Raw genomic sequence first — 227,590 nt, 5'->3', positions numbered from 1 at the left:
GCTTAGATTCTCTCTCTCTCTTTCTCTCTGTCCCCTGCTTGCTCTCTCTGTCTCAAAATAAATAAATGTTAAAACAAACAAAAAACAACAACAACAAAGAAACTCTAAGAAAAAATGGCACTAAACAGATAAAGTTAATAAGCTAATGTTGAGGAAACATTATTTTAATGCAATGCAGGAAGTTAGGTTGCAACTTTTCTATGGATTTATATGATTTTGGATTATCTGAATTTTACTGAATGAATTGATAAAGGACACATTTTTTCCATATTAGTCTCAATATCTTTCAACGACCATCAAAACCCCATGTCTTGGCACAAAAACAGACACTCCAATCAGTGGAAAAGAATAGAGAACCCAGAAGTGGACCCACAAACGTATGGCCAACTAATCTTTGACAAAGCAGGAAAGAATATCCAATGGAATAAAGACAGTCTCTTCAGCAAGTGGGGCTGGGAAAACTGGACGGCGACATGCAGAAGAATGAACTTGGACCACTTTCTTACACCATACACAAAAATAAACTCAAAATGGATGAACGACCTAAATGTAAGACAGGAAGCCAACAAAATCCTAGAGGAGAAAGCAGGCAAAAACCTCTTTGACCTCGACTGCAGCAACTTCTTAACATGTCTCCGGAGGCAAGGGAAATGAAAGGAAAAATAAACTACTGGAACCTCATCAAAATAAAAAGCTTCTACACAGCAAAGGAAACAATCAGCAAAACTAAAAGGCAACCGACGGAATGGGAGAAGGTATTTGCAAACGACATATCAGATAAAGGGTTAGTATCCAAAATCTATAAAGAACTTATCAAACTCAACACCCGAAAAACAATCCAGTTTAGAAATGGGCAAAGAAGACATCCAGATGGCCAACCGACACATGAAAAAATGCTCAACATCAGGGAAATACAAGTCAAAACCACAAGGAGATACCACCTCACACCTGTCAGAATGGCTAATAACATTAACAACTCAGGCAACAACAGATGTTGGTGACGATGCGGAGAAAGAGGATCTCTTTTGCGCTATTGGTGGCAATGCAAACTGGTGCAGCCACTCCGGAAAACAGTATGGAGTTTCCTCAAAAAACTGATAATCGAACTACCCTATGACCCAGCAACTGCACTGCTAGGTATTTATCCAAGGGATACAGGTATGCTATTTTGAAGGGACACATGCACCCCCATGTTTATAGCAGCACTATCGACGATAGCCAAAATATGGAAACAGCCCAAATGTCCATCGATGGATGAATGGATAAAGAAGATGTGGTATATACATACAATGGAGTATTATTCTGCAATCAAAAAGAATGAAATCTTGCCATTTGCAACTACGTGGATGGAACTGGAGGGTATTATGCTAAGTGAAATTAGGCAGTCAGAGAAAGACAAATATCATATGACTTCACTCACATGAGGACTTTAAGATACAAAACAGATGAACATAAGGGAAGGGAAGCAAAAATAATATAAAAACAGGGAGGGGGACAAAACACAAGAGACTCTTAAATATGGAGAACAAACAGAGGGTTACTGGAGGGGTTGTGGGAGGTGGGATGGGCTAAATGGGTAAGGGGCACTAAGGAATCTACTCCTGAAATCATTGTTGCACTATATGCTAACTAACTTGGATGTAAATTTAAAAAAATAAATGTTAAAAAAAATGCGTTACATCATATTTACAAAAATGCTTTAGCTATTTCATTTTAGTGCAAAAATTCAAATTCGTGTTGAAATCAATTATGCCATATTCAAAATTCCTGATTTCACATTCTATAGTATCACCTTGAGGGGAGGGAGGCAAAATTATATTTTAAAGAAACAAACTCACTGAATTTCCCAGCTTTGTTAATGTTTTAAACACCTTTTGAATCTGAGAGGCAGTTAATCCTGAATTCCCAAACTTGAACTCTTAAAACTGCATTAGGGTGCATTTTAAAACTGCAATAAGGGTGTGCCTGGGTGGCTCAGTCGGTTGAGCGTCTGACTTTGGCTCAGGTCATGATCTCACGGTTCGTGGGTTTGAACCCCACATCAGGTTCTGTGCTGACAGCCTGGAGCCTGCTTTGGATTCTGTGTCTCCCTTTCCTCCTATCCCTCCCCCGCTCGCTCTTTCTCTCTCAAAAGTAAACATTTAAAACTTTTAAAATAAATAAAGCAGCAATAAGAATTATAAATGATTCTCTTACCAATAAAGGGAGTGGAGATGACTGAGTCAACCACCAACTTTCTAGAAAGTTCCTTTTGCCTTTTATTTATTCTTTGCCCTGTGACCTGTTCTTATCAGGAAGTTTTCTCTTTGAGCTTAAGAATATGCTAAAAATTTGGCTTAAAAACATCTTAATTATCATAGTTTATAGCTTTACCAAAATACGCACATGCTGTCGGACTGTCTTTCTGGCTCGAATCACACGAGTGCATTGAATATTTTCCTGGAAATGCAAATTCTTCACATTTTTTTTACTATTAAAAGCAAATTATCTTTCTTGAGACCCTGAGCTTTTCTGAACACTAGTTTTCTTTCTACTGACTGACTACATGTTACATGAATTACAGCCCTCTAAGCCCCCTTGGGAGGAAATAGATTCTTCAACTGTGAATTAAAGATCGCCTTAAAATGCAAGGCAATTGCTTACAGTGATGCATATTTAAATTTAATCGGCTACTCAGTGCCTCTCCCTTTATTAGAATTCTTGGTTTTAAACTATCCTTGGAAGCTTTGCAGCCCCCTTACCTTGAAGGGAGCTGATCCCTTTCGATCAATTCCCAAAGACACTAAGTTTCAAGGCACTGGAGCAGCCCTTTGCAGTAAACCAGACCTTCTCCCGGAGTTAGTCTTTGATCCTTTCGCTGCTGTGGGAGCAGAAGTCACTGGGGAACAATGTCTCCGGGGAGGACCCTTGGTATTTTGAACCCGAAGGGAAAGGAGACATCGGTGGCAGGACCTCAAGGGCCTATTCCTGTCTCTGTTGTACAACAGAAGATTTCCTGACACCCCCAGAAGGAGAGATCTGGAAGCTGCATCAAAGGTATTTTAGGACAAAGCACCGCATGTGGGGGTTGCTGAGGGCTATTTGCTCATTTTTCCAATGGCCAGGGTTGTATGGTGAAATTTTCCCTACTGTGGGCTGGTGGACAGTCAGGGCCTGTCTCTTTTTTAAGTTGTGAGGATTTACATTGTGCCTTGGGGGCACTTTATAGATTTTACTTGATGTCCATAAGATGGTTTTGAAATTTCTCCCTGGTATCTGGGTGGAAACATATGAAAGGGTTTTGCCTTTCTTTGTTAACTCGCCTTTTCATAGCTATCAGACTTTCACCTGGCATCGCGGTCATAGGAGCTATCAAGGCGAAATTGTCATTTTGGATATCTCTGCTGTACCAGTTCCATTTTTTAAGCAAATTGGATAGGTTGAGGTTTATGACAGTTAGACACGAACTGAGCAGGGATGGGGCCCCTTCCAAGCTCTTGAGCTGAAGTTACCCATTAAGTCAGTCTAGCTCAGTGGTTCTCAACCAGGGGCCATTCTGTCCCCCAGGAGACATTTGGTAACATCTGGACACAGTTTTGGGGTTGTCAAAACTGGGAGCGTGAGAGAATCCAGTGAGTAAAGGTCAGGGGTGTTGCTGAACATCCTACAGTGCACAGAACAGCCCCTCACAATAAGGAATTATCTGACCCAAGATGTCAATAGCGCCAAGCTTAAGAAACCCTGGTCTAGCCTAAGGGTGAAAACAGGGCATTCAATCATTTTTTTTTTTAATCATGTGGGAAAAACTTAACAGGAGGGGAGAAGTAGCTTCGCTTATGATACCTATCTTATATAGCAAAGCTTTTTAACTAAAAACACCCCAGGAGTGGAGCTGAACCATAGCACCCCCAGGCAGCAGAGGGGAGGTAAGAAAAATGCCTACAGAGTAAGACATCAACAGGTCTCACCATGTGTATGCCCGGGCCTCCTCTGACAAACCACTGTCAGGGTCCATGTTGTGCCAGATCCTGCCATCATTACGTTAAAATGTTGCGGGAAATAAGAGACCACAGATACAGAATTGATAATTATTAGGTTTTGTCATTTCCTGGGACTCTGCCTATAGGAAGGAAGGAAGTCGAGCACTCACCAATTGGCAGCTTGAAGAACTGTCGTGTCTCAAATCCTTAGCAATCAAAAGTATAGGCTTTCTTTGATCCATGGGTATAAACTAAGATCCTCTCCAGGAACTGCCTTATGCCCACTAAAGAAAGGAGGCTTCTTAAAACCCAGGAAAGGGAAGGAAGATCTGATGATACTCAGTTGGAGGAGGTTATATATCATGGTTACAATCAAGATTGGAAAAGGCCATTTGAAGGAGTGACAAAATATACATCCGAAAAGGGTCACAGTGTTTGCCCGGTAAAATATTAAGAATGCACCTTTTTTTTCCTCCATTGAAATGCTTTACTTTGAGTATAACAGGTTTACAGTAGAGTGCATGGCTGTGACCCGTGCTGCATATAAGGAGCTCGGAGGTCACCACTCCAGCCTAACGATAAGAAAAAAGCTGAACAGACTGAAAAAAGTCAACAATGATTCTTGGATCTGTAAAGAAGGGAAAGACAGGAAAAATACCGCCCCAAGATGGGAGAGAGAGGAATGCCACTTCCTGATTTTATTTTATTTTTTTATCCTGGAATTTATTTTTTTAATATTTTTAATTTTTAAAAATTTGAGTACAATTGATACATAATTTTTTCCACTTCCTGATTTTAAAAGCTACTACACTGGGGCGCCTGGGCAGCTCAGTCGGTTGAGCACCCAACTTCGGCTCAGGTCATGATCTCGCGGTTCGTGAGTTCGAGCCCCGCATTGGGCTCTGTGCTGACAGCTCAGAGCTTGGAGCCTGCTTCGGATCCTGTGTCTCCCTGTCTCTCTCTCTCTCTCTCTGCCCTTCCCCTGCTCACGCTCTGTCTCTCTCTCAAAAGTAAATAAACATTTAAAAAAATTTTTTTAAATGTAAAAGCTACTATGAAGCAAACTGGTGGTTATGAGGGGGGAGGTGGGTGGGAGAATGAATGAACTAGGTGATGGGGATTAAAGAGCACACTGAGATGAGCCCTGAGTAACGTGTGGAAGTATTGAATCACGGTACTGTTTGCCCGAAACCAACATAACACTGTACATTAATTATACTAGAATTTGGAAAACAAATAATTTTTTAAAAGAAAAACTACTGTGAAGCACGGTAATCAAGACAGGACTATACAGGGGGCACCTGGCTGGCTTGGCGGGTGGAACACGTGACTCTTGATCTCAGGATTGTGAGTTCGAGCCCCATATTGGGTGTAGAGGTTACTTAAAAATAAAATCTTTTTTTGAAAGACTGTAGAGATCTAGATCAATTGAATAGCATATTGAGAGTCCATTAAGAAACAAGAAAACAAGTGTCTATGGTCTCCTGATTTTTGACCAAGATGCCAAGATGATTTAATGGGGGAAAATAGTGTTTTCAACAAATGGTGCTTGGACACCTGGATATCCACCTGCAAAAGAATGTAACTGGAACTTTACCTGAGATCATATGCAAAAAAATTTACTCAAAATGGGGACCCCTGGGTGGCTCAGTCGGTTAACCATCTGACTTCGGCTCAGGTCATGATCTTGTGGTTCATGAGTTCGAGTCCCCATCAGGCTCTCTGCTGTTTGCACAGAGCCTGCTTCAGATCTTCTGTCCCCTTCTCTCTCTGCCCCTCCCTCTGCTCTCTCTCTCTCAAAACTAAATAAGCATTAAAAATGAAAAAGAAAAAAATTTACTGAAACTGGATTGAAGACTTCACTGTGAGAGCTAAAACTGTAAAACTCCTGGAAAAATACCAGAGGAGTATATCTTCATAACCTTGGATTTGGAAATGAATTCATAGATATGGCACCAAAAGGCATAAGTAACAAAGGAAAAAAATAGATACATTTGAGTTCATCACAATTAAAAACCTTTGTATTTCAAAGGACACTGTCAAGAAAGTGAAATGACAACCCAGAGAAAAGGTTCATCGCAGCATTATTCACAATCACCAAAAGGTAGCAGCAACCCAAATGCCCACTGACAGGTGAATGGATTAACAAAATGTGATATGTGCACACAGTGGAATACTAGGCAGCTTTAAAAACGAAGGAACCCTTGTCACATGCTACAACTTGGATGAACCTCGAGAACATTATGCCAAGTGAAATAAGCCAGTCACAAAATGACAAGTTATATATGATCCCCCTTATATGAAGTATCTAAATAGTCAAACTCATAGAAATAGTAGAATGGTAGGTACCAGGGGCTGAAGAACAGGTAAAAGGAGAATTGTGTAATAGAAAAAGGGTTTCAGTTCAGCAAGATGAAAAAGTTCTAGAGATCTATTTAACAATAATGTAAGTATACTTAATCCTACTGAACTGTACACTCAAAAATAGTTGCGATAGGGTGGTGCCTGGGTGGCTCAGTCTGTTGAGTGTCAGACTTCGGCTCAGGTCATGATCTTGCGGTTCATGAGTTCAAGCCCCACGTCGGGCCCTGTGCTGACAGTGCTAAGCCTGCTTGGCATTCTCTCTCTCCCTCTCTCTGTTCCCTCCTCCACTTGCTCATGCTCTCTCTCTCAAAATAAATAAATTTAAAAACAGGGAGAATTGTTTATAAAAATTGACCATTTACTACACCACAAAGCAAGATTCAGAACATTCAGAGTGTACAGACTTATTTAAAAAGACCAGAAAAAAAAAATTGGAGACAAAGCCAAGAAAAGTCGATGATCGGTCTGTCTAACAGCAGTTTCAGAAATAGGAGTACAGAAAAACCAAAGAAAGGGAGTTTATCAAAGAAATAATAGAAGAAAATTTCCAGATTTTCTGAAAGATAAGAGTCTCCAGGTTAAAGAGACATCATCATGACATTTCTAAACAATGAAAATAATGCTTCAAGAGCCAGCAGGAAAAGAAAGCACAAGCTGCATACAAAGAATTGGAAATTGAATGTCACCTGACTTTATCAACAAAACTATGAAAAGATGGAAAATCATGGAGCTTGTTTTCTAAATCTTGTGGGAAAATCATTTCCATCCTAGAATTCTATACCCAAACAATCTGTCTACCAAGTGTCAATAACAAGTCATTTTCAGGGGGCTCCCGGGTGGTTCAGTCAGTTAAGCGTCCAACTTTAGCTCAGGTCATGATCTCACTGTTTATGAGTTCAGGCCCCGCATCGGGCTCAGAGCTGACAGCTCAGAGCCTGGAGCCTGCTTCAGATTCTGTGTCTCCTTCCCTCTCTGCCCCTCCCCTGCTTGCATTCTGTCTCTCTCTCTCTCTCTCTAAAAAATAAACAAACATTAAAAAAAGGTCATTTTCAGACAATCAAGATTGAAAAGACTGACTTTCCTGGTAATGTTTCTTGGGAATTTACTTGGTGACGTGCCCTGATATATTAAACTAATAATAAAAAATAGAAAAATACGGGACGGAGGAAATGGGAGATTCCACATAGGTAAGAGGGTAAGGAGTGGTTGTAGAGGGAAACCTCTGGACGGCAGCTGTGCAGCAGCCTACGGAACAACTAGTCCAGAATGGAGCGGCCCTGAGAAAATCCTGAGCAGGAAAACTAGAAAAGCCATTTGCTCTAGTATTCGTTAGCCAAACACGGTTCTCAGACATGGCAGAACAGCCAGGAAGTATGGCTCTTGCTCTCGATAAGAGAAAAGAGGGTTTGCAAGAAGAATTCATCGTGGATTCTTGCAGTTTGGAGATTCCTTACATCTAATTTAACCTCTGCAGAAATTTCTACAGCATCCCTAACTGGTCGTCTGGCCCAGGACACAGGACATTTAGTCCAGTGATGGAGAAGTGCCTTCACCAGGCAGACGTCACACTCCCCCAAAGTTCTATTTGTTCAACAGCATCTCCTTAATGAAAACCCAATTCTGTCTCTCTGCAACTTGTGCCCCCACCCCCCTCCCGCTCTTCCTCCGGAGGCCGTAGAACAAACGGCCTCACTCACATAACGGCTCTTCCAGTATTTGCACATTTTTGTGGGCTTCTCCCCTGCCCACCCTACGCATGTTTCCTCTAGGTGTTCTCAAATGTCAGCATGCGTCAGAATCGCCTGGAGGGTTTATTTAATTTTTTTTTTTCAATGTTTATTTTTGAGAGAGAGACAGACAGACGGAGTGGGGGAGGGGCAGAGAGCGAGAGGGAGACACAGAATCCGAAGCAGGCCCCGGGCACTGAGCCGGCAGCGCAGAGCCCGACGCGGGGCTCGAACTCACAGGTCGCAAGATCATGACCTGAGCCGAAGTCAGACGCTTAACCGACTGAGCCACCCAGGCGCCCCTGGAGGGGTGATTTAAACACAGCTTGCCAGGCCTCACCCCCAGAGTTTCAGGCTCAGTAGGTCTGGTGTGGGGCCTGAGAATTTGCACTTCTAACAAGTTTTCAGGTGTGCTGAGGACCAAACTTTAAGAGCCGCAGCGGAGCAAATAGCTCCCACTCCTTCAGCTGCCGGTCCATGGCATTGTTTCCATGCTGCTCACCATCATGTTAAAACGTAGCATCAAGCCTCCAGGATGGAGGTTATGATGCTTCTCATAAGCCAATGACTTCCAGCCCGGAGACAAGCAAGGAACAGCTAAAAAGGCAGAGGGTCACGGGAAAGTAAGTCTCTAAGCAATGACCTCCTCCGGAAGGCGAGTGCCTTCAATTCCTAGGCAGCCAGAGCAGCGGCTGTAAACTGAAAATGCCTGGAAGGTATTTCCTCACCTGCCGCTCTCCACTGCTAGACAGGTCTCCCCTTCTGCCCTGTCTCTGCCTTGTTTGGCCTTTCCCTGCTCCCTCAAATCCTGGGTCCGTGGGATGGCCCCTGGGCACAGTACTACCCATAAGGGCCTCCAGGTGGCGCTTTAAGCCCATCAGCGGCTGCTTTTTCCATTTAAAAGTGCCAAGGGGACCTAACCTAGGTGACCGGGTAAGGCTCAGGAAAGGCAGGCACACCCAGGTTACCGCGGTCTCAACCCCAGCCCTCAGAGCAGCTGGGGATGGGGTCAGTCTTGAGTGTGAGTGAGGGGCCATAATGACCCTTCTCCCCGCCAGGAGAACCCCTGGGGGATTTGTCCCTTTCAAGGCCAACCTCCGGGGTTAGGTGAAGGTTACCAGATATAGCAAATAAAAATATAGAATGCTCAATTAAATTTGAATTTCAGGTAACAAATACATTTTAGGGTTTTTTTTTCCTTAGTGTAGATGTATCTCAAGTAGTGTCTGTGGCAAACTTATATTAAAATATTGTTTATCTGAAATTCAAATTTAACTAGGCATCTCATACTGATCTGGTAACTCTAGTTCGGGTTTACTTAACATTTTCCACCTTGCATTTAATGCATGCATACGGAATATGTGCCAGGCATGTATTAGATACTACAAAAATGAAGCAAATATGGCTCCTGCATTTACAGATTAGTTTGGAGAAGACATATTGACAAATGATTATAGCATAGAAAGTGCAGGAAGCAATGGGATGGTGGAAGAAGTTTGGATTTTGGTGTTGGCTTTAGTTCCAATCATGCTTCTGATGGTCACAAGCTGTGTGATCTTAAGCAAGTCAGTTAACCTCTCTGGGCCTCGGTTGTTTATTGTGAAAACGGAAATGATACCAACCTCAGGAGGTGATCAGCGAGGTTATAGGAAACTCATCCAATGAATCCCAGCCTTTGTTACCCACCTGATTGTCACGGTGGGCACTTTCTTCAAAAAGCGGGGTAACAACTTGCCATCTAAGCCACTGGTCCGAGGTTGCTGTTCATTCTGGATACGGTACATCATTACTGTTCACACGAGGCTTGTCTTAAGATGGTTGCAAATTTTAAATTTGCGTATTGGCCCCTATGTCATTTAATAGAATATAACTGAGGGGGAAATCAAGTGAGCTCTTGACCCTAGTGAAAGTTTGGTCATTACTCATAGTTACCATTCACTAGGCATTTACTGTGTATAAGGCACTGCTGGACATTTTTCATACATTATCACATTTGACCATCACAACAACAGATGAGAAAAACCAAGGTCCAAGGTCACATGGCCAGGAAGTATTGGACCCACTGCTTATGCAGTTCCAGCAGGGTGAAGGGTTAGAGTCACTCTCTAGGTAAGGACGCAACTGTGTCATGTCATGTGATTAGAAGTCATCCCTCAGCAAAATTACATACTGCCTACACAGGTCCCTTGTAAATTTTAAAACCATGTCAAGGGGTTCCTATATGTGGGGATCAGTCGTATGTGAGTGCCTGCTCCACTCTCAGCTAGTTTCAAACGAATAATGAACACGGCTGGTGACGCTCACCGGCTTCACAGCTCCCTGCCTCCCCCTCACCACCAGGCAGAGCACCCCTGCATGTTCCCATCTAAAATCTAGCCCCCCACCAGCCAGAGTTAACCCATTCACTCAGACTCCCCCACCACTTGGCTTCCCCAGTCACCCTGGAAAAGTGCAGAAAGGTCAGACTGTTTTCAGCTTGCTTGGCTGTTTTTAGTGAGGTGTTTTATGTGAGGTGCTAGGAATACAAAGATAAAAACAAGATGTGGTCTATGAGTGTGAGCACCTTGGACCATGATAAAGAATATGCCTGCTACCAAGGAGAACATGCCAGCTCTCCGTCCCACATGTCTGGTAAGGACCAGAGTATAATACAGCTTGTCCACCGTGTGAAGGAACCTGAACTTTATCCTTTTACCCTCACCGGTGTTTCTTAAACTTTCCACTGAAATCCCCTCAAAGCCAGTGGGTAGTACAGGCATGGAGGTGTCTTGAGTTCAAACTCTCTTGAAAAGTTTTGCCTTTAAACTCTTGTGATTCTTGTATTCTACGTCATCACACGCCAGTTTGTCTTACTAGTTTTAAATGGTTTACTGACTCGCCAAATAAAAATGAAACTTGAGGGAGATGTCACTATTCCATAGCTGCTCCCTCTCTGTCTCCTTACATGAATCCCCCGTGGCCAGTGGTTGCTTCAGCTGGTTTGAAAAGGACAACCATAGGGATTTGAGCTGAGACGTTACGTGATAAGATTTACCTTCCGGAAAGAGCTTTCTAGGAGTGGCGCTGAGGATGGGTCGGAGGTGGGAGAGGTTGGAGGCAGAGAGACCAGGTGGGAAGCTCTGCAATAACTCAGGTAAGAGAGGGTAGAGGTGATGGGGATAAAGAAGGGTCATATCTGAAAGACATTTAAAAGTGTGATTGATAGTATTGGAAAAACGTTCTGGTATAGGGAGCTGGGAGATGTGGGATAGGATCATCCTCACGTTTTTCCTAGTGATGCCATTAACAATAATAAGGAATATAGCAAGGGGGGGTTTGGTGGGGAGAAGGGTAAATAAGTTTAACTGAAACTCACTGAGCTTGAGGTGCTTATGGAACACAGGGTTGGAGGAAATCTAGAAGACAATTACATGAACAGGTCTGATAGCTAGGAGAGCTTATTGGGCTGGAGACCCAGATGCAGAAGTCACAGGAACAGATTAAGGCACTCAGGGAATAGGTACAGAGGAAGGAGAGAGAAAAATGAGATGGGAACTCAGGGAAACATCGAAGTCTAAGGGCAGATTTAGGGAGGAAGAGGGAATGGAAAAAGGACCATCAAAAAGTCAGGAGGACCCATGGTTCCCTGGTGAATGGCCAATTCTGGGGCGGGGCAGGAAAGGCACAAGATGAGCCTGGAACATCTTGTGTCAGAAAGCAAGGAAATGTTCAAAGAATGATGAAAACAACTCCAAAGGGCACAAGAGCCAACTTGGAATTTCTTTCCCTGGCCAAATCGGTGACAAATTGCATATCAAAACAAATAATCATAGGCAAGGATTATAACCCACTGGGGGAAAAAATCCATGTGAAGGCTAATATAAGTAAATGGTAGTGGGTCCGAGCACTACATTGGGAATTGGCAACATGTGCCCGGCTAGATTTCAGAATTGCTATGAACTAGTAACTGCTGTGTGTGCCTTCTGTTTTTCTCCTGTTTGAAATGATAATATCCATAGAAATTACCCCATGCTTGTGCCACTAGTGTTTTCTGGGCATATATGAGGCACGCGATGTGTTCCTTTACTTCACAAGGTCTTCAGGTCAGGAGGATTGATACTCAAGGAGCCATGCCCAAGGAACTGGATGTGAGGAGCTATATCCACACGGGGACCCGATTTAGAAGAGGGGATCCTGGGCTTCAGGCTGGTGCTGTCATGGAATGAGACTTGGGGGTTCTTGGGGGAGGGGATGAATGTATTTTGCATTGAGTGGGATATGAACGGTTGTCATCAGAGAATAGGAAAACACAGATGATGTTTTCCAAAGATGATTTCGACAATCTCTCCCATCCACATTCTCTTATTATATGACTTGGATATTCTTCCCATTAAGAGGTGGGGTCTGGGTTCCCTCCCCTTGCTCTTAGGTAGATTTTTGTGATTTTTTTTTCCAACCAAAGGATATGCCAGAAGTGATATCTGAAGCTGGGTTATAAAAGGGGATGCAGAGTTACTCTTATTCACTGTCATTCTCATCCCGAAACCTTCGGTTACCATATGAGTAGGTCCAACAGCACTGAAGACACCATGTGGTTATCAAGCTTGCTCTAAGACAACTGGAAGAGAGAGGGTTGTCTAGCTGGACCCCTACCATTTAAGCTCCTGCCACCATGTGACTGCTGCACTTGTGGGAGGAACCCTGAGCCAGAAAACCACCCCGCTGAGCTCTTTTTGAATCCCCATCCCACAGAAATGGAAATAATGCAACAGTTATTATCTTAAACACTGGGAGTGATTTATTTTGTAGCAACAGATAATCGGCACATGGTAAAATGTTAAGGTGGAGAATCTGGGTGAAAGGTATGCAGGAACTCTTTGTATAGTGGTCCTCTATCCCCTGCAAAGATGTGGGGCTACAAGGACATAGTCTCTTCTCACGATTACTTGGGGCAGTCTACACCACCCAAGTCTACACTTACAACCATGGAGCTGAGCTGGAACTTCAGAATGGAGACACAAAATACACTGAATCTGAAAATTTCCCCTTGTCTTTATAGCATCCAGACACCCTACAGATACAGTTAGGAACAATTCCATTCTCCAATTCTGTTGCTAGGGAAAAGTGTGGCCTGGGTTTTCACTCTCCTAACTCCTTGATTTGTCCTGGGGATTTTTTTTAATGTTTACTTATTTTCAAGAAAGAGACTGTGAGCTGGGGAGGGGCAGAGAGGGAGGGAGACACAGAATCCGAAGCAGGCTCCAGGCTTCAAGCTGTCAGCACAGAGCCCGACACGGGGCTCAAACCCACAAACCGTGAGATCATGACCTGAGCCAAAGTCAGGTGCTTAGCCGACTGAGCCACCCAGGCGCCTCTGTCCTGAGGATTAACCTCTACAAGGAACCCTCTCCATTCTGAGAGTTGCCTTGGATAGGAGGAGACGGTCTTGACTCAACACTTGCTGTGTGCCTCTCTTTTCATACTCTACTTATGATAGGCTGCCTTCTCCTTCTCCCCTGAGAAAATGGGCCCAGAATCCTTTGGCACCCATAGTCCTGGGATGGAATCTCTGAGAGTTAAGCAGGGACACTGGGAAAAGAATGAATTCTTACTTCTGAGTCATTTGAAGAGAATGCAGTGTCTCCAGTATGCCAACGAGCCCAGCAGCATCCAGGGATGCACACCTAGAGGGCTTGATCCAAGCTGGGTCAGCAGATGATAGAATGGTAAGGTGTGAAGGGCTTACACTGATTATAGAGGCTGACAGGAGTCATGGAGGAAATCAGTACCCAGTGAGGTAATTTTCTTTGGTGGATGCATTTGGGATAGTGTAGAAGGGACACTAGCTAGAGGCGAGGATTCAGGAAATACAGAATGCTAGAGTCTCAGTTAAGAGATGACTAGAATTTTAGCATTAAGATGGAGAGCTAAGGGAGTGAGGGAGTTCTAATAGGAGTATTAAAGATTAAATATGCATTAAGGTCATAAGGAAAACACTGATGGAGACTCTGAGGCAGTTTGGTCAGAGAAAGTGAGAAAGAATGAAAATCTTTTTTTTTTAACCTTTTGACTCCCTTCACCCATTTCTTTGGGGGTCAAAGAAAATCTTGAAGAATTTTCAAGGAAATCTTTGTCTTCATTCGATTCAGTTACATCAACACTATGTATTTATGTGGAAATCTACTATGTGTCACATTCTGTGCTAGATGCTGAAGGAATTCCTGCCCACAAGGGGCACGTAGTCTGATTGGGGAGACAGAATGTAAACCAAAGACAACACTGTCTTTGAATGTATGTAATAAAAGAGCTATGTTCATGGTGGGTACAGAGGTGACCTCAGACATCTGTGGGAGTCAGGGCTGAGGGAGACAGAGCCAGAAATCATCTGCAGGAAGAGAACCAAGCTGATGAAATCACAAAGCGGGTGAGCACAGTGGAGCCCTGGACAGAGCACTGAAGAACAAGGACAGCAGGCGTGGAGAGGAAGAAGAGGGCTCTAGAAAATATGGGGAGATCCATAAAAGCAGACTTGGCATAGGGAATTTGGAGACACCAGTGAACATATCAGGGAGGGAACTAGTTATGAGGAGATAGAATCTCAACCAGCTAATGGACAAGATGAAGACACAAGAAATGCTCACAAATGCATTGGGAGAGACAATGAGGTTGATAAAAACTCAAGAGATATGTGTATAGGCGATTCTGTTAGCTCGATTTAGGGGTAAAGGTATAGACTTTCTGGCAGAAGACGACAAGGTATGTTTAACACGGGGAGGGGAAAATTGAACTCGGAGATTAGAGTAACGGGCTGTGATGAAAAACCATAAACCGCGAGGAGCTTAGCCTTAGAGCTCTCATGCGTTGCTGAAAGAGAAGAAATAATGCGCGAATTTTTTCCTTTGCAGTAGCCGTGAGGCAGATAAGAATCCGTCATCTGGCTACTACGGAATCAGGTGTAAATGGTTGTTCCTTCTGCGCTTCGTTAGACGGGGCGGAGGAATTGTTACCCTGTTGCTAAGGAAAAAGGAAGGGGCTGTTCCCAGTTGCCATGGTGACAAGGTAAGAGTGCTCCCTCGGTACCACCATAAATTTATGAGGTGGTTTCTTCTCCTTGTTGCTATGACAATGTAGAGAGACTGTTCTCGTTGTCCCCCACCAACCCCCCCCCCCCCGCAACCGCCGCCGTCGCTAAGAGGTGGAGGTTGGGGCTGTCCTTTCCTCGCCGCCCAGTTGCCTTGGAGACGGCGGGTGCCCTGGCCCCGCCCCTCTCGGACTGACAGCGGTGGCCGCATCGCGCCTGCGCAGTGCTCTCTTCCCCCGCAGTCCCTGTGCGTTGAAGCCGGAGACCGCGGCGGCCTCTGCTAGGACCCCTCGCCCCGGAGCCTCCGGCCGGAGCCGCAGCCTCAGCCGCAGCGCCCCCGCCGCCTGTTCCCCGCCCCGCCGCCTCCGCCGGAGCCGCCTCGCGCACTGTGAGTCCCGGCCGAGGCGACCGACGCCGTGGGGCTGAGTCAGCGAGAGGCCCGGGCCCGGGCTGGGGGAGGGGAACCGGGCTGCCCCCCTCGCCTCCCCACCCGCGCCCCCGCCCCCCCCAGCCGCGACTCACCCCCGCCGCCTCTGTCCCTCCATCCCTCTCTCCTGGGTTCCCGGCGGCGGCCGTCAGGCCTCCGAGCCACTCCCCCTCCCTGCCGTCCCTCCGGACCCACCCCAGGGTTGGGGAGTCGGGGCGGGGGGGTCCTTCCCCACGAGATGCGGCGCCACCGCACCTCCACGCGGGACTGATTCTCTCCCCACAGCCCCAAACTGCCTCCAGTCCGCCCTTGTCCCTTCTCCTTACTCTTCTTGGGCCTGACACCTCCGGCCTCTCTGGTTTTCCCCAGTGATATGCCAGAAAAAGAGTGACAAGGGAGAAGGCGAGGGGAGACTGGGGGAGGGGGGACATTCTGCCTGCCCAAACCTTGGGGCCTCAGGTTTCTTACCCCACAAGCTCGTGCCCTGGCTGGTGTGGGGAAGCAGGTTTGGACAGTTCTGACTGGCTGCTAAGAGCTCGTGGGGCTTTCAGAATAGATTTTGCTGAGGACTCAGCCCCATGGCGATCAGCTAGTGTTTAGTGAACACCCGCTAGTGCATGGTGGCCTTCTAGTGGGCTGGGCTATGGCCTTGGCTGGTGCTACGGAGAGGGACTAGAGGTAGTTGGGGGGGCGGGGGAAAGGTTGCATTGGGGAGCTGAAGTTACTGCGCTTCCGGTGTGGTGTTGTGAATAAGCATCTTTCGGTACTATTTAGTATGCTTTTCTCTCTCTCTCTTTTTGTTTTTCTTTTCGTTTCTACTTTTTTTTTTTTTAATACAGTACAACCCTGGTGTACTGTGAGGTTTAGAAATAGGCCTGATACCATCCATAGCAGGTGCTTACTGTTTGTGTGTTGAGGCCTTGTGGCAGGACAATCTCTGATACCTGTAAATTCCATGTAGTAACCAACTGAGCGATAGTGAGTTTAAACATAACATGTGCAGAGTGGAGAGGAAGAAGAACTGAGGTTGCTCCATGGTGTAGGTCTGAGGCCTGTACCCCCTGCCTCCTGCAGCTGTGAATCTTTGTGGGGGCTGTCACCTGATAGGGGTTCTAGCATATTTGGACAATTCCCTGGGTTATGTTTGTTACCAATCCACCTGCCCACCCTGCGTTTCCTGATCTTGGAGGATCCAAACTGTTTTCTTCTTCCAGCAGAAATGGAGCTGAAGTCATAGTTGGTGTCCATAGCCAGAAGCTGTCTGTTAATAAACGTGTCTCAACTTGAGGGCTCTTAACTACTAAGCATGTACCTCATTCCTCATTGCCAGCTTCCTTTGATTTTTTTTTTTTTTTTTTTTTGGCTTCCAGATTTCAGTGTGCTGTTAGCAAATATGTGTAACTATCAGCCAGTTAAACCCTAAAAGAAGCTTTGTGGTTTTTTTACTCCAAACTACAAAAGGAGTAGAGAGTTTACTTCTAAAAATCATAGTGAAGGACTCACCAATTTGGAGTTTGGGGGATTGCCAACAGTGAGAAATAAAGGTTGTGCTCCTTGACTTTGCTCAATCATGGCCTATTGGCAGCCTCTTCGGAGCCACTCCCCACCCCCATGCCCATCAGATTAGTTTACAGTAGCAAAGACGGCTGTCGCCCTAGTTTTAAACATAGAGATGAAGTTCACGAAAACTACAGCCCCCATGCAGCCATGCAGTTTCTTCTGTTTCGAATGCCAGTCTGGGGTTTGGCGGGATGCACCTGCCTGTGGGGCGATGGGAGCTGTGGGGCCTGAGAGTTGCATTCCTTCTGTGTGGTCCTCTGTGTTGCATAGCTCACCGAAATACCCGGGCAGGGCAGGAGCAGACAGCTGTGCTGGAGAGCTGCTCCTCCTGGGTTGAGTGTATTTTGGGAATCGGCGATATTACTGGGGTGGAGGGTTGTGAATTAAGAAGCAAGAAAATGTGTCAAGGCTAGATAGATGAGGAGGGTGTGAGTAAAATGTTCCCTTTCCAGTTTGCTGTGGGATGGTACGTTTTCAGAGCATCACAGTGATTTTTATATGGGTTAATTTGCCTTTGAAATCCATACCGATGTTTTATGGGATAATGATGGAATGCCTTTTAAATGGCTACTATTGGGAAACAGGACTGATCCCTGTGCCTTATACATTGCCTATCCAGTTGTTACTGAATGTAATTGTTAGGATCAGGGAGAGGGGCATGATTTGAATCAAGTTAGACCTACCTCTATGTAATCCATGTTGTGGTTTCATAGCATTAGATTTCCCTGATTCTAAGACACCCCAGCGATTTACCGACAGCTCTTAGTAAAATCGTTTAACACAACCAGATCAAAATATATATGTTGATTCTAAGGCATATCCTAATTTCAGGACCATTAAAATAGTCAGGAAGTGGCAAGACTTGAAGGAGGCTTTATGTGTCTTAGAACTGAGAAGGGATGATATTTGTAATATTTCTGGGTATGTGATGATGCCATTACTGCCCTACCATCCAGAGGGTGCCTGCACTGTGAGGACGGATTTCGTCAAATCCTTCCCCCAAGCCAACCTACTTTATGGGTTTATGTGTGTAAGATGATTGACTGCCAGTAGGCATAGTAGTTGACTATTGAACAGAGGAAAGCTATGTAGGCATCCAACCCAAGACCTTAATATGGCACCTTCCAGAAGCTGAGCCAACTAGCTGGCAGCAAACGTCTTATGAGCTATATGTGAACTTAGCTGGGTAACATCTTTCAGAAGCTGAACAGAAAATAGTATTTTTCTAAAGTAGCATGCATCTGCCCTTGTTTACAGACACGTTCAGAAAGATCCTAAAGCACATGCCCAACCCCTGTGTGATGTTAGAAGTAGAGGGGACTTCATTGATGTAGTTCAATGTTCTCTTTTCCAGATTTTAGCGTGAGACATTAAAAGTTAAATGATTTGCCTGAGGTCATCCAACTAATGTAGAAAGTATGTAAAAACACTTTGCAAACTGTATATACCATACAAGTGAATCTTGGTGGTTATTAGTGGCTGAGTCAGGATTAGAACCCAGATTTCTAGACTAGAGCTAGTCTAGTCTACACTACTACCTTGCCCCACCCCTCATGTTTAATATTCCAAAGGCTTTTAATAAAAATAATTTACTAGTCTGTAATTAGTCCCACAGACAAAGACTTGTTTTATTGTCTGAGATGTTGCAAAGCTAGGTAAAATCTAGTGTCCTGCTGTCTAATTAAATATTTATTCTTGCTGCCTTAAAAATAATAATTTTGTCTCACACACTCTGACCTGAGGAAGGTTTTGCTTTCAAAAATTTGCATCATCTAATATAAAGCAAATGGGAAGGTGGGTATTTGAAGCCCTCTCAACTCCTCATCTGTGAGGCTGCTGCATCCCAGGAAGCCGGATGCAGAGGGCTGAAAGGGGCCAAGAGGAGGAGAAAACTGGGTTATCTTCCAGCTCCCAGACTGTAACCTTCTGTAGTTCCTGGAAGCCCCGGTGAGATCTCTAACCCCTCTCCTTGAGAAAGTGAGGCGGTCTGGCCTCTGGAAGCAGACAGACCTGAGTTCAAATGCGAGTCCTGCCACTTCCTGGCCTTGGGGGGCTGTGGAACGTCCGAGTGCCAGTTCCTCACCTGCAAGCCTGGGGTGATAACCTGCCTGTTTTTCAGGGTTGTTGTGGGGATTAAACGAAAGAAAGTACGTAAAGTACCTGCTGAACAAGAGATAGCAACCACTATTTTGTATTGCTGGTGTATAAAATAAAAAACCCTACTTTCAAAATTGTGTTATGACTTAAGTCCATCTTGGACCCTCAATTCAGCAGCCCCCATCTCCCAACAGCTCTCTCGTCATGTTTGACATGCACAGAGAGAAGACTTGTCCTGTGAAACCTGGCACTTGCAGTGTTATTCCAACGGCCAAAACCGGAGTATATGAAATGCCCCTTTGTGTCCATGGATTCAGCTGACCTGGTTGTCTGAAGGCCTGGCAGGGCAGGAGCACTTGACTAGGAGAGTGCCGACTTGGTGTGTTTGTGTGTGTCTTGGGGGCAGTGGGTCCTCCAGTTGGGGAGGCCAGTCTGGGGAGTGAGCTTAATTTGAAATGAAAAGGCAGCTGAGCTCTCCGTTGTGACTAGAGTTCCCGTGGCTTTCATGCACTTTCTCGACTGTTAGAGATGGAGCCCGCATGGGCGACCTTGCTCAGGCCAGCTTCTGCGCCTGCCCGGGAGAGCTGGAGGGCCAGGGAAGGGAGCTGTCCATCTTAGGAGGGAAGCCTTCTTTCTAGTGAGGAGAGGTAGAGGGAGGTCATCTTGGAAGGCAACATCTCCAGATGGGAAGATGGGATCAAGGCAGAGACTACCGAGTAATTAAGGAGCCAGGGCAAATCAGTCAGGCCCAGAACACAAGTGAACTTGAAGTCCTACAAGTGTCACTTGGGAAGAAAATGCCCAGGTATAGGCCTCTAAAGACTGAAAAGATAAACACAGTAGGTTTTACCTCTTGGAAGCAGAACTTGGGTGTGGAGGAGGAAAAGGGAGACTCAAAGGGGAACTTTTACTTTATGTGCTTCTATATGTGAATTGTTTTGAGAGACATGTATGCTTTTGTAGTTTAATGCAGACCAACAGAGTTAGCAGTGGTTGTTTTTTTTTAAGTGTATTTATTTATTTTGACAGAGAGGGGGAGGGGGAGGGACAGAGAGAGAACCCCAAACAGGCTCTGCGCTAGAAGCCCACATGGGGCTCAATCTCACAAACCGTGAGATCATGACTTGAGCCGAAACCAAGAGTCATATGTTTAACCGACTGAGCCACCCAGGTGCCCCATCAGTGGTTGTTTTTCACTGAGCACATTTTGGTACCAAAGAAGCCGTTGCCTTTACTCGGAGCCTTCAGTGCACGGGACAGACAGGGTTAGCCTGCTTCCCTCCGGTCGGCCGAGCCAGTTTACACGAAGACAGCCTCTTACGTAAGGGCAGGAAACTCCAAAGTGGCTGCTTCCCTGGCAGCCCAGCATGCTTCATTGACCTGCTACCTCCCCACCTCTTCCTCCTCTTTTCCTTCCCTTCTTAAGAACAGTCCCTTCCTCTTGCCCAGTTGAATTCATCATCAGTATTCCAATATTCAATTGTGTTTCCTAGCCAAATGTCCTATCTAGTATAGAAAGAGGACACACCTACCATTCAGACGCATGCTTTGACTCGCTCAACCAGGAGTTAGGATGGGTCATGCTGAGTAATCCACATTCCATCACCTAATCTTCCCCTTTGGCCAAAAGTACAAATTTGCGACAGTTGGCTAAGGTTGGAGAGGCATCCTGTGGCCAAGGATGGTTTTTCCTCTGTGTGGAGTTGACCAGCCAATACCAGCCTAAGCCCTGTGTCTTTTTCACACTAGCGTCACGTCCTATCAGCTTTGCTAAACAGGCGTAATGTAACATCAGCATTTTGAGCTCTGGATGCCTCATTTGCCCAAAGTAAATAGGACGCGACCTATCTAAAATGTTTCAACTCCAAGTAAAATTACTTTTTTTACTGAAACTCTTTCGTGTGTATGGGAGATACACGCCACTGTGTGGTATGTTTAAAATAACTGAGCAAGAAACATTGCTTCAGTAATGTTGACAATGGATGTCAAAAGCCTTAAAAGGACATATATCCTTAGATGAAAAATTACCATTCTAAGAATATTTAGAAAATCAAGGGTGTATATAAAAATACTTATACAAGGAGTTTTATTAATGTAACATTATAAATAATATCAAACAGTTAAAATAGCCAAAGGATCAACAATTAGGGATTGGTCAGGCTTACCCAGATAAAATATTGTGCGTGCACACACACACACACGCACACACCGCACGTACATTAAAAATCTTGTAGAAGAATTTTTTTAAGTTTATTTATTTATTTTTGAGAGGGGGGAGGGGCAAAAAGAGAGGGAGAAAGAGAAGATCCCAAGCAGGCTCCGCACTGTCAGTGCAAGGAGCCAGATGTGGGACTCGAACTCACAAACTGTGAGATCATGACCTGAGTTGAAATCAAGTGTTGGATGCTTAACCAACTGAGCCACCCAGGCACCCCAGAATATTTATTGATACCGGAAACTTTAGATATAATAAGTGAAAAAAATGGATGCAAAATAGTATGTCAAGAATGATACCATTTTATAAAGAAAAATCTGAAAAGAGGTTAGAAGGGCATATGCCAAACCATAGGTGATAATCTTAAGTGATATCACTTAAGCATGGGATTATAAATAGATGCAGTTTTTTCATAGTGCTTTTCACTGTTTCCTAAAATTGTTCTGTTAAGCAGTTATAACTTTTATTATAAAACTTTTAAACTAGTGCTTTATAGGAGCCCTGGGTGGCTCAGTCGGCTGAGTGTCCGACTTCGCTCAGGTCGTGAGCTCATTGTTCATGGGTTCAAGCCCCACGTCAGGCTCTGTGCTGACAGCTCAGAGCCTGGAGCCTGCTTTGGATTCTGTGTCTCCTTCTCTCTCTGCCCCTCCCTTCCCCTGCTCATGCTCGCGCGCGCTTTCTCTCTCTCTCTCTCTCTCTCTCTCTCTCTCTCTCAAAAGTAAATAAACATTAAAAGAGTGCTTTATAGATTCCATTAGTAGACAGTCTCAAAGAAAATCACGAGATATTTAATTTATTTATCATTATTTGGTTTCACTATTATCAAAAACACTTTTTGAATGTGTTTCTTTAGATACCACTTTATTTCTTCTTTGAGAGAGAACATGCCTGGAATATCATGTAGGTGTGTGACTCAAAAACACGGCCTAGATGCCCAAGTCCATCATCCAGAGAAGTACTCTCGCTTGACTCAAATGAGACATAAAAAAAATATATATATGAAAAGAAAGTATCTTAAGATAGTCTTCCTTGCCTCTTACCTTTTGCTATTTAAATTTATCAGAAGGTTTCAGTAAAACCTGTATAACAGAGCTCTGTTTTGGGTGGGCTTTCTTCCCCCAGTGTCCTGGAGGCCTTATCTGAGGCTCGCTGTCATGTTTTGGTGGTTGTGTACCTATCTGAACCCTTTTTGAAAGACTGTGCTCAAGCCTGAGCAAACTCCTTTCTCCCTTTGCCTTTGGCATGTTCCGTTCAGCCATCAGCTCAGAGGTCCTTTTTCTTCCAAGGATAGAGAAAGTTGGGTGCCCACCAGTAGCCACCTGATGGGCAGAAGCCCCCTGCAGGGACAGACTGGGCAGCTCCCCTCTTTGCCACATCAGGTCCATGGAGCTCCTGGCTGTGAAGGGAGGGGTGGCCCAGTAGCTGTCCTCTCACCTCGTCTTTCTTGTGCACACACATCGTGTGTTGCCTCCATGGCCCAGCCCAGAGGACTGATACCTGCCCTCCACCAGTGGTGGTGTCTACTCACCTCTGAGCACTGGGGATTCAGGTCTTAGAGTTGAGGGACATACGGCCCGTCACACAACTTGGCATATGCTGCCATAAATGTTTGCTGAGCAGAATCTGCCTCATCAGGATGGTTCTGACTACCCAAATCCTTGTCCCAGATGGGGTGGAGGCCTTCCTAGCCACCTGGGATTATTAGTGAACAAATCTTTGGGCATGGCTAGCTGGAGATGCTCCATCACCTGAGAGAGTAATTAGCAGAGAGGCATTCATCTTGTCTTGAGGGTGTGATTGTCCTGGTCACCTTGTCATTTAAGTGGGGTTTCCTGATTGGTAAGAATGAAACCTTAGCTGCTCTGAGTCAGCAAGACCATAGTTGGACTAACATGCATTGTGCCATGTGAAAGGGGCAGGCCTTGGACCGCTGGATGGAATTAAATATCTGTTCCCATGTGAGGAGTGTCTCACTGAAGGCTTATATCCAGTGGTGTAATATGTACTGTGTAGCTAGACTTTTCTGCAGCACCAGTCTCTTGGCAGACAGCTGCTAGCCCCAACCCCTTTCCTGTGGATTATTGCCACTTATCAGGGACTCTGATTTAGTCTCTGATTTGTTCTGATTTTAGATGGGTAGGGTTCACGGCTGAGAGCTCCCAGTTTGGGCATCCTATTAACACCTTTAAGTGACAGGACCACTGCTAAGTACAGAGATGTGTTATGCTGGCCCCAAAATAGCAAGGTGCAGTGTTTTGAGACTTGATAAGACTTGTATTCCCCAGAAAGTACAGTTTCCAGGTTTATAGGTTATTCATACCAACTTACATATTGTCTTCTCAAGGCTTTATTCTAAGTATATCTCAACAAGTACTCCCCAGGTCCTTTCTGTTTTGTATTCTAAGTCATATGCAATTTAAAAGAAGTGAGATTTAAAAAACAAAAAAGAAAAAGAAATAAGCTTCAAACCCTGTCTCCATAAGGAGATCATAGTCTGGTTTGGAAGATAAGACACATGTGTGAAATGACTAGTGTATATGACAACATCGAATGTCAGCAACATATTTGTCGTGCTTTGTTGTATAAGATGTGGTCTTTGTCCTTAAGGAACTTGTCTAACATTCTGCCAAGAGTCAAACAAAAGTGGTACAAGTCACTACAACACAAGGGGGTGGGAACCCCAGCAGCAATAGGAAGGGGTGCTTTGGTAAGCACTTCCAGAATGCACTATTAACACACTTGCAGAGTGACCCTGAGCTTGTGGGAACAGGGAGGGCTTCAGAGAGGGAGACATACTGGGGCTGGGTGAGCAGGATGATGCCGGGTTCTGTCCACCAGAGGACAGATGAGTAAGAGAGTTCAGGTAAAAGAAATGAAAAGAACAGTACATTGCGTGTACTAGAGAGTCTAAATTCAACAAGGATTGTGAGAGGGAAATAATCATTGTGAACTGGAGTGATTGGAAAAGGCTTCACGAAGGAAGCAGAGCCTGAACTTGCCCTGAAGGCAACAAGCAGGCTTTCAGGAGACAGGAGCCCAGAGAGGGCTTTCTAACAGCCAAGGAATGACTGGGAGCAAGTGTGATGGGGACTGTAAGCAGGTCACCCTTACCAAATTGAGGCTGTGACAGTTTGGGACAATATTGGTGACATTAGCCAGAAGTCAGGAAGTTGAAGAGACAGTTTGGAGAGAAGTTGCACTTCAGACATAGAGAACTAGAGGTGACAGTTGGAGACCTCTAAGTGGAGTGATCCCATAGACCCAGAAGCTGAGGGTGAGGCCGGGAATGGAGCTACAGAGATGAGAGTCAACAACACAGGAGGAGGGATGGCTTCCCTGAAAGGGGCTCTCTCCAGAGGTCTTGGGTATAGAGCATGAAGATGAGTGCTCTGAGTTACAGGCCTCGAGAATTGTCCGTAATTAGGGAAAGAGCAAAGAGAGGTGGGGAAGTTAGGATGATTCAGTAGCAAGGGAAGAGAAGAGAGGAGATGTCAAGAAGAGAGCTTTGGTGCTGCTGCTTGACTAGACTCAAGGATCTACCCAGAAGAAGATCATGATGATTGCTGCGAATGTCAGTCCAGTAAAACCCTGGAGATGGGAGCCAAGTTGGGTAGTGTTAAGTGGGGAATCGGGTAGAGAGAAGATAGAGGCAACGGATGGTCACCAGAGAACGGCAACAGGAAAAGAGAGAAAAGTAATAACAGAAGAAGCAGCACGATCAAATTTCTTATTGTTATAATTCTATTCCTTATCAGCAAATGTATATAAAAATTTAATAAGCAGGTATTTTTGTTTATATGATTTTATGTATTAAAATGACCTCATCTGCGTATTTCTCTGTATCAGCATAATTCATGTATTTGTCACTTCAAATATCCCATTGCCGTACACTTATCTTGATGAGCACTGAGTAATTATATAGAAGTGTTAAGTCACTATATTATACACCTGAAGCTAATACAACACTGTAGGTTGACTACACTGGAATTAAAATTAAATAAATAAATTAAAATAAAATAAACAAATATCCCATTCCTTCTGTGGTATTCTATTATATCGGTACCAAAATATGCTTAACTATCAATCTATTATTGGGCAATTGGGGTATTTCCAACATTTTGCAAGTTGCAAATATAAATATCTCTGCTCTGAACATCACTGCACAAGCTACTATTTTTCTTTTGTGGGTTTTTTCTTCAGGGTGTATCCCATAAAGCGGAATTACAGAGGCAAAGGGTACAAACAATGTTGGGCTTTGTTTTATTTTGTTTTTGATTTTCCCATTTGGCCCCTTCCCCCCACCCCTCTCCCTCTGGCAACCACCAGTTTGTTCTCTGTATTTGTGGGTCTTTTCCTGCAGCATTTTTAAAAAATGTTTGTTATTGAGAGAGAGAAAGAGCATATGCGTGAGCGGGGGAGGGGCAGAGAGAGGTGGAGACAGAGGATCTGAAGCAGGTTCTGTGCTGACAGCAGAGAGCCCGATGGGGGGCTCCAACTCATGAACAATGAGATCATAACCTGAGCCAAAGTTGGACTCTTCACCGACTGAGCCACTCAGGTGTCCCATTTCTGTGGCATTTTTTTAACTGAGATATAATTGACTCATAACATGATAGCGGTTTCGTGCGTACAACATAGCGATTCTGTGTTTGTAGAATATATGTCTAGTTAACATCCATCACCACACACGTAGTTGCAAATTATTTTTTTGTTGTGATGAGAACTTTTAAGATTTGCTGTCTTAGCAACTTTCAAATATACAGTACAATAAATAACTACAGTCACCATGCTGTACATATCCCCAGGACTTATGGTTTTTATAACAGGAAGCTTATACCTTTTGACCTTCACTCATTTCCCCCACCCCTCATTCCCCATCTCTGGCACCCATCAGTCTCTTTTCTGTATCTATGAGTTTGGTGTTTTTAGATTCCACATGTAGGTTTTTGCCTTTCTCTGTCTGATTTATGTCACTTGGCACTATGCCCTCAAGATCCATCCGTGTTGTTGCAAATGGCAGGAATTCCTTCTTTTTTGTGGATACGTGATACTCCATTCTGTATATCACCACATTTTCTTGATCCATTCTTCTATCAATGGATATTTAGGTTGCTTGCATGTTGTTGTTGTTGTTGTTGTTGTTGTTATACATTGTTCTCCATGGTGATCCAACCAACTTACAATCAGAGTAAGAGTTGGGTATTGACTTAGAATGATTTCTGATAATAAGGAGGTCTGGGGGCGCCTGGGTGGCGCAGTCGGTTAAGCGTCCGACTTCAGCCAGGTCATGATCTCGCGGTCCGTGAGTTCGAGCCCCGCGTCAGGCTCTGGGCTGATGGCTCAGAGCCTGGAGCCTGCTTCCGATTCTGTGTCTCCCTCTCTCTCTGCCCCTCCCCCGTTCATGCTCTGTCTCTCTCTGTCCCAAAAAATAAATAAAAAACGTTGAAAAAAAAATTTAAAAAAAAAAAATAAGGAGGTCTGAATATGTGGAATGGCAGAAGGGAGACGGAGTTATTGGAGGAAAATAATTGGGGTACAAGAGAGAAGGAGAGCAAAATAGGAAAGATCTTAGGGACACCAGGGAAGGGGTAGCTTTGCAGAGGAGGGAAAGGTTCCCTTCTACTGAGACCGGTAGGAGGAGAGGGTATGGCTCTTTCTACCCATGACTTACAGGGTGAAGCCCAGAGGAGTGACTGGAGTTCCTGCTAAGAAAAGACCTTTTCCTCAGTGAAATGGAGCCAGGGCCCCTTGCTGAGGTAGAGAGTGAATGAAGTCTTGAAGGTCTGAATTCACTGCTGTGAGAAATGAGCCTGGGCGTACGAGAGATGAATGAAAGTCTTGTTCAGGGCGGAGGGCTGACTTGGACCCGGGGATTCATAACAGGCTAAGTCTCTGAAGTCCTTTGGCCTAGGGAAGCAGCAGCAAGCCGCGAGCAGCGGGGGTGCGGGGCATGGGCATGTTCGAGGCAGGGTGTCTGAGGAGGCAGAATTTAAGGTGGCATTGACACCGCGGGCCCTAAGGTCAGAGGTGGAGGGAAGCGCTACAAATCTGAGGCGTGCTGGTTGTCAGCAGGAGGAGGGGGCAGAGTGATTACAGGCTTGGGTGAGAACAGAGAGCAGGTTTGGAATATGAGGGATGAGGAGTAAAGAGGTTATTGATGGAAGATTTTAATTTAAAATTTTTGAAGAGACTCTTTTTACTTTTAATTATTTACCACTGTGTAAGATTTGGGTGTTTTTACATGGGCATGTATTACCAGTAACATTAAAAAATTTTTAATATTTATTTATTTTGAGACAGAGAGAACACATGCATATGAGCTGGGGAGGGGCAGAGAGAGGGAGAGAGAGAATCCCAAGTAGGCCCTATGCCATCAGTGTGGAGCCCCACACGGGGCTCAATCCCATGAACCATGAGATCATGACCTGAGCCAAAATCAAGAGCTCAACCAACTGAGCCACCCAGGTGTCCCAACATTTTTTTAAACTGATAATTAAAATCTCAGGAGTAGGGGCACCCAGGTGGCTCACTTGGTTAAGTGTCCAACTCTTGATTTCGGTTCAGGTCACGACCTCAGGGTCTCGAGATCGAGCCCTGCGTCAGGCTTCTCTCTGGGCGTGGAGTCTGCTTGGGACTGTCTGTCTGTCTGTCTGTCCCTCGGTCCCTCTCCCTCACCTTTTTCTCTCCCTCTGCCCCCCACCCTCTCTCTCAAGTTAGAAAATAAAATCAAATGGTTAATTTTAAAAAAATCTCGGGAGTAGAGCTGTGCCTTCAGGGGCGGCTGGCTCTCTGAGATTGATGAAGGAGAGATGAGGATTGCAGAGGATCCCAGAGTCTGGCCTGTTAAGTGTTAAAACTGTGAGGTGTCTCTGCTTAACAACCAATAGCTCCTGTGGTCACAGCTTGTCACTAGAGAGCAGCATCCAGCCACCGGCCCTTCCCCACCCACAGACCGACACTGTTTCAAACCTGAGGACACCCGCCTTCCCTAGGCCCGGCAGCATTTTCAATGTGAGGTGGTGTGGTTCTGGCTGTTTCCAACCCCCTGACCAGGTGCCCTACAGAGCCATTCCTCTCTGGCCTCTGTCAGTGAAGGTTCTTCCTTCAGGCAGATACAGCCTCTCACCAGGAACACGGTTTTGTGAGTGGAATATGGATTCCATTTCAGCCTCAAGCATCCCCTCCCTGAGTGCTTCATGCAGTGTATGAACGGGTACATCTGTATATTCAGCCCTGTTTCTCTTCTTGACTGTCTTGAAAGAGGCCCTTCCCTCCTGGTCCCTGTTTTTCTCGTGTCCTCCTGGATCATCCACTTTGACCCTGACCCAGACTGACACCCATGGTTGTGGCCTGCATTTCACTTACCGGATTCACATTACCTTCAGGCTGCACCACCGAGCTATCTACACGGCTAATCAGGCACAGCAGTCGCAGGGGCTGATAGCAGGGAACTGAGCAAGGTGGAAATGCGTGGAAAGTCAGGTGCCAGCGTCAACATGGGGAGATGGAAAAGCGGGGGCGCTCTGCATTCTTTCCAGGGCTTTCCACTGGGTCTAAACCTCACCTGGCCATTTTGTAAATGCTGTTTCATTAAAGCCAGGACTGAGCAGAAGTATGGCTCCCTGCCAGTCCCTACCGGGAAGGAACAAACAGCTTGCAGTGCAGCCCTTGAGCCAGGTGGGGTAGGAGCTAACGTGCACTGTTTCGCATGTAGAATTTAATGGGCTCTTTGTAAACACAGCCTCCTGCTGTTGTTCCTTTCTCTTTTCTCCTAGGCAGCCTAGGTGAGAATAATTAGTGCTTGGCCCATAATTACTAAATGAAGAGGAAGACTACACCTGGTAGGCTGCAGTGCACGAAAGAACCTTGAACCTAGAGTTAGAAGACCTGGGCTCAGAGTTATGTGACCTTGAACAAATCACATCTCCTCTTTGATTCGTTTCCTTTTCTGTAAAATGAGAGGTCTTTGTATATGCTGTTCCCTCCCCGACACCCCCACCCCCCACTCCAGAACATTCTTTCCTGGCCTTTTTGGGCTAACCCTCCTTAACCTCACCTGCCTGGGCCTAAGTATCATTCCCTCAGGAAAGTGTCTCATGACCTCCACCCCAGCTCCATTACAGGTTGGGGCCTCCAAGACAGGACTTTTCAAATTGTGGATCACAAACTTTAATTGGTTGTGAGATCAATTCACTGAGTTATAACCAGCACTTTGTAATGAATAGACCAGAAAATGTCAGAGTGCATAGTTCATAGTAAGAATAAGAATTGTTTGAGGCACCTGGGTAGCTCAGTTGATTCATAAACGTCTGACTTTGGTTCAGGTCATGATCTCACAGTTCATGAGTCTAAGCCCCGCATGGGGCTCACTGCTGTCAGCACGGAGCCTGCTTCGGATCCTCTGTCCCCTCTCTGCCCCTTCCTTCTGGTTCTCTCTGTCTCAAAATAAATAAACTTTAAAAAAAAGAATAAGAATTGTTTAATTAATGAAGCTTTTGTTTTATTATACATGTCTGTATGTGTATATATGTATTCTGGATTATAATGTAAGATGTATTGGGGTGCCTGGCTGGCTCAGTCGGTTGAGCTTCCAACTTCGGCTCAGGTCACAATCTCACGGTCCATGAGTTCGACCCCCGCGTCGGGCTCTGTGCTGACAGCTCGGAGCCTGGAGCCTGCTTCGGATTCTGTGTCTCCCTGTCTGTCTGTGTCCCCTGCTCACACTCTGTCTCTCAATAATACATAAATGTAAAAAACAAACAAACAAAAAAAAATGCTTTAATGTAAGATGTATTTTTTACTAAAAGGCTGAAAGCCATTGCTTTCAAAACACTCTAGTCATGTATTTTTCCTCTATAGCACTTAATGTGATTACATAGTTATTTCTGTGATTATTATATTACTGTTTGTCCACTTCACTAGACAACATGCTCCATGAGTCAAGGACCAAGACTGACTTACTCATCAGTATCAGACCTAGAAATAGTTGAGGCTCAACAAATAATTGCTGAACGAGTGGCTTTCTGAGATGTGTTTTGTTGCCATCAGTCCTTAGTTCTGTAGAGTCATTCCTAGGAGTAAGTAGTAACTGTAATGATAAACTAAAAAGCCCGCACATTCATCCCTCATGGACAAGAGAACTGGAAAGAGCAGACCTCTGACGTGCATCTCCAGATTGGTAGTGGCACTAGAGACCAAGAGGTCTCAACCCAGCTCCTCTCAGAGGGAACTAGGAAGCAGATACCACTATCGCCACTCTATTTAACAAGGTCTCACTTGAGCAGTGTCAACTTTCCAGTAAGATGGAGACAGAGACATTCAGAGAGCAAGACCCACCACATAATTTTGTACTTACATAAAAAGAAAATTGACTGGTCTAGGGTGGTCTCTCCCAGGGGTGCATTTCTGGCTCTCCCGGGTGTGGGTTACCAGACCCTGACCTAGGAGCCCACCAGGTTCCAAGGGTAAATTCAGAACTCCTTTTCTCCCTGCAGCATCTCCACCCTGCCCACCAACTGATCTACTTCCCAGGGCATCTTTCCAAACCTAGCCAGTCTGACAGCAAATAGACTACGCCTTCCACAACATAACAAGCCTCTGATTGTAGCCTGGAGAACCTCCTATGGCCGGGAAGGCTCCATCAGCAAGACCCAGCCAGGCACTGCTCTGCCCAGAGCTGTTCTGGGATGTGCTGAAGGTTGTAACTCAAGAAGACTTGTGACTGTTGAGGACATTGGGAACCCACTGATAACACAGGCCCTGTGAGGAGTATTTATCTTTATCTTTAAAGCTTATCATTAGAACTCAGATGGCCTTGCCAGCATCTAGCTGTTTTGTGGAAATTATGTTGCTTGCTGCCTGGAGCAGATGACCTCTTTGGGGGGGTGGGAGGGGACAAGGAAATAGCTAGTTGTTTTAGAGCTCCCAGAACTGTGAAGCATCTCAATTTATACATTGCTTTCAGCTCGGTTTTCTGGAATTGGCAGCCCTTTCTAACTGTCTCTCCAAAGAGGCTGCCTGTCAGCTTCTCTCAGAAGCTTTCTCAGGTGTCTGAGCCACAGTTGGGTTGTTGTAGGCATGAAGTGAGCTGAGAGAAACAACTGGGAAGCCTCGATGACAGCTTGTCCCTGGGCGGCCGTTGCCTCTCCCCTCCGGTCCCTTCCCAATGGCGGGGACTGGGGGTTTGGAAAGGCATTCCTCCAAGACTGCTGGGTCTCCAGCTATTTCTCTGAAGGACACTTTTAGGAATTTGGGATCGCTTGTCCCACTCTCACCCCTGATTTGTGTCCATGCATTAGCTTTCCCATGAATTAAAAAAATTCTCAGAAATCACTGTTAACTTGCCCATATTTTCAGAGAAGCTTCTAAGAATAATGTGTGTTTAACTAAAAACTTTAGTGTATAGCAATCCTCAAATCTCCTTTTTTGGATAGCAAGTGTAAGTCAAAATTGCCTTTAAAAATATTTTAAAATTAAAACACTACAGAAACACTTTAAGCAGAAATATATATATATATATATATATATATATATATATATATATATATATATATATATATATATAATGGAAGGCACAGAGAAGAGAGAGAGAGAGAAAAAATCCCAAGCAGGCTTTACGCTGTGAGCACAGAGCCCAACGCAGGGCTCGAACTCACAAACTGTGAGATCATGACCTGAGCCTAAATCAAGAGTCTGACACTTAACTGACTAAGCCATCCAGGTGCCCCTACACGCATATTATTTCTTTTTAAAAACATGACAGCTTATTATTTTTCATATGCAAAAAAATTGGAAAAGATAGAAAAGAGTAAATGAAAACATGAAACCCATTTGTAATTCTACTACTTGGATAGTAGTGGCAACCATGGGGTGGCTTAGGCGCTGCCCCTCTCCCAGAGCCACCCCAAGGAAACCTACGATCCCGATGCGAATTGGTGCTAGTCCTGCAAGGCAGTTTTAAGACCCACTTCTAGCTCCCTCTTCCCACCAGACCACCAGCCCTAAGCCCTCCCTACAGAAAACCTGTTGCTGTTATTGCCATTGACTACAGTGACCATATCACTGCCTTTTCTTCCAGTTTTTAACTACATTAGAATCCTATCCATTTACAGTTTTTTCCAGCAGTCACTTTTAAATCCCGGTGTAGGACACATGTAGAAAGCACTTCCCATTGCTCCAGATAGCATTGTATTTGGTTTTGTCCCCAGTAGCACTGTTTCCAAGACACTGACATAACATGTTGGGGGACTTTGTTTTGAACTCATTCGTAGAAGACACTTTCACTGTGCTTGTGGAAAAACTGAAACCTAGGGACAATGACTTGTTTTAGATCAAAATAAAACTCTCGCATAGCTCAGCTTACCTACAGGTGTCTCAGTGCCCAATATCACTGGTCGAACTGCCTATTTTCGCTGAAATTTGTGTAAAGAAATAGAAGGGACATCCTAAATTCTTCCTTCCCTAGCCTGGGTATCAGCTGCTTAGTACCATTTAGATACATGTGCTTCAGCCCTGAGACAGATTGTTAAAAGCCATGTGCCATTGAAACTTTTTTCCTCCCTTTGGGGAAGGATCTTGGCCTTTCCCCAAAGTAAGTCAGAATCCCACCTGGGCCATCTTGCCAGGTCTTGACATGGTTCACAATGCTCTCATTCTCGATTCTCTTCCATGCATCTCATTTCACCATGTGCAAACACAGCCAGGCAGAGTTCTGACAGTGTGGGTCTGAGTGGGTGAGGCCATTCTCACAGAAGGAACCCAGCAGAAGTAGGTTCCAGAGACCCACTCCACCAGCTCAGGTTTGGCCCATACCAGTGCCAAGACCACCAGGTAATCACCATAACCTGGAGAAACCTCCACAAGTGAAAGCAAAGAGGGGCTCTGCAGCTTAGAGTACAGCTGAGGACAGACTAGATCAGTATGTGGAGTAGGTTCCTCTAGCTGCTGCAACAAATTTCCATGAGCTTTGTGGCTTAGAACAATTTAAATCTGTTTTACAGTTCTGGAAGTCAGAAGTCCAAAATAGTGGGCGGAATGCTAGCTCCCCAAAGATCCTCCCTAGAACCTATGAATGTTACCTTATATGATGAAAGAATGAATTTTACCTTCTTAAAAAATGTTTATTTATTGAGGGAAGGATAGAGAGAGAGGGAGAGAGGGAATCCCAAGCAGGCTCCATGCTGTCAGCACAGAGCCCCATGTGGGGCTCAATCCCATGAACCATGAGATCATGATCTGAGCCAAAATCAAGAGTTGGATGCTTAACTGACTGAGCCACTGAGATGCCCTGAAAGAATGAATATTACTTCCTATGAGGAAGGGTGTGGTTTCGGATCTTGAGAGGAGGAGTTTATCCTGGATTTCCTGGGTGGGCCCTAAATGCAATCACATGTATCCTTGTAAGAGGAAGGCAGAAGTTTTGAGAGAGAAGAGGAGACAGGGTGACCAGAGGCAGAGATAGAGTGATGTGGTCACAAGCCAAGGAATGCCTGGAGCCACCAAAAACTGGAAGAGGCAAAAACAGATTTCCCCAAGAGACTTTGGAGGGAGAACAACCTTGCTGACACCTTGATTTTGTACTTCTGGCCTCCAGAACAGTGAGAGAATTACCACAGTGTGGTAATTTGTTACAGCAGCCAGAGGAAATTACTATAGAGGGTTAAGATCATGGTGCTGACTTTTGGGATGAGCACTGGTGTTGTATGGAATCCAATTTGACAACAAATTTTATATTTAAAAAAACTGAAAGAAAAAAAGATCATGGTGCTGACAAGGCTCTGTTCCTTCTGGAGGCTCTATGAGACAATTCATTTCCTTGCCTTTTCCAGCTTCTAGAACTGCCTGCCTGCCCTCCTTGGCTTGGGGCCCTGCATCCCTCCAGCCTCAGCTGCCATCATCACATCTTCTCTCGACCCCACCCACTGGCCTCTTATAAAGACCCTTGTGATTACATTAGGCTCACCTATATTCCAAAATGATCTTCCCATCATAAAATCCTTAACTTAATTACATCTGCAAAGCCCTTTTGCCATTTAAGGTAACCTCTTCCCAGGTTCCAGGGATTAGGACATGGACACATTTGAGGGCCTACCACCATCTATATAATCCTAAAGGGTGTGAATAGGAACAGTGGGTCTGTTCACCACATCCCTATGTGTTCAAATTAGATGAACTTATTCACGTAAGAAAGAAAATATCAAAGGAAAATTTTCTTGAACAGAGGCAGGAAACATGGAATGCATTGCCCCCACAGGTTCTTTTAGGCAGAAATTGTAGAAGGGCTGAGGTCAGCTGTGGTAAAAAGATGGGGGTATGGATGTGAGCTAGGCAAAGTGAAGTTCTCCCTTTAAGCTTTCAAGGTGACAGTGTGTGTGTCGGCGGGGGGGGGGGGGGAGTCTTCCACAGCACTCACCTTTGGTGCTTATCGGGCAGACTAAGCTAAATGGGTCTGTAGGGCATTTCATGCAGCCATCAGTCATAAAGCTGGTGCCTGTGGAGACACAGCATCCTGAAGATGAGCCAAAGGATGAGTCACAAGAAGTGTACATGGTACTGGGATTAGAGGTCATTGTAATGGGAGACCTACAGAGAATGTGAGAAATGTATGAGAAATGTATGGGTCTATCGTAAAAGACAGAAGTGTTTCGTGCAGAGTGTTGGTCAGAAGGGAGAGTAAGGAGCTGAAGAGCCACCATTTGGAACAGGTTTCCATCTAGAAGCAAGAATTGAGGAGAGACCGGTCCAGTGATAGTTACTCTTGAAGGCAGGTGGAGTGACTTGAGGCAGTTTGAATCCTCATCTAGACCATCAGAAGCAGTTTCATTCTGCTTCTGCCTGTCTCTCTAGCTCTGAGAAATAATACTTTTGTCCTCAGAAGTAAATAAAACTTCCTACTTGGAAAAGGATGAGAAGACATTAATTATTAACGTTTATTTTCATATTTACGGATGAAAGGCATGCCAACTTCAAAGAAGTAGGGTTGGGAGTGGGGAAGATAATTAATTCACAGCATTACAATGATCTACTAGGAAACACTTGTGACTATTTTGAAAGTTTTTCATGGCTGAATATAAAGTTGGAGAATTTTTCAAAGAAATTTGACAACCAGAGAAGAGTCTTAAGACAGCAATGTTTGTGTTCCTAACCACTCAAACTCATTTCTAGGACAAGGCATCAGAAGCGTCCTGCATGCTTGCAAGACACGACGAGGAGTTATGGCAAATGCCTCGGAACCTTGCCAAATAATTAACGACTTAATTCTGCTTTAGCTCCTCTTTTTATAACACAGAGGTCTGAGACTCCAATTAATGAATTGCACTTTAAAAAGCAGCAGCCTGCTGGATACTTGCTCTAGTTTAGAGCATAAGGTACAAGGTACGGGACGAAAAGAGCCCATCATCCTGGGGCATCTCTCTGTAGTCAATCCTGGCAGGGGGGCCACCTGGGGGCTGGGTTCTAACGACTGAGGCCATTGTTACATAGTGTGTCTCTTGGCCAACTGGGCTGAGCAGCCACAGCGATGGGCACCAGTGTCTTTCTTGGGACCAGCATCCTGACTTGATGGAAAGGGAGGCTTCTTCTGGACAGTTCTTTAATACAAGGACTTCCAGTGTTTCAGCATTCTGGAGTGGTGTGAGGTAATATCTGCCCTAGTCTCGAGCTCTTTTTTTTTTTCATTTGCATACGTGATCTTCAAGAAAGAACACTGTGTACATTTGGCTTCTTTTTAAATGTTGGCAAAAGAAACCAATTAGCTAAAGTGATCATTAATAGCTATGACCCTCCATTGAAATTTTCTTCAGCATCCATATAGGAAGTCAGCGTATTTCTTTGTATTTGTTTCTGAAGTTGCTTTACCCCATCACAACATTCTAGAATCCAACCAGAAAGGAGACTGAAGCTTTTTGGAAATGAGGGGAGCCTGCAGTATAAGATTCATGCTTTCCCATGACTCAGCTTAACGCTGATCAGCTTAATGCTGCTCAGGCCACCGGTTCACAGTGACAGCAGCAGTTCTGCCTCAGAGCTGGTAAATGGGAAAATCTTGCACATATTCGCTAGAGCAGGGTGGTCCCTAGTGCTGTCCTGCCACAGACTCGTGAGGAAAGCCTGTGAAAAATGCAGACTTCTGAGACCCAGACCATACCTGTCTCTCTCAGGGCACAGGCTCAGGATTCTGCATTAATAATGGAGCACCAGTCAGATGATTCTTGTGCATGGTAAAATTGGAGAACCTCTGCTCTGGAGAGTTTTCCTCCTTGAGGTATTGGGGGGGGGGGGGACGTTGGTTTGCAGGGCTTCATTCAAAGCCAAATGTGACCCTGGCCACGCCTTAGCAGAAGAATAACCCTGCTCTTCTTTTTGTATCCCCTTGGATCTAGAGAAGAGTTGTGGCCTAGCTCAGCACCTTATGGACTGTGAAATCCCAGGTTTATTATTCACTCTTCCTGTGAGCCAGGCAGACAGCTTCACCTCCTTAACTGTTTTTATAAACAGCTCTATAATTACAGCATCCTTACCTCCCAAATTGACACGGAAGTGAAGCCTTGAGATGCAACTCTCTTTGTCTTTTTCATTATTTGATGGCATTCTAAAGCTTTTCTTGACACCCTTAGAAGAAAAGTCTACCTGGAGTTTCTTTTTTTTTTTTTTAAGTTTATTTTGAGAGAGAGAGCGCACTCAGAGGAGGGGCAGAGAGAGAGGAGAGAGATTTCCAAGCAAGCTCCACACTGTCAGTGCAGAGCCTGATGCAGGGCTTGATCTCACGAAGCATGAGATCATGATCTGAGCTGAAATCAAGAGTCAGACACTTAACTGACTGAGTCACCCAGTCTAGAAAGGCTATGTGGAATTTCTGATGACTGTTTTGCAGACCATCAAGAAACATCCACTAAGCTCCAGAGCCCATGAGCAGCCTTTGTTTTGTTGTGGTCAAGGAAAGAAATGACTTTTCTCTGCTGTGAGCTGGGCCCTATGCAGGATGCTTTCCATACTTTGCCTCAGTTAATGAGAAAAGTGATACAGGGTTCACATAATTCAAGGGAAAGGACAATAGTATCATGAATGGAATGAGAGACAGGCTTGAATTCTGTTCTCAGCTTCAATTTTGACTCAACATGATAGGAGTCCCCCAGTGCTTCTGTTTATCCTTCTATAAAATGAGGTTATTACCAGTTTCCATTGCTTAATCATGAGATTAGCATTGGGAATACTTTGAACTTCTCAAATGAAAGACGATATAAAATTACAAAGTGAAAAGTTGGTGGGGAGAGGATGCTAGAAGGCTAAGAATGAGATGACTAAGTGAGAGAACAACATAAGGGTGTCAGGGCTTTCCTTTTTTTTTTTTTTTCCTTTTTATATTATTTTATTTTTTATTTTTTTATTAAAAAAATTTTTTTAACGTTTATTATTGAGACACAGAGAGACAGAGTGTGAACAGGGGAGGGGCAGAGAGGGGGAGACACAGAATCTGAAGCAGGCTCCAGGCTCTGAGCTGTCAGCACAGAGCCCGACATGGGGCTCGAACTCACAAACCACAAGATCATGACCTAAGCCAAAGTTCGACGCCCAACCCACTGAGCTACCATGCACCCTCCCTTTTTTTCCTTTTTAAAATGTTTTTACTTATTTATTTTTTTGAGAGAGATGGAGTGAGTGGGGAGGGGCAGAGAGAAAGGGGGGATAGAGAATCTCAAGCAGGTTCCACATTGTCAGCACAGAGCCCAATGAGGGGCTCAAACTCATGAACCATGAGATCATGACCTGAGCTGAAACCAAGAGTCAGACACTTAACCTACTGAGCCCCCCAGGCACCCCAGGTGTCAGGACTTTCTACTCCATTATCATGGGGACTTCCTGGCCTCCAGTTACCTTCCTTGCCTTATGAAGGATGAGGGGAATACACCCTCTCAGAAGGAAGGCAGTCTAGTGTAGTGGTGAAGAGCAAAGACTTTGGGGGACATCAGCCTATTGAATCAGAATCTCAAGGTAGGGGATGGGACAGCTGCAATTTTAAAAAATTCCCAGGGTGATTCTGATGCACACCAAAGTCTGAGGAACAGCATGTCCTCACCAGACCACTGGTGGTCCCCAAAGAGATTGTGTACTTCCACACCTCTCTTACATGCTCAAGCTGTCCACACTCCCTGAACCACCTTTCATACATCGCAAGCATTATCTCTTGGCTTTGCTTTTTACTAAATGAACTCCAGCTCCTCCTTCAAGGCCCAGATCACAAATCACCTTTTACTCAAAACTTTCCCTAACCTTTTCAGAGAAATTAACTATTCCTGAATACAAAAGAATATGTAATCATCAAGGAGAATGTGGTGAATCTCTATATACTGCATAGAAAAGTAACCACGATATTTTTAGAGGAAAAAAGTCACAAGGTTTTATTGTTTTTCCTTAAACAATGGAATAAATATATGTATACGTTTTGAATACATATATTAAAAGGTCTGAAGAATATATGTACCTGATATCAGTAAACTTTACTTTTTAATTTTATACCCATCTGTGTTATTTGAATACTGCTTTTGTAATTTTTCAAATTTAATAACAATTAAAGTAGTTACCAAGAGAGGAATTGCTCCAATAATTACCAGGGAGGAATTGATTGATGTTATAGCTCTCGTATGTGATGTTGTCATTGGTATGTCTGTCTCCACAGTTCATCTATGAGCTCCTTGATAGCAGGGGACTCATCCTGTTCATCTGCCTATCACCAGTGCCCAGCGCTGTCCTTGACACTCAGTGGGTGCACAGTGCATAGTTACCAGATTTAAGAGATCTAAAACAGAGTCTGGGGAGGCTTAGTTAATCAACCCCAGGGACAATCAGGTCTGCCGCTGCGGCTCAGCCTATCCATCAGTTGGCATGTCTAGTCCTAGAAGAAGGACAGTAGCAAAAAGAAAGTGATAGTGGTGGCTGAACCAATACTGCCTACAGCCTTGATCACTATAAATATAAAGAGCTTGACAGTGGTGGTAGGGAGAAGACGACTTTGGAGATTGTAATTGGCTACAAAAGGTCTGTGGGTCACTGCCATTCGCTTTATTAAAAGTCACTGCTCCATAGTTATGATCCATGTCTGCTTGCTTGAAAGTAACACTCCTACTGTTTTTGAAAACAGAATAAAACTCCTCATTCACTTTGTAGAACCCTACATAAGTAAAATAAATGGGTTAATTTTTACACATTGTCCATAGTATCTCCTTTCTATCCCTAATCCCTCCAGAATCCTGCAATCAGGATTACCTAAACAATCTCTCTGAGAGGCCCTGGCAACCTCTAGGCATCTACTCCCTGTCTTACATATCTGGATCAGACTCTCAAACTCTAAATTAGGCCAAATGTAAACAGGTAACAGCTCTCTGTATTTTCTCTAATCCTCTAAAATTAGTGGCATTCCTCCCCTCCTTCCCTCATTGAAACCACTCACTCTCATAAATCATGTTCGACCTTAACCTTGACCTTCTTAGGCCACACATGTGAGAATTGGTTCCCTGTCCTTCGCTACCGCCACCCCACACACACTCTTCCTTTGTGCCAACTTCCAATGAGAAACTGGATATGTATAAATATTGAATCTCATGATTTGGGGAAATCATAAACCTATTCCTCCTATAATTAAGGGAGAAGAATAACGGAGGTGTGTTTGTATTTATTATGTTTACATCTAAAAGCTATATAAATTTCCTTTTTAACCAAAAATGTGATTTTAAAGTCATAAGGGAAGCAGGATGCTCATCCTCACCGAGTAATGTTGCCAGATAATTTTTTAAATTTTTTAAATTAAAAAAAATTGTAATGTTTATTTATTTTTGAGAGAGAGAGAGACAGCCTGTGAGTGGGCGAGGGGCAGAAAGAGAGGGAGACACAGAATCCCCAGCAGGCTCCAGGCTCTGAGCTGTCAGTACAGAACCCAATATAGGGCTGAAACCCACAAACTACCAGATCATGACCTGCCAAATTCAGATGCTTAGCCACCCAGGCACCCCCAGATATTTTGTTTTTTACATACTGACCTATTCTATGAGTTGGAGATGGGTTATTTGAGGGGAAGAGAAGACAGGTCATTCAACAAACATCAAGCGCCTACTTTGGACCATGCTTTGGAATTAAAAATACAAATATGAGACACTCACTGCCTCTGCCCCTAAGTTCATGTTAATACATTCTGCTATAATTACTTGATGCATGTGGGTATGACTTCCTGTCTAGTGAAATGGCCAAGTTAGGGACCAGCTGCTGAGCCCTCTGCTCCCTTCTCAGCCTTACCAACTCTGTTTGCTGGATTCAGGAGATAGGGCAGTTCTGGCACTTTATCCTACTACTCTAGGCCCAGCTTGGTCCTGGCCACTGGTCAGGTCCAAACGTTAATGTCTGGGAGGAAAGCCAGGACTGTAATGGACAAATTGAGAACCATGCTCTCCTGGGTAGAGGGTGGGCTTCTCCCACAAGACACAGACTTATTGGGAATGTTGACTTTAGGAATGCTCCCAGGATACCCCCAGGATTTGGCTGGAGCCCTAAACTTTGTGAATGGGAGCTGTCCAACATTTCAGCATACTTTTGCATCTGCATACTTTGAAAAATATATAATAATCCGTCAGTTTGACTGTTTTATTGTGTGCCATGTTATAAGAGAATTTACACAGTTCAGGACCTAGCGTCTCAGGTCTTTAGTTTTGTTTAAGATTTTATTTTTAAGTAATCTCTACACCCAACATGAGGCTCAAACTTAAAACCCTGAGATCAAAAGTCTCACACTCTACCAACTGAGCCAGCCAGGCACCCCTCTCAGGTCTTTAGATCTGATACCTTAATGTTCAGTTCTCCTTAAAGTCACTGAGACCTGAAAAAAACCTGACTTATTATTTGTTTAGGCACATTGGTACCAGAAAGCAAATTGAATATAGAAAAGGATATACTTCTTTCCTATGTCATGGTGACTTGACAATCAGAAAGGTAATCAGAGCTTGCTTTGCTCTGTCCTAGTGACCAGAATACCAATGTCAACTAAACAGAGTGCCACTTCATTGGACAGTGTTAAAATCATACTGACATAGTTTTACTTTCCAGCTATCATTTTTTCTAGATTCTGTAATAACCAACCCTGATGTTTATAATTTCCTTTACAACCAGATTCTACAGCATGCTGTATGACAGTTTTTACAATTTTATATTTTATTCTGCATCAATAAAAGTACTGCCTGGTGACATCTAGGGAAACATAGGGAGAGATATTAATTTTTTACAGTATCTCCAAGTCACACTATTCCTCTTGAAAGGGATCCTGTCTACAGCATGTAAATACGTGTTAGCAAGGATCAGCAGCCATTTTCTGCAAGGGCCAAATAGTAAGTATTTTACATTTTGCAAGCCATACAGTCTCAGTCAAAATTACTCAACTCTGACATTGTAATATGAAAGCAGCCTTAGATAATAATAGGTGAATGATTATGGCCATATCCCAGTAAAACTTTACTTACAAAGAAAGAGGGGGCTCTAACTCATAATTGCTGACCTCTGCTTATTAGTCATAATCAGAGAAGGGATCTTTCTTGTCCTTTCTTGACTTTGCTTTGGTCCTCTTTTATCATAAATATTAATATGATGGTTAAGTCTTCAAAAGTGGTTTTCACTCTCCCCTAAAAGAACAGGAATCCTTTGAGAAATGGCTTCTTTTGAGATGGAGGCAAGGAAAGTACAAGTTGAGCCTGGAACATCTTGTTCCACCAGAAAGTAAGGAACTTTTCCAAGAATGATGGGAATGTGTCAAAAGGACATGGGAAGGGGCTCCAAGGCCAATACCAGGACAATTTGAGCATAAAAACAAATGATAGTAACATATTATAACCCGTAAAATAATCTATGAGTTTATACTGATTTAAAGAGATAAGTAAAAAAAAAAGATGGGATAGGAAGGGAAAGCTCTTCCTTTTTTAAAAAAATTTTTTGAATGTTTATTTTTGAGAGAGAGGGAGACAGAAAAAGTGTGAGCAGGGGAGGAGCAGAGAGAGGGAAACACAGAACCCGAAGCAGGCTCTGAGCTGTCAGCACAGAGCCCCACGCGGGGCTCAAACTTACAAACTGTGAGATCATGACCCAAGCTGAAATCAGATGCTCAACCAACTGAGCCACCCAGGCACCCCAGGAAAGCTCTTCCTTAGTGATAGGGTTAGGAGGAAAAACTGTTTCTCAAATGTGGGAGAGCAATCAGAGCCACTTGGGGAGCTTTTCCACATACCTGAGCCTTTTTTTAGAGGGCTGTGTGTGTGTGTGTGTGTGTGTGTGTGTGTGTGTGTGTGTGTTTAGAAAAGCTCTCCCCGATAACACTGCTCAGCCTTCTCTGTTTAGGGAAAACTGATATGTGGGCTTAGCCCACAATTCTTCTTCCATTGAAGACAATGAAAAGACAGCAAATGGGAGTGTTGTCTCTTGAGACTGCTTGGCCCAATCATGCCTGCTTCTTACCTCTATTCCTTCTGTTATCCTTGTCAGTGTATTTGGTCCTCTTGGAACCTGGTGGGTCCAAACGGAGGAGCTCCTGCCTCTAGGGTCCTTGGGCAGCCATAGGAAACAGGTACTTCCTTGGGGTGCTTGGGTAGCTCAGCTTGTTAAGCGTCCGACTTTGGCTCAGGTCATGATCTCACAGTTTGTGAGTTCAAGCCCCACGTTGGGCTCTGTGCTGACAGCTCAGGGCCTGGAGCCTGCTTCGGATTCTGTGTCTCCCTCTCTCTCTGCCCCACCCCAGCTTGCACTCTGTCTCTCTGTCTCTCAAAAATGAATAAATGTTAAATAAACAAATAAATAATAAATAAATAAATAAATAAATAATGAATAAATAAATAAATGACAAGCATTTCCTTAACTAGCAGAGACTGCCTCTTCCAATGTTTCCTTTTTAAGCTGTTAAAAGGAATAGCAAAATACCTGGAGCAGAAGTAGCTAATGAAGAATTAATTCTTTCCTAGGGAATTTTTAGGAGATAAAAGACAATCCTGTTAACAGACAAATTAAAGTCAAGTCACAAAGTGAACATTTAAAATATTTTTCTTCTATTTTGAACAAGTGTAGATATGTGAGACCAAAGATATTTAATACATGTTATATGATCCGTGACTTCAAGGGATGTATCTGTTTAGGAATATGTTGGGAAAAAATTAAATGAAAACATAAAGGATTGGTAACTTAAATATTTTGTGGCAAGCTACACTTGTACTTAATCACCAAATGAACTATGTAAACTCATAAAATTTATTAAATATGGAGGAGTAAGAGATTGCCAATAGCTAGAGAGGGCAGACAGGACAGAGTAATAGAATCCGCATCTGTTGAAGGGACCTTAAGAGGTCACCTAAAAATAAAAGCTCACCTAGTTCAGCTCAGCCTTCCACCTGGTTCTTGACCCTACTAGAACATCCCACATGGTGTCATCCAGCTTAAAAACCGGCCATGATAGGACCTCACCCCTTCCAGGGATAGGCTTGTTGCATTTAACTAGCCCTGCTGGGAAAGTTTTTCTTCAGTGGGTCAAAATCTGTCTTTCTATACCTTTAAACCTTGATCAGTTTTACCCCTTGTGACCACAGAGAAGAAATCTAATCTTTACTCTTCCCCTCATAGCCCTTCAAGTAATTAAAGACAGTTCTCTGGCCACTCCAAGTTTTTCTTCCATCTCTAAGCTAAACCCTCAGTTTCTCCAGCAGATCCTCACAAAACCTAATATGAGTATATTTGCTACATACACCATCACAGTCACTTTGTTATTCTAAAAATAGGCTGCCCATGAACTGGTATTCCATGAATTCAGTATTCCAGGAGAGAAGGGGGAACATTATCCTAGAAAGATCTTATAATCACTTATCTGGCTTCAAACCAGTTCTAACCAGCTGTTACTTTGGGCAAGTTACTTAAACTCTCTGAGCCCCAGTTCTGTTCTGCTGAGAACATACCATGTGCTGGGCACCATACTAGACATTAGGGATGCAAGGACTTAATGCCAGCCCTCAAGAAGCTCATAGTGAAGTGGAAGAAATAATTATGGTAAGTACTGTCTGCATTAGACGTGTATGCCCACACAGTATTACCGAAATACCTAGAAGGCCAGCCTAACCCAGCCCAGTAGAAAGAAGTAGGAATCAGGGCCAACTTTCCAGGTGAGTTGACACTTGACATGAATCTTGAGATTAGGTGGGCATTTACCAGGTGAAGATCAATGGCAAGGAAGAAAAGCATGAACAAAAGGCTCCTAAGTTTGTCTCAGTTGGTACAGTGTCTTACAGCTGGAACATGGAGTAGTGAGAAGGGTGAGAGGTGATGGGAGGTGAAGCTGGAAAGGCAGGCAGGTGCCAGTCACAGGGAGTTCAGTGAGGTGCAATGAGAAGACGCTGGGAAGACATTGAATCAGGGGTTACTTTAACGGTGGTCTGCAAAGAAGTAGACATGAAGCCTGTAAAATGGAGCTGATGATGCCTTCAGCCCATTAGTACCTCCCCATGTTGTAAGGAGCAGATGAGATAAATAAAATGCACAGGGGGTCAGGCGCATGCCAAGGGCTCAGTCAGTGTGGTCCCTTCCCCAGCTTCTGTCAGTTCCATCACAAAGACAACTCCCGTCAAGCCCGTATCCGTTTAAAAGGCTTCTGTATTTTTGCACACTCTGTTGCAAACCCTTATGTCATCGGCCTAATCTCTTCCTTCCATTTGGTGTTTCAGATCCAAATTCAGAACCTCATCTGAATCTCTTTTGAGTGGTATAGCCTCTTGCCGTAGCCTGTCACAGCAGTTTGGGATCCTGACTCTGTCAGCCAGTGCTCCTGGGAATGGTGGGGGGTAGAAGCATCACCTTAAAAGGAGTAGGGCATTCAGGAACAAGTGAGGGCAGGGTGGGAGTCAATATCAGGACCGGAAGAAGGAGAACAACAGTCTGAAGCTGAGGGTTTAAAGGGTGGAGAAGTCAAAGAAAAGAATGCGGGGGAGGGGTTGGGTGGTATGGAGTGAAATTGTGCACACCAGGCCAAGACCTTTGGTCTTTATCCTATAGATAGACATAAAGGGCCACCGGAGCTTTGCAGGGGTTTGATGAAAGCAGTGTTTTGGGGAAGTTTGTCTTGCAGCGAGGGGCCACAAAGTTGAAAGGAGACTAGAGGAGGAATACTGTTGGTCACAGAATGATAACAATCTGGACAAGGATGAAGTCAGTGAGAATGGTTGGGATGAGCTGGGTGAGAAAAAGCAATGATTTGACAACTTGGCCAAAGCAGGAGGGATAAGATTGGTTCCCACGACATGCACTTTCAATGCAGCATTTCACGGATCCTCACAGACTTTTTAAAAACATTTCAGTGGTGGGGTACCTGGTTGGCTCAGTCAGTTAAGCATCCAATTCTTGATTTCAGCTCAGGTCATGATCTCACAGTTTGTGGGATCAAGCCCTGCATCAGGCTCTGCACTGATAGCATGGAGCCTGCTTGGGATTCTCTCTCTCCCCCTTTCTCTCTGCCCCTGCCCTGCTCACTTGCTCTCTCTCAAAACAAATAAACTTAAAACAGAATAAAGTGTCTCAGTGGATGATACAGATTTAAAATATAATTTAGTTCTAATATTTTGCCATTAAAAAAACACTTTTTCTAAATTACCATTATCAATGTTCCCAGTATTTTTAAACTGCAGTTTGGAAGAAAAAAATCATTTTCCAACTTACTAATCGTTCTGCCAGTTCTCAGTTATTGGCTCATAAAAATAAAGATTCCATAAGACCTTAATTTTTAAGATGCAAATAACACATCTCCACTCATTTATGTGGATGGCTGATTTTACACATAAATGAGTGTCTCTGTGTCATATTGTGCTTTATCCAGATAACAAAACAATGGAATGTAGTTCGCAGTATCGGGCAAACAAACATTCGCCAGGAGTGTCCTTTGAGTCAGGTGTTCCGAAAGGTTGTCGGGAGTGTAAAGGCATGGTCGCCGCTCACGGACCACACTGGTGAGCAAGGACGAGAGGCAATAAGTACAGTGCAAGGTCACGTGATATGTGATTAAAGTACAGATACAGGGCTGCGGAGGCCCCGCACGTCCTTGTTATGCCGTGGCCAGAGGAGGCAGGAAGAAGAATGAAAAAGGAAAGACGGAAGAAGAGTGAAAGCTTTTTAAACAGGGAGAGAAAAGAAGGAAGAACAAAGTATAAAGTACAAAGAAAAATACCTTGTCCTTTGTGACACTTTGTAACGTACAAAGTCCTTTCAGATAGGTTATCTCATTTGATTCTGCCAGGAAGCTTATGAGAAAGCAAAAAATGTGAGACAGAGGGGAGGCGATGGGAAGGGAGGCCCACAGTGAAGAGGAGAGAGGAGCTAGGGAGAGCTCGGAGGCCCTCACGGCCTCTTCTGGCCATCTCGGAGGATAGCAGCCTGCTGCTGGGACCAGGTCTCGGCCGCCCGGTGACAAGCTGGTGCGGACCTCTTATCACCAGACAGACCGGCAAGGAAGGGCTCGAACCACCACTTCAAAGAAGTTGGAACCACCCGGACAAAAAGCAAGAGAAGCCTTTAAGTGGTTATTTTGGCAGCTATTATCAAGGACTTCTTGCTGGCTGACTGACCACAAGCTTCCTTCCATACTTCTCTGCCCTGTTTTTTAAAAATATTTTTATTGAATTTTTTTCTTGTCACAAAAGTTACACGTGTTCAATGTAAAAAATTTAGAAAATCCAGGTCAACCTGAAGAAGAAAATAAAAATCCCCTATAACCCTGCCGTCAGATAGAACCACAATTATTATTTTAGAACATATCTTCACATTATTCTTCTGTGCCTATTGGAATATTTCTGCTCTGTAATACCTTCCCTTCGCTTCATATATTGTAAACGTCTTTCCATGTCTTTATCAGTCGGGATTGTGTTTTGATACAAATAACAATAAACTCTAAGGACAACTAGCAGTGTTCGTTAATAGCAAACCCCAAACTAAACTAAGCATGGCTTCAACAAATAATAGGGGCATTTTTCTCACGCGGCAGGAGTCTGAAAGTAGGAGGTACAAGCCGGTACCACAGCTCATGACACCATGAAGGACATTACAGCCCCTTAGCCAGTTGGGTGTTAGCCTCATGTCTCAGGTGGCTCTTCGCTGTAAGAGAAGCTGTGAAAAAAGTATTTCGTCTTTCTGATCCCCCTAGCGGAGACAGGCAAGGGAGAAGGGTGCTGGGAATGGGCGCTGAGCCAGCGCTCTCTTAAGCAGCTGCAGTTTAGATGTACCATGATTTATTTAACTGTTCGTTATTGTTCATCGTTTTAGTTGTTCCCAGTTTTTCATGATTATAAATATGCTTACGTCTAAAGTTTTACACATACTCACAATTATTGCTTTAGCACAAAATTCCTAGAAATAGAAATAAGGTCAGAGAATATAGAAAATGTAAAGGGTTTTAATGTCTTTTTTTTTTTTTTAACCAAATTGCCATCCAGAAGGACTGTGCTAAATTACACTCTGACCAACCACGTTTAAAAGAGCACATTTCCCCGGACTCTCAATAAAAGGTTTTTGTTTGTTGGTTTGTTCATCATTAAGCTATTATCCTATGACCATTTAACAGATTTAACTTTGAGCTAGCGTGGACCAGATTCTAAAGTGCTCAGCAGCCTCTGGGAACCCAGAGCAGGGATGCTGAGAGCTTCAACCAGCCCCCACCCTTCTCCAGTGCTGCCTGGAGGCAGGGGTTTGCAGGGTGGCCTGAGCTCCCAGGCACAGGTGTGGGTCCTCATCTTGGCAGGCACCGCAGAGGACTTGTGAGGTCCCTGGTGAACATAGACCTCACTCATCTGTCCTTTTTTTGGGAAGTTCTTTCTGCCACCATGAAGCCATCGTCTGTTGCCATCTTAGTCCTAACCCAGGGCTAGCCTGGCTTATTTGGAATTGAGGTGCACCCGGTATCTGGCCTCTTTCGAAACAGCCCTCCCTGTATCTTCACACATCACTCTTCCCTGAGGTACCCCAAGTAGGGTAGCCTCACAGGCCTACCTCATGATCTGCAACAGAGAGAGGGCTAAGAAAACAGTATCAGGAGATTTGGGGGGCGTTTTAATCATATTAAGCCGCTTTTGTGCAGCCCCGCTGCAGGTTCCCGGGGAGGTGGTCAAAAGAGTAAATCATCCCTAGACGTCACTACCCTTTGAGATAGTTATTAACTAGTCAGGAGTTGGCCACTGTGTACAGTCCTACTCATTAAACGAGGAGCCATCCATGGATGAGAGAAGAATTCCTCTGGCCCAATCATCTGTATGTACATAGTAGGTGCATAGTATCTTAAATATTCATGAGCGTAGACATATATTCACGTGTGAACAAATTAGGGAATGATGAATCCAAGCAACACTTGTGCTCGGTGCAGGAACACAGGCCAGATCTCAGCACCACACCGTGACCCTCTAAAATAAGAAAAGGAAAATCCCAGAATTCTGGTTCCAGGAAGGAAATGATAAGGATCCTATTTTGGTGGTCGCTTTAGGACCTCACCCTGACCTCCGGAGAAGTGACGTGTAAGACGTGAGAAGCGCCTTCTTAAGGAAACGGAGTTCCGCGTGAGCTCTCCTTATGGGGCGTGGTTTGGAGCTCCTGTCGGTTATTACCACCACAAGGGAAGAGAAAGGAAGAGAAACTAAAACTTATGAAGCCCCTATTCCAAATCCAGCTAAAGCAGGATCGTGTTGCCCTGGCCAGTCACTGCTGTTAAATGCCCGGCCTTTACCCGGATCCCTCACTTTTCCAGACTCCGGAATGCGACTTCGTAAGACATCCACAAAATAGATCCACTCACAACTGGCTGTATTTAACTGTATTACTTAGAGTCTCCAACCGCCTCTCCCTACCGAATTACATTGTTACTGGTTCTCTGTCAAAGACTTAAAAATTCTCCGTCAGAATTGCTTTACCAGCCTCTCACCGATAACTGTAACGATAAAGCTGGACTGGTTAGGTCCTGTGTGAGTGCCCCACTCAGGTTAGCTTTAACCTTCATGACGGTCCAGCAGCATAGCTACTTAGAAGTCATTAGTAAAGTTGAACATGTTTCATATTTCATGTTTGTTAGCCATTTGTACTCCTTCCATGAATGCATCTGTGTTTTGGGTGCCCATGAGCCATACACATAGTGAGTGATGTCCGGAAGGCGTTTCTATTTCATGATAAGAAACTGAGGCCTCGAGAGGCCACCTTTGCCCAGAGCCCAGATCGTGAGAGGCAGGGCTGGAGCTGGGTTCTTTGGAGTCTTTGTGTGTGTGTACCATGCTGTCTGTTCACACAGCTAAACATGCCAGTATATTTCTTAGGAAATACGCTGTAAGGCTCCCTATTTTTGGAGATGCAGTTAAAGTTTGCTTTCTTAATTCTCTATTTCTCCTACTTTCAGCAGAATCTTGGGAAACCCTAAGTCATTTTCCCTTTCTTAACCCCTTTCCCCCATGTACTAGGCAAAAATATGAAGGGGGTGCGTATCTAGGGTAATGTCTAGCTTTATCTTGGTTCCCTGGTCATGTGCGTTTTCTCCATTGCTACCAAACGTCCGCTTTTTTCAAACCAAAATGCATTTTAGCATAGCTGCAGTATAGCAACAGTATTTTCTTTGATTTTATAATTACCTTAAGTGAATCTTCAAAACCTTCGTATAGGGACATTTTCTAGTATCTCATGTTCAGAATAAATTACATGGAGTATCAGGGATTTAGTTTTGAAAAAAAAGTAACTTCCATTTAGTAATAAATAAATAAACCAACCAACCAACAAATAAATAAATAAATCTGGGGCCAGTACAAATCCATCCCAGAACCCTAGATAGATCTTCAGTAAAGGTGTGAATAGTGAGAATTTACTGTCAGAATATCCAGATGTTTCTTAGACCACATCAATGACCTGTGGGTTCCCCAAACTCTACAGCCCAGACAGTTCACAAAAGAATACATTCACATGAGTAATAAATGTGGAAATAATGTTCTCCCTCACTAGTAATCAAAGAAATGTTTTTTAAAAGAACAACAAAAAAAAAGTTGGTTTTTATTAAATCAACACATTTTCTAAAATAATAACATTCTGTGTTGGTGAGAGTGTAGTGAAATGAGCACTCTTTCCTTCTGGAAGGAAAATAAAAGGTACAGTCTTTTTAGAAAACTGTTAAGCCTTAAAACATGCCATGCCCTTTGACATAGTAATTCCCTCCCCCCAGGTAGTAGTATATTTAGACAAAAATTGAATGTTCATAGATGTTAAATCTAGCACTATCTAAATACCAAAAATGTCTAACTACCGGAGACTGATTTTATAAAGCATGGAAGGGGCGCCTGGGTGGTTCAGTACGCCCCATTCTTGATTTCAGCTCAGGTCACAATCTCATGTTTCATGGATTCTAGCCCCATGTCAGGCTCTGGGCTGGTGGCACAGAGACTGCTTGGGATCCTCTCTCTCCCTCTCTCTCTCTCTCTGGCCCTCCTGTTTGTGCTCTCTCTCTCTCTCTCTCTCAAACAAACTTTAAAAAATCTTATAATAAAGCATGGAATATTATGCTCCATTAAATATGATGTTTCCTAATACCCCTACCTATTCTTCCCAGTGTTCGTGTATGATATTAAGTGAGCCCCTGGTCTCCACCCCACCCTTAAACCTGGTCCTCCTGTAGTTTCCTCCATCCTTCCAGGGCTGGGGCCAGAAACTGTGGGGTCATCTTTGACCTCTCTCTTTCACATCCCCCAGCTGGCCTGCTGCATTCTGTCTGTTCCACCTTCAGTAGGATTTGCCCTACTTTCCAGGCCTCTTGTAAAGCATGAACTGAGAAGGCTTGAGGAGAAAAGAAAGCAACCCTGATTCCCCTTGAGTGGCTAAGGTTTTGATTCTTAAATCGAGGCCAGGTTTTTCTCCTTCTTGAATTATCTAACCATCTCTTTTTCCTAGAGCAGAAGCCGATGGGCCAAAATCACCTCATTGAGAACATGACATCTAAAGTAGGATAGCAGGACTCAAAGCATTACTGCAATGAATAGAAAAATAGGTGAGGAGAAAGTAATAGGATTTCACTGGTGGTAAGCCTACTTACTGAGAAATGTTGTGTGTTTTCAGTGAGCTACAAATATTGTATACCATGAAGGACCATCCAATTTAAAGGAGACCCTAAAACGAAGTGTGCAGAAGCCTCCAATAACTTAGCTGCTGGGCTGTTGCCCTTAGGACAGGTGAGTAGACTCTGCCACAGGGGAAGAGACGCTGCGGTAGATTGTTGATGTCTGATGGTTCCCACGAAGTTGAGTCGTAAACACCAAAAGTTTGTCCGGATCCCACATGTACAAATAGGTAGAACGGTTTTTGATAACTACGTAAGCCCAGAGTGGGAAGATGTTGAAGGGCTAATTTAATTCGCAAAAGGCCTCTTCATGTTTAGATTCCTAAGGAAGAGGTTTGCAGACTGAGGGCTTGGTTAAGTTGTAAGTGTGATGATTTAGAAAAGTTGGAAAGTTGGGAACGGCCTGGACTCCGTCAAAAGTATAGGATTTACCTCCTGGGGATAAATCATGTCCTGGGTAATAACCTTTACTTTGACCAAATTGTAACTTCTCTTTGGAACGCTGTGCCCTTTCTGAGAGAAAACAGCAGATGGCTGGAATCAGTCTTAGAGTTTACTTGTCTTTAGAACACAATGTAACGTCATCCACGTGAAGAATCATGCAGAAATTTAAGGTCTTTAAGGTTGTGGCTTGGGGACTTGTGAGAAGTAGGTGAGGCCTCAGGAAATCTTTAGGGCATTTAACAGTCCAGGTAGATTGGCGAGTTTCCCAGAAGAAGGCAAACAAATGTTGATCCTTTCGACCTAACAGAACACTAAAGAAAGCAGAACATGTATCTGTAACTGTAAACTATGCACCCTCTGGAGGCACTGGAGATAAGAGTATTTGGTTCTGGTCAGGAGATGACTATTCTATTTATGGCCCCAAGGTCCTGAGTAAATCTATATCCCCACCCACTGGGTTTTTTGACTGAAGGGTAGGGGTGTTATAAGGACTGTTCAGAGTATGATGAGTCCTTTCTCTGTTATGCTTTTGACTACTTTAGTCCTTCTTTAGCTTTAAGAGGGTATTGTGTAGGTTTGGGTAGAAATTCAGACAGGCTGTTCTGAACCTCAGTGGATTCAGCCCCAGTAACCCTGCAAACAGTTGAATGTTTGAAACTTTGTCCCCTTTTTGTGCTAAAGCACTTCTCAATTTTGTTCATATTGAAGGTTCCCTAAATTGATCACTATAATTTTAAAGTATCCTTGATAAAATTGGGCCATCTAGAAAGGTAAGTTCACAAATTTGAGTTACAGAGTAAATGTATATAAGAAGCAAGAACCTGGCCTACAGGGGTCCAGTCTTTAGATCGAGCAAACCCATAGTTTTGAGAATAGTCAGTCCAAAGAGTTGCTTGTGTACCTGTGTCCCCAAACCTAATGCCTGGGCCTTCCAGCTACAAACCCCAACCAGCTTTGTGGTTCCAGAGGACAAAAAAACATGGCGAGATCTCTCCCAGAGCCACACTTTCATGGACAAAGCAAGAGAAGACTGAGGAAAGTTCTCACAGGGTTTTTAGTAATCACCCCAAACTGGAAACACTCAGATATCCTTCAGTGGGTGAATGGATAAGATGTGGCCTATCCATACTTGTACCATTGTTTGGAATACTACTCAGCAACAAAAAGGGCTATTAAGGTATGCAACAACTTGGATAGAACCCCAAAGGCATTATGCTGAGGGGAGAAAAGGCCAATCGCAAAAGGTTACTATATAATTCCATTTATATAACATTCTTAAAATTATAAAATTATAGTGATGGCAAACAGATCTGTGGTTGCCAGGGGTTAGAGTTGGGGACGAAGCATGGCTATAGAGGGGCCACACAAGGGAGTTTCCTTGAGGTTATAGAACATTCTGTGTCCAAGTAGGGTGGTGATTACATGAATCTATACATGTGATAAAATTTCATAGACTGTACACCAAAGAGAAAGAAAGAAAGAAAGAAAGAAAGAAAGAAAGAAAGAAAGAAAGAAAAAGTGCATGTAAAAGCTGATTAAATCCAAATAATGTCTATAGCTTAGTTAATAATGTACCAATGTCAACTTCCTGGCCTTCACAATTATTATGTAAGATGTTACTGGGGAAGCTGGATGAGGGTGCATGGGAATTCTTTGTCCTATTTTGCAATTGTGAGTCTAAAATTATTTCAAACTAAAGTGTTTCCAAAAATTTGGAGGGCACTGATTTCTGCAAGCAGCACTTGGGAATCTCTTCAATTTTTACTAGAAAAGATAATATAAAATAAAGCCTCCAGAATTACAAATTTAATGCAGTTTCTATTCACTGCAGTTTCATTTGCTGCAATTTTGATTTGGAAATTATGCTCCGTTTTTTAACTATAGTATGGTTACAAGTATTTTTGTATCGTTACCAATATGTTATATACAAGGGAACAAAATTTCCTTGAGTTTCCCCCCGGATGGAATACCCCCTAACCTCTTTATGGAGCTCCTGGTGTGTAGCTCCTGTGTACCCTTCTAACCTCATCTCCGCCTGCACTCAGCATGCATTCTGAGTGAACTATTTGTAATCCTCGCCCTCTTCCCCCTAGTCTTCTCTCCTCTTAACTCTTGGCTCGATGACCTTCTCTTTCAAGACCGCATCAAACTATGCTTCCTCTACAAAGGCTTCCCTGACCCGGGAAGCAGGCCTGCTCCAACAGCGCGCCCTTCCTGCCTGTGGGGTTCTAGCATAGTGTGGAGCCCTTTGGCTATTTGTTCACTGGCCTAGCTCCCACCCTATCCGTGAACGCCTTGAGGGCCCCGACTGGATCCCATTCCTTTCTAGAGGCCCTGTGCCTGGCTCCATGCCTGTAATATACACTCCATAAATGGTGGTAAGTAAGTGAGTGAATCTGAGGCTCTGGAAAGTCCTTAGTAATAAACTTTGTGCATTCCACCCTGCCTTAATAGACCTTTCAACAAGATTTTCAACGAAACTGAAGATCAAAAGGGGTTCTGTTCTGATTAACTACAGGTAAACAGGACAGTAAATGAATACTTAAAACATATTCCAAACATTCAAATTAGTTAAGATTTTATTATACTTAAAGTCTTCCCCCATTCTTTCTTTCATTCATGACACAGGGTTGTGATAACCTTTAGAAAAACCAAGACGTTGTACTTGTGAGCATCTGTGGACAGATACAATCTAGAATTTAAGAACAGGATATGGAGTCTGAAGGAGGATGTGTGGGATGTTGAGATTAGAGCACGAGCCTACATTGAATCTGTATATTGCTTCGGCCTTTACTAAGAGTAGCGCGGTGTCCCCCACCTTGCAGGCAAGTCGCTCGTTACTTCACCTGGGATATGGCAGCAGACGTAAATGGCCTGGATGACAAACTCCTGATTTCCCCACTCAGCATCCGTCTGGGCAGATGGTCTGGGACTCTGTAACTGTCTTTGGGTCTAGCCTCTCTCTCCACCCTGCAGCAAGGTGACTCAGATGTTCACCATTTCTTCTTGCACAATCTAATGACCATTTCTCCATCAGAGGTCTGTCTGGTAACTTCATTCAACAGGGTCGATGACCTCCTTGAAACTGGTGTATCCCTTGGCTTAGACACATCACCTACCTCTCCTACCTCCTGTCTTGATCGAATCCCCTAACATTCCTCTAAGATTGAATCACTGGTCTCATGCTCATTTTAAAAAATAAAAGTAACAACACACCTCTTTTCTGTGTCTCCACTTTCCCATTTTCTCTTCCCTGCTTTCTGATACCCCGTCATCAAGGTGTTAGGTGCACCTTCCCCCAGCAATCATCTAACTGAGCCCACACTCATCCTTTGCGCTCTCTTGGAGCACTTAAAAGCCAAATGTACTTTCACTGGGTAGCACTTCCTCTGTTCTGGTCTGTGGGATCCCTTGTTGTTTTATGAATTACTCTTATTTCTTCAAACGAAGGCTCCTTAAGGACAAGACCCGTGTCTTAAAATGATCCTGTGTCCTCATGGTGCCTCACAAAGTGTTTAGCACCTTGTGTCAGCGGTCAGTAAATAGTTGGTGACTGAGATTAAGACAATGCTGCAGTAGCCAGCAAAAGGAAACGTAAAGAAGAAAATCTTTGAAATTTCTTTTCCCTTCTCCTAATGCTCAGGGGCCTAAATCATTAGATCAAATGATCACGCACCGCACCGGGGCTGTGCAAGATCAAACAGCTCTTCTTGCCACAGTGTAGTGGTAAAGCAAGAGCATAGACTTCAGGTTCAAATGGAAGGGGTTCATGCTCTAGTCTTGCCAGTGGTTGATCTTGAGCTTGAGCAAGGCACTTGAACCCAGAGCCTTCATTTCCTCATATTCAAAATTGAGATAATAACTAAGGCTTTTCAGAGATGAAGGCTATCATCCAGAAGAGTATCATCTGTGGTGGGAATTTCAGGAACCATGGCAGACCAGGGGAGACGCTATTTGAAAGGAGGCACTGTACCCCGTCCAGCGCATATCCCCACTGAGGGGGGGCCACTGTCTCCTGCGGGGCAGGCAGCTAGAGTCTCGGGGACCTGAAGAATGACAGTCTGCACGAGAAGACAGAAGACCAAACACTGAAGCTTGTCACGTTCTAGACATAACCAGGGTAGACTTTCTGGTGGAAAAGCTAGCAGATGAAATGAGCAGTCTGTCAAAAAGGCAAGGGAATAAAGCTGGAGAATTCTGAGAGGGGTTGGCTATGGGGCAGGAGGAGCTATGAGGGCAGAGGAGGGCTGAGCTTGGGATAGAGGGAAAGCAGGCTAAACAACCGGTCAGATCCACTTGTTCCAGAGGTAGGGAGAACATGCCACTTGGTCCAGTGACAACTGCAAGGCATACAGGCTGACAAAACATCGTTTTAAGGAAGATAAAGTGACACAGCTTGTATGTGCCCCCTGGGAGACACCTGCTTTTGAAGCGCGAAGGATCATTAAGAAAAATCAGGCACACCAGGGCTGCAGAAACCAACGTTCTCTACTTAACATGTCACAGCAGCCGCTGCTGCCTCCTTCCCTGTCTGTCCTCAGGCTAGCCACAGATGGGCCAGCCACCCACCCCCGGCAGAGCAGGGCAGGGGGAGAGGGGCTGAACACAGCCTCCGGGGATGTGGCAGCATTACCCGGACCAGCCTGGGGAAGCATCTTTAAGAATTGAGATTGGGGCACCTGGGTGGCTCAGTCGGTTGAGCATCCGACTTCTTGATTTTGGCTCAGGTCATGATCTCAGGGTTGTGGGATCAAGCCCCATGTCAGGCTCCGTGCTGAGTGTGGAACCCATTTAAGATTCTTTCTCTCTCTCTCTCTCTCTCTCTCTCTCTCTCTCTCTCTGCCCCTCTCCCCAACTCCCGCTTGCTTGCTTGCTCTCTCTTAAAAAAAAAAAAAATCAGTAAATAGAGTTGAGATCATTGTTCAGCAGGACATGTCCCAGACCCTGGAATCTGGGACTTCTGTGGGGTTCAGGATCTTAGAGAACAGCCACAGCCACATGACCTCAAAGTGTTGTGAGAACAGAATCCTAGAGAAGCTCCAGTCCCCACCTGAACCAGTACCATCCAGATCCCTGTCGTGGATCTGCTGGATTGGGCGTATGCTGGTTCCCCACCAGCCCTGGAGCTGTTCCACCTGCCCCCTCTCTACCTTTGACGAATTCAACTGTGAGAGCTGAGCCTCCATATGAGTCAGGTCCCTGCTCAGCCGTGAGAAGAAGGTGATTGGCTGGGTCTGCCAGGGCTTTGTGACCCGCTGGCAGGACTCCTCCAGGCCCTCAGAACCCTTCATGCCTGCCTGCACATATTGCCTCCATGCAACCCCGGAATAACCTGGATGTGTGACCCAAGGGGACAAGGGGTAGCAATTTTGCAGATTTTCCAGACAGGTGACTTCAGCCCCCCTGGGCCTGGGCAGGAAAGGTTAACCCAGTGACAATGGGTATAGCCCCATGTCAGGAGCAGGAAACGTTTTGGCAGACTCCTCAGAGTTGTCCTCTGATCCCACAGCTTCTCTTCCAGTTCTCCTGACCGGTAGGATGAATCTACAAAGCCAAATATATGGGAAATCTGGAGTTGGGGAGGGATTGTGGTCAGAGGCCCAGCTTCAGGAAGCCCAGATGGCTGTCCCCAGGCAGAAAGGGCAGAGCTCTGTAGTCTCTCTCCCTCCAGGACTGGTCTTCCTTGGTCTCGGAGACCTGAAGCTGGGTATGTGTTGAGCCCCTGCTTCCCAAACACGTGCCCTTGGAGTCCCCGCTGTCTGCCCCAGTGGTGCTGACCAACACTTACTGAAAACTGACTACGTGCTGGGCTCTGCTCAGCATTGTGTATGTGGTTCACTTAATCCTCATGAAAGCTTGATGGAGTGGGGACTGTCCCCATTTTATAGATGAGGAAACTGAGGCCCAAAGCCAAACTGCTAGGAAATGTTAGAGCCAGGGTTTGAACGCCAAGTGTTCTGACTGGAGCTCAGTATGTTTAACACAGCACCTTTTTGGAGGCTGCCGAAGGCTTGCCCAACACCCACTGCAGGACTGAAAGACCCGGTGTGTCTTTCATAGCCGTGCTGGCCGGAGGATAGAGTCCTGGGAACTGCAGGGGGTTCTTGTAGGGACCAAAGAACTGGGGGCTGGATGTCTCTGAATTAGCTTCAAGACACATTTGTAGAAGATAGATTTCCACTGAAGACCTGAAAACGAAAAGCCAAAATCAGATTTAGGCTCGTGATACTATTATTAAATATCAGAGTGTGAACTTTCAGAGTTCTGTAGACTTATTTATGATTTAGGAATCAATACTTAGAGCTAATGTAGTCCTGGGTATCTGGGAAGGAACTGGATGATTTCTAGAAACTCTGCTGACCATGGGATGTTGAGATGGAGTCATTTTGAAGTCACTAGGCTACAGAATGACCAGCGGCTCTGCCTCTCTGGACGAGACCTGTGGCCACCTTTCCCATCTCCAGTAAACGCACCGTGAACCTTACGGTCCTAGCACAGGAAATGATTTAGCAAAATCATCAGCTTAAACCTCCTCAACTTGTCTTTCCCATGACTCCAGACCTGTAGCAGGAGTCATGGCTCTGAAGAGCAGGCTTTTCCCGAGGCCGCATTTTCAGTCTGGTCCTGGAATGGGGTTTACAGCTGGCTCAGACGGTGACATGCCACAACCCCATCAGGGGCTGTTCCTCCTGATATTCACCATGTGCCAAAGATGATGGTAGAAACCCAGGGACAGGGAAGACCTCGCTGTGGTAGCCTTTGAAACAGAGCCTGACCCCTTGTGGGGGTGGCTACCATTGTCTCAGAAGAGAGAAAGCCGCTCTTGGTAACAGGTGTGTTAACTTCAAGAGTTTTGTCAGACTGTTTCTCCGCTTTAATTGGAGGCAGTTGGACCACGAAGGGCCAGATGCTTGGATAAATGCTCTATATATTTTGCCCCCAGAAGCTGATCTGGTTTGAGTCTAGGTCTGAGTTAACACCCAGTACAAAACGTCATCCGAAGGTGGACCGATTGATGAGTTTAATGTGTAGCTTTGAGGAATAGAGAGGTTGGTGTGGTTCAGTCCAGAATCTCAGACCCAGCGTTCCAGGCCACTCCAGCTGGTCCAGCTCTCAGAGGACGTCTGGGTCAGGAATGAGCACTCCATCCCCCCCCCACCCCCCGTGCCCTGACATCACGAGCTTTTGACAGAACCAGGCTTTTTCTTTGAGGGCCCAGATCCAAGTTAGGGGCTCTCTTTTTCTAAATTGAGCTAGGGAGAGGAGGATTTGGGGATGGGGGAAATGTTTGAGGAGGTTTTAGCTCAGGACCTGGGTGCCACCTGCTGGTCATAACTTAGTCTTATTTACGGTGTCAAATCTAGGAGAGGAAAATGAAATCCTGCCCTCCCTACCAGGATGGGGGATAAGGGAGCTAGGAAGCCACTTCTTTGGGACCCTCTAGCAAGTGTGACAGAAAATCCTTGCAGAGACCCCTGGGTACCTTAGATGAGTCCTCTTGAGCTAAAATGGACCCTGACCAAGGCAGAGAGTGGCCAGTCCTGAGTGGAAATAATGGCTCTGTTCCTAATATCAGCCTCCCACCTACACTCACCCCACTCTCCCACCCCACTCCACCACACCCCACCCTCTTTCCCAAAAGCCCCACAGGAGGCAACAACATGATTGTTGGGCCTCAAGGAGACATTTTTTCCAACTTCCTTCTTACAGGCCCCATTGCCACTTTGGGGACCCTAGATTCAGAAATGATCAAAGGTGTGGAGAATGCCCTCCCATCATCAGGCACAGACCGAACTGGGAATTTCTGGCCAAGCTGAGAAGACTTTGGCATTTTTCAAGTACCTGTATAGCTCTTGGTGGCTCTTGGAGCCCTGATAGCAAGGTCTTTGGTTGTATCCTGGAAGGAAAACTAGACATTTCTCCCATGTATCAAGGAGGAAGATGGCTAACACTTTCCCCTGCAAGGGAGGTGGCAAAACATCCCAACATCCCAGCATATGCCATTGCAGTGTAGGCTAGTCAGTCCCAGCCAAGCCCCTGTATGAGATGAGGATCAGACCCACCTGAGGGTGTGTGTGTATGTGTGTGTGTGCATAATATATGTAATATTTGTGTGTATATATGTATGTGTGTGTAACTATATACAGTTGACGCCTGAACAATACAGGTTTGAACTGTGCAGGACCACATATACGTAGATTTTTTTTTGATACATACAGTGGGCTATACTGTAAGTGTATTTTCTTTTCCTTGTGATTTTAATAACATTTTCTTTTCTCTAGCTTACTTTATTGTAAGAATACAGTATATAAAACATACACAAAATGTGTGTTGATCAACTGTTTATGTTATCAAGAAGACTTTTGGTCAACGATAAACTATTAATAGTTAAGTTTTGGAGAGAGTCAAAAGTTACACACAGATTTTCAACTGTGGAGGGGGGTCAGAGCCCCTAACCCATGTATTGCTCAAGGGCCAACTGTATATATACTCTACATGTTATATATTATATATAAATATGTATTAATAAATTGTATACATAGTATGTTATATATGTAACATATATAATATAGTTATATATAATACATATATAGTTATACACACACACACACACACACACACACACACACACACGATGCACTTGGGCTTTACTCCGGCCTACTGAATGTCTCTGAAGGAGAATCCGATGTACTCTTCTAGTAAAGAATGTGAACTATCACCTGTTCAGTCCTATGGAACCCAAAGAAAGCTAGGAGACTCTTGAATTAGTTCTGGAGGACTAATTTTGACCTAGACCAATGCCTCTGCTTTTTATTCAATAATCAGCCCTTGAAACTCATACACTAAACAGGAAAAAAAAAAAAATCCCTAGAGTGGCTCAGGAATTCCCAGGGCCAACCTAAGACCCCTCCCCCCATTATCTCCTAGATCCAGCCCTGACCAGCCTAGACCCCCTGAGGCAGGCACCTCCTACAGAATGCAGAGCCACAACCCTCCCCCTCCCCACCCCTCCCATCACCCTGCCTCAGGGGCCTGGGGGAAGAAATAATTCCCCTAGCTCAAGCTAGTGGAAGGCCAGTATCCACAATAGCTTGTCTCCTCCCGCACTGAACTCCTGGAGGCCTCTGCAACCCCCCTGGAGGCCTGGAAGGGTCGGGGTCCTTTCAAGCCCATTTCTTTCTAACTCTGCCCGCTCTCTCCTTCCTGACTTCCTGTCACAACAGTAGGTGACACTACGCTTTGGGGCATTTGGTTATATTATTCTCCTGTGAGTTTTCCCAGTAAGACTATAAACTCCCTAAACTAAGGAGCAAGTCTTTTCTATTTCTCACAATCCCTAACTAAAGAGTCATCAAAATAAAATGCACTTTCCTTGATCCTACCCATTCTGCCTCTCTGTCAAGTTTGGTGTCCATCCATTCCCCATTCCCACTAGCTTACTGATGTTAGGTGAGTTTCCTAGGAACTCAGAAGCACTCTCCTAAATCCAGTCTCTGCAATTATTGTTCATGGAGAATTGGTCTGGAACCCACAAGTGAATGAAACAGCCTGGCCATGGAGGAACTTCCATCTAGGTGGAAGGGACAGGCATAGAAGTGATTTCAGGAGAATTGACAAATGCTGTGAATGAGCATGCTCAGCGTGCTATAGAAACAGAGAGGGGCAGTGCAGGGGTTCAGAGACAATGTCCTGGAGGAGATGATGCCCAAGCTGAGTCCTAAAGGTTGAGTGGGGGTAGAGGGTCCAGGCCAGAGGTGATGAAAGATGATTCAGAAAGAGGAGAGGCCATGAGGAGGCATCACTCAGTCATTCAACAATTTTGCTGAATACCTTGCCTGTGACTGGCCTGAAAACCCCACCCCTGGCTTTAAGGCCTTTACTGACAAGGGGGGCAGGCATTTAGACAAGTCTTGTGGTTAGAGCAAGGGTCAGAAGGGCAAAGGCACTGGGCTCAAAACCACTGTGTAAGAGGAGACCCAAGTGCAGTCAAAATTACCCTCAGAAATCTCTGGAATTCCCAGCTTCTGAGTCCTTAGGAGCTCCCAAGACAATGCAAGACAGTACAATAATTTTTGTTTCTGTTGGCTTTTTGGCCTGCCGGACCTCCCTTTCCCAGGGCAATGAAGGGCAAAACAGAGGGTTTCTCTCTCGATTTTTCTCAAAAATGCCATTGAAGTTGAATGTGCATCTAGTGAAGTTCCATTATGTATACTTGGGGTGGAGGCCATGAGGGAGCAGAGCCCGGCGGATGTCACCCAAGCCTCCTCTCTAAAGCAGCTTCTCCAATCTGCGCCTGCAGACCCTTTGGGCATCTTGGTTGGGAGCAGATCCTGACTCAGTAGGTTGGGGTGGGGCTCCAGGATTGCAATTTCTAGCAAGCCGAAGCCCAGACAGCACCACTGCTGCTCCTGCAGGGACCATGGTTTGAAAACCATGGGAGCAGAGAACGAGTGGACTTTGGGGTGGGGGCAGCATTCCAGACAGGGTGAGTAGGCAGCTGCCGGAGGCTCCCAACTCGGGGAGCAAAGGGAGAGACAGGGCTGGAGAAGTGGGGCCCAGTTAGGAGTTTGATAAGTGGTGGGGAGGGTCACACGATAAGGGCAGGTGCCTGCTGGGGGGAGGAGGGAGGAAGGGAAGCGGTCTGGGCATATTTTTCCTTCACAGAGACATTTTATGTATTAAACCTAGAGAAATATTCTTCAGTCCGAAGTAAGCACTCTCACAGTTCTCAAAATACGCTGTCCTTTTGTCTAGCTTCTGTTTCTCCACTTCCGATAAAGACCTAGTTACAAGGTATACTGTGTGCTTAACGGTGCAAGTCGGTGACACTTGGCTGACCGGGGCTAGGGGGAGGATAAGGAGGAGCTCATATCCGCTGGCCAGAAGGGGGCGCCTCTGCCCAGCTCCAGCCATTGGTTACTGTGCAGGAACAAAGGCCCAGCGCTGCCAAAAGCCAGAAACCTCAAGTTGTTTGTGTGAAACATCCCGACGTTAAAATATTGGGCACTAATTCAAAAATGCTTCCAAAGCTGGGAGTGCTGAACAGCTCAAGTCTATAAGGCAAGTTCAGCCAATGGGGGTCTCGTTCATGACTGCGACGGAGAGTGGTGTGGTTTGGGCTACTTTTACATGGATTCTGATCGGAGCAGTATCAGGGGTGGGCCAGGAAAGACTGGAGGCTGGGGGGGCCTTTAGGAGACTACTGCTGGCCTTGGCCTGAGAGAGTGCATACATAGCCCCCAGGCAGCAGGAGACTAGTCTGAGCAGGGCACACTGGAAAGGACTTGATGGATGACTGGATATGAGTGTGAGGGGGCGTAGGCTATGTAGGATAACCCCAGGTTTCTAACGTGCGTGACTGGGTGACTGGTGGTGACGGTCGCTGGGATAATGAGTATAACAGGAGACGCACGTATTGAGGGGAGGTTCTAGACAAACAGAGTTTAGGTGCCTGTGGGTCAGCCAGCAGGCCACCGGCCACAGAAATACGGGGTTTCAAGTCAAAGGAGAGGACAAGATTGGTCAGCTTTCTAAAACACAAATCTGGTCAGGTTACTGCCGGCTTAAAATCCTCTAATGGCTTCCCGTTGTCTGAACAGAAAGTCCAGACTCCTCCTCGAGGGAAACAAAGCCCTTTGCAGTCTGTCCCTGCCAACCTCACTGTACCGCACCCCAACACAAAAACCTGCTCCCCAGGCCTGCTGAACAACTCAGAGTCCCAGAATAAGCCATGCCTTTGTTCTCGCTGGTCCTTGGGCCTGCGGTACCCTTCTACCCCATCCCTTTGCACGTTTGGAAAATTCCTGGTCCTTCCAGACTCCAGCATCTCTGCTCCGAAGCCTTCGCCGACCTTGTCACGCAGAAGAGATCACTCCCACCTTTGTGTCGTCTCTTAACTTCGTGTGTGCCGCTTTCGCTGCCCTGACACTCCCTTCTGTGAGGGTTTGCCTGTCTGTAAACTCCTTGGAGGCAGAGACCACATCTTATCACCAGTTTCTTAGCACATGTCTGGCGTATAGTAGGCACTCGTTAGATGCCTGAAGAGGGAAATGCCTGAAGGCGGGTCTGGAGGAAGGTGCTTTTCACTCGCCCGGGACTGTCCAGCTCCTTCTGTCCTTACAGTCAAGGAATAGCACGAGGCCCCTGGATGCCGACCTTGCCTCTCGTCTTTCTTTGCAGCTGGGGTATGGCCGTCAATGTGTACTCCACGTCCGTGACCAGTGAAAATCTGAGTCGCCATGATATGCTGGCATGGGTCAACGACTCCCTGCACCTCAACTATACCAAGATAGAACAGCTCTGTTCAGGTAGGAGCCTGGGTGTGGGGGGAGTGGGCCCTGCCGGAGGGAAGGGGAGGGAGAGTGGGAGGCAGAAGGGCCACGGCAGAGAACAGAGTCGGAAATTAGGATTGAGGAGGAGAGCAGCAGAGCCCTAAACTAGTCACAGTCGTGGCAGTGAAGGAAATGAGGGTCTCGTGGAATGGGAAGAGTCCGAAGCGAAGAGCAGGAGAGACTCAGGGAGGGGCTGCGGGAGGGCAGGGGCCGTGGGGTATCAAGAGCCGGGACGGGCAGCGAAGCCAGCGGCCCACAGCATGAGGTCTAATCTGGCCACGCTGGGGCCGAAGCTCAGCTCTTCTTGCAGCGCAGTCCTGGGCAAGTCGCTAGGTCTCAGTTTCCCCATGCACAAGATGGAGAGAACATGCCTGTCAAACTAGGGCTGCTGTTGGGATTAAATGACACGTACGCAGTGTTTGACGTGACCGCATCAATCTGTCGTAGTTGCTCTTGTTCTGGGAAAGCTGGGGGGGGGGTGGATTCCGGCCGTATCTGTCCCCCCCCGTAGGACTGACCCTGCCAGGACAAGGGGAGAGGAGACTGGGTAGTTTGGGGGAGCAGCCCAGGCAGGGGACCCCCTCAGGCAGCTGTGCTTCTCCCCAGGGGCAGCCTATTGCCAGTTCATGGACATGCTCTTCCCCGGCTGTGTGCACTTGAGGAAGGTGAAGTTCCAGGCCAAACTAGAGCACGAATACATCCACAACTTCAAGGTGCTGCAAGCAGCTTTCAAGAAGATGGGTGTTGACAAAGTAGGTGCCTGCGCTCCGGGGGGCCCTGAGGAGCTGTGTGACCCTGGGGAAGAAGATGACCCGCCAGCCGGGGCAGCAGGGGCTGCTGGGGTCATTCCAGCTCTCACGCCTCTCTCCACCCCCTGCTCTCCGGAGGGAATGTTCCCCCAGCTCAAGGCATGGTGGAAAAACCCCCACACTTGATATCCTGTCCTGCCGACATTCCTTCCCCTTCCTTTTCTCTGGACCCTGTGTGTCTCAGCAGCTGGGGCTCAGTGTGCCGCTCCTACTAAGGTCCTTCTCTGTAGGGCCTGAGGAAAGTCTCTTGGCTCACTCTACTGCCTCAGTGGCCCCCAGCCCCCTGGTTCCGGCACCCCCACCCCACAGGCACACAGGTGCGGCAGCACCCAAGGGCCGCAGCCGGCTCCTCCCGTGCCTGGAGGAGAGGGCCGTCTCTGGCTCCCAGGCCCGGCCACAGCGTCCCAGCTCCGGTGCCGAGGGAGGGGCCCCGTGGAGAAGGTGGAAGACGCCGCAGCCCAGGAGCTGGCTTTCCTGAGAGCAGTGGACCCTCTCACAGAGGAAGGCAGCCCTGCGGCAGCAGGTGGCTAAAGTTCTCTGCTTGTGTGGTCTGTTTCAGATAATTCCCGTAGAGAAATTAGTGAAAGGAAAATTCCAAGATAATTTTGAGTTTATTCAGTGGTTTAAGAAATTCTTTGACGCAAACTATGACGGAAAGGATTACAACCCTCTGCTGGCGCGGCAGGGCCAGGACGTAGCGCCCCCTCCTAACCCAGGTGATCAGATCTTCAACAAATCCAAGAAACTCATTGGCACAGCAGGTAACGTGCCCGAGCTGGGGGAGGGAGCGTGGGGGGCCGGACCGGCATGGCTCCGCAGCCAGGAGCGCCCCCTGGGCCGCCGGCCCGGCCCTGCCAGCCTAGAGGAGACTGTTATCACGGAGTTCAGATGACGCCGCCTGCTGCCCGCCCAGACCAGGGGGAATCACAGTAGGGAGGACAGGGCTGGAAAGAGGGCCGAAAACGGAGAGCCACCGGCACCAGCCATGGGGGCAGTGGTGCTGGGAGGCCCAGGGCACTGGCTTTGTGCCTTGAGATGACGGGGCGGCATGTGGCGCGGTTCGTCTGTCCAGGTCCATCCAGGCCAGGGGCCTGGTGCCAGCACCACACACCCTTCTTGCCCCCTGCCCACTGGACGCCCCCCGGGGACAGGAGTCTGCCAAGCTTCCCCCATTGGGATCCGATCTTCCCCTATTCCAAAGGCCCACAGCCCTGAGTCCTCAAGAGATGAGTCTTTTGAAAGGAGGCTTTGTCTGGGTTCGAGAGGAAAAGGGAGAGAAGCAATAGGGCATTTGGGGGATGAGAGGGTTGGGGAAAGGAAGAGAAAGGAGCAGCCCCAGCATCTGAACCCGTCATAGCAGAGCCACTCCTCTGTTTGCGCTGCTGCCCCGCCTGGGCCTGCCCCCCCCCCCCCCCCTTCACCTGCTTGCTTTGTGTTAGAAGCAGCCAGCTCTGTCTAGGGAGCGGCCATAGCTAGAAGACAAGTGGCCTCAGCATGCTGGGCTTGTGGGGGAGGAGCCGGGGTCCCGGAGTCAGGCCCAGCAGAGAACACAGAGCCCATCCTGAGGCAGGGATGCTGGGAGGGGCAGGGGCCCTGAGACTGAGCTTGTCCCCAGGGAGGGTGGGGCTTCTGTCGGGAAAGACCCAGCAAGTGCCAGACTTGAGACCCTGCACCAGCTGCTTTTCCTCAGACTCTGGCTGACAGTACAAGAGGGCCCAACCCTCCCAGCCCCACTTCCCAAATCCTCCTTCCTGGTTGCCCTCACTTCTCCCTCAGGCCAGCTCCGCCCCCCCCCCCCCCCACACCTCATACCTTCTTTGCTTCCCTATAGTCCCTGCTCTCCCAGGCTTGCCAAAGAGCTGCCCGGCTGCTGTGGTGTCAGTGTGGCCATGGCTTGAGGCCTAGATGTCGATGCCCCTCCCGAGTGGGAGAGGAGGGGAGGGCAAGAGTGCCTGCCTTTCGCATGGGCCTGCCCCCGCAGTCATCACACCAGGCTGTCTCAGGCCCCGCGAGCCGTGGGCTCACGTGGCCCCATCCGACCTTTCTCCTCTGGGCAGTTCCACAGAGGACGTCCCCCACAGGCCCCAAAAACATGCAGACCTCTGGCCGGCTGAGCAATGTGGCCCCACCCTGCATCCTCCGGAAGAACCCCCCATCAGCCCGGAATGGCGGCCATGAGACCGATGCCCAGATTCTCGAACTCAATCAGCAGGTGAGTAGGGTGGGCGAGGGTCACTGAGAGAGCCCTCAACAAGAGCCAGGACCTTGGGTGGGAAGGGGAGTCTGGGGCAGGGGCCTCTGGCCTGAACACCGCCTTGTCCCCAAGCAGCTATTGGATTTGAAGCTGACGGTGGATGGGCTGGAGAAGGAGCGTGACTTCTACTTCAGCAAACTTCGAGACATCGAGCTCATCTGCCAGGAACACGAAAGTGAGAACAGCCCGGTTATCTCGGGCATCATAGGCATCCTCTATGCCACCGAGGTGAGCTCTGCCTTCACCCGCTCATGTCCCAGGCCCACTGGGCCCTCCCCATCCTGCCCCCTGCACACCACAAGGGGTAGCACCCGAGGGGCCTGGGGGAACAGGGTGGGGAGAGCCCACTGAAGTCAAGAGCCCAGGGTCACACAGAGATCAGCAGGGGGAGGTGGGACTGGCTCCCAGCAGAAGTCTCCCCCTCTGCCTGGCCTGCCTGGCTCACCACTTCTCTCTCCCTTCCCACCCTCCAGGAAGGATTTGCACCCCCCGAGGACGATGAGATTGAGGAACACCAACAGGAAGACCAAGACGAGTACTGAGGGCGGCTCCAGCCCTGGCTGACTGCACGGCTGCCGTGTCTCCCCGCCCTGCTCCCGCCCCACATTATAATCCTTTCCTTACAGCCGGTCGGAGCCGGGTGCTTTGTGTCAGTGCCGCAGCACTGGGGAGTCAGGCAAGGAGCGAGGCTTGTGGGGACGGGGCAGGTGAGCAGGCAGAGGCCCGGTGGGCGCTGGGCGAGGCCTCTGTCCACTCCTCCACCCCTATTTATTTCCGTTGTCTCTACGCTGTGTCGGCCAACACTTCCCAGGGTGGCGCTGCCGCCGCCTGCCCCAGCCAGCCGCCCGCTCCCCTGACAGCCAGCAGCTGTATATTTGACAAAGTCATTGGTATATTTTTACTTACTGGATTTTCCTTGCACTTTACCTGTTCTTTTCCTAGGGCTGACAGCACGGGGCTCCGGGGCAGTGTGCCTGGCTTGGCATCCCTACCCCATTGCTGGGAGCCTCGGCAGGACTCACCCGTTCTTATTTATTTTGTCTTCTGACTTCCCAGTAGTTGAGGGGAAGGCTGATGTCGGGAGAGGGATAAGGGGACCGAGTGGGGGGTGCCTGAGGCCCCGGTGGTCAGGGAGAGGCGGGGGGAGCACGTGAGGGATGAAAATGACCTCCTGGCACCAGGCTCACCCACCCTCGGCCCCCTGCCCCCAGCACCGAAGCCCAGCACCGCCCCCAGGCCCCCGGCCACCCCTTCTGCAGCTTGGTTCATACCACACAGATTCTGCCTGGACCTTCCTGTTCGTCTGCCTCCCATCTGCCCTCCTCCCCGACCTCTGCCCCCTCGGGCCACCCAGCCTGCATATGTGTTCACTTTTATTTAAATAAACTCGTGTGGTAAAAGTCCATGCCCTGTCTCCCTCAAGCGAGCCACGGCCTGGGTCTCAATGTTTTTCTCCTCCCGAGCACTCCCCTCTCCAGAGGTGCCGGCCACGGAGCACTGCACCCCTGCCATCCTCTGTCAGGCCTAGAAACTGCCATTGGCGCTTGGCCTCAGAGGCCAGCTCTGACCTAGTGCCCATCTCTCAACACTGGTGCCAGGGCTCTAAGGGAAGGAATTCACGGAGGCCCCAAAGCCCCAATCCCCGTGAAGGAACAAAGTTTGGGGCCATGGCGGTGACGATGGGCAACCCAGTAAAGTGGCTGGGGGTGGGGGCAGTAACTGGGGGCGGGCTGGGGGCCCGGCCAAGGGTTGCTTTGGTTCAGTCTCCTTTGGGCCAGTCAGGGCGCATATTGTTATATACCTCACAACCGTGATCCAGCTGGGGACAAGGTATTATGTGACAGAGAGCTGAGTGGGTTACAAAGAGCAAGCAGCTCTGAGTGCTGAAGCCTAGGACAGCAGTGCCCCAGTGGTTCCTCCTTCAAACAAGCTCTGAGGAACCAGGAGTCAGGAGGCCTCACGTCATCCACACAGCCCTACATTCCTGGTGCGTGCCCCGGCAAAGGGCCATCGTAACCAATGGCCCGGAAGCCGACCAGGGACCGAGGGCCCTGAAATGAATGTGGGAACCAGGCCCAATCAAACAAAGTCATCTCATTTACTGATGAAGGGACCAAGGCCTGCTTGTGACATGACTTGCTCAAGGTGGTAAAAATCTAGGTTAGACTTCAGACCTCCTGACGCATGATTCGGCGCTCATCCCCAAAGACCACGGAGGTGTGACCTCCAGAGTGTTCTGTGGCTGCAGGCTAGTAGTCCTTGTAGGTGTTTCCTCATCATCCTGAATTATGATCAAACTGGAACTGTTTCTCCTGTGACCCTGCTCCCTGAGCCTCTGCCAGACCACTGCCATTTCTCCAATGACTCCAGATAGAAGCCTTAGAGAAGCAGTTCATTCCTGGTCATTCCTCATTCGCTTCACCTCCTCCTTTTGACTCCCACCCCCACATAGATCCTTCTAGCCCTATTCTACTTCTGTTTTTCTCCTCCCAACAAGTTCCTTGCCTGCTTTTATTGATCGTCATGACTTTTAATTCCCTTGCCTCACTTCAAAGGGCTTTCCCTCCATTATTCCAGGTAGACACTGTAAGAGGTAGGGGTGCCCGGGTGGCTCAGTCGGTTAAGCGTCCGACTTCGGCTTAGGTCTTGATCTTGCAGTTTGTGAGTTCGAGCCCCACGTCGGGCTCTGTACTGACAGCTCAGAGCCTGGAGCCTGCTTCGGATTCTGTGTCTCCCTCTCTCTACCCCTTGCCCACTCATACTCTGTCTCTCTGTGTCTCTCTCTAAAATAAATACACATTAAAAAAAAAAAAAAGAGGTTAAAGTAGTTGTTCTGTGTGGCCCTAATCTTCAGGCCAAGACCTCACCCCGCCAGCAAAGTGGGTGTGGTCGCCAAAACAATGCCTCCTCCCTAAAGGTGTCCGGGTCATAATTCCCAGAACTTGGAAGATGTTAGGTTACATAACAAAGGGGGATTAAGGTTGCAAGTGGAATTAAGTCACTCATCAGTTGACCTTAAAATAAGGAGAGTATTGTGGGTTATCCAGATGGGCCCAGTGTAATCACAGGGTCCATACAAGTGGAAGGGGAGCAGAGGAGTGATACCCTGTGAGAAGGACTCAGTCTGCTGGCTTTGACGATGGGAGGGGCCTGAGCAAAGAAACTCGGGCAGCTTCTAGATGCTGCGAAAGGTGAAAAAACAGATACTCCCGTAGAGCCTGCAGAATGGATCACTGTCCTGCAGACACCGTAGTTTAGCCCAGTGAGACCCTGCCAGACCCTTGCCCTCCAGAACTATAAGATAATAAACGTGTTGTTTTCATCCACTCAGTTTATGGCAAGTTCGTTACGGCAGCGATAAAAATCTAACGTGGCAAGTCACACTGCTTCGGTGAGCTCACCCTTCCTGCCCCCACACTAGACACCCACCTGTCCTGCTTGACCCCACATCTTGATTCTTCCCTCAGACCCCACGTGGGTAGCTGCCCAAGTCCGCTGCACGGCTAGTGTCTGAGGCTGCTCTTGGAACGCCCAGAGTTCAGGGACATAAAGCCACTGCCGCCTCCTCCACCTCTTCCCAGTACCCTCATCATACTAAGTCTCTTCCTCGTGGAACACTTAGATGGTGAACTATAATTTTCTGCTTTCACGTTTGTCTCACACAGGCTTCGAGTTCCTCACAGGCAAGTGAGGTGAATCCTCTAGCTCCCCTGGCACAGTGCCAGGTGCTTAGGTAGAGAAGGTGCTTAGAAAGTGCAGAAGCGCCTAAGTAAGTGAATGACTTCTCACCCCTGGATACCAAGGTAGAACAAATGAGCGGTCAGACGGTGCCAAAGAAAGATAGAAAAGAAAGCCCCTCCCATCCTTTTTAACTACCTCCACCACGGGGCAGACCCTACGGAAAGCCCGCCCGTTCTGTTTCTCTTCAGAAAAGAACATCTCTTCGGTGACCCTACACGTGACAGAAAAAGGGTTGAGCAAAGGAGATCTTGTTGTGAGGTCGGGTAGAACTAAACCGATGATCCGAAAAAGAACTGATGAACGAGCAGCTCAATTACTGTCCTGGGCAAAAGCACTCCATTTCAGAGGAAACGGAGGCAAGGTCAGCCACAGTCAGGCCAGAAGGGGCTAGAGGACAGGCAGGAGGCATTCCCCCCGCCCCACCCTATCCTTCACATATACTCACTTATTTTTCCAAAACAGTAGATTGTGCCACTTTCTCACTGGCTTCCCAGTCCACATTTCTGGCAGACCATAGCATATGGGTTCAGATCGCTTTCCACCCTTCTTCACCTCCCAAATCTCATTAAACACCATCACACTGAACTACTTCGTTTCCCAGCTTTGCCCTGCTGTGCCCCACCTCTGGGCTTTCACTTAAAGCAATAAACCCATACGGCTGGCCTGTTCTTTGCACCTGTCCTGATCGCCAACCAGTGAAAATTCTCCCTGTCCCCGGACCCATCTCAAATGCCACCTCTTTCAGGAAGGCTTCTCTAATCTCCTTCCTATCCTTAGGATATCCTTAGGATATCCTCATCACTTCCCAAGCTGTTCATCCTGTAGGAATTTGGACTCGATCAGTTCTTACTACAAGGCCTCACCTATCTTGTACCTGAGTACGGCAGGTATGAATCTCATCCTTAAATGTAGGAGTGTACCTGAAACAGCACATTTCCTTAATTGTAATAAGTTACTTTCATTTCTCCTCTCCTCCTCCTCCCCTACTGGGATGCTTTACATTTTGAGGTTTCACATGATACTACAAGCATGGTGGAAGGCCCTCCAGGGACAGAGAAAGTCAGCAGTAACCTCTTTTGAGTGGTTCCTCAGGTCTGGGGCTCTTCTTGATGACTCCCTGCCACATCTGGGACTTGGGACTGACTCCTGCACTGAGGGTCAGAGCCATTCTTTCCTATTCCCTGTAAGGGGAAACAGCCCTGGCGGTCCCAGAACCCCAGACTTTTCCCTTCTATTAGCGGGGGCCACCGCTCTCCATTTCCTGTCCTCCAAACACTTCCCCTACCCGCAAGCTCCATCCTCTTCCTTGTTCTTCCACAATAGATTTTTTTTATAGCCCAATAACTTAAAGTTTAACCACTAACAACAAAAAAACTAGCACTTTCCTAGAAGGGAGAAAGCATGTAATCTTCAACCTCGCCCCGAAGGTAAGGAGAATGTTCCATTCCATCTTTCTGGCACCACTAGAAAGCAAAGAAAACCGCAATTGGTTACATTTCCAAGTCACCCAATGCAGTGGCCTTCATACAGTAAATGCCCAATTAAAATGCTCTGAATACAACAGCCTCTCATCTCAACGCCTTTGCGTGGATTTTTTTTTTTCTTTCTTTTTTTTTTTTTTTTTTTTTTTTTGCTACGAAGGAGACCCCAGCCGCCCGGCCCGACCCGATACCTTGCTAGAGATAAAGCGGCGAAAACGAAAGACTACAAGTCCCAGGCTGCCTTGCGGTCGGCGTCACGCGCCGCGAGGCCCTGCGAGGAGACGTGGCAGAGCGCGGTGCATCCGCGCCGGACCGGAAAGCCCAGGGAGGTGGCAGTGGCGGGAGGGTCGGAGCCATGGCAGCCAAGGCGGCTGGTGGGGGGCGCTGGGAGGTGGTGAGGAAAGGGCGGCGGCCCGGGGCCGGCGGCAGTGGTAGAGGCGGCGGAGGGGACCGCCGGGCTCTCGGGGAGGCGAACGGTGTGTGGAAATACGACCTGACCCGTGAGTACCCACCCGGCCGGCCGCCAGCGCCGCCTCCCGGCCCCAGGCCTGCCCCTCCGGCGAGGTAGCGAGCAGCCACCCGAGCCCCTGGGCTGTCCTGCCGATCGGCACCCCCCGTTCGGCGAGCGCTGCCGTGCGTCGCCTCTTGAGCCTCACGGGAGGTAGACAGCGCTAGGAGGGAGCTGTCCTCGCCTCGCAGATGAGTTAACCGAGGCCCAGTGGAGTTAGGTGCCCTTTCCCGGGGTCACATGTCAGAGGGGACCAGGACTGCTGTCTGCACACACCCTACCAGCTGTTCCCGGCCCTAGCCTGGCCTCTGGGGCCAATGTCTGAGAGCTGGGGAGAGGCAGCCGGCTTCATCGTGCTCGGTGCCGCCTCCTTGAGTAACCAGCAGGTACTGGGGGGGGGGGGGGGCGGGGAGAGACCGACGGGGGGGCCCGGCAGCGGAAGGAACGACCCCACCACTCATTCTCAACACCCAGCGAGTATTTAAGTGGCGCCTCTTTCCTCGAAGTCTCCTGGAGAGTGGAGAGAGCTTGCCACTTGTTGATTATAGAGTTGTCACACTGGAACCAAGACAGAAAAGTCCTGACCTCCCAGACTGGTAGCCACTCACCAAGGAAGCCAGCCCTCTGTATCCTACTCCTCTGCTAGTTCCCACGTACTCTGACTTATCTAATAAAGAAATGCCTCACCTCTTTGAAAGAGCCTATGAACTCAAGAGCTGCCATGACTGAAAGAAGCAACCGGGAGGGCTGCCCGCCCTGCTCCTTAAGCAGGACGCAAGAAGGGGCGTTGAGGCAGGCTCCCCACTGGAGACGAATCTGGTGGCAATGTGGGGGAAGGCACCGCTGTTCCCGTGAGGCCCTCATGACTCAAGGATGGTCCCCCTTTCTCTGCCTGTCATTACCCCAGCTCCAATTCAGACGACAAGCACCCTTTATGAGCGGGGCTTTGAGAGAATCCTGAAGCGGCAGAATAAGGAGCAAGTTCCACCCCCTGCTGTGGAGCCTAAGAAACCCGGGAACAAGAAGCAGACTAAGAAGGCGGCCACCCTCGCCAACCAGAACCAGAAGCAGGGTCGCTTCCGCAGCCTGGAGGAGGCACTGAAAGCTGTGAGTGTGCCTAGACTTTAGGTGGGGAGACAACAGGGACGTGAGGTGTGGAGAAGATGAAAGGAACAAGGGGGTGGCGGTGGCCGCCGAGGGACCTGTGGAACTCGAGACACTACTTTTGGGAGGAAGCATTCAGGAAAGGGCAGAAATCCCAAGGTATAGAATGCTTGCATTTAAGACAGATCGGAAATAAGTTTCTAGGGAAACCTAGATTATGCAAGGAGAGCCTTGAAGACCCAGGGATACTGGGGAGAGGGTAGAGAAACAGCTGCGGTTCCTCGCCCTGTGGAAGCAGCAGTGTTTCATTTTCCGTCTGGTCCCCTTGAACGTGTGAAGGGCTTAAGAGTATTGGGCCTTGAGATCAGCAATCCCAGCTGTACTCTTTTCCTCAAATATCCGGGTGCAGCAATATTGTGACATTCCGCATACTTAACACTTACAAGCAGAAACCCTTTTCTCCTTCTGCCTTCACCTAGTTCACCCGTTTTCCCACCTCTGTCCTGTTTCCCTGTACTCACTCATAACGCACCACGGGGGGGGCCTGTGTCCCTGGCAGCTCGACGTGGCAGCTCTGCAGAAAGAGCTAGACAAGAGCCAGAGCGTGTTCTCTGGAAACCCATCCGTGTGGTTGAAGGACCTGGCCAGCTATCTCAACTACAAGCTCCAAGCGCCTCTAAGTGAACCCACTCTAAGCCAGCACACTCACGGTTAGTTCTTCTGACTCCCTCAAAATCAGACCAGTTCAAGGAAACACCGAAAGGGCTGTGCGTCAGCACATGAGTTAGTAAAAGAGCCCAGTGCCCCTACCCTGTCCTGATTCCTATGCATGCATCAAAGATGTTCTCGAATCATAACAGCTGTGACAGCGCCTGGGCCTCACTGGGATAGGGAGGATGCCAGCCTCAGTGCAGGGGGCCTCTGCCTGCACTCCCCATCCTCAGGGAGTGCACAGAGCTGCAGAAGCTTCTGGTCCTAGCACTCACGTGGAGGCCTGTCGGCCCCAGATTATCCCTACAGCCTGGTAAACCGGGAGCTGCGTGGGATCATCCGAGGGCTACTGGCCAAGGCAGCAGGGTCTCTGGAGCTCTTTTTTGACCACTGTCTGTTCACTATGCTGCAAGAACTGGATAAGACGCCAGGTGAGTGGGCCCCCCTGTGAGGGTTAGCCCCCCCCCCCCATCTTGGAAACCTACTAGTCCCTTTTTTCTACTTCCAGATGGGCTGGGTGGTTCTGTTTCCAACAGGGAAATGTACCGATCTCCACACTCTTTTGGAAAGAGAAAGTTAGAAGTCTCTGGGCCTGCGTTCTGGGCTCACAGCTGCTAGAAGGGAGATTTCAGATTTGGGATGTCAAGTAGGGTATGTACGTCTGAGAACACATGTCTCTTCAGGGGAGTCACTACATGGTTACCGCATCTGTATCCAGGCCATTCTGCAAGACAAGCCCAAGATTGCCACCATGAACCTGGGCAAGGTGAGCTCAGGCTGGTGGTGGGGACACCAGGAGGCTAGGACTGGGGAGGCTGGGCAGAATCTACACTCTGGACCGAGTTAAGGGGTAGTAGAAGACCCTGTAAGACCAGTATTGATGGCTAATGCTGCTAGTGCTTGTCCTGGATGTGCTTTGTATGTACGTGAGGTAGGTAACTGCCGTTACTCTCATTTTATAGAGGAGAAGGTTGAGCTGCGGAGGGGTTCAGTAACTTTCCTAGAGTTAGTAAACTAGTAAGCGGAAAGTATGGTCGAAGGCCACAGCCTGGTGTCAGAGCACATGCTCTGAATCACTACCCTGTACTACTCCACTGCTCCGTGGCCTGTCCCTTGTCTCCCTGTTGACATGTCTTCCTGCCTGGCGTTGGGGTGCTCCTGGTGCTTTGCCCCATCCCAACCTGCCTTTCCCACCGGTCTCTTCAGTTCCTAGAACTGCTAAGGTCTCACCAGAGCCGTCCAGCGAAGTGTCTGACCATCATGTGGGCCCTGGGTCAAGCAGGTTTTACCAACCTCACTGAAGGACTGAAAGGTAACGGAGAAGGGGGGCAGGAAGAAGGGTGGTCTTGGAAGCAGTAAGCTTTTTAACATCCCCAGTGGGTCCGAGCCTGAGTCTTCCTCCCTGAACTTTGTCTCCTCAGTGTGGCTAGGGATCATGCTGCCTGTGCTGGGCATCAAGTCTCTGTCTCCCTTCGCCATTGCATACCTGGATCGGCTGCTCCTGTGAGTAACTGGGGGGGGGGGGGGGGCAGCCAGGAAGGCTTATGGCGTTCAAAGTTCCTGCTTCGGGGGCACCTCGGTCAGCTGAGCATCTGACTCCTGATTTTGGCTCGGGTCATGATCTCATGGTTTGTGGGTTTGAGCCCTGCATCGGGCTCTGCACTGACGGTGCTGAGCCTGCTTGGGATTCTCTCTCTCTCCCTCTCTCTGCCACTCCCCTGCTCATGCTCCCTCCCTCAAAATAAATTAAAAAAACTTTTTAAAAAATTTAAAACAAAAAAACACAAAGTAGCTGTTTCAGCAAAATGGGATGCTGTGATCCTGGCCTCCATAGATGTGAGGAAAACCAGGACCAGCCCCTCCCGATCAGAATGTGAGGAAGGAAAGGAAAGAAGCTATTAAGGGGTAGGGGGTGGGGCAGGGTTTATGCCCATTTCCCTAGATGTTGGGTTTAGCTGGGTTCACAGCCTGTATGGTAGTCTCCACAAGTCTATTCCTTCCTTCCCCCATAGGATGCACCCCAACCTCACCAAGGGCTTTGGCATGATTGGCCCCAAGGACTTCTTCCCACTTCTGGACTTTGCCTACATGCCCAACAACTCCCTGACACCCAGGTAGGACTACCCTGGGGCACACCTGCTGTGAAGGATCCCAGCAGAGTCAGGAGCAGGCAGCATATTTCCTGTCCCCTCTTCTCCAACCATCCTAAATTTGAGATTCTCAACCTGCAAGGTTCAAGGGATCGGTGAACCTCCTGAGATTGTGTGGGCCCTCGAGTATCATTGCCATATGGACGTTTTCCTGGGGAGAAGATCCATGACTTCAACAGATTTCCCGGGGACTCTCTGTGTTTGAAAAGACTCCTTGCCATTATAAGGCCCTTAGCGACTCCCCTCTCTCGGGCAGGAAAAGGGACACATCACATAGCTCCATTTAGAGCCTGTGCCTGGCTCTCCTCCCCACCCCCACCCCAGCCTGCAGGAGCAGCTGTGTCAGCTCTACCCCCGACTGAAGGTGCTGGCGTTTGGGGCGAGGCCGGAATCCATCCTGCATACGTACTTCCCCTCCTTCCTGTCCAGAGCCACCCCTAGCTGCCCTCCTGAGATGAAGAAAGAGGTGAGGAAGTGGCGGGAGGCCGCTGCAGAGGTCCCTGCCTTCATGGGACCCGTTTCCTGGGCACCTCCTTAGCTCCTGATAGCCACCCGCCCCACTCGCACACCACCCTCACGAGGACGGAGCTAAGCTGGTCTCTGATGTCCTGCCTCTTGTGGACGGGTGACCTTCCAGCTCAAGCTCTAGGTTGGGAGTTCCAGCCTCCCCGTTACGACCTCTCAGACATTTCTGGGGTCTTGGCATGATTTCCCCATTCTCTGGGATGGGTGTGTTGCCTGGGCTGCCCCACTTGGGGGCCAGGGGTTACCTCTCAGCACCCTCCCCTCCAGCCAGCCCCAGGCCCCAGCAGTTTCTCCTGTCCCCTATGCAGCTCCTGAGCAGCCTGACCGAGTGCCTGACGGTGGACCCCCTCAGCGCCAGTGTCTGGAGGCAGCTGTACCCCAAGCACTTGTCACAGTCCAGGCAGGTGGGGGTGGGGGGCTGCCCACCTCCAGTCCATACAGAGAAGCCTAATCCATGCTTCCCCACCTGTCCCTAGCCTAGAAGTAGAAGGGGAAAATCTGTCACTGTCCTTTGGGTTCGTGCCTCTCAAATTGAGCGGGAATGTTGCTGGGGTGGCCTCTAGGAAGCTGCCCACTGTGGGAGGGAAGTGAAGGAGCCAGGGCCTAAAGGGGGACGGGAAGGGCCAAGTGGGCCCCCTGATTGCAAGGGGTTGTGCTTTCCCCATAGCCTGCTGCTGGAACACCTGCTCAGGTCCTGGGAGCAGATTCCCAAGAAGGTGAGGAGCTGGGAGGACATGGCAGGCTGAGCCTCGTCTGGGTTCTGGGTTCGTACCCTTCAGCCACTGCCCCCCTCCCTGAGAAGGCACTGTATTCACTGCGTGGACAGTGAAACAGGATGGAGGCTCGGTTCCCTTACAGACTGAATGCTGTCCTCTCAACCCAGACTTTTCTTATCCGATAGACACAGAAGTCTTTGCAAGAAACCATTCAGTCCTTCAAGCTTACCAACCAGGAGCTGCTAAGGAAGGGCAGCTGCAACAACCAGGATGCTGTCACCTGTGACACAGCCTGCAAGGTACCAGCACCCAGCCCTCCCCAGCCCGCGCACCGTCCTACACCTGTGGCTCAGCACATTCTTCGCCCCACCTGTCCCTGGAGGGGAGGAGGCCTGGCTTGAGGCCCGCCTTAGGAGGCGAGGACCACCCCCTTCCCATCTGACCACCGGTCCTTCCCCCTCCCCTCGCAGGGCCTGTTGCAGCAGGCACGGGGCTACCGGCTGCCCTGGACACGGCTGCTCCTACTGGTGCTGATCTTTGCCGTAGGTTTCCTGTGCCATGACTTCCGGTCACATAGCTCTTTCCAGGGTAAGCAGTGATTGGCAGGTGAGGAAGATAGCACGAGGGTGAGGCACGGAGCTAGGTGTAGTGGCCACTGCCCCTAATACACCCTTGTCCTAGTCCTACAGAAGAAACCTTTCCAGGCAGGCTTTTCTGTCCACAACTGTGACATTACCGCTTCAGATTGGACTGTTGCTTTGCAGTGTAGAAATGCTTGTGTATGCACGGTCTTGTTTGAGAAAGTGTTATCTCCTTTTTAACTCCTGAGGAAATTGAGGGTCACATTTACCAATTAGCTTCAGATCACGGCTGGTAAGTAGACGGGTGGACCCTCCAACCCAGGCTTCCTGACACCTGCCTGGCTGCCTCATTCCCATTCACCCGGCCCAGCAGGAGAAACGGGCTCAGCTCCCCAGGCCTGCACCCCTCCCTCCAAGCGAGCATGCTCCAGAGCAGACTGGAGCCAGCTCTGCAGCCCTGAGAGCACGCTGCGTTCTGCTACATCCCCCACTGGGCCTGCTCTGGGGCCTGTAGTGTCCGTCTCCCCACTCCCTGTCCGCCTTGCCCCCCAGCTCATCACGGGCCCCCTTTACTCAGCCTCCCTCTCTGGCCGGTTGCTTCAATCATCTGGGTTCTTGCCTGCTGGCCAGCACATATGTGCCAAGGTCTACTCCTACAGCCTGCAAGGCTACAGGTGAGCTCCGCCTGGGGAGGGGAGAAAGGAGGTGGCAGGGAGAGGGCTTGGTGTTCGAGGTGGTGGCGGTATCGGTCAGGAACGATGGCAGTTTTCCCTCCCCAAGGCCTCCCTTCCCCCCAGCTGTTCTCAGGGGAGCCGAGCTGTCTGAGGAAACTCGGCCTTCCTTTCTCCCCTCCATCTTGTACAGCTGGCTGCAGGAGACCCTGCCAGCCTGGGGCTCCCACCTGCTGACCGTGGTGAGGCCCGGTTTGCAGCTGGCCTGGACCCACGCCAATGCCACAGTCAGCTTTCTTTCTGCCCACTGTGCCTCCCACCTTGCCTGGGCTGGTGACAGCCTCGCCGGCCTCTCCCAGAGGGTAAGCCAGATACAGGGAGAATGGCTGGTCTGCCCAGGGGCCGGAAGGTCCAGCCCCGTGTGGAGCGGGTCCTCAGGACCAGGATGCGTTCTCCCGGTGCTCTAACCGCCCCCATGCTCTGTGCTCCAGCTACAGATCCAGCTCCCCGACACCCTGATCCAGCTGCTCCAGTCTCTGAGGGAGCTGCTCCTGCTGCTTTACCACAGTGTGTTGCTGCCGCTGTGGCACGTCCTGCTAGAGGCCCTGGCCCGGGCCCAGGAGCGCTGCCATGAGGCGTGCAGGTGAGAGCCGCGTCCAGTGCTGCAGCAGGAGCCCCGGAGCCCCCTGCCCTTTCCCCAGGGACAGGGCTCTCCGTCCAGTCTCTCCCTGTGCCCCGCCCCAGCGGTCAAGCGTCCCTTGGCGACTCCGGGATGCGGGTCGTGGGTCTGACAACCCTGTGACTTGACACCGCCTCCCAACCCCCACAAATGTTCTGCTTTCCTCCCAGAGGTGAGGTGACTTGGGACTGCGTGAGGACACAGCTCAGTGCGGCTGCCCGCTGGACCTGGCTCTGCCTACAGGACATCACCGTGGCTTTCTTGGACTGGGCACTTGCCATGATATCCCAGCAATAGGCCCCGCGTCCCTGTCTGGGGCAGCCCTCGGAGACTGCTGGGGGGTTTCCGCAGAGGAGTCTTTTTTACTTGGCGCCCGAGTTCTGTCTCCTAGGCAAGTGGCCAGTGGCCTCTGTCCCACTTCTACCTTTGGTGGGGACTGAGCCCAGAGGCATCTCAGCCTCCTACCCCTGATCCCACTGAACACTTGCCTGGCCCTGTTGCATGTAGCTCCCGGCCTCTGTTCTCAGGCCAGTAGCCTCTGTAGCCTGTTCTGGTCTCCTGCTCTCCACTTCCTTCCATCTCATCCCCAAAGCCCCAAAACAGCTCCTCTCCAAAGTGGTGGGACTCCACTGAGTGACATCTGCATTCTTTTGACGAGTGATTCCTGCTCCCAGACTTTGGTCACGGTGGAACAAGGAGAGGGGCCTGCAGAAGAATATAACACCATAGTGGGCGACAGCGGCCTCGCCTCAACCCACAGCCTGGGCGTGACTGTCGGTGGACGTAAGGCCTGGCCGGAAAGGCCTTTCACCTCCAAATGCCCAACTTAAGTCCTTTGAGGCCCCTCACTGCCCCCCCTCCATCGTGGTCCTACTTCCTTACTCTCCACTCCCCTTTGTTGCTGGGGGACTCTGCCTCAAGGTTCAGCTTATCTCTGCCGCCCAGCCCTACCGTCTGCCTGGAGAGCAAAGCCCAGGTGGTTGTGTGCCTCGGGCCCAGCGAACCTTCCAGCAGCCCGTCGAGACGGGATTCAGCATGTGGCCCCTGGGTATGCCTACTGGGTGGAATAAAGGACACAGGTGTGATTGCCAGCTTTCCTGTCCGCATCGTCACGTCGGGATTCCCGTGGTTGTGAACGGGACAGCGAAACACTGGGCATGTGCGTGTTCTCCTTTGGCCCCCTGCCTCCTGGAGGTTGTAGCCACTGGCTGCAGGGGAGCTTCTGGCAGGGAAAGCTCATGCCCATCACTCTAAACTTGGACCTGTTGAGGATTCCAGGCGCTCCTTTTGCTGCCCTAATCATATTGTCTCACTTGCCACTATGATTCGTGTCCCAACACCTACCTTGATGGCTTGACTATTTTAAGCTGGAAAAAGAAGGGAGAGTTTCCTAGGGGAATTCTTGGTCTGTGATTGGTGGTGTTCTCTTCCTTGCTAGGACCTTCATTTTATTTTATTTTATTTTATTATTTTATTTTTATTTGTATTTTTATTTGTTTTTAGGTAGGCTCCACGCCCAGTGTGGGGCTTGAACTCACAACCCTGAGATCAGAGAGTCACATGCTCTCGGAGAGAGCCAGCCAGGCTCCTTGCCAGGACCTTAATTTATTAATTAGTTTTATAAGGCAAGGAGTGAAAGATGTAGGACTCCAAAAGACACACGAGTCAAGGGCCTATCACCAAAGTCCCTTTTTGTTTTCGACTGGGGACCGTAAGAGAGCTGCACAGGCTTTCCGCTCTCACCTCAAGATTCTAATGTTTGAAATGTAAGCAGTGCTAGAGGTGCGCTGTCCACTCCAACCCCCCCAGGCTGGTTCCTGCTTCCATCAAACCCTGAGATGACAGCAGGATGATGGCCAGCTACCACTTTCCCATTCAGTTGTTGCCCTGAGACTCTGCCTATCAAGTAGCCAGCGTAGAAAAATCATGGCACAAAGTGAGGTCATGAGTACAATGGCATCTCCCGTTGTGTTCTCTTCCCTTGTTAGGATGTAACTCTTACCTGTCGACCGTTAAACAGTCCACATTGGGCAGAACCCTTCTCCTAGTGGCAGCTGACCACGACCATTTTTCCCAAGGGAAAAAACCCACCTGGCAGCTAAGGTCTGGGACTGCTAGGCAGGACTGTCCAAGGGTCCCAAGACCTCACTTCTTCCCAATCAGAAACAGGTGCAATTCTTAAGAATAGCTAATCCTTCTAACTGGCCTGAATTCAAGGCAAGTTGAAGGAAGGGCTGCTGTGAACCTGGCTTGGCAATAGCATAGGACAAGTAAAATGACGACCCTGTCCTATGATGACATTGAATCACCAACGCTGCTGGACTGTCACAATCCAGCAAACCAAAGAACGCCACTTAGGAGTACTGCGTTGGTTTCTAGTGTGTACGAGATTTACCTTGCTGGGTTTGTTTAATTTCTGACCTAGAATCCTGGGGTACAACGTGTAATCAGGTTGGCTGGGGCCTCCACAGCTTTTCATAGGGACACTGACACCCTAATTGGCTTTATTTGATAAACCCCGTTGTTTGACCTGTTATTGGAATTGTCCAGAATTTCTCCGGTGTCAAGAGAAGTAGTCCAACACTGCACCTGCTGTCCCATAAAGCTAAACCAGACACCCAGAAGTTTCACATTTGGCAGACCTGTCAACGCACAAGTATCTAAGCTGAGCCAGTGAACTGACCTAGTGTGGACTAGACGAGCAGACCCAGGCTGACAGGTGGGCTATCACCCTATGATGATGGGTGTTACTGGAGGAACAGAAGTCACCTGACGCCTCAGAAGGTCACATTTGGACATTGTAACTTTACTTTTTACACAGCTGGAGTTCTACAGATAACGTGCCCCAAAAAACGAAGGGCAGTTTGAGTATGGTTATCTTTTGTCAATCTCTTACCAACTCCTGTATGGGCCTGCGAGTTCTGGTACATGGCTCATTTGAAACACTTCTTCCCAAAAGGCTTAAAGCACGTTTCTGGATGTGTACCTATAGCGCCAGCTTTACAGCAGGTCAGCTTAATGGGTGGTCTGACTTCCCCAAAGCATGGCGTCGCTAGACTCACCTGTAGCATTGCCAGTCCCTTCTCAAATGCCATCACCCCTGGGGTGGAGCGTTTCCCACGGAGACGGGCGTGCCTGCCTGTTCAAACGATGATTTCAAAGACTCTCTAAGGACATAGGAAAATGCTTATAATGGAGCTCAATTTGTTGAAAATGGGCTATAATAAAAGTATCCAGAAGAGCGTTGGCAAGGATGTGGAGAAATTAGAACCCTCCTACATTGCTAGTGGGAATATAAAATGGTTCAGTCAGTGTGGAAAAAATTTGGTGGTTCCTCAAAGAGTTAAACATATAATTACCACAAACCCCAGCAATGTCACTCCTGTACACCCAAGATAAAAACACATATCCACACAGAAACTTGTACATGAATGTTTATAGCACTGTCATTCATGAAAGTTAAAAGGTGGGAACAGCCCAAATGTCCATCGATAGATGGATAAACAAAATGGTATAGTGATACAATGGAATATTATGCAACCACCAAAAGGGAGAAGGTGCTGACACGTAACACAACCCGGAAGAGTCTCAAAAACATTATGACAAGTGGAAGAAATCGGGCACAAAAGGTCACATATTTTATTATTTCTCTTATATGGGATCTCCAGAATAGGCAAAGCCATAGAGAAAAAGCAGGTTAGTGGTTGCCTGGGCAGGGGCGCCAGTCAGGGAGTGGGGGAGTGGTGGTGGGGAATGATTACTTAAAGAGTACAGGATGTTCTTCTAGGGTGATGAAAAAAATAAGTTTTGAAACTAGAGAGAAATGATAATTTGCATAATACTGTGAATGCACGAAGTCATACTTTAAAACGGTTCATTGTATGTTATGGGAATCTCGTCTTAAAAAAAAGTTCGGTTTACCAGCATCCTTCCCCTCAAGAAAGAGAGTCAATGGGCACACTAAAGACTGAGCCAAGAAAACTGCCCAAATTAACACTCTCGGACACAGTGGTAGCATTTGGAGCAGCAGAATGAAGCTAAACTAAGAAATCGGTGGGGAGATTGTTAACCTCCTGCTTCGTGGGTGGGCGCAAGAGTGAAAGCCCTGTGTGCTCAGTGACATCAGAGACCTCGGATTTAAAGTGTAGGGCTGCAACGGGTCCTAAAACCATCACTGGACCTGGATTTGCCCGGGGCGACTGTGACTCCAGGTAGCCCAGGCCGCAGAGCTGGAAATGGTCCAGGTCTTCCCACCCAGGCACTCCGCCAGACCACCAAGCAAGGCTTTGTAGGGGAGTTGGGTTTTAGGTTGGTTTCAAAACCCCAGGAAATTCTGGTGGGCAAAGGATTGTAGGCTGGCATTCCAGGCCCTTGGAAAGAGGCGCGGAGGTGTGACGAGATAGGGGCAGGGGCGGACGGGTGGACTTGGCCTCGCCCAGGGCCCCCTCCGCGCCTGCGGCCAGGCGGGAATCGCAGGCTTTCTGCGCGGCGGGACGGTGCGCTGTCCTGCACACAGCGAACAGCTCTGTGGTTTGTATGTTTCATGCTCCAGCCAGAACGAATAAATCCTGACAAAACGTTGGTTAACTGACCTAATGAATGTCCTTCACATCAGGAGAGCAGTAGGATTTTACCGGCGCCCCCAAGACACCGAAGGGAAAATCTGGAGCAAATAGCCAAAGTAAGCCCTCGGCTTTGCAAACTGGACTTGCGCCTTGCAACTGCAGAGCACATGTGCGTGCCCGCCGCGCACGGGAAATGCGCCCAGCGGCCCAAGGTTGCGAGCAGGATCTCAAAGCGTCCTCAATCCTATAAAAGCCACGGGGGGTGAGGAGATGTGGTTTTTTTGTTTGTTTGTTTTGTAAAAAAACGGAAATGGAAGGTAAGTGTATTGCCCATTGCCTTTGTCCAGAGTTGGGAAGCAGGTTCTTTGCCCGAACTTGTTTCCGGCTTCCTTTGTTTCTGTGCGGCTTGGAGGGACTCGGCAGGAGAGCTCCTTTTATAAAGCGGGGTGGGGAGCTTTCCCCCAAATCTAGATCTTGTCAGAGTAATGTGGCGTTGGTAAGCATTAGGGAGGAATTGGCAGGCATCAGAAAGAGCGGAGCCTTCGATAGCTCAGTTGGTAGAGCGGAGGACTGTAGTGGTACGAGTTGCGGCAATCCTTAGGTCGCTGGTTCGATTCCGGCTCGAAGGACTTCGTACAATCTTTTTAGCTTCCAACTCGAGCCAATCAAGTCGTAGGGAGAAAGTTTCACTCAGAGGCCCGCTGTGGATTTGCAGGAGCACAGCAGATGTTCGGTGAAACACATGTGCCGTAAGTAATCAGTGTACGATCCAACCCTCTTCTGTGTTAAATGCGAAGATATATTATTACTATTGCTTACGTGTGATTATTATATGCCTGCTTTTAAAAATCTTGCCCACGATCCCCCTGTACACTACTAGATAAAGGTTTTGAATTACGGTCGGTCCTCGGGTCAGCGGCCAGCCTAGAACAGCCTGTAAGGCAAAAGGAAGAGAGGCGGCAGCAGGCGGGGGATTAGCTCAAATGGTAGAGCGCTCGCTTAGCATGCGAGAGGTAGCGGGATCGATGCCCGCATCCTCCACTGAGGCTTTTTGCCCCCTGTATCAGTATCAGAGGATTCCTGAAGGGCGGGAGATCCGCTGACCCAGGAAGGTATTTTGTAATACACAGAAGAGCGCCGTGCGCAATGATTAGCTTCGCACATCGTCCTTTTATTTTGCAGGTGAGTCTTCCGGTTTATTTCTTGGTCACTTTTGTCTTGCCCTCCTCCCAGCGGGCAGGCGGTTAACCGTCTTCTGAGAAGACCCCGGTAGAACCCTCTGGCCGGATCTGCCCGCCGAGCCCCCAAAAGCCACTGGCTCAGGTACCCGCTAACGTGCGAGGGAACCCCTGCGTGCTGACCAATGGCAGCGAGCCTTACTGGGCGGGTAGCCAGCTGTACCAGCGGCCAATAGGCGAAAGACTTCTTGTTTCCTGGCAGAGCGGGGTCCCGGCACCGCGGCGCTCGGGTTTTGTTTGGGTCCTGGGTGGAGGACCCGGGTGCCGGGGCCCGAGGTGGCGCCTCGCTAGCGGGAGAGAGAGCGGGATCGCCGGCCCCGAGAGAGGTGAGGGGCGCTGCGTGGAGCGCGGGCCCCGCCGGCCCCGGCCCCGCCCCCTTCTCAGCCCCTTTCAGCCCGGAGCCCCTCTGGAATGCCACCCCGCCCCACGGCCCGGCCCGGCCGACCCCCCCCCCCGCCCCACTCCCACGCCCGCACCTCTGACCCCCCCCAGTCCCTGCCCCGAGTGTGAGACCCTGTCGTCCATTCATGCCTCCGAACCCCGCCCTGCCCAGGGCGAGCTCGGTCGGTGTGAGGTGAGGGTCTGTCAGAGTCGAGGGTCGAGAATCACCCCCTACCCCCACGTGGGTCTCTACCAGCCACGTTTTTAGAGGTGCTCAGCATACCCATCACTTACCCACAACTATTGCCAGCGTAGCCTTTTCAGGGACTCCAGTGCTTTGCAGGGCGGGAGGGGGCTGGAGACAGACCCATGCCCTAACTGGCATTGAGCTACAGTTTCCAGGTGAGCAGGTGGCTTCTGCCTTGTTTCTTTTGACTTGGCAAAGGCCACCGTTTTCTAGGCATAGGGTAGTGACAAAAAAGGAAGAACTAGACCTTCCAAGGGTTCAGGGGAGCCACAGACGAATGCCTGGTCAGGACTTGTGAGGACAGAGGAGTGGAGAGAAGCAGCTGCCCATTTAAACTTAGAATCTTGGCTCTCTCCGCTGCTCTGCTCTGCTGGAGATCGGGGAGCCAGTCTAGGAACGAGAGATCCAGAACGGCCCGTTTTTCAAGACGGCCACGTGCTGTGGTGGGTGTATCTGGGTAGGTTTGAGAAATCTGACCTCTCCAATGCTATTCTCTAGTCTTTTGCAAAAAAGCTTGGACTCTAGCGTTTCTCAACATTAGTTAAGCCATGGAGTACTTCATTTTGGGTAAGCCAAGATGTAGTAAAATGGGGTCCTTTTAGGTCAGTTCTAGCGCTTTGTGTGGCGTTAGACAACTGCTTTCTCTTAGCCTTTGCTAGAAGGCCACTTCTGCCTTTTCTGAGGTGGAAAGAGCCTCTTGTTTCTTAGGGCATTTCCTAAGAAGAGCTTTCATTGATCAGGAGATACCCAAAAACCTTGTTTTCATTTTTCTTCCTTCTTCCTACGCACCCCCCACTCTCCCCCAGCTCTCAGGGCCAGAGTGGGCAGGAGGATGCTTTCCCAGCCTCACCATGGAGCTGCGCTGTGGGGGATTGCTGTTCAGTTCTCGCTTTGATTCAGGGAACCTAGCCCACGTGGAGAAGGTGGAATCTGTGTCTAGTGACGGGGAAGGAGCAGCAGGTGGGGCATCAGCCCCCACCAGTAGCATCGCCTCTTCTCCTGACTACGAGTTCAACGTGTGGACCCGACCAGACTGTGCTGAAACGGAGTTTGAGAATGGGAACAGGTAAGGGGGAAAGAGGGGAGCGTGGAAGAAGGACAAGAGAGGAGGTGGCCAAGGCCCCAAATCCAGGCTCATTTCGCTGTCTTACTGTTCATACCGTCAGTACCCTTCCTCTCCCTCCCCTCCTCCCTCGCCTCCTCTGTACCGAACAGGCCTTTCCCAATCTTGCTCGCTCCAGCTGTTTCACGTAGCCTGTCTCCAGCCCTCAGTATATAATGACCTATTCCTCCTCCTCTGGCCCTCAGGTCATGGTTCTACTTCAGTGTCCGGGGAGGAACTCCAGGGAAACTCATCAAGATCAACATTATGAACATGAATAAGCAAAGCAAGCTATACTCCCAGGGCATGGCCCCCTTTGTGCGCACACTCCCCACCCGGCCACGCTGGGAACGCATTCGAGATCGGCCCACCTTTGAGGTAAGTTCTCCATGAGGGAGAAAGACAGACTTGGGTGCTAAAAGCAGAAGAGGGAAAGAAGAGAGGAGTTACCCTCAATACAGAGTACCAGGCAGGTGGGACGCCAGGTTTTGGTATCAGCTTTCCCTCTAGTGCTAGCTGGAGTCCAAGATAAGCCCCTGCTTCAGGAAGCCCAGAAGGAGCCAACTGTCATATGGAAAGTCCCAGAGGGAGGGAAGTCGGGCATAGTGTTGAGGGTGTAAGGTCGGTTCTTGGCGATCCCAATAGGATCTTAGTTCTCACACCAACAGCCCCTCCCTCTTCCTCCTCTGCTCCTCAGATGACAGAGACGCAGTTTGTGTTATCCTTTGTCCACCGTTTCGTGGAGGGCCGTGGGGCCACCACCTTCTTCGCCTTCTGCTACCCCTTCTCCTACAGTGACTGCCAGGACTTGCTAAACCAGCTAGACCAGCGCTTTCTGGAGAACCACCCTACCCATAGCAGGTGCCAACCCCGTCCTTACTCCTGCCACCCAGTCCTCGACCGGACACCACCTCTGCTACTTCTGGAACTTGCCCCAGGAGCCCCGAACCAAAATGTCACCCGCTCTTTTTCTGTGCAGAGTGTGGGACTTTGGGTACCTTTGACCAATATGTTTCTGTGTGACCATGACCTTAGCCTACCGCTACCTGCATTCTACTCACCCATCTGCCCAGTTCAAGCCTCTTAATATCCCGGCTCCCATCAGTTGCCCAGAACTTAGCCCCGCCATTGCCCAACACACCTTTTTTTCTGTCCCGGCAGAGGGTGAGTCTGTGTACGAAGTCATCACATAGTAGAGAGCCATAAACTGGGGAGAAAACAATAAGTTCATCCCGTCTTGTATTCTGCATTCTACTAATTCAGACGACCCAAATCCTCAGCCTCTTTTAACACTCTGAGGGACTCTAAGGCCCCAAAGGTTAGCGTGAAAGACCAGATCCTACAAATCCTAGGCTGGGGATGAGGCTCACCTCTTGCTAGGATTTTAGGGACTTCTCATGGCTTAATCGTTTTTATCCCCATAGCCCCCTGGACACCATTTATTACCACCGTGAGATCCTTTGCTATTCTTTGGATGGACTTCGTGTAGATCTGTTAACGATCACTTCCTGCCATGGGCTTCGAGAAGATCGAGAGCCCCGTCTAGAGCAGCTATTTCCTGATACTGGCACCCCCCGACCCTTCCGTTTCACAGGCAAGAGGGTGAGTGGGAACAGCATAAAGGTAGCACCATGGCCTTTCCGTAGCTCCAAGCCCTGTGGATAGCTTAAGGCCATGTTACCTCTGGGAGTCGTGGCCGCATTCGGAGGCAAGCAGGGCTGCTCCCAGCTCCACCTGCAGACTCAGCCAGCTGCAAATGCAGTGGCTCTTCCTGCCCGCCCCCCATTTACTGTTAGAGAGGACATACCAGGTAACTGGCCTAATGACCGCTCTCCTCTCCACCTCAGATATTCTTCTTAAGCAGTAGGGTACACCCTGGGGAGACTCCATCTAGCTTTGTCTTCAATGGCTTTCTGGACTTCATCCTTCGACCTGATGACCCCCGGGCCCAAACCCTGCGTCGCCTCTTTGTCTTTAAGCTGATTCCCATGTTGAACCCCGACGGTGTGGTCCGGGGCCACTACCGGTAAGCAGCCTCCCCAGCCTGTCAGGATTGTTCCCGGTCCCCTTCGTGTCCTCCACCTCCGTGAAATACTATCAGCCTCTCCTTTAACTTCTCCTGCATTCCCAGTCCTCTTGTACCCGAACAAGGGCAAGCCCATCTCGTTGTCCAGGGACCAGAGAAGGAATGTGGCACATCTAGCGGCGCTCTCTGGAAGGAGCAGAGTTAGAATAACCGCAGGTCCATCTGGGTAGAGGGAGCCGTGCTTAGTCTCTGTGGTCGGGGGGACAGCCCACCAAGGAGAGGGCCTGTTCTCAATCCTTTCCTTACTAATGCAACCTGGGCCTCTCATTTTGCAAGTCAGTCTCCCCCAGGCCCCCTTTCATCTACTCTCATGTCTCCTTCACCGGCTCAGCGCTCTAGACTCTGCTTCAGTCTCTGTTTTCCTATAGCACAGACTCGCGTGGAGTGAACCTGAACCGTCAGTACCTGAAGCCCGATGCAGTCCTGCACCCAGCCATCTACGGGGCCAAAGCTGTGCTTCTCTACCACCACGTGCACTCCAGACTGAACTCCCAGGGTCCCTCTGAGCACCAGCACAGTCCCCATCTCCCTCCTGATGCTCCCCTTTCTGACCTTGAGAAAACCAACAATATCCAAAATGAAGCTCACCTTGGGCACGCGTCTGACGGGGATGACCCTGAAGGCTGGACACAGACCGAGTCGGCAGAACAGAAGCCCAGCGGTGTGTGGATTATGCCACAACGGTCCGCTGAGGTTGAGCAGCCGGCCCCCAACACCATCCCCCCTAAAGAGAGTGGCGTCGCTTACTATGTGGACCTGCACGGACATGCTTCCAAAAGGGGCTGCTTCATGTATGGAAACAGCTTTAGTGATGAGAGCACCCAGGTAGGAATCCAGAGTGCCACGTGAGTGTGGGAAGTGTCGCAGGTCAGGAGATACAGGTTAGGCCAAGGACAAAGGGAAGGTGGTCTTGTGACAGGAAGGCCTGTGGCTGCAAGAGGTATTCCACCTCCAAACAAGCTTCAAAGGGCCAAAGGGGGATGGCACTGGGGCTTTGTGTCTCAGTCTTTACATCATGACCTTTGAACGAAGACCAAGCTGTCAGCATCGTGGGGTTTATTCTACAGTTTGGGAAATCAGGGGAAAAGGAAAAGTTTGCATTGTGGGAGAGACGAAGCTAAGAGCTTAAAAAGAGATAGAACTGTACCTTTCCAACACCTGGAAATAAGGTCAAGCACACAGTGACATTTTCAAAAAACATGGTATCTGCCATGTATTTAGTCACATGGCCCCCTGCTTGCCATCTCTTCCTTGCCCATTCCTTCTTTCTGTCTGTCTCTCCTGAATTGCCTTTTTCCTCCCTCACACAGGTGGAAAACATGCTGTATCCAAAGCTCATCTCCTTGAACTCAGCACACTTCGACTTCCAGGGTTGCAATTTCTCAGAGAAGAACATGTATGCCCGAGACCGCAGAGATGGCCAGTCTAAGGAGGGAAGCGGCCGGGTTGCAATCTACAAAGCCTCAGGGATAATCCACAGGTTGGGGGGAAACTGGGATATAGCTGATGAAGTAACTTCCTTAAAGAAAACAATACCCAGTCTAAGTTGTTTGAGGGGCAAGGGACGGCCCAAATCTTCTCAAAAGACAGGCTCACCATTAGCATTACTGTCTTTGGCCTGAGAGTCTGACTTTTCGGGACTTCTCGGGTACATGATATAGTGCCGAGGTCAATTGCTAGTTCCTAAGGATTAGCACTTTGTTTGTATCCACTGTTTTCCAAGTGATTATTTCTTAGACCACCTAGGCTGTCCCCCATGGTTCTGTCCTGATTTTTCCAGGCAGGACACTAATAAAGGTCTCTGTGTCTTAGCTACACACTTGAATGCAACTACAACACCGGACGCTCAGTTAACAGCATCCCTGCCGCCTGCCATGACAACGGGCGGGCCAGCCCCCCTCCCCCGCCGGCTTTCCCCTCCAGATACACTGTGGAACTGTTTGAACAGGTATGAATACAGGGGATACCTGGGGAAGAGGGGAACCCCAAAGTCTGGAATGGTCTTCACTCCTGCTGCCTAAGGCCCTCTGAAGAGAGGCTTACCACCGTCACCATCTCACCGCTGTGGTTATTTTCTGCAGTTAGCATAGGGGCAGGCCCCTGACTCTGATGGGATTGGGACGATGAGTAGGCACTATTTCTGACCTCATACCACAGAGAATCCCCAGCACATCTGAGTCAGATTCTTTGCGTCTTAAGCTGGTCTTCTTCCTTCTATTGGGTTTGTTCACTCCTACCTAGGCTTAAAAGCACCACCTCTGCAGTGGTCTTTGAGGACCCCAGGGTCCTAGAGCACGCGAGAGAAGGAGAAAGAGCTGCAGGTTATAGAAGAGATTGAAATGCCTTCTCCTGCTGGGAGAATGCCTTCCTGGTGCCAGCCAGAAAGCCCACTTGCTCTTGCCCATAAAGGATGAGGGTCCCAAAATGAGCAACGGTTTAGGGAACGGCTTTAAATCTGCCGAGATAAATAGCCCTGGCACAAAATATAGCCTGCCCGCTGAGGAAATTTGGGGCCGGGCCTCCCCTTCCACTGTGCTGTGCAACCCCCTCCCCAACATAGCAGCCTGGGTTGGAAGTCCCAGATGCTGAGCCAAACTGGACTACCCCACAGGTGGGACGAGCTATGGCCGTTGCAGCTCTGGACATGGCAGAATGCAATCCATGGCCCCGAATTGTACTGTCAGAGCACAGCAGCCTCACAAACCTCCGCGCCTGGATGCTAAAACACGTGCGCAGCAGCCGCGGCCTGAGCAGCACTGTGAACGTGGGTGTCAACAAGAAGAGAGGCTCTCGAACTCCACCCAAAAGTAACAAGTAAGACCCACAGGGTGGAAGGAGGAAAGGGTATGAAAGTGGAACAGGGCTTTAGAGCAAGGAGTTCCAAGGGGTTTGTGTTCCTCCCCTATCCAAAAGGACCACATGGTGAGTATTTTCAGAGCAAGTTAAAATTGGTAAGATTAGTACATTTTTTTGAAAATGGGATCCTCTTCCCTCTTCCCTGGAGCTACAGACTTCCTAGGCATCTGGAAACCAGGCCAGGGGATTCCCTGCTCCAGAGCCCGGCACAAAATTAAATTTAATTGTGGTGGGGGTAAGGGCAGGTCTCAGTTTCCAGGCGTTGGGAATGACCAAGAGGTCCAAGGGAATAAGGGGGGAATTCACTAAGTTAAGCTGCTCCGAGACAGCCCCGCAGCCCTTAGTATGTTTTCTGCAGGAGCATGTATTTGCGAACAAGGGCTCCCAGGCATCCTGAGATCAGCTGGTATGGCCCAGGTTAGATACCCCATCTGTGGACACAGATCCCTCCCTTTTCCCTTGCAGTGAGCGCCTTTGCCTTTTTCACCCAAGGTGAAGCTTTCCTGAGCATCAGACCTCAGGGAAAGCCTTGGGACACAACCTCCCCAGCCCAGGGCTAACTGGCATCTCCTTGCTTCTTTGCAGCGGCTTGCCTGTTTCCTGCTCTGAAAATCCCTTGAGCCGTGCACGCAGTTTTAGCACTGGCACAAGTGCTGGTGGCAGCAGCAGCAGCCAGCAAAACTCTCCACAGATGAAGAACTCCCCCAGCTTTCCTTTTCATGGCAGTCGGCCCACAGGGCTGCCAGGCCTGGGCTCTAGCACTCAAAAGGTCAGCCACCGGGTGCTGGGCCCCGTCAGAGGTAAGCCAGTCTGGGAGCCCCTGCAACAGGTGTTCAGTTGTTTGGGGAATTGCTGGGGGAAATGAGAGCTTGAAGATACACACTCTTGGCTGGGACCAAGGGGTGAATCAATAAAAGTAGTTTATAGCAGAATCTGCAGCCTCTCCTGCGACCTTGGTGTTCCCTGCGCCATGAGCCCCAGAGCAGTACTGTGTGTGGCACAGGCGGGAGTCCTGGGTACCTGGGCTTCAGCACATGCTGGGAAGCAGCGGGATTTCCAAGAACAAAACACTAGCTGCAACAGGGCCACACTGAAATGTGGAGCCTCCATGTCAGGAATGGTGTCAGACTGTCTTGTTAGGAGCAGTGTAAGGAAATGTCCTCACAACGCAAATTGTAGCACCGTAGAGATGGAGAATCCTATCCAAGGTCTCTATGGGATGAAACTGTTCCTGGCTTCAGAGCCTGTTCAGAAAGCGGTGTCAGAAGGATTCTAAGTCTTCCAGAGAAAAACGGAACAAGTACAGACAGCTTCTGTTGGTGGCTTACAACACAACAGTCTGGCCCCTCCCAGCAGTCACCACAGCTGCTCAACTGTGCATCAATACCCCTGGGGTTGGCTTGATGAGACCCTGCCTGATGAGAGATTCTGAGTTCAGAGGTATACCAGAAACAGATGGGCTTTTAGGGACAAAGAAGAGGAAGAGACCATGGAGCCATTCCTTGGGGGTGACTCAGACTTGGGTGGGGGGAGATTGTTGTAGTGCCACTTCCAGAAATACACGAAACCTCAAAGCAGTATTGTACGTGGCCTCTGGGCTGGAGACATCCTGCCAGAGTTTGGAGGCTTGTAAGCTGGAACTAAGAGGCTGGGGGTCTTCAGGCCGCACTCCTCATTAGCACTCCCTGGTAGGGACCCAGAGGCATGCCCTGGGTCAGTGGCTGTGGGAACCTGACTGCACCCGCTGGAGCAGCCACAGGGGAGGGAGCATTGGTCCTTAGCAGCTTTGACCAGTAAGACCGTTTATCCCTCATAAGCAACACAGTTACCGAGCCCCATTCTTTGAGATTCTCCCTTCATTTGGAGAGGATGCTTTTGTACAGCGTTGTTTGAAGGAGAGTATTAAAATAATAATGCCACGTATTTAAATAGCATTAAACAGCGAACAAAACAGTATCACATATATATATTTCATTTAGTCCTCACAAGGACCCTGTGGGGTGGATGGTATTTCCATTTCTCTGATGAGAAAACTGAGGCTGTTTAAGGGCGACTTGTCCAAGATTTCATAGCTTAATATTAAGTAGCAAAGTTATTCACTAATCATTATTCAGACTTCCTCTAATTTCTTTTCCTTTTTTCTTTCTGTTTTTTTCCTTTTTGTCAGCCTCTCATACCTCTTCACTCATAGCTCCTGGGAAGGAATGTCAGCGTCCTAAATTCCCCTTCCCTGACTACAAAAGAGAAATAGGAAAGAGTCTTCTCTAGGCCCAGGTCCTCACTGGAGGATTCTAAGCAGTTTTTCGTTCGTATTTTATTATCGTCCCCACCCCACCCCATGCAGAGTGCTGTATGAAGCTCTGTCAGTGAGAGACATGTATTCTGTGTCTTTGTTACTTCCCCAAATAACGAAGAGAAAAGGTGCATATTCAGTACTAAATACTTCCTGGTTGGCTGACTTTAAATTTAATAGGGGACACAGGACAGTGAACAACATAAAAGCACACACTCGTAAACACAGGGCACTTGGGGAGCCACCGTCATAGAACACTCAAGAGTAAGTAGCCAAAGAATGTTCAGTTGAGCGAGGATTTTGAAGAATGGATGGTAGCATATGGCTTGACAAAAACATTCCAGAGATGAGAGTGGTAGCCAGGGCCAGTGCTGCTGCGCAGAGAGGACAAGAAGCAGACAGACCTAGCTGGTGCAAAGGGCCAAGCCCTTCAGCACAGAAATTAGGTGGAGAGAGGTTGGAGGAAGAAGTTGAAATGTCTGGAAAACAAAGATGATAAGTTAACTGAGACATAGGACAACGATTGTGTGCTTCAGAAAATGGTGGGAACGAGAGATTTATGCCAGAGTGGCCTGTGAACTGTATGTATTGGGTAGGTGGGGGGAGGGGAATCCTCACAGTAATTGATAATGAGATAACTAATGGCTATACCAGGGTCTGGAAAGGAGAGAGAAATATATGCATCAGAAACAGGTAGCAGGATTCAGTGATGGTGGAAGAGAGGCAAACTAAGAGTTTCAAGGTTACAAGCCAAAGGAGAGAGTCGTGGTGATGTTAAGACATTGTTTGGAAGAAAAAGTGTTGAGTTTATCTATTTCAGACATACTTGGATGTCATGGGCTATCTATACGGAGATGTCCTGCAGGCAGAAAAAAGAGCCAGCCTGTAGAAAAGGTGACATCAAGGTTGGATCTAGGCATCAGCCATACGCAGGTGCAGGTAAAACAAGTGAGAAGCGATGTCCCCCCAGGTAAATGAGCTAAGAAGCAGAAAAAAGGAGCTGGCGCCAGGAAGAGACACCCTGGGGACTTGAGTAAAACTTGTGAGACCTAACAAACTATGTCTCTAAAGTCAAAGGGTTGAGAAGAGGGTTACTAATTCTATCAAACAGGAATACTGGAAGGAGGTGAAAGGTCAGAGCACTGGAATCTTGACTCCAGGTACTACAGTTTTTGCCGCTTCATCTCCTAGAGTCTCCAATATGACTCTAGGATTGGAGACTAGTCCCGGCTTAGGATAGGGACCTGCAGCTTTATTTGTCAGGTTGATCTGTCCTATAGCTTTGTGCTGTTTCCTGGTTCTGCACATCCGGTTCTTTGGCCCCTGCCACATCTAGTCATACTTTGTCTTCTGACATAGGAAGAACACAGCTCCTGTATCTCTGAGACCTAACTATAAAGCGGCTATACTTTCCAAACCCAAAACTGAGATTGTGATCTGACAAAAGATTTTTTTCTGACTTGTAAATTTAAAAGAAAGTTCCCACTGATGTATAAAAATCGTATCACACTTAACTGTATACTTAATTCATGACTATCCTTTATTGGCTAGAACAGAGCATAAGACAGGCTATCCAGAAAATTTCAGAAAAGAGCTAGGCAGCCCAGCCAGAAGCTTAAAGCAGAGGTTAGGGAACTAGTCTGGCAGGTTCTATTCTCAAGACTGGAGGATGAACATTTTAGGAGGCCAACGAGCAAGGCAACTCAGGGTGAACAGGAATGTTCCTGAGACAGGAGACTGCAAGAGCCTCCAAGGAAGCTTGACCCCACTCCCACCCCCTGACCGCAGTGCCAGGAGCTTCTTTACCTAGTTGCCCCAGCTGCAAAACACCTCCTGAGCAGCACCTGCCCAGTTATGTAGCCGAGTTCCAGTTCGGCAGGCACAGAACGGCACACAGCGTTAGCAGCAGCTGTTGCTGCAGAGGAAAGCAAGCTCACGGGAAGAGCTTATCCAGTGACCGAGTCAGGGAAGTAGGAAGTTGAAAGCCTGCAAGATACTGGTGCAAAACAGAGCTTGAAGGCAAGCCGGCTGGGGTGAGGGTGGATAAATCAACCAGCTCCACCTGTCTGTTATGTAGGGCATAGGACTAAGGTGAAGCTGGTGGGGCGCCCAGGACTCGGGGTCAGGAGTGCACCCTAGGTGTCACATCCTAGTCCTGGCCCTGGATTCAGGCAAGTCTCACCCAGTAACTGAAACATATTCCCTGGTCCTGTGCCTATCTGGTGGGACCCTGGGGTAAAAGACAAGGGGGCAGTGTAAAAACGGAGGCTGTCAGCTGTCATCCCACCACAGCCACCGTCCTCCCTCCCAGCTCTGGCACTTGCATCCGTAGTTACTAGAACTCTTTCCTGGCCTCTGCCATGCCATGGCTCAGCCGACGGGCTGCTTCTGGTAGAGCAGCTGAAGTCCGATGGTGAGTGGAGGTTCCTTTGAAAAGTGAGTCAGAGGACAGAGGAAGAATGCCTCCAGCACCATCACTAACTACTTTTACTTTTCCCACTGCAAACAAGTTTTGTGGTTAAGAGTAGATTAAAGCTTGAGGGCAGGAAATGTCTCCTAACACATTTACTGATTCCCTTGGTGCCTTGCATTTATTTATGATCAGTGAATACTTGTTGAATGGAAAAGACAAGAAATTGGGAGCTGAATAAATGCTTGTCTGACCTTTTCACCCCTTAGAGGGCATAAATCAGGTCTGTGATTATCCCAGGGATTCAGTACGATCTAGGGTGCTCCGTGTAGGGACAGTTCAAAGGTGCCAAGTCAGTAACTGTTCCTTTAAATTTTGAGACCTTTAGAATAAACCACTCTAACTCCTACACTGGGGAGGTCAGTCCGGCTCTACCTCAGACCTTTGCCCCAGGATTATCCTACTCCCAAAATGGAATCTACAGTTGATTACCATAAAATACAATCTCACAACCTCTGGAAGCACAGCTGACTCACATATCACTCTGCACTCAGCCTCAAGCCACTGTTTCTATAGCTTAGAAGCAAGAAATAACAGCTGGGGTTCCTCCCTTAAATTTTTGTCTCAGTGGGAACTGAGTAGGCCTGGATTATACCAGGGGCCAAAAGTCAAAACATGAGAAATTGGGCTGTGTGCTCACATTGCCAAATTTACAGGGAGGCCTGGCCAGGCTTTAAGACAGTCTTTTAAGGGGCACCTGGGTGGCTCAGTCAGTTGAGCATCTGACTTGATTTCAGCTCAGGTCACAATCCCAGGGTTGTGGGATCGAGCCCTACATTGGGCTCTGCACTAAATGTGGAGCCTGCTTGGGATTCTCTCTCCCTCTCTCTCTCTCTCTCTCTCTGTCTGCCCCACCCTCCCCCAGTGCACACTCATGCTCTCTTAAAAAAAAAAATCGTTTAAGTGAGGGTTAAAACGCTATTTTTAAATGCCTTATCCTTTCCATATTAGGCCTCTCCTAAACCAGACTGGTCTCCTGTCCTTAAAACTCTCATTAGGGGCAGGATCCTTGAGTTGTATCTGTAGTATCTTTCCCATAATATGTACATTCACACTGACATTTTTTACATCATATGCCTGTTCTGCTTCATACCTTCCTGAGTGTTGCTCAGTTTCTTGCTACAACCTAGAAATGTCCTAAAGGCTTTCATTCACTTTCTTACTTGCTCTTTCTTACCTTTCCTGGGGTGGGTAAGGCTTCATCCTTAACATGATTTCAACATGCCTCTATGTAGAGATACCCAGATCATCAAGAAACCCACTATTTCCATCCTTGATCAAGTTCATTTCTGCCTGCTATGCACTGTCATCTGGATATCATCCTGATATCAGTGTTTTACTGAAGAATCACTCAAGGCTAGGTTCTACAGTATTTCTGAGTCATTGGTGGTAGGTAATGCTTCAGGTTGACTGTGGCCATGAGTCTCTGACTTCTGTCCTTTCACTGTGTATCACCTCTTTAGTACCCTAAGGTCTGTTTGTTGTTGTTGCCTGTTTACTATTGAGTTACAATTGACAGGTCTGGTTAGTTTTGACTCTTGGCTCTAATTGGTACTCTAATTGGTACCCAGCCCCTCAGCAAACTCCTCAAAGCTAGAGTAGCTTCTGTCCTGAAATCTCTCCCTTTCTTCTATTCCTTATTCATGTGTCAATTTTTTAAAAATTTGGTTTGGGATTTCCAGAAGTAGTCTTGTCACTGCTGACTACTGCTCATTATAGCTGGCCAAGATTAAGTTATTGTCACCTACTTCCTGAATTAGAGGTATTTTGCATCCAACACACATTACTTTGTTAGAGGCCAAGTGGCATCCTGGGACCTCCACTGAATTCAGCTCCACAAAGCTTAATAGCTCATTCAGTCTGAGAGCATTTGGCACCTACCATCCCTCTGTGATGAGACAGACCTGCCAAACCTGAGAGCCTCCCTACACCATCCAGTCACCGTCTGCTCTCAGAACTTGTACCGGTGAGGTTCTAGCCAGAGTGGACCAGAAAGAGCTGCCCCACGGGGAATAAGCATATGTCCTTAGACTCAGATTATTGAGCAGCCCATGGTCTATGGTGGGTGTCTGCTATTCAGGAAAACAAAACCTTTACTAGCGTCTCTGGTTTTCTAGGCAGAGTTTTGTAGGCACCAGGATATACAGACTGGTATAGACTGGAGAAAAGTCCTTACCCTCAAGAGATTCCAGTTTCAAGCAGAATACTAGTTAACAACTACTGAGTACTATGTACCAGGCATGATTATAAGTACTTGACATGTGCTAGCTTCTTGAGACAAAAACCATAAATCATTACTAGCCAAGTGAACAAAGGACAATAAAGCAAGGGAGAACAGTCAATTCTACCTGTGATGGTCAGGGAGGCTTCACAGAGGTGACATTTGAGATGGGACATGTTAAGTTGTTCAAGGTTTCACTAGAAGAGGAAACGGACATTGCAGAGGAACCACACAGCTAGCAGCTACAGGGGCTGTAGCAGAGGGTTTGAAGGATCAAGTCAGCATCCTACCAAGGATGGGCAGACTGGAACCACAGTGGGACGGAGCTCTGAATGCCACGGTAAAGGGTTTAGACTTTATCCTTTATTTTTTGATGTTTATTTATTTTTGAGAGAGAGAGATGCAGACAGAGCATGAGTGAGGGAGGGACAGAGAGGGAGACACAGAATCTGAAGCCCGCTCCAGGGTCTGAGCTATCAGCACAGAGCCTGATGTGGGGCTCAAACCCACAAACTGCAAGACCATGACCTGAGCCGAAGTCGGATGTTTAACTGACTGAGCCACCCAGGCGCCCCTAGGCTTTCTCCTTTAAAAGACCTTCAGTATCTCCTCCTTGCCTGAACCAGATGACTTTTGATCAGGTCTAGGTTTTGGAATAATTTCTGGCACCGGTGTGAAAGATGGGACTGTAAAAGGGAACAGATTCAAGCTAGGGTGACAAGTGGGGAATTTTTTTCAGAAGCCTGAATGAGAGATAAAGACCTATAGCTGGACACAGGCCATGGCAAGGGAGAATGAAGGAGGAATCCAAGCAAAGGCAGAGGCAGAATTGTCTAGATTTGGTTAAACACAAATCTAAATATGAGGGAGGAGTCAGAAGATGAAACAGGTTTCTAGGACATTTTTCACCAAGGTAAGGAGAAGAAAAGGAAGGATGGAAGAAAATTAGTTTTGCTGGGGTCATGAGAGACCGCCAGGTAGAAATGCCAGTGGACCACTGAACTGTAGTTCAGGAAAGAGGGCTCCAGAGCAGCTTGGGAGTTTGGAGTATGCACAGCAGGAGGGGACCAAGGGTACAATGGGGGAGGGGCACTGGCATTTGGGGGCAGTAAGAGTAGTTGAAGAGGAGTGGTTAGAGGCAGGAGAAACCTAGGGAAGCTATTTCAGAAGCCAAGCTCAGTAACTTCTCGGCCAGAAGAATGAACTGGCGAGCGAGCAGGGTGGTTAGCCACAGAGAGGCGGATGAGGGCTTGCTGTGACCCGGGTAACCGGAGTAAGTATCAGAGGTCTTTCTACCCACCTTAAATTTACTTCCAGAGAGGAGTGCTGGTGTGATGACAAGTGCGAGAACCAGCAGGGCAGTGGAGTGACAGGGCCTCACTTACTTGCCCTTTTATCTCCTTGTGTCCCTTCCACTCAGAGCCCCGAAGCCAGGACAGGAGACGGCGGCAGCAGCCACTGACCCATCGCCCTACTTCAAGCGGCCTGGCCCCATCCCCAAATCCTGCTAGTTCTAGCCCAGCAGCCTCACACAACATGGGCTCCTGCCTACTCCCCAGCTCACTCAGCATATCAGGTCTGTACCTACTGCCACGGAAATCTGGGTTGGCCAGCCTCCTTCCTTCCCTACTACCCAGGGTGTAGACCAGACTCCCTGCTAGGCTTAAACCAATCCCTTCAGCTCCTTTCTTGACTTGATGCAGAAAGTTAATGCAGGCCTCTCCACACCAGGGGCATCCGTTATCCTCCTGGATTATCCTAAACCCGTAAAGCACCCATGCTCTTGTACAGGAAGCTGGAAGTTAATGGATGTCTTTGTATAATAAAATAGCTATTGTTTCTTGAGCATCTATGTGGCAGGCACTGCTCTAAGCACGTTGTCTCACTTAATCCTCAAAGGTGAACAACCTGAGTACCTGCTACTTACTCAAGCTTCCTGACTCCAGGAACTGGGCAACATTAGACAAAACCGAAGAACAAAAAAAGGCAGAGGCCTTTCACCTGTCATCACAGCAAATGCTGTGTGACCGCATCATCCACATAAAACCCAGGCCACCTGCTGTCCTTTTAAGTTATACACCCAGCTGTGTAAAGGACTGGACGGGAATGATTCCTAAGACTCCAGTCCAACATCCTCTAACTCCCTCAGAGCCCACTACTCCCAACCTGTTAACGGTCTTCAGTGGGTAGCCCTTGTCAGTCTATCATCTTGGGTACTGACTTATCCTTGAGCGCTTACTCATTTGGATGCGACAGGCCCTGAAGTCTATAAATTCAGAGTAGTTCAGCTTGATGGGCTGTGGCTCAAGTTGCAAGTTGCTACTCCACTCCTTGGACCCGACTAGAGTATGCCGTGCTTCTCAACCAGGGGCCATTTTACTCGCTAGGGAACATGTGGCAAGGTCTGGAGACATTTTTGGTTGTTACAATGGGGAGGGGACAGAGGAAGAAGAAATGCCATCTAGTAGGTAGAGACCAGAAAGGCTATTAAACATTCTGCAATGCACAAGACAGGTCCCCACAACAAAGAATCATCCAGCCCAAAATGTCAATATTGCCAGTTTTGAGAAACCCTGTTCTAAAGGAAGTTCCCTCTTCTTCTCCACGGCTCCCTACCCTGATAGCAGTTTTCTTTGTTTCCTAGGGAGCAGCTGCTCATTCCTGTCCTCAGGCGACAAGCCAGAGGCTGTCATGGTGATTGGGAAAGGGCTGCTAGGGACTGGACCTCGGATCCCCTGTATCAGGACACGACTGCAGGTAACATTTTTGTGTCTTCCCCAAACCCCAGTGTAACAACTCTCACAGAGCCCAGCAAGGCACTGTTTGTCTGGGTAGTGGGAGGGAAAATGCTCAGCACTGCTTTACAACCTCCCCCGGCCATATCAGAGAGCTGCTCTGGTGCCCGTGCCTGTCTGTCCAGTACCCCCATCCCTCAGCCAGGTCTCTTGCTTGCTTCCAACCCGCGTCCCTGCCAGATACACCCCAACCTCAGCCTGCTAGCTTTGGCACTGCCCGCCCCTGCCCTTAGCTTCTCCTCTCTTTCTGCCCAGACCTGCCCGAGGAGAGTTCCCGCCAGGAGGGGTCCCGGATTCCCCAGGTAACACATCTGGTTGCTGCTCCTAAGAACAGCTGTGCCACCAACTCCCAATTCAGTCCAGATTTCTCATGTTAAATTGGCTAAAGCTGAGTACAGACAGAGACCGGATGCGTGAAGCCTAAGCTGCTCTGGCAGGGACTGAGGCACAGAAGGCTCTGAGAGACCCACCAATTCTCCAACCTCTTTCCAAACACTGCTTCCCTATTCAGCCAGATGTCAGCCATAATACAGCCATGGAGGTTAAATGCTAGATCCTTTTGCCTCCCCTAGTTAAGTATGACTTAGAGTGTATAGTCATAAACTGAACCTAAGAATTCTCTAGCTATTATCCTGCCTTACCCTCTCAGCTAGGGACAGTGCCCAGAAATTCAAGGTCCCAGTACCGGTGTTGACCCCTGTCCTACACTCTTATGCACGGAAACTCTAGAAGCAAACCCAGAAGCAAAAAAGTTAATGGAAGAATCCAGCCTCTCAGCCCACCCCCTATCCACACAGGCTAGGCCCAGGTTGGGCCGGGGCTCACCGCCGACTCGCAGAGGGATGAGAGGCTCTTCGGGCCCCACATCCCCTACACCCCGGACCAGGGAGAGCAGTGAGCCGGAACCAGGACCCAGCTCTGCACCAGGGTGAGCACCCGGGTCCAGTCCCTCACCCCACCTCTCACTTCTGTCCCTTCATTCCCATTTCTGTGCACATTCAGGATCATTTTCTTCCTTCCCTAATCCCTCTGACCTCCAAAAGACTAAAGGTACTTTCATTAAGAATCTAGTCCCTGATTTTTTTCCCATCATGGCCTCAGTCTTCACTGCAAAGGACAAGAAAACAACTCCTTGTTAGGGGCTAAGGCCTAGGAGCCGCCGCATTTCAGCATCAGCCCAAGGTGCAGTGCTCAACCCACCTATCATTACCCATCTCCCCTCTCTCATGTCCAGCCCCTGTCAGAGTTCTCACAAGCCTGATTCCTCTCTCTTCTCTGTTGCAGGCTGCCTCATGCCGGGCCCCCACGGCCCCGCTCTGCCCCTGCCTTTTCTCCTATTTCCTGTAGTCTATCTGACTCCCAGTCCCGGATACGTTACAGCGGGGGGCCTTTGGGCCAGCCTGAGGTTTGTTTTGTCCCTAAATCACCCCCACTCACTGTTTCTCCCCGGGTCTGATGCCACCACCTCCATGCCCAGGATATAGCCCCAAGATGGGGTACACAGTGAGAAATGTGCTAGCCTCCTCCCTCAGCTGTTGATTCCATGTGACAACCATAATTCCTATATGAACGGACAGTGAATACCAGCCACACTGTTCTGAGACATCCCAGAGCATCACCTTGAGACAGCACAAAGCAGAAACCTGCTACCCCATCCCTCCCTCCACAGCACAAGATTTTGGGACCACAAAAAATATATATCTATATTTTTATATTGGGGGGAGGGAGTAGAAAAAGCCCCTATACTGGGCCCTACTCAGTGGCAGCTTCTTGTTCCATAGGGTTAAGGAAGACTTTGAGGAAATAAAAGTTGTTTGGAAAAATCCAGGTGTAGTTGCTTTGTATGTTGTGATGGGTAGAGGGATGAAGTGAAGTGTGAAGGCCCCTCACACCCTCCATCTTGCCTCAGCCTATGTCCTGGAACCCTAGAAAAAAGGGGGAAAGACCCGAGGTAAGGAAAATGCTGCAGCTTTCCTCTGGGGAAATCCTTCAGGCATCCACTCCCATCCATCCTGTTCCCCCTTTACATTTTTGACCAACACTTAAGGTTCCCCACCCTACCCCACCTTTCTTGTCTAGGGCTTGGGTCTACAGGAGCCACCCTAACTCAGTGCCTCTTGCTCCAGAATTCTACATCTTTACAACCCCCCCCCCCCGCCTCCCCCTCCCCCCCAAATTCTGCCTAAATAAAAGCCTCAACAAGCTTGGAGAAGTGAGGACTCCTTAAGTCCCCCTTAAGTGAAGAGCCCAAATCCTCATACTTGGACGGCATCCTCAGTACCTTTACTCCTCTCTGTGTCAGTGTCTCCTAGTACCCAAAGGCCCAACTTGGGCATGGGTACTTGGGCACGAAGACGGGGGCAGAGGAGTAGGAAAGTCACCCCCATTCTAGCAGGTAAAGGGCGGGGCACTGTAGGGCATTCCCTACTGTGTGCGGATAAAGGGGCTCAGTTCTGGACTGTATCATGCTTGGCCCGGCACTTTCTGATTTGAAGTTTCGAACCCTGCAGGCCCTGGCGTGGCCTCGCCACTCCACTCTCCGGGGGCTGGGCGCTGCAGCCCCGGACCGTTACCTGGGGCGGAGAAAGCGCCACTTTCATTCCTGCTTCTTGGGATTGTTGACGGCCACGTAGTGATAGAGAACCACAAGCAGAAAGAGCGACACGCCCAGCATGTTGGCGAAGATGGCGAGCTGCACGTCTGTGATCATCCTGCGGAGAAGAGGAGGGACTGAGCCTGGGGCTGGCGCATTCCTCGCCCAGGCCGGGACCCGTTCTCGCCCCCTGGACCAGCCACCGCCGAAGCGCCGCTGAGCGCGCTTACGCACCTCTCACCTGACCAGCTGGGCTCAACGCGGTGTGGTCTGCGCACTAGCTCCAGGTAGGAGTTCCGGCCCGGAAGTTGGTAGCGCGAGCGCAAGCCCAAACCAGGCACTTCCGGCCGTGCTGCTTGGCCGGAACGGGCTCTCTAGCCCCGCCGTCTCGCCTGCTCCCCGAGGCGCCTCGCAGGGGCGGGGTCTCGGGCGGGGCTGCGGCCGGACTGCCCGCCGCAGGGGGTGGGCGAGCCGCGGGCGCGCGCCACAGGCGGGCGGAGCGCAGCTGGCCGCAGCTGGCGCAGCAGGGGACGCGGCAGAGCCGTGGCCGCCTCCCCGAAGCCCAACGGCGGGCCGGGGCGAGGGTGCGGCGGCGTGGTAGGGTGAGAGGCTCGGCCTGACCCCTAGACTTCGACCCCGCTTCCTGCCTTGGCCCCCCGTGCTGCTGCCCACCCTCCGCTTCCCGGCTCGGCCCAGCCAGGTGCTTCCTTTGGGCCCTGCCCTCAGGATCCCCTCCCTGGCCCCCGCGGCGGAGAGGGCGGTTAGAGGCGGTGCAGAATAGGGAGAGAGCTGGGGCGGCCGGAGGCTCCTCTCCTCGGCTCCCGCCTTTTTGCCCCACACCCGCCCAGGGGAACGATGCTGCCTGCGATCCGACCGGTGCCTCCCTTCCCCGGGCTCGCTCCCCCCACCCCACCCCCGGAGGTGGGCGTCGGAAATAGGGCGGACCCTCCCGGAATCAAAACCCAAACCGTGGGACTTGGGCCAAGTGGGAAATCACCCCCCGGATGTGAGGGAGGGAGAGTGGGAGGGAGGGCCAGGACAAGCAAGAGGGGTTGTGTGTTCTGAGCAGAGTGGATCACTGAGGAGAAAGCCGACTGTGGGTAGATGACTGAGGGTCTCTGGTGAGGGAGCGGCCCTGGAGCTCTACAGCCCTCTGCCCCAGCGAGAACCTACTCCCCACCCCCCCCCACCCCCTCCTTGCCTTCCCTCCGCTTCACCATAAAAGGGAACGGCACCGAGCCAGGCTGGGGCCGGGGGCTGGGCTGTTACTCTGGAGCTGTCAGGGGTAATGGAAGCCAGTTGCTTTGCGGTAGAGGGGAGCCAGGGCTCAGGGGACGCCTCTGCTTCTCTGAGCCAAGGAAAACTACAGGAGCTGCTGTGGGACTGGGGCAGGGGACCGTCTTGCTGCCTGTGTGCACCATGAGCTAGGGGCTCACCAGCCCAGAGCTGGCTTCTGAGGCCTGGGACCATCAGCAGTGGGTCCTCCATGCGCTAGCCCAGTGGCTCCGAAGGTCAGTCCCTGCCTTGAGCAGTCAGTCTGTCATTCCCCTTGGCCTTCCCCATGCCACCCCCCAGCATTTCCCCGAAGTTTCCTATTTAGGATCCCAAGCCCATGTCCCGTCTACATAACCGTGAAACCCCAGGCGTGTACATCCTCGTGTCCCTCAGAGTGTCCCAGCCCTGCTCTGGGAGAATGGGGGTCTAGGTCTCAAAGGACTACACACATTATGCTCTGTGGCTCCTGGAAATTTGAACCAGATCCAAGTCCAGCCAGACACTTAGATCTACTGTTAAAACAGAACGAAACCCTGGAAGGTAGACTTTCTAGACTGCAAATGACATGAGGGAAGGCCTTGGAAGTATTTCAGATTAACAAGGGTGTCCTGAAACCAACTGACCTTAGGCTGACAGAGCTGAAAGGGGCCTTCAAGATCATTTTACAAAGAAGGAAACTGAGGCCCAGAAGTAATTGATTTGAGCAGGACTCTACAAATAGTTTGAAACCGTCACCTGATTCGCTTTCCTCTATTCCATACTCCGTGTCAGACTGTGGACTCGACAGGTTATCCTAGGGCCAGGGACAAGAGGAAAAGGTTTGTTTTAGAAACATCCAGAAACGTCCTTCACCTCTCAGAACTTGCCGTGCCTGGGTCAGCAAATCTTTATCGGCCTTGAATGGGTCATTTGGCCTAGTGCCTGGGGGAACTGAAATTAAAAAATGGTCCCCAGGACTAACCTAGACTCGGCTAAGAACTAACAAAACTTGAAAAAAGCTTGGGTGGAAATGTCTGTGGAAAGTGAAAGAGTCAAAGCCTCACCCTTGGGGGAACTGGAGGAGAGAGAGAATTGTTGCGAGGGGCATATGTGGAGCTTAATCTCTGGAGTTAGTGTGACATTTTCAAGGAGAAGACATGAGGGAAGGATTTGGCTAAGGAGTGAAAAGGCAGCAAGATCCCGGAAATGGGCCTGGGCCCTGAGTCCAGAGAGGCTGGCTCTTAAAGTATTATACCTGTGGGAAGGGTTGGGAAGAAAAGGAAAATGCGTACATTTGAGCAGGAGTGGACTTCTGCTCAAGAGTCCCCAAAAGCTGGAATTCCCATCTGGGTTTGCATAACCTAAGACCCAATTCATATCACTCTCATTTTTTCCCTCCCAATATTCAGTCCTCTGACAGAAGGCATTAGACATGAAATGCCCCTCACTGCTGGTGCCCCCAGCTGTCCTGGCCTTGGTACATGAGCTCATTGCTCAGCCACTGATGCTTGACTGAATAATTTAGTTGTCCAGTATAGCGAGGATTTCCCATTGGCACTAGACCCTTGATAGTCCCCTATCCTGGAGAGGTTATAAAATAGATCTTGTCCTCGTGCTCCAAGGACTTAGCCATTTTTGGTCTCCGGAATTCTCTTGGCAGTTTCTTTGGACATTTGTGGCTACTCGTCAGTACCACGGCCATCGGCAATGTATTTTCTCTAACCTTAGTCTCCATTGCAGCCTGCTGGCTCAACACCTCAAGCCTCCCCAGTGAACCCAGAGCCACTGATTTACTTGAAATATCACAAACATTCTATGTCAGCCCCTAGGTCGGGGCTCCTAACTACAGGACTAAATGAAATGCAACCTACCACAATTGTATTTCAAAGCCAACCTTTTTGGCTTGACATACTTAATATACAACAGATTTTTAAATTTAAGGGGGACACCCATTTAAACTTAAGGAATGAAGGACAACCGGACAGTGACAAGATGGCTGGGATGACTTTTCAGATTGTCAGAAGCCCCCTGATGGGAGGGAGGATGGCAAGAACAGAGAAAGAAAACCCACAGCAGCAGCCAGGGCAACCTGAAATGGGTTGGCTTCCTGCCAGGGCCAGGGCCCAGAACTGATGCAGAGACCAGGGACAATGCTACAACCTTCCACTGACACTGACAGCAACTTTCAAATCAATCTCTTGGGGCTCTTTCCTTCAAGTCTCCCTGTGTGCTGATCCCCACACTTCCGAGGGCAGCCACAAATTTCCATTTCTGTGGATTTCAGCATTCACTTTCATCATCCTGTCGTTTTACGAACATTTCTCCCAGCCATCAAGATCATATTCTGGGCCATAGGACCTCAGGGGCAGATCACACAGAGTCACAGAAGATTTGGTGGCATCCATTCTCATGATTTCCAACTATTGCCCTATAAATGGTTTCCGGAATCAAGACCCACATCTCTGACCATCTCCTGGACATTTATTACCATTGAACTATGTTATTCTCATCTTAAACTCAGTATGTCCAAACTAAGGTCATCTTCTTCCAAACCCGTTCCTCTTCTCAAGTTACCCATTTCTGGCTCAAACCCCGGAATCTTCTCTGATATCTCCTTTACTGTGGCCCCTTATTACCCAGGCAGTCACCAAGCAATCACAGCCTTCTCTTCCCAACCTGCATCATTTTGCAATGTAGAATTTCAAAGGCACCATAGACAGTAGCCAACAGACCTCTAGCAGAGTCATGGGATTTGCTCAAAGGGATAACGATACTTAGAGGAGGAGCAGGAACCGGCATCCTTGTGCCTAAAACCCTGCCCATTGCTCCTGTCTTCCTTCTGCATGTATATTGAGCTCCTACTCAAAAACTTACAATGCAAGCTCCTAATCAGTCATCTGGGCCTCTCCCCAGGTTTTCCACAATCGACTTCTCTGACTTTCTGTCCCACTTCTTCCTGACACAAATAAGAGCTAACACTGAGCGTGAACACGCGCCAGGCACTATTCTGAATGCTCTACGTGTATTAATCGTCACAAACCTAGGAAGGAGGGTACTGTTATTGCTGCCATGTGGAGCAATGAGACGACAAAGGCAGACCTCTTTCCCCAACCTGAAATCTCTCCCCTCCCCCTGTCTCTGTTCTTCACTTTCCCCCCCCCAACACTGTTCCGGCTCTCTCTTCCAAGGGCTCTACTCTGACTCCCCCGAGCGTCCAGCTGTCTTTCCCCTCCTCTTACCCAGAACACATCATCCATTTGTCTGGCTCCCTTGGCACGCTGTCTATCCTGCTTTGTGTTCGTTTTCTGCTTCAGTGTCTGTGTCCCATTCCCCCGCGGCCCCAGTTACTCATTTCTGAGTCTTACATATGCCTTTGCTACCTGGGCACCCGGGCACCTGGGCACCACCACAGTGCTGCACACAGCACTCCCATCTCCCTTCTGTCTGATACTTCTGCTTCGATCTTGCAAGCGAGCGCCCTACCACACAGGGACACCTGGTCCAGAGCGCAGTGCTGAGGCCAGATGGTGAGGGGGGGGCCAGCTGACGGATTCGGACATCTCAAGAGGAGCTTTCCCGTCAGGCTGTTGAATGGGACTGAGTTCCTTGCCGGCTACAGAGGCTATCAGGCTTGCCTCTAGGCTGGGGAGAGACTTCCTTTGGGCTCTGTAGATTTAGATAACTGCCCAGTTTGCCTCCTTCCTTCCCCTCCCCCACTTACGGCCTGGCCTTTACCAAGAAAGGCCTGGGATCCATATTCATTTGGTTTTTTGAGAATAAGTCTCCTCCTGCTCATGCCCTCTCCATGCTTGACAGAAGGCTGTGGCCTCATTTCCAGATTCCTTTCTTCCTCCTCTGGCTTCTCTGAATTTCCTGCCTGCCTCAGTGGTGTTCTTTTCCGTCTCCTCCCTGGCCCAGTAGCTCTCTCACCTATCCTACTTCTTCCTCCCAAGTCACTGACCTAGGCATTTAAATTCTAATCACAGCCCCACTCTTGATGTGCTGTGTTACCTCGGACACGTTACTTTCCCACTCTGGGCCTCATTGTTCACATCTGTAAAAGCAGGCAGCTGGACAAGATGGTTGAGTGATGCCCTGCTGAGCCCTACAAGTTCATTCTCCCTTTTACAGTCCTCCCCTCCTTTCTCGGGTCTTCTCTCCCAGAGGAGGCTTGCCCTAGCCCCAGGGGAGCTGTGGCTCCAGCTCCCGTTCCCTGTCTAAGCGACCAGCCCAGGGCCTCCTCCCCAGCTCTGGCCCCGGCTCCACTCCATGTGGCCCGTCTGAGAGGCTGGCCCCAAGCCTGGCGGCAACTCCACATTTCTCTGTTTTTCCTTTTTTTTCCTCTCTTTCCCGGAGTTAACAAGAAGCAGATGTGGCGCACGATGGTTGGAGAGGTGGGGGGAGGAAGGGGGAGGCTGGACCGCCAGCCAGACAGGGGGGAAGGGAGTGAGCAAGAGAGGGAGGCGGGAGGCCAGGGCCCGCCCCACAGCCACTCTTGCGCCTCTGAACAGCCACAGGGGCAAAGCCCTGTCACCCCCAGGATCCAGTCATTGGGGAAAACAGATAGGGAGACCAGAGGAGGGCCAGCTGGGGCGAGGGGGGTGGAGGCCCAGGAAGCAGCATCTGAGAGGGGCAGGGACCAGGCACAGGAGGCCAGGGGGCACAGAGAACAAACTCCCCTCAGAAGTGGAGAAGAGGAGAACGGAAGGAACCAAGGGAGGGACAGACAGGAGCCTGAGGAGGAAAGAGGAGGGGGAGAGGGGTCAGGCCAGGCGGCCAAGGAGGAGGCGTGTGGCTGGGGGCTGCCGCCGGCAGGAAGCTGGGGACAGGACCCGGCCCCGGCGCTGTCCCTCGGAGCAGAGGCATCCCGGCTCCAGACAGAGGCGCCAGTGGTCAGGCCGGGATGTGCCTCTGAGGACCACTGCGGAGCGTCCCCACCATGGCCCCCAGCACCCTCTGGAGCTGCTACCTCTGCTGCCTGCTGACCACAGCCGTGGGGGCAGCTAGCTACCCTCCTCGTGGTTATAGCCTCTACACAGGGGGCGGCGGGGCCCTCAGCCCTGGTGAACCCCAGGCCCAGAGCGCCCCCCGGCCTGCCAGCCGCCACAGGTAAGAGTCTGGGTCCCAGCCCAAGGCTGGAGGTGGGTGGGAGGGTGGGTCAGGAGGTTGGTATCCTGGTCCTCGCCTTGGCTACCCTCTCCGGGGCCATATGCCCTAGTGCAGGGAAGAGGGGGAGAGGAAGCCCATCCATCAGGTGGCCCTGCACAAGCCCGCCTTCCCGTGGGGCATTTCCAGGGCCCCCTAAATAGATAGGTCCCTCCCTTACCTCAGGGGGACCCGTAGTTAGGTGCCCGGGAAAACTCCCCTGAAGGGCACGGGCCGGGCCTTCCTGCAGGCTGACCGTTGCGTCCCAGCGTGGTATCCTCCGGCAGACCTTTATCCCTTCTTAGGGCTTCCTCGGCCCCATCCAGTGATCTGTGATTCTTTCTGACGCTGCGGCTGCTCTGTCCCTTCGGGCTCTCCAGCCGGACACAGATCAAAGGCCAGCATGAATGGGGCCAAGAGTGTAGAACGGCAAGCGATGAGAGGGGCAGCGTTCATCAATGGCTTATTCTCTACTTAACCCTGAGCTGGACCCCTGCCTGCCCTGTCCTCTTCTCTTAGGGGTGGGTGGAAGCCAGCATCCAGGGGATCACCAGAGGGACCCAGCCAGCTGGCTCATACAGGCCACGCTAGGCTGGGGATTGGGACAGAAAGGGACATGAAGGAATGTGTGAATTCAGAGGCTCCCCAGGACCCCCCAGCCATGAGAATCAACTTCTTGTAGTTGTGGTTTTCCATTCTGTGCTTCCTTTTGCTGTCTTGAAAAGTCTTTACCAACTCTTACAGCACAGGAAAGCGTGGGGGGAGCTGCCCTGCCAAAGTCCTGGCTCCTACAGGTCCCCAGGGGCCCTTCATCTTTTGACCCTCCCTCAGCCCCTCTGGTAGCCCCTGGGCCCTCCTCTGGGGCTTGTGTCTTGGCCCTTGGGCCCAGGTGGGGTTGTGCCTACAGGAACTGGTGTGCCTATGTGGTGACCCGGACAGTGAGCTGTGTCCTTGAGGATGGAGTGGAGACCTTCATCAAGCCCGACTACCAGCCCTGTGGCTGGGGCCAGCCCCAGTGTCCCCGCAGCATCATGTGAGCCCCAGTGCTGGGGGATGGGTACTTGGTGGGGCTGGGCTAGGACAGAAGGAGGGCAGCCAACTCAGGGAATTTGTGCAAAGCAGGCAGCAAGGGACAGGACCAGGGGCTTCGGTCAGAACCATTTGAGAAGATGCCGAGGCAACAGTTTGGGGCGGATACTGAGGGCAAAGTTACCTAGACCACCCTGCCAACCCCCAAATGCCTTCTCTGGGCTGAGTCAGGCCCCAGAGGAGGAGTTCGAGGTTCCAGCATAGGACAAGGGGAGGAAGAACAGGGATTTGGCTCCTGGCCAGAAAGCTGACAGCTGTCAGCTGAGCACAGACACATGCTGGACAGTAAGGGGGACCCAGCCTGAGGGACAGGCCTTGTCCACCACCAGCAGCTGCCCATCTCTGAGGACAGGTCCCAGGGTCACTGACAGTACAGGGAGGAGTAAAGAGGCCTCCCTCTGCCTCTCCCAGGTACCGCAGCTTCCTCCGTCCTCGTTACCGAGTGGCCTACAAGACAGTGACAGATATGGAGTGGAGGTGCTGTCAGGGGTATGGGGGCGATGACTGTGCTGAGGGTCCTGCCCCAGCGCTGGGTCCTGCACCTACCACACCACGCCCCCGGCCCCGGCCCGCCCGCCCCAACCTCTCCGGCTCCAGTGCAGGAAGCCACCTGAGTGGACTAGGTGGGGAAGGTGAGTGTGGGAGCCGCTGGGGAGAGAAGTGGGAGCTGGTACCGGGTGGAAAATGTGGGGCCAGGTTGTCGAGGGAAAAACCCTGTGCCCCAAAGTCAGAAGGGAATAGAAGGGAGTGAGATCACTGAGATTCTCTGCCTACCCGTGAAGCCCATGCACTGTGTGTGTGTGTGTGTGTGTGTGTGTGTGTGTGTGTGTGTGACAGAAGCAGATTGAAAGAGAGGGAGAGAAAAAAAAAGGCTGAGAAAGAGAATGTGCTCACGCACGCCCACATGTGGCCGAGATACTTCCCAGTTGCGAGCCACTTCGGGAGGAAGGGGGAATTCCTGGGAGAAGCTTGTTCACCACGGGGATAGACTACAAGTCCTAGCATGCACTGCACCCGACTACAGGTCCCAGGCCCCTCGGTGGCCTCTGGAGACTGCAGGTCCCAGAATGCAGCAGTCCCCCCTGCTTTCCTGTCGTGTGTGCACCAGGCACTGCGGACAGACGTGCTGTGTTTGCCTGCCAGGGAGATAGTCATGCTGTAATGATGGAAACAGGAACTTCTGGCTGATTCTCCCACCGTCCAGCTAGAGCCCCTGCAGGCTTCCCGCGGAACCTCGCCTGTCCCTTGGTGTTAGGGACAGGTGCTTGCCGCCCAGGAACATCCACTGTTATGGGGTCCACAGTGCCTCCCCATATTCCCATTTCACAGATGAGAATACAGTTTCTGGGAGAAACTCTGGATAGTAGACTTGGTGGTCAAATGGATGCCCTGGGTTTGAAACTTGCCTCGGCCACTTACTAAACTCGTAATCCATGGCCCAGTTCCTTAATGTCCCCTGAGCCTCAGTCTCACGGTCTACAGAACGGGGAAAGCTGTGATATCTGTCCGGTGGAGTTTGGTGTAAGGGGTGGGGGAAGCCATGTTACAAATTGGGCCTAGAGGCATTCAGTAAATGGAGTTTCTTTCCATCTTTTCTTGCCCAAATTACGCAGCTAAGGAGTGGCTGACTCAGCCAGGAGCTCTTGCTGGAGCCGGGGAAGGCAGGGCCTCGGAGGTAGGCACTGAGCTCTGAGGCCCGGCCCCTCCGCCTTATGCCTTCGCCTCTCTGCCAGGTCCTGGGGAGTCAGAGAAGGTGCAGCAGCTGGAGGAGCAGGTGCAGAGCCTGACAAAGGAGCTGCAGGGCCTCCGCGGTGTCCTGCAGGGACTGAGCGGGCGCCTGGCGGAAGACGTCCAGAGGGCCGTGGAGACGGCCTTTAACGGGAGGCAGCAGCCAGCGGACGCAGCTGCCCGCCCTGGCGTGCACGAGACCCTCACTGAGATCCAACAGCAGCTGCAGCTCCTGGACAACCGCGTCTCCACCCATGACCAGGAGCTGGGCCATCTCAACAACCATCACGGCGGCGGTGGCGGCGGTGGCAGGGCCCCCGCCCCAGCCCCGGCCCCTCCCGGCCACAGTGAGGAGCTGCCGCGGGAGCTGGAGCGGCGGCTGCAGGAGTCCTGCTCCGTGTGCCTGGCGGGGCTGGATGACTTCCGCCGGCAGCGGCAGGAGGACAGAGAGCGGCTGCGAGTGCTGGAGAAGCGACTGACCTCGGTGGAGGAGCGGCAGCGGCAGCTCCCCGGGCAGGCCGCGGGCCGCAGGCCCCTTCAGGAGTGCTGCCCTCCGGAGCTGGGCCGGCGGCTGGCAGAGCTGGAGCGGAGGCTGGATGTAGTGGCCGGCTCGGTGACAGTGTTGAGTGGGCGGCGAGGCACCGAGCTGGGAGGAGCGGCTGGGCAGGGGGGGCACCCCCCGGGCTACACCAGCTTAGCATCCCGCCTCTCTCGCCTGGAGGACCAGTTCAACTCCACTCTGGGTCCCTCACAGGAGCAGGAGGAGGGCTGGGCCGGGCGCCCTGGGAGCCTGGGCCACTGGCTGCCTGCCGCCCGGGGCCGACTGGAGAAGCTGGAGGGACTGTTGGCCAACGTGAGCGGAGAGCTGGGTGGGCGGCTGGATCTGCTGGAAGAGCAGGTGGCAGGGGCTGTGCAGGCGTGTGGGCAGCTCTGCTCCGGGGCCCCGGGGGAGCAGGACACCCAGGTGAGCGAGATCCTCAGTGCCTTGGAGCGCAGGGTGCTAGACAGCGAGGGGCAGCTGCGTCTGGTGGGCTCAGGCCTGCACGAAGTGGGAGCAGCCGGGGAGGCCCGGCAGGCTGCACTGGAGGAGCTGCAAGGGGTCGTGGGCCAGCTCCAGGGGCGTGTTGACGCGCTGGACGAGACGACGGCGGAGTTCGCGCTGCAGCTGAACCTCACGGCAGCACGGCTGGGCCAACTGGAGGGTCTCCTGCAGGCCCGTGGGGATGAGGGCTGTGGGGCCTGCGGTGGTGTCCAAGAGGAGCTGGGCCGCCTTCGGGACGGTGTGGAGCGCTGCTCCTGCCCCCTGTTACCCCCACGGGGCCCCGGGGCCGGCCCCGGGGTTGGGGGACCAAGCCGAGGGCCTCTGGACGGCTTCAGTGTGTTTGGGGGGAGCTCAGGCTCAGCCCTACAGGCCCTGCAAGGAGAGCTGTCCGAGGTTATTCTCACCTTCAGTTCTCTCAATGACTCACTGCACGAGCTCCAGACCACCGTGGAAGGGCAGGGTGCCGATCTGGCTGACTTGGGAGCCACCAAGGACCGTATCATCTCTGAGATTAACAGGCTGCAACAGGAGGCCACGGAGCATGCTACAGAGAGTGAGGAGCGCTTCCGAGGCCTGGAAGAGGGACAGGCCCAAGCTGGCCAGTGCCCCAGCCTAGAGGGGCGATTGGGCCGTCTTGAAGGAGTCTGTGAGCGGCTAGACACTGTGGCGGGGGGACTGCAGGGCCTGCGTGAAGGCCTTTCCCGACACGTGGCTGGGCTCTGGGCTGGGCTACGGGAAACCAACAGCACCAGCCAGACGCAGGCAGCCTTGCTGGAGAAGCTGCTTGGGGGGCAGGCGGGCCTGGGCAGGCGGCTCGGTGCCCTTAACAGCTCCCTGCTGCTACTGGAGGACAGGCTTCACCAGCTCAGTCTGAAGGACCTCACTGGTGAGGGGGCGAGAGACGGCATGCGGTGAGGGGTGGTGGTGGGGGGCCCTTTTAAGTCTTTTCTTTCTCCTATCCCTACCCCACAGTAGCCAGTCTTAATCTCATCTACTTTCTCCTTGCTCTGCCCAGCATGAATGGCAGACCCATCACTGTCCCGGGGGTTGGTTTGTCCACAACAGATGACCCAAGCTCCTGGCTCCCCACTCTCCACTGGCAGCTCAGACAGGCCTGTGGGCAGGGGTGGGGTGCTGCTCCGCCAGCCGGGTATCCAGCACGGGCAGCAAGGTGCCCCACCATCTGTCCATGGAGCCGTGACTTTCCTTGTCCTTTGGAAACTCCTTTTGTGGCTTTCCTTCAACTGAATTTTGTCACTGTAGGGCCCGCAGGTGAGGCTGGGCCCCCAGGGCCTCCCGGGATACAAGGACCCCCAGGCCCTGCTGGACCTCCAGGACCTCCAGGCAAGGATGGACAAAAGGGACCCATTGGGCCACCAGGTATGTGAGATTCCTACTGCAGCGGGAACTCCCCCACTCCTCTAGCAGCCCTAGGCTCAACATTCTATTCTGAATTTGACAGAGAAGGGAGGAAAGGGGCAAGGAATGGGGGGAGGGCCTATATGGCTGACAGGGAGTGACTAGGAACTGGGATAGTCACTATATGGGCTAGTTGGATAGGGTGGCCTCGATGCTGTATTGAAGACTAAGGCTGGGCTCACAGGGCTATGTAGGGTGTGAAAGGCTGGGGGCTAGTTGCACTGAAGGGACCCTATTCCTCCTTTTCTTGACACCCCCCTTCCTGCTTTGGAGTCTGTGTGACGCCTAGCACAGCGGAGAGATTCAGCAGATGTTTGCTGAGTGACTTAGTGAGAGCTGCCCCCTTCTTACTGCTCCCTCTTGTCTTCCCACAGGTCCCCAAGGAGAGCAGGGTAAGTTCCTCTCATCTGGTGCTGGAGGGAGGGGAACTGAACTAGGGGTTGGAGGATGGAAGGCCTCAGGCAGCCCTGGAGGTAGAGACCCAGGAGGGGAAGGGGGCCAGGCAGCTCTGCACTGAGCATCCACTCTGAAACACCCCCCCCTTTACCCCTACCCAGGAGTGGAGGGGGCACCAGCAGCCCCTGTACCCCTGGTGGCCTTTTCAGCTGCCCTGAGTTTGCCACGCTCTGAACCAGGCACAGTGCCCTTCGACAGAGTCCTGCTCAACGATGGGGGCCATTACGATCCAGAGACTGGTAAGCCTGGAAGCAGGCTGGCTGGGCAATGGGGGAGACCGGAAAGGCTGTGCAGTGATATGTTCTCATTCTTGCCCCCTCAGACAAGGGGAAATCTTCTCATGCTCTGGTTTGGGGAGATCCCTACTTCCTTCATTTACCCATTTTCACCACAGCTTGGGTAAGGGATGAGCTGGGAAGGCAGGAGCGCTTCTGTTCAACAGCTCTTTATTGGGGCCCCGGGGATGCTGTAATGTGCTGGGCGCGCAGTAACGAACAAAACGCCAAATGCCCTGCCCTGGTAGAACTTACACTCTAGTGGAAGACAGGTGAAAAAGAGCCAGCAGGTTCCTCCTTAGTCCAGGAGTTCTGGGTGGGCTCCCCAACACCTCCCTGGCCCCTGCCACCTGTCTCCCCTCCTGACTGCCATCCTTGTTCCCAGGGGTGTTCACAGCACCACTGACCGGGCGCTACTTTCTGAGCGCGGTGCTGACTGGGCACCGGCATGAGAAAATGGAGGCCGTGCTGTCCCGCTCCAACCTGGGCGTGGCCCGCATAGACTCCGGTGGCTACGAGCCTGAAGGCCTGGAGAATAAGCCAGTAGCCGAGAGCCAGCCCAGCCCCGGCGCCCTGGGGGTCTTCAGCCTCATCCTGCCGCTGCAGGCTGGAGACACGGTCTGCATCGACCTGGTCATGGGGCAGCTGGCGCACTCAGAGGAGCCGCTCACCATCTTCAGCGGAGCCCTGCTCTACGAGGACCTGGAGCCCAAACAGGTGTAGACAGGGGGTTGGGCCCGACCGGCCCTTAGTGTCTACGCCGGCCAAAGAGCCAGCTGGGGCGGCGGGGCTCCCCCGGCTTCCTGCCTGGGGTGGGGCTCCGTCCCGCCACGCCAGCCCCAGGCGAGCCGCCGTCCCTGTCCCCTCTGTGGCACAGGCGCCCAGAGCAATCTCTTCGCCACGGCCTGAGCGCGCCGGGTGGGGGACTCTGGCATCCCCTCGTCCAGACTTTTGGCCTGCTCGCCGTCCCCTGCAGGGCCGACTGCGGAGGAGCCCATCCTCGCACCTTCTGCTCCTCCAGCTGGCCTCCAGGCCGATGCAGGGCTCTCCCGACGGGCTCCGGCCCCCACCGCCATACTAAACTATTCAGGAATAAAGACACTTGGTTTTTCTAAAAAACAAAAGAAAACAAAACAAACCGTCTGCTCCAGTACGTATTCAAGGGTAGACAGAAGTACACAAGGGACGGACGGGGTGAGGGAGGTGAAGCCCCAGGTTGGGGACCCTGGTCACCCCTCCTCCGGGCTCGGTGGCTCTGCGCGCACTTGCTGTGCACGCGCCGGCGGCCCGTGCCCGGCGCTCCTCCCCGGAACGCCCGTTCCGCCAGCGTCCGCCAGGGGGCTCTGGGAGCCGACTCCCGTCACGTGACCTCCGTTGCTCACCTAGCCGCCCCAGCTGCCCGGCGGGGGAGGCGGGGCCTCGAGCTGGGATTGGCTGGACCTCGGGGGCGGGGCGGAGCCGCGGCGACGCGCCGGGGAAGGCTAGGGCTGAGGGGGCCAGGCCGCAGCTTCGAGGCCCGGCACTACCGCGGTCTCGGGTCTGGAGTGGGAGTCGCAGGTGCAGGAGAGGGAGGGGCAAGGGGCGCCTTTCTACTGCACTTTTTTTTGCATTCAGGAGATTGCCTAGCTGCAATCTAGAGAGGTTTGCATGAGCTTCGAGTCTGCCTGACAAGTGAGGAAATGAGGCCAAGAAGCGGGAAGGGTTGCCATCTGCTGGGCCACGCCACCTGCTAAGGGAAGGCCGGGAACCAAGGCCTCGGGGTCTGCGTTCCCAGGCCCGCTCGGTGGGCGTGGGGAGCAAGGGCCCTGCTCAGTTCCCTCGAGACTGCAGAAGGCTTTCTGAGGGGAGGAGCTCAGGACGCAGAGGAGGAGCTAAGTCCGCCCCAGGAGCGGGGACCCGATCCTCGGGGATAAAACGCAGAGCCCGGAGGAACCCCGTCAGCCAGGCGGACAGAAAGCTCCGGGAGCGGCCTCATGGAAGACAAGCAGATCCTGTGCGTGGGGCTAGTGGTGCTGGACATCATCAATGTAGTGGACAAGTACCCGGAGGAGGACACGGACAGCAGGTAGGGGCGCCCGGGCCCCTCGGACACCCCAGGGGCCGCTGCAGCCCCACGTTTGAGCCCGGCAGCTCAGACCCCAGGTCCGCGGGGCCAGGGGCCCCACAGTGAGAGTCCAGCCTCGGGAGCTGGTGTCCCGTCCCCTCCGCCCGGGAGGACCTAAGGGAAGGAATTGAGGCCGTTAGTAATAAAGCCCAGGCTTTGGATAGCACTGTGTTCGCCAGTTGCCGTTCCAGGAATCATTATCCACGTTTTACCCATAAGCAGGTAGATGAAGAGATTTAACCAAGGGCACAGAGCTAGTAAGGTGCGCGACCAGCTTCTCTCTTTTTAACAAAAAGGCGGCTGCACTTGCCTCTTACCAGCATTTACTTCTAATTTATCTACCACGTATATCTTATCTATTTCTTAAATCTTGAGGTAGCTTACAATAAGTATGCAGTTAGGCCGCAGGAACATTTAAAACCGTGGTATTTGAGCTTCACTCTAGCTTCAAGGCCTTGCTGGCACTGGAGGTGTATTTGGAGATGCTGTGGGTGGTGGATAGAGCTGGTTCGCGTGCCATCACCAACGTGTTTCCCTGGCGCTAAATTCCAAAAGGAGTTTACCAGAAGTCCTTTTTACAAAACACATCGTCTTTCTTGGTTGTCTGGTAAAAGTGGAAGAGTCGCTGGTTGGCTCTTACATTTACTCTTGATAAGAACCTCACCGTTAATCACTGCAATCCCAAGAGGGCATTTCTGTGGGCTAGAATCTTTGGGTCCACCCAGCCCCGTCACATGCATTACCACATAATTTCCTTACAGCAGCCAGTGGGCAGTATGGAAGGGTCAGTCGGATCCTCTCTTTATAGATGATGAAGCAGCTAAATATGTGGAGAAATTAAATAAGAATCGTAAGACCACATAGTTACTGAGTGGCAGAGCAGTAATTACAATGCCTAGGAATCTAGTGCTCCAGGCCTCGGTTGTCTCCTGTGCTCCCTCTGCCCATCTCACGGAGTTGACCCTTTGCTTTGGGCTGCTTTGTTTGCCAGAGGTTAGAGCCCTTGCCAGGGGCACGGGGACAGTGGGGGAGGGGCACAAGGGGATGCTGCTCTGTAGACCTAGCCCCCCTCCCTACCAGGTCAAGCTGGCCCCAGGATGCAGTGCACCGTGAGGAGTTAGGCCTCCTCTCAAGAGAACAGTGTGGATCCCAGGACCGGAGGGCCCGGGGAGGAACCGGAGTGCCTGCTTTTCACAAGAGCTGCAGGCCCATTCCCTTTGAGCTTACTTAGGGGGAGAGGTTAGGATAAGGAGATCCTCAGGGCTCCCACTAGGACGAGCTCATTCTGAAGGTGGGCGCAAAGGAAGGTGCCTCTCTAAAGAGACCCTTCCCATGTTCTCCATGCTCTCTGCTCCCAGGGTGTACCCCCCTCTCCCCCAGACCCATAGCTCTGCTCCTCTGCTGAGCAGAGCCCTTGCCCATAGGGCCTCTGTCTGTCATGTGCCTAGCCCACCCAGCCCACCTTCTGGACTCTGTTGTGCTTCCCAGATGGGCAAGCCCAAGTGGGGACCCAGGCCTTCCCAAGTGGGCACCTCAGCCCCATCTGTCCCAGACTCTCTGTGCTCCACGGGCAGCTGGGACTCTCAGGAGCTGCCACCTGGAACTTGGCCAGACCCCTGAGGAACGGCCCTGCCTCCCAGAGTCCAGGCCAAGAAGAGCCTTCCAGAAAGCATCCTGTTGCTCAGCAGAGCATTTCTGCACAGGAAGTTGGGTATTCGTGTGACTTTGAAGGATCTCCACAAAGCCAAAGTGTGCAACCTTTCTGTGAAACCTCATCCAAGCTGGGGCCTAACTACTTTCTATTCAGAAATATAGAGCGCATTGCGGTGGTTTAGGGAGTAAGGAAACCTGGGTTCTGACAGCAGCTTTGTCATGAAGTATTGGTGTGATCTGAGCAAGTCAAATCCCACTAGGCTCCCCCTTTCTAATCTGCATGAAAATTTCTCTAAAGCTCATAGCTTAATGTTTGACCTTTTACAAATTAGTATCTTTTCTTTTTTTTTTTTAATGTTTATTTTTGAGAGCAAGAGAGAGACAGAGCATGAGCTGGAGAGGGACAGAGAGGGAGGGAGACACAGAATCCGAAGGAGACGCCAGGCTCTGAGCTGTTGGCGTAGAGCCTGACGTGGGGCTCAAACCCACGGACCATGAGTGGGATGCTCAGCCGACTGAGCCACCCAGGCACCCCAAATAGTTTCCTTTCTAATAAGATCACGGACACCTTTTCCCAAGGCTGAAGAGAACCACAGGGTTAAGTCTTGTGTGCCAAAATACCTTAGCCTAAAAATTCTGTTTCATTTCTTTCTTTTTTTTTAAGTTTATTTATTTTTGAGACAGAGACAGAGCATGAACAGGGGAGGGGCGGAGAGAGAGGGAGACACAGAATCTGAAGCAGGCTCCAGGCTCTGAGCTCTGAGCCATCAGCCCAGAGAGCCCGATGCAGGGCTCGAACTCACGGACCGCGAGATCGTGACCTGAGCTGAAGCCAGACGCTTAACCGACTGAGCCACCCAGGCACCCCTGTTTCATTTATTTCTTAATTAGTGGTTCTTCTTACTGTGAGGCCACAGTTACTCTTGTTTTTGGAACTGGAAGAATATAAATAACAGCCTGCACTGTTTACCTCCCAGTATTATTGGAGCACAATGAGAAATCGTTCCAGTGCTTTGAACATGCATAAGTAATCATTTTTGTTGTTGAGAACAATGCAGTCCTTCGGGTGTATCTCCAGTTAGTTTCCTCGGAGTACACCTTGAGTTAGGTTTCCAGCAAAGATAGAGAAAAACTGAGGGAAAAAAAGGTAATTATGTGATGGGATGTTGTGTTAACAAACCTTATTGTGGTAATCATTTTGCAATACGTGTGTATATCAAATCACCACATTGTATACCTTAAACTTATGGACTGTTATATGGCAATTATATTTCAATAAAACTGCAAAAAAAGGGGGGGAAATGGAGAAAAACTGGTCTTCATCCAATAATCTTTTTTTTTTTTAATTTTTTCCCCAACGTTTATTTATTTTTGGGACAGAGAGAGACAGAGCATGAACGGGGGAGGGGCAGAGAGAGAGGGAGACACAGAATCGGAAACAGGCTCCAGGCTCTGAGCCATCAGCCCAGAGCCCGACGCGGGGCTCGAACTCACGGACCGCAAGATCATGACCTGGCTGAAGTCGGACGCTTAACCGACAGCGCCACCCAGGCGCCCCTCCAATAATCTTTTTAACTTTTGACATTGCGTTTTTAAATCTTTAAAAAAATTTCTTTTCCTAAGTTTATTTATTTTGAGAGAGAGGCAGTGCAAATGGGGGAGGGGCAGAGAGAAAGGGAGAGAGAGAATCCCAAGCAGGCTCAGCACTGCCAGCGCAGAGCCCGACATGGGACTTGAACCCACGAAACCACGAGATTGTGACCTGAGCTGAAGCCAAGGGCCGGATGTTTAACCGACTGAGCCACCCAGGCACCCCTTAACCTTGACATGGTAAAAGTTAGCTTTCCCTCCACATAACTCCTACATTGGTTACAGCGTACAGGTTTGCTCCCTGTCTTACTTATTTTGACCTGAGTTGTTGCTGAAGCAGGCTCCCCAAGGACAGGAGTAGGTAGCAGATTTGACACCTTTGGGAAGAGGCTCTTGAGTTATCCAGCAATCAAGGTGGAGGCTGAAGGTCCCTCTGCCTGGAGGAGAGGTGGGTCATTGTAACCAAGGAGGAGGTCACCTGAGTTAGTGGAGCCCTCCTCTGAGATACCTGAAGGAGTGAAAATGGAAAAATCCAGATGCTTTCTGAGGGAGGCCTCCCAGCTTTTACACGCCCCGGGGCCCTGCCCCAGGACTGCGTTTGGTCTTGCTTATCCTGGCATCAGCCTGCTGGAGCTGCAGGGACCCTCCCTGTGTTTTGCAGGTGCTTGTCCCAGAGATGGCAGCGTGGAGGCAACGCATCTAATTCCTGCACCGTCCTCTCCCTGCTTGGAGCCCCCTGTGCCTTCATGGGCTCGCTGGCCCCGGGCCATGTTGCCGAGTGAGTGGAGGAAGGAGCGGGCAGACTGCCCTGTAGAAGGAAGTCTTAACCCTGGGTGGGGGTGGGGGGCTGGGGGCAGGCTGTGAGAAACGGTTTGTGGCCACCAGAAATGGGTGGGAGGGGCACGAGAGGGGCACCAGCATCCCAGACCCTCCCAAGCGCGGCTGTTTGCTGCTCGGGTGCTAACGCTCTCCTGTGAAAGCTTTTAATTCCACAGCCTGTTTCCCTGGCCACTGCCCAGAGCCTGCTCAGCTTCCCACCTTCTCCTTCCTTGCTTCCAACAGACTCTGCAATGGATGTGACTTTGCCCTTCTCAAGTCCCTAATCCTGGCTATGCTTGTGGCAGGAGGCAGCTAGGGACCTGCTGTCCCAACCCTCCCTCGGGGATGTCCAGCATCCATGGTCCTAGGGTTCAGGCCCACGGTTTCTTCCCCAGCTGACGGGGCAGGGCCACTGCTGTGTCCCCGTGGTTCACTAAAGCAACAAGAGCAGCCTGCCGAGGACACCCTGAAGCCACGTGCTAAAGCTGGGCCCAGGCCTCCCAGCTCCCTGGCTGTGAGGCTGCAGCCCGTAGGTGGCCCGTACGCTTTCTCCATGTTGGCTGCTGTGGGGACCCAAGAGCCCTTTGACCCCTGGCCCCGCCGATTCAGCAAACGCTTATCAGGAGGTGAGACCCACACTTTGCCCACTGTGGGCACTAGGGCAGGCTGCCAGTTTGCTGGCCTGTGAAGCACAGCCCTTTGAACCCTGGTTTCATGGGGCTGCTGCCAGAGCCCAGCCCCCTGAGCTGTGGCCAGATTCTCTTCCTCGGTGATCCGGCACAAAACAAATCAGTGGGCAAGGGCCCGCCCTGTGAGGTGGGACAGAGGGACCTGGTACCAATAGCTGGCCACTTGTCAACCTTCTTCAGTGGCTGTCTTCCTTCCTGTTCCTCTGGCTTAGGGTGGTAGACTCACCTTTCTGGAACAATAATGCTGTTAGGTAAGCCATTCCAAATTCTCCCCCTTTGTTCAGCGAGCATTTAATGAGCACCTACCACGTGCTAGGCACGGAGGGTGCAAAAAATCATTTGGAAAACCACCCTGTAGTTTGCATGCTTTGGAGGGATCCTACTATTTAAAGGATCTTTGAGGTGTACGATGAGGAATGATGCCCCAGCTTGATGCCTATATACAAATCTGTATTGTCCAGCCAGTGTGAGAAAGGCCAAGATGGTGGCTGGACCAGCGGTCATAGGACACTTTCCAGAGACGCTGCGGCCAGGAAGCGTGGGGGTGGCGCAGTCCCCCCCAGGGTCCACCTCCCACTCACTCTGATTAGAGGGGATTCTGGGGAAGAGTCCTGGACCAGGCCCCACGTCGAGGAGCATCAGGCACTGGGAGCCAGCTCACTGCCTGCGGGGTTCACCTTGCCACGAGAGGTGAGGGTGGTGGGTGGCCTCACCAAGGCAGCACCACTTCCTGGCCGGGCATCACGGAGGCAGCCGCGGACTGAGTGGAATCCCAGTAGCACTCAAGGGACTCCCGAGAGAAGAGTACCGTGAGGATGAGTGTGTAGAGGGCAGCTGGGGAGCGAAGTACCACCTTGGTAATTATCAGTTCTGCCAAGGCTTTGCATGAGACAGACCACAGTGCCCTCACCTGCTTCGTTCAAACAGGGCACGTGCTCCAGGCCCCCAGATCTACCCCATCTGGGTTCACTGAGCACATCCTTTCTGGCTTGAGTCAGACTGAAGGACAGGATCCGGGTTGGAGTTTACCTCAGCCAGGACCTAAAAGAACATCCCTTAGTGTTTCTCTCACTGAGTTCCAGGCTCTGTGCCCCTGCCTCTCCTGCCCCCTGGCATAGCCTCTGACAGCATGGTGATTCCCGGCTCCCTCCTAGCCCCCTCTGCTTGCAGCCGGAGTCCCTGCTGCCTCCCTCCAGTCCCCAAACCCTTTGCAGCCGGAGTCCCTGCCACCTCCCTCCAGTCCCCAAACCCTTTGCAGCCGGAGTCCCTGCCGCCTCCCTCCAGTCCCCAAACCCTGTCGAACTACACCTCCCCTGGGTTACTCCGTCTCGGCAGTTTTGTCCTGGATGACCTCCGCCGCTATTCTGTGGACCTACGCTACACAGTCTTTCAGACCACGGGCTCTGTCCCCATCTCCACAGTCATCATCAACGAGGCCAGTGGTAGCCGCACCATCCTCCATGCCTACAGGTTTGTACACCTGTCCGCACCTTGCCAGCTGCCGCCGCCATCACCAAACTCCCGGAACGGGACCCTTCTTCTCAGAGAGGCACCCCTGCTCCGGCATTCCTCCTCAACCCTGAGGGAGGCCCAGGCCACTCGTAGGCTCTAATTTGTGTCTCCTTGCCCTTCCCTTGGCTCGGGCTCCACCTCAAGCTTCCTGGTGGCCGACTTCAGGCAGCGGGGCGTGGATGTGTCTCAGGTGGCCTGGCAGGGCAGAGGGGAAACCCCATGCTCTTGCTGCATCGTCAACAACTGCAATGGCTCCCGCACCATTGTGCTCTACGACACGTAAGGCCCCCCCGGCCTCGCCCTGGCACGGCCCACCAATCAGTTCCCTCCCTCGCCACCACGGGCATCCCAACTGCCTGCTCTCTGCCGCCTCTCTCTATACCAGAAATTGTCCTCATGCCAAACTGCTCAGTGATTTCTGAATTGTTTTCAATTAGGAGAGAAGTGAGGTGGGAAGAGATGTGCTTTGTTCTGCCTGGTGACTTGGCCTCGGTCACTACCAAGGATGGGCGGGCAGGCCTGCGCAAAACATAATTCGTGATGTAATTCCTCCGTAATTGGCCAATCAGCAGCCTGGCTATGGGTGTGGGGAAATTGTTCTGAGGAGCGGGGGACAGGAGGTGTGATTCAAACCATCTGAAGCCCTGAAGGGGACTCACTGGAATTTCCAGGGTCAGCCCCAGGGTTGCCAGCCTGCAGCATGGCACCAAGGAGCTGGGTTTGGGTGTTCACAAGAGATGAGCCCACCGCGAAGCTCCCTGCATAATGAAGCCAGGCCAAATGCCACACACAATTCACAGCTGTTGCTGAAGTAGAGGGAAGGGGAACATTGGGTCAGCAGATCAGGGCCATCTGATGCCATGTTAACTGGGGGGAGGGAATCCCTTTAAAGTCCCAAGCTGCTAGGGAGAGGCCCTGTGGGCCCAGACCCTTCTTGTCTCCCCTAGATTGCCTCCTGAAGAATCTCAGACATTTAGCTTACTAAGAATCTAGCATGTGCCAGGTACTATGTTAGGGCTGAGGTGGTCCACACCCAGCAGCCCTGGGGTTCAGGCTGTCCCTACTGCCCGGCATGACTACTGGACCTGGGGAAGAGGGGGCAATTATCCTAGGACAAGCTTTATGGCCAGTGGTCTCTGGGCTCAGTGTGTCACAATGAATAAGTGAGTGGGCATATATGCAAGCAATGACCTTCACCTTGGTCAATCCTAGTGTTCTGCCCATCAGGTAACAATCTGTAGCAACTTTGATCAAGGACACCACATGGGTATTCACAGGAAGGGAAGGAGAGGAGTTCCAAGGAGAAACGTTTGTTGCCCTCTGGCCTCAGTGTAGGGAGATCCACACACGTTACCTTCAACTGCAACAAGCTGGTGGGTTTGGACCCATCTACCAAATGGAGAAGCAGCCTCAGAAAGGCCCAGGTACTCAGCTAGTTAACTGGATAGATTCGGCTGCAGAGCGGGAGGAATATAGGTTAGGTGTAGCTCACTGGTCAAGGCGGACCCTTCCCAGGGCTCCACACCTAAGTCAGCCAAACAAAAACTCATCCTCAAGCACCAACCTTGACCTCGGAGTTGTAACACAGAGCCGCCGAACTTAGAACGGTGGTGCTGTCACGGCTGGGACGCCAGAAGTGAACAGGACCAGACCCAGAGCAGCCATAGCTTTTGTAGATCACCAGGGCATTGCATGCTGGGAGCTGTGTGTGCTGCTGGCAAGGCGGGGAACTCTGGGAATTGTAGTCCCTGGTGCTCTTAGAGTATTCTGGGAGATGTGGTCTCCAAGGCACTCAACTGGCCTCTTGTCACATGCTGCAGTTGAGTTTACCCTTAGAAAATATCACAGCCTCCAACACCCAAAGGGCATTCTAGCAAACTGCTTCTAATCCCCTGTCTGGATGGAACTGAGTGGGGCAAGGAGTGGTCAGGAGTTTAGCCTGGAATAGCGCCTATCCTGGAGCTGAGCCTCAGAAGCCTGTGCTGTAGAAGCCTGTGCTGTAGATGTAGTTTCTGGCCATGCTGCAGGCAGCACCAGGCAAAGGGGCCCCAGCAACCAGTTAGAGATCCCAGCCTTGGCTGACCTCACCATCATGCCTTTTCTGTTGTTTCTGTCCTATGACTTAGGAACCTGCCAGATGTGTCTGCTGCGGACTTTGACAAGGTTGATCTGACCCGGTTCAAGTGGATACACATCGAGGCAAGTCCTGCCCTACCTGTGTTTTGAGGGGCTCAACGTGCCAGGTCCTCCACATATTTTGCCTTCTTAGTTTTTTTGAACCATGATGTACCTTAGAGATAAATGAATCCAAGTACCCTCATCCCCTCTCCATTCTTCTTTGTGTTTTCAGGTAGGAAACTAAGGCCCAGAAAGATTGGGTGACTTACTCAAGGTCACACAGAAGGGTGTAGGCACCAGAAGCAGGATGCCGGCTCCAGGCAAAGGCCCATGCTTTCTGTGTTACAGACTGCCCACCTCCTCTAGACTCTGAGAAGTCCCAAGTTCTAATCCTAGCCTTGTGATTTAATTTACTGTAGGTCCTTAAGAAGGTCTTTTATTCTTTTGTCTCCTCCTCTGTGAAATGGGGGGGGGGGGGGGGGTGCTGGTTAATAAGGTCTCCAAGGTCCATGACTGCTCTAGAATTTTGAAACTTAGAATGGAGTTCCCGCCCCCTGCCTCCCCTCACCTAGAATTCCAGCAGGGAGGGAAGAATGAGCCAGATCAGCTGGGCAATGCCCAGCTGGTCCTGAGCTGCCCTGCCCCGCCCCGCCCCGCCCCAGGGCCGGAATGCATCAGAACAAGTGCAGATGCTGCAGCGGATAGAACAGCACAATGCCAGGCAGCCTCCTGGTCAAAAGATCCAAGTGTCCGTGGAAGTGGAGAAGCCCCGAGAAGAGCTGTTCCAGCTGTTTGGCTATGGAGATGTGGTGAGTGGCCCACACAGCTTCCCCTTGCCACATCCTGCTAATTTGGTTCTTAAAGGGAGCCAAGCATTCCCTTGTTCTGCCTCCCACACCTGGAATGGCTTGGTGTCATTGGCAGGTGGGGGGCAAAGAGGCCTCCAGCTTTGGGCTCCCATGCAGGCCTCAGTAGTGGCCACGGAGCAAAATTTCTCCATCCCAGTGGGTGCATAGGTACGAGAGTAGCCAAGGGGGGGGGCTACTAGAGCCAGCCTCGGAGCACCCTGCGTGGGAGCATCTCCTCCCTGGGCCTCCTCAGTCTCTCCTGTCAAATGGAAGAATGGGACTGTTCTCCCAGGTGTCCTCCAACTCTGGGGTGGGTGGCAGGCTGTGGGGGCCACTGAGGGGTGAGGGAGGATGGGAGGGGACTTGCATAGGGTAAGTTTGGGCAGTTCTGGAATGGAAATGAAATCTGAGTGGCAATCCTGGCATCATAGCCTGAGCTGGTTGGACCTCCACTGTGGCGGCACAAAGGTACGGGTGCCTGAGCCACACCCTGGGTTTTTATTTGATTGGTGGGGGTGGAGCTCAGCTGAAGTATTTTTTAACAAAACTCTCTCTGGAAGTTCTAATGTGTAGCTGGTGTTGAGGAAGCTCTACAACCACTGCCCCTTTGTTGTATAGGTGAAGAAACGACCCAGAGGGCGTAGTTGCATTAGGAAAACAAAACAAAAACGCCCGCGAGAGCCAGAGGTGTAACGTGGCAGTGGTAGCTCTCACCGCCAGATGGCGCTCAAGGCTCGCTGTGGGTTTTCAATTGCGGGGACATTCGTTGCTCTAGAACAAATAAACCGGGGATTTTTGCGTCACAATTTACAGGGCTGTATTCTAGCATATCTAGAGCAAGTATGAAAACGCATCCCAGTGGGACAGCGAGATACTACGTTGGGGATTTAGGTGGCCACGTTGGAGGAGTGACATTGCACTATGGGGGCAACGCCAGGCTGCTGGTGGTGAGTGACTGAGCCAGGACTAGGGTGGAGGTAACCGTCAGCCTCTCTTCCACTGCCCACAGGTGTTTGTCAGCAAAGATGTGGCCAGGCACTTGGGGTTCCGGTCAGCAGTGGAGGCCCTGAGGGGCTTGTATGGTCGTGTGAGGAAAGGGTGAGCAGGGGAAAGCCAGGAAGAGGCCTTAGGTACGGAGCGTGAGTGAGCCTGGACACTGGGGGCCGCCCTGGGGAAGGGGGTGAGGCTGGGGGCCCGGGTGGGCTGACAGCCCAGCTGAGTGGAGGGTCTTGCAGGGCTATGCTAGTCTGCGCCTGGGCTGAGGAGGGCGCTGATGCCCTGGGCCCTGACGGACAGCTGCTTCACTCGGATGCTTTCCCTCCACCCCGGGTAGTGGATACTCTGGGGGCCGGAGACACCTTCAACGCCTCAGTCATATTCAGCCTGTCCCAGGGTGAGTATCCCTACCGCCCCCCCCCCCCCCCCCCCCCGCACGAGGCCCAGGGCTGAGGCCTGCCTCTGCCCGGAGGACCGAGCTCATCTAGCTATTTGTCCCTCCAGGGAAGAGTATGCAGGAGGCTTTGAGATTTGGCTGCCAGGTGGCCGGCAAGAAGTGTGGCCTGCAGGGCTTTGATGGCATTGTGTGAATGCCCGATGGTGGCGGTTGCTGGCTTACACTACCCCCCTCCTTGGAGGCTGGCATCACCGGCCGCCGTTGCCTTCTCCCCTCCATCCAGCCTGGCACATGGGCTGCCCTGCTCCCTGGGCGGATGCAGACCGTGGGAGGGTTCCGCCTGTGTCCTGTGTCTCTCTCACACTGCTGAGCCACACAGGAAATAAATCTGCCCCAAAGCCAGCTTCCTTCTGCCAGTCTGTTTGTCCTTGATGCCTGAACTGCTCTGGCTGGGGACTCTGGAGGCTTTGATACTACAGCCCTTCACCCTCTTCTTCTCTAGTCCCCAAATTAACCTCCATGCCGAGGCCCAGAGGAGGGGCTGCCTACACCAGAGCAGCAGGGAAGTACCCCAGACTTGCCTCCAGCTGTGCTCTTGGTGGTGGCCCAGCTGGTCTGGTGAGGAGTAGCCACAGGGAGTGGGTAGAGACCTCGAGGCTTCCTGGCTGGGGGCAGGGGGACACTTCTGTCCTTGTGCCCCAGGGAACCTTCCGAACAATACGCCCATTTGAAAATCTCCTCTGTGCCCCTGGGCTGTCACAAGACTCCAGTCTTAAGGCTCCAGGACTGTCCACAAGGTTGAGCCAAGCTGATGGGCCAATGGGCAGGGAGCCTACTCTGGTTTGGTGGTGCCTTCACAATCTAAAAATATCCCCCCCCCCCACCCGTGACTGTCCCAGAACCAACAAGCCCCACCCTTAGAGCCGCCCTGTAGTTAAGGCTGTGCTTCAGCCACAAATGTGCCCCAGGATACAGTTGCTGTCCCGGAGGGAGACGGGGCCTGAGGGCATATTGGAATTCACCTATTTTATAAGCTTCATAGGGGAATTGGGGCAGGGTGTGTGAGGCCACAGAATGTGATACAGAGCCTGGGCTTTGCAGTCTGACACACGTGAATCCAAATCGGCCACTTAACTAGCAGTGTCACCTTGGGTGTATTACTGAATGCCGTCTTCCTCAGTTTCCTCATCTGTCAAATGGGGCTAATTCTGCCTGGTCACAGAATTATTGTGAGGGTACAATCAGACAACATATAAAATGTCCACCTCTCAATAAATGGCAGTTCTTGTTAATATTTGGGGGTGGGCACATACAGGGTGGTGGGGAAGACCTGCTCGGAGCTGCAGGAGGCTTCTGGGTGTCTGAACACCCGGTGGCGGGGGGGGGGGGGGGGGGGGGGCGGGGCGCGGGAAGGGGAGCACTCGGGCTCCAGGGAGAGGCTGTGCTCTCTTCCCCGGCTTGTCTGCAGCCGGCTGGGCCCTACTGCTGCAGCCTGCTTGCTGGGCACCGTCCACAAACACTGGGAAAGCCGAAGCCCCTCCAAGAGGCCCTCCCGGTCCCGAACCCCTGTGTCCCTGAGATCAGGCAGGCTAGACCTGTAGGTAGACGGCCTGAGTGGATGAGTTCATTCAGTTTTTTATTGGCTGTCTGGGCCCTAAAGCTGCCCCTCAACTTAGGGTCTCCCTGAGCTGCACAGAAAGACCTGTCCCTAGTGGGGCCAGGAAGTGGACAAAGAGGCGGTCCTCGTCACAGCACGTGCGCGTGCGCACACACACACACACATACACACACACGACTCTCCGGGGCTTATGTTCTGGTACTGAGACTTCTAGGGAGGCAAACTTGTGACCTCAAGATTTATATCTCATCATTCTCCAGTTGAACAGCATGAACTTCAAAGTCATTTGGGGTGTCCTTCGACTCCAGTGTTTCCCCTGGAAGCTCCTCTGCTTCCTTTCCAGTATCCCTGGCCTCTGCCTGTCCTATAGCCTCCGCTCCAGGGGCTGGGGCTTCTCTTTCAGCCTCTGCCTGTCCCCCAGCCTCCTGTACAGGCTCCAAGGACTCCCTTCTGGCCTCTACCTGTCCCCCGTCTTCTCCTCTAGGACCCAGGGCTTCCTGCATTTCTGGTCTTGACGGGCTTTTAGCCACCAGGGACTGCCTGCCAACATCTTGTCGCTCCAGAGGCTCTTTGGGCTCTGTGTGGCTTGGGGCCTCTCCTGGGAAGTTGATGAGCTCTGCAGGGGTCATGAGCCCATCCCCATTCAGGTCCTGGGTCTCGAGCACCTTGTCCACTACCAGGATCACCTGTGGAAGCACACAGTTGCTCTGAAGTCTACAGTGAACAGAGGTGTTCCCAGAAGCCCTGACCCTCCCAACACCTTCCTACATCCCTGCCATGCAGTGCTTTGAGCATTTCTTTTATAGTGGATTCACCAAAAGAGTCATGATGAAAAAACCCGAAGTCCCAAGAAGCGGCGTCTCCTTCGTGGGGGGGAAGGGGCCCCCCAGCCGGCAGGGCTTACCGGGTTGGCAATAGGAAAATCAGCAGCTCCAGGGGCCAGAGCTGCGGTCAACATGGACAGCAGTTCCAGGCCATCCAGCTGTCCACTCTGGTCATAGTCGTGGAGGGCAAAGAGGTAGAGGAGAACTAAGGTGGAGAAAGAAGCTACATCAGAAGGGGCACTAGGGACAGATGGAGGAGGCAGGGGGCACCCGACGGCCTGGGGTCAGTCCTGACTCTGCTGCCTTAAGCCCCCCACCCGCCGGCCCCACGGCCCAGGCCCTCACCCTGCTCCCGGCTCATGTGTTCCGGCTCCTCTTCCATCTTCTCCAGTCCCTGTAGGTAGTTCTGCAGAAGCCTGGTGGAAACACGGGAAGTAAGCCCCAGAGAGGCCGGTCTGCACACCCAGGCCTGCCCCCCAGACCAGCCCACTCACCGGAGCGGCTCCTGGCCTGGCTGGAAGGGGTTGGGCAAGGGCTGCTGCTGCAGGTCAGGATCCAGCCTGGAGGAGGGAGAGAAGGGCCGGCCTTGCAAAGAGCCCCTCACAGGATGCAGCCACCGGCCTTCCACCCTCAAGTTCTTTGTAGGGTTCTCTCCCCAGACCCGAAGGGCATTGTTCTCTCAAATTCCCAAAAACCTGGTGGGGAGGGGGCCCTCCTGGTCTCAGAAGCAGAACCTTACTCCCTCAGACTATTCTTTTTGCAGATTCCTAACTTAGATGCTAAGTCAAAACCCAAATAAAGCATCTGGTTAGACAGAGGCCAGATGAGGCCACACCTAGTAGATACAAGTTGGAGATCCAGGAAAACAGTGAGCGGATGGCCAGACCACATGGATTGTGGTCACCCTTCTACTTTGGTGCCAGGCCCCAAGGGGCAGGTCTCTGGCTCAGCCCCGAGGCACTGCCCAGTTTTACACAGACCCGATTTGCTCCACAACACAGACTGGATTCTTTTTTCCAAGCTGAGGGCATTTATGTTGGTTTTGGAGTTTGAACCTACTCAGGGTCTCTTTCTCAGTCCTTAAAGCTCACGGTTTGCTCCCAGTTCTGGACAGGGCTACCTGTTTGCCCAAATCAGTCCAGACCTGTGAAGCCAGACTGTTGGCAGGAGCCACTGCAGTGGCCTTTGTCACCACTGCCAGTCTCGCTGCTGCTCCTGGATCTGTCCCTCCACCCCACCCAGCACATCCACTGTGTAGCATTCATACCAAAAACCTTGACAAAGGATGCTCGCGCAAAATAGAAATGGTCTGCTAATGATCTTGATGTCGTCGGCATTCCCACTATAAGGTCTTGCTAAGAGGACCGCAGCCCCTTGCTTGGCCCACAGCTTCCACCTCATGCTTCACACCCCGTGGGAACGGAGCTCCTGGATCCCAGACACAGTGACCCCAGCAAACGCGTACTGAATGCCCACCCTGCGAGGGGTGCTCTAACTGGCTTAGAGGCTGCAGTACCTGGGCAGGGAGCGGGGCTCAGATACAGAGATCAGGGAGCACAAAGCCCCGTCTCCTGCCTCCCAGAGGGGCCCACCACACCCTCAGATTCCCCAGAGACTGTCCCCGTCCCAGCCCACGGCCCCGCCCTCTGAATCCCCTTACCTCACGGTTCCGTCCTTGGGAGCGGCCTGACCCAAGGGCAGCAGCAGCAGCACTAACACTCTCACTGTCAAAGGTAACATCCTGGAACTGAACTAGGAACAGAGGTAGGGAGTCAAGGGGAAGGGGTGGAGGGTCGGTGGGCTAGACAGGAGCACCTTCTCTCCCTGCCCCCACCTGCAACCCAGGTGACAGGACTCCTGCTCAGGGCAGAGGCACAGACATCAGGGATCCCCTGTGGAATTCATTCAAAATGAATCTTACTCCAGACCCCAGGTGGAAGGCGCCTAAAGCAGACCTGCTGTGGTGGAAGCAGCAGTTAGGGCAGGAGCCCCTCCCCACACCCAGCTCCCTCTCCCCCCACCAGCCTCCCTGAGGTGCTCGGAGAAATGCAATTTCAGTACATCTAATCCAGTCCAGTCACTCATTTTGCAGATGGAAACTAGCTCAGAGAGGTTAAGAAAAAGGCCAAATCAGAAATGCATAGGGATACAAAAAGACGAAGACTCGCACAGAGTAAGACTGTTAGTTTGTATTAAAACTCACCCAAGAACAAATCAATAAAGGCTCAGTCTCCTTGCAACAGATCGAAACTCACACAGGGACGGAAACAGATCAGGGTCAAACCAACAGTGGCCCCAGGAACTATTTACTAAATGCAGTTAGGAAATCCCAACATAAAGAAAAAAAAAAACAAACAAACTTTCCTTTGGACCTACTTTCTATAAGCTCCCTGGCAACACAATTGCTTGGTTATATGAAAACAGTCAAACAGAGGAAGGATCGATCAAAAGCACAGAACACGAAGCTTTCTGATTACTCCCAGGTGCGTGTACATATCATATGAATTTCTGAGGAGGCACACACCCACCACAGCTGAGGCCTGAGACCCTAGTCCCACTTCTAGGAAGACCAATCGCCAGGTGCTTGACAAATCACCTGGGCGGAGGACCAGGAACCCTCTGAAACCCTCTGCACCCTCTGAAATGCCATTCTGGCTAGCACTGGATTTTCCTGGAGAAAGGTTTGTAGCTTTCATGAGATTCTCAAAGCGCTCCATGATTCGAACAAGGTTCAGAAGCACTGCAAGGTTGTACATCGACTTCCTAAGAGATGTGGGGTAGAGCAGGTGAGCATCCGGCCAACGGGAAGACACTTAACAACGGGAGCCTGGCTGCAGTTGGGCAAGCAGAACTGCCTTGAGGAAGAAGCAGCAAAACATGGACGTCTACAAGAAGGTAAAGCAACTGAGAGGCACGGAAGCCGTCTTTAGTTTTCTCTGCATACGTGGCCCCTACAGATATCATGAGTCGACATAGTTTATTGGCATCCATAATCCCCAGTGGCCAAACACGAACACTGGCTGGCAACACAGATGCTTGAGCTTCAGTTGTTGTCCCCAAAAGAGAAGACACGTCTTGGGTCCATCCAAGGGAGGTAGTTGGGACTGAGATCTCCATATCAACTGCGGGCCCTCAGGGGTCTGGATACACCTCAGTGAAAGGGTTGTCTAGAAGAATATCCAGATCTCTATGTCGGAGACTATGATTGTAAATGTTCAAAGAAAGTAACTCCAAAGTTGGATAAAAATAGTATTTTTTCAAATGCATTGAGTTGGCAAGAAAGTAAGAAATTCTGAGTGCAAAAGCACAGTGAAAACGGTCATCCTGGGGGAAAGTGAACTTGAAATCAGCTTTGCCTTAAAAGTGTCTGCCAAACCAAATCCAGGTGAATTTGCACTATCAATCTGAGTGCTTTGTGCAACAGAGGAGCCCAGAGATAAGGTCTGGACCCACCCATCGTGAGGAGACTGATAGGAAATCCCCTACGGAAAGCTGGGATTCAAACAGCCTGACTCAATCTAAGGGTGAACGAAAAGTAAATGTGTCACAAAGAAGGGCAGCACAAATCTTGCCAGTCTTGACCTTGGTGCTGGGTAGAAGGGATAAAGTCTTCTCTCAGAATTTGTAACAAGCCTGCTCTAATGTGGGTTCAGGACCTGAATTAATGCTATCTCTGTGGTTCAAAAACCTAAAGCAGATCATTTATATTTTAAGTGGTACCTGGTTGATGGTACCTCCAGTTGACTAGCAGAGGAAATTATACATCTTGTCCACGAAACACAACTCCAATCCCAGCTCAAAGAAATTCCGAGTATCGGTGAGCATGACCTTACAGCCAGAAAGTCATAAACATACAAGGAAATAAGACACTGTGAATGAGAGCCAGCTAACCAATAACGGGTGAACCCAGACTTGCAAAAATTAAAGACATTGGAATTATCATACAGAGAATATAAGGTATATTTAATATGTTTCAAGAAACCAAAGAGAAGTTTGAAACTATGCAGAAGGAATATGAACATAAAAATGACCAAGAAGATTTGAAGAAGAAACAAACATAACTTACACAAATACAAAGAAAAGGTTGATTTTAAAATGCAATGGGTGGGGTGCCTGGGTGGCTCAGTCGGTTAAGCGTCTGACTTCAGCTGGGGTCATGATCTCACGGTTCATGAGTTCGAGCCCCATGTCAGGCTCTGAGCCTGGAGCCTGCTTCGGATTCTGAGTCTCTCTCTCTGTGTCTCTCTCTTTCTCTGCCCCTCCCCCACAGGCACTCTCTTTCAAAATAAATAAATAACTTTTTTTAAAAAAAGCAGTCAGAAAGAAAAGGTAAATACCCCAGAAGGAAGAATAATTAGACTGACAGCTGATTTCTCAACAGCAAGAGTGATGCCAGATTACAGTAGTATCTTAATACATTGAGAAAGGCAGGGGGAAGGGGGTGGGGGTGGGGAGACTGCCATTCTAGAACTCCAGTCTCAGCAAAATTATCTTTCAAGGATGAGGTGAAATAAAAACAATTTCAATAAACAACAAATTAGAGAATATGCCACCAACATTCCTCCAGTAAAGGAAATTCTAAGGGATCTGTTTCAGGGAAAAGGAAAGTGATCCCCAAAGGATTTGAAATGCGGGGGGAAAATGGTGAGCAGAAAAGAAATCAGAAAGTATTTGGGAAAATATAAACAAACATAGATTGACAACTATGTTAATACAGGGGACAGAAAAGGTGGCCTGAGCTACAATATTAGACAACATTAAGATGTAAGGTGCGGACGGTTGTTTGGGGAGAAAGTAGACATACTGAGCAACTTTGTTAAATACGCATGTAAACGTTTTAAGGATAGCCACTAAAAAAATAGAAATGGAATGCATGACCTCAAACCACCAGAGGAAAAAATGAATGGAATTTTAAAAAAATCAATTCAAAGAAAGGCATTACAAGAGAAAAAAACTAAAAAAAAAAGTTAAAAAGGAAAGGCAAGTAGAAGGGCGCCTGGGTGGCTCAGTCAGTTAAGCATCCAACTCTTGATTTCAGCTCAGGTCACGATCTCACGGTCTTGAGACTGAGCCCAGTGCCGGGATCTGTGCCGGGTATGGAGCCTGCTTAGGATTCTCTCTCCCTCTGCCCCTCCCCTGCTTGTACACGCATCGGCACTCTCTCTCAAAAAAAAAAAAAAAAAAAAAAGCAATAATAGACAAAAGAAAGCTACTATAGCTTTATTGACTAGACTTTAACGCATGATTATAAATAAAAGAATGTCATTACAAAATTCATAAAACTTGAATCCCATAGGAGGATAACATAATTCTGAACTTGTATGTGTCTAATAACGTAACCTCAGAACATCCAAAATAAAAACTGGCATAACACTACACACCTATTAGAATTGCCAAAATCCAGACAAAATCCAGAACACTGACAGCACCAAATGCTGGCAAGGATGTGAAGCAGCAGGAACTCTCATTCGTGGCTGGGGGAATGCAAAACGGCACAGCCACTCTGGGAGACACTTGGGCAGTTTCGTATAAAGCTAACCATATTCTTACCACACAATCTAGCAATTGCACTCCTTCACATTTAGTGAAAGGAGCTGACAAATTATGTCCGCACAAAAACCTGCACACAGATGTTTATAGCAGTTTTATTCATAATTGCCACAACTTGAAAGCAAAGAAGATACCCTTCAGTAGAAGGATGGAGAAATAAACTGTGGTCTATCCAGACAATGGAATATTATTTAATGCCAAAAAGAAATGAGTTCTCAAGCCATGAAGAGACCTGGAGGAACTTAAATGAATATTACTAAGAGAAAGAAGCCAATCTGAAAAGGCTGTGAGCTAAATGATTCTGACTATCTGACATTCTGGAAAAGGCTAAACTATGGAGACAGTCAGAACATCAGTGGTTGCTAGGGGCTGGGGTGGAAGGGATGTGTAGGAGGAGCACAGAAGATTTTTAGGGCAGTGAAACTACTCTGTACGATCCCATCATGACAGACACATGTCATTATACATTTATCCAAACCCACAGAATGTACACCACCAGGAGTGAACCCTAACGTAAACTATGGACTTTGAGTGATGATGTGTCAATGCAGGCTCAACCGTCGTAAAAATTGGACTCTCTGGTCTGGAATGTTGATAATGAGGGAGTTGTGCATGAGGGGCCGAAGGGGGGAGGTATATAGGAAATCTCTATACTTCCCTCTCAATTTTGCTGTGGACCTAAAACCGTGCTAAAAAAATAAAGCCTTTAAAAAAAAAAAACAGGCAGAACTACAAGGAGAAAAGTCGAATCTGCCATCATGGTAGAGAATTTAACATATCTCATTTAGTATTTGAAAGATTAAGCAGACTAGGGGCGCCTGGGTGGCGCAGTCGGTTAAGCGTCCGACTTCAGCCAGGTCACGATCTCGCGGTCCGGGAGTTCGAGCCCCGCATCAGGCTCTGGGCTGATGGCTCAGAGCCTGGAGCCTGTTTCCGATTCTGTGTCTCCCTCTCTCTCTGCCCCTCCCCCGTTCATGCTCTGTCTCTCTCCCAAAAATAAATAAACGTTGAAAGATTAAGCAGACTAAACATTAGTAAGAATGTAGAAGGTTGAATAAAACATTTAATATGCCTGGGCTAAATGCGGGCTCCTGGGGGGCTCAGTCAGTTGGGCGGCTGACTTCAGCTCAGGTCATGATCTCACAGCTTGTGAATTCGAGCCCCGCATCGGGCTCTGTGCTGACAGCTTGGAGCCTGGAGCCTGCTTCGGATTCTGTGTCTCCCTCTCTCTCTCTGCCCCTCCCCTGCTCACACTCTGTCTCTCTCTCTCAAAAAATAAATAAACATTAAAAAAGTATATGCCTGGGGCGCCTGGGTGGCTCAGTCGACTTCGGCTCCGGTCATGATCTCCCGGTCTGTGAGTTCAAGCCCCGGGTCAGGTTCTGTGCTGACAGCTCAGAGCCTAGAGCCTGTTTCAGATTCTGTGCCTCCCTCTCTCTCTGACCCTCCCCCGTTCATGCTCTGTCTCTCTCTGTCTTAAAAATAAACGTTAGAGAAAAAAAAAATCTGTCGCACACTGTATTATATGACTAACATACAATTACATTAGAAAGCAATAAAAAAAATTATGTAAAAAATCTCACGTAAATGGAAATTTAGAAGTCATACTTGTATGTGGATCAAAGAAGAAAATCATAATGGAAACTGTTGAATAGTTAGAATTGGATAATACTGGGAGGATATGCATGAAAACAAGATAGGTAATCAAAGTGGTATCAGAGGGAAAATGGATTGACTTCAAAGTGTATATTAGAAGAAAGGACTAAAAGTTAATGAGTTAAACCTTCCAACTCAACAAGCTAGTAAAACAGAATAAACTAAGAAATAAAGTAATAAAAGATGGCAGAAATTAGGAACACGATAGAGAAGAGCAGCAAAGCCAAATACTGGTGTTTCTTTTCTATTTTTTAATAATTTTTTAAATGTTTATTTATTTATTTATTTATTTATTTTTGAGAGAGGGTGACAGAGCCTGAGCAGGGGAGGGGCAGAGAAAGAGAGGGAGACACAGAATCCGAAGCAGGCTCCAGGCTCTGAGTGGTCAGTGCTGAGCCCCACGCGGGGCTCGAACTCATGAACAGTGAGATCATGACCTGAGCCCAGGTCGGAAGCTCAACTGACTGAGCCACCCAGGCGCCCCATCACTGGTGTTTCTTTAAAAGGACTAATACAGAGGTTAGAGTGGGAGAGAGCCAAAGCATAGGAGACTGTTAAAAACTGAGAACAAACTGAGGGTTGATGGGGGATGGGAGGAAGGGGAGGGTGGGTGATGGGTATTGAGGAGGGCACCTTTTGGGTTGAGCACTGGGTGTTGTATGGAAACCAATTTGACAATAAATTTCATATACTGAAAAAAAAAATAAATAAAATAAAAAATAAATAAAATAAATAAATAAAAGGACTAATACAGGGGCACCAGGGTGGCTCAGTTAGTTGAGCTTCTGACTCTTAGTTTTGGCTCAGGTCATGATCCTAGGGTTGTGGGATCGAGCCCTGATTTGGGCTGAATGCTGAGCATGGAGCCTGCTTAAGATTCTCTCCCTCTCTCCCTCTGCTCCCCCTCTCTAAAATAAAAAATAAAAAATAAAAAAATAAATTTAAAAAGGGACTAATTCAATAGACAAACCTCTGACAATTCGCAATAAGAACAAAGAGAAAAGGTACAAATAAAATGAAAATGGGGACATAACTATAGAAACAGCAGAGATTTGAAAACTTCTTAGAGGATAGAGCTAATTTCCTAGAAAAACTTAGTAGCAAAACTGATGGAAAAGGAAATAGCAAATCTTAATAGTCCTATAGCCATTACATAATTTGAATCAGTGAGGATTAACCTTTATCACTTGAGGGACTACAAACCTGAAACGTTTCTAGAGAGGTAATCTGCAAATATGTATTAATTGCCATGAAACTCTGACCCAATAACACCATCCTGAGGATTACATAGGGAAGAACTCAAATGGAAAAAGAAACTACAAAGATATCTATAACTGTGCTATAAATATTAGTCAAAGAAACAAACAACCTGACATTGTCTAACATTTAGGCAATGGCTAAGCAAATCTCATTATAAGACGGAGCAATAAAAAATGATAAATACTGGGGCGCCTGGGTGGCTCAGTCGGTTAAGCATCCAACTTCGGCTCAGGTCATGATCTCACGAGGTTAGTCTGAACCTCGCATAGGGCTCTCTACAGAGCCTGCTTCAGATCCTCTGTTCCCCTCTCTCTGTCCCTCCCCAGCTTTCGCGTGCACGCACTCTCTCTCTCAAAAGTAAACGTAAAAAATGTAAATACTACAAACTCATAAGTCTTAAAGGAAAAAATAGACAGATTTGAATATATCAAGGGTTTAAACTTCTGTATCACGAAGGACATGGTAAGTCAAGTGCAGTGGGACAAGTGAGGACTGGAGGCAAGTAGGGTTTCAACACCGCTGCCTACTGCAACAGGGGGTTCAAGACAGAAATCTCAACAGAAAGTCCATGGAGACTGAGTGGAAATGCAAGAACTGAAGGGATGTGTGCCTTAGCCAGGAGGGTTAGAGGGAAGGTCCTGCCCGCAGGGCACCGGAGCACCCAGGAAACAATGGCTGAAGGAGGATATAGGTGAAGGGGTCTGGTATCCAGAGTGCTGCTGGGTTTCGGGGGTGGTGATGGCAAGGTTCAGCTGAGGGTTCTCTAAGGCGGAAGGAGAGGCACATAATGGCTGAGAGGGCCAGCTGGCCAAAAGAGGCCAGACGGAGAACGCCAGAAAGTATAGATCCTGGGACCAGATGCCCCAGAGGACAGCACGGGTAGCACCAGATGTCAAAGACTTTTCATGACAAAGGCCAGGAGCGTGAGCATCTGTAGGGAAGGCAAGTATAAATACTAAGTTTGTAGAATGAAGATAAAGGTATTTAGTTCTTCAATATTTATTGAGCACCTACTATATGTGAGGCACTCTTATAAGTGAGATGAGAGTATGAAGTAGAAGTACTTATTCCTTTTTTTTTTCTTAAAGCTTGCAAATATATAAGCAGGAAAAGATACAGATGTTAAGCAATGATTAAGAGAAAGAGAAACACAGAATTATAAGGCATAGGTGGCACAGCCCAAAGTGTAAGGGAAGGGGCCCTAACCTCAGGCTGCCTGAATCCAAATCCTGGCTCTGGAACGCAGTAGCTGTGTGACTTCTGTGTTTCGGGTTCTCGTGTGGCACGTGAGGTGGACCTCTCGTGGGGTGTGGTAAGGGTTAAATGACACAAGATTTGGGGCGCCTGGGTGGCTCAGTCGGTTAAGCGGCCGACTTTGGCTCAGGTCATGATTTCGCGGTCTGTGAGTTCGAGCCCCGCGTCGGGCTCTGTGCTGACAGCTCAGAGCCTGGAGCCTGTTTCAGATTCTGTGTCTCCCTCTCTCTGACCCTCCCCCGTTCATGCTCTGTCTCTCTCTGTCTCAAAAATAAATAAACGTTAAAAAAAATTTAAAAAAAATAAATAAATGACACAAGATTTTACATATCTTGTAAAATCCCATGCCTGGCTGTACAATAATGCCTTCTTCCCCTCCAGAAGTTTTCTTGGACTGCTCTGCAGTGGCTTCACACATCCCCACCCCACCCTGGATACCCTCAGATGGTGTGGGTATACCCCACACTACCGCACCCCCCCCACCCCCATCTGTTTTCTGCCAGGACCTACGCCTACAGGAGGCACTGAAGTAATTTAAATCCCTCAGAGCTGTCCAAACCTATTATCCAGGCTTAATGTGTTATCATCCACTACGAGTTGCCTTTTCAAAGAGGACTCTCTGGGGGTAGCAACTCAGGCATAAAGGAGAAGCACCCTCCGGTCCCACTAATGTACACACTCGTTAGGCCAAATGTGCTGGTTTGAAAAAACATGCCTGCAAATTCTTTGACACTTCTTCCCACAAAGGATTGAGTCTAATTTGCCTTTCCTTGTATATGATCTGGACTCAGCCACTCACTCCTAATGAACAGCTGAAATGATGCTACGTGACTTTCAAGTGTGGGTCTTCAAAGGTGACATAGCTTGTACCCGGTTCTGGTTCTCTCTCCCTCTCTCTCTCCCTACACGCAGATATGCGCGTCTGAAGCCCTGAGCTGCCGTGGAAGAAGTCTGGCGTCCCTGAAGCTACCACGCCGAAAAGACTGGAGAAACCACAGACAGCGAGATGTCTGAGGAGCCTCGGCTGTTCTGGCCTTCAGCCGCTCACATCTCCCCAGCCCAAGGACCATCCAGGAGAAAGAGCAAACCTTCAGGTGATTCCGACCCCCAGCTTTCCAGGTGCCCCAGCCCACACTGAATGGAGCAGAAATGTGCTTGTCTCCATACCCCTGCCCAGACGGCACGCTCGTGAGCAAAGTCAAAGTTATTGTTTTCAGCCACTAAGTTTCGAGGCGGTTTGTTAAAGTTGTCTGAGTAATCCGAACTGCGTGTGACCTGGGCAGTCACACAGGGGCCCAGCTCTCGGAGGGGCCCTGTGCTTAGTGTAATACTCTGCTGTCACTGTTTTGAAATTCTTTTTCTTTAATATATTTTTTAATGTTTATTTATTTATTTGTTTATTTATTTAGAGAGTGCAAGCAGGGGGAGGGGCAGAGAGAGAGAGGGAGAGAGAAACTGTCAGTGCAGAGCCCAGTGTAGGACTCAAACCCATGAACTGCAAGATCACGACCTGAGCCAAAATCAAGAGTCAGCCGTTTAACGGACTGAGCCACCCAGGCACCCCTCCATCTTGAAATTCTTAATTTTGTTTTTGTCCTGGGCCCTGAAAAGCATGTACCCTGTCCACACGAATTACCAGTACTCTCCTCCTCTCGGTCATATGCACCCATCACAAGTATGTAACTATGCAGCATGTGTAGTGGACAGAGAACAGAGCTTTGGAACCAACCAGGCCTAGGTTCAAATCCCAGCTCCACCACAGGCTGTCCTCACTGAACTTCAGTTACCTTACCTCCACAAGGGAGATAATAACAGAATGCAACTCACAGGGTTACAGTGAATGTTAAGTGCATAACGAAGTACTTCTTGCACAAATTAATGCAGTAGCCTCTCTCTTGCCCTTGCCTCTGGTATCTTCTCCATTTAAAGGACCCTCCATACCCACATCACATTAATCTTCCTTAGCTGGAACTCCAAAATCTTCAGTGGCACCCTATTTCTATTAGAGTACAAAGGCCTCACCATGGCATTTTCAAGGCCTTCTACAATTAGATAGATATCAGGTCACCATTTTACACTCATCTTCCGGTGCTCTATGACACTAATGCTCTGCTGCAGAGGAGAGGCTCCCAAAATACCTCTCACTTTCACTTTACAGTGCTTTTGCCCAAGCTGTTCTACCTTCTACCTGGAATAACCTGGGCCCTCCGGACAACCTTAGCATTCTGACGATAGTTCACGTCACAAACTTGAATAACTGTATGTGGACTGTTAATGTCAATCCAAGTAATATTCTCAGGAGTTATGCTTCAAACTGGCATTTTTAGTACAGATGACCCACCTATATTGCTTAAAGGAAGTCAGCTACAGCACTTCAAGTAATGTGTAATGAGGTTGGCATAATGTGACTTGTCCACACGTAAGACATTTCTCAGCATTTACAGAAGCTTTTGTAAGCAACAGAAGAAATAAAGCCATTATTGAACCACTGCCTGTCAATTAAAATGTTCCTAATCATTTCCTGTAACTATGATGCTCATAAACGTAATTTACTCTCATGACGACACGAAAGCCACTGCAACTCATAGTCAACAGTTGTGATGTAATAGTTACTCACATCCTTCACACACACTCCCATTCATACACTCCCAGTCACAGCGACTCTCAGGCCTCAGATTTCTTCAAGCCTTTGCCTCCGAGCACGGGAGGAGAGCCCAGCCTTGGGGTCAGACCTCTGATCAAACCCGGCCCCTCCGTCCTGTCGCTGGGGCCTAGGTGGGTGTCTGAGTCTCTCTGCGCCCGGAACAACAGTATCAGCCTTGTACGGGCCTGGGGAAGATGCAGTGGGATAATGTCCGTTACATGACTGGCAGCGAGCGCATGCTCTTTGAGTATTTCCAGAGAATCTAGGAAGTGGCAGGGGCCTTTTATCTTGGGTAGCTTCCCATCCAATGCAAAGCTTTCTTCCACAGCATCCCTGTCAATGGCCATTCAGCCCCCACTTGACTTTCCAGGGCAGGAGTCTAGCACCTCATAGGGCATCCATCCCATTTCTGGCTGAATCTAACTGTCCCAAAGTTCTTTTGAACCAAATCCTCACCCTTAACTTATCCCTCTGGTGCCCCCTGTGCCTCCCAGCACACTCCCCTCCCCCAAAAGAAGAGAGAGTGGCTTTACGGGCCAAAAAGGTCCCCCACACCTGACAGCTGGTCTCCACCCTAACACTTCCAGCTGGCCCCAGCTGGGGTCCCTCCCCAGTCCCCCTTTTCTTCATCTGTCAAATGAGGATAAAACTCGTGCCTGCCCCCAACCTCCTTCCCACGATGTCAGAGAGACAAAGGAGACATGGGGGGAAAGGCGGCCGGGGAACTGTGAAACCCCATCACCACGCCTAGAGAGCTCGGGGTTCGCTCTCCAGCCCCTTCCTCTACTCGCCCTCCGGGGTAACCTCCTCCCGGGAGGTGCCCCGAGGCTGGAGCCGCGGCTCCTCGCCGCCCCCGCCCGGGGACGCAGAGGGGCGGCGCCCGCAGCCTGGGCCCCCAGAGGCCGGAGGCCGCCCCCGCCCCGCGGCCCCGCGGTCCCCAGCCCGCCAGGCCCGGGGCGAGGCCGCCCGACGCCGAGCGCGGACCCACCTGCGGCGGCGCGGCGAGGGCTGGGGTCCGGCTTCGCGGCGGCTGGAGGCTGTGCGCCGGCCGCGCCACGGCTCGCCGCCGCCGGGCCCTCCCCCGGGCCGCTCCACGTGGCCGCTCCACGTCGCCCTCCGGCCGGCCGCCGCCCTGGCCCGGGCAGAGTCCGCAGCGCCAGCGGCCGCGGGCAGGGCCGCCGCCCTCCGCAGCCCGCGTGGGGCTTCCTCCCCGCGGCCCCGGCGCGCGTGTGCGTGCGCGCGTGTGCCCGTGTCTCCGTGAGAGAGACAGGGACAGACTTCTAGAGAGACAGCTGGTGATGCTGGTGTTCAGGAGAAGCGTGCCTAACTGTGGTGGTGCTGCCGGTGCCACTGCCCGCCGGCGCCCAGCCTGTGTACAAGACAGGACGGAACTGTTAGTGTGGCTATGACTAGTGGATGTGGCCGTGTGCGTGAGGCACTTGTGACAGTAGAGGTATTTTGTGTGACTGTGTATCCAGAGAGACAACATGGCCCTGAGAGCGTATGGCCAGGGTGGGAATGATTGTCCGGGGGTGTGACAGGAGAGGACAGTAGCGGTACATGTGTTAGGGTAGTTGGTTGAACTCTTTCCTGAGTTGTTTGTGATGCTCACATGATAGCTGTGACTGCTGGTTTCCAGGGAAGGTGTCATTGGGTGGCTGTGACCAGGTGCATCACTGAGAAGCGGCTGCATACGAGACATAGTTGGCGAGAGGGCTGGGAAAAGTGTCATCTTAAGGGTGATGGTGGCAGTCATTTGCCAGCAAAGTGTCACCTACTCAAAATGGAGTGTCACCTACTTTTGTCACAATGATCAATTCCTCCTAGGCTTCAGACTACATCTTCACCCACTGGCCCAAGGACTTCCTTCCTTCCTTCCTCTTTTATTTTCTTTCTTTTTCTTTCTTTCCTTCTTTCTTTCTCTCTCCCTTTCTTTTTCTTTCTTTCTTTCTTTCTTTCTTTCTTTCTTTCTTGCTTGCTTTCTTTCTTTCATTTTGTGTGTGTGTGTGAGAGAGAGAGAGAGAGAGAGCACAGGAGTGTGCACACATCAGCAGGGGAGGGGCAGAGAGAGAGGGGGAGAGAGAGAATCCAAGCAGGCCCTGTGCAGTCATCACAAACTGCAAGATCATGACCGGACCTGAAACCAAGAATCAGACGCTCAAACAACTGAGCCGCTCAGGCACCCCACAAGGACTTAGTTCTTCAAAGGAATAACTTATCTCTTCAGAATCTTCAACGTCTCCCTCTCCTTCAGCTCCTTCCAATCTGCATCTTTCAGAACAACTGACTCTCATCGAAGTCATTCTGTCCTCCTTCCTATGGCGGACATTGCTGGACACTACCTGCGAGAATTAGGGGACCCACTGTCCAGCAACACCATCTTCTCCCTCTACTCGTTTCTTCTTAGTTTTTTTTGCGCAACAGAGTTCCTCTGGGCTCTCCCCTCACTCCTATCTGTTCATGTTGCTTCCATCACTATCTGTTATGGGTTGAACTGAGTCCCTCAAAAAGTCATATGTTGACATCCTAACCCCCAATACCTCAGAATGTGACTTTATTTGGAAGTAGGGTCACTGCAGGTATAAGAAGTGAAAATGAGGTCCTACTGGAGTAGGGTGAGCCCACCTCACTCCAATTTGACTGGTGTCCACGTGAAAAGGGGAAACTTGGGGGCTCCGGAATGGCTCAGTTGGTTAAGCATCCGATTCTTGGTCTCGGCTCAAGTCATGATCTCACAGTTTGAGCCTCAGGTTGGGCTATGCACTGACAGTGCAGAGCCTGCTTGGGATTCTCTGTCTCTCTTTCCGTCCCCTGCTTGCTCTCTCTCCTCTCAAAATAAATAAATAAGCTATTTTAAAAAGGGCAAATTTGGACATACACACACACACACACACACACACACACACACACACACACAGGGAAAGCATCTTGCGAAGATGCAGGTAGCATGTTCTTGTGGCCATGAAGCTTCTACATGCCAAAGATTGCCAGCACACCACCAGAAGCCAGAGAAGAGACCTGGGACAGATTCTTCCTCACAGCTCTCAGAAGGAACCGATCTTTCTGGCACTTTGAAGTTGGACTTCTAGTCCCCAGAACTGTAAGACAATAAACTTCTGTTGTTTAAGACAGCCAGTGTGTGGTACTTCGTTATGGCAACCCTGAAAACGAATATATCATTTAAATGCTGATAGCTGCCAAACCTCAAATTCCAAGCCCCAAGCCCCAGACCTCTTCAGGAAATGAACATCCTCTAATTTGTGCCTAGATTTTAATGTATAAAGGTGACTGAGTGACAAAAAGAGAGGTCAATGTCATTGAAAGAAAAATTTAGTGCTCCAGTTATCCTGGAAACGACAGGCATAGCTCACTACACAGGATGACAGGGGGAAACCCCAGTGGGCTTCTGTCATGGGCAGAAAGGAGCAAGGAGGAAGGCAGAGGCCACAGCCTTTATTAAGTGGAAAGGCAAGGCAGGGCAAGGTAGACAGCTTAGAATTGGCTAGTTTGAGTAATCAGGCAGGCTTTGGGACATAGGGACTGTCCCTAGTTATGTGATACCTGGCCCTGGGTTGATTTAGGACAGGGGAAATATTGGCTTGTCGTGTGAGATTTAGATAAAAGAAGTGGCTCAGAGTATGGGCTCTGGATTGCAGACGAAATGTCAACTTCGGCTGTTAGTTTGGCCCTGTGACTGACGGATGCCAAATAGACAAATACAGAATCTAAGAAAAAGCAATTAGAACACCTACCAGCACCCTAACCTCTGTGTGTCTGAGTTCAGAACGCATCCTCTTCCTCCTCAAACCTTCCCTTCCCCCAGTTTCCTTAACCCAGGGACTGGTACCGCCATGCATCCCTGACTCATACAGTCAGAAACCTGGGCATCCTTCATGATTTCTCCTTCTCTCCTGACCTCCAAACACCAAGTCCTATTCCATTCTGCCTCCTGTCTTAAAGATCTTCACTCCTCTCCCAAGCTCCTCCAGTCCAGGCAGCCACCTGCCATGCCGAAGTACTGTTAACAGCCTCCTAACTGGCCTGTTTCCATTCTCAGCCTCCTCCAGTCAATCCGTTCTCCAAGTCGCCTGAATGATTCCTCTAAAACATAACGCCGGTCGTGTTGCTCACCCCTTTGTAAAACTCTTTGATGGTTTTCCCCCATCCTTAGTCTGAACTCTCACATCCCTTGTGTAGCTGCTCACAGCTTGATTCCTGACCATCTCATATGCTCCAGACAACCAGATTTCTTTTGGTTCCTTTAAGAAGTCTCTCACACCCAGGCTTTTGCTTATGCTATTTCTGCTCCCGGAGCAACTATTCTCTTCCCACCTCTCCCTTGCCTGGGAAACTCCTACTCAATTTTTGGTTTCATCTTAAATGTATCATCACTTAACATCCGGGTACACTTGCTCTGACCCATGGTGTTCGGGCACCCTCCTCAGTGCTCTCACTGCAGCTAGTACTTCCCCTATCTAGCTAGCCCTGTGCCCTACCACAGGGGTTCAACCCTGACTACACATTTGAATCTTCCAAAGAACTTCCAAGTTATATTGATACCTAGTCTCCTCTCCAAACCAACTACAGCAGGGGGTGAGGCCTGGGCGCTGGTTGTTTTTAAAACTCCCAGATGAAGGGCGCCTGGTGGCTCAGTTAAACGGCCAACTTTGGCTCAGGTCATGATGTCATGGTTCATGAGTTCAAGTCCCACATCGGGCTCTGGGCTGACAGCTCAGACCCTGAAGCCTGCTTCATATTCTGTGTCTCCCTCTCTGCCCACCACCCCCTTCTGCCCCCAGCTCACGCTCTGTCTCTCCCTCTCTCAAAAATATAAACATTAAAAAAATTAAAAAACAAAATAAAACTCCCAGATGATTCTAATCTTCAGTCACGGCTGAGAACCACTGCTCCATTAGATTACTTATTCGTTTCCACATTCCAGTGACGACAGGCAAGAGGATTCCAGGGGTATCCCACTGCCTGGTACAAAGTGGGGGAAGAGTACGTACCTATTGTACTTACTTGACATTATGAAAGACGGTGTAGAGTGATGGTACGTGACTTTAACCCTTGTGTATGTGTGACTCCATGTGGAATGCCATCCACCCAATAGCTGAAACCTATGTGACTGGGTGCCACAGTGTGAATGGCTGTGTCCAGTATGGGAAGTCCACTGTGAATAGCTGAACACTGCAGGACTGCAGGGCGTCACAAGGTGAGCGGCCACGTCCTGAATGTGAAGTTCACAGTGAATGGCTGCCCTGTGTGAAAGGGCAGGATGTCACCAAGGAGTGGCTGTGTCCTGTGTGTCAGTGACTGGTTGACTGGGGGACCGTAACCAAACTGCCTAACTAGCGTGGCCGGGGCAGAGTTTGAGGAAGGCGCTGGAGACACGTCTCACCGAGATGGAGGCTGGGGAGAGGGTCGTGGTCCTTGCAAGGGGCGGCACCGCTAGTCACCGGGAGGCGGAAGCAGGAGGCGCCCAGGCGCGCGAAGCAGGCGACGGACAGGGAGGTCACCACTGGTAACTCGGTTCTGCTCCGCGCGGGTCGAGGTCCGGGCCCCGCCCTTTGCCACGCCCGCCGCGGAGCGCGGAGGCGGTGGGCGGGGCAGGGCCCGGACCCTCGCCCCACCCGGCAGCGGAGGCCGTCCCTGCACAGACTGTCCAATGGCGTGTAAGGGGCGGGGCCCGGCGCACACCTGCCGGCCTCCAGGCCAAGAACGAGGTGCAGGAGCCAGTCAAGAACTGGGAAGTCAGAACCCAACCACCCAAGATGCTGAGCTCTTCCCAGAGCCCTCAGACTGGCACCTGGACAGAGCCCTTCTCTCTGCTTTTGGGTCTTGGCGCTACCCTCTACTTGGGCTACTACTGGATATGTGTGCCCCAGGTGGGTGCGGGTCCAAAGCTCTGGCCGGCGGGTCTAGGATACTCGGGCCTAAGGGCCAGCTTCAGCTTCCAGCCAGGGGATAGAGCCCTTTGTGGGAGGTGGCATGATTGGGCCCCCTGCCCCAGGTGAAATTTGATGCCCCAATTCCACCACCAGCCCTGCCATGCTACAGCAGTGTTCTGTTTTGCTATTATCACCTAACGAAGAGTTTTGCTTCTTTGTCTGCCTAGATTCTCTGCGTCCCAAACGCTCCCCATGCCAGTTGGGCCTTTCAGCCATCAGAGGGGTGCTGCTCCCTATGATAGAGACAAACAGTTGAGGAAGGGCCGGCTGGAAGGCATCCTCAGGTGTCAGGGAGACGCTTTCCTCTTCTAAAAAGGCAGTCGAGTTGAGTTTCTTACTAACTTCACAGAACAAAGGAACCGGAGGCCTGTGCAGATGTGGCTGACTCCCACCATCCTGTCCACTTAGCAGAGCCTTGCTTCTCTTAAGGGCAGGTAGAGGTTCCCTGTGTAGCTCAGGACTCGTGGATAAGCCTGTCGTTGTTCATTCAGCCCTGTGTTAAGTTCTAGGCTCTCCGCGTATATATAACGCGACGGTAAAGTCTCAAGAGGTTGATTTTGATGAACTTGGACACTGAAGTTGAACACTGAAATTTAGACAAAATACATAATTCATATATCCAGAAAAATCTAAATCTTTTAATCTTCATTAAGCTGTTCTAGGTAACTGAGTCTAATGAAAAAAAAATCTATCGATTCAAGCCCTTAAAGATCTATAGGGAATTTAAATGTAATCTAAACTTTCTGTATTTTCAGAGCTTTCTACATTCGCATGTATTAAATCTGCCTTAATAAAACAAAAATCCAAACCTCACAGTACCCTATAAATCCTACCTTATATGCCTGATTTCAAAAGTCAATCATTTCAGACCAGAGCTGTCCTTAATAAACATTTTCCTTTGCTTGGACCAGCCACAAAGAACTCAGAGACCTCTGCCATTTTTTACTCCAAACCCCTCCTTGACTTCCAAATATTGGTTACAATGCAGGAAAAAGCACATTCTGGAAGCCCTGAGGAGTTTGGATTGTCCAGCATGATAATGGATTATTATTGATTTACCCACAGTGACCAATGGCATATTACTAATTAATTCTCAGGAATGAGTCAAGAAATACTTCACTATGGGGCGCCTGCTTGGCTCAGTCGGTTAAGCATCTGACCGGCTCAGGTCATGATCTCGCGGTCTGTGAGTTCGAGCCCTGCGTCGGGCTCTGTGCTGACAGCTCAGAGCCTGGAGCCTGCTTCAGATTCTGTGTCTTCCTCTCTCTCTGTCTCTGTTTCTCCCCCATTCATGCTCTGTTTCTCTCTGTCTCAAAAATCAATAAACGTTTAAAAAATTAAAAAAAAATACTTCACTAGAGCTAAAATGAAATTAACCCATATAAATCAAATGTGTGACCTAGTTTATTCTACACTACTGAGCTTATTTGATCAAGAATTCCCTAAATTGGGGCACGTGGGTGGCTCAGTCGGTTAAGTGTCCGACTCTTGATCTCCGCTCAGGTCATAATCTCGTGGTTCGTTGAGTTTGAGCCCCAAACTCTGCCCTGACAGTGTGGAGCCTACTTGGGATTCTGTCTCTCCCTCTCTCTTCCCCTTCCCTCCTTGCATTCTCTCTTTAACTAAACTTAAAAAAAATAATTCCACACATTGATGACAACTCAAAATCCTGGCAATTAGGAAGTAATACAGTACGGTGATTAAGAGCATAAGCTCTAGAGTCAGACCTGGGTTTGAATTCCAGTTCCGCCACTAGCTGTCTTTGGCAGGCTTCATGACCCTTGACAACTTACTCAACATTCCAACCTGTTCCCACGGGGGATCACAGGATCTACTGTCAAAGAGCTATTGTGAAAATCACAGGGTATAATTATGTAAAGTGCTTAGCACAATGCTTGAAACATGAGCACTCAACAAATTCAACCTACTAGTATTGGTGGTAGTATCATAATTGCGAATTCTGCTTTGCCTCTTGCTTGCTGTGTGACTTTGGGCAAACAACTTAAACTCTTTGAGTCGCTGTTTCTTCACCTATGAAATATGCTCCCTCATAAGGTTGGGCTTAGCCTAGAACCTGCATATAGCATACAATGAATCTCAAGCATTATTATTCCGGGGGTTAAAGACCATGTTATGAGTCACATCTCTCAACAGCTGCGCTAGCAACTTGGCCTCTCTAGTTCATAATTTACCCAGCCTTTTTTGGGTACTAAAACTGCAGAAGACATAGGAATCTGGTCCTCAGGTTCCTTAGGGCTTGCAACAGCAATAGAAATTTCTTGAGACTGTGACCTTTTGGCTTTGTACAGCATGCCCCTGTTTCATAAGCCTGCTATGCGGCTAGCCCTCTCATTCACTTGATGTGTACCCAAGAACCAAGCAGAGGGGTGGAAAGTCAGAGCCGAGTCCCCACTGACTTGTCTGTCCCTGCCATTGTGTTACCTTCCCTCTGGCTGGCATGAAACAAGAGGAAAATCTGTTCACATCGAGACCATTCCTCCTTTGGAGTATGGTCTGGCGACAGGGGTCCTATGAGCGCGAAAATGAGGTGCTGTGGTAGAAGCAGCAGTGAGCGCGTGGTAGGGAGGGAACGCGAGTATGTGGCAACGGGGTGCTAAAATCAGGCGCAGCCAGCATGGCTGGAGCTAGTCTGAGGCAGAGGAGTGTGGTAAATCAATCGCAAGGCAGAAGTCACAGATTGAATGGTACTGCATTTCTTCAGCCTCTGACTAGGATGCCAACCCTTTCCGCAAGGACTCAGCTGGGCAGTTGATATTACCTGCTCTCTGCAAAATGGGTTTGGGGCACAGATAGCCTGAGCGGAGGAGTCAGCGCTCAGTCAGCTGCAGCAGATCCCAGCCCTGGTTCCAGGTCGGTTGAGTCCGTGCTGGAGGTTGCCCTCCAGGACTGGAGTTCGCCCTCCAGGACTGAAGTTCTTTGGGGCTCCAGCTGGACTCTATTATAAACAGAGGTGACTTGGCCATTCCAGGTTAAGGTATGTTAGGTCTCACCCCCAGAGGCCGGCCTCTGGAGAGGGGTTGCTCTGGTGTCAGGTGCCTCACTGGCTGTGCAAAATCCAGGGGAGTGAGGTAGACTGTTGTGGTTACAGAGGCCTCAACTGGTGACTGGGCCCCGGTTTCTGGCCCTCCTGGAGCAACACTGTCCGATCACTCTGGAGACTTTCTACCCTACGCTGTGGTGTTTTGAGGGGCGGCTACAAACCATCTTTCGAGTCTTGCTGCAGTCTCGGCCTCCAGTCCCTTACCGGAGGTAAGGAGGGACAGAGCGGGTGAACAGTAAGCTGCAACTATAGGGAAATCCTGTCTACTTCTTAAAACTGAAGGTAATCTTTGCCCCACGTACCTCAGTGTGTTGAGGATAACGAGAGTGGTTATACAGAAGGGCTATTTAATTGCACAACAGTGAGGTAATATTTAATCTTTTACGTCCCATTACACCTTGTTATGGTCTTAATGTCGGGCACAGTGTGTGCCCTCAAATGATACAGGAGGGAAGTTGTGGGAGTTGTTTGTGGGGAAGAGAGGTAAACCTTCTGAAGCACACGGAGTTCCTCATAGTATCTTGGTGTGCCCTTTTCTCCAAAACCACAGCGAAGTCCTCCAAACCCCAGATGGAGGACAGCTCCTGCTAGACTGGGCTGGCCAGCACAACAGCAGTCAATATCCTGACCCCACCACCCAGCCCATTGTATTACTGCTTCCTGGTATCACAGGCAGTAGCCAGGACTCCTATATCTCACAACTAGTCAACCAAGCTCTGAGGGATGGTTATAGGTAAGGATGGGTCCAGCCCGGGGGCAGTGGGTGGTATCTGAGGCCTTGTAATAGGGAGGCCGATCAAGACCCTGATACCTCTGGGAAGAAAGCACTATAGGAGGGGCACTTCTGACTGGGGTCTTCCTGAAGGCTACCAAAAGGGGAGCGGGGCTTCTAGGAAAGGCCTGGCTGAGACGTACCTGTGTGTGTCACAGAGCTGTTGTATTTAACAACCGAGGCTGCCGTGGGGAAGGACTGCTGGTGAGTATCCTTTCCTCATCGTAGCCCTTCACCCCACTCCCTTAACAGATCCTTGGCCCTGGGGCTCTACCTACCCATCCTTCTTCCATTTTCCTTCCATCTCTCGAACCCTCCCATCTTTCTGCTTCTGGCCAGGGCCTCCCTCCCTACCCAATTATCTGGTTTGCCTCAGACTCACAGAGCCTTTTGTGCCAGCAACACTGAAGATCTGGAGACAGTCGTGAGCCACATAAAGCACCGCTACTCCCAAGCTCCACTGCTGGCTGTGGGCATCTCTCTTGGAGGGTAAAGGTTGCCTGGGCTTGACCCAAAGGTCCAGTCTTCCTGTGTTTCCTCCTCCATGTCCTCTCCCCCTTTCCCAACTCACTAACGCACACCCTTCTTTCACGGCCCCTGGATCCATCCTTCAGGATATTAGTGCTGAACCACCTAGCTCGAACAGGGCAAGATTCGGGGCTGGTGGCAGCACTGACTCTATCTGCATGCTGGGATTCCTCTGAAACCACCCGCTCCCTGGAGACCCCACTCAACTCACTGCTCTTCAATCAGCGCCTCACTGCCGAGCTCTGCCACATTGTGAACCGGTAGGGTTTTGGCAAGTGGGAGGGGGCAGCAGGCAGGATGGGATGGCAGAAATACCAGGTTCTCCCAGTGCTCAGACTAGTGTTGTAACTGGGTTTGCTTATTCATGAGATACGATAGGGTCAGGTCCAGGAGAGTCACACCTCTATGAACTCTTTTGCAGAAATAGGAAGGTGATGGAAAAGGTGGTGAACGTAGACTTTGTGCTACAGGTAGAGTCTTTCAACCACCACCCCCTACCCAAAATTGTTCAGTATCTTCTTATTCCCTATCCTCATCCTAGCGTACCCCACCCTCTACCACATGCAGGCCCGCACAATCCGCCAGTTTGATGAGCGCTACACAGCTGTGGCTTTTGGATATCAAGACTGTGTTACCTACTACCAAGCAGCAAGCCCAAGAACCAAGGTAGATGCCATCCAGACCCCTGTGCTCTGCCTCAATGCAGCTGATGACCCCTTCTCCCCAGTCCACGGTGAGCACCCTGAATCTGGATGCTTTACAGGCCCTGGGGAAAACAGGTGGTGAGGTGCAAGGGGAGAGAGACTGGGCTCTCAGAAAAGGCCAGTTCCTGACCTCCTCTCTAACCCCTCCCCAAGCCCTTCCCGTACAGGCTGCCCGACACTCTCCCCATGTTGCACTGCTCATCACAGCCCGGGGTGGCCACATTGGCTTCCTGGAAGGGCTGTTCCCCTGGCAGCACAGCTACATGAACCGCCTCTTGCATCAGTATGCCAAAGCCATCTTCCAGCACCCAGTGTCGCTGCTCAACCTCAGGGATCTCTCACCTTCTGAGGGAGGCAAGAACTGACAGGAGTACCACCAGGGTCTCAGTTCAGTCTTTGCTTGTTTATTAAATATCAACTTTTCCTGCTGAATGTGCTGAGGTTCATTTTCCCTTTTCTCAAGGGTAGGGAAGACCATCCAGGAACTTATTGTATATGTCGCCTGGCTGGCTTGGAGCTACCCGGCTGGACCCAGAGATTACTGCCTGGGTCTTCCTTTTGCCCCTTCCTTCCCTAACGGCCAAGTCCCAGGCCAGTGCTTGCTTCAGCAAACGCCAGGGGTTCACGTGAAGACCAAGTGATGGACAGCAGTACCTCCAGGTTCTTGGGCATCCTCACATATTTCTGGAGAAAGGACAAGCTCAACTTTGGAGCCTCTGGTAGGCAGAGGAAGAATGCAGGTGGTGTGGCCTGGCCTTCAGATACCACTGTCCTGGGAGGATCCACGGATGAAGAATGAAGGGTTCTCAGGATTCAGAGTCACACAGGGCCATAGCCAAGCTTTAAGTGGGCAGGGCAGGCAGTGCCCGTCCGTCTCATCAGAGGAACGCCAACTATGGATTCAGGTGGAATGAGCAATGGGGTTCAGGCCTTCACTCTGTTCTAGAAGGTAGTAATGTCCAGGCCCCTGATTCCCTAAGAGCAGAAAGGCTAAAGAAAACCTGGAAAGACACTCTGGAGCAGCAGGATGGTCATAACAATAAGTCCGACACATAGCAGGAGCAGCAGCCACACAGGAACACTCCCTGCAGGAGGGGTAAGGGAAGAAGTCAGCAGGCAAAGGGGCTTCACAGCCCTAAGAACAAAACCATTCAAGAAGGGGGCAGATGGCTACAAACAAGCGGCCCATTCTCCAAGGGGCAAGTTTTTGCTATAGCTAGAGGTAGGGCGGTACCCACCCCCATCCCAATGACTCACTCCGTGAGGGCAGCAAGTGCAGCTGGCAACGACTATCCACAGCCACAGAGAACAGGGCAGTTTCATGGAAGCCAAGGAGCTCTGGACCACGACCCTTCTCAGGTAGAAAGGCCACATCTGTCACGACAATGCCATGAGCCTCCCTCACATAATAGAGGCGCTGGAGACAGGAGAAGAACTATTGAAGGATGGCCCTGTTCAGAACATTCTCCTGGAAAACAATCTCCCTGTCCCCAGATGGCTTTTCCTCTAGAGCTGGGCCAGACCCTTCCTACACACTTAGGTTCGAGCAGGCCCAGAGTCCCCACCCCAAAGAGCCCTCAGGGCTGTGCCCACCTTTACCCATTACCTGGAGAGAGAAAGCTATGTAGATGGCAACGGAGCCAGTGACTGTGCCCAGGCCTAGAAAGGTGCCCGATTCGCTGCAACAAAAAATAAAGTGCTCACTGTCCCGGGGGCCTATGCAGCCACATTCACCAATAGTACTCTTCAGAGCCTCAGACAGGACATCCTTCCAAGCTCCCCCAGGCAACCCACAACCAGCCAAGTCACCACTGTCTCACACCTGACACTAAGGCAGGAGATGACTTCATGGCCGCAGGACTTAGTCCGAAGGGGCAAGAAGGTGGAGCCATCCCAGGCTGTGAGGTAGCAGGGTGGGGGCTGGCGCAGACGCTTGTGGGGAATCTGCACTGTGAAGAGTCGCAGCCTGGCAGGCTGGTCTGGAACCTGCCCAAACCTGGGGGCCAGGTGAGAGGATATTCAGCTCCTGGGGCCTGCTCAGCCCTTCTCAGAGGTTTGTGCCCTCCTGCACCCTGGTCAGGCCTGGGGTAACACCCACCAAGGCTACAATCCTCCCCAGCTTCCCCCCAGTCTCTTCCCTCTCCCCCACCACATCTAGGCTGTGCCTCTTTTAGCTACCCTCTGGGGTCTCACACCTGCAGGCCTGGTAGCGGTAAGGCGTGTTAGAAAAGGTGGGTCCGTTCTCTTGCCAGTGCAGCTGTGTCACCAGCTGATCCTTCTGCCACACGGAGGCCTTAAGGTCCCAGCCCACAGTTACCAACTAGTCAGGAATCAAGATTCCAAGGATGGACAGTTAGGGGATCCACTTACTGGACAAGCAGCATAATCACCTACTTTTTTGACACTTTCACTTCCTCACCTTGCCATCAGGCCCCAAAGCCAGGTCCTCAATCTCTCCTTCATGGGCTCTGAACTCCAGAACTTTCTCTAGGCTGGGTACCTGCGACCAAACCACCATCATGGTTACCCTAGGTACCCAGCAAGGGTGCAATGATCCCCACCCTTCTTTTTTTCTGCCACTCAGTACAGGCTCCACTCAAGTTTCCCAGAACCCATGATCAGTTCATCACAATCTGACCTTGCTGCTACTGACACTCATCCTCTAACCCACAAAACCACACCTTCCAGATACGAACGTAGCCATCCGTCCCTCCAGTGGCAAGCAGGGTGTTATCGTGGTTGAAGCATACAACTTTTTGCAACGGATCAGGGCTGAAGTCTGTCTGCACCGCTTGCAAATTCTCTACACTGAGTTCTACCCCCTCCTGGTGGGTTTCAGCTCCAGACTTCTTCTCTACTGGGGCTGCCCCCTTCCTCTGTCGTGGCCCCTGTTCCTTGCAACCTGAAATACAAAGAGTCTGCCAGGTTTCAGGGCCCTATAGTAAGTAGTACTTGCCCCCTCCCTAGTAGTGAACATCCAGCTTCTTGCCTGCTACCATAACCCACTTCCAACCCCTTTTTTTGGAACCAAAATAAGTGACCTTACTCATTTAACCCTTACCCCAAAGCTAAAGAGGGAGCTTCTCACCTGCCTTCTCTGTCTTGTTTTTGCCCTTCTGCTGATGGGTCTGGAAGCGCAGAAGCTGACAGTGGGCATCCTGCCCTGCAGCAAGGATGTTACCAGCCAGCGCCAAGTTCATGGTAGCCCGTGTCTCTGTGTCATGAGAGTGTAGCAAAGAGGCGCTCAGGCGCCCATTAATTTGTTCTAGCTGCAGAAAGTGCTGTGGAAGAGGGAACCAGGGTGAGCAAGGTGCAGGGGCGCCCAGAGAGCACCTCAAGGACAACCTTACATCCTATAGTCTAAAGCCCTATCTCTTTGCTTACTACAGTGTCTACTTAAAAGGCTTTTCCCAGCCTGCTTGCTTCTTTCCTTTTCTTTCTTTCTTTGGAACCTCACAAATCTGTACAGCAAGGAGGGTTGGGATTAATACCTGCAGTTTACAAAATAATTGGGTAATCCTCAGAAGAGTGAAGAACCCTTGCCTAAAGACCAAATGCAGCACCCTTGCCGCTGCTAGAGAGCAGAGACACAGGTCTATGCGATCTCCCCAGAAAACACCAGGATAAGACCCCTGGAGCTGCTTGTGAGGTTGAGTTGAAGCGTTCCTGCCTAAGCGGTGTCGTGTGCTGTTTTTACTCCACTTTCCGATTCGTGGTAAGTTCTCAGGTGAAATTCCCGCCAGGGCGCCGGGCTTTCCACCGGGGAGGGCGCAAGCTAGAAATGCAGCTAGTGTGCAGCCGGAGGTACAGCCCACCCCCAAGACCCCTTATCCCCGTCGCCCGTGCCGTGACCGGCCCCAGTGGCCCTGAGCTCTCACCACGCCATTCTTTATGCCCGTCTTGGCAGCGCCTCCTCCGCCCGCAGCGATGAGCAGCCCCGCGCTGGGGTCGACCTGAAGCGCGTACAACGGGAACGGGGCCCGGTACAGCTCGGGCGCCCGGCGCCGGCCCATCCTGCTCGCCGCGCGCTTCACTGTCCGCACCGGGGCACCCGGGACATGCCACGCCCGGCTTTCGACCACTCGCCCTGCCGCGATTCAACTTGATCCCGTCGCCGCCAGGAGGATTCTCGACTGCTCCCTCGCTCCCTCGGCGTTGGCAAAACTCTTCACCACACTCAGGAATCCATATCTTCGCTCCGAGCGGTCTTAACCCTGTCCGGTGAACGCGCAGTGCGCACGCGCACTTAGCCCTGGGCTCTCCTTGCGCAGGCGCAGGCCCGCCAATACGCGTCAGCACTAGCGGGCATCGGGATGACGCAAGCCCCGCGCCAAGATTGTGTCCGCCTGGGTCGTGAGTCTCCGTCGTGTTTGCGTGGGGTCAAAGAGGCAGGCTCCCCTTCCAGGGGATGTGCTTGGTGATTCTGGGGGAGGAGGGGAGCTAATAAAGGTTAAAAGAGGCTAATAAACCTTTACAAAAAGAAATCCTTGGATGCTCCTGGCTGTCAGTCCCAGGGCATGCTTCCCTTGATCTCTGTGTTGTCAATTCGAGCCCCACCTTGGGCGTAGAGATTACTTAAAAATAAAATCTTAAAAAAAAAAAAAAAAATCTTGGATTAGGGTTGTCCCCATTTCAGGAGTGATACCTGATGTGGAAGTGGGGTGGGGGGGGGGGTGGTCAGAGCGGATGACCAAGAAAGAATTCTTGAGACGTCTTTGGTGCAAAAAGGTGGTTTTATTGAAGCCCAGGACAGGACCCTTGGGCAGAAAGAGCTGCACTGGCGCTGTGAGGGGTGACTGATGATACACTTTCAAGTTGAGAGGCGGTTAGGGACAGCGTAAGCCTCCAAGGTATTTTGGAAGCTAGGTTTCCAGGACCCTGAGGGGGCTAGCTGTTGTTAGGAAAACGTCATTTATTACTGGTCAGTAAAACCTCAGTCACAGATGCTTCAGATGTATACCAGTGGGCCATATATGCTTCGAGCATGATTGCCAACATGTATCTTGAGGGGTAGAGATAAAGATTCCAAAGGAATTTTTATATGTTAAATTAGATCTACAGGATCCTAGAGGGGCGGGACAATGTTAAGCTAAGACTGACTTTTGCCCTTAGCAAAGTGTCAACATGGAGGCAGTCGAGTTTCCAGAGGTCACTCTGCCTGTCTCAAGGAATTGTCAGTTGTAAGGAAATTTAATTTTTTCTTTTGCCTTTGTTTCCTACACCAATACACAAGTGCAGCCTTTACCTTTTACCCCAGAGAGGAAGTGATATGTCCCAGGTCACACACTTTGGAAATTTCACATTTGGGAACTTGAACTGTGTCTCTTGCCTTTTCATGGAGGCAGCATGGACTTTAAAGTAAAATTGGGTTCAAACTCGGAATCCACTGCTTCCTAGTGTGAGGAAACCACTATTTACCTTAACAAATCACCTCAGCTCTGTGGTTGGCAGATGTGAGAACCGGCCATGCTTGCAGCTCTGTGACAAGGGAGACGATTCATTTTCAGAAATACCAAATAAGAGCTGAGCTGTCTAGTTACCAGTAGGCTTACAACCTATTGGAAATCTATATGAACTCCCCCTCCCCCCATGGAGCCTCAAACCCTTAGACACTTCACTTCCTGATTCTTCTAACCCTCTCCGTTTTGCGGGCTTATTTTCCAAAGGCTTTGCGAGAGCATGCGCCAAAGAACAAAGGAGGGACTGAAAGTCTCTGCGTCACCTCAGGAAATGTACATATGTTCCAAACAGACTACTTTTTGCCTTACGTGGGCATAGGCGAAGTCTGGGTAAGGCTGTAACCTCCATTGTACTCCGCCAATGAGGAATCAGGAGGGACTTGCACGCTAGGAAATAAATTGTTTGCTGTAACTACACCAGATGTGCCCGTCCATCACACACCCGCTCTTGCAAGAATGTTGATTAAATCCTCGCTTCATTGTGCTCCGAGTCTCCACGTCCCTCCTTTGATTGGGTCAGTGGCCTTATTTCTCACATGCATTCAGGGGTTTGGGAATGGGGATTGCTCTACGCTGACACCCTCAGAGGGAGGTGACTTGGCTCCCAGGCAGGGTAAGTCTCTTTTCTGCCTGACATCCCACCTTCCTGAGGGGGGCCACTTGGGTTTCTGATCTTCAACATGAGGACTCTCAATGTTTCTCTTCAAGTGAACCCTAGGAATGTCCATCCCTTCAAGGAGACACCTCCTGCTGCTCCCCTGGCTGCCTAAGCATCTCTGTGTGTGTGTGTGTGTGTGATGTTTATTGCTTTATTTTTGAGAGAGAGAGAGCAAGCACAAGTGGGGGAGGGGCAGAGAGAGAAGGAAACACAGAATCTGAAGCAGGCTTGAGGCTCTGAGCTGTCAGTGCAGGGCCCTATCTGGGGCTTGAACCCATGAACTATGAGATCATGACCTGAGCTGAAATTGGATGCTTAACCAACTGAGCTACCCAGGTACTCCAGTATGAATCCTTGTTAACCTAATATGATAGGGAAAGATAGGATAAAATAGGCAGAGAGAGAAAGATTAGGACCTGAGGTCCCTGGATGGGGAAAAACATATATTTTGGATCAATGCTGGGAGGGTCTGACCACAGTAAACCCCGTTGGGCCTAAGATTCCTCTCAAGAATGTAACAGACAATCCAACAATACATTAAAAAAATTATTCGGGGCGCCTGGGTGACTCAGTCAGTTGAGTGTCCGACTTCAGCTCAGGTCACGATCTCGCGGTCCGTGAGTTCGAGCCCCGCGTCAGGCTCTGGGCTGATGGCTCAGAGCCTGGAGCCTGCTTCCGATTCTGTGTCTCCCTCTCTCTCTGCCCCTCCCCCGTTCATGCTCTGTCTCTCTCTCAAAAATGAATAAATATTAAAAAAAAATTTTTTTTTTAATTATTCATCATGACCAAGTGGGATTTATACCTGGGATTCAGGGCTGACTCAATATCCACAAAACAATCAATGTGATACATCACATCAATAAAAGAAAGGACAAGAACCACATGACCCTCTCAATAGATGCAGAGAAAGCATTTCACAAAATACAGTATCCTTTCTTGATAAAAACCCTCAAGAAAGTAGGGATAGAAGGATCATACCTCAAGATCATAAAAGCCATGTATGAAAGACCTACCACTAATATCATCCTTAATGGACAAAAACTGAGAGGTTTCCCCCTAAGGCCGGGAACAAGACAGGGATGTCCACTCTCGACACTGTTATTCAAGATAGTATTGGAAGCCTTAGCTTCAGCAATCAGACAACACAAAGAAATAAAAGACATCCAAATCAGCCAGAAGGAGGTCAAACTTTCACTCTTTGCAGATGACATAATACCCTGTATGGAAAACCCAAAAGATTCCACCAAAAAACTGTTAGAACTGATCCATGAATTCAGCAAAGTTGCAGGATATAAAATCAATGCACAGAAATCGGTTGTATTCCTATACACCAATAATGAAGCAATAGAAAGAGAAATCAAAGAATTGATCCAATTTACAATTGCACCAAAACCCATAAAATACCTAGGAATAAATCTAACCAAAGAGGTGAAAAATCTATACACTGAAAACTATAGAAAGCTTATGAAAGAAATTGAAGAAGACACACACACACACACACACACACACAGGGGAAAAAGATTCTATGCTCCTGGATAGGAAGAACAAATATTGTTAAAATGTCAATACTACCCAAAGCAATCTACATACTCAATGCAATCCCTATCAAAATAATACCACCGTTCTTCACACAGCTAGAACAAACAATCCTAAAATTTGTATGGAACCAGAAAAGACCCCAAATAGCCAAAACAATCTTGAAAAAGAAAACCAAAGCAGGAGGCATCACAATCGCGGACTTCAAGCTGTATTACAAAGCTGTAATTATCAAGACAGTATGGTACTGGCACAAGAACAGACACTCAGATCAATGGAACAGAATAGAGAAGCCAGAAATGGACCCACAAACATATGGCCAACAAATCTTTGACAAAGCAGGAAAGAATATCCAATGGAATAAAGACAGTCACTTCAGGAAATGGTGCTAGAAAAACCAGACAGCGACATGCAGAAAAATGAACCCAGACCACTTTCTTACACCACACACAAAAATAAACTCAAAACAGATGAAAGACCTAAAGGTAAGACAGGAAGCCATCAAAACCCTAGAGGAGAAAGCAGGCAAAAACCTCTTTGACCTTGGCCGCAGCAACTTCTTACTCAACACGTCTCTGGAGGCAAGGGAAACCAAAGCAAAAATTAACTATTGGGACCTCATCAAAGTCAAAAACTTCTGCACAGTGAAGGAAACAATCAGCAAAACTAAAAGGCAATCGAAGGAATGGGAGAAGATATTTGCAAACGACATATCAGATAAAGGGTTAGTATCCAAAATCTACAAAGAACTTATCAAACTCAACACCCAAAAACAAATAGTCCAGTGAAGAAATGGGCAAAAGACAGGAGTAGACACTTCTCCAAAGAAGACATCCAGGTGGCCAACCGACACGTGAAAAAATGCTCAACATCACTCATCATCAGGGAAATACAAATCAAAACCACAATGAGATACCACCTCACACCTGTCAGAATGGCTAACATGAACAACTCAGGCAACAACAGATGTTGGCGAGGATGCGGAGAAAGAGGATCTCTTTTGCACTGCTAGTGGGAATGCAAACTGGTGCAGCCACTCTGGAAAGCAATATGGAGGTTCCTCAAAAACTTAAGAATAGAACTACCCTACGACCCAGCAATTGCACCACTAAGTATTTATCCAAGGTATACAGGTGTGCTGTTTCAAAGGGACACATGCACCCCCATGTTTATAGCAGCACTATCAACAATAACCAAAGTATGGAAAGAGCCCAAATGTCCACTGACTGATGAATGGATAAAGAAGATGTGGTATGGTGTAATACAATGGAGTATTACTCGGCAATCAAAAAGAATGAAATCTTGCCATTTACAACTATGTGGATGGAACTAGAGGGTATTATACTAAGCAAAATTAGTTGGAGACAGACAAATATCATGACTTCGCTCATATGAGGACTTTAAGATACAAAACAGATGAACATAAGGGAAGGGAAGCAAACCATAATATAGAAACAGGGAGGGAGACAAAACATAAGAGACTCTTAAATATAGAGAACAAACAGAGCGTTGCTGGAGGGGTTGTGGTGGGGAGATGGGTTAAATGACTAAGGGGTGTTAAGGAATCTACTCCTGAAATCGTTGCACCATATGCTAACTAACTTTGATGTAAATTAAAAAATAAATAATTTTCAAAAAAGGGATGTAACAGACACCATCTACTCCCCCTCAGGTTTCCCTCAGGAATTTGACAAAAGACCTGATTAAACCAAGTAGACCATAAAATGTATGGCCCACAAGGAATGGTACGGCCATAAACCACACCTCATACAGTGGAAACAAGCCAATCAGGAATGGACAACCCAGCACCTAGAGCTATCAAGCCAATAAGGGTAAAACCTGAGAAGGAACAAGGGGGGAGGGAATGGGTGTGTGTGGAGGGGGGGTGGGGGGCAGTGACCAGAACCTTATAAAAGAAAGACCCTTGCCTATAGTCCACGGACATTCACTTTCGAATGGCCCCTCTCTGTAAAGAGAGCTTTCATACTGTTCTTCTTTCTGATCTTAAATTCGAATACACTTTTACCTGCTACTCATTTTGTGTCCACCTCTTCATTCTTTGAAGTGGCAAGACAATGAATCCCAGGTGTGGAGGTAAAGAATCCTGCAACACTAATGTGCACTCCGAGGAAGGGGCCCACGGCTCCATCTTTGGGGATGCCATTATCTGTGCCACCAAACTGAATTAAACGTGTGAAGAGCCTTGCAGAACCCTCTGAATATCTCAGGTGCTCATGCCTTATGGATCCCATGCCGTCCTCAGATATATGGTAACAACTCTCCCCGGCCGCTCTGGTTCCTTTGACTCTCCCCCTCCCCTTCTTTAGTTGTGGCCCCCTGTAGGTTCAGCTACCCACTGTGTCTGCTGTGCAGGACGCAAACACAAGTGCTGCAGGGTCAGGCTTTATTGGATACACTGAAGGCTGAATGGGGTCTCAGGTGCCCTTCGTCCTCTTCAGCCAGGAGAGAGCAGACTCCATAAGGGGCTCCCAGGGTTCAAGGCTGGAGAACACACCTGACCTCCGGCCAGCCAGCCCTTCAGGGAGTCTCGGGGGCTCCCTGAGTTCTGGAGCCTGGTGGGGGCAGTGGGGTTCAGAGGAGGTACTCCAGGGAGCCTCCTTGTCTCTGGAACTAGAGTGGCGACTTTCGGAGAATGGGCTCTGAAGAGGCAGGACTCTTTCGGGCAGAGGACGGCCTGGGCTTCAGGGAGACAGTGGCCTGTTTTGGTGCCTGCAGTAAAGGCCCTGAAAAGCGCATAGAGTGTGTAGATCTGAGGCTCCTGGTGGGGGAGGGTGGGCCCCGGGCTGGATCTGCCCGCGCCTGAGCCACCGGTACATGAGCTGCTGGGGCCTGGGACGCCCGGGTTTGATACCCATGGGCCTGAGCGGCCTTGCCCTGTGGACCTACTTCCTCTGGCCTTCTTTCTGGCAACAGGTGCAAGGCCCTGGCCTGGCCCCGAGGCAGGCGGAGGCCGAAGCCAATGCCTAGGCGGGGTGGTCCGGATTCCTGGCCCTGCGCACAGGGCAGTAGTTGGGGGAAGGCAAGCAGCCGGGGTCCGGTCTTGTACCTGGAGATGGGGCACGTGGGGCTGCGGGGCTTGAGACACACCAGGCATATAGGATATTCTACAACTGGGTCCTGGCCAGTTGTGCCTAGCCACAGGTGCTGCAAAAGCAGTAGCCGCAGGTCGTGTGCAATGCGGCGGTGCCCCAGATGGACCACTAGGGCCTGGGCCAGGGCTCCCGGGTCCATGAACTCTGCAGGGTCCCTCTGGCTTGCCACGCATCCCCCCACCACCCCAGGGGACCCGGTGTCCCTGTACTGGTGCCAGGGCCATGTCTGCCTCTTCACGTGGACCCCAGGAGAAGGAAGGCTGGGGGCCGGGGAAGTGACAGTGGAGCTGGGGTGGTACCCTGGGTTGGAAGGAGACAGACGGTGAGAGTGGGGGAGAGAGTCGTTCTGTAGCTGAGTGGGAGAGGAGGAAGAAGTAGGAGGAAGGGAGGGGTATAGCTGGCGGGTGGGAGAGGAAGAGCGTGTGAGGGAGAGAGAGAGGTAATTCTGATGAAAGAAAGTGGGGGAACTTGGGAGAGAGGAAGAGTAGGGATGTAGGACAAAGTCAGAACCTGAGTCAGAGTTGTAGAAATGGGAGCCAGGAGAGTGGGACCGTGGGGGAGGGGAGCAAGGTGGGTGAGAGGGAGGGAGCGACGGCTGGGGAGGCAGAGGCTGCAGGTTGCCAGAAGACAAGTCCACAAGTTGTGAGGAGCCCTGAGGGGGGCGCCCAGGGGGTGCTGTGTTCTGTGGCAGCACCTCGTCCTTGTTTTGAGGCAACATTGCCTTGAATCCAGAAGGGACTGGGGCCTCAAGACCAGAGATTAGAGACCTAGCAGAATCAGGACAGTATCTCTGAGGCCAGACCTGGCGGAGAAATCAGGGCCTTCTGTGCGCAAGTGTGACTCCAGCCTGGTGTCGGTGCTGCTGTTGGTTGAGGACAAGGAGACACCCAGCCCTGTAGCACTAGGCTCTCCGAGTGTTCAGGCAGGCACTTGGATCTAAACTTGGCCTCTCACTTTGCAGTCAGCCATTGACGAGGGATATATGGGGATAGAGAATCAGAGCTGCCTCTTGGGAGCTGAGGGGCAGCAGTAATCATCTGGGTGGGCCAGGGAGGAAGAACACAGCCCATGGGACCTGTAGAGAAAGAACGAGAACCTAAGATATTGGGAGAATTGGTCCATTTCTGGCTCTGAAGGCTGATTTACTAAGACCCTGAATCCATGTCACCTTTGAGGTCACAAGAGCTGGAAAAATGCTCCACGGAAAGTGAGAGCCGAGGAGGAGAAGAAGGGAGGTGGGAAGTAGCATGGAGTTGGAGGAGGGGGCTTAAGGATGGCTGCTGAGATGGGACTAGAAATTGGGGGTGTTCTGGTGATGTGAGCTCTTACCAATGAGGGTTCCTCCAGGCTGTTTCGCAAGGCACTTCAGCAATTGAGGGAACCTGGGAGAAAGAGGAACAGTCACCAAACGGTGGATACACCCCTCTGTCCCCAGTATCTGTCACCCTAAACTCACTCTGACTCAGATTTCTGTTGGAGCCGTGCCCTCAATGCTCCTTCAGCCAGGAGGAAGTCTTCTGTTACAGGCTTTTGCTGTCCTCAACCTGAATCAAGGATTCTGCAAGCATCCTGGTTTCCTGCCCACTTTGGTTTCTGTGACCCCTCGTCACCCCTAATGCTGATGTCCTCTGGCTCAGCCTGGTCTTGGCTGAGATGGCTGAGCACACCCAGAAACAGCAATACCAGTGGGGCCAGCTGGTGAAAGCCTGTGGAAGACCAGGCTTCGTCTAAGGGGTGGCGTTGCCACCCCCATTGGGAGCCAGGAACCCCATTCCCTGGGGGAAGTTCTCCCTGGCATCTAGTGCCTATGTCACAAAGGTCAGGTGCTGACATAATACACTCTCCTCCTCAAGGCTCTAGGGCCTTCTTTCAGAGATCGTCAAAGGCTGGTCCTTGACAAAACTGAAGCAGACAAAATTCTTTGGGGCACTCGGTCTCCCTTTCAGGCCCCAATCCTCCCCCTGCTCTCTGCCCATATACTTTACATTTCCTACCCCTTCCTACATCCAGGGTCCTCTCCAACCACACAGCCTATGCGGGCCAGGCTCTCCCTTCAATTTGCTATTTTCTTTTGCTTTCTGAGCAGTGCTTGTGCTCTACATTGGTTCCCCCATTTGGGATATACTTCTATAGTTTAATAACAATTTTCTTAGCAGCTTTAATGAGATATAACTCATATACCATACAGCCCACCCATTTAAAGTGTGCAATTCGCTGTTTTCTAGTTTACTCACAGGTTGTGCAACTATCACTTACATCTAAGCATGTTTTTCTTTTTGATGCTATCTACATCTAGATAGATGATAGATACAGATATATCCTAGCGGTGTTTCTCTAGAAAATGGTTTCATTTAAGGTATCTATTTTTATTGACATATAGATTATATATATTTACGGTGATAGATACATAGATATTATAAGAAATTGGTTCATGTATCTATGGGGGCCGAGAAGTCTGAAGGTCTGCAGTCTGCAATTTAGATATCAGGAGAGCCGATGGCATAGCTACCCCAAGTCCAAAGGCCTGAGAACCAGGAGAGCAGATGGTGTAAGCTCCGGTTCAAATCTGAGCCCAAAGGGAAGAGAAAACTGATGTCCCAGCTTGAAGACAGTCAGGCAGAGAGAGTGAATTCTCCCTTATTCTGCCTCTTTTGTTCTACTCAGGCCTTCCATGATCCGATGAGGCTCACCCACATCAGGGAGGCAAGCTGCTTCACTCAGTCTACCGATTCAGACATTAATCTCAGCCAGAAACACCCTCACGGACACACCCACATTAATGTTTAACTAAATATATGGGCACCCCATGGCCCAATCAAGTTAACACATAAAATTAACCATCAGAATCTACAACTGAAAGATTAGATGCCCTTCCAAGGGGCTATGATACCTGTATTAAAGGAGGCTTTGCCCATATCAATATTTCTGATAGTCTTTTTTTCAGGTGCCCTGGAGGTTGTTTTGGTTTTTTTTTAATTTTTTTTTTTTAACATTTATTTAGAGACAGAGAGAGACAAAGCATGAACGGGGGAGGGTCAGAGAGAGGGAGACACAGAATCTGAAACAGGCTCCAGGCTCTGAGCTGTCAGCCCAGAGCCTGATGCGGGGCTCGAACTCACGGACCGCGAGATCATGACCTGAGCCGAAGTCGGCTGCCCAACCAACTGGGCCACCCAGGCGCCCCTGGAGGTTTTTTTTTTAGTCCAGGGCAAGTCATGATAAATTTAGGAATGAGTAAGAGTCGTGGCTTGTATAAAGTGACAGAAGGGCACTTATGGGTGGTGGGAAAGGAAAACCAGGCAAGATCTCAGACACATCAGTTTTACGGAGGAGGAAATATGTGAGTTGAGATCCAGCCTTCAGGGATCGAGAGGCTTCCTGGAACATGGGACTTTTAGTGCTAAAACCAAGACAGTTCTGGAAAAACCGGGACAATTGGTCACACTAGAACTTGGGTCTTCTTGGAGAATATTCATGTTCCCCTCGGGGTATGAGAACCCCAATCTGGAGACTGCTGTTCAAACAAAAAACGTCTGTAGTAATTTCAATTTACACTAATGAATCTCTCCCCTAGTTTGTGCTAATTACCCTAATTACTTGGTTTGTGCTTAGTAAACCTTTATGGACTGAGTGAACAGAAGTTCTCCAAGCATTTGGCATCCAAGGTGGAAATGTGATATTGTAACGGACTTGTTTTAGTTTGCTAGTTATTTCCTGTTGTAGATATCATCTACCATGCACTCCTCCCACCCTCCGTTTTCTAACCCTGGGCAAGAACACTGTGTATTATTTCCTCCAAATGCTAAATAGCATGATCCTTCCAGAAATTTGCAAATGTTTCTTAAGAGGATGGATGGATGAATGAGTAAATTGATAATTATTTAAGAGAATTTGACCTTTGCACTTTTTTCTTGTCCTTGCTTTTCTGTTTGAGTTGCACATATGATACGGAAGGAAGGGGCTGTTTACAGAACTACCTTGACTATTCTTGAAGAGATCATAATTATAAGAGAGGTGTCAGATAACTGCAGATAGGTAAATAATTTATTCAAAAGGGGGAAAAAGACAAATTCTAGGAGCTCAAATCAGTTTCTAGAAAATTTTATTTTATAATTTCTAACGTTTACTTATTTTTGAGAGAGAGAGAGAGAGAGAGTGTGCACAAGCGGTGGGGAGGGGCAGAGAGAAGAGAGGGAGACACAGAGTCTGAAGCAGGCTCCAAGCTGTCAACACTGAGCCTGACCCGGAGCGAGAACCCACAAACAGTGAGATCATGACCTAAGCCGAAGTAGGATGCTCAACTGACTGAGCCACCCAGGTGCCCCGGAGGAAAATTTTAAACTGGATTATTAAACAGAATGTATGTGAGCTCTGAGAAAGGAAACTGATGATCACAATGGCCAGAGTTGATTCAAGCAAAACAAATTGTGGAGAACATACGGCCATCTGGAAGTGGCATATATGCTGTGTCATCATGGAAAACAATTATATCTGGCTTTTTACTTTTCAGGATGAGAAATGTGCTCTTGACGTTGCCAGCTAAAACACAACAGCCTAAAGTAAGCGCCAGAATACCAATTTTTAAAGAATAGTTCACGCAGACGGGAAATAATTCACTCTATAGTCTCTCTCTATAGTCTAGGTATTTGGGAAGACAAAATGTGATCCGAATCCGCATCATTGACTTACCATTGGAAATCATATGTTGCAGGGACTGACTTATTGCTTTCAACATCATCAGTATCCTCAAATCATATAGACAGACCTGCCTGGGAGCCAGAAAGATGTTTGATGCTTGGTCTCTGAACAAGGGAAGCTGAGAAAAGTAATGAATTAATTGCCTACTAGCACCCAGCTAAGGGGGTTAGTTTCATTCACATCAATAGAAATACTCAAATGGGGGCGCCTGGGTGGCGCAGTCGGTTAAGCGTCCGACTTCAGCCAGGTCAGGGTCTCGCGGTCTGTGAGTTCGAGCCCCGCGTCGGGCTCTGGGCTGATGGCTCAGAGCCTGGAGCCTGTTTCCGATTCTGTGTCTCCCTCTCTCTCTGCCCCTCCCCCGTTCATGCTCTGTCTCTCTCTGTCCCAAAAATAAATAAAGAACGTTGAAAAAAAAAAAAGAAATACTCAAATAACGTTGGGCAAAGTTCTATCTTTTTTGAACAGTGCTGGGGTGAGCATGATCGGATTTGCCTCCATGACCCTTCTTTTCTTACTCTTCCAAAGTTGACTGACATATTCTTTCAAACTGGCTACTAAGGAGCCTTGTTAGATGGGAATTGAAACCTGCACACCAGTGCTCTGACCTACTGTGAGTTGCTTTTGCAGTTCAGCAAGGCAGTATACTTCATCCCTAAGTGTTTGTAGGTACCCACATATACTCCTTGAGTACTTACCGCACATATTTTCCCACGTTGTTTTTATTTCCTACTTTGTAAATGAGTCTTATAACCTGGGAATGATAATAATCCCTATGTATTTTTTACGTTTATTTAGTTAAGTAATCTCCGCACCCAACATGGGGCTTGAACTCATGTCCCAGAGATAGGCAGCCACAGGCTCTTCTGACTGGGCCAGCCAGGTGCCCCTCCCTACATATTTTGATTTCATCAAGGCGTTGACTATTGTGCTGGAAAAATGTGAGCCAGCCTGTTGAACCACTATTGCTTTTTTGCCTTTTGTCTCTTATTGTTCTTTGAAGTATACAAATGATACACAAATAAATTTCAGTCTACAAAAGCCAAACAATACAGAAGTATCCAGGTAAAATTTAAAAGTTCTCCTTGGCACTCTTCCCATTTTTACTCTCTCCAGGGATCTTCACTGTTTGTCCTTTACTTTTGGATTTATCTAATATCTTGAGTTTATTAACTATAATTCAGTATCTCTGATTATATATCTCTGTTTAATCTATCAGTTACTGAAAGGGGTGTGTTAAGATCAACTATAATTAATTTCTCTGTTCCTACATTTCTGTCCATTGTGCTTGATATATTTTTGAGGCTGTGTTATCGGGTGCAAAAATGTGTTTATGATGACTGTCATCTCGTTCCATTGTTCTTCTTATCACTTAGCAAAACACAACAAACTTTAAGATAAACCAACCAAGCTTTCTCCTCAAGAAGTTGGAAAAATGAACACGAGGGCAAAAGTGAAGAAATGAGAGGTAAGAAAGTAAAAATGATCAGGCTAAAAATTAATGACACAGAGACTTAAAAATAATATAGTCACACTCATCAGGGTGGCAATTACAGAACAGAAAATAACAAGTGTTGGTGAATATGTGGAGAGATCGGAACACTCGTGTACTGCTGGTGAGAATGTAAAATGATACAGGTATTACGCAAAACAGTACAGTAGTTCCTCGAAAAATTAAAAATAGAATTATCACATGATCCAGCAATTCCACTCTTGGGTATGTGACCCAAAGAATTGAAAGCAGGGTCTCAAAGAGATACTTGGAGACCCATGTTCATAGCAGCATTATTCACAGTAGCTAAAAGGTTTCTACAACCCAAGTGTCCATTGACAGATGAATAAACAACAATTATATATACATACAACAGAATATTATTCAGCCTTTAAAAAGGAAGGAAATTCTGATACCTGCTTGCAACATGGATGAGCCTTGTGGATGCACAAAGTGAAATAAGCCAGTCACAAAAGGACAAATATCATATGATTCCACTCATCTGAGGTACTTAGAAGAGTCAAATTCATAGACACAGAAAGTTCAATGGCAGTTGCCAAGGGCTGGGATTAGGGAGAATGGGGAGTTATTGTTTAATGAGTATAGGATTTCAATTTTGCAAGATGACAAACGTTGTGTGAGTGGATGGCAGTCATGTTTGCACAACAGTGTGATGTACTTAACGCCACTGAACTGTATACTTAAAATTGTTCAAAGGGTGCATTTTATGTTATGTCACAATTTTTTATAAATAAACATTTTTTGGGGCGCCTGGGTGGCTCAGTCAGTTGGACGTCCTACTTCGGCTCAGGTCATGATCTCGCGGTCCATGAGTTCAAGCCCCGCGTCGGGCTCTGTGCTGACAGCTCAGAGCCTGGAGTCTGTTTTGGATTCTGTGTCTCCCTCTCTCTGACCCTCCCCCATTCATGCTCTGTCTCTCTCTGTCTCAAAAATAAATAAACGTTAAAAAAATTTTTTAAATAAATAAATAAATAAACATTTTTTTAAATGTATAGAATACTTTTTAAAGAATAAAGGCTGGGGGCGCCTGGGTGGCTCAGTCGGTTAAGCGTCCGACTTTGGCTCAGGTCATGATCTCGCGGTCCGTGAGTTCGAGCCCCGCGTCGGGCTCTGTGCTGACGGCTCAGAGCCTGGAGCCTGTTTCGGATTCTGTGTCTCCCTCTCTCTGACCCTCCCCCATTCATGCTCTGTCTCTCTCTGTCTCAAAAATAAATAAACGTTAAAAAAATTATAAATAAATAAACATTTTTTTAAATATATAGAATACTTTTTAAGGAATAAAGGCTGGTCCTTGAAAAGATGGATAAGTGAGGCACACTTCCGGTAACACTTACTAAGAACAAAAAGAGAGTTGGATACAAATGAAATACAGGACAAAGAAAAGGGGTGGGGGAAGCATCTAGACACATAATGGAGATTTAAAAATAAGAAAGGACACCTGGGTGGCTCAGTCCATTAAGCATCTGACTCTTGGTTTTGGCTCAGGCCATTATCTCACAGTTCATTGGTTTGAGCCCTGAGTTGGGCTGCACGCTGACAGTGGAGCCTGCGTGGGATTCTCTCTCTCTCCTTCTTTCTCTGCCCCTCCCCTACTCATAGACTCTTTCTCCTGAAAATGAATAAACTTTAAAAAAAGGAAAGAAAAGAAAAGAAGGGGGCGCCTGGGTGGCTCAGTTGTTAAGTATCCAACTCTTGATCTCAGTTTAGGTCATGATCTCATGGTTCATGAGAGCCCTCATTGGGTTTTGCACTTGGGATTCTCTGTCTCCCTCTCTTTCTGCCCCACCCACCACTTTACATACACTCTCTCTCTCAAATATAAGTAAATATTTTTTAAAAATTCTTTAAAAAATAAGAAATACTTGAGGCATTAAGAGAAGTATGAGTGACTGTTCTAGCTAGAGGCAGAGGGAGAAGGCTGCTCTTCCTGTCCCCTCCCACTGAACCCACAGCCAAGCAGAAGGATCCTGAGCTTGCCAAGCACTTCTTTTTCAAAGGGACTTCCACCAGTATCCAAGAGTTCATTGTTCCAAGTATAAATAGCAACTCCTGAGAGATGGGGCTCAAGTTCTGAGGTGAAGACGATCCTACTCTGCATCCACTTCCTCGCTACACCTCAGTGAGAGCCAATTCCACCCAAGTGGGACTGTGCCTGGGCTTCTTCCTCAGCCGGTGATAGTGCGGGCTGATGGTGCTGTGCTGAAACAAAATCCAGGAAGAGGAGAACCTGTCATCGGCACTAGACGCCAACATAGAAGCCATGAGACCCAACTTCCACGAGTTACACTAGCTCCTGGGACCATACCTATGTCTGACCCAAGAAGTAGATATCCCAGACCAACTTCAAGAGAATACATGATAGGGAAGATGGGCCTTCACCCATCTGCTGCCTGTATTCCCCCTAAAGCCCACTTGGACCCGTGCGGTAGAAGCTGTCCTTGCTATATCCGTGGCCTCGCTGCTGGAGATGAAGCACAAGGCTATGACAGACTTGCACTCCACAGAGCCACCCACACATGCGTCTAGGTAGAACCATGCCCCAGAGATAGCCAAGAACAGCACGGACCTGAACTGTGCCCTGGAGATGAGTTTCACCACGCAGAACCCTACTGCCTTGAAGACCAGCTTGTTGAGTTCCAGTCTGCCTTCTCTGATGCCCTCCAGGGAACCTGTAAGATGATGGAGTACTAGAAATGACCTCTGCACCTTCTGGCCTGGGAGGCACCACTCCTTGTACATCAGTCTCACTCTCTCCTGGTTCACCACTTGGGGCTTTGTGGACACTGTTTTTCGCTGTGGAAGTTTTCCTTTCTACATCAGCATCCCTGCTATGGATGCAGTGCTGAGGCGGTAGACTGACACTCCCAGGTTCATCTGACCATGACCTTGCAGTCCTTCTGAGGACTGAGTCTTCAGGTGGAGGAGCTCCCTGAGGGTGTTCAGATCACCTAACTCTGAAAAGGCACTTGGCACAAGAAGATCTGTTTCCACATAGCTGCGAGTGTGGCTTTTTTCTTCCCTCCTACTTTGTGTCCTGCTGAGGCTCAGAAAATTTGGAGTCAGACCTCCCTCCTTCCCTGATGGGTAAGTTCCTACAGAGGGAAAGAGATCATACCCCTTTACCATACGGTAAGGGCTTCCACAGCTTCTCCCAAAGTCTGACGTTGGCATGGACCTGATTAAATTGCAGATGGAAGCTTCTGGAAGTCTGCCCTAGCACAACTTCATGTCTTCTGAGAAAGAATATTGACCTGAAAGCCTAGAAATGCCCACCATTCATTCCATGGGCTACTCCTCATCTCACAGACAGTTAGAATGCAAGAAACTCAGGACTGCCCAATGAGCTCCCTGGTGGTGGTAGATTTTTTTGGGGGGGGGGGTGGCTTTTTGAACCTGTTCTCCGGAACTTGGGATGGGAGCCCCTGTTGACTTTTAGCTCATCACTGGAAGGTTGGTGTCTGATACCTTCAGAGTAGCTACATAAATATAGGAGGATAAAAGACAGTTCTTTTAGGTCTAAAAAACATCTTTTTGCTCTATCCTTCAAAATGATGTTCTTCTGTCCTGAGGTTCTGGGCAGTTCTCTCAAGATTAGAACGCTCTCTGACTGCAAAGGGGCTATACTTCCCGTAGACGACCTTGCTCTTTAGGAGTGCCATGATAGTTTCTTATGATCTTGAGTTTCAACAGCAAAAAGGTTCATGTCCTAGGAATGGTTCTTATGCCTCTTAGAAGGTGTGGGTCTTTTGTGCAGATCTTGGAGATGTTTCACATCAGTCTTAGCCTTGCAGTCCAGCCACAGAACTGTTGGCCTGTTAGAGTCTCTGAAGCTTTGGGTTTTACCAGAGATCCAAGGTCATGCCCATTTTGTGGGCCAAGTGTTGTTCTTGGGCAAACTGGCCATTCTCAGAGTTCTACACTGTTCTCAGGGCTGAGGAATGCTTAGATTTTTTAAAGAAAATTTCTTCTGGACAGAACTTTTGTTTTTTTCTCATTTCCTTGGAGATACGTTTTTAAGAGCATTTTGTTCATTAAAGTGTTAGAATTCCTTAATGAAAATGACTAAATTCAGAGAAATATAAAATACTAAGTATTGAAAAGGAACAGGCACTTCAATCAGTCAATAAGAAGCCAAAGAAATTGAATGAAAGTTAAAATTTCTTCCCCTCTTCACCAAAAGAAAACTAGTCCTAGTGGTTTTACAAGTAAGTTTTACCAGACTTCAAAAAAGAGTTAATTTCTATATTATGTAAAAAGTTGTTTCAGGGGCGCCTGGGTGGCTCAGTCAGTTGAGCGTCCGACTTTGGCTCAGGTCATGATCTCACAGTTCGTAAGTTCGAGCCCCACGTCGGGCTTTGTGCTGACAGCTCGGAGGCTGGAACCTGCTTCGGATTCTGTGTCTCCCTCTCTCTGCCCCTTTCCCACTCATGCTCTGTCTCTCTCTGTCTCTCAAAAATGAATAAACAAAAAAAAATTTTTTTAAAAAGTTGTTTCAGACAATAGGATAAGAGCAGCTAAACATCCGACTGTTAGTTTCAGCTCAGATCATGATCTCATGGTGGTGAATTCGAGCCTCGCACTGGGCCCTGTGCTGAGCATGTAGCCTGCTTAAGATTCTCTCTCCCTCTCTCTCTGCCTCTCCTCCCCACTCATGCTCTCTTTCAAAATAAATACATAAACTTAAAAAAATACTTTTACTTTTAAATTAAAAAAAAAAAAGAAAATAGAATAAAAGGGAGAGCTACCCAGCTCATTTTATGAAGTTAGTGTAACCTTGATACCAAAACCAAATAATGACAGTTAAAAGAAAATTAGAATCTCATTTCACTTATGAGATGGCTGTAAAAATTCTAAGCAACATATTAACTATACGAAGCAGAAAGTATATTTTTTAAAAAGTAATCACAAGCAGATGAGACTTACCACAGGAACTCAAGCAAGATTTGTCATCAGAAAATACAACAAAATAATTTGGGGTGCCTGGGTGGCTCAATTGGTTGAGCAACGACTTTGGCTACGGTCATGATCTCATGGTTTGTTTGAGCCCCACGTCGGGATTTGTGCTGACAGCATGGAGCCTTCTCTGTCCCCCTCACTCTCTGGTCTCCCCACTAGCACTCTATCTGTCAAAAGTAAATAAACATATAATAAAAAGAAAATATAACAAAATAATTTAACATATTCATAGACTGAGGGAGAAAAATCATGATTGTATCTCAGCTGATGGCGGAAAAGCATCTGATAAGTTACACACCTAGTTAGAATAATAATAAAAAAAAACTACCAAAAACCTCTTAGCAAACAAGGAATAGAAGGATATGTCCTCAACTTGCTAAAAGTTATATATCAAAAGCCTACAGCAGATAGTATGCTTAATGGAGAAATTCTAGACACGTTCAGTGGAGGGTTAGGGGAAGAAAACAGTGCCAGCTACCACTATTTCCTGTTAATGTAGTGTTGGAAGCACAAGCCAATGCTCTAGGGAAAGAAAAAGAAACAAGTGTAAAGATTGAGAGGAAGAAATAAAACTGTCATTTTGTATCTACTCAGAAAAGCCAATGGAAGCAACAGAGTTTTAAGACTAATAAGAAAGCTCAGCAGGGTTGCTGGATTCAAGACAAACATTAACGAGCATTTCTGTTCAGCAGCCATCATCAACTAGAAAACAGAATAAAATAAAAGCATTTGCAAGAGCAACAAAAACTGTGAACTAATTAGTTCAACAAAACTGTGAGCTATTTCACTGAAGCAAGAATACACAGACCTTCATGGAGTAAACTATGCAATTAATAAAGGATATAGATGTTTAAAACAAAATGAGAGGGGTGCCTGGGTGGCTCAGTTGGTTGAGTGTCCGACTTTGGCTCAGGTCATGATCTCGCGGTCCGTGAGTTCGAGCCCTGCGTCGGGCTCTGTGCTGACAGCTCAGAGCCTGGAGCCTGCTTCGGATTCTGTGTCTCCCTCTCTCTGCCCCTCCCCCACTCAGGCTCCGTCTCTCTCTGTCTCGAAAAAGAAACATAAAAAAAAAATAAATAAAATGAGAGACATTTCATGTTTTTGGAAGGATTGACTCAAAAGTATAAAGATGGCAGTATTCCCCCAGCTAACTCATTTACTCAACAAAATCTCAATCAGAATTTCAGTTGAATTTTATAGGAACCCAATGAGTTTTCTCTAAAATCTATATGGAAAAATAAGGATCCAGAAATAACTAAATCAACCTTCCAAAATAAGAGTAAAGAGGAGAGTTTTATCATTCCAAGTAGTAAGACATGCTATCAAGTCAGAACAATAAAAGCAGTGTGCTGTTAGATCAAACACAGACAAAAAGATCAGCAGGACAGAATAGAGAACTCAGAAATTGGCTTTTATACGAATATGGGAACTTATCATATAATAAAGTGGGAGCTACAACTGAACAGGAAGAGAGAATGGACTGTTCAGCAGATGATGTTGGGATAACAGTCTCCCTATAAGGAGAAAATAAAACCGGCTCCCTATATGGAGAAAAATAAAATGCAATCTCTACCAAGCACCACACACAGGATGCTTGAACTTGTCAGTTATCAGATAAAGGCAAATTAAAGCAGCCCTTTATAGCTCTCCCACCATAAAACTGGGAATCTGGTTAATATCAGGTGGTGGTGAGCACGTGGGGCTCTAGGGTCCTGTGCAGTGCTGACTCGGCAACTGTTCCGGATGATGGCACTCTGGCAACACTTAGTCGATTAACCCAGCCTTCTGGTCCCAGACCTATGTTGTTTTGTTTTGTCAATCTTGCATAGATCCACAAGGACACGTGCAATGGTATCATGATGGCATTTTTGGGGTGATGATGAGTTGGCAGCAATCTGGATGTCCATCCCGGGGTCTCTGGGTGATCAAAATGTGATGGGTGCGCACTGTGGGGCATCCTGCAGCAAGTCAGAAGAAGGGGCTTAAAAACATAGGATTGGACTTCCGGTAGTGGCAGCGGGAAATGGGTTACCCGGCGGTGTCTAGGCCTGTGCCGAGGGGAATCCAGCGGGAATCGGATCCATCAGAACCGTCACTATGATGCCTGTGGGCAAGAACAGCAAGATGCCGCAGCACATTGACTGCAGGATGAGGTGTCTCCTGCAAGATGGCCGTATCTTCGTTCACACCTTCAAGACTCAACAAGCATTCGAATTCAGTCCTCTGTGACTGTGATGAGTTCAGGAAGATCAAGCCAAAGAACTCAACGTAAGCAGAAAGAGAAGAGATACTGCTTTGGAGGGGAAAGCCTGGTCTCAGACGATAGTAGAGGGACTTCCTCCCAAAGATACTGGCATTGCCCAAGTGCCACTTGCTGAGCTGCCGGGGGTCCAGGCAGAGCTGCTGTCAGAGGAATCCCAACTGGTGTTCCAGGGCCCCAGGTTCCTACAGGACTTGCTGGACCAGTCAGAGGGGCTGGTGGGGCACCCAACAGGTGGTGACCCCGCAAGGAAGAGGCACAGTGACAGCCACTGCAGCTGCTGATACAGCCAGCACTACAGGGGACCCAAACCAGTGTCTGCCTGGCCGTGGGGGTCTTCCCCCACCTATGGGCCAAGGGGCACCCCCTCCGGGCATGATGGGCCCACCACCTGGCATGAGACCTCCCATGGGTCCCCCAGTGGGGATCGCCCCTGGACGAGGAACTTCAGTGGGCATAGCCCTCTGGGGATGTGGGCCCCCTCCCCTGCAAAGCAAGGGCCCCTCCCCTGGGAATACACCCACCAAGACCCTAGACTCATCATGGCCCCTATAAGTTCCCTCGCTATTTCCTGAAAGGCTGTACATGGTCCTTTTACTTCCTTTTGGCCTGTGAAACTAGTTCATAATAAACTCTTAAGATTATAAAACAGAGGCACCTGGGTGGCTCAGTCGGTTAAGTGTCCGACTCTTGATCTCGGCTCAGGTCATGATCTCGCAGTTTGTGGGATGGAGCCCCGTGTTGGACTCCCCAGCTGACAGCGCAAAGTCTACTTGGGATTCTCTCTCTCCCTCTCTCTCTGCCCCTCCTCTGCTCTCTCTCTCTCTCTCTCAAAATAAGTAAATAAATGTTTAAAAAAAAACACAAAGAGGGGCGCCTGGGTGGCTCAATTGGTTAAGCGTCCAACTTTGGCTCAGGTCGTGATCTCATGGTTCGTGAGTTTGAGCCCCGCGTCAGGCTCTATGCTGACAGCTCAGAGCCTGAAGCCTGTTTCCGATTCTGTGTCTCCTCCCTCTGCCCCTTGCCCACTCATGCTCTGTCTCTCTGTGTCTTACAAGGAAGGAAGGAAGGAAGGAAGGAAGGAAGGAAGGAAGGAAGGAAGAAAGAAAACCCACAAAGACCTCTCGTTAGGATGGGAAGACATGTGCGTAACCCACCCAAGGCAGACCATCACAGGGCGTGGGGCCACCTTCCAAGTCCACCTGGCTGCCTGGGCTCTCATCCCAACCCCGTCACTTACTAGATGTTTGACACTGGGTGAGTTGCGTCACCTCCTGATACCGGTTTTCCCATCTGTAAAATGGGGATGTAAGAGTCTCTTTTTCTTAGAAGTTTGTCCTGAGAAATAAATAAGAGAATACGTATAAAGTACTTAGCACAGTGCCTGACCCAGAGTGACCTAAACGCACTGAGCTTTGAGGAAACTAGCCAGGGTGTGGTCGGTCACGCATCAGTTAGAATACCCATGAAACAGGGAGACATGGGCTCTCTGCTCTGTGGGGTTTGAAGAAATCTTCACGAACGAAGGGCATAACCCAACAGGCGAAGGCAGCTTTTCCCTGGCAGAGCTGGAGGAAGATATTCCGGGGGATGGAAAAGCACTAGGTTGGAAATAGGAGGCCTGCTTGGGGGGATGGGGATTAGTACCCCGGGGCTGGAAGGTCAGGTCATTGGCAAGGGGAGGAAAGGTCCTTTTAGGGATGTGTGCAGGCACCCTTCTGGCAGAGGAGGAGGTTCGGGGCCCTTCCATTGGCTTGAGCCTCAAAGCTGGAGTCGGGCGACCATCGCAAGACTACTGCGGGGTCAGGCAAGTCTCCGCGAAGGGAGCTCCCTTCCCACCATCCTCCGGCCTTCTGGAGCGGGGGGGGGGGGGGGGGGGGGGCCTCCTCCCAGGACTTGGCCACTCCCAACATCCAGTACCCCCACCCCAGAGCCGGGTGGGAGGCAGGCAGGCAGGCAGGCAGGAGGCTTCTCGCGGGGGCTGTGCCGGGTGGGCGGTTTTCCCAGAGCAAGGAGTGAAGCGCGACTGACTTGGCGCCAGCTCCCTCAGATACAGACATGGTCGGCTGGGTGACCAGCCTGCCCAGTTAGCCCGAGCCCGGGGGCTCCCTCAGGCACTGTGCTCCCGTCCTAGGGGCCGCAGCACCACCCTCCAGGGGTGTGGCATGTCACGGAGGGAGGTCAGAAGGCCACCAGCCATGCCAGGAGTGGGGCAGACCCCGGCAAAGGCCAAGCTGCGGCTGGCGGCAGGCACTGGCAGGAAGAGGAGCCGCCCGTGCGGGACAAGGCAGGACCTATGGGAAGAGACAAACTGGAGGGACCAGATGTGGAGCAGAGCTGCCCCCAGCTTAAGAGGGGCCAGGGCTCCCGGCAGGGTAAGGAATCACTGGCCCTGTGGAGGGAGCGGGGAGGCAGGAGGGGAGGGGCTGAGGCGTCACCTCTGCTGGCAAAGCCTCACTCGGTATGACCGGTATGACCGTCCCTTCCCAAGAGGGGGACACTGGCACCCGGGACTCCACGGCTCCACACTTGGGTGGTTGGGATAACCGAGCTGGTCTTACCCAGAGCGCAGCTCAGAGAGCTCCTTTTTCCTTCTCTGCTGGAGCTGCCTCTTCATGTCAGGACCTGGCTGGGCAAGGATCAGCCCTGCAGAGCAGGGGTGGCTCTGTGCTCCCTGCGGGCCCAGGGCACCCCGACAGCAGGATTCAGACCGGGCCGTGGGTGCAGCAAGGGCTAGAGCGTTAGGAAGAGTAAAGGACTCTCAGCTTCTGAGCTGCCATCTGACCCCAAGTGAGACCCTCTCTCCATTTCCTCAGCCATAAAGCAGGGCAGGACTGAGAGTGCACAGAGAGAGCGTGAGGCCCTTGGGTCTCTGTTGTCCGGCGCATGGCTGCTCACTCTAGAACGTTCTTAGAAACCAGGGGCAGATGGGGATCCAGTCAGACCCACTGACCTGGGGTCCTCTCTGCAGAGCGAGGCCAGTCCCGAGAACGCTGCTCGGGAGCGGAGCCGCGTGAGGACGCTGCGCCAGGCCTTCCTGGCCCTGCAGGCCGCTCTGCCCGCCGTGCCCCCTGACACCAAGCTCTCCAAGCTGGATGTGCTGGTGCTGGCCGCCAGCTACATAGCCCACCTCACCCGCACACTTGGTCGGGAGTTGCCTGGCCCCGCCTGGCCACCCTTCCTGCGTGGACTCCGCTACCTGCACCCTCTGAAGGTAGGCCATGAGCTCAGGGCCTCAGGGGGTGGGGTTTGGGATGGACTGGGCTTAGGCCCCCGGCCCTGAGCAGAGCTGACACTGGGACCAGCTGCTTCCTGCTCTCTCGGAGGGAGAGGAGCCAAGGCTGGCTCTTGGGACTGCGCTGACCTTGGGTGTAGTGGGGGTGGTGATTGGAACTGACTTCACGAAAATGCGGTTCCTCCAAGAGGAGGGAGATTCACAGAGTCCCAGGACTCTGGGGTGCCTAGCGGCAGGGGAGAAAAAGGAGCGGTTTCCGGGGCTGGGGCCTGGGAAAGGAAACCGCACCAGGAAAGCCCTAGATTCCAGGGCACACCACCCCTTCGTACAACGCCTTGGTGTCCCCTGGACTTCTGCCGTAGGAGGGATCCCCCTCTGGGAGAACAAGGTCTGAGAAAGCCACATTCTAGAAGCAATCAAGCTGGGGTCGGGGAGGAGTTTGGGGGGTGCTTCCTGCATGCACCACCTCCCCAGACCAGGACCTACCTTTTCGGAGCCTCGGTTTTATCAGATGTGAAAGGGAAGAGGACGTGAGCCTTATTTCTCCTTTCGGGGCATGAAACGAGATCATGAATGAAAAGTATAATTAACAATATTCACCATCGCAATAACGGCAATAACATCACTTGGGTGCTAAAGTGATGTCAGGAGCTGGGCTTAGCGCTTCGGCCATCTCTACCTTTTAGTGCGCACAAGAACCAAATGAGGATCACTTTCTAAGTGAGGAAATCGAATCTCAGGGAGAGTAAGTGGCTAAATGCAGTTTGAACCCAAAGGCGTCTGACCTCAGAGCCCATGCTTACAGCCACCAGGCAGGCCAAGGGGACGGCACTGTAAGTTGCTGTTTGCAGAGTGTAACTGTTATAGAGGAAGGGCCATGCTTGCCCTCTCAGGATAGATACAGCACTGTGATGGGGTCCACCTTGTTTTTATAGAGGATACTTTCACTATCTCTCTCCCTGAAACACAGTTCTGAAACGTCTTGAAAACTTGAGATTGTTTTCTTCCATGCAAATATAGCTTAAATGCAAAAATTCGAGACTACGTGGGGGCAGCTCTGAAATACTGACAGGGGCATAGTCACTTCCTTAGCTGTAAAACGATGAGCAAAGTAAGGCCCTTGCACGTAGGAGGTAATGGATACATGTGTTGAAGAAAGAACAGATCAGAGCTGGTTTAGGTCAAGAACTTGGGCAGTTTGGTGGGATAGGATAGTTTGCTGGGGGCAGTGCCCCTTCGACTCCCCCGGTAAAGGGGCTGCCAAGAGGAGGGGAGACCTCAGGGCAGAGTAACCTGGTGTTTTTGGGGTTGTCCACACTCCTGCTGGAAGAATGGGTGATCTTGGGAGGTCTTAGACGGACAGAGCAGCACTGATAAGTGGGGCCAGAGGCACTTGGGCGGGGGAGTGGGCAAAAGAAGAGGTCGGGACCGGTCAGTACCAGGAGGAACCTCTCCTTGCCCTAGTTCTCTGCCCTCCCCACTGCCTAGCCCCTGGCCATTGCCAACACTGCCATCCACCTCCCTCCCCACTATCGGGGGGCTCTGTTCAGGGCCCTTGCTCTCCTCGAACAGCTCCTTATGGCCACCAGGCTGAGGTGGTCAGGAGAACGCATGGGGCCATAAGTGGCGGTGAGTCCGAGACCACTATCAGAGCAGTGATGAGGGAGGGCTCGGGGAGGGGGCTAAGGAAGGCCATGTTTGGGGTGCCAAGGACTACAAGGGGCTGTAAGAGTGAGTATTACTCACTTACCATCCCCATGTCTTGCAGAAGTGGCCCATGCGATCTCGTCTCTATGCTGGAGGCCTGGGGAGCTCTGGCCTCGACTCCACCACAGTCACCACCTCAAGCCAAAGAACAAAGGAGGCGGAGGCTGGGCCCCAAGTCTCTGAAGAGGCACACGCTCTCTTTCCCACGAAGCCACTCTCACCAGCTCTCGGGGACAAATGAGTATCACACTTGCCCTTTTCTCCTAGACTACAAGTCGAGCTTAGGGACCTGGATTCTCTACCAGCCCTGCCTGTCTTCACTCTGACTCTCAGCCCTCGGATCAGACGGACTTAGGTTCAGCTCGCAGGTTCCAGCATGCAGACCAGGCGAAGCTGCGGGCCCTTCAATGGGAGGGGACTCAGAAGCACCGGCGGGGGTAGGGGGGGCGAAAGTGCTCATCTGGGCACCCGATGGGGGGGGGTGACTTCTCAGTGGCTCCTGCTGTGGCAGCTGCAAGGGAAGTGGGAGAGGAAGAGGTTTGGCTGGGTTGGAAGTTGAGTTAGGGCACCCTCCCCCCCCGCCCCACTTTTCTCCCCTAAGCTTCCCACAGACACTCGGAGAATGCAAGGACAATGACAAGACTGTGCAGGTGCAGAGGTAAAGGCCTAGGACAGCAGCAGCTGCGGGTGCTGGTGGGAAATTCTAGGGCCAGACATGTGCCTGTGAATAGAACTGGGCCGGGTCAACGTGGCCAGATCCTGGCGACACGGGGACCTGTCGTTATTGCTCCACAAACCCTTACCTGATGGCGAAGAAGCAGCAGGGAATTTAGGAGTCTTGTCCGCATGATGGTCTCTCCAGCAGCCCAGCATCACTACATTTCCTCCCTCTCTGGGCCCCGAGACCTTCCACTCTTTTCTTGGTATGACTTATACTTACAGGTTAAGCCAGAAAAACCTACATTGCTTGCATTCCAGTTTCCACAGAAACTTTTAGATGGTCCCAGCTGCCTAGTTTGAGACGATCTTATCCCAGAGGCAGGTCTATCTACCGGAAATGAACCAGACAGCACCTTGCATCTAAAGGATATTGATGGGCCTGATTACATCCTTGAAGGACCTTAGAGAGAGAACAGATATCTTTTCCAGAGGATGATAATTACAGCCTTCTCTTTCCATTATGTTAGAAACCCAACTTCCAGGACAAACAAGATAGGCCTGGGTTCAGTGGGTTCTTTGTATGATTTTTGGCTTGAGGTCTCACTGGCTCTGGAGTTATTTCTACCATCTGGCTACAGACAACTGCCCCAGAGGCAGCTGTGCCCTACAGGCGCTGCCCTCCTAGGCACTCCTTAAGTCTTGCCACGGGGTGCCAGAAATCTCTTAGAGTTTTAGTGGAATTTCTCTCTGGCTCTGAAGAAATAACTTAAGGACTAATCACAGAAGTCTACACATACTGAAAGTAACTTTCCTTTCCAGATCAAGTATAGCTTCAAACCCAAAGGCACCTGAAGTCCAGACAGAGAAGTAACAAGCTTTTTAAAAAATTTGTTTTTAACATTTATTCATTTTTAGAGACACGGAGCACGAGCAAGTGAGGGGCAGAGAGAGGGGAGACAGAGATCCGAAGCAGGCTCCAGGCTCCGAGCTGTCAGCACAGAGCCCCACACGAGGCTCAAACTCACAAGCCAGGAGATCATGACCTGAGCCGAAGTCAGAAGCCCAACCCACTGAGCCACCCTGGCGCCCCCAGAACCAGCTTTTTGTTAAACATCAGTGCCTCAGAGCGGGAGGGGATGGGCCAGGCCGACCCTGAATGGGGTAGACTTAGAGCCACCGTTGCCACTGTGAGACTAAATGAGGTTCTGGGCAGGCCGGGAGTGGCCAGAGGCCTGGGCTCTGAAATGACGAACCACGGCTCCTCCACAGGGCTGGCCAGGGCCTCAGGGGAAAGGGGCTGAGGGGTGACTCAGCAAGTCGGGGTGGAGGCTGAAAAAGACACACAACACGCCAGCCACAGGCTGCATGGGATGTGGGAGAGCGGCTGATCTGTGGCTGGGAGCCACGGGGAGAAGGTCTCAGCCAAGGCCGAACTCGTAAATCTACCAGGTCCCCACCGCGGGGCCTGGAGAGCTTGTGCAGAAGCGCTTCTGAGCAGCTGGGTGAGGCCAGGCAGGGGCAGGGACCAGGTGCGGGTGGGCGTGAGCGCAGTGTTCTCCACGAGACCATAAAAGTCCAGCTTGAATATTCTATTTTTAAAGCCAAATAGCAATGTCTTCCTGGTTGAGTCTGAAGGTGGTTGGAAGAGGAGCAGATGAATTTCTTCCCAAGCTGGTGGCACAGTCTTTTTCTGGGGACGAAACTGGGAAAGCTGGTTTTAGGTGTATGGAGGCTGCCCCAGCCCACCCCGCTCAGACTCGAGCCTTTGCCCAGCAGTATCAGACCCCCTCCTGTGCCTGACCCCGTAGAGACAAGGACAGCAAAGGAAGATGAAGCTGGCGGAGGGTGGCTGAGGAAGGACAAGCGCCATCCCATCGATACAAGTGGCTTAGGCTGCCTCAGGCTCTATCCAGGCAAAGCTGTTTTCCTTCGTGCCCAGGCCAGTCTGGGGTCCAGAGGCCGTGGCCTCCAGCCAGAGAGCACCCAGCACAGGCCACGTTGCCAAAGGGCTCTGAGAAGGCAGGCAGAGCCAAGGGAAGGACCGGAGCATGAACGGGAAGAACCAGACGAAATGTCAGGTCAGAGACTTGGATCCACAAACGAACCAGAACCAGGAGTTCTTTGCCTCTGCTGCAGAGGAAGAAAACACCTGCTTACTGGGAGACTTTTTATTCCCACCAGGTCTAGGGGCATGCGGTAGGCAAGAGTAGTAAGAGGCAGGTGAGACTCGGGTCCAGAGACAGCTTGGTCCCCTGCGAACAGGGGTTATGTGGGAAAGAGGCTCCAAAAGGAAACAGAAGCACAGAGGACAACATGTCACTAAGGTGGCCTAGTTCAGGAGTCAGAGGGATGCCTGGCCCACTTGGTTAGCTTTTCCTGCCTGCCCAGGTGCCCAGGACACGAGGTGGGAGGGGAGGAGGCAGTGATGCTAGGACGGCTTCCCCAGAGTTGGATGTGCATTATGTTTCCTGATGAGCGGCAGAGCCGCAGGGCAGAGGCTCCGGCCATGAGAGAGGGAATGGCTAAGGAGAGGGTAGAGACCGTCGATTTACCACTTGGGAACTAGGTAATTAAATTGCAAGACCTAGTCTTCTCTGAGAAATTTCTTTTCTCTTCCTTTGGAAGGCGCCTGGCTAAGTCACATGCCACCATTCTCCCTCTTTTGTGGCACAAGCCCTAAACTCAGGGCACCTGCAAGCTTGGTATTGTAGATCAGGAGCTGGCTCACTGGCCACAGCGTATCAAATCCAGCCCACCCCCTCCCTCCACCCACCATGTTCCTGTAAATAAGTTTTTGTGGGAATACAGTCACATCCATTTGTTACACATACTATGGCTGTTTCCTGATACAGCACAATTGAATAGATGCCATAGGTTAAGCCTAAAATATTTATAATCTGGTTTTTGAAGAAAAAGTTTACTGACCCTCACTCTAGATCATAGGTACTAAAAGTGTGGTCGGGGAACTCTGGGGGTTCCTGAGGCCCTTTCAATGGTCTAAGTGGCCCAAACCATTTTCTTTTCTTTAATGTTTATTTATTTGTTTTGAGAGAGAGAAAGCATGACGGCCTGTGCACAAATTGGAGAGGGGAGGGACACAGAGAGAGGGAGAGAGACAGAGAGAGAATCCCAGCAGTCTCCACACTGCCAGCATGGTGCCCAACATGGGACTCGATCCCACAAACCTTGACATCATGACCTCAGCCAAAACCAAGAGTTGGACGCTCAACCGACTGAGCCATCCAGGCACCCCTAAAATCATTTTCATAATACCAGGCACTATTTGCCTTTCCTTACTTTTCTCTCACGAGCATAGCAGAACGTTCCAGAAGCCATACAACATGATATTGCAACAGATGGAATGTAGAAGCAGATAGGAGAACCCAGCTGTCTATTGCAACAGACATTAAAGATATTTGCAAAAATATAAAACAATGCCACTCCTCTCACTAAATATTTTCCAATATGGAAAATAATTATTTTTCATGAAAACATTATATATATTCACATACAGTGGATTAATTAATGTAACTTTTAAGTAACAGCAAGATGTCAGCTGTTGAGCAAAACAGAGGACAAGGGACCACCCTAACTGCCTAGGGCAGGAGCTGCAGGATTAGGTGCAACCTACAGAAGGTACTGGAAGAAGGTGACCACCAGCCACCAGTAAGGTATTAGCAGGGACGGAAGTGGGAACTAAGGACCAGTGCAATGAATAAACTGAGAAGTTATGAAGGGGCAAAGACAATTGAGGTTTTTTTTATCTGAAAAGAAACAAAAATATGATCCAGAAATCAGAAGAACAATCCTCCACAGCAAGGAGGCTAGAAGGAGAAAAACAAATTCAGTAAATCAGACCTAAATCACATCAGTTACATCAGGCTACAGTGGGCTGGAACCTCTGGGTTGAGGCCAAGTTGGATGAAAATAGATTCTATGTTTCACATCTCAGAAACCACAGCTAACTGCAGGCTGGGTGGCAGAGCCCCTGGAGCTCCTGGTACAAATACAGGCACACTCTCTATAAATGTGCTTGGGGAGGGAGCCAGCCATAACTGATGCACCCATGTCGAGTGAAGAGAAAACTATGAAGGTCCCATAGGCTCTGAGAAGTACAGCAGCATAAATCAGAAGTTGAAGCAAAGCTCAGTTATAACCGCTGAAGTGTGGGCATGTGCCAAGCCTGCTGGGAAGGGCCACACACATCTCATCGCAAGAAGCCATTGGCCCTGATGCTGGGAGGGCTGCCAGATGTGTGATGTGCCAGTCAGCAAAATTCCTCCTCCTCCACGGGCAAGGCTGGTTGAACGTGCCGCTCTAACACAGTTCTAGTACTCCACCATCTGGCCAAGGAAGTGAGCCTCCCCTTGACCAGTCTCACCTATCTTGGCAACAATGTGCCACCACCATTAGTTCCCTGGACATAAAGGCAGAGCAGGGCACACCCTTTTTGCTTTGGGGAGCTGCGTCACAAGAATATGCCACTGACCCGAACGGGCAGGCCCCTCATACGTTACTATAAAATGAATATCGACTTGTGCCTTTAAAAGGGAGAACTCAGGTGGGGGATACAATGGTGTTACTAAAAAATTATGAAATCCTAGGCTGTATATGAAATCCCAGACGGGGTACATACAGGACCCAGGGTCAGCAAATTTTCACAGAGTTCCTGTTATGTGCTAGCCAGGGGCGTGTGGGGCGGGGAGAGGAGTTGAGGGAGGAGTACGACTGGAGAGCCCTTTTTGAAAGGCAGTGTCACGTTGTAGAAGAGATCTTGATATTGCAAATCATTCCAAGAAACCAGCTGTTAGAAACACCACCAGTGAAGCGGTGGGTGTGTTACTAACGCTGTGCTTATTTAAGAACTAGAATGGGTAGGGGCCCCTGGGTGGCTCAGTTAAGCATCCAACTTCAGCTCAGGTCATGACCTCACGGCTGGTGAGTTCGAGTCCCACCAGCACTGAGTTCTGTGCTGACAGCTCAGAGCCTGGAGCCTGCTTCAGATTCTGTCTCCGTCTCTCTCTGCCCCTCCCCTGCTCATGCACACACGCACGCGCACACACACACACACACACTCTCTCTCTCTCCCTCTCTCTCATTTATAAATAAACATTAAAAAAAAAAAACAACAACTAGAAGCGAAAGGGACTGGTCTCATGAATATTAAAAGAAACCAGAGCCTTCCACAGCTTCCCAGAAACAGTAAAAATCCAAAGTCAATCATCATATGTCCATCCTCCTCAAGCCCTTTTAAGAAGAAAAGTGTTATTTTCAGCTAAAGATGACACAGAAATTGGTGGTGCTTCCTGCCCCACACCCTTTACTGGAGGACATTTTTTCCTTACGGTATTACAAGGATGATCTTTGTCATGATTAAGTCAGAAGTGGAACTATCAAAAAGCCGCCCCCAAATTGACAAAACATCTATGTTGAAATATCCCCTCTGACTTTACCAGAATCTTTTCCACTTAAGTTTATATCCTAAGCCAGGGAAATCACCTATTTTGAAACAACTCCTACCTCTTCCCAAATTGCAAAATTATGGAAGAAAGTGACTCTGATGTTTTTTTTCTTTAAGGTGTTCTTTTTTTGTTTTGTTTTTTGGGTTTTTTTTGAGAGAGAGAGACGATGGGGGAGGGGCAGAGAGAGGGGGACAGAGGATCTGAAGCAGGCTCCATGCTGAAAGCGGACAGCCTGATGCGGGGGCTTGCACTCACAAACTGTGAGATCATGACCTGAGCCAAAGTCAGACGCTTAACCAACTGAGCCACTCAGGGGCCCCAAAGTGACTCGGATCTTGATAGAAGTGTATCAAAAGCGATCGATCAGTTCTCCCATAGCCTTTATTTTATCCCAACTCGATGTGGTCCTGGATGATCGTCGCATTACCCGGGGCAAGAATTCCTCACAGGGCTTTCGTTCAATCTGTGCTCCCTTTACCTGTGCTCCCTTTACGGCAACTATGCAACTCTGTTTCTCCAGAGACACTCTAAACAAACACGAAGAAACAGAGCAGGAAACAGAATACTTGGGTTTATAAAACATACTTGACTGTGAACTAGAAATTACCTGCTTTATATAGGACTCCTGCATGAGGGACATGTCTTCTAAGAAAACTCGGTGGACTTCCATTTCTGACAATATGGTGGACCTGATATGTGGAGAAATCTTCCTGGTACAGAACACTCAAAATGATGGATCAAATATTGAAAACATATTTTTAAATGTACTTTTGGGCCAACAGAAAAGTAGGGGACAAGAATAAGAGAAGGGATAAGAAACCATAAAACCAACACTGGTAAGCCAGCACTGAGGCCAATACTGCCTTGGCAGTATCTGCCGATCGTTGGTGCCCCGAGCCAGGGTTTTAATATAAATAGGCCAAATTTGGATACAAGAGACAAAGCCTAGGGCCTATACAAAATGGGAAGTTGAGTCAGAGATCCTGTCACAAAGCTGGGGTCGCCGAAATGCAATACCCTCAAGTATGTAAAAGAGAGTTGACCATACTTGCCCAAATAGACCTTGGCTGGGGTGGTGGGAGTGAGGGGGGGAGGAGCTTCCCAGAAATTTCTTTTTTTTTTTTTATGTTCATTAATTTATTTTTGAGAGAGAAAGGTGCGCACAAGCGAGTGGGGGAGGAACAGAGGGAGAGACAGAGAGAGGGAGAGAATCCCAAGCAGGCTCTTCACTGTCATCTCAGAGCTCGAGGTGGGGCTCGAACCTACGAATGGTGAGATCATGACCTGGGCCAAAATCAAGAGTTGCCCACTCAACTGACTGAGCCACCCAGGCACCCCTTCCCAGAGATTTCTAAGCCCTCAAACTTTGGGGGCAAAAAATGCCAAAAATTTTCATGAGTCTCAATTTAGGAGTGTTTCTAGGCACAAGCAAGTACAATTCCTCTGTAGAAGAATATCCTTTAAGTCTAGCCTTCGAAGGATTCCCATGAATAAAATTCTAACAAACTTGGGCGCATAGCAGTTATAAACATCTGAAAGAAACATAAGCCCCCATAAGCCAATGATGGCAGAAACACTGAACTGTAGAATCACATTTGCAATGACCGAAGATACTGTAATGTTTAGGTACATCATACCCATTAGACATGCTTCCTGTGTTTAAAGAAATAACGAGTATTTTGAAAAGACAATCCAGGAACAACAAACTAAAAATGAACAGGCAAATTGGGGAAAATCATAATTTGTCGCAATTAAAAATATATTTTTTAAATACAATATTTTAATTAGAAACCCAGCAGATGATTAGAAACTGCTGAAAACAGAACAAGTAAATTAGAAAATACATGTGAAGAAACTACTCATAATTCAGGACATACAGACAAAGAAAAGAGATGAAAAATAGAAAAAGAAGACTTTGGAGACTATATTCATGGATCTGGAATAAGGAGATACTGTTTAAAGAAAAAACAGCCTAACCCTAAAGGAAAAAATGTAAAGTTGTACCACATAAACTTAAGAACATCTATTCATCACAAGACACCAGTTCAGAGAGTGAAAAAGACAAGTTCACAGACTGGGAGCGGATATTTGCAATGCATATAATCAAAAGGGTTTATACCAATGGTGAGAGAAACAAAGTCAAGAAAAACGTAGTTGAAATTAAATTCCCTTACAGCCTGGAGCCCACTGATAGATATCAGAGACCTGCATGCAGCGTGTAATACTTCCCAAGACGTGTATGGCTGCCTTAATACCTTAATGTTTACACTCTCTTAAAAAACTAAAAGCAACCTTATCTTGACAATAGCTAAATCTTCAGGGTCCTGTGAGACCCTGCTTTCAGCGTCCAGAAATTCCTTGGAAACTAACTTTATCTCTACCCCCCTCCCAAACCTAAAACTACATAATCAGTCCCTCCTCACTCACAACCCCAGGGCAGCTATTTCTGCCCATGGGTCCTGTCCCCGTGCTTTAATAAAATCACCTTTTTGCCCTAAAGACATCTCAAGAATTCTATCTTAGCCGTTTGCTCACGAACCCCACTTCAAATTTCATCAAGAGTATATTAAAAATCCCCACAGAGCAATAAGAAAAAGCCGGACCATCCAACTGTAAATAGGCTAGAGACTTCACGATGCACCTTAAAAAAAAAAAAAAGTGGGGCTTCAACTTGCAACCTCAAAATCAACAGTCCCATATTCCACCAACTGAGCCAGCCAGGCCTCCCAATGAGGAACCTTTTTAAAAGTTTTATTTATGTAACTAATCTCTACACCCCACTGTGGGGCTGCAACCCAGGACCCCAGACATCAAGAGTCGTGGGCTCCTCGGACCCAGCCAGGCAGGCGCCCCACGAAGATACTTTCTAATTAGGGAGGATATCCCAATGGTCAAAGATGGCTAACTTCAAAGTAATTAGAAACATGCAAATTGAAGCAGCTCTTTCTGCCCAGGGGTCCTGAATAAAACCATGTTTTCGCACGGGGGGGAGGGGGGGGAGAAATACGCATATTGAAATCACAATTCACAATCACCAGAACAGTTATTATCTGTATCTATTAAATCCAGCAAGAACACTCCTTGGTATACACACCCAAAATACGAGTACACAAGAATGCTCGTAACAGCATTATGTGTAAGAGCCCCAAACTAGAAACCTGTACTCGTTTCCGGTAGCTCCCGTAGTCCCGAAGCCGGGACTGGCCTCCTTGCAGCTGCAGTTCTCTTTGCCAGCTGGCTCCTTGTTAAAGCCCGCCAACAGGGGGTGCTAGAGGAAACCTGCAAAGTGGGCAGGGGAAGCGGGAATGGACTTGCGACCCACGCCAGAGTGTAGTGGTGGCAACAGCTCTCCCCACCCCCGGCCCCGCTACCCTTCCCCCCTACCCAGTTCCCGGCCGCCTCAGGCGCCGCGCTAGGTTCGAGTTTCCAGCTTGAACCCTCCCTACAACTAGTCTCCCTTGTGCCCCTTAAAGATACCACCACCAACGCTCCAGCACTCCTTCCTCCGCGGTCTGAGTTCCACCTCTCCCAGGCTCCTCCTCTAAGCTTCCGGGTTCTAGTAAACTTGTAACTCTTAGCCCTTTGTTAACCGCTACCCGTCCAGGAGCTTCTTTCCGTGGCCACCTGTGTTTTCTTGGCATTTCCCTTCGGCTTTTGCCACCCTTATAATAAATTTTCTCTGTTAACTGGTTTCTGTGTTCTTGACTGGACCCTGACTGATAGGACAGCCAAGGTTTGATTCGTTCGGAATCTGCCCTGCCTCCTGACCAGGAATGCATTGAACATCACTCCCGTTTTAAATAGGGAACCTGAGGGCTGCGACAAGTTTCACGGATCCTCATAGCCTCAGTTGGTTGTCCATGACGTCTTGACACGGTTACAGAAATCAGCTAGGGCCAAAGAGAGCAGAGCATCTTGGGTGTCTATTAGTGTGCCTGCCAGGAGGACAATTAGGTTCGCACCAAACATGAACACTCTCTGGCTCGACTTTTATTTATTTGTTTGTTTGTTTGTTTATTTTAATGTTTGTTTATTTTTGAGAGAGAGAGCACGCGAGCAGGGGAGGGGCAGAGGAGAGAGAGGGAGACACAGAATCCGAAGCAGGCCCCAGGCTCTGAGCTGTCAGCACAGAGCCTGATGTGGGGCTCGAACTTCGGAACTGCGGGACCATGACCTGAGTTGAAGTCCCACACTTAACCGCCCGAGCCACCTCGGTGCCCCTCGACTTTTTTGCCCCCGTGAGTGTGCACGGGAAAATGGCATCTTTCCTAACGTCTTCGTGCCCCTCTTCAGGTAAGCTGTTGAGGAAACTAAATTTGAGAACATCTAACTCCACAGGTGCCCTGCCTGCCGTTGCCATGGCCACCATTGTGTACATTTGTGTTTGATAACGTCATTGTAAGGGCTGATTCTTTAACCAGATGGCAAACATGTGTGCAGAGCTTGCCCAGCAAAGGAACAAGAAAGTTATGCAATTTGTAAGCAAAACAACTTGAGCCAAGACCTTGCTTGATGGGCCATGATTTTTCAGTGTTCTTCCTCCAGCGGGCTGTACCAACCATTATGAATCCTTATAAACCCAGACCACCTATCCTCCCCACCCCAAATCCCTCATGGTGTATAACTGTCCTACCTCACCATTGGTTTAAATGGTTCACACCATTTAAATTTGTGTCTAAACAAGGCAGAATACAAGCCATTATTCAGAAACCTATTTTTATTTACACTGTAAGCCAGAGTACTCTCATAAGATTTTCCTAATGCATAAATTCTAAATTGTGCCACAGTTTGGGTTCTGCCCAGCGGCATCAACCATCCTTGGGATCTCAGCTCCTCACTTCCGCAAATGCAATGTCGTGTTATTTTGCTTCAGCCACCTACGTGCACGGTCATGCCCTTTACCATTTCATCACCAATAACTGCACCGCCTCCAAACTCCCTATTTCCAGAATTCTGACTTGATATTTTGATCCTTATCGCCTATCCTCCGTCTTGCTTAGGCTAGAGCATGCAGTCCAGTATATCTTGAACCTTACCGAAACCTATGACTCATATGCTAACCATCTGCCCTCACGTCCTCACTTCCTCTTTACTCATCTCGGATCCTCTGTTCGTTATTGTGATTGCTCCCTTGCAAATACCTCTATCCCTTGCCCCCCTTCTGCTGTTTTTGCTTGGCAACACCCTGACCCTGTACTATTTTCTACTCCAACCCTTGCCTGAACACTGCGGGAGATGAACACACCGTTTAGTCAGTGGCCTCCCTTGAAATTCTCACCATGAGTCTCAGATGGGCGACTCAACACTGTGTGGCAACTTTCCCCAGTGTGTTTACTTTCCACATTCTAACACACTTATTTCCCATTCCTTTTCTCCACTCAGACCTCCCAGCTTACCTTCACCACATGGCTTCGTGGAGAAAGCAAGAACCATCAGGCAGGAACCCCTCTATCATCATACCAACAACCACACCTACCAATTTCCAGCTGTGTGCCCACGCTCCCAATACACAATGTGCCTTCTATGTGGACCAAGGTCCCACCTCCTTTTGCCCTTAGGAGGGCCTCACTTCTAAAAATATTCCCTCCGCCTCCTTCTGAATCCTTAGATTTTTCCATCCCTGGGTCATTTCTCCCATTTAAATCAGCCTACAAACACTCTCTCAGTATAACACCTTCCATTAAAAAAACTTCTTTGACCTCATAGCCCCATCTGGCTATGACCACACTTCCCTGTTCCAGTGCATAGCAAACCTTTAAAAAAATACTCTCAGTTGTCTTTCCTCATTCACTCACTCTAACGTATATCTCCCTCTTACCTCTAAAACTGCACTGATGGGGTGCCTGGGTGGCTCAGTCGGTTGAGCATCCAACTTCGGCTCGGGTCATGATCTCGACGTCTGTGGCTTTGAGTCCCACATTGGGCTCTGTGCTGACAGCTCAGAGCCTGGAGGCTGCTTTGGATTCTGTGTCTCCCTCTCTCTCTGCCCCTGCCCCACTCATGCTCTGTCTCTCTCCATCTCTCAAAAATGAATAAATGTTAAAATAAATAAATAAAAATAAACACAAATAAAACTGCACCGGTAAGGTCATTAATAGCCTCCTTTTTTGCCAAATCTGATGTTTGTTTCTATGGCCTCACCTTAGTGTTTTAAGTATCATTTGACTCGTTTGACAATTCTGTCCTGTTATTATTATTGTTGTTGTTTTAAGTAGGCTCCATGCCCAATGTGGGGCCTGAACCCAGGACCTCGACATCAAGAGTCGCATGCTCTACATGCTGAGCTAACCAGCCAGAGAGAGAATCCCAAGCAAGCTCCACAGCCTTTTTTTTTTTTTGAACTGAAGGGAAACTCTTTTTAGCCTTTTTGTTAAAGCAATCAAGTTTAAAAACGAGCTGAGGTTAAGCAAAAAGAAAGAACACGAAACCTTCCACAGACGCACAGTCAGACAGATAGACGGGGCAGGGATGCTGGCAAGGGGCCTCCTCATCAGATCTTCTCCATCTTGGAGATGAGGTTATCACCGATTTGGGTCAGTTCCTCATTTTCCTTAGTCTTTTGCTCAACTCTGTTGTTTCTTTTTTTTCTTTCTTTCTTTTTTAAGTTTATTTATTTATTTTGAGAGGTGGGAGGGGCATCGAAAGAGGGAGAGAGAGAGAATCCCAAGCCTGCTCCACAATATCCGTGTGGAGCCTGATGTGAGGGTGGCTCGAACTCATGAACCATGAGATCACAACCTGAAGTCGAAATCGGACGCTTAACCAGCTGAGCCACCCAGGTGCCCCAACTTTGACCTTCTTGAAACACTTTTCTTCTCTAGGTTCCCTAACCAACTGTTCCTTTGCCTTCTCTGTTCTGTTCTTAAAGGTCAAAATAGCATTGTACCAGGATTCTCCCACAGAAAGTTGTGACACAGAGGCTTTTCTTTCCAGGAAGCAACTTTATTCCTGACGGCACCATTCAGTTGGGTTCGTATCCGAAGACCTGAGCCCCAAATGTCCCGTGGCATAGTTTTTCATACATTTTTTATTGTTTTGTCTCCCATATATGGTAACACACACAAACAGGTAATCTGATTCAGTAGTCTCAGTTTACAAGGTCATGAGGGATGTTGTCACATAAGCACATAACCAGGTTACCTTGAAGTTTTCTGTTTTGTTTTTCTTTTCTCTCTTCTTTTTTTTCCTCTCCTTATGGAGGGGACCTTACCACATTCCCCCCTTTGATGCTCAGACCCCTGTATTTTGGGTCTAAGACCATCATCTTGGTTTAGAGGTTTATATTTTTATAACATTATTACATGAGTGGCCGTCCTTTTTATTTTATTAAAAAAAATTGTTTTAATGTTTATTTTTGAAAGAGAGAGAGAGAGAGACAGAGCATGAGTAGAGGAGGGGCAGACAGAGAGAGAGAGAGACACAGAATCTGAAACTAGTGAACTCCAGGCTCTGAGCTGTCAGCACAGAGCCCGATGCCGGGCTCGAACCCACGGACTGCGAGATCATGAGCTGAGAGAAGTGGGACACTTAACCGACTGAGCCACCCAGGTGCCCCTGTCCTTTTTAAATCATGGCCTCATTGAGACTGGAGACAGACCGTACAACCAAGGGAGCTAAGCAGGGGAAGATTAAGCACTCTCCCAAAATGAGAGGATAATTCCTATGAGGGTTTTGAATCCCCCATGAGTTGAAAACCATCCTCCAAATAACTCCCCAGGGTTCCAACAGTTCCAGGTCTGGACTGGACGTGAGCAACCTTTTTTATTTGATCTGTGATCTCCTCTATGACTCCTCCCTCATCATCTATCTGTAGGCAGCAGTTGCACGGGTAAAATCCTCCGCAAACACCTCCCTCTGAAGCAAGCAGGTAATCTAAGGCCAAGCGATTTTGATAGATGGCATTGAGCATTTTCGTTTGCTGCTTGGCCAGTAAGTTAAGAGCTCTGGCAGTTTTATTGGTTATAATTTCTACAACTGCTTGCAGTCTGATGATGCAGTTTGGCATGTAAATGGGAGTGCAGTAGCCCCAGGACGCATCCTCTGCCCAGGCGGCAGGGCCGTAATACTGGATTATATGCTCTGGAGCCATTTATCATCTTTTTAACTGCCAATTTGTAAGGCACGCTGCTTCCTTGGAGTCTCCCTGTCCCCATACACTTGGACTCCCAAATGTTTCCCTCTGGCAAGTGGGAGCAGGAAGAAAGATGGATGAATAGTTTCCAGCACACATGACCCTGACCAGACTGAGGGAAGTACTATGTAGGCTGTCCTTCCCCGTGTCTAGTATAATCCACCTGGGACCCGCCATTTGATGGCCGCGTTGACACTGTCTCAGGCCTCTTGGAGATGAGAGAGGTTAGATAAGGGGTGGGGATCTGGCTCAAGGTGATCTTGGGTCCCCCATCACTGGGTTTTTTGGGCAGTTGAGTTACAGAATCTTTGGCCTAGGCATGTTAAGTTTTTAACAGAGACAACGATGAACTTTTTCCCCATTAAGCAAGACAGTTTTTCCCAATAATTGAGCTTTTGAGAAGCCAAACCCTGGTTGTAAGACGGGAGTATTTTGGTTTACTACAAGGTTTGTGGGGATCTACTTTTCTAGTCTCTTACAGCCATTGTTTCCCCATGGTTTCGTTGGTACCAATGACGTATCCTATCCACAAAAGGAAGGTGAGTGCTAACAGAAACCTCTCACCACATTTCCAGCCGGCCGGGGCGGCCTCAGCCAATCCTGTGGCAAAGAGTAAAGCAAGAATCACGAGAATAGTGAGAAACAAGGTGTGACAGTGCATCACAGTAAGGAAACATATAGAAAATAAGGACAGTCTTTTGTTGCATCAGACCATCGATTCCTCAAACTTCTGCAGTGCGTAGATTAGTCAACTTCCGGAGTGACTAAAGCAGGGCTGCAGTCTCCTGGAGCCTCTGGAGTTGCAGATTGCTTTTTTTTGTACGGTCAGCTTGCACAGCATTGATGGATCAGGAATGCACTCCCAGTTTCGGGACGCTGGCTTCACTCTGCTGTAGTGAATCCAGGGACCCACGTTGGCTACATTTACTGCAGGAGGGGTGGACAAAATGACAGTGAACGGGCCCCTCCTGAGGGGTTTTAGGTGTTGCACATTTCACTCCTTTATCCATATTGCATCGGATTCACAGGCGATCGCTCCCTGACCCAGCGGTGTAAGGTGGTTAGGGTAAAGCTAAGGGCCCGCATCTGTTGTCGTAGGGTTAGGTTGTCTGTCTCATTTAGATCCCCTCCTTATGCCCTGGATAATGGGGGGAGGGTGCCCATAAAGGATTTCATAAGGGGAGAACCCCAGATGTTTCTTCAGCCTCCCACCTGCAGCTGCAGTCTGCCTCCCTGAAGGTCCCTTACCTCTTCCTGCCTAATGTTAACCCTTTCCCTATTTATTTCTCCCCTGGAACAGGGCCTGTAACTGCTGTTAGGGAACAAGGATGATGACTGTTCTGGCTTCTTCAAGCTGATAAGGGACGGTGTAGGGGTACAGCAGTTAGGGTCAGTCCAGTGGCCCACAGTATGGTTTTACAGGAAGGCTGGCAGGCATGAGGCAGTATAAACATTAGCAGACACAGAGAAAAACACAAAGTAAAGATTACACTGACCAATAAGGTGGCATCTTAAGATAATGTCTACAGTTTCCAAACCTGACAAATAACTAGGAGAGACCCTGACGTTGTAGACAACACATGTCAGGGGATCTCTCATAACCCAGGTGATAGAGGAGCAGTAAATAATTAATGGTGCCTCTGTTTCTGAGAGTTTGGCCCTAACTTAATTTAAAAAAAATGTTTAAAGCATCTAATGCTTGTGAGGTGTCATTTATAGTTTTGCTGAGTATAAGTAGACAGTTTGCTTTATTTCGAGGTGTAAAAGTTTTCCAAGAGCCAGGAATTCTACTACAGGAAAGAGTCAAGGCAGCCATCTACCATTATTAATTTGTAAATTTTTAGGTAAGCCAAACCTGGGTATTACTTCATAAAGCAGAATTTTTATTACTTTTTGTGCCTTTTCCGTCTTGTATGGGGAAGGCCTTTACCCAATTAGTAAAAGTGTTAACCCATACCAACAGATGTTGGAATTTTTTTGACCTTGGCAGATGAGTGAAACCTAACGGTCAGTCTTTTCTGGATGGCCTCCAGTTTCTTGATTGCCTGGGAGAGCAAGTTTGTGGTTGAAAGGATTGTTCCTAAGGCACACTTCACAGGCTGATACTACTTGAAGAATTGTCCTTGACAAATTTTTTTTTCAGTAAACATCTTTTGGGCCATTTGATAAGTTTGTCCCTCCTTAAATGAAAGTCCTGATGCTGTGCTTTAATGATCTTTTAGCTCTGTGAACTTGGGAATAGTAATTGCCCTGCTCTGTTTGTAACCATTCCAAGGGCTGGAGACAGTGTCTAGGAATCAGACCCCAGTTTATTTTTGGGGGGAGAATAGGTGGGATTGAGTCTCCTTTAATAATTGGTAAAGCAGGCAAACTGTTAGGGTCAGGCGTAAGGCAGGGTAAAGATAGGAGTCAGAGGCTAAAAAATTTTAGCAAAGGCTTTATTTGGGAACTAAGGTCTCAGGCGAGGTTCCGTGACTCAGGGAGAGAGAGAGAGGAGTCAGGGAAGTCGCCCCCAGGTATGGTGGGATGGGGTTTTTAAGCTGCAGCGGTTCCGGGTTTAGGTCCGGGTGGGCCCTTTTCGCATCAGGTCGTGCTGTCGCTCCGTGATTGGTTGACCTCCAATTCGTTCTGGCACCCTACTAGGGGCTTTTCGTTGGGTTGCCCTGGCAAGATGGCCGTCCCCTCTACTGTGGTTCCAAGGACATCCTAACACAAACTATTTTCCTGAACCTTGGTATCTGTAGCCTACAGTATCCAGTAATTTTCAAAAAGTCACATAATTGTTTCTCTGTCCTGGGGTTAGTAGCACCACAGTCTCTAATTTAGCTATAGTGTCCCTTTCTAGCAAGGGGGTAAGGCTCTCTGGCATTATGAGGAAAGAATGAAAAAAAATTTAGGTTTTTTCCATATACATCCCAGGGGCTGAGAGAAAAATTTAGTTAGAAGTTTTTCGAAGACGGCTCTAATTGTCATGCTGCATTTGGATAGTTGTCCTGGAGTGGAAAGGAGGACAGAAAAGGTAGCTCTGGTGTTGAGAAGGAAATCAACCAGTTTCCCTTCTATATTTAGAGTTACCCGAGGCTCTGGGTTTCTGACAGACAGTTGGTTTAGGTGAGCCACTGTGAAGAGCCCCAGGCCCTGGCTAGTGCCTTCCAGGGACATTGGTTATCTGAGCCCTCACAGATAGAAGTCCCCGAGGGCATTCAGATCTCCAGTGACTGTCTGTCTCCACAAAAGGGACAGACAGGGCTTATGGGGTTTTCATTTTGGTTGTCCTTTCTGAGGACATTCTCATTTTAGTGCTCTGAAAGGCCATATAAATGGTACTTGGTGCCAGGACATCAGGAAGTCCCATCTGCTGTAGTAAGTAAGGCCATAACTAAGCCTCCTTTTCTCTCTCTCTCTCTCTCTCTCTCTCTCTCTCTCTCTCTCTGTGTGTGTGTTTTAAATTCTTAATCTCCTCTTGATCTTGGTTGTAATATACCCAATTGGCAGCTTGTAAGAGCTCCTCTAGGGTCCCTTCAAGGCCAACAGCCAGTTTTTGCATTTTCTTTGAATATCTAGGGCAATTGAGTGACAAATTCATCTTTTAAAATCATCTCAGCCTTAGGGGTGTCAGGGGAGATAGCCATATATTTAATGAGAGCCTCCCTCAACCTCTCCAGGAAGGCTATTGGGCTCTCATTTTGTGTTTGTAAAATAGTGGCTAATTTAGCATAATTTAAGGGCTAAATCTTAGATTTTCTTAATTTTCTTTTAAAACATCTGTCTCATTAAGAGTCTGATTTAACAAAAGCATTATATCTTGCCAGGTCAACTCAAAAACATACGTAATATTCTGAAAAGCCTTTATATACTTATCCGATCAGAAAATTTACCTAGATCTCCTTTTATCTGTCTTAAACCTTGTAATGTAAAGGTTTTTTTCTTCTGGCATTCTAGTTTCTTGTAAGCGAAACATGCCTGTTACATTACAGGGAGGGCCTGGATAAGGCGGGTAGCAGGGAGCAGAATTGTATTATTATATATACATACATAGATTGAGGACCTGAGGAGGAGGAGGTTGAGGTGGGAGACTTCCCTTCTCCTTCTCTAGGTCTGTTTTGGGTACAGGTAAGGGGCCCTTAGTTGTTTCCCCTCCTGATTGCTGGACTTTAGAAAAGAGTTGCCATTAAATTAGGATCCACCTTACACTGCTTACATATATCTCAATTTTTTTTTCTTAAGGCCCAAAAGCAAAGAACATAGGGGAATTCTCCCCATTTCCCTTTACATTTGCAAAACCAGTCCAATTGTAGGATAGTATTGTCATTGATATTTCCCTCTGGTGGCCAGGTTCCCTCTTCCAATTTGTATTGGGGCCAAGCCTTTGTGCAAAAGAAATTGAATCATAATGCATTCCAAAGGAGTAATGGCCTTGGTTGGGGAGTTACTCGTCCACAGGAAAAAGGAAGAAAGTTGTCCCTTATCTCAATTTCCTGTAGCTGGCCAGGAGAAACCTCATCTCCTGGCCCGGCATTTTGGCTGGCTATGGGATTGGCAGCCAAAAACCCTGTCAGTCTCTCGAGGTGCTGGGAGTAGTCCTACTTACCCAGACTTTGACCCTACCTCTGAGAGCTGATCTGGTCTTTCTTGCTTTTTTTACCCCTCCAGTTTCCCACCTGCAGGACCTTGGGGGTATGGACTGTGACCAAGCAAGACTTTCCTGGTTATTGTAGGATGCACTCATTTTATTTTGGCCCAACAGTAACTTACATATTGATCATTGGCCTTTGAGGGAGGGGGTTAAAGGGCCAAAGTCAAGGTCTATCCCCCTGCCTTTTTCAACAATGCCCGCATAAATATGTTTTAGCCATGTGGATATCCATTTTTGGCATACAATGGGCTCAGTTTAGTAAAATGGCTCCCATGTATCTTAGTAAAAGCCCTTCATATATCATCCCTCTCTCATATGGCAGAGGCATCCAGTCCTCTGCTAAATGGGAACAACACAAATGTGGAGGATTTGGAGGCCGGCGCCAAGGGTATTGCCATCATTTTCCCGGCCTTTGAATCAAAGGAGGAATTTTAATCTTAACCCAGTGTACTTTTAAAATCCATTTATTTATGGGGCGCCTGGGTGGCTCAGTCGGTTAAGCGTCCCACTTCGCTCAGCTCATGATCTCGCGGTCCATGAGTTCGAGCCCCGCGTCGGGCTCTGTGCTGACAGCCCAGAGCCTGGAGCCTGTTTCAGATTCTGTGTCTCCCTCTCTCTGACCCTCCCCTGTTCATGCTCTGTCTCTCCCTGTCTCAAAAATAAATAAAACGTTGAAAAAAATTTTTTTAAATCCATTTATTTTAACCTTAGTCTGTCCCGACCACACATTAAAAAAAAAAATGTTTTTAAGATTTTCCTTCACGAACCCTCTACAACTTTTCTTTACGTTTAGATTTTGTCCCAAGCCATTTCTCTCCAAATAAACAGTCTCATTTAGGACAAAATTACTTTCTTTTACCTTCAACAAAAATATATTTTCATTTCTTATATATTTTTTTATATCTCTTACTTTTCTACACACACACTTGCTTTTCTTACCTTTATCAGTTTTAACTACATTTAGTAGAATTTTAACTCTTAGAAAACTTAGTCTCCAGTGAAAACTAAGTAGTAACCAATTGTGAACTCTACGTTACATCAGAATTTTTTTTTTAGATGGCAAACTTATGAATCCATTAAGCACAAAGCATGTTTTCCCACACACCCAAATATTCTTAGTTTTTTTGCAACAAGTCAAAAGCACAGACCTACGTCTAGTAATTACTGCTTTAGCCTCTTATCTCATTAGATATCCAATGAGTTTACTCTCAATTTATCATGCAAGCAAAACGTTAACGTTTTGGGTTACCAAAGACTTTGAAAGCTATCTTAACAATTACCCATGAAAACCCTGAGACAGACAGTCTGATGGGTGGCACTCCCTGAGCTGGTTCCTGGGCCTCCCGGGTTCCACTGGCGCACAGGGGGTCCTTGCCCCGGTGCACTGGGAGGGCTAGTCTCCTGTGGATCAAGTGGTTCACTGGCACCAGGTGAGGTCCCTTTTCTCAGCGCTCTGATGCTCATATCCCTGGTGGCAAAGGAGGTGGAAACGTAATATCTCTGAATCCTGGACAAGGCCCCAAGTAATGTAGCAGGATTCTCTCACAGAGAGTCATGACCCTGAAGATTTTCTTTCCAGGAAGCAACTTTATTCCTGCCAGCACCATTCAGTTGGGTTCATATCCAAAGAACTGAGCCCCGAACGTCCTGTGGCATAGTTTTTTTATACATTTTTTATTGTTTTGTGTCCCCTATATAGTAACACACACAAACATGTAGTCATTCGGTAGTCTCAGTTTACAAGGTCATGAGGGATGTTGTCACGTAGGGACACAGCCAGGTTAACCTTGAAGTTGTTTTTTTTTTTTTTTCTTTTTTCTTTTTTTTTTTTCTCTCCTTAGGGAGGGGACCCTACCATAGCATGAGAAAATTAGCAAGGCAAAAATCACTATAAGAAAAGTCAAAAGGCAAGTGACAGAATGGGCGACAGTTGTAATGGAAAAAACTCAGTTTTTCCCTTCCAATGCAGGGGAAAACCCAGTTCTTTTCTGCTATGTGTTTTTCTCTTGTGTGTCTCCCTTACAGAGAATACTTCACTTCTGACACTTCTGGTCACAAATGTTTGAGGGTTTTTCCCTACAACAACAAGCAATTCTCCCAACACCAGCTAGGTGTCCTACAATTTAACCCAATTCTAGCATTATCTACCTGAAGATAGAGTCAAATCTCACAGGTAAGGGCTCAGTCCTACAAGACTGCTCCTCACGAATCTCAAGCTCAGGTTATCTATCACCTGTGCGTCTGATCTACTGGCTATCTATCCCTCCTTGGTTTAATTAACTCGCTAGCACAGCAAAACACTGTTTCCAAGTTTATTAAAGTATATGATAAAGGATACAGATGAACAACCAGATGAGGAGACACACAGGGCAAGGTCTGAGAGGGTCCCAAGAGCAGGGGTGTCTGTCCCAGTGGACTTGGGGTACATCACCCTCCTGGTGTGGATATGTTTGCCAGCCTGGAAGTTTCCTGAACCCATACCACCAGGATTTTATGGAGGCTTCCTCACGTAGGCATGATCAATTATTAAATCTATTTCTACCCCCTTTTCCCCTCTCTGGAGGATGGGGGGTGGGACTGAAAATTCCAAGCTTCTCCTCACAGTATGGTCTTTCTGGAGACCAGCCCCCATCTAGATGCCCACCCAGGATCACCTCATTAGAACAAAAGATACTCTTCTTTCTCTTATCCTTTAGAAATTTACAAGGGTTTTAAGAGCCCTGTGTCAGAGATGGGGTCAAAGACAAGTATTAGAACAAGAGATATTCCTAGTGCTCCTAACATTTAGAAAATTACAAGGGTTTTAGGAGGTCTGTGCCAGAAACTGGGGGCAGAGGCCAGTATATATATTTTCTATTGTCTCATAACAGTATTTACAGTTCAGGTCATGGACATAGTGATTATATCCTAAATATTTAGAGAGAATTCTCTTTATCTGCCAAATCAATAAAGAGACCAACAACCCAACAGAAAATTGGAGAAAGAATATGAACAGACAGATCTCAGGAAAGTGATATAAATACGTTTTATGATACAAAGACATAGGGGCACCTGGCTGGCTCAGTCAGCAGAGCATGTGACTCTTAATCTCAAGGTCATGAGTTTAAGCCCCACACTGGCCATGGAGCTTACTTAACAACAACAACAACAACAAAAAGTTACAAAGATATAGGCAAACTCATTTATAATAAAGGGAAATAAAGATGAAAATCACACCAAATATCATTGTCAACTATCATACTGATAAAAATTCAAAAGTTTGACAATATACCCTATGGGAAAACAGATCCCATATGCTGCTGTGAAATTAATATGAAAAGATCTCTGAGATAGATTTTTAAATGGATAAAAGGAAAAAGACAAACCAGCTCCTAAAGCATATATGATTTCCATTTTTATTTGCATAAGGACACACACACACACACACACACACACACACACACAGAAAAGTGGTTACTTGTTGCAGTGGGAACCAGAGTGGATGAGGGATAAGGTGAGAGTAAGTGTATACCTTTTAAGAAAAAAACAAAAGAACTATGGTCCAAAGAGTTTCCTAAAAGGCAAATCATTATATGTGATAAAAACAGAATACTGTTGTTGTTTTTTAAAGTATCCAGAAGTTTTGAAATGTACCCTATGGCAATGACTCCTATGTGTACAACTGCAAAAATATTTTGTGTGTGTGTCTGTATCCTGGCTTATTTCCGAGAAGACTAATTGGCAGAGAACTTTTTTAATATCAAAAGGGTGGTTAAAGGCTATCTAAAGTGCCAGAAAAAAAAAAAAATGTGGTGCAATGGCTTCTTGGCAGTCTTTGAACAGGATGTTACAAAACATTTCCCAAACATTCAGTTAATGGGAATCCTCCTGGCAACACAGAGTAACAATGAGCTTATTCATATGAAATGTGTCAATATGGTGGTTATGAATAACCTGAGGCAGACAGGAAATGCACAGTCAAGTGAAATACCTTCACTGAACATTTACGGTATCAGAATTTGGCATCCTTTCCATCATTCAAAATATGTTCTGACCTGTCAAGAGAAACCACACAATCAATTGATTTAAAAAGACAAGTATCATATGATTTCCCTAATATGTGGAATCTAAATAAACAAACAAACAAAAAAATCAAACTCATAGATAGAGAACAGATTAGTGATTGCAAGAGGCAGGGAGTAGGGGATGGGAGAAATAGGTGGGCCTTTTTTTTTTTTTTTTTTTTTTAGTTTTTATTGAACAAAAATTTTTATAAAGATAAAACATGGAAGTAACCTGAGTGTCCACTGACAAATGAGTTGATAAGCAAAATATGGTATATACATGCAATGGAACGTTATTCAGCCTTTTAAAAAAGGAAATTCTGCAATATGCTACAACATGGATGAAACTTGAAGACATTAAGCTTAATGAAATAAGCTGGACACAAAAAGACAAATACTGTATGATTCCACTTACATGAGGTGCTTAGAGTAGTCAAAATCATAGAGACAGAAAATAGAATGGTGGTTGCCAGGGGCTGGATGGAGCAGGAGAATCGGGAGTTATTGATTAATGGGTACAGAGTTTCAGTTTTACAAGGTGAAGAGAATTCTGGAGATGGATGGTAGTGATGGCAGCACAACAATATGAATGTATTTAGTATCACTAAACTGCACACTTAAAAATGGTTAAGATGGTATGGGGCACCTGGGGGGCTCAGCTGGTTAAGCATCCAACTTCGGCTCAGGTCATGATCTCACAGTTCGTGAGTTCCAGCCCCGCATTGGGCTCTGTGTTGACAGCTCAGAGCCTGGAGCCTGCTTCAGATTCTGTGTCTCCCTCTCTGCTCTTCCCCCGTTCATGTTCTGTCTCTCTCTCCTTTAAAAATAAGTAAAAACATTAAGAAAAATGTTTTTAAATGGTGAAGATGGTAAATTTTAGGCTGTGTGTTTTACCACAATAAAAAAAGTTTAAAGAAATAGAAAAAAAGAAAGCTAGAGTGGCTTTGTTAGTATCAGACAAAATAGACTTCAGAACAATACAATTACCAGACATAAAGAGGGACTTTTTTGAGAGAGAGAGAGAGAGAGAGAGAGAGAGACTGAATGAGTGCAAGAGAGAGGCAGAGGGAGAGAGACTGAGAATCTTAAGCAGGCTCCATGCTCAGCATGAAGCTTGATCCCATAATCCCAAGACCCTGGGATCATGACCTGAGCTGAAATCAAGAGTCAGATGCTTAACCAACTGAGCCACCCACGTGCCCAAAGGGATACATTTTATAATGATAAAAGAGCCAATTGACAAGGAAGAAATAGTAATCCTAAATGTGTATTCACCTAATAACAAAGTTTTAAAACACATGAATGAAAAACTGATGGAACCAAAGGAGATTTATAGTTGGAGACTTCCACACTTCTCTCTGTGTAACTGATGGAACAAGTAGACAGAAAATCAGTAAGCACAAAAAAGCTCTGAACGACACTATCAACCAACTTGATGGAACTGACATTTAAAAAAAATTTTTTTAAATGTTTATTTATTTTTGAAAGAGATAGAGTGCAAGTGGGGGAGGGTCAGAGAGAGAGACAGAATCTGAGGCAGACAGAATCTGAGACAGAATCTGAGGGAAGACAGAATCTGAGGCAGGCTGTAGGCTCTGAGCTGTCAGCACAGAGCCTGATGCAGGGCTCGAACCCACAAACCGTGGGTTCATGACCTGAGCCAAAGTCCGGTGCTTAACCAACTGAGCCACCCAGGTGCCCCTAATGGAATTGTGTGAAATAGAACAATCCACACAACAACAGTAGGAAGTCTTTCAAGTTCACATGAAACATTCACAACCAATAAGGTAGACCATATTCTAGGCCATAAAATAAATCTTTACAAATTATTAAAAATTAAAATCACACAAAGTACATTTTATGAACTCAATAGAATTAGATTAAAAACAATAACAGAAAAATATCTGGACAATTCCCTAATAATTGGATAGCTTCTAAATAACCCATGTGTCAAGGGAGAACTCTTCAGTGAAATTAGAGAAAATATTTGAGCTAAATTAAAACTTGTGAAATGCAGGGGCACCTGGGTGGCTCAGTTGGTTGAGCATCCAACTTTGGCTGAGGTCATGATCTTGTGGTTCATGGGTTCAAGTGTCACACTGGGCTCTTTGCTGTCAATGTGAAGCCTGCTTCAGATCCTCTAGCCCACCTCTCTCTCTGCCATTTCCCCATTTGTGCATTCTCTCTTTCTCTCAAAAATAAATAAAAACATTAGAAGTTTTTAAAAAAAAAAAAACTTGTGAAATGCAGACAAAGCAGTGCTTAGAAGGAAATTTATGGCATGAAAAGCTTTTATTAGAAAAAATGATCTAAAATCATCTAAGCTTCCACCTTAAGAAATTTTTTAAAAAATTAAAAATAAGAGCAAATTCAGAGTGCCTGGGTGGCTCAGTCAATTAAACATCTGACTCTTGGTTTTGGTTCAGGTCATGATCTCATGGCTTTGTGGGTTTGAGCCCTGCATCAGGTTCTGCACTGGCGGTGCAGAGTCTGCTTGGGATTCTCTCTCTCTCCTTTCTCTCTCTTTCTCTCTCTCTGCCCCTCCCCCACTCGTGCTGTCTCTGTCTCTCTCAAAAATAAATAAACAAAAAAAAGAACAAATTCAACTGAAAGCATGCAAGAGAAAATAAAGAGCAGAAATCAATACAATTGAAAACAAAAACACAACAGAGAAAATCAATAAAATTAAAAGCTAGTTTTTGGGGAAGAATAATAAAATTGATAAACCTGTAGCCAGACTGAAAAAAGAATACACCAATCATCCATATAGGAATAAAAAGGGAGATATCACTACAGACTCTACAGACCCTACAGACATTAAGTGTATCAGAGAATACTACAAAAAAAAAAAAAAAAAAAATCAAAACCCTCTATGCCTATAAATTTGATGACTTAGATGAAATGGACTGATTTGTTAAAAGATACAAATTACCAAAACCTGTTCAAGAAGAAATAGATGAGCTAAATAGTCCCACATTTATCAAAGAAATTGAATTCACTGGGGAAAGCCTTCCAACAAAGAAAACTCCAGGCTCAGATGGTTTAACTAGCAAATATTTAAGTAAGAAATAATACAAATTTGACATAATCTCTTCCAGAAAATAGAAGAGAAGGAAGCACATCCCAAGCCATTTATGAAACCAATATTTTTGTCTCAGGTCGGGCTGCTAAAATGAAATGGCATAAACTGGGTGGCTTAAAAACAACAGAAATTTACTTCTCACAGTTATTGAGTCTGTAAGTCCAAGACTGGGGTGTTAGCATGGTTAAAATTCTGATGAAGGCCCTCTTCTGGGTTATAGACTGCTGTCTTCTCATCCTGTCCTCATACGGTAGCAGGGGTGCAAGAGAGCTCTTTGTGATCTAACGGCCTTAATATCATTAAAGAAGGCTTCACCTTATGACCTAATTACCTCCCAAAGGCCCTACCTCCTAATACCACCACACTGGTGGTTAGTATTTCAACATATGAATTTTGAGGGAAACAAGCTTTCAGTCCAAGTGCAATTACCTTAATATCAAAACCAGAACCAGTGTGGTATTAGGTTACAGGATAGGCACACAGGTCAATGGAACAGGACACAGAGTCCAAAAATAGACCCACACAATTGATTTTTGACAAAAGTGCAAAGGCAATTCAACGGAGAAATGATTGTCTTTTGAACAAATGGTGGTGGAATAATTGGACAGCCATTTACAAAGCAAAATAAGCCACCACCCAAACTTCACATTTTATACCAATTTAACTCAAAATGGATCATGAATTTAAATATGAAATCTAAAAGTTTCAAAACTTTAGAAGAAAACACAGTAGGGAATCTTGGTAACCTGGACTTAGGCAAAGAGTTCTAAGAAATGACACCAAAAGCCTTATAGAAGAAAAACTTGATAGATGGAAGGGATTTCAGGACTTAAAACTGACTCTGTGAAGAATACTCTTTTTTTAATATAAGGTTCCAAATTCCTGGAAGTTTTTTTTTTCTCTTCTTTTTGTATTTGAGAGAGAGAGAAAGAGATAGGGAGAGAGCATGAGTGAGGGTGGGGGGTAGAGGGAGACAGAGAGAGAGAGAGAGAGAGAGAGAGAGAGAGAGAGAGGGAGAGGGAGAAAGAATCTTAAACAGGTTCCATGTTTAGTGTGGAGCCTAATCCTGAGTGAGGGATCATGAAATCAAGAGTTGGACGCTCAATTGACTGAGCCACCCAGGCACCCCTGTGAAGAATACTCTTAGGAGAATGAAAAGACAATTCAGGGGCGCCTGGGTGGCTCAGTGGGTTGAGCATCCAAGTTCAGCTCAGGTCATGATCTCACAGTTTGTGAGTTCAAGCCTCACATCAGGCTCACTGCTGTCACCCTGTCAGTGCAGAGGCCACTTTACATCCTCTGTCTCCCTCTCTCTGCTTCTGCTCCTCCCCTGCTTGTGCTCTCCCAAAAATAAATAAATATTAAAAAAAGAGAGGGAGAGAATGAAGACAATTCAGAGATGGGAAGAAAAAATTTAAAAATCACAAATTAGACAAAGGACTTGAATCCAAGATATATAAGGAACTTTCAGAATGCAATTACAAGGAAATCAATTTTTTTAAATGGGCAAAAATTTGGAAATATAAAATTTTAGAAGACAGCACCGACAACAATTTCTTTGACATTGGCTATAGCAATTTTTTCTAGATATGTCTCCTGATACAAGGGAAACAAAAGCAAAAAAAAAAAAAACACCACACAACCCATTGGGACTACATTAAAATAAAAAGCTTCTGGGGCGCCTGGGTGGCTCAGTTGGCTGAGCATCCAACTCTTGATTTTGGCCCAGGTCATGACCCCAGGGTCATGGGATCGAGCCCTCGCATTGGGCTTGGTGCTGAGTGTGGAACCTGTTTAAGATTCTCTCTCTTTCCCTCTGCCCCCATCCTCTGCTTTCTTTCTCTGAAATAAAAATAAAAATAAAAAGCTTCTACACAGCAAAAGAAACAATCAACAGAACTAAAAGACAACCTGCTGAGTGGGAAAAGATATTTGCAAATGAAATATCCAATAAAGGGATAATATCCAGAGTACATAAAGAACTTATACAACTCAACACACACACACACACACACACACACACACACACACACACACACACACACATAATCCAATTAAAAACGGGCAGAAGACATGAACAGATATTTCTGTAAAGAAGACATACAAATAGCCAACAGACACAGGAAAAGATGCTCACCATCACTCATCATCAGGGAAATGCAAATCAAAACCACAGTGACATATCACCTCACACCAGTCAGAATGACTAAAATCAAAAACACAGAAGACAAGTGTTGACGAGGATGTGGAGAAAAAGGAACCCTCGTGCACTGTTGGTAGGAATGCAAACTGGTGCAGCCCCTGTGGAAAACGGTATGGAGATTCCTCAAAAAATTAAAAATAGAATTACCATATGATCCGGTAATTCCACTAATGGGTATCTACCCAATGAATTATGAAAACACTAATTCAAAAAATATCTATGCACCCCTATGTTTATTGCAGCGTTATTTATGATAGTTATATTATGGAAGCAGCCCAAGTGTCCATCCATAGATGAATGAGTTAAGATGTGGTATATACATACAATGAAATGTTACTCAGCCCTAAAAAAATAATGCAATCTTGCCATTTGCAACAACATGGATGGAGCCAGAGAGTGTAATGCTAAGTGAAATCAGTCAGAGAAAGACAAATACCATATGATTTCACTCACATACGGAATTTAAGAAAGAAAAACAAATGAACAAAGAAAAAAGGAAACAAACAAAAAAACAGATTTTTAAGTATGGAGAACAAATTGATGGTTACCAGAGGGGAGGTTGGTGAGGAGATGGGTGAAATGGTGAAATAGATAAAGGGAATTAAGAGTATACTTACGATGAGCACGAATAATGTATAGAATTGTTGAATCACTATAGTGGACACCTGAACCTAATATAACACCGTGTGTTAACTATAGTGGAATTAACATTTTTTTTAAAAGGGGCAAAGATTTGAACTGACAATTCACCAAAGAAGCTACATGGATGGCAAATAAGTACATGAAAAAAATGCTCAAAGTCATTAGTCGCTAGGAAACTGCAAATCCAAATCATAATGGTGGGGGCATCTGGGCATCATAACGGTAGGGGCTCAGTCAGTTGAGCGTCCGACTTCGGCTCAGGTCTTGATCTTGAGGTTCATGAGTTCGAGGTTCTGCTGTCGGCCTGTCAGCGCAGAGCCCGCTTTGGATCCTCTGTCCCTCTCTCTCTGTACCTCCCCCACTCATGCTCTCCCACACAAAAAATAATAAATACTAAAAAAATCATAATAGTATACCACTTCATAACCAATAAAGTGGCTATAATAAAAAAATACAGACAACAACAAGTGCTGATGAGGATGTGGAAACACTGGAACTCCAATACACCACTGATGGGAACGTGAGATGGCCCAGTTGGTGTGGAAAACAGTTTGGCTGTTCCTCAAAAACTTAAACATAAATCACCACACGATCCTGCAAATCTACTCCTAGGTATACACCCAAGAGAACTGAAAACACGTTCACACAAAGACTTACTTGCACTTGAATATTCATAGCAGCATTATTCATACTAGCCAGTGTGTAGAAATAACCTAAATACGTGAGTGATGAATGGATGAACAAAATGTATTTCCACCCAAGGGGATACCACGCGGCCGTGACAAGGAATGAACTATGATGCACACTGCAACATGCATAAGCCTTGAAAGCATTATGCTAGGTGAATGAAGCCAGACACGAAAGGCCACGTGCTGCATGATATGATCCCATTTATATGATTGTCCAGCAGAGGCAAATCCATAGAGACAAAAAGTCGATTAGTTATTGTCAAAGGATGGGTGTAGAGGGGATTAGTAGTGACAGGGCTTCTGCTGTGGGTTATCTTAATCAACTGCAGCTGTCATAGCAAAATACTGTTGGGTGGCCTAAACAACAGAAATTTCTTTTTCATGCATCTAGAGGCTGGGAAGTCTAAGATCAAGGTGCTGGCAAAGTAGGTTTTATTCTGAGGCTCTTGGTGTGTGCATATGGAGAGAGAATCCTCTCCACCTCTTCTTATAAGTGCACGAATCCCATCAGGGGGACCCCACCCTCATAACCTCATCTGTCTCTAATTACTTCCCAAAGATCCCAATCTCCAAATACCTTCAACTTGAGGAAGAGGACTTCAACATGAACTTGTGGGTCAATTCAGTCCAAGCAGGGACTGATGGAAATGTTCTAGAATAAGATAGTGGTAGTGGCTGCACAACTTTGTGAATATACTAAAAACTATTGAATTTTATGCTTAAACACACACATACACACACACACACTAAGATGCCACCATCTACCTGTTAGAGTGGCTAAAGTCAAAAAAATAAAGAAATAAAACAAAACACATATGACAATACAGAGGGCTGCTAAGAATGTGGAGGAACCAAAACTGTCACATATTGCTCAGGAGGGTGTAGAATAGTTCAGCCACTCTGGAGAACAGTTCGAAGGTTTTTTACAAACTTAAACACACACATACCACAGAACCCAGAAATCTCACCCCATGTTATTTGCCCAAGTGAAATAAAAGCCTGTATTTACAGAATAACTGAAAACCACTTCACAAATGTTGACAGTAGCATTGTTTGTCATCACCAAAACCTGGAAACAGTCCAAAAAATTGTAGCACATCTATAAAATGGGTCGCTAGTTTGTCATTAGGAAAATGGCACTGATACCACAACACAAATAACTCTCAAATGCATTAGCTCAATGAAAGAAGCCAGATTCAAAAACTTACAGGGGGCGCCCGGTGGCTCAGTCGGTTAAGCATCCAGCTTTGGCTCAGGTCATGATCTCCCAGTCTGTGGGTTCAAACCCCACGTCGGGCTCCACGCTGACAGCTCAGAGCCTGGAGCCTGCTTCGGATTCTGTGACCCCCCTCTCTCTGCCCCTCCCCCCGCCCCTCGTGCTCTGTCTCCCACCATCTCTCAAAAATAAATAAGTGTTAAAAAACAATTGAGGGGCGCCTGGGTGGTGCAGTCGGTTAAGTGTCCGACTTCAGCCAGGTCACGGTCTCGCGGTCTGTGAGTTCGAGCCCCGCGTCGGGCTCTGGGCTGATGGCTCAGAGCCTGGAGCCTGTTTCCGATTCTGTGTCTCCCTCTCTCTCTGCCCCTCCCCCGTTCATGCTCGGTCTCTCTCTGTCCCAAAAATAAATACACATTGAAAAAAATAAATAAAAAAAAAACAAAAAAAAAAAAACAATTGAAAAAACCTTACACACGGTATGATTCCATTTACGTAACATCCCGGAAAGGCAAAAATGTAGGGACAAGACCCAATCAGTGGTTGCAGACAGACACCGTACCTTCGGTTCCTGCTGGCCAATTAGCTTTCTCTTTATTGGTGTGCCCTCCACTCCCCACCTCCACCTGCAGCAGCCCTCCCTCCCATGAGCTCCCTTAGGCTTAAGCTTCTCCATTCTACTAAATCAGTTATATTACTCCTCCGCCGGCTTTCGTTTTCCAGAATTGTGTTGACATTTCTTTTTTTTTTATATAATTTTTTAAAGTTCATTTATTTACTTTGAGAGAGAGAGAGAGAGAGAGAGAGAGTGCACGCACAAGCAGGGGAGGGGCAGAGAGGAGAAACAGAATCCCAAGCAGGCTCCAGGCCATCAGTGGAGAGCCTGCTGTGGAGCTTGAACTCAGAAACCGTGAGATCATGACCTGAGCTGAGATCAAGAGTCAGATGCTAAACCGACTGAGCCACCCAGGAGCCCCTGTGTTGACATTTCTTAACTCTTATCATCTCCTCCCCCCTCTTTAGCCCTATAGGTTTATGGTCTTTTTCTTTCTTTACTGTTATTACAGTGGGGATTTGGAAGGGAAATGGATAAATGCACAATCTGTCACGTTAACTGACACAGCTGTTCTTTAATCAAGTCTACAACATAAATATAGTTGAGGAAATGGATACTATTTTCTCATGAATATATATAAAGTTTATCACTAGCCAACCTGAGAAAATATAGATGTTTAGCAGATAGGATCCCAGTAAGGATGTCCATGCAAGCCATTTGATTTTTGACTCCCAGAGGGGACACCCTAAAAAGAGTTGCCTCGCGGTTTCCGGTCTGTCAGCCAGAATTTCCAACAGCTGCCTAGGCTATGGGCCAGAGTTCATGAGAGTCTGGCAAACCAACAGTTTTATACGGGCCTGTGGGAGCTGGGGCAGCCCCCTAGCAGTGGTAAGCTGGTGACTCAGCAAAGGAGTTGTAGGTCTGCGTGTATCTATCAGCAGAGTCCCAGGAATCACACTTAAAATCAAGACCCAGAAATGCCTTTTCATTACTTACGTCATAATCATCCCCTCACATAAATGTGTAAAACTTGTGTTGAAATAGCACTGACTCCCAAAGGAAACATTCCTGTTCTCTCTCGTTTCTATGGCACTGTGATCTTCGGTCTCAAGCAGTCTTTGAAAAAGGCAGTAATACTCAAATCTTCCACACCAAGATCACATCAAGTTCCACAAAAACGCCAGAGTCTCAGGAAGCAGCTGGGCTGTTGTTTCCCCCTTCTTTAGATGCCCCACAGAAAAACTGAAGCACACTGGGTGGTGGCTTCTAAACCTTTGGATCCCCCAGGTGTCAGTTGCAGGTTGTAACATGCTCTACTCGCATCTTACTCTGTCACTGTTCGTCTTTGCCAGCTGACCCTGAGAATTGAGATTTTACTCTGTAATACTATAAAACTGTGATCTTGTATCTCACTCCAGCACACCACCAATACACAGAAAGAGAGAGAGACATACAGACAGAATTGGGTGCCTTTGTGTTTATGTGGAAACTCCGGGCCATGTAAACCAGGGCTTTCTTTTTACGTGTGAGGGTGTATAGTGTACTTTATTGATGGTACATGACAGGTAGGGCTCCTAAATGCCTCCCCTTCTTCAGGGGGTTTGGAATGGAAACTGTGTTGAGGACAAGCGATTTTTCAGTATGTCGAGGGACCCCTGTAGGGCAAGGACACCCCAGCAGCTGAGGGCCTCTCTCTTGCTCACATGCCTCTCCCTGGGGCTGGTGTTCCCAGGGTTCTTATTCCTTGGAGTCCATGTGTCCATCGCCCTATTGCTAGAGACAGATTCATTTTCATCAAAGGAAATAAGCTTGACAAAATGGTCATTGAAGGCAATGTCAGCCCCAGCACCAAAAGTGGAAGAGTGGGAGGGACGCCTGGGTGGCTCAGTCAGTTAAGCATCCCACTTTGGCTCAGGTCTTGATCTCGCCATCTGTGAGTTTGAGCCCGGCGTTGGGCTCTGTGCTGACAGCGCAGAGCCTGGAGCCTGCTTCGGATTCTGTGTCTCCCTCTCTCTCTGCCCCTCCTCCACTCATGCTCTGTCTCTGTCCCTCAAAAATAAATACACATTAAAAGTTTTTGAAAACCACATTAAATAAAGGTGGAAGAGTGGGTGTCACCGTTAAAGCTGCAGGAAAACTGGTCCTTAGTGTAGCCCAGGATACACTTGAGAGGGCCCTCTGATGCCTGCTTCACCATCTTTTTGATGTTGTCCTATTTGGCAGCTTTCTTCAAATGGTAGGTCAAGTCCATGACCAACACATTGTGGGTGGGGATACAGAAAGCCAGTGAATTTCCCGTTCAGCTCAGGGATGATCTTGCTCACAGTCTTGGCAATACCAGTAGAAGGAGGGATGATGTTCTGGCTGGCTTCTTAGCCATCATTACATAGCTTCTCAGAAAGGCCATCTATGGTTTTCTGGGTGGCTGTAGCGACATGTACTGTGGTCATGATTCCCTCCGCGATGCCAAAGTTGTTATGGACGATCTTGGCCAGGGGCTCAAGCAGTTAGTGGTGCAAGAGGCGTTGCTGACTATCTTGAGAAAGTTGTCATACCTCTTTCTCTTGGTTCAAGTCCATCACAAATATGGGGGTGTCAGCAGAAGAGGCAGAGATGATGACTCTTTTGGCTCCACCCTTCAAATGAGCCCCAGCCTTCTCCAGAGTAGTGAAGATACCAGTGGGTTCCACAAGAAATTCAGCACCAACCTCACTCCGTTGGATGTTAGTGAGATCTTACTCCAGGGAGACTGAGATAGGCTTTCCATCAATGACAAGTTTCTCATTCTCAGTCTGGACTGTGCCATTGAACTTTCCATGGGTGGAATCATACTGGACCAAGTAGACCATGTAGTTGAGGTCAACGAAGCTGTTATTGGTAGAGACAATATTTACTTTGCCAAAGTTAATAGCAGCCTTGGTGACCAGACACCCAACAGAGTCAAAGTCATTTACTTGGGCCTTCACCATCATGTCTCAGGGACACAGCTGTTGTCAAACAGGGAGGGGCAGAGAGCCAAAAGGAGCCAGGACTTTCTTGAACAGAAGTTAAAGGAAATCTTGTAAAGCAAGGAGGCAGATGGTTGGTTGCTACTCTTAGGCACTACTGTCTTATTCTTGCTAATGAAACACTGATTTTGTGACGTATGGTCTGGCAACAGACTCAGGAATGAGGAAGGTGTCACCCAGCAGCATTGCCAGAGTCTCAGACAAAAAATATAAACACACCCAGTTAAAACTGAATTTCAGACAAACAAGGAATTTGCAGCCCTATTCACCACCTCCTTCCGAGGACGAACTGTGATTGGTTAAGACGAACATGGTAATTCCTTTTCCCCTTGCTAGGGATTGGGTTGGAGGTAGGCATATAGCACGCTTCTGATCGATTGCATCTGGGGGAGAAATCTTCTGGGGGCTTCTGGGAAAGATTTTCCTCCCTGATTAAAAACAGGAGAGCTAGGGGCGCCTGGGTGGCTCAGTCAGTTAAGCACTTGACTTCAGCTTCAGGTCATGATCTCACGCTCTGTGAGTTCAAGCCCCACGTCGGGCTCTGTGCTGACAGCTCAGAGCCTGGAGCCTGCTTCGGATTCTGTGTCTCCCTCTCTCTCTGCCCCTCCCCTGCTCATGTTCTGTCTCTCTCTGTCTCAAAAATAAATAAAAACATTAAAAAAAAATTTTTTTTAAAAACAGGAGAGCCAGCCTGTGAGCAAGGGAGAGAAAGCACGAGAGCAAGCAATGCGGGAAGTTCTTCATGCTTCGTGCCTTCAGTAAGCTCATGTGAGGATATGGTGCTGGGACCAGCAACAGTCACTTTGTCACCATGAAGAAAAAGTCATGAGGAAATCAGAGAGACCGAGCCAGAACTCTGCCATTGTTGAACTTCTGAATGAGGCAGCTCTGGAATTCTCTTTGCCAGACTTCTTGTTTTGTGAAAAAATGAATGTCCTCACTGTTTACGCCTCTTTTAGTTGGGCACTCTGTTTATGCTGCTGGAAGCCTCCCAAACGATTCACCCGAAGGTATTTTGAGTCTCGCTCGGTGTTAAAATGGCTGTGGTTCACAGGCCCAATCTCCTGTCCAGATCAGCAAAACTATCTTGTTATACCATCTACTGGCCTAGCAGTATCGCATGGATCTTTCTCAACTTCTCACAAAAGAATCACAGAAACCCTCCCACGGACTTTGGAGGTGGGCAGGGGACTGTTCCTTGCCTCTTAGGATGGAGTAACTATGAACAGTTCTCTGTGTCCTCAATGTCACTGACAGCTTCAGAGATCTGAACTGGCTGCATGGGGAGTGCTAGCCAGGCAGGCCAATTTTATGGGAAAGACGGACGCTGTTTCACAACTGTGGGTATAAGATAAGTAACCTTTAGCCCAGAAGAAGTTGAGGCTCAGCATCAGTGGCGTTTGTGCTACTACTTTCTTTTTTTTTTAAGTTTGTTTGTTTTGAGACAGGCACACGGGGCGCATGCCTGGCAAAAGCAAGTGGGGGAGGGGCAGAGAGAGAGGGAGAGAGAGAGAATCCCAAGTAGGCTCCGCCCCATCGGCACAGAGCCCTACGATCTCACAAACTGTGAGATCATGATCTGAGCTGAAATCAACAGCTGGACGCTTAACCAACTGAGCCACCCAGGCACCCCACTTTTAATAATACCCACTATTGGTCGGTTCTACTTCCAAACATACTAAAATTAATACAGTTTATCAAATGTTTGATGGCCACAGTTTGTATAGGTGGCAAACATTTTTACTTTTTAGAATTTTGAGGTGTGCCTGTGTGGCTCAGTCGGTTAAGTGTCCAACTCTTGACTTCTGTCAGGTCGTGATCTCATGGTTTGTGGGTTCAAGCCCCACATTGGGCTCTGTGCTGACAGCAAGGCCTGCTTGAGATTCTCTGTCCCCCTCTCTCTCTTCCCTTCCCCCACTCATGTGCACACACACTGTCTCACTCTCTCTTTCAAAAATAAACATTAAAAAAAAGTTTTTGAATAGATTATAGATGCATGTGGCATATGTAGAACTCAGACCAGTAAGTTCCCCATCCATCCTCGTCTCCTTTTTCCCTTCTCTAGAAGCAACCATTGTTACCAGTTTCTTGTGTACCTTTCCAGACTTTTGTATACATGGACGAATATATAAATACGTACAGTTCTTTTAAAGTACAAATGATAGAACATAATGCACATTAATTATATCTTGAAGATTCCCCAACATTATTAGTCTTTACACTACCTTACTTTGTTCAAGAACTGCATAGTATTCTAATGCATGGATGTGCCATAATGTATTAGGTATCTCCAACTGACAGACACTTTAGTGGACATTTGTCATGTTTTCTGGTTTGCCAACTCCTTTGGAATACTTTTCTTATTTATTTATTTATTTATTTATTTATTTATTTATTTAAGAGAGAGAGAGACAGAGTATGAACCGGGGAGGGGTAGAAAGAGAGGGAGACACAGAATCCAAGGCAGACTCCAGGCTCTGTGCTGTCACCACAGAGCTTGACGTGGGGCTCGAACTTGTGAACCATGAGATCGTGACCTGAGCCGAAGTCGGATGCTCAACCAACTGAGCCACCCAGGCGCCCCTGGAATACTTTTCATGTTTGTGCAAATACACATTCTGCAGTCTCTGAAACTCCACCAACCAGTTGCACCCATGCCAGTCTCCAAATCAGAAGTGGACCCCAGGAGGAAACGGGCTTTGCGCAGGACACCTATTATGCTGGCAAGGGTGCGTCACAGCCATATGGCCTTGGGGGCAGCATGGGTTACAAAATGAGTTCCTGATGCAAAAGAGACATTAGTGATGTGGGTCTGAGCGACAGGTGCGATTGCAGTCAAGTTCTTGGGGGCATTGCAAATACAGCATCTAGTTTTTGGTGGCAGCAGAATGTTCTGGGCCTTTTGTTCACCAGGCTATTTATATATGTGGTTTGTGGCTTTAATTCTTGAAGATTGTCATCAAGCCTCTTCTCTAGCCCTCTCAACGGTTTTCTTTATAACAAATGACTTTCTGCTCATCAGCCAGAGTCACTTCTGCTTCTCGCAACCAAGAGCCCAATCTGAGACAAACATTTTGTTTTCTTTCTAATTTGTTGTTTTTATCGTCTAATTTGTTATTTATATTATTTGTCCATATATATCTTTGTAACTGTGTGCAAGTAAACCTGTGGCATAAAGTCCTAAAAATGGAAATGCTCTGGAGAAGCATATTTGCAAAAGATATGTCTGATAAAGGAATATTATCCAAAGCATACAAAGAACTCTCTTTTTTTAATGTTTGTTTATTTATTTTTGAGAGAGAGAGAGACATAGAGCATGAGTGGGGGAGGGGCAGAGAGAGAGAGGGAGACACAGAATCCGAAGCGGGCTCCAGGCTCTGAGCTGCCAGCACAGAGCCCAGTGCCGGGCTCAAACTCACGAACTGTGAGATCATGACCTGAGCAGAAGTCAGAGGCTTAACCGACTGAGCCACCCAGGTGCCCCGGAAATGCAAATTAAAACGAGATAACACCACACACCTATTAGAGTGGCCAAAGTCCAAAAAACTGGCAATACAAAAGCTGAAGAGGATGTAGAGAGTAACAGTAACTCTCACGCCTTGCTGGTCAGGTTGCAAAATGGTACAGCCACCTTGGAAGAGAGTTTGGCAGTTTCTTACACAACTAAACATACAATCTAGCAATCATGCTCCTTGGTATTTAACCAAATGGGCTGAAAACTTATGTTCACTCAAAAACCTGCGCACGGATGTTTATAGCAGCTCTAATCATAATTGCCCAATTGGAAGCACCAAGCTATCCTTCAGTAGGAGAATATATAAGCAAACTATGGCCCATCCATACAATGTAGTATCACTTGGCGATACAAAGAAATGAGCTACCAAGCAGCAAAAAAGACATAGAGGACTTTTTTTTTAAGATTTAAAAAATTTTTTTTAAAAGTTTATTTATACATATATTTTTGAGAGAGAGAGTACAAATGGAGAGAGAGAGAGAGAGAGAGAGAGTCCCAAGCAGGGAGCCCTATGTAGGGCTCGAACGCACAAACTGTGAGATCATGACCTGAGCCAAAACTAAGAGTCCAGCATTTAACCGACTGGGCCACCCCAGGTGTCCCCCCCTCCCTTTTTTAAAGTAATCTTTACACCCAACATGGGGCTCAAACCTACAACCCTGAGATCAAGAGTCACGTACTCCACCCACAAGCCAGCCAGGCCCCCTGACATGGCAGAACTTTAGAAAGTGTGTTGTTAAGTGAAAGAGGCCAATCTGAAAGGGCAATGTACTATAGGATTCCAACTGTATGACATTCCAGAAATGACAAAACTATGGAAGACAGTAGTAAGATCAGTGGTTGCCAGTTGTTCTGAGGGAGAGAGGGATGACAAGGTGGAATACACGGGATCTTCAGGGCAGTAAAACGATCCTGTAGTATACAGTATTGGTAGACACATGTCCTTATACATTTGTCAAAACCCAGAGAATGTACAACACGAAGAGTTAACCCTAATATAAACTATGGACTTAATTAATAATAATGTATCAATATCGTTCATCAATTACATGTATTACACATTGTATTACACACTAATACAAGATGTAAACAATGGAGGAAATTGTGTGCTCAGGGAGAAGGGATATGTGGGAAATTTCTGTACTTTTCAATTTAGATTTGTAAATCTAACGCTGCTCTTCAAAATACCAAAAAAAAAAAAAAAAGGGGTGTCTGGGTAGTTCAGTTGGTTGAGCGTCTGACTCTTGATTTCAGCTCAGGTCATGATCTCGTGGTTCGGTTCAAGAGATAGAGCCCTGAATTGTGCTCTGCGCTGACAGTGTGGAGGCTGCTTGGGATTCTCTCTCTCCCTCTCTCTGCCCCTCCCCCAGCTTGCACACATGCTCTGTCTCCCTGTCTCAAAATAAATAAATAAGCATTTTTTAAATACCAAAAAAAAAAAAAAAAAAACAAACCCAAAAAACCCCCAATGAAAACTTTCTTACACCCACTAGGATAAAAAAGATGGGCAATAAAACTTGGTTAGGATATGGAGAAATAGGAGCTCTCATACATTGCTGGTGGGAATGTTCAATTTGCAGCCAGTTTGAAAAACAGTTTGGTAATCCCTTAAAAGTTGAAACATAGAGTTACCGTACGATCCAGCATTTCCACTTCTAGGTATATAACCAAGAGAAATGGAACCATATATCCACATAAAAACTATCCAAAGACAGAGAGGAGCCCACTCTAAGCACCATCTGTGCTTTGGATTTTGAGGCTCCCTTGCAGAAAATTCATACAGAGCATGGCTTCTTGGGATTGCCTGTCAGAGTCGAATGCTAAATATCCACGAAGGAGATTGCATGGAAAGTCACTCACATCCAGTACTTACATCACCCAAGAAAAGCTGTTTCTATGCTGTTGCCATCTAGGACAATCAATCTATAAATGTAATGCAATCCCAACCAAATTTTAAGAGAATTTTAAAATTGGAATTCAAGAATTCTGATTCTTTTCTGGAAGAGAAAATGTTCGATAACAGCCCTCAAAATCTGAGCAGGATTATTGAGTGGGAATTCACTCTATATAGATGAAAATATAAACATAAAAATATATAAAGCTATATGAATATAACCCAAGCAGATTTAACAACATACAATAAAGGGATAATTATAAATCAGTGGAACAGAATAAAGTGCAAACGAATCCATAAATCTGCACAAATGAAGCTTACATAGAGGCAACATGTAAAATCAATAAAGGAAGGGTGGCATTTTCAGTAAATCATGTGAGATAATTGACTATCTACTGAGGAAAAATAACATTAGATTGACCCTCCTCCCCCATCACATCAAACACAGCTGGTACAAATAATTAAATATTTAGGGGCCAAAAGTTAAAATACTTTAAAACTATATTTTAAATAATATTGGGGTGGAAAATGTCTGCCTAAACAAGATACAAAATCCAAAAGCCGTAAAAAACTGAGAGATTTGTAGGTGTGCCTGGCTAGCTCAGTCAGTACAGCATGTGACTCTTGATGTCAGGGTTGTGAGTTTGAGCCGCCTGTTGGGTGTGGAGACTATTAAAAAAAAAAAAAAAAAAAGCAGAGAGATTTGTTCTCAAAGTTTAAAACTTCCGTTAAAAGAAACACTATAATAAAAGTTATAAGAAAAGGGAAAGTGGGGGGGGGATTGTTGCATGGAATTAGTACCCAGAATATATACAGAATTCTGACAATTATTTAAATCAACAAAGGAAATGACCAGGAAAGTCACAGAAAAATCCAAACCAAAAAAGAAGGAGGTAGAGAAGGAAAAAAAAAAAGGAGAAGAGGAGGAGGGGGAGGGGGAGGGGGGAAGGGGGAGGAGAAGGAGGAGGGAGAGAAGAAAAGAAAAGGTGCTCAAATTCAATAGTAATCAAGAAAAGTAAATAAAATGAGGTGGAGTGTTTTTTCCCCCATCAGCTTGTTCAACACTTAACCAACTGAGCCAGTCAGGTGCCCCAGATTGTTCAACACTTAAAAGATTGCTTGTCTAATTGCTCTGTAATGCTTTAGTTGCAATATGATTCTAAAATGGTTTATAATTGCCAGTATGATTTTATTTTTAATACAGGTTTATTTAGAAGTGTTATTTAAACTTCCCGATGTATAGGGATTTAAAAAATATTTTAGTATTGGGAATACATGAATTGTTCAAAATGAAAATGTATAAAAAGTGTAGAGAGATGAGACACAAGCTGCCCCCCACCAACCTGTCTCCTTGTCATCTCATCCCCTCTCAACAGACGGGGAGACTCCCCTCTTCATTGGTGTAAGCTTCTTTTGTGCCCCTTCCAGAGGAAGTTTGTGCATATACAAACAAGTAGGAATGTATTCTTTTCCACATCATTTTACTACAGTGACCTACATTATTCTGCACCTTGCTTTTCTTCTTAATATGTGAGAAGGGAGAGCTATGTCAATGACCATCATATGATATTTAAAATTTTTTACTGAAAAATGTACATAGAACATATAAGACATACTTTAATGGATGTTTAAAGTGATCCTTTGTGGGTGCCTGGGTAGCTCAGCGGTTTAATATCTGACTTGGGCTCAGGTCATGATTTCATGGTTCGTGAGTTCAAGTCCTGTGTCGGGTGAGCTCAAGCCCCGCTTTGGGTGAGCCCTCCTTCTCTCTCTCTTTCTCTTTCTGCCCTTCGCTTGCTTGCACCTTCTCTTTCTCTCAAAAAATAAAATAAATAAAAATAAAATGATCCTTTGTGGGGCACCTGGGTGGGTCAGTTGGTTGTGCGACTGACTTTGGCTCTGGTCATGATCTCCCAGTTCATGAGTGCCAGCTCCAAATCAGGCTCCCTACTCTCAGGATGGAGCCTGCTTTGGATCCTCTGTCCCCCTCTCTCTCTGTGTCCCTCCCCCACTCTCTCTCTCTCTCTCTCTTAAAAATAAATAAAACATTAAAAAAAATAATGGAAGGGTGCCTGGGTGGCTCAGTCAGTTAAGCACCCAACTCTTTGGGCTCAGCTCATGATCTTGCAGCTCATGGGTTCAAGTCCCACATCAGGCTCTGCACTGGCAGTGTGGAACCTGCTTGGAATTCTCTTTCCCTTGCTCTCTGCCCCTCCCCCACTTTCACTGTCTCTGTCTCTCAAAATAGATATACTTAATGAAAATAAATAAGTCATGTGACCCTTTATGATATTCCCACTCAGTGTAGCACTAGAATATTGCAGGTGGCTGCAAGCCCCTTCCTGATCACATCATCCGCTCTCTTCCCTTGAGGTAATCTCTCTTCCTGGCTGTAGGGTTAATCATTTCTTTGCTTTAAAAAAAAAAAAATGGTTTTACCACCTTTGTATGGGTCCATAAACAATAAAGCATAATTTTTTTCTGTTTTGAACTTTAACAAATGGAATTACGGTGTTTTCTTCCATGACCTGCTTTCTTTTGATCAACATTTTACTTGTTGATGTGTATGGTTGTGGTTAATTTTTTGTCATTGCTGCACAGCATTCCTGTAAGAATATAACACTAGTTTTTATGGACTTCGGGGTTGTCTCCAGTTTGAGGCCACTATGTTGCTAAGAAAGTTCTTGTA

At 48.5% G+C, this 227,590-nt stretch overlaps 11 protein-coding genes, 1 long non-coding RNA gene, 2 other non-coding genes and 1 pseudogene across 32 annotated transcripts; 10 read left to right on the top strand and 5 right to left on the bottom strand.

Annotated features, from left to right (window-relative positions):
* The first annotated feature begins 15,329 nt into the window (after window positions 1-15,329).
* Window positions 15,330-68,769, top strand: MAPRE3 (microtubule associated protein RP/EB family member 3). 6 transcript variants are annotated; one of them, XM_053201115.1, is made up of 8 exons: window positions 15,330-15,498; window positions 51,527-51,639; window positions 64,152-64,279; window positions 64,910-65,055; window positions 65,672-65,873; window positions 67,170-67,324; window positions 67,442-67,594; window positions 67,840-68,769. In XM_053201115.1, the coding sequence occupies exons 3-8, from the start codon at window positions 64,159-64,161 to the stop codon at window positions 67,906-67,908; spliced, it is 846 nt and encodes a 281-aa protein (XP_053057090.1). In that variant the 5' UTR covers window positions 15,330-15,498; window positions 51,527-51,639; window positions 64,152-64,158; the 3' UTR covers window positions 67,909-68,769. The 6 variants fall into 6 exon arrangements, with proteins under 6 accessions (XP_053057090.1, XP_026889191.1, XP_026889188.1 ...); XM_053201116.1 differs by lacking the exon at window positions 15,330-15,498 and adding an exon at window positions 35,895-36,045; XM_027033390.2 differs by lacking the exon at window positions 51,527-51,639 and having other exon boundaries at window positions 15,331-15,498; window positions 65,672-65,828.
* A 4,114-nt stretch (window positions 68,770-72,883) lies between these two features.
* TMEM214 (transmembrane protein 214) lies at window positions 72,884-81,324 on the top strand. 2 transcript variants are annotated; one of them, XM_027033391.2, is made up of 17 exons: window positions 72,886-73,088; window positions 74,004-74,203; window positions 74,760-74,910; window positions 75,208-75,342; window positions 75,595-75,677; window positions 76,118-76,223; window positions 76,333-76,414; window positions 76,924-77,025; window positions 77,386-77,527; window positions 77,895-77,986; window positions 78,254-78,302; window positions 78,488-78,601; window positions 78,773-78,890; window positions 79,461-79,557; window positions 79,748-79,916; window positions 80,046-80,197; window positions 80,404-81,324. In XM_027033391.2, exons 1-17 carry the CDS (start codon window positions 72,944-72,946, stop codon window positions 80,528-80,530), a joined length of 2,064 nt encoding a protein of 687 aa, XP_026889192.1. In that variant the 5' UTR covers window positions 72,886-72,943; the 3' UTR covers window positions 80,531-81,324. The 2 variants fall into 2 exon arrangements, with proteins under 2 accessions (XP_026889193.1, XP_026889192.1); XM_027033392.2 differs by lacking the exon at window positions 80,404-81,324 and having other exon boundaries at window positions 72,884-73,088; window positions 79,436-79,557; window positions 80,046-80,184.
* Window positions 81,325-84,767: 3,443 nt separating this feature from the next.
* Window positions 84,768-105,131, top strand: AGBL5 (AGBL carboxypeptidase 5). Of its 5 annotated transcripts, none has more exons than XM_053201108.1 (17): window positions 84,768-84,967; window positions 85,981-86,121; window positions 87,471-87,730; window positions 87,973-88,144; window positions 88,464-88,627; window positions 89,191-89,368; window positions 89,614-89,792; window positions 90,221-90,677; window positions 91,163-91,332; window positions 91,665-91,800; window positions 92,464-92,666; window positions 93,294-93,508; window positions 101,113-101,268; window positions 102,337-102,449; window positions 103,285-103,415; window positions 103,772-103,892; window positions 104,998-105,131. In XM_053201108.1, exons 3-17 carry the CDS (start codon window positions 87,516-87,518, stop codon window positions 105,118-105,120), a joined length of 2,733 nt encoding a protein of 910 aa, XP_053057083.1. In that variant the 5' UTR covers window positions 84,768-84,967; window positions 85,981-86,121; window positions 87,471-87,515; the 3' UTR covers window positions 105,121-105,131. The 5 variants fall into 5 exon arrangements, with proteins under 5 accessions (XP_053057083.1, XP_014919619.2, XP_053057081.1 ...); XM_015064133.3 differs by lacking the exon at window positions 84,768-84,967 and adding an exon at window positions 85,255-85,547; XM_053201106.1 differs by lacking the exons at window positions 84,768-84,967; window positions 85,981-86,121 and adding an exon at window positions 86,203-86,362.
* On the top strand, window positions 85,338-85,427 carry TRNAY-GUA (transfer RNA tyrosine (anticodon GUA)). The gene is given in 2 exon segments: window positions 85,338-85,374; window positions 85,392-85,427. It is a non-coding gene; the product is annotated as a tRNA-Tyr (tRNA).
* TRNAA-AGC (transfer RNA alanine (anticodon AGC)) lies at window positions 85,767-85,839 on the top strand. Its single transcript has one exon. It is a non-coding gene; the product is annotated as a tRNA-Ala (tRNA).
* OST4 (oligosaccharyltransferase complex subunit 4, non-catalytic) lies at window positions 104,184-105,197 on the bottom strand. The gene is made up of 2 exons (XM_027033397.2): window positions 105,061-105,197; window positions 104,184-104,412 (listed from the first exon to the last, which is right to left on the bottom strand). The coding sequence occupies exon 1, from the start codon at window positions 105,195-105,197 to the stop codon at window positions 105,084-105,086; it is 114 nt and encodes a 37-aa protein (XP_026889198.1). The 3' UTR covers window positions 104,184-104,412; window positions 105,061-105,083.
* A 5,681-nt stretch (window positions 105,198-110,878) lies between these two features.
* On the top strand, window positions 110,879-118,626 carry EMILIN1 (elastin microfibril interfacer 1). Of its 2 annotated transcripts, XM_027033398.2 has the most exons (8): window positions 110,879-111,443; window positions 112,387-112,512; window positions 112,980-113,200; window positions 114,302-116,224; window positions 116,602-116,718; window positions 117,132-117,149; window positions 117,315-117,452; window positions 117,874-118,626. In XM_027033398.2, exons 1-8 carry the CDS (start codon window positions 111,274-111,276, stop codon window positions 118,209-118,211), a joined length of 3,051 nt encoding a protein of 1,016 aa, XP_026889199.2. In that variant the 5' UTR covers window positions 110,879-111,273; the 3' UTR covers window positions 118,212-118,626. The 2 variants fall into 2 exon arrangements, with proteins under 2 accessions (XP_026889199.2, XP_053057080.1); XM_053201105.1 differs by lacking the exon at window positions 112,387-112,512.
* Window positions 118,627-118,956: 330 nt separating this feature from the next.
* KHK (ketohexokinase) lies at window positions 118,957-130,616 on the top strand. 2 transcript variants are annotated; one of them, XM_027033405.2, is made up of 8 exons: window positions 118,957-119,553; window positions 123,497-123,613; window positions 125,679-125,813; window positions 127,982-128,054; window positions 128,636-128,782; window positions 129,831-129,919; window positions 130,057-130,214; window positions 130,322-130,616. In XM_027033405.2, the coding sequence occupies exons 1-8, from the start codon at window positions 119,462-119,464 to the stop codon at window positions 130,405-130,407; spliced, it is 897 nt and encodes a 298-aa protein (XP_026889206.1). In that variant the 5' UTR covers window positions 118,957-119,461; the 3' UTR covers window positions 130,408-130,616. The 2 variants fall into 2 exon arrangements, with proteins under 2 accessions (XP_026889206.1, XP_026889205.1); XM_027033404.2 differs by lacking the exon at window positions 125,679-125,813 and adding an exon at window positions 126,000-126,134 and having other exon boundaries at window positions 118,959-119,553.
* LOC128311286 (uncharacterized) lies at window positions 124,836-128,640 on the bottom strand. The gene is made up of 2 exons (XR_008289613.1): window positions 127,420-128,640; window positions 124,836-127,309 (listed from the first exon to the last, which is right to left on the bottom strand). It is a non-coding gene; the product is annotated as an uncharacterized LOC128311286 (long non-coding RNA).
* A 1,209-nt stretch (window positions 130,617-131,825) lies between the features above and the next one.
* CGREF1 (cell growth regulator with EF-hand domain 1) lies at window positions 131,826-150,444 on the bottom strand. 4 transcript variants are annotated; one of them, XM_027033400.2, is made up of 6 exons: window positions 150,422-150,444; window positions 134,317-134,408; window positions 133,151-133,216; window positions 133,002-133,072; window positions 132,737-132,861; window positions 131,826-132,518 (listed from the first exon to the last, which is right to left on the bottom strand). In XM_027033400.2, the coding sequence occupies exons 2-6, from the start codon at window positions 134,394-134,396 to the stop codon at window positions 132,072-132,074; spliced, it is 789 nt and encodes a 262-aa protein (XP_026889201.1). In that variant the 5' UTR covers window positions 134,397-134,408; window positions 150,422-150,444; the 3' UTR covers window positions 131,826-132,071. The 4 variants fall into 4 exon arrangements, with proteins under 4 accessions (XP_026889201.1, XP_026889200.1, XP_026889202.1 ...); XM_027033399.2 differs by lacking the exon at window positions 150,422-150,444 and adding an exon at window positions 146,009-146,158; XM_027033401.2 differs by lacking the exon at window positions 150,422-150,444 and adding an exon at window positions 146,009-146,079 and having other exon boundaries at window positions 134,317-134,403.
* Window positions 150,445-150,670: 226 nt separating this feature from the next.
* Window positions 150,671-161,979, top strand: ABHD1 (abhydrolase domain containing 1). 3 transcript variants are annotated; one of them, XR_008289610.1, is made up of 10 exons: window positions 150,671-150,908; window positions 154,081-154,241; window positions 154,583-154,765; window positions 154,963-155,008; window positions 155,181-155,293; window positions 155,419-155,592; window positions 155,754-155,802; window positions 155,900-156,065; window positions 159,649-161,434; window positions 161,703-161,979. XR_008289610.1 is itself a non-coding variant. In XM_053201114.1 (9 exons), exons 1-9 carry the CDS (start codon window positions 150,795-150,797, stop codon window positions 159,693-159,695), a joined length of 1,053 nt encoding a protein of 350 aa, XP_053057089.1. In that variant the 5' UTR covers window positions 150,671-150,794; the 3' UTR covers window positions 159,696-161,979. The 3 variants fall into 3 exon arrangements, 2 of the variants coding, with proteins under 2 accessions (XP_053057089.1, XP_014919626.1); XM_053201114.1 differs by having other exon boundaries at window positions 159,649-161,979; XM_015064140.3 differs by lacking the exons at window positions 159,649-161,434; window positions 161,703-161,979 and adding an exon at window positions 156,190-156,468 and having other exon boundaries at window positions 150,691-150,908.
* On the bottom strand, window positions 156,419-160,049 carry PREB (prolactin regulatory element binding). 2 transcript variants are annotated; one of them, XM_015064139.3, is made up of 9 exons: window positions 159,915-160,049; window positions 159,125-159,317; window positions 158,718-158,938; window positions 158,456-158,536; window positions 158,232-158,356; window positions 157,859-158,032; window positions 157,643-157,715; window positions 157,294-157,453; window positions 156,419-157,121 (listed from the first exon to the last, which is right to left on the bottom strand). In XM_015064139.3, exons 1-9 carry the CDS (start codon window positions 160,047-160,049, stop codon window positions 157,027-157,029), a joined length of 1,257 nt encoding a protein of 418 aa, XP_014919625.1. In that variant the 3' UTR covers window positions 156,419-157,026. The 2 variants fall into 2 exon arrangements, with proteins under 2 accessions (XP_014919625.1, XP_026889203.1); XM_027033402.2 differs by lacking the exon at window positions 157,294-157,453.
* A 4,100-nt stretch (window positions 161,980-166,079) lies between the features above and the next one.
* PRR30 (proline rich 30) lies at window positions 166,080-169,086 on the bottom strand. The gene is made up of 3 exons (XM_027033411.2): window positions 168,259-169,086; window positions 168,132-168,184; window positions 166,080-167,877 (listed from the first exon to the last, which is right to left on the bottom strand). Exon 3 carries the CDS (start codon window positions 167,518-167,520, stop codon window positions 166,321-166,323), a length of 1,200 nt encoding a protein of 399 aa, XP_026889212.1. The 5' UTR covers window positions 167,521-167,877; window positions 168,132-168,184; window positions 168,259-169,086; the 3' UTR covers window positions 166,080-166,320.
* A 10,338-nt stretch (window positions 169,087-179,424) lies between these two features.
* Window positions 179,425-181,116, top strand: LOC106967848 (small nuclear ribonucleoprotein-associated protein B-like; annotated as a pseudogene).
* A 1,024-nt stretch (window positions 181,117-182,140) lies between these two features.
* On the top strand, window positions 182,141-190,384 carry TCF23 (transcription factor 23). Its single transcript, XM_015064245.3, has 3 exons — window positions 182,141-182,601; window positions 183,198-183,440; window positions 185,230-190,384. Exons 1-3 carry the CDS (start codon window positions 182,392-182,394, stop codon window positions 185,407-185,409), a joined length of 633 nt encoding a protein of 210 aa, XP_014919731.2. The 5' UTR covers window positions 182,141-182,391; the 3' UTR covers window positions 185,410-190,384.
* Window positions 190,385-227,590: the final 37,206 nt, after the last annotated feature.

The sequence above is a fragment of the Acinonyx jubatus genome, chromosome A3 (genome assembly GCF_027475565.1).
Source record: "Acinonyx jubatus isolate Ajub_Pintada_27869175 chromosome A3, VMU_Ajub_asm_v1.0, whole genome shotgun sequence".
NCBI classification, from domain to species: Eukaryota; Metazoa; Chordata; class Mammalia; order Carnivora; family Felidae; genus Acinonyx; species Acinonyx jubatus.
Note: the sequence above shows the minus strand (reverse complement) of the source record. Positions and strands in the feature narration are given on the sequence as shown.

Coding starts and splice junctions, on each gene's coding strand:
- MAPRE3 (XM_053201115.1), top strand. CDS start 64,159: ATGGCCGTCAATGTGTACTCCACGTCCGTGACCAGTGAAAATCTGAGT. Junction 65,874..67,169: donor GAAACTCATTGGCACAGCAG/GTAACGTGCCCG, acceptor TCCTCTGGGCAG/TTCCACAGAGGACGTCCCCC. Junction 67,595..67,839: donor GCATCCTCTATGCCACCGAG/GTGAGCTCTGCC, acceptor CCCACCCTCCAG/GAAGGATTTGCACCCCCCGA.
- TMEM214 (XM_027033391.2), top strand. CDS start 72,944: ATGGCAGCCAAGGCGGCTGGTGGGGGGCGCTGGGAGGTGGTGAGGAAA. Junction 75,343..75,594: donor AGAACTGGATAAGACGCCAG/GTGAGTGGGCCC, acceptor ATGTCTCTTCAG/GGGAGTCACTACATGGTTAC. Junction 80,198..80,403: donor CGCTGCCATGAGGCGTGCAG/GTGAGAGCCGCG, acceptor CTTTCCTCCCAG/AGGTGAGGTGACTTGGGACT.
- AGBL5 (XM_053201108.1), top strand. CDS start 87,516: ATGGAGCTGCGCTGTGGGGGATTGCTGTTCAGTTCTCGCTTTGATTCA. Junction 88,628..89,190: donor AACCACCCTACCCATAGCAG/GTGCCAACCCCG, acceptor TTATCCCCATAG/CCCCCTGGACACCATTTATT. Junction 103,893..104,997: donor GGCCTTTGGGCCAGCCTGAG/GTTTGTTTTGTC, acceptor CGAACCCTGCAG/GCCCTGGCGTGGCCTCGCCA.
- OST4 (XM_027033397.2), bottom strand. CDS start 105,197: ATGATCACAGACGTGCAGCTCGCCATCTTCGCCAACATGCTGGGCGTG.
- EMILIN1 (XM_027033398.2), top strand. CDS start 111,274: ATGGCCCCCAGCACCCTCTGGAGCTGCTACCTCTGCTGCCTGCTGACC. Junction 112,513..112,979: donor CAGTGTCCCCGCAGCATCAT/GTGAGCCCCAGT, acceptor TGCCTCTCCCAG/GTACCGCAGCTTCCTCCGTC. Junction 116,225..116,601: donor CAGTCTGAAGGACCTCACTG/GTGAGGGGGCGA, acceptor TTGTCACTGTAG/GGCCCGCAGGTGAGGCTGGG.
- KHK (XM_027033405.2), top strand. CDS start 119,462: ATGGAAGACAAGCAGATCCTGTGCGTGGGGCTAGTGGTGCTGGACATC. Junction 125,814..127,981: donor ACCATCCTCCATGCCTACAG/GTTTGTACACCT, acceptor CCTATGACTTAG/GAACCTGCCAGATGTGTCTG. Junction 128,055..128,635: donor TCAAGTGGATACACATCGAG/GCAAGTCCTGCC, acceptor GCCCCGCCCCAG/GGCCGGAATGCATCAGAACA.
- CGREF1 (XM_027033400.2), bottom strand. CDS start 134,396: ATGTTACCTTTGACAGTGAGAGTGTTAGTGCTGCTGCTGCTGCCCTTG. Junction 133,073..133,150: donor CCAGGCCAGGAGCCGCTCCG/GTGAGTGGGCTG, acceptor TGTTTCCACCAG/GCTTCTGCAGAACTACCTAC. Junction 132,519..132,736: donor ATTTTCCTATTGCCAACCCG/GTAAGCCCTGCC, acceptor GTGCTTCCACAG/GTGATCCTGGTAGTGGACAA.
- ABHD1 (XM_015064140.3), top strand. CDS start 150,795: ATGCTGAGCTCTTCCCAGAGCCCTCAGACTGGCACCTGGACAGAGCCC. Junction 155,009..155,180: donor GCCGTGGGGAAGGACTGCTG/GTGAGTATCCTT, acceptor GGTTTGCCTCAG/ACTCACAGAGCCTTTTGTGC. Junction 155,294..155,418: donor GTGGGCATCTCTCTTGGAGG/GTAAAGGTTGCC, acceptor TCCATCCTTCAG/GATATTAGTGCTGAACCACC.
- PREB (XM_015064139.3), bottom strand. CDS start 160,049: ATGGGCCGGCGCCGGGCGCCCGAGCTGTACCGGGCCCCGTTCCCGTTG. Junction 158,357..158,455: donor CTTTGGGGCCTGATGGCAAG/GTGAGGAAGTGA, acceptor ATTCCTGACTAG/TTGGTAACTGTGGGCTGGGA. Junction 157,454..157,642: donor ACATAGCTTTCTCTCTCCAG/GTAATGGGTAAA, acceptor TCCTGTCTCCAG/CGCCTCTATTATGTGAGGGA.
- PRR30 (XM_027033411.2), bottom strand. CDS start 167,520: ATGTTGCCTCAAAACAAGGACGAGGTGCTGCCACAGAACACAGCACCC.
- TCF23 (XM_015064245.3), top strand. CDS start 182,392: ATGTCACGGAGGGAGGTCAGAAGGCCACCAGCCATGCCAGGAGTGGGG. Junction 182,602..183,197: donor GGGCCAGGGCTCCCGGCAGG/GTAAGGAATCAC, acceptor TCCTCTCTGCAG/AGCGAGGCCAGTCCCGAGAA. Junction 183,441..185,229: donor GCTACCTGCACCCTCTGAAG/GTAGGCCATGAG, acceptor CATGTCTTGCAG/AAGTGGCCCATGCGATCTCG.